The sequence below is a fragment of the Ranitomeya imitator genome, chromosome 1, assembly GCF_032444005.1.
Source record: "Ranitomeya imitator isolate aRanImi1 chromosome 1, aRanImi1.pri, whole genome shotgun sequence".
Classification (NCBI taxonomy): Eukaryota; Metazoa; Chordata; class Amphibia; order Anura; family Dendrobatidae; genus Ranitomeya; species Ranitomeya imitator.
In genome coordinates, this window is record NC_091282.1 from 1,067,214,806 (window position 1) to 1,067,502,792 (window position 287,987).

A 287,987-nucleotide genomic window follows, 5' to 3' on the forward strand; every position below is an offset into this window, starting at 1 on the left:
TACAAGAGAAAAAAGTAAATGAAAACCCTGAAATAACTAAGTAAAAAAAGCAAAAATGCATTTAAATAACCCAGAGTTTTTAGTAATACTGTTTTTTGATCAAAAAATAGCACAAAAGCCATCCCACCTCGTCACGGTAACTCTGATCGGGACAGTCCTAAACTATCTAATATTAAAACCTTACCATGTGTCAATGTGGACCTCAGTGTGAATAAGGGCAGATGAAAGGACTGCACCCAAACAGTGAAACACTAGACTAGGGAAGCCTTATATAGTTTTTAGCTCAGAAACAGGGAGGCCACACCCCGGATTGCACAGAATGCAACAATACACAGAAAAAAAAACACAAAATTGAGCTTAACTTAAGTTGGTATACATGCAGAGGTAAAACGCAGGTTAAAAATGGCCACAAAACATAAAACCTACAAGAGAAAAAAAACTTTTTTTTTCTGAGCTAAAAACTATATAAGGCTTCCCTAGTCTAGTGTTTCACTGTTTGGGCGCAGTCCTTTCATCTGCCCTTATTCACACTGAAGTCCACATTGACACATGGTAAGGTTTTAATATTAGATAGTTTAGGACTGTCCCGATCAGAGTTACCGTGACGAGGTGGGATGGCTTTTGTGCTATTTTTTGATCAAAAATCAGTATTACTAAAAACTCTGTGTTATTTAAATGCATTTTTGCTTTTTTTACTTAGTTATTTCAGGGTTTTTATTTACTTTTTTCTCTTGTAGGTTTTAAGCCAGTACATGTCTGGGCCCCTCGGAAATTTGCTAGAGAGCATTTGGATTATTCAGAAGAGTATTGGGAGAATGTCATATGGTCTGATGAAACAAAGTAGAACTGTTTGGTAGAAACAAAACTCATCATGTTTGGAGGAGACAGAATGCTGAGTTGCATCCAAAGAATACCATACCTACTGTGAAGCATAGGGGTGGCAACATCATGCTTTGGGGCTGTTTCTCTGCAAAGGGACCAGGACAACTGATCCGTGTACATGAAAGAATGAATGGGGCCATGTATTGTGAGATTCTGAGTGCAAACCTCCTTCCATCAGCAAGAGCATTGAAGATGAAATGTGGATGGGTCTTTCAGCATGATAATGATCCCAAGCATACCGCCAGGGCAACAAAGGAGTGGCTTCATAAGAAGCATATGAAGGTCCTGGAGTGGCCTAGCGGGTCTTCAGATCTCAACCCCATAGAAAACCTTTGGAGTTGAAAGTCCGTGTTGTCCAGCGAAAAGCCCAAAACATCACTGCTGTAGAGGAAATCTGCATGGAGGAATGGGCCAATATACCACCAACAGTGTGTGCCAACCTTGTGAAGACTTACAGAAAATGTTTGACCTCTGTCATTGCCAAAAAAGGATATATAACAAAATATTGAGATAAACTTTTGTTAATGACCAAATAATTATTTTCCACCATAATTTGCTAAATAAATCTTGCCAAATCAGACAAGGTTATTTTCTGGATTTGTTTTCTCATTTTGACTCTCATAATTGTGGTCTACTTATGATGTCAATTACAGGCCCCTCTCATCTTTTTAAGTGGGAGCACTTGCACAATTGGTGGCTGAATAAATACTTTTTTCGGCACTGTACATCCTACAAACACAGATAATGATACTGGTGCCTGATGCTCTTTTACTTCAGTGGGCTGCTGCACCTCCAAGAACTTGTTAGGCTCCTTTTACATAAGCAGATTTTCTGCATGTAACGAGCACTGACCAAAGATCATTATTGCGATGACTCATTGGCATACAGTTTCATTATTGTCAGCGCTGCAACCCTGTTTACAAGTGATGAAGTATAAAAGATGCAATCATACATGCCATAGAAGTATTTACTGCTCTGTCCTTTCATTGTCATGTTTACATAGGTCAACCATTAGGAAAGATTGTTTTCCTGTGTTCATAGGTCACATAAAAGAGCCTTAAAACTCTATGGTTTTGTCACCACCACTGTTCCCTTATAATATCCTCAAAATAAGCACTGGTCAGACCCCAGCAGCTACAGAATTATCACCGGTGCTGACTGGAGTCCCACCAGTGGACTTGATCCCAGGGACCCAGCTCCACACTGGATTCTACTGAATCCATGTAAATAATATCCTTATGAATAACAACCTTTCAACATTAAAAATCCCAGAATAACCTGAAGTTATGCAGCTGACATAATGCTAATCCTATATCCTTCTGCAGCACTCTGCACGTCTCTTTCAGGGAGCCTTGCGACTACAGAACCTTGTACCGTACCTATTATATCTTAAAACCCTTTACCCCATCTCACAAGTACACTCCCCTGATGCTGCCTCATTATTGAGGTGGAAATGCATCGGAAGGGATTGAAGGGTCCTATCAGTCATTAATTTCATTTGGGTACTGCTCCTGTTAGGGTGGGATTCACTACATAGGGTAAACAGGGAATATTAGTCCCCCAGCTTTCTCCCCAACCCCATCCCAAGGATGATGATGTTCTTCTACTGCAGAGGAGTGGGTGAGATCTACCCTTATTACCTTGCACTGGCACTCTTGGACACTTCATCATGTATGGTCCCATTTTCTGATACTTTTTATGCCTTTTTGTGTGAGCAGAGCTTATTTTACATTAGTATTATTAAAAGTTAGATTATACATATTGTACTCTCCTTGTTTTGGTCAGATTACTAGAGATGGCTTTGTCACGACTTCCATTGGTTGTCACATAGTTTCTTATTACTGCATGCTACGAAAGCAGCGTGATGTCTAGCAGCATGCAACAAGGAGCTGAAAGTTAATAGGTCACGAGGGCCATGTATGGAGGCCATGTAGAGCACTGCGCTGCCTGATTACAACGAAGTGTGCAATCTACAAGGAGTTTGTATGTTCTCCCCGTGTTTGCGTTAGTTTCCTCCGGGCGCTCAGGTTTCCTCCCACACTCCAAAGACATACTGATAGGGAATTTAGATTGTAAGACCCATCGGGGACAGCAATGATAATATGTGCAAACTGTAAAGCGCTGCGGAATATGTTGGCGCTATATAAATAAAAATATTATTATTATTATTATTAATAAATGTGCTCTGCTCTGGGATGGGAAGATAACTGGACAGTCTATTGGCAGCATTTGTGCGGATCTGGTTGGTTACTGTGGTGCTAGGCCAGTTCGAGCCTGGGTTTCACCCAAGAAATACAAAGGCAGAGTACTGTAAATTGTAATCACACACTTCCTCTAATGATTCCAAAAAATAGTTGCCTTTTACGCACATACAATGTCCCAGCTGTGTGTATCAGTGCCACCATTTCAGTTTTAAGGTTGAAAGAACATATAAGTGCAACAAGTTCAATCTATAACCTAACGTGTTGATCCAGAGGAATGTAAAAAACAAACATTAAGCAGATACTAATTTCCCATGTTAGAGAAAAAATTCAGAATCTTGTACGCCTGACCAATAATAATATAATTTTTCAAGAAAGGCATTCAGATCCTCCATGAACTTTTTTAGTAACTATCCTCTAGAAAATGCCCCCTTTTGTCAGTGTTTCAGGGTTAGGTGTTAAAAAATCATTAAAACGATCTCTGTCTCGTTCATATATTTGTACATTACAATTAGATTGCCCTAAAACGGAATAGCCCAAAGTTTGATAACCTGTCATGGTATTGCTATTCAAGCTTTCCCTTAATAACTCTTACCACCAGCTTTAGTTCAGCTATGTCCTTCATATATACTGGAGCCCAAAATTGTACACAGAATTGTGGCCGCACCAGTGATTTGTATAAAAGGAATAGGCTAAAATATTAGAACCCAACAAACAAACACATATACATATACAAAAGTGCTCAAAATAACCAGTGCTCAAAAAGCATAAAAGAATGGAACAGTCTCACCACTCAGGACGGACACATGGATATGGTAGATTTTTCAGCCAGTGAGGCTATGAAGAGTAACGGTCCAGGGGAAAGGCAGAGGGCTGGGGTACATAGATACTGTCTACCCTGTAATCCCTGTGTAACTCCTGTCCTGACAAGGACAGGCCCCAAGTGGACCCTGCTATGGACAACCACCAGATGAATGGATGTAGATAAACAAATTTCCTCTTCTCCCTACGCGTTTCATCACCAGTGTAGGAGACTCATCAGGGGAGTTTAAACAAATATATGTGCTACAAGGCACACAAGTCCAAGCAAAAAAGACAAGAAAGGAATAGAGAGTCTGTATTTCAATGTGGGTCCCGCAGTGGCTGAGTACCCATCAGCAAGGTATGGCTGTCTGTGTTTGCAGTCCAAAGTGGATTACAGGGTAGACATTATCTATGTACCCCAGCCCGCTGCCTTTCCCCTGGACTGTTACTCTTCATAGCCTCACTGGCTGAAAAATCTACCATATCCATGTGTCCGTCCTGAGTGGTGAGACCGTTCCATTCTTTTATACTTTTTGAGCACTGGTTATTTTGAGCACTTTTGTATATGTATATGTGTTTGTTTGTTGGGTTCTAATATTTTAGCCTATTCCTATTAAAGGTTAAGTTTTAATAATGGTAACCCTCCATAGCTGATGGTATTTGTTTTCCCCTGAGGGTGTTGTACAGTGTAGACTAGTCTACACTATTGCTTTTTGACTTGTATAGAAACAAAACTATGTTCTTGTCAAAACCATCTATACCTCTTTTAATGCATCCAATGTTTTTCTTTTCTTTGACAGAAGCTGCATGGCTCTGGTCACTAAAGTTGAGCTTGCAGTCTACCCATACATCCAAGACTTTTTCAGTGACAGTTTATCTACATTAAACTTCCATTCTCAGCCCAAACCTCCAGATTACATAAATCCCTCTATAATATTCAATTATCCTCCTTTAAGTCGATTAACTTGCAGAGTATTGTATCATCTGCAAGTATTGAAATTCTACTCTGTCAACTACAAGGCTATTAATATATTAAAAAGGAGAAGGTCCAATACTGATCCCTGTGGTACCCCACTGTTCACTGTGACCCAATTAGAGCATGTTCCATTAACAACAACTCTTTGTTTGCTATCACTAAGCCACATACTATCAAAATGACACATATTTTCCTCTAGTCTCATTTTTATTATTTTATGTACCAACCTTTTAAGTGGCACTTTTTCAAACATGTTTGAAAAATTCAAATAGAAACATCCACTGCTTTTCCCAGGTCTAGTTACCTCCTTATAGAAACTAACCGGATTAGACTGAAATGAACATTCTTTAATAAACCCATGTTGACTTTGGGTAATCAGACTATTCTTATTGAGATAATTCAGGATAGAATCCCTTGAAAACCCTCAAAGATATTGCGCACAGTAGAGGTTAAACTCACAGGCCTATAGTTTCCAGACTCAGTTTTTACCCCTTTATGAACATTGGCAGCACATTTCCTGTATTTGCTATGCATAAGTCATATGGTACATAACCTGTTATTATGGAATCCTTGGCTATTCGAAATAATGGTCTGTCTATTAAAATGCTTAATTCCTGTGATATAATGAGTGTAATTTAGTAAAATATTATTAATATACATTGAAATGTGTAATTAACAGTTCTATCTTTATTGAAGAGCTAAGAAAAGATCACACAAGCAATAGTTTTAGTTGCAAAACCTAAACATACTAATGAGAACTTTAAAAAGATACCATGGAAGAGTCAAGAGTGATGAGTCTGACTACTGGCTGAACCATTGATCAGCCAACAGCTATCTAATGTGCAGGGATCTCCTTAGGCAATAGAACTTGTACCTTGCCTGAGGTCTGCTTTTCAGGTTAACATATATCCAACAGATTGAATTTGATTAGACTGGTATTTTTCCAAGATGAGATCTAACCAATGAGCCAGGTAGACACGTATTATTCTTTGTATATTGATGTGGCAAATCGACAATTTTATTAATGTCTAGGGGTAGCTTAAGACTGAAGTAATACTGCAATAGAATGTAGAAAACCTTTTATTATTTTTTAATTTTATTTTGCTTTCTTCCTTCATCTTTAGAGAGATTTTCTTCTCTTATTAAATGCTGCTGTGCTGGAAAAAAAAACTAAAGAGAATTAAACATTCTGAATAGTGTTGGGGATCCCAGAAAACAGACTTCCATAAAATGATAAGATATTTTAGTGATATGCCATTACCAGGTGTTTACAGAGACAGACGATGGCCCTTGTGCAAGAATAGTATGTGGGCCCTTTGAAGTCCAATAGTTCACCATAATGAGTTTTATGTCTAGCTTTGGGGGGTAGAAATGGGCCCATGTGCAGCTACATAGATATCACCAGTGGCAAGAGTGTCCCTGGCCATTATGTTATGAAATGGTAACAACTCATTACAGGTCAGGCATTTTGGCAAACAAAACTCAAAGTCAAAGAGTAAATTTGTGGGGTTACCATTCAAAGTATATTGACTTCTAATGCCTAAGGCACATTAAAATCTAAGCAAGACTTTGAAAGTAGTGTATAAATCAAGATCAGCATAGACAGGCATACAATCCTGCACCTCTAGGTCATCCTCAGGGCTCTATTTAACATAAGAGCCTCAGGCTCAACTGTTTATGGCAAAGCTGGACTGCAGGGAAATGCGGATTTGCGTTATTTTTCTGTGCTGTTACTATTTTTCAGATATCTGTGTGTGGTATCTCCTGACCTCCAAGCAAAATTACGTTCTGAGGTTCTTGATCAGAGCATCAAGACTATGTCCTATAAGATTCAAGGGCAGCACAAGACTTCAATGTTGGCATCATAATTAAATTGTGTGTAACCTTAAAGCCATTGTGTTCTTTACTGAAAGCATCGGAAGCCTCCGAGATTTTAATGTCAATGCCCAAAAGGCCATTTGCCTTTAAATCACTGACCACTTAAACGTTCTGTGGGGGACAAAACAGAGTAAATAGACACCAAGCACCTGCATTTAAGTCAACAAAACAGCGTACACATGCACTTGTGATTATATTTGTAAATGTGGAAGCAGAACACCCCAAAAACATCTCTCACGTCAACTTTTTTTTTGTCAAGCGTTATTTTCTGAGCTGTACAGCAAAACAGAATGTTTTTTTAAGTTGGTTATAAAATGACATTCTAGAAGGAAGACAGCATAATTGGGTCACTGAATCTGCCATTCAGCTCTAGATAGTCTGGACCAGGGCCGAACTGGCCATGTGGCAAATGCCAGAAGGGCCTGTCTGGTCATGGGCCGCCTTGTCTGCTACGTTGTTAACAGAATCGCTGTTCTCAAGACACCCATACTGTTAAGAGTTGTGATGGAGCACAAAGTTGCTGACTTCGTCACGTACCCCAGCAGGCCACGGGTATCATTAGAAATATTGGTCTTGTAGTAAATCTTGCTTTCCTCCATCCAGGGTAATATTAGTAATATATCCCATCTAGTTCTTGGGGACAAGGACAACATGAGCCTGTGTGATTTCAAACGCCAGAACTGAATTTCAGCCCCAGTCCGTACCTGGTCTGGACCCAAACACACAATGCAGCGGGATTAGGTTTAGCAGTCCACAGATAGGTTTCAATGGATGCCACTTTGTAGCTGGTTCAGTAAAAGATAAATCACTGGAGCAGTAAGTTTTCTCACAAAGAATTTGGGGGTTTTAAGTGTGTTTTTCAGAATTCATTCAAAGGACAATAGAAGGGACATCCTGTCATTTCCATTGCTTTGCTGCATATGGGACCAATATGGGCAAAGCAAAGTTTGAACAGTTGAAATTCTAATAGCATCTTGCCTTACATTTCCTAGGTCACCCTTGATGGGTGGTATTTAAAGGCTTTGTTTCCTAAACCCTATACATTGGCAGTGGCTACTGTTTACTTTTATTCTGGGACCAGTATTTATGGAGAGAAACCAAGGGAGAGAGCTCTAAGAGCCGAAGTCTTATTGAGAGAGAAAGGCAAAGTGGGAGGCACTTTAACCTTGTCTTCTGTGATCATTAACCTTGCAGGGATATGCAGCAATCACCTCACTCTGAGTTCAGTTAGTTGAAAGCAGCTTCAAGGAATTGATCTATCAACCCGACATCTCACAGGGATTTCCCTTCCCAAAAGCAAAAATGAAATTTCAGAACTTATTTTACATTCTATTTATCATCTTGATAAGTCTGCTTCTTACTCTTGGACAGAGACCTGGTAAGAAAACTTACTTTTTTTTACGTTTGACATTTTTTAATGCTAATATTGTCTTCGAAAGTTAGCTTTTTTTTGTTTCACACTTTTTAACATATTTCTCCCAGTATTTATGCATCATCCGTTTATTCAAGTATTGTTTCACCAAAAAAAAATGAAAAGAAAAACTGAAAATACATATTTTACATTGAATATTGATGCCTTATAGATTTTGTGTCTGCACATACTCCCAAACGTTTTAGCCCTGTAGAGTTTGGGAATAAAGTAGAGATTATTCATTGTTATATACACAAAGATTTTAATTGTATATAGAATGGAACAGAAACCTAGCCTCATAGTAATGTATAGACTATAGTGTTAACTTCCTATACATCACGTTAATTACTTTTTACTATTCTTTTTTAAAGTAGTAAAAGCTTTGTACTTTTTTTGCTGTGATTTGTATGTTTATTTTCTGATGTTTTGAGATTGTAATGTGATATGGCAAAAGAAAGCCAAAAATTCTAAATTAAAGCAGGTATACATTGCTAAAGAATGACACTTATAGACATTTGGAGTCTCTAAAAAGCAATCCTGGATGAGTGACTATGCACCTGATATAATAGATAATGCATGGGGAATGTGAAGTACTTCCAGCGCTGTATAATTTTGGTCAAATACTAGAGTTAAACATTTACTACTCTATACTAACTATGGAGAACAGTGACATATGTTATACATAGCAATGGGCATGATTAGAAGTAGAATATTGATTACTGTATAGAGAAAACCTGATGGGACAGTATTACATGATGTTAGTAGCATTCTGCGAAGATACCCCTATGTGGATCTCTTTTGCTTCACAAATATTTTTGGGACGTCCCTTTTCAACCCCTCAAAAATCCCATTTCAATTCATCTAAGATGTAGGTGTAGAAGACCCCTCTGCTGGTTTTATGAATAGGTACGTTGGCTAGACTACATATGGCCCAGCACTTAGCAATTATCCAGAATAATGCTCCATATCGAACATCTTTAGCCTTCTTGTACATCCTCACGCTACATGACTAGGTCAAACGCACAACGAGCAAAAATGCACAAAAACCATTACGGCTATAAATCTTCTAATGAAGATTTAATAAATATTCCATAACACAGTTCCACGTGCTTATATACTGTATAGTACATAACTAGTGTTGTTCTACGTAATAGTGCATGGTACAGCTGTAGTGAAGCTGAGTTTTCTAATGTAGTAGACTATGATTATATTATGTCTTTATGTTTTTTCATAGAATTGGGGATTATATTCACCAATTAAATGGCAAATTGAGAGATGCTACCCGTGTACATACAGCCCGTGAGATGTAATTAAAGCACAAATATATAAAACAATTAAGGCAAGCTTTGAATTTACACTTCACTATATTGTTGGAGAAAATGCCTAGAAGCCATGTCTTAGTACAAGGAACTGCACTCTGCATAACAAAATGGAGAGCATGGAGGAAGGAGTTTATTGAAGAAGATTACAACAATGTTCTCTAGGATGGGTGGAATATGGCCTGCTGCCTCACAAAGGTTGAGTAGAATACAAATGCATATCAAATGGTGACGGGTGCCAGGCACAATAGCAGGAGATCAACATAGATTTAAATCAGCAGCTCAAAGAAGTCTGCAATCCACCTGGTCAATAAAAGTTCTATTGCATCTTTGTACAATTATAGAGGAGGCACCAAGTGAGGATCTAAAACACGTTTCTATCCATTTGGTAAAAAAAATAGTTAAGGTAATGCAGAAAATAAGATTTAGGTTATTTTATCCATTATATGTTCACACTTCATTGTCTACTCAGTTTTTAAAAATCAAATAGAATGTTCATATAACTGATTTAAACTGCGGGCAGATGAACTCCATTGATTATTTGGGGTCAATCCGGGTTCCTTTATGTGTCTATTTTTGTAACAGAAAAAAAGTTCTGCGTGCTATGTTTTTGCTTCTGTTCTAAAAATGGACACATAGTAGAAACCAGAAGGGTCCAAATAATGATCAATAGGTCTCCTCCATTTCTGCTCACATCAGTTATGCAACGGCTCCATGTTTCTATTGCTCAAACCAGACAAACAGAATGCCTGAATGGAAGTGTGAATGTTGCCGAAGTGTAAAAATCTCAGGTAAGAACCATGGCCACACTACAGAAATGTATTTTCGTAAAATAAGCCAGGCATTGTTCAATTATTTTTTACCATACCAAAACAACCATTCGTGGGCAGACATAATCTATTGCTCTTTGGAAAAGCTGATATATGGTATTTGGCATATGGTATACCGATGGTAAATAGAGATAATAAAATAATGTTGCATTTCTACTTGGTTCTGCTGGAATTGGCTGTATGATCAGTAAAAATTGTCTGATTTTAGAATGAGAAACTTATGTTTAATTATTTATTCCCACAGGAGATAATACACTCTAAGGCCCCTTTCACACATCAGTTTTTTGCCATTAGTCAAAATCCTTTGGATCGACGGATCCACTGCAGATTGTGAAAAACTGATGCGACGGATAAGTTTTTTCACCGGATCCAACTAGCTGATTCTGGTAATTGGATCCAAAAAAAAAAAATCGGAGCATGCTCAGTTTAAAAAACGTAATCAGTCTCCAGATTCCGTCATTTGACAGATCCGGCGGCATAGGCTTCCATTCTAGTAAACTACGGATGGCGACGGATCCGTCGATGTCTGTTTTTTCAATGGACACAAAAAACTTTACTATGTCTGTTGTCTCCGGCCGCCGGACAGACAATTTTCAACGAATTCGGCAAACAACGGATGAAATCATTGTAGATTGTAAGCTCTCACGAGCAGGGTCGTCTTAAGGTACCTTCACACATAACGATATTGTTAACGATATCGTTGAATTTTGTGACGTAGCAACGATATCGTTAATGAAATCGTTATGTGTGACAGCGACCAACGATCAGGCCCCTGCTGGGAGATCGTTGGTCGCTGAAGAAAGTCCAGAACTTTATTTCGTCGCTGGACTCCTGCTGACATCGCTGGATCGGCGTGTGTGACGCCGATCCAGCGATGTGTTCACTGGTAACCAGGGTAAACATCGGGTAACTAAGCGCAGGGCCGCGCTTAGTAACCCGATGTTTACCCTGGTTACCATGCTAAAAGTAAAAAAAAACAAACACTACATACTTACCTACAGCCGTCTGTCCTCCAGCGCTGTGCTCTGCTCTCCTCCTGTACTGGCTGTGAGCCGGAAAGCAGAGCGGTGACGTCACCGCTCTGCTTTCCGGCTCACAGCCAGTACAGGAGGAGAGCAGAGAAGCAGAGCGCAGCGCTGGAGGACAGACAGCGTTAGGTAAGTATCTAGTGTTTGTTTTTTTTTACTTTTAGCATGGTAACCAGGGTAAACATCGGGTTACTAAGCGCGGCCCTGCGCTTAGTTACCCGATGTTTACCCTGGTTACCGGCATCGTTGGTCGCTGGAGAGCGGTCTGTGTGACAGCTCTCCAGCGACCAAACAGCGACGCTGCAGCGATCCGGATCGTTGTCGGTATCGCTGCAGCGTCGCTTAATGTGAAGGGGCCTTTATTTTGCTTTATTACTGTATTGTTAACATTGTTACCTATGACTGTTGTGTTTGAAACTGTTAAACTGTAAAGCGCTGCGGAATATGTTGGCGCTATATAAATAAAGATTATTATTATTATTATTATGAAACATGAGGCCATCCGTCGCTAATACAAGTCTTTGAGAAAAAAACGGATCCGACGGCATCAGTCACTGGATCCGTTTTTTCAAAATTCGATGGATTGCGACTAATGGCATAAAACCGATGTGTGAAAGGGGCCTAATATGTCTTCATGTTTTGACGAAAATTGCCCAACAGCGGTAATTATTATAAATAATAAATATGTTCAATCTCTCCTGCTCCAGTGCCACTCATCTGGTTAACCCCACTAGTGCTTCAGTCACATCCATCAGATAGCTGCAGCCAATCACTGGCCTCAGCGGTTAAATGCTGTACATGCAAGTGTGATCGCTAAAGCCAATGATTGGCTGTGACGTAGCATATTTCCTGCAGGACAAGCAAGGATCACCAGAACGGTGGTGTTTCAGCAGAGGTGGATTGACAAATCATATAGGTGCTTCTCACAAAATTAGAATATCGTCAAAAAGTTAATTTATTTCAGTCCTTCCATACAAAAAGTGAAACTCGTATATTATATAGAGTCATTACAAACAGAGTGATCCATTTCAAGTTTTTTATTTATGTTAATGTTGATGATTATGGCTTACAGCCAATGAAAACCCAAAAGTCATTATCTCTGTAAATTAGAATAATTAGCAAAAAACACCTGAAAAGGCTTTCTAAGCATCTAAAAAGGTCCTTTAGTCTGTTTCAGTAGGCTCCACAATCATGGGGAAGACTGCTGACTTGACAGATGTGCAGAAGGCAGTCAGTGACACACTCCACAAGGAGGGTAAGCCACAAAAGGTAATTGCTAAAGAAGCTGGCTGTTCACAGAGTGCTGTATCCAAGCATATTAATGGAAAGTTGAGTGGAAGGAAAAAGTGTGGTAAAAAAGGTGCACAAGCAACCGGGATAACTGCAGCCTTGAAAAGGATTGTTAAAAAAGTCATTCAAAAATTTTGGGGAGATTCACAAGGGTATTTCAAGAGGAAGATGAGACCCCAGACCCAACAATGCAGATGAGCTGAAGGCTGCTATCAAAGCAACCTAGGCTTCCATAACACCTCAGCAGTGCCACAGGCTGATTGCCTCCATGCCGCACCACCCTGATGCAGTAATTGATGCAAAAGGAGCCCCAACCAAGTATCAAGTGCATTTACTGAACATAAATTTCAGTAGGCCAACATTTTGGATTTTCAAATCATTTTTCAAGTTGGCGTTATAAAGTATTCTAATTTACTGAGATAATGACTTTTGGGTTTTCATTGGCTGTAAGCCATATTCATCAACATTAGCAGAAATAAATACTTGAAATAGATCTCTGTATTTGTAATGACTATATAATATATGAATTTCACTTTTTGTATTGAAGAACTGAAATAAATTAACTTTTTGATGATATTCTAATTTTGTGAGAAGCACCTGTAGTTGTTATTATATTTTGAAACTATTCCTGCTTTTGGAAATCTTTTTGAAAATCCCAAACAATATATTTAAAGGAACACACTTGGCAAAAGTGATAATCCGTGTTATGACTAATGCAGAGTCCGCAAGGAATTAAAAGAGAGAATACAATCCCTTTGTCAAGCACCACTCCTCAGCCCTGCCATAATCAAAATATCAGTCAATAGGCACATCCTTATTGATGTCCACAGACTAAATATTCATAATGACTTATTACTGTCCAGATCTGAGAGCTTTCTATAAATGTACCCAGTACAAGTACTCATCCGTGATTAAACCTACATGAACATAGGCTAGAAAAAGCATCAACGTACATTAGTACAACTTAGAAAAAGGAAGCTGGGCACAAATACAGCAACCCTCAACTCAGAGTTTTTGGACCCTAAATGTAATGAACAATGTTCTTATTCACTCACAGCAAATCGAGTTCTTCAAAATAAAGTACCATAATTTCCGGCGTATAAGACGACTTTTTAACCCCTGAAAATCTTCTTAAAAGATTTGAGACGCCCCCTCTCTTCATCATCGGGACCACTCCCCCCCCCAAAAGGCACATTAGTCACCAGCCCTATAAGATGACATACGGCGTATAAGAAGACCCCCGACTTTTAAGAAGATTTTATATTTTAACTGGAAAAGTTGGGGGGTCATCTTATATGCCCAGTCGTCTTATACGCCGGAAAATATGGTAATTAAAACAAAGTATAAAGTTAAAGGGCTATTCTCATCTCCAAGATCCTATCCCTATATGTAGTAGGTGTAATAAAAATAATAATGATTCACTATATCTCTTTCCTTAGGTATCCATAGTTACGACCACTTATATAGTGACAGTTAGTTTCTAGTGGTCGTAACCATGGATACTTAAGGTCCTGCAATGCCTGCACATGAGGAAAGAGACATAGTGAATCAGAAAAACGATACTACATTTCTAATTGGGGTTATTTGGTAATATTATTATTATGTCATCTTCTACATATTGAGATAGGATCTTGGAGATGGTAATACCACTTTAAAAGCAACATGGATGGGTATTTACCTCTACAATGTATTAGGAGCTATTTATCAGCCTCATAATAACATTTAGAACAGTAACTTTATTACTAGTAAGTGTAGTCTGTGGTGAAACAATGTTTAATTCCGTTATGTGTGTACCCAGACTAGTCTGGGAGCGCCATCACTCATCCCTGCAGTTTGCTGGTATCACACTCACAGTGGCACAATTGAGAAACTAGTGTATGCAAAAAGAAAGACAAAAGGGACTTCTTCTCCTCCTTGGTCTTCCTGCACACACTAGTTTGTCAATCACACTGTTGTGAGCATGACAACAGCAAACTGCAGGACTGAGTGGCAGCACTCTCGGAATAGTCAGGATTCACACATGCCACTACTAAACTTTTTTTTTTTTTTCACACACACACAAAAAGGATTATTAAAAATGTTACTGTAATTTTATTATAAAGCACTCCTAATAGATAATTATAGGATTATATCCCTATGACAGATCCCCCCTTAGAGCGCCACAACTGCTCCTGGTCATATACAAAACTTCACGGTTTTTCGGTGCACCTTCGGCTCTGTGACTGGCCAGAAGTCAGAAGCTGGGTCACAAGCTCTCAATGTAAGTCTATGAGAGCCAGAATGAAGCTCTTATAGATTTGTATTGAAAAGTGACCTCCGCGCAGCTTCATGAAACACCGTAGCTGCCTACAGGTCACATTTCGCCTGAAACCGATGGGAGCAACTCTGGAAAAAGATGAAGGCGGCAGCACGTGAGTATAAGACAGGGGGCAGGGGATTTAAATTTAAAGCACCACTCCAGCAATGCAATAAAAACACTAGAGCGGTGTTTTAAATTAATTTTACGATCATTAAAATGTACAGTATATACATGATATCACATCGCCACTGAAAGGCAATTTTCCTATGATTTACATTTTGCATATCAGTTGGAAGGGGCCAACAGGAAGTACTGGGTTCATTCTTTAGGGTTGAGAGTTTACCACATGAGCCCAATCACACTTCATTGAGCTAAAGAAGATCAGGAACTTCTAAGGGTACCGTCACACAGTGCAATTTTCATCGCTACGACGGTACGATCCGTGACGCTCCAGCGTCGTAACAATATCGCTCCAGCGTCGTAGACTGCTGTCACACTTTGCAATCTACGACGCTGGAGTGATAATTTCATGACGTATGTGCGATGTAGAAGCCGTTGGTTACTATGCGCACATCGTATACGATATATGTTACACCATGCAATCATGCCGCCACAGCGGGACACTAGACGACGAAAGAAAGTTTCAAACGATCTGCTACGACGTACGATTCTCAGCGGGGTCCCTGATCGCAGGAGCGTGTCAGACACTGCGATCTCGTAACTATATCGCTCGAACGTCACGAATCGTGCCGTCGTAGCGATCAAAATTGCACTGTGTGACGGTACCCTAAGTTGACATGTAAAATGATACTGAAACAAAAAATGCTAGTCATGAAAAAACTACAACAGACACCAGACATGTCTAAGATTTGTCTGTCAATGTCAGTAGAACAGGCAGACCATTTAGTGAGTGTCAAAGGGTCACCGGATGGCAACTATTGGGTTGTTGGATTTCTCCTTGTTCTTAGGGGAAATAAACTACCTCCAGATATATCCAATTAGAACACATGCACACTTGGCAGAACTGAGTGTGCACTTGCATGAAGGGTAAGGAGTAGAGATGAATGGATAGATCCATGGAGAATTTAAGGGAACCTGAACCCCCCCCCACCCCCACCCCCCAGGCGTTTGTAACATTCTGACAAGACGGGTCTTTTCGTTCTTGGGGCTGTAACTGCAGAAATATTTGATTTTGCAATTTGTCCACAATACCTTGAAATAGTCCTGGGGGCAGGTCTTTCCCCCCTAATGCAGACGCAGCACCACCATCACTCATGCCCTCTTGGTGCCTGGCGCCTCCTCAACGTTGTTTTCAACTGTCCTGGCGCCTGCGCTGTTATCTTATGCCTTGGGCATGCGCAGTTAGCGCTGCCCGTCTTCTGACATAATTTGATGTCTTGCTGACTGTGCCTGTGTGGCCGCACTGCCCGAGATCCCGCCCCACAGTGTGAATAAATCAGAAGACACTGCGGGGCGGGATCTTGGGCAGCGAGGCCTCACAAGCGCAGTCAGCAAGACATCAAATGATGACCTGCCCCCAGGACTATTTCAAGGTATTTTGGATAAATTGCAAAATCGATTATTTCTGCAGTTACAGCACCAAGAACTAAAAGAGCCACCTTGTCAGAATGCAGCATTAGTGCTGCACAAGGTGGCTCTTTTAGTTACAAACGACTGGTGGGGTGACAGGTTCCCTTTAAGTTTGATTAAAATTTCCTGAAATTCACTCTTTCAAGCAGACTTGAATACTTGCAGTCTTCAATTCGCAAAAGAAAACTTGCCCAGCTCCATTTCCTACACTGATGAAGCATCAGTGAGCTGGCTAACTTCTATTTGTGTGGCTGCACTAGCTTTGCCATTATGCCCTTCAGCTATGCCATTTAGTGGATTTTCACACCCTTACATTAGTGGTCAGTCACAAATCACGGTCAGGCACTGGACTGGCAGATTGTACAGCAGAGTTGGTTTGCAACTCCAGATTCCACTAGGTAAGTGGAATAGACAAGACATATTGATGATTCTCTCTCCCCTTTACAATGTTGAAATTCAGGCAAATTTATAAACTAGAAATCAAATTCTTTTGAAAAATTTGGCGATTCCAACAAATTCAAATTTCAAACGATTTGCTCATTTCTAGTCAGAAAGTATTGACATTGACTGAATAAGTGTACAGACATCAGATGCCTAATGTATACAGCCAGCTTTAGGGGCCAGCAGAGGCATAGCTAAGGGTTCAGCTCAGGGGGAACGAACCATCTGAGTGGGCCCCTAAACCTTGATTACAACTATGCTGGCACACTATAATCATGGGTATAGGGGAAACCTCAGCAGATGATCCTGCTGTAATTGAAAATATATAATGGCCCCCGCATTAGCCCCCACGTTGTATCTCCCTTGGATTCTGGTTTCTGTCCCTTTCTGTGGGCTTGCAAATTGCAGATAATAAAAACAACCAGTAAATGCGTAGAGTCCACCATATGGGAATAGGTCCCTGAATGAATCCAGGTAACCCTAAAAAGAATACTCTTTTCTGGACAAGACCCTAAAGAGGCGAATAGAAAGAAAGAGGAAAGCAGAAGAAAGGGGGGAGGTAAAATATCACACAATGAAAGAAGAAAGTGCGCCCCCTGTATGTCATCTCTTCTTTTTTTCCATTCTCCCCATTTGTGGGCCATGTTATTCAGACTGAGTATACATATGCATCTATATGTGATTGTGATTATCTATACTCACCTACTGGCTTATTCTATTTGGCTCTTCATCATATATATTTATCCTCAACTTTATGGGGATTTTTATTGTTTATATAAATGGCATTTTCATGTTTGTTACCTTGTATTTACTGATATGAGACACATTGGACTGATCCCGGCTACAGGACCCCGGCTACAGGACCACATTACAAAAGATCGAGAGAGAGAGAGAGACATTAGACTGATAGGACTCTGACCCCAGCTACAGGACCACATTACAAGAGATAGAGAGAGAGATGCTGAGAGAGAGACAGAGAGAGACTGAGAGACAGACAGAGACAGAGAGAGACTGAGAGACAGACAGAGACAGAGAGAGACTAACAGAGACAGAGAGAGAGCAAGAAAGAGACTTACACAGAGACTGAGATCGAGACAGAGAGAGGAAGACAGAGAGAGCGAGACTGAGACAAACTGAGAGAGGGAGTGAGACAGAGACTGAGAGAGACTGCCAGAGAGTGACAGAGACTGAGAGAGACAAAGAGAGACTGACACAGAGACAGAGACTCAGAGAGAGACTGAGAGAGAGAAAGACACAAAGAGCGAGACTGAGAGCGAGACCTTGACTGAGGGAGACAGATAGAGACTGAGAGAGACAGACAAAGAGACAGAGACTGAAGAGACTGACAGAGACAGAGATTGAGAGAGACAGAGAGACTGACAGAGACTGAGAGCGAGACAGAGAGAGAGACTAAGACAGAGATAAACTGAGAGCGAGACAAAGATTGAGCCAGAGAGACTGCCAGAGAGTGACAGGGAGACAAACAGAGAGAGAGCGAGACAAAGACTGAGACAGACACTGCGAGAGACAGAGACTGACAGGGAGACACAGAGAGAGACAGAGACTCAGAGAGAGACAGAGAGTGAGCGAGACAGAGAGTGAGCGAGACAGAGAGTGAGTGAGACAGAGAGTGAGCAAGACATAGAGTGAGCGAGACAGAGCAAGCGAGACACACAGAGAGAGCGAGACAGAGACTGACAGAGACAGAGACTGAGAGAGAGAGAGAGACTAACCCTGAGAGACAGAGAGAGCGAGACAGAGTGACAAACTGACAGAGAGCGAGACAGAGACTGAGACAGAGCGAGAGAGACAGAGAGCAAGAGAGACAGACAGAGACAGAGCAAAACAGATGCAAGAAACTTCAGGGACTTGTCAGGAGGGGAACAATGTCTTGCCTCCTCCTCACTGCACAGTGCAGTCACCTCCAGCCTGAGCTCCTACGTCGTCCTATCTCCTGTCCTGCTCCTGTATGCACTTGCAGGACTCAGGGAGGGAAGAAGCAGCGTCCTGAAGTCTCTTCAGCAGACACCACACAGCCGGCAATGTTTATGTGTGTCTGCAGCATGCTCTGCTGGAGGCAGCAGGTACAGTGCCGGCACCCAGCGTCCCCGGACACATGCTCCTCTACAGAACAGACCGCAGCAGTGCAGGGAGATTCTGTCCCTGCTCTACCACAGAGCTCAACTATATTGGCGTGCACAGCAGGCTAATATAGTTAAGGGTAGCGTAGCTCCAGGTGAGCCCCCTCTGAGCTCCGGGCCCGGGGCGACCGCACCCTCTGCCCCCCTGGTAGCTACGCTACTGGGGGCCAGCAAACTACTTTTATTAAATTCCCCTTACTTTATCCCAGAACCTATGATCAAATTTGAGATCAGAGAAATTGTTCTACTGCCAAAGCAGTACTGTAAAAAAATCGTATTTTTACCACAATTGTATAAAAAATTATGATAAAATGCCTTTTCCACAAAACCTTATTACAATATTTATACAGATTCTATTTGATCCTTTCCTTTTAAGGCCCCGTCACACTTAGCGACGCTACAGCGATCCCGACAACGATACGACCTGTCAGGGATCGTTGCTGAGTCGCTATGTGGTCGCTGGTGAGATGTCAAACTGTGAGATCTCCCCAATGACACAGCAGCGATGCGGCGACCTGTAGCGACCTGTACAACGATGTCACATGGCAGCTATTTCATGACGATTAACAGACCTCAATGAGGGACGTCCTGTCATGAGGTCGTTGGTAAGGTGTCAAACACAGCGATGTGTGCTACCCAGCGGGACCTCAACGATCAAAAAAAGGTCCAGGCCTTTCCGACACGACCAGCGATCTCACAGCAGGGGCCTGGTCGCTGCTACGTGTCACACATAGCGAGATCGCTACTGAGGTCGCTGTTGCGTCACAAAACTTGTGACTCAGCAGCGATCTCGCCAGCGCTCTCGCTTTGTGTGACGGGGGCTCTACACTTTGTAAGCTTTCTATTACCATATGTACCACTTCTAAATAGTAGAATTATTTTAAAGGAAAACCCTGGGCGTAGACGAATATGGATGCTTGCTTGCATGTAGGGACCTCCGGTGGCAGGCAGCAGTGCACCTGTTCACACTAATCATAAAAAAGTCCAACCTTTGCCATTGGAAGTGTTCCAGCAGTAGAATAAATTAGTTTGCCATGCATGAGTAATGCTGTAAAGGTATAGGTAAACATTTCATTTCAGTTCCGATTACCACACACAGATGTGACCATTTTGCCACCATGCCACCCTGGCTTCTATATATAATGGGGAGAAATTCTGGTAATTGTTTAAGGAAAGATCTTTTGTTCAAATGCAATCTCCCCACAAAGCTTTTAAAAGAGAATGCAAATGAATAACCAATCTGAAAGAGTTCCCTCTTGCCAGTAAAAGGCTATGTTCACATGTCCAGTAATCATCAGTTCGAACGGATCCACAGCAATCTGTTAACATAGAAGTTGTGCAGACAAGTTTTCATCCAGCTAAAAACATTATTTTTATTGTATCGTTAACGGATTGCTGCTGGATCCGTTTGAACTGGCCATGTGAACATAACCTTAGAGAGGCAGTTGTCTTTGTCTTAAATGGTCCATACTCATTAGACTAAAGTTGCATTTACACTGCACAAATATCAGCAACAAGTGTTCCTATGAATGCACAGGCTACTGATCACCCGACAAACTCGCAAAACACTTGATCGTCAGGTGAAATGATCTGTTGGCTGACTTAAGGCCCTTCACATTAAGCGACGCTGCAGTGATACCGACAACGATCCGGATCGCTGCAGCATCGCTGTTTGGTCGCTGGAGAGCTGTCACACAGACCGCTCTCCAGCGACCAACTATGCCGGTAACCAGGGTAAACATCGGGTAACTAAGCGCAGGGCCGCGCTTAGTAACCCGATGTTTACCCTGGTTACCATCCTAAAAGTAAAAAAAACAAACAGTACATACTTACCTACCGCTGTCTGTCCCCGGTGCTCTGCTTCTCTGCACTCCTCCTGTACTGTCTGTGTGAGCACAGCGGCCAGAAAACAGAGCGGTGACGTCACCGCTCTGCTTTCCGGCTGACCGACGCTCACAGCCAGTGCAGGAGGAGTGCAGAGCACAGCGCCGGGGGACAGACAGCGGTAGGTAAGTATGTAGTGTTTGTTTTTTTACTTTTAGGATGGTAACCAGGGTAAACATCGGGTTACTAAGCGCGGCCCTGCGCTTAGTTACCCAATGTTTACCCTGGTTACCAGTGAAGACATCGCTGGATCGGTGTCACACACGCCGATCCAGTGATGTCAGAGGGAGATCCAGCGACGAAATAAAGTTCTGGACTTTCTTCAGCGACCAACGATCTCCCAGCAGGGGCCTGATCGTTGGTAGCTGTCACACATAACGATTTCATTAACGATATCGTTGCTACGTCACAAAATGCAACGATATCGTTAACAATATCGTTATGTGTGAAGGTACCTTTAGAAAATCCTCATTCTCAGCAGAACATCATCCTGTGTAAACAATCTATGTGCACAGAACAATCTGTTTGAATCCTGCATTGAGCAGGGGGTTGGACACGGTGACCCTGGAGGTCCCTTCCAACTCTAACATTCTATGATTCTATGACTGTGTGCATCAGAAGTACAGTCACCATTTATAAACAAGCTATTAAACTAACCAACGATTCGCAAACATAGCCAATTGGCGGTCATTTACCAGCCGCAAGTTGTGCTGTGTAAATCCACCATAAAGATGATGAAAGTGGACCATTATTACCATAAGAAAAATACAATGGGTGGAATTTACGAAGAAAAATCGTTTTAGTCAAAAGATTGAAATAAAGTTGGTTGTCTTTGAATTTTCTCCCTAAACTGGGCTTCAAAATTAAAAGATCTTGTGACAATTAATTCACTTTCTAAGAAAAAAAAATTCCAAAAAATTATTCTTTGGCTATTGATAGTATGGCCGTACAACTGCACAATATGGATAAAAATTTGTATAATTGTGAAACTAAACAAAAAATTGTTGGCCATTTGTTAGTATAATGGTTGTGCAATGTACACCCTACTCTCATCGGATGCATATGGTCCCTTTTCTATTTCTATTTTTCTATATACAGGGTGGGCCATTTATATGGATACACCTAAATAAAAATGGGAATAGTTGGTGATATCAACTTCCTGTTTGTGGCACATTGGTATATGGGAGGGGGAAATCTTTTCAAGATGGGTGGTGACCATCTTCACAGCATAGAAGATGTGAAGCATGTGACGATACGAGATGTGCAGCATCTGAAACAACGGATACTGGAAGCCTGTGCTAGCATTTCTTCTGTGGTGCTGCTGTCAGTGTGTCAAGAGTGGGAGAAGAGCGCTGCATTGTCAATTCAACACCATGGGCAGCACTTTGAACACATTTTATAAGTGGTCATAAACTTGTAAATAACTCATGAAAGAATAAAGTTACGTTAAAACCAAGTGTACCACTGTTTTTCTTGTGAAATTCTCAATAAGTTTGATGTGTCACATGACCCTCTTCCCATTGATAAAAATAAAGTTGGATCCAAAATGGCCAACTTCAAAATGGCCGCCATGGTCACCACCCATCGTGAAAAATTTTCCCCTCCCATATACTAATGTGTCACAAACAGGAAGTTGATATCACCAACCATTTCCATTTTATTTAGGTGTATCCATATACATGGTCCACCCTGTACATTTAGACACATCTGTCTAGTGAATTATTTTAAAAACAAATGTGAGAAATTTATGGAACAAATGTAAATGTAGGATGGTTTGGAACATACAAGAACATTTCATCATTGCATTTATTTCTATTTCTGTATTCCAGGCAGGTGAAAGTATTAATACAAGTCATTATATGGTGAAGCAGATGAGTGCACAATACACACTTATCATTGACTGCAAAAATGTAAAATTAATGAAATGTGTGAAAGCGTGTGATTGCTCCATTTGCTTCGTAGACTAGATTGATCAATTATATAACTGTAAATGACATGACAACAGAGTGCCGGACAGGAGTAAGGGCAATCACAGAGCATTTCAAGATAATATGACATTTTTATTAATCTAGACTGAAAACAAATGAAGATTTTACTATATTTCCAACTGTGTATTTATTGCAGCAAACCTTGGACCACGGAGAAGACCCCACAGACACAACTGTTTCATGAAAAGATGTATGCCTCTCCATTCCAGAGTGCCCTTCCCTTGATGTAGGTATGCAATACCCAATTTATGTCATTAACACTTATTAGCCTTAATGGATTATTTTTTTTAGTTGCTGAAATGATTGCACCATTTATGTACACTTTATATCTGTTTCCTGTAAAATCTATCTACTTTGAGCAATGGTTGGTGTGGAGTGGAATGATTTTTCTGGTCAATGTATTGCTCTTCATATAACCTCCATGCTGTACGGACCTGTAATATGATGCTTATAGAAGTCTATAGGGCAGAAAGGAAATGGTGTCATGTTCCATCAACTACATATTCATCTGAGTTTGTATTTTCATTTTCTGGACCACCACATGTCAGGTGACAATGCCGTCTGACAGACCTCATTGGGGTCTTTTGGGATGTAACTCCTTCACGCCGCAGCCTTTTTTCATTTTTGTCTTTCTGTTTTTCCCTCGCTTCTTCCCAGAGCCATAACTTTTTTATTTGGCCATGTGAGGGCTGTTTTTTTGCGGGACAAGTTGTACTACCATTGATTTTACAATGTCGTGTACTCGAAAACAGGAAAAAAATTCCAAGAGCGGTGAAATAGCAAATAAAGTGCAATTCCACAACTGGTTTTTGGATTTTTTTTACCATGACCCGCCATTATGATTCTCCAGGTCATTACAAGTTCGTAGTTACCAAACATGTATAGGTTTTTTTTATTTAAATGGTGAAAAAAATCCAAAGTTTGTTATAAAAAAAAATTGCATAATTTTCCAAGGCCTGTAGCGTCTACATTTTTCATGATCTGAGGCTGGGTGAGGGCTTATTTTTTACATGCCGAGATGATGTTTTTAGTTATACCAAATTGGTCTGGATACTATCTATAGATCGCCCGCTATTGAATTTTAATATAATGTGACGGTGACCAAAAAAAATAATTCTGGCCTTTTGACTTACATTTCGCTACGCCGTTTACCGATTGGATTAATTCTTTTTATAGCTTGGTAGATCTGGCGATTGTGAATGCGGCGATACCATATAGGTGTATTTTTTTATTGTTTTATTTTGATGGGGCGAAAGGGGGGTGATTCGAACTTTTCGAATTTTTTTATTTTTAAAAACATTTTTTTTTTACTTTTTGCATGCTTCAATAGTCTCCATGGGAGACTAGAAGCTGCAGTTGTCCAATCAGCTCTGCTTCAAACAGGCGATGATCAGATCACCTGTGTGTAGCAGAAATCCTCACCTGCTATGAGCGCTGACCGCTGGGCGAAGCTCATAACAATCCAGCACCAGCAACCACAGGGGTCTCCTGCAGACCCCGGGTTTTCATGCCAACCCATTGGTGACCCACGGTTATGTGACATAGGCACTGATGGGCTGGATTAGTGATGCACTTCCGGCACAATCACATTAAATGCTGCTGTCAGAGATTGACAGCGGCATTTAACAGGTTAACAGCTGCGGGTGGATCGTGATTCCACCAGCGGCTGTTAGAGGCACATGTCAGCTGACATGTGCCAGGAAAGATTTGTGGCTTAGTGCCGGAGCCCACATCAAAGGGAGAGACATGACATGCGCCGTACATGTAAGAGGTATGTCCAGAATGGGTTAAGCATGGTGTGTGTATTAAAAAAAATATAGTGCAGCATTTTTTTAATTGATTTTAGTCAGTGAATTTTGGAAAAATAAAGCACCAGCTGGTTGGTACGATTAGAAGGACATGTAGTTCTGTAGAACAGTTCTGCTGTGTACACCAGGCATTGTACAGGAATACAAGTCACCTTAAACATGTTTTTCTTTTTTTTATAAACTTGAGTGCATGTTATAGCCCAATAAAAAATAAAACAGCATAAATACAATATATTGAATACTTGCACATAGACATGAAAGCACAAAAATAGCACAACACTAATTACACCAAATACAAGGGGTAATGTTTCCCCTCGTCGAGAGTGGCAAAACGGCCATGGCATGACAATGTAAGGAGGCTTATACCCTGTGCAATGCTCCTCTGGGAAATTAAATTTGCAAATTTCCTCTTCAGAGAGGAAGAGGAGTAGTACTCTATAGTGCCACCTGTTGGAAGTAGCGATCTTACAAGTCATTATCAACCCTTTAACAAGCCTTGCAATATGACTTAGGATCTGCCATTTCTTTTAAGTCATATTGCAAGGCTCGTTAGAGGGTCGATAGTGACTTGTAGGATCGCTGCTTCCAACAGGTGGCGCTATAGAATTCCAGTCCTCTTCCTATCTGAAGAGGCAATTTGCATACCAAATACAAGAGCATGGTCACTAATAACCTAAAATGGGTCATACATCAGTATGTTTTATAGACAAATACAACTTCCATTAAAATCTTCTGATTAAACAGCTGTTGGTCATGGATTCTAAGTCTGATGCACATGGACATATATCAGGCCCAAGGTATTTGTCAGTTTGGATAAGAGAGGTTATGACCTTGTTCTAATCAGGTTATTTGATTAATTGAAGTTTCATTTAAACAGAAGAGCATGTATTCTCTAAGGTAATCAGTAATTACCTGCAAGCTACTTTCACATTCAGTAAACCTCTATGTCATGTCTGAGGTCAGAACTAGGAGGGGAGGATAGCATATCAATTCTACTAAGTGTTCTAGTGATTTAATCATTATCTATATTGATGTCACATTATAGTTATGAAGCTGCACAGCACAAATGTCATTAATAGTAATTGAAAATAATAATATAGCAAAAACTATAGACTAAACTATCATTACTTAAAACTGTAATATATTACATTTCACTGAGCACAGGGGCTGCAAGGTCCTATGCAAGGTCCCTGAATGTTGGAGTGTTCAGGGACCCATGTTTGCCCCCTTAGGATGGCACCACAAATATCTTCAAGTTTCTGTTTTCAACTTTCAGTTGTATATATTGAGTGGAGGTTTTGGGAGAAATAGTCATTAACTTCTATGTATAGATAACTTTAAAACATGTATATTATATTGAACACAAAAATACTGATAAGAAAAGATTTGAAATAGTATACCCATGCAAATCAAGGAGGTTTTTTGTTTTAAAGGACAACTCATCTATTTTGTTGAGCTTTACCATACTGTATCTAGTATCTGTGTATAATGGTAGTAACTAGTAACTGTATCTGTGTATAATACATACACAAAGCAAATCAATTTTCTTTTACCCACATTTCCAATGGAATCCACAGATGTAGCAAAATTAAGTAGGCTCAAGTTGTAGTACCATGGTGCTATATCCCCCCATGTAAAAGAAAAATAGCCTGTACTTACCTCCATTACTGGCGCCACTCCAGCAACACCAGTGCCTGGTCTAACGTGACATTATGTCACTGAGACCTGCAATTAAACAATGACAGATATAATGGACAGCTTCACTCACTTCTTTTGGAAAAAGCTAACATTTGGAAGAAGTGAGAACTGCCGCTGTTCTCTTACTTTCTCTGGATGTCCGTGAGTGTAAAGCCGCCCATTAGTGGCCACTGATTGGTTGCATAGTGCCACCTATTAGAAAACAGTAATCCTAAAAGGCAATATCGACCCTTCAACGGACCTTGCAATATTTATTAGGTTAAAAGCCAAACCAGAATCTCAATATGCAGACATGATGTTTCAGAATGTTGCCCCTCATCAGTACAAAGTATGAAATTTGATTTGGCTAAGTGAGAAGCTCTCGACTGGTGTCTAAGAGGTAATGCTTCTCCTTGTGGAGAGTGACATGTCAACACCCGAAAACAATGTGTCGGCAAATTGGGATTCTGGTTTGGCTTTTATCCTAAGTCATATTGCAAGGCTCGCTGAATAATCAAAAGGTGGCGTTAGAGTTCAAGTCCTCTTATTCTCTAACATGGCTTTTAAGCCTGCTCAGTGACATGCCAGGCTTGATATGTCACACTCCACAAGGACAAATGTTACCTCCTAGACCCTATTTTACATGAGGAAATACATACAGTAATTGAGAAGTGTTGTCCAAGTAATGGACATCCCCAGTTGAGTCTCCTTAGTTGGCTAAATCAAAAATGCCTGTTAAATTATTATTTCTTTTTAGAGCACCATTGATTCCATGGTTCTGCACATGTAAAAAGTCTACACATGGAAAATACAAATATAGATTACAATACAAAAATTAAGAATGACACACTGGTAAAGAAGGGAGAGGGTCCTGCCCTTGCCATCCTACAATCTAGAAGATAATGAGGAAGAAGACAGTAGGTTGGGGGGGGGGGGATGTTGCAGCATTTTCCATGGTGGTGATGGGACATGGCTGGCTGTAAGCTTTCTTGAAGAGATGGGTTTTCAAGTTCCATCTGAAAGTTCCGTGTGTGATGGATAATCAGATGTGTTACAGCACGGAATTCCAGTTGATGGTGGATAATGAGAAGTCTTGCAGGTGACTGGGTTAGGAACGTACAAGTGTGGAGGAGAGTTGAAGGTCTTGGCAGGATCGGAGATTAATTTCAGTTCTGATTACCGTAAGTAAGGGAGATAATATTAATGCATTTGTTTTAACAATTAATAGCTAATTATTTAGGCTGATGGCAATAACACAACAGGATGACAAGCCTCGGGCAAAGTCCAGTAGTTCCCAGATCTTCACTGCACCAGTGCATTATATATCTCAAAAGATAATATATGAGAATGCTCCTTGGCTGACTGCGTTTTCTCCTGACTCCCCCATACAGATGAACGCTTCACTGAGCTTTCATCTGTTTTCAATAGTGAGAAAGCTGTTATTAGACACTTCTAGTGGCAGCTTATGTCCCTTGAAAATAAAAGGGGACTTTAAATGGTCATGTGATTTATTTATTTAACTCACTTTTATAGCGCAATTAATTCCGCAGCACTTTACAGACATGATGTTTGCAGAAATAGGTGATTTTGGTAGACTTTAATGTGTATGAGGGTCTTTAGATTTTGTTTTACAACTCAATTTTTAATATGTTCAACAAAAATGGAATAAATTTGGGAGTACATGGGAAAATTAAAAAAAATTGCAAGAAACGGTTTTAAAAATTCCCGTAGAATTATTACTCGAAATTGAAGTTTCATGATAAAAATGAGGGTAGGGCCACACATATACCACAGCAGGATATCAATAGTTCCACCACCAATTTATGCACATAATACAATGATTATCAGCCTTTTTAAGCATCTATTATAATGCACCGTCACAATTACATGAACCTAAGGCTATCACTCTGACATTTGTATGCTCCCTGCTTCAATGTGGTTTGGATTTCCAGTTGAAATTGAGTTGGTGGTTTCATTTAAATCCTTAATAGGAACATGTCCACATGACAAAAGAACCACAAGATTAAGTAAAATTGGACTCCTGGGAAGTCTGAGCTCAGGAAAGGACTCCAAATAATGAATGTGGGCAGGCCAGAAGCACATAAATACTAGCACCTTGTCACAGAGGATGTTAAGGAGTGGTATTGTCCAGGACATCTAATCCTGCAATCATTTTGCACAGGCTTACAAACTGAGCATCATTTGCACATTTACCAGTTAGATGGACACACACAAAACAAATTAATGAAGCATCCACATGACGGAGGAAAACGGGTTATGAGGGGTCGCCTACAAAAATACTGTGTTCACCTCACCCCTGCATTCCAAACATACTACACAAGTCACCCATCTATAGATGTGGCAGGGTTGAGTGTCACTAAGTTACAATTTAGAAGGTTTACTCTTTGTAACAATATGAAAAGTGAGTGGGAAAAAAATTGTGGATTTATATAGATCACAAACACAAATCCGTGCCTTGGTGTATGTACAACAGGAATATATATGTAATAAAATACACACGCACATTTAAAATTATACTTGGTCCAGGTTCACCCTTCGTCTTGAAGTCTACAACACTATACTCGTCATCAAGAATACTCACACTAGAAAGGTGGGAACTTTACATCACAGTACAATGGACAAACCACCATAAACATTACATTTAAGTTGACTGATCCCAGACTGGCTGACCATATGGATTCGTCAATGATTGAAACCCCTCAATCTTTTTGTTCTTATGTCTGGCAGTGGATTCTCCAACTTTCATGCTGAAAACACATGATCAACCTGCCAAGCCAATTGTTCATGTGTGAGGGGGAAGTTGAGATGAATGTATGGGCATCCTAAAGGTCCCTACACACATAAGACTAATGTCAACCAAACCAACAGGTTCAGATGAAACAAATTGGCCGACTTATCGTTGGGGAAGATGGCGATTGGGCATATTCGATTTTGGGCAGCCAATTGCATTGTTCTCCTAGAGATAAGGTGCCGGTAAAGATGTCTGCCATCTGCTCTGTCATAGAGAACACAGGAGCGCTCAGCTAGATGAGAAAGATGGCCGAGACAGTTATTGGCAGAACGATAGGGCGAGGCATCGTTCAGCCAACAACCAACTAATGTGTATGACGACCTTAAATGAATGAAGACTTTTCATTTTTGATGAGAGATCCTCATCAGACTTTGCAGAATTTCATTACAAAATTGCCCTCAGACATAATTTTGTTACTGTTAGTTCAGATTTGGAAACCAGCAGATTTGTTTAAGAAATTTCTATGGCTGAGAAATCCTTTGCCTACAACTGAATGAGGTGGTTCCATAATCTTGGATGTCTTCAAGCTTATTCAGATCCATGAGACAGTCACAGAGGTTTCTGCAACAAACCTGCCATGTGTGAATATAACCTTATTAGGAAATATTTCGTGTGGAAAGTCATAGCGATAAAAATACTGATTGTCAGTCACCCACTTATCCCATAAATAGGAATGTTCTGTTATAGAAACAAGACCTGTAAGCTAATTATCTTTCTATGGAGCCAACATATTCCGCTGCACTTCACAAACCAGGGGGGGCATGTATGAACTATATAAGACATTACACAGCAATACATTATTCAACAAATCAAACAAGAAGTGAGGGCCCTGCTCGCAAGCTTAATATCTAAACTAACAGTTCTTCACACTAGTGAACTAGACTGGAGATTAATATCAGAGGAGCACATAATATTTGTATACCAGCTCCTCCACAACTTAGTAAACAGGAGACCGAGAGTTTCATTTATCCACAGAACAATTTTTCCTCTTTACACCAGATGTAAAAGCTTATCCTGTGTGCCATCATTATTCAAGGTGAAATATATTATTTAGCCAAGAATAAATGGAAAAATAATTGTTGTGAAATAAATCAGATCTTTATCTCTAAATTATCCCAAGACAAATGAGCATGGTTAGCTCTGTCAGCCTGTGCTCAGCTGGAAAAAAAAAGATCAATTTTGGGACATTTGTTCCATGCTTCAGCTTATGAATACATCAATCACAAAGCAGGACAGAAAAAGGAGGGAGTTCTGCAAACAACCAATTTCAGAGTATTAGGGCTTATATGTAAGGCCTTGATCCTATATATATATGGCCATCTACTGCTTATTTTTCCTCTGGCAAAGTAGTGAAATACAAAGGGACATCAATGCTTGAACTGATGCCAACTTATTTTTATGGGATCGTTGCCGACATCTGTTGCATCAGTTGCTGAGCTAACTGGTTAAAAACTGGATCAAAAACTTCTGCTCGGCCGAGCATTTTTGTGCATTCAATGGGGAGAGTGTTGCAAGCTGCTGTTAGGACTGGCGGAACGCACCAAGAAAGGTGGTATAGATGCGTTCGCAGTCCGGGGTCCACCGTGCAGGTGAAAACCTGCTGCTAGTAAATACAGACTATATGGCGGTACACTAAAGTATATACACGTGGGTTCAACCTCACCCAGCGTGAAGGGAGCAATCCTGTTGCGTCACAGGATCGCGGTACCGCACCTAAAGCGCGAGCGAGTAGTCAGCGTACTTAACCCCAACTGGGATTGAAGTCCGATTAGACCCTCGCTGGCACTACACCACAACTGGGTGTGTAAGGAAACGAAGAATAAATATATAAATGCACAGGAGTGCGAGCAATGCCGCACTGACGGACGCCACCAACCACACTGGCTTGGGTATGGAAAGCGCAAGGCAAGCGCACGGCGCCGTACAGGCGGACACAGCAAGAGGACGCTGTAATGTGTGTATTGTGCAGATGATTAGTCGGGCGCTAGATAGCTACCAACATCCGCGAGCAGACAACAACTCTAGGGAGGGATATTTAGGAGCTTTCATCCATCGACATACATTCATCTACACAAACACATATAACATTATGAGACAATACTAGCGCATGGCCGTGCGGTCATGCGCAGTTTATATAGTTGCAGCACAGGAAGTGGCTACAGCACTTTTGCCCTTCCAAGACCTGCCAAGAGGACCAATGGAATGTGCTGCAGAGCCTGAGCACATGACCCTCGATCTCCAACTGGAGATCTTATCCTGGGCATGCTCAGTACGTGCAGACAAGGACTTAGTCCCAGAGAAGTCCGCTCGCTGCTGACCAGCACTGACTTTAATGGCAGAGACTGGAGAAGCAGCAGCAACTCTTCGCACAGAGTCAGACTGAGCGAGACGCTGGGATCGACGTCCCTGCTGAGCAGACTCCACTGCGGCTGGAGGAGAATGGGAGACCGCAGCGGAGACGGATCGAGATTCCCCCTGTGCAGCAGAGGAAACTCGACTCCTAACATTACCCCCCCTCCTAGGGCCCCCCTCCTTGGGCCTCGCTACGTTCGAAGGCAGCAATGAGCTGCGGAGCCCGAATGTGCTCAACAGGCTCCCAGGACCTGTCCTCGGGGCCATAACCCTTCCAGTCCACCAAATAAAATTTTTTACCACGCACCACCTTGCACCCCAAAATAGCGTTCACCTCATAATCGTCCGTAGACGAACCCGATGTCCCAGCAGATGACTCGGAAAACCGGGACATATACACGGGTTTCAAGAGGGACACATGAAAGGTGTCGGTGATACCCAGGCGTAGCGGAAGGGCCAAACGATAGACCACAGGATTAACCTGCTCGAGGACCTTGAATGGGCCCAAGTAGCGAGGAGTAAATTTAGTGGACTCAACTCGCAGCCTGATGTTACGGGCGGAGAGCCACACCAAGTCGCCAGGAGCAAAGGTCGGAGCGGGGCGCCGATGAGCATCAGCGGAGGACCTCATTCTCTCCTTAGAGGCCCGAATGGCATCCTGAGAGCGGTCCCAAATATCCCGTGCCTCCACAGCCCAGTCTGCCACCCTGGAGTCGGCGGAAGACACGGGCATAGGCACAGGTACCCTTGGATGCTGACCATAGTTGAGGAAGAATGGGGTTTGTCCAGTGGAGTCGGCTACGGCGTTGTTCAGTGCAAACTCTGCTGATGATAGCAAGGATGCCCAGTCATCCTGCCTGGCTGAAACAAAATGTCGCAGGTATGTGACCAAGGTCTGGTTGGCCCTCTCTACCAACCCATTCGTCTCGGGATGATAAGCGGAAGAGAGATTCAACTCAATACTGAGAAGACGACAGAGCTCTCTCCAGAACCGAGACGCAAACTGGGGACCCCGGTCACTGACAATTTTGTCTGGCATACCATGCAGGCGGAAGATATGTCTAATGAACAATGCTGCCAAGGCCCGTGCAGAAGATAACCGCGGCAGCGGCACCAAATGCACCATTTTTGAGAAATGATCGGTGATGACCCAAATGATGGTACAGCCGCGAGACTTGGGCAAACCCACAATAAAGTCCATCCCGACCATCTCCCAGGGCCTATCTGCCACCGGCAAGGGATAGAGCAAACCAGCTGGCCTTTGACGCGGAGATTTATTTTTGGCGCAGGAGACACACGCCAGAACATAATCCCTGACATCCCGGACCATATGCGGCCACCAGTACGTCCTCGCCAGTAGCTCAGATGTCCTCTTTGTCCCAAAGTGTCCACCCACCCTGGACGAATGAGCCCAAGAGAGAACCTCCGGTCGCAAATTAATGGGCATAAAAGTCTTGCCTGGAGGCACAGACTCTAGCGAAACCGGTGCCACGGTTCTCAGGCTCTTGGAAGGGACAATAAGCCGAGGCTCCTCTTCCTCCTCCTCAGTTGACATAAGGGAGCGAGAGAGAGCGTCAGCACGGATATTCTTCTCCCCAGCGAGATAATGAAGGGAAAAGTGGAACCGGGAGAAGAACAGGGACCATCTGGCCTGGCGAGAATTTAGCCGCTGAGCTGTCTGCAAATAGACCAAATTTTTGTGGTCCGTGTAAACTTGGAAGGGAAACCGCGCACCTTCCAGAAGGTGTCTCCACTCCGAAAAGGCCAACTTCATTGCTAGCAACTCCCTGTCCCCGATGGAGTAGTTCCTCTCTGCTGGCGTGAAGGTCTTGGAGAAGAAGAAGCATGGATGCTTCCGACCTTGAGCATCCTTTTGGTAGAGGACTGCTCCAGCACCAACGGACGAGGCATCCACCTCCAGTAGGAATGGCTTATCCACATCGGGACGATGTAAGATGGGAGTGCTAGCAAAGTGGGACTTAATAGAAGTGAAGGCCTTGGAGACCTCTTCCGAACACAATTTGGGATTCGCTCCCTTCTTGGTGAGGGCTACCAAGGGAGCTACCAGAGTTGAGAAGTGGGGAATGAACTGGCGGTAATAGTTTATGAACCCCATAAAGCGCTGCACCGCTTTAAGAGAATGGGGCTCTTGCCAGTCCATCACAGCCTGTAGTTTGGCAGGATCCATAGCCAATCCCTGGGCGGAGATGATATAGCCCAGGAAAGGTAAGGACTCCTGCTCAAACACACACTTCTCCAACTTTGCGTAAAGAGAGTTTGTCCGTAGGAGGTCGAAGACTCTGCCAACATCTCTCCGGTGGGAGTCAATATCTGGAGAAAAGATGAGAATATCATCCAGATAGACTACAACCGAGGTGGAAAGCATATCCCGGAAGATGTCGTTGACAAAGTCTTGGAAAACGGCAGGTGCATTACAGAGCCCGAAGTGCATCACCAGATACTCATAGTGCCCATCTCTGGTGTTAAATGCCGTTTTCCACTCGTCCCCCTCACGGATGCGAATCAGGTTATAAGCACCCCGCAGATCTAGTTTAGTAAACACTCTAGCTCCCCGAAGCCTATCGAAAAGCTCAGATATCAACGGCAAAGGGTACTTGTTCTTAACTGTGATAGCATTAAGACCCCTGTAGTCTATGCATGGACGTAGTTCTCCATTCTTCTTCTGCACGAAAAAGAACCCTGCCCCAGCAGGTGACACTGACTTCCTGATGAACCCTCTTGCCAGATTCTCTTGTATGTACTGAGACATTGCCTCCGTTTCCGGGAGAGATAATGGATAGACTCGACCCCGGGGAGGCTCAGCACCAGGCAAGAGATCAATAGGACAGTCATAGGGGCGATGGGGCGGAAGGGTCTCCGCTGCCTTTTTGGAGAATACGTCTGCATAAGACCAATATTGCTTGGGGAGAGAGGAGAGATCTGCGGGTACCTCTGTAGTAGTAACCTGAACGCACTCTCGATGACACCTGTTCCCACAAGATTCACCCCATCCCAGAATTCTGCCTGAGGACCACTCGATGTGAGGAGAGTGGTACCGTAACCAAGGTATCCCCAAGGGAACCTCATCAATTCCCTCAGGAATGACAAGTAGAGATATAATCTCCTGATGAGATGGTGACATGGACAGAGTAAAAGGGATAGTTTGATGTGTAATCTGTGTGGGCAGTGTCGACCCATTCACCACTCGTACCGTTACTGGTTGAGATAGCATGACCAGAGGAATTGCGTGACGTTGGGCGAAGGCTGAAGACATAAAATTGCCCTCCGCCCCAGAATCCACGCAGAGTTCCACCGAGTGAGAGGATGAGCCCAATGTTATTGTCCCCTTAAAGGACAATTTGGAGGCAAACGTCACCGTGTCTAGTGCACCTCCACCAACTACCACTAGACGCTGACGTTTCCTCGACCGCTGGAGACATCTGGAGGCAAGATGTCCAGACTGTTGGCAAAGATGACAAATCTGGAGTGCACGAGCGGTCCGGGACTTAGATCCTGCTCGAGACTCTACCACAGGCTCATGGGGCTCAGGAGCCTGGTCTGGAGATTCCAAAGGTTTGGCGAAGGTGGGAGCCAGCCGAAACCTCTGCCTACACTGGGCTCGCTCTAACCTCCGCTCGTGAAAACGGAGATCAATACGAGTGGATAGAGAAATTAATTCCTCCAGTGTGGCGGGAATCTCCCTAGTGGCCAGGGCGTCCTTAACGTGGTCAGCCAGCCCCCTCCAAAATATTGGAATGAGGGCTTTATCCGACCACTCCAGCTCAGATGCTAAGGTGCGGAAGTGGACGGCAAAATGACTGACCAAGGACGAGCCCTGAGTCAATGCCAACAATTGGAGCGCCGTATCATGGGTGACACGAGGTCCCCAAAAGACCTGCTTCAGAGTGCTCAGAAACAACGGAGCACTCTGCACCACATGATCGCCACGCTCCCACAGCGGCGTAGCCCACTGCAACGCTCTGTCCGACAGAAGAGACACTATAAATCCCACCTTAGCCCGCTCTGTAGGGAAACAAGAGGCCAGAAGCTCGAGATGGATAGAGCACTGACTCACGAAACCCCTACAAGACTTACTGTCACCAGAGAATTTCTCTGGAAGCGGGAGGCGAGTTAGAGTCGGGACAGGAGCGGCAGTGGACAAGGTGGCTGCAGCAACACTAGCAGCCTGAACAGCGACAGCAGTGACATCCACAGCTGAAGTTGAACGCTCAAGAGCCGCCAACCTTCCCTCCAGCTGCTGGATGTACCGCTGTGAACGCTGATCGTCCATCATTTACTAGCCAGACCCTGGCGCTAGTATTCTGTTAGGACTGGCGGAACGCACCAAGAAAGGTGGTATAGATGCGTTCGCAGTCCGGGGTCCACCGTGCAGGTGAAAACCTGCTGCTAGTAAATACAGACTATATGGCGGTACACTAAAGTATATACACGTGGGTTCAACCTCACCCAGCGTGAAGGGAGCAATCCTGTTGCGTCACAGGATCGCGGTACCGCACCTAAAGCGCGAGCGAGTAGTCAGCGTACTTAACCCCAACTGGGATTGAAGTCCGATTAGACCCTCGTTGGCACTACACCACAACTGGGTGTGTAAGGAAACTAAGAATAAATATATAAATGCACAGGAGTGCGAGCAATGCCGCACTGACGGACGCCACCAACCACACTGGCTTGGGTATGGAAAGCGCAAGGCAAGCGCACGGCGCCGTACAGGCGGACACAGCAAGAGGACGCTGTAATGTGTGTATCGTGCAGATGATTAGTCGGGCGCTAGATAGCTACCAACATCCGCGAGCAGACAACAACTCTAGGGAGGGATATTTAGGAGCTTTCATCCAACGACATACATTCATCTACACACACACATATAACATTATGAGACAATACTAGCGCATGGCCGCGCGGTCATGCGCAGTTTATATAGTTGCAGCACAGGAAGTGGCTACAGCACTTTTGCCCTTCCAAGACCTGCCAAGAGGACCAATGGAATGTGCTGCAGAGCCTGAGCACATGACCCTCGATCTCCAACGGGAGATCTTACCCTGGGCATGCTCAGTACGTGCAGACAAGGACTTAGTCCCAGAGAAGTCCGCTCGCTGCTGACCAGCACTGACTTTAATGGCAGAGACTGGAGAAGCAGCAGCAACTCTTCGCACAGAGTCAGACTGAGCGAGACGCTGGGATCGACGTCCCTGCTGAGCAGACTCCACTGCGGCTGTAGGAGAATGGGAGACCGCAGCAGAGATGGATCGAGATTCCCCCTGTGCAGCAGAGGAAACTTGACTCCTAACAGCTGCTGTCAGACAACTGTGGTGGTGGCTTATCTCAGGAAGAAACTAAAAAAAAAATTGGGAGTTGAATTTTAGCTTTTCTCCCCCAACATCATCTAACATACTAACATAGTTTTGAAGGTTGACTTAAAGTTCATCTAGTTCAACCCATATCCTAACCTAACCTGCCCTAACATGTTCATCCAGAGGAAGACAAAAATAAAACCCATGTGGCAAAGAGTAAGCTCCACCTTGGGGAAACAAATTCCTTCCTGACTCCACATATGGCAATCAGACTAGTTCCCTGGATCATTGCCCTATCAAGGAATCTAGTATAAATAACCTGTAACATTATACTTTTCAAGAAAGGCATCCAGTCCCTTCTTAAATTTTACTAATGATTCACTCATTACAACATCATACGGCAGAGAATTCCATAGTCTCACTGCTCTTACAGTAAAGAATCTGAATATGTTATTATGATTAAACCTTCTTTCCTCCAGATGTAGAGGATGCCCCCTTGTCCCTGTCTCAGGTCTACGAGTAAAAAGATCATCAGAAAGGTCATTGTACTGTCCCCTCATATATTTAGACATTAACTCCTTCCCGACCTGTGACACAGCGTATGCGTCATGAAAGTCGGTGCCAATCCGACCTGTGACGCATATGCTGTGTCACAGAATGATCGCGTCCCTGCAGATCGGGTGAAAGGGTTAACTCCCATTTCACCCGATCTGCAGGGACATGGGGAGTGGTAGTTTAGCCCGGGGGGTGGCTTCACCCCCCCGTAGCTACGATCGCTCTGATTGGCAGTTTCACTTTCAACAGCCAATCAGAGCGATTTGTAATATTTCACCTATTATAACTGGTGAAATATTATAATCCAGCCATGGCCGATGCTGCAATATCATCAACCATGGCTGGAAACACTGATGTGCCCCCACCCCACCCCACCGATCGCCCCCCCAAGCCACCGATCTGTCCTTTACACAGCTCCGCCCCCCTCTGTCCTCCTGTCCGCTCCCCCCGTGCTCTTGTCCGCTCACCCTCGTGCTCCAATCACCCCCTCGTGCTCCAACCCCCCCCCTGCACTCCGATCCACCCCCCCTGCAGTCCGATCTCCCCCCCTGCAGTCCGATCTACCCCCGGTGCTCCAATCCACCCCCCCGTGCTCCGATCCACCCCCCCGTGCTCCGATTTACCCCCCATGCTCCGATCCACCCCCCCGTGCTCCCCCCCACCCCATCATACTTACCAAGCCTCCCGTGGTCCGTCCGTCTTCTTTCCTGGGCGCCGCCATCTTCCAAAATGGCGGGCGCATGCGCAGTGCGCCCGCCGAATCTGCCGGCCGGCAGATTCGTTTCAAGTGCATTTTGATCACTGCGATAAAACCTATCGCGGTGATCAAAATAAAAAAAATACTGAATGATTCCCCCCCCCTTTGTCACCCCCATAGGTAGGGACAATAATAAAATAAAGAATTTTTTTTTTCTTCCAAGGTTGGGGTAAGAACTAGGGTTAGGGTTAGGACTAGGGCTAGGGCTAGGGTTAGGGCTACGGTTAGGGCTAGGGTTAGGGCTAGGGTTAGGGTTAGGACTAGGGTTAGGACTAGGGTTAGGGGTAGGGCTAGGGTTAGGGCTAGGGTTAGGGTTAGGGTATCGGTATGTGCACACGTATTCTGGTCCTCTGCGGATTTTTCCGCTGCGGATTTGATAAATCCGCAGTGCTAAACCACTGCGGATTTATGGCAGATTTACCGCGGTTTTTCTGCGCATTTCACTGCAGTTTTACAACTGTGATTTTCTATAGGAGCAGTTGTAAAACCGCTGTGGAATCCGCAGAAAGAAGCGACATGCTGCGGAATGTAAACCGCTGCGTTTCTGTGCAGTTTTTCTGCAGCATGTGTACAGCGATTTTTGTTTTCCATAGGTTTACATTGAACTGTAAACTCATGGGAAACTGCTGCGGATCCGCAGCGTTTTCCACAGCGTGTGCACATACCTTTAGAATTAGGCCATGTGCACACAGTGCGGATTCGCTGCAGTGTTCCATCAAGTTTACAGTACCATGTAAACCTATGAAAAACCAAATCCGCTGTGCCCATGGTGCGGAAAATACCGTGCGGAAACGCTGTGTTGTATTTTCCGCAGCATGTCAATTCTTTGTGCGGATTCCACAGCGTTTTACACCTGTTCCTCAATAGGAATCCGCAGGTGAAATCCGCACAAAAAACACTGGAAATCCACGGTAAATCCGCAGGTAAAACGCAGTGCCTTTTACCCGCGGATTTTTCAAAAATGATGCTGAAAAATCTCACACGAATCCGCAATGTGGGCACATAGCTTTAGGGTTAGGGTTGGAATTAGGGTTGTGGTTAGGGTTATGGCTACAGTTGGGATTAGGGTTAGGGGTGTGTTGGGGTTAGTGTTGGAGGTAGAATTGAGGGGTTTCCACTGTTTAGGCACATCAGGGGGTCTCCAAACGCAACATGGCGCGACCATTGATTCCAGGCAATCTTGTATTCAAAAAGTCAAATGGTGCTCCCTCAATTCCGAGCCCCGACTTGTGCTAAAACAGTGGTTTATCCCCACATATGGGGTACTGTCATGATCCCAATGGCAGGGGATCACAAAAGGACAAGCACAAAAAACAAAACAAGCTCTAGGGTGATGGAAACTGAGCTGACCGCGATCCTGAACCTCAACACACAACTAGCTGTAGCCGGGGAACGTGCCTACGATGATTCTAGACGTCTCGCGCCAGCCGAAGAACTAACTTTCCCTATTAGAAGAAACACAGACCTCTCTTGCCTCCAGAGAAACACCCCACAGAAATAGCAGCCCCCCACATGTAATGACGGTGAAATGAGAGGAAAGCACATACGTAGTTATGAAAACAGATTCAGCAAAATGAGGCCCACTAAAGCTAGATAGCAGAGGATACAAAAGTGAACTGCGCGGTCAGTGAAAAACCCTTCAAAAAACCATCCTGAAATTACTTGAACTCATGTTCCAACTCATGGAACATGAGGAGTAATATCAGCCCACTAGAGCAACCAGCAAAAAGGAATCACATATCTGCAAGCTGGACTAAGACAAAAATTAAGTAAAACGTGGAACAGGAAAATCAAAAACTTAGCTTGTCCTGAAGAATACAGAAGCGGGAAGCAGAGGTAACAAGACACACTGATTACATTGATAGCCGGCGAGGAAATGACAAGAAAGCCAGGTTAAATAGGAAACTCCCATATCCTGATAGAACAGGTGGACACCAGAGACCGCAGAGAACACAAGTCACCCAGTACCATCTGTAACCACCAGAGGGAGCCCAAAAACAGAATCCACAACAGTACCCCCCCCTTGAGGAGGGGTCACCGAACCCTCACGAGAACCACCAGGGCGACCAGGATGAGCCCTATGAAATGCACGGACCAAATCAGCAGCATGAACATCAGAGGCAACCACCCAAGAATTATCCTCCTGACCATAACCCCTCCACTTGACCAAATATTGGAGTTTCCGTCTGGAAACACGAGAATCCAAGATCTTCTCCACAACATACTCCAATTCTCCCTCCACCAGCACCGGAGCAGGAGGCTCAAGCGAAGGAACAACAGGTACCTCATACTTCCGCAACAACGACCGATGGAACACATTATGAATAGCAAACGATGCCGGGAGATCCAAACGAAACGACACAGGGTTAAGAATTTCCAAGATCCTATAGGGACCGATGAACCGAGGCTTGAACTTAGGAGAAGAGACCTTCATAGGAACAAAACGAGAAGACAACCACACCAAGTCCCCAACACGAAGTCGAGGACCCACGCGGCGACGGCGATTAGCAAACTGCTGAGCCCTCTCCTGGGACAACTTCAAATTGTCCACCACATGACTCCAAATCTGATGCAACCTATCCACCACCATGTCCACTCCAGGACAATCAGAAGGCTCCACCTGACCAGAGGAAAAACGAGGATGAAACCCCGAATTACAAAAGAAAGGAGAAACCAAGGTAGCAGAACTAGCCCGATTATTAAGGGCAAATTCGGCAAGCGGCAAAAAGGTAACCCAGTCATCTTGATCAGCAGAAACAAAACACCTTAAATAAGTTTCCAAGGTCTGATTAGTTCGTTCCGTCTGGCCATTCGTCTGAGGATGGAATGCAGACGAAAAGGACAAATCAATGCCCATCTTAGCACAGAACGTCCGCCAAAATCTAGACACAAACTGGGATCCCCTGTCAGAAACGATGTTCTCCGGAATCCCATGCAAACGAACCACGTTCTGAAAAAACAGAGGGACCAACTCAGAGGAGGAAGGCAACTTAGGCAAGGGTACCAGATGAACCATCTTAGAAAAGCGGTCACACACAACCCAGATGACGGACATTTTTTGAGAGACAGGGAGATCCGAAATAAAGTCCATGGAAATGTGCGTCCAAGGCCTCTTCGGAATAGGCAAAGGTGACAACAATCCACTGGCCCAAGAACAGCAAGGCTTAGCCCGAGCGCAAACTTCACAAGACTGCACAAAAGAACGCACATCCCTCGACAAGGAAGGCCACCAAAAAGACCTGGCCACCAAGTCTCTAGTACCAAATATTCCAGGATGACCTGCCAACGCAGAAAAATGGACCTCGGAGATGACTCTACTGGTCCAATTATCCGGAACAAACAGTCTGGGGAGACAGCCGACAAAATCACCCCATCCCTAAGGATACCAGTGGGCTCAGAATTTCCAGGGGAGTCAGGCACAAAACTCCTAGAAAGAGCATCCGCCTTCACATTCTTTGAACCTGGCAGGTACGAAACCACAAAATCGAAACGGGAGAAAAACAGTGACCAACGAGCCTGTCTAGGATTCAGACGCTTGGCAGACTCAAGGTAAATCAGATTTTTGTGATCAGTCAAGACCACCACACGATGTCTAGCACCCTCAAGCCAATGACGCCACTCCTCAAATGCCCACTTCATGGCCAAAAGCTCCCGATTACCAACATCATAATTCCGCTCAGTGGGCGAAAACTTTCTAGAAAAGAACGCACATGGCTTCATCACTGAGCAATCGGAGCTTCTCTGTGACAAAACCGCCCCCGCTCCAATCTCGGAAGCATCAACCTCAACCTGAAAAGGAAGCGAAACATCTGGCTGACGCAACACAGGAGCAGAAGAAAACCGGCGCTTAAGTTCCCGAAAGGCCTCCACAGCCGCAGGAGACCAATCAGCAACATCAGCACCCTTCTTAGTCAAATCCATCAAAGGCTTAACAACACTAGAAAAATTAGTTATGAAACGACGATAAAAATTAGCAAAGCCCAAGAACTTCTGTAGACTCTTAAGAGATGTAGGCTGCGTCTAGTCACAAATAGCCTGAACCTTGACGGGATCCATCTCAATAGTAGAAGGGGAAAAAATATACCCCAAAAAAGAAATCTTCTGGACTCCAAAGAGACACTTTGAACCTTTTACAAACAAAGAATTGGCCCGCAGGACCTGAAACACCTTCCTGACCTGCTGAACATGGGACTCCCAGTCATCCGAAAAAACCAAAACATCATCCAAATACACAATCATAAATTTATCCAGATATTCACGGAAAATATCGTGCATAAAGGACTGGAAGACAGAAGGAGCATTAGAAAGTCCAAAAGGCATCACCAAATACTCAAAATGGCCCTCAGGCGTATTAAATGCGGTTTTCCACTCATCACCCTGCTTTATCCGCACAAGATTATACGCACCCCGAAGATCAATCTTAGTGAACCATTTAGCCCCCTTAATGCGAGCGAACAAATCAGTCAACAATGGCAAAGGATACTGATATTTAACTGTAATCTTATTCAAAAGACGGTAATCTATACAAGGCCTCAAGGAACCATCTTTTTTGGCCACAAAAAAAAACCTGCTCCCAAAGGGGACGAAGATGGACGGATATGTCCCTTTTCCAAGGACTCCTTAACATAATCCCGCATAGCAGTATGCTCTGGCACTGACAGATTGAACAAACGACCTTTAGGAAATTTACTGCCAGGAATCAAATCTATAGCACAATCGCAATCCCTGTGAGGAGGAAGCGAATTGAGCTTAGGCTCCTCAAAAACATCCCGATAATCAGACAAAAATACCGGAACCTCAGAAGGAGTAGATGAAGCGATAGAAATCGGAGGTGCATCATCATGAACCCCCTGACATCCCCAGCTTAACACAGACATCGTTTTCCAGTCCAAGACTGGGTTATGAGTTTGTAACCATGGCAGACCAAGCACTAAGACATCATGTAAATTATACAGTACCAGGAAGCGAATCACCTCCTGATGAACGGGAGTCATACGCATGGTCACTTGTGTCCAGTACTGAGGTTTATTCATAGCCAAAGGTGTAGAGTCAATTCCTTTCAAAGGAATAGGGACTTCCAGAGGCTCCAGACTAAACCCACAGCGGTTGGCAAATGACCAATCCATAAGATTCAGGGCAGCGCCTGAATCCACATAGGCATCGACGGAAATGGCTGATAATGAACAAATCAGAGTCACAGACAGAATGAACTTAGACTGTAAAGTACTAATGGCAACAGACTTATCAACCTTTTTTGTGCGTTTAGAGCATGCTGATATAACATGAGCTGAATCACCACAATAAAAACACAACCCATTTTTCCGCCTATAGTTTTGCCGTTCACTTCTGGACTGAATTCTATCACATTGCATTGTCTCAGGTGCCTGTTCAGAAGACACCGCCAAATGGTGCACAGGTTTGCGCTCCCGTAAACGCCGATCAATCTGAATAGCCATAGTCATAGACTCATTCAGACCTGTAGGCGCAGGGAACCCCACCATGACATCTTTAATGGCCTCAGAAAGGCCATCTCTGAATCTTGCAGCCAGGGCGCACTCATTCCACTGAGTAAGCACCGACCATTTCCGAAATTTCTGACAATATATTTCTGCTTCATCTTGCCCCTGAGAGAGAGCCAATAAAGCTTTTTCAGCCTGAATCTCTAGGTTAGGTTCCTCATAGAGCAAACCCAATGCCAGAAAAAACGCATCCACATTGAGCAATGCAGGATCCCCTGGTGCCAATGCAAATGCCCAATTCTGAGGGTCACCCCGCAGGAAAGATATAACAATCTTGACTTGCTGAGCAGGGTCTCCAGAAGAGCGAGATTTCAAAGAAAGAAACAACTTGCAATTGTTCCTAAAATTCAGAAAACTAGATCTATCTCCAGAAAAAAACTCTGGGATAGGAATTCTAGGTTCAGACATAGGAGCATGTACAACAAAATCTTGTATATTTTGAACCTTAGCAGCAAGATTATTCAGGCTGGAAGCCAAACTCTGGACGTCCATGATAAACAGCTGAGGTCAGAGCCATTCAAGGATTAAGAGGAGGTAAGACGCAGCCAGGCTGCAATTAAGGCTATGCAGCAAACTCTGAGGGGAAAAAAAAAAAAAAAAAACTTCCTCAGACTACTTTTCCTCCTACTTCAGCCAATACGATTACCACTTTTTGGCCGGCTATACTGTCATGATCCCAATGGCAGGGGATCACAAAAGGACAAGCACAAAAAACAAAACAAGCTCTAGGGTGATGGAAACTGAGCTGACCGCGATCCTGAACCTCAACACACAACTAGCTGTAGCCGGGGAACGTGCCTACGATGATTCTAGACGTCTCGCGCCAGCCGAAGAACTAACTTTCCCTATTAGAAGAAACACAGACCTCTCTTGCCTCCAGAGAAACACCCCACAGAAATAGCAGCCCCCCACATGTAATGACGGTGAAATGAGAGGAAAGCACATACGTAGTTATGAAAACAGATTCAGCAAAATGAGGCCCGCTAAAGCTAGATAGCAGAGGATACAAAAGTGAACTGCGCGGTCAGGAGGAGTAATATCAGCCCACTAGAGCAACCAGCAAAAAGGAATCACATATCTGCAAGCTGGACTAAGACAAAAATTAAGCAAAACGTGGAACAGGAAAATCAAAAACTTAGCTTGTCCTGAAGAATACAGAAGCGGGAAGCAGAGGTAACAAGACACACTGATTACATTGATAGCCGGCGAGGAAATGACAAGAAAGCCAGGTTAAATAGGAAACTCCCATTTCCTGATAGAACAGGTGGACACCAGAGACCGCAGAGAACACAAGTCACCCAGTACCATCTGTAACCACCAGAGGGAGCCCAAAAACAGAATCCACAACAGGGTACTAGTATACTCAGGACAAACTGCGCAACAATTACTGGGGTCCAATTTCTCCTGTTACCCTTGTGAATATAAAAAAATGCTTGCTAAAACATCATTTTTGAGGAAAGAAAAATTATTTTTTTATTTTCACGGCTCTGCGTTGTAAATGTCTGTGAAGCACTTGGGGGTTCAAAGTGCTCACCACATATCTAGATAAGTTCCTTGGGGGGTCTAGTTTCTAAAATGGGGTCACTTGTGGGGGGTTTCTACTGTTTAGGCACACCAGGGGCTCTGCAAACGCAACATGACACCCGCAGACCATTCCATCAAAGTCTGCATTTCAAAAGTCACTACTTCCCTTCTGAGCCCCGCCTTGTGCCCAAACAGTGGTTTACCCCCACACATGGGGTATCAGTGTACTCAGGAGAAACTGGACAACAACTTTTGGGGTCCAATTTCTCCTGTTACCCTTGGGAAAATAAAAAATTGCAGGCAAGATCATTTTTGAGAAAATAATTTTTTTTTTATTTTCATGGCTCTGCGTTATAAACTTCTGTGAAGCACTTGGGGGTTCAAAGTCCTCACCATACATCTAGATTAGTGCCTTTGGGGGTCTAGTTTCCAAAATGGGGTCATTTGTGGGGGATCTCCAATGTTTAGGCACACAAGGGCTCTCCAAACGTGACATGGTGTCCGCTAATGATTGGAGCTAATTTTCCATTTAAAAAGCCAAATGGCATGCCTTCCCTTCCGAGCCCTGCCGTGCGCCCAAACAGTGGTTTACCCCCACATATAGAGTATCAGCGTACTCAGGACAAACTGGACAACAACATTTGGGGTCCAATTTCTCCTATTACCCTTGGCAAAATAGGAAATTCCAGGCTAAAAAAATCATTTTTGAGGAAAGAAAAGTTATTTTTTATTTTCATGGCTCTGCGTTATAAACTTCTGTGAAGCACCTGGGGGTTTAAAGTGCTCAATATGCATCTAGATGAGTTCCTTGGGGAGTCTAGTTTCCAAAATGGGGTCACTTGTGGGGGAGCTCCAATGTTTAGGCACACAGGGGCTCTCCAAACGCGACATGGTGTCCGCTCACAATTGGAGCTAATTTTCCATTCAAGAAGTCAAATGGCGCGCCTCCCCTTCCGAGCCCTGCCGTGTGCCCAAACAGTGGTTTACCCCCACATATGAGGTATCTGCGTACTTGGGAGAAATTGCCCAACAAATTTTAGGATCCATTTTATCCTATTGCCCATGTGAAAATGAAAAAATTGAGGCGAAAGGAATTTTTTGTGAAAAAAAAGTACTTTTTCATTTTTACAGATCAATTTGTGAAGCACCTGAGGGTTTAAAGTGCTCACTAGGCATCTAGATAAGTTCCTTGGGGGTCTAGTTTCCAAAATGGGGTCACTTGTGGGGGAGCTCTAATGTTTAGGCACACAGGGGCTCTCCAAATGCGACATGGTGTCCGCTAAAGAGTGGAGCCAATTTTTCATTCAAAAAGTCAAATGGCGCTCCTTCCCTTCCAAGCCCTGCCGTGCGCCCAAACAGTGGTTTACCCCTACATATGAGGTATCAGCGTACTCAGGAGAAATTGAACAACAACGTTCGTGGTTCATTTTCTCCTTTTACCATTGTGAAATAAAAAAAATTGTTGCTAAAATATAATTTTTGTGACTAAAAAGTTAAATGTTCATTTTTTCCTTCCATGTTGCTTCTGCTGCTGTGAAACACCTGAACGGTTAATAAACTTCTTGAATGTGGTTTTGTGTACCTTGAGGGGTGCAGTTTTTAGAATGGTGTCACTTTTGGGTATTTTCAGCCATTTAGATCCCGTAGACTGACTTCAAATATGAGGTGGTCCCTAAAAAAATGGTTTTGTAAATTTCGTTGGAAAAATGAGAAATCGCTGGTCAAATTTTAACCCTTATAACTTCCTAGCAAAAAAAATTTTGTTTCCAAAATTGTGCTGATGTAAAGTATACATGTGGGAAATGTTATTTATTAACTATTTTGTGTCACATAACTCTCTGGTTTAACAGAATAAAAATTCAAATTGTGAAAATTGCAAAATTTTCAAAATTTTCGCCAAATTTCCGTTTTATCACAAATAAACGCATAATTTATTGACCTAAATTTACCACTAACATGAAGCCCAATATGTCACGAAAAAACAATCTCAGAACCGCTAGGATCCGTTCAAGCCTTCCTGAGTTATTACCTCATAAAGGGACACTGGTCAGAATTGCAAAAAACGGCCAGGTCATTAAGGTCAAAATAGGCTGGGTCATGAATAGGTTAAAATAAGATCACCCCTTAGCCTTCGTTTTTCCAAACTAAATAGCCCCAAGTGTAATAACCAGAGGCGCAGCTAGGGTTCTGGTCCGGGGGGGGCGAAGCTTCTGAGTGGGCCCCTAACCAGGTAACCTTGATTACAACTCGATGACACCCCCTAATAGTGGAGGAGAACCTCAGCAGATGACCGCGCTGTTACTCAAGATAATCTATATATATAATTGTCTAAGGGTTTTTCCGTCTGTCTGTCTGTCCTGGAAATCCCGGCTCTCTGATTGGTCGAGGCCGCCAGGCCTCGACCGATCAGAAACCGGCACAGCATCGACGTAGAAATCCCGCGTCTCTGATTGGTTGAGGCCGCCAGGCCTCGACCAATCAGCAACGGGCACAGTGACGATGATGTCATAAAGGACGTAGAAATCCCGCGTCTGATTGGTCGAGGCCGCCAGGCCTCGACCAATCAGCAACGGGCACAGCGACGATGATGTCATAAAGGACGTAGACATCTCACGTTTCTGATTCAGCGATGGGCACAGTATCGACGTAGATGTCATAATGGTTGCCATGGCGACGATGATGTCATAAAGGTTGCCTCGACCAATCAGCGACGGGCACAGTGTGCCGCGAATTCTGGAATCATCATTGTCCATATACTACGGGGACATGCATATTCTAGAATACCCGATGCGTTAGAATCGGGCCGCCATCTAGTCTCTATATAACGACCAACATGGATATTACCGCCATATGGTCAGTGGTAGATACCAGTCCTAGAGAACAAATAAGAGATCACTGCATAGTTATAGATAATGATGTACCATTGACATTCTTTATGATGGAATCGTCACTTTTCCCATCTTTTCCATCTGGCCCAGACCAACATGACAACTTCTTCCAGCTGCAACTCGTCTGCAGAGAAAACAACAAAGACACGTTTCACTTCTCACATTCCAGCCATCACCATCTATTCCCAACCTGCACAAACTCCTCATCCTGCTGATACCCCAATACTGAGCCCCTGCTGCCGTATGTGTCCCTATTACTACACCTGATACCCCAATACTGAGCCTCTGCTGCGTATGTGACCCTATTACTGCACCTGATATCCCAATACTGAGCCGCTGCTGCCGTATGTGTCCCTATTACTGCCCGATACCCCAATACTGAGCCGCTGCTGCCGTATGTGTCCTATTACTGCACCTGATACCCCAATACTGAGCCGCTGCTGCCGTATGTGTCCCTATTACTGCATCTGATACCCCAATACTGAGCTGCTGCTGCCGTATGTGTCCCTATTACTGCACCTGATGCCCCAATACTGAGCTGCTGCTGCCGTATGTGTCCCTATCACTGCACCTGATACCCCAATACTGAGCCGCTGCTGCCGTATGTGTCCCTATCACTGCACCTGATACCCCAATACTGAGCTGCTGCTGCCGTATGTGTCCCTATTACTGCACCTGATACCCCAATACTGAGCCGCTGCTACTGTATGTGACCCCATTACTGCACCTAATACCCCAATACTGAGCCGCTGCTGCTGTATGTGACCTTTTTACTCCACCTGATACCCCGATACTGAGCCGCTGCTGCTGTATGTGTCCCTATTACTGCACCTGATACACCAATACTGAGCTGCTGCTGCCGTATATGTCCCTATTACTGCCCGATACCCCAATACTGAGCCGCTGCTGCCGTATGTGTCCCTATTACTGCACCTGATACCCCAATACTGAGCCGCTGCTGCCGTATGTGTCCCTATTACTGCACCTGATACCCCAATACTGAGCTGCTGCTGTATGTGTCCCTATTACTGCACCTGATACCCCAATACTGAGCCGCTGCTGCTGTATGTGACCCTATTACTCCACCTGATACCCCGATACTGAGCCTCTGCTGCCATATGTGACCCTATTACTACACCTACTCTGTGGTTCTCTGTACCCTCTAAATTCTAAAGCACCCCTCTATAATATAGTAATGCCGGGTGCAAGTGCCCTAGAAAACAGAGCCCACATTTTGCCCCCTAGAAAGTAATAATGCCCTCTGTGTGCCCCTTTGATAGTCACAGTAACCTGAGTTCCCCTATTACAATAAGTGCTCACTTTACATTTAATAATGTCCCGAGTCTCCCCCCGTACAGCTCCCCTATACACAGTATAATGCCCCCTTACTGTATAATAGCACCCACACAGTATACAGACCCCTTGGTAGCCTTCAAACTGTTTGATGGTTCCAACACTGTATGATGGCCCCATAGATAACCGCCATATAGTATAATGTGCCAGATAGTCCTCAATATAGCACAAGGCAGCACCGCTATAGGCAGACCCTGTAGTTTAAAGCACCCCTCATAGGCAGACCCTGTAGTATAATGCAGCACCCCCCATAGGCAGATCCTGTAGAATAAGGTAGCACTTCCCCCTATAGGCAGATCCTGTATATAAGGCAGCACTCCCCCATAGGCAGATCCTGTATATAAGGCAGCACTCCCACATAGGCAGATCCTGTAGAATAAGGCAGCACTCCCCCCCTATAGGCAGATCCTGTATATAAGGCAGCACTCCCCCCATAGGCAGATCCTGTATATAAGGCAGCACTCCCCCCATAGGCAGATCCTGTAGAATAAAGCAGCACTACCCCCCTATAGGCAGATCCTGTATATAAGGCAGCACTCCCCCCATAGGCAGATCCTGTATATAAGGCAGCACTCCCCCCATAGGCATATCCTGTAGAATAAGGCAGCATTCCCCCCTATAGGTAGATCCTGTATATAAGGCTCCACTCCCCCCTATAGGCAGATCCTGTATATAAGGCAGCACTCCCTCCCCTATAGGCAGAACCTGTATATAACGCAGCACTCCCCCCATAGGCAAATCCTGTATATAAGGCAGCATTCCCTCCCCTATAGGCAGATCCTGTAGAATAAGGCAGCACTCCCTTCCCTATAGGCAGATCCTGTATATAAGGCAGCACACCCCCCATAGGCAGATCCTGTAGAATAAGGCAGCACTCTCACCCTATAGGCAGATACTGTATATAAGGCAGCACTCCCTCCCCTATAGGCAGATCCTGTAGAATAAGGCAGCACTCCCTCCTATAGGCAGATCCTGTATATAAGGCAGCACTCCCTCCCCTATAGGCAGATCCTGTATATAAGGCAGCACTCCCTCCCCTATAGGCAGATCCTGTATATAAGGCAGCACTCCCTTCCCTATAGGCAGATCCTGTATATAAGGCAGCACTCCCCCCATAGGCAGATCCTATAGAATAAGGCAGCACTCCCCCCATAGGCAGATCCTGTATATAAGGCAGCACTCTCTCCCTATAGGCAGATCCCATAGAATAAGGCAGCACTGCCTCCCCTATAGGCAGATCCTGTATATAAGGCAGCACTCCTTTCCCTATAGGCAGATCCTGTATATAAGGCAGCACTCCCCCCATAGGCAGATCCTGTAGAATAAGGCAGCACTCCCACCCTATAGGCAGATACTGTATATAAGACAGCACTCCCTCCCCTATAGGCAGATCCTGTAGAATAAGGCAGCACTCCCTCCTATAGGCAGATCCTGTATATAAGGCAGCACTCCCTCCCCTATTGGCAGATCCTGTAGAATAAGGCAGCACTCCCTCGCCTATAGGCAGATCCTGTATATAAGGCAGCACTCCCTTCCCTATAGGCAGATCCTGTATATAAGGCAGCACTCCCCCATAGGCAGATCCTGTAGAATAAGGCAGCACTCCCACCGTATAGGCAGATCCTGTATATAAGGCAGCACTCCCTCCCCCATAGGCAGATCCTGTAGAATAAGGCAGCACTCCCACTCTATAGGCAGATACTGTAAAAAAGGCAGCACTCCCTCCCCTATAGGGAGATCCTGTATATAAGGCAGCACTCCCTCCCCTATAGGCAGATCCTGTATATAAGGCAGCACTCCCTCCCCTATAGGCAGATCCTGTTTATAAGGCAGCACTCCCTCCCCTATAGGCAGATCCTGTATATAATGCAGCACTCCCCCCATAGGCAGATCCTGTAGAATAAGGCAGCACTCCCCCCCTATAGGCAGATACTGTATATAAAGCAGCACTCCCTACTATAGGCAGATTCTGTATAAAAGGCAGCACTACCTCCCCTATAGGCAGATCCTGTAGAATAAGGCAGCACTCCCTCCCCTATAGGCAGATCCTGTATATAAGGCAGCACTCCCCCCATAGGCAGATTCTGTAGAATAAGGCAGCACTCCCACCCTATAGGCAGATACTGTTTATAAGGCAGCACTCCCTCCCCTATAGGCAGATCCTGTATATAATGCAGCACTCCCCCCATAGGCAGATTCTGTAGAATAAGGCAGCACTCCCACCCTATAGGCAGATACTGTATATAAGGCAGCACTCCCTCCCCTATAGGCAGATCCTGTATATAAGGCAGCACTCCCTCCCCTATAGGCAGATCCTGTTTATAAGGCAGCACTCCCTCCCCTATAGGCAGATCCTGTATATAAGGCAACACTCCCTCCCCTTTAGGCAGATCCTGTATATAAGGCAGCACTCCCCCCCATAGGCAGATCCTGTATATAAGGCAGCACTCCCTCCCCTATAGGCAGATCCTGTATATAAGGCAGGACTCCCTCCCCTATAGGCAGATCCTGTAGACTAAGGCAGCACTCCCCCCTATAGGCAGATCCTGTATATAAGGCAGTACTCCCCCCTATAGGCAGATACTTTATATAAGGCAGCACTCCCTCCCCTATAGGCAGATCCTGTATATAAGGCAGCACTCCCTACCCTATAAGCAGATCCTGTATATAAGGCAGCACTCCCTCCCCTATAGGCAGATCATGTATATAAGGCAGCACTCCCTCCCCTATAGACTGATCCTGTATATAAGGCAGCACTCCCCCCATAGGCAGATCCTGTAGAATAAGGCAGCACTCCCTCCCCTATAGGCAGTTACTGTAGAATAAGGCAGCCCCCATAAAAACACAGTAAATAAATACTCACCTCTCTAACTCCTTGTTCCAGCGGTGCTTCCTGCTCCTGCTCCCTCTCATCTGACAGCGGGCGCTGGGTGGTGATGTCATCATGCCCGCTGTCAGACGGTGTGGGGGATGATGGGGGAAGGAGCGCAGTGCTCTTTCCCTCATCACTGCGGTGAGCTGTATCTGCTAGATGCGGATACAGCTCACCATGCGATGACAGGCGGGGGGCCCACTGCTGGCACCGCAAAGCCCCCCCCCCCCCCCCGCCTGCTCAGGGGCCCCATAGCAGCAGAGCAGGGAAGCGCGCCGATGCAGTTACAGTAGCATAGCTCCCGGTGAGCCCCCTCAGAGCGCGGGGCCCAGGGCGATGGCTGTTGTGAATTCTGTGGCCAAGCTCCCTCCTGTGGTCGTGAGTGGTACTGCGGCTGGTTCTGTCTATGAGCTTCCTTTGGTGGATGAGAGTGGTACTGCAGCTTCTGAGTTTCCTTCCTCAGGTGATGAGGTTAAGTCGTTAGGTGCTGCTCTATTTAACTCCACCTGGTGCTTTGATCCTGGCCTCCAGTCAATGTTCTAGTATTGGTCTTGCTTCCTCCTGTGATCGTTCCTGTGGCCTGTCTATCCTGCATAGCTAAGTTCTGCTTATGTTATTTTTGTTTGCTATATTTTCTGTCCAGCTTGCTATATTGGTTTTTCTTGCTTGCTGGAAGCTCTGAGACGCAGAGGGAGCACCTCCGTACCGTTAGTCGGTGCGGAGGGTCTTTTTGCCCCTCTGCGTGGTTGTTTGTAGGTTTTTGTGTTGACCGCAAAGCTATCTTTCCTATCCTCGGTCTATTCAGTAAGTCGGGCCTCACTTTGCTAAATCTATTTCATCTCTGTGTTTGTATTTCATCTTTACTCACAGTCATTATATGTGGGGGGCTGCCTTTTCCTTTGGGGAATTTCTCTGAGGCAAGGTAGGCTTATTTTTCTATCTTCAGGGCTAGTTAGTTTCTCAGGCTGTGCCGAGTTGCATAGGGAGCGTTAGGCGCAATCCACGGCTACCTCTAGTGTGGTGTGATAGGATTAGGGATTGCGGTCAGCAGAGTTTCCACGTCTCAGAGCTCGTCATATGTTTTTGGTAAATGTCAGGTCACTTTGTGTGCTCTGAACTTCAAGGTCCATTGTGGTTCTGAATTACCTGTTCATAACAGTACTGGAGGCCCAAAGTACTAATGCTTCTCAATAGAGGGAAAAGAGAAGTTCTGAGACCATTTTTTTTTCTTTGCACTGTGTTCTGTCTTTCTTTTCCCCTTTACATCAGGGTAGTTCAGAACACAGGTGTGGACATGGACATTCAGGGTCTGTCCTCTTTGATGGATAATCTCACTATAAGAGTACAGAACATTCAAGATTTAGTGGTTCAGAATCCAATGTTAGAACCTAAAATTCCTATTCCTGAGTTATTTTCTGGAGATAGAGCTAAGTTTTTGAATTTTAAAAATAATTGTAAACTATTTCTGGCTTTGAAACCCCGCTCCTCTGGTGACCCAGTTCAACAAGTTAAAATCATTATTTCTTTATTACGTGGCGACCCTCAAGACTGGGCATTTTCCCTTGCGCCAGGAGATCCTACATTATGTGATATTGATGCGTTTTTTCTGGCGCTCGGATTGCTGTACGATGAACCTAATTCAGTGGATCAGGCAGAGAAAAATTTGCTGGCTCTGTGTCAGGGTCAGGATGAGATAGAGATTTATTGTCAGAAGTTTAGAAAGTGGTCCATGCTCACTCAATGGAATGAATGTGCGCTGGCAGCTATTTTCAGAAAGGGTCTCTCTGAAGCCCTTAAGGATGTCATGGTGGGATTTCCTATGCCTGCTGGTCTGAATGAGTCTATGTCTTTGGCCATTCAGATCGGTCGACGCTTGCGCGAACGTAAATCTGTGCACCATTTGGCGGTATTATCTGAGCATAAACCTGAGCCTATGCAGTGCGATAGGACTTTAACCAGAGCTGAAAGGCAAGAACACAGACGTCAGAATGGGCTGTGTTTCTACTGTGGTGATTCCACTCATGCTATTTCCGATTGTCCTAAGTGCACTAAGCGGTTCGCTAGGTCTGCCACCATTGGTACGGTACAGTCGAAATTTCTTTTGTCCGTTACTTTGATCTGCTCTTTGTCTTCCTATTCTGTCATGGCATTTGTGGATTCAGGCGCTGCCCTGAATTTGTTGGACTTGGACTTTGCTAGGCGCTGTGGGTTTGTCTTGGAGCCCTTGCAGTGTCCTATTCCATTGAGAGGAATTGATGCTACGCCTTTGGCCAAGAATAAGCCTCAGTATTGGACCCAGCTGACCATGTGCATGGCTCCTGCGCACCAGGAGGATATTCTCTTTCTGGTGTTGCATAATCTGCATGATGTGGTCGTGTTGGGGTTGCCATGGCTACAAGTCCATAACCCAGTATTAGATTGGAAATCAATGTCTGTGTCCAGCTGGGGTTGTCAGGGGGTACATGGTGATGTTCCATTTCTGTCTATCTCATCATCCACCCCTTCTGAGGTCCCAGAGTTCTTGTCTGATTACCGGGATGTATTCGATGAGCCCAAGTCCAATGCCCTACCTCCGCATAGGGATTGTGATTGTGCTATCGATTTGATTCCTGGTAGTAAGTTTCCTAAGGGTCGACTGTTTAATTTATCTGTACCTGAGCACGCCGCTATGCGGAGTTACGTGAAGGAGTCTTTGGAGAAGGATCATATTCGCCCGTCATCATCGCCATTGGGAGCGGGGTTCTTTTTTGTGGCCAAGAAGGATGGTTCGCTGAGACCTTGTATTGATTACCGCCTTCTAAATAAAATTACGGTCAAATTTCAGTACCCCTTGCCGCTGCTGTCTGATTTGTTTGCTCGGATTAAGGGGGCTAGTTGGTTCACCAAGATAGATCTTCGTGGTGCGTATAATCTTGTGCGTATTAAACGGGGCGATGAATGGAAAACAGCATTTAATACGCCCGAAGGCCATTTTGAGTACCTGGTTATGCCATTCGGACTTTCTAATGCTCCATCAGTGTTTCAGTCCTTTATGCATGACATCTTCCGAGAGTACCTGGATAAATTCCTGATTGTATACTTGGATGATATTTTGGTCTTCTCGGATGATTGGGAGTCTCATGTGAAGCAGGTCAGAAAGGTGTTCCAGGTCCTGCGTGCTAATTCTTTGTTTGTGAAGGGGTCAAAGTGTCTCTTTGGTGTTCAGAAGATTTCATTTTTGGGGTTCATTTTTTCTCCTTCTACTATCGAGATGGACCCTGTTAAAGTTCAGGCTATTTATGATTGGACTCAGCCAACATCTCTGAAGAGTCTGCAGAAGTTCCTGGGCTTTGCTAATTTTTATCGTCGCTTCATCGCTAATTTTTCTATCATTGCTAAACCGTTGACTGATTTAACCAAGAAGGGTGCTGATGTGGTCAATTGGTCTTCTGCTGCTGTGGAAGCTTTTCAGGAGTTGAAGCGTCGTTTTTCTTCTGCCCCTGTGTTGTGCCAACCAGATGTTTCGCTTCCGTTCCAGGTCGAGGTTGATGCTTTCGAAATTGGAGCAGGGGCTGTTTTGTCGCAGAGAAGTTCTGATTGCTCGGTGATGAAACCATGCGCCTTCTTTTCCAGGAAATTTTCGCCTGCTGAGCGAAATTATGATGTTGGCAATCGAGAGTTGCTAGCCATGAAGTGGGCATTCGAGGAGTGGCGTCATTGGCTTGAAGGAGCTAAGCATCGCGTGGTGGTCTTGACTGATCACAAAAACTTGACTTATCTCGAGTCTGCCAAACGGTTGAATCCTAGACAGGCTCGTTGGTCGCTGTTTTTCTCCCGTTTTGACTTTGTGGTTTCGTACCTCCCGGGCTCTAAAAATTTGAAGGCGGATGCCCTGTCTAGGAGTTTTGTGCCCGATTCTCCAGGTTTGTCTGAGCCGGCGGGTATTCTCAAAGAGGGGGTAATTTTGTCTGCCATCTCCCCTGATTTGCGGCGGGTGCTGCAAAAATTTCAGGCTAATAGACCTGACCGTTGCCCAGCGGAGAAACTGTTTGTTCCTGATAGGTGGACGAATAAAGTTATCTCTGAGGTTCATTGTTCGGTGTTGGCTGGTCATCCTGGAATCTTTGGTACCAGAGATTTGGTGGCTAGATCCTTTTGGTGGCCGTCTCTGTCGTGGGATGTGCGTTCTTTTGTGCAGTCCTGTGGGATTTGTGCTCGGGCTAAGCCCTGCTGTTCTCGTGCCAGTGGGTTGCTTTTGCCCTTGCCGGTCCCGAAGAGGCCTTGGACACATATCTCTATGGATTTTATTTCGGATCTCCCCGTCTCTCAAAGAATGTCGGTCATTTGGGTAGTTTGTGATCGCTTTTCTAAGATGGTCCATTTGGTGCCCTTGTCTAAATTGCCTTCCTCCTCTGATTTGGTGCCGTTGTTTTTCCAGCATGTGTTTCGTTTACATGGCATTCCAGAGAACATCGTTTCTGACAGAGGTTCCCAGTTTGTTTCGGGGTTTTGGCGAGCCTTTTGTGCTAGGATGGGCATTGATTTGTCTTTTTTCTCGGCTTTCCATCCTCAGACAAATGGCCAGAGTGAACGAACCAATCAGACCTTGGAAACATATCTGAGATGTTTTGTTTCTGCTGATCAGGATGATTGGGTGTCCTTTTTGCCTTTGGCTGAGTTCGCCCTTAATAATCGGGCCAGCTCGGCTACTTTGGTTTCGCCGTTTTTCTGCAATTCTGAGTTCCACCCTCGTTTCTCTTCAGGGGAGGTTGAGTCTTCGGACTGTCCTGGTGTGGATACTGTGGTGGATAGGTTGCAGCAGATTTGGACTCATGTAGTGGACAATCTGACTTTGTCCCAGGAGAAGGCTCAACGTTTCGCTAACCGCAGGCGCTGTGTGGGTCCCCGACTTCGTGTTGGGGATTTGGTTGTCATCTCGTTATATTCCTATGAAGGTTTCCTCTCCTAAATTTAAGCCTCGTTTCATTGGTCCATATAGGATTTCTGAGGTTCTTAATCCTGTGTCTTTTCGTTTGACTCTTCCAGCTTCTTTTTCCATCCATAACGTGTTCCATAGGTCATTGTTGCGGAGATACGTGGCACCTGTGGTTCCATCTATTGATCCTCCTGCTCCGGTTTTGGTTGAAGGGGAATTGGAGTATATTGTGGAGAAGATTTTGGATTCTCGTGTTTCGAGACGGAAACTCCAGTATTGGTTAAGTGGAAGGGTTATGGTCAGGAAGATAATTCCTGGGTCTTTGCCTCTGATGTCCATGCTGCCGATCTGGTTCGTGCCTTTCATGTGGCTCATCCTGGTCGGCCTGGGGGCTCTGGTGAGGGTTCGGTGACCCCTCCTCAAGGGGGGGGTACTGTTGTGAATTCTGTGGCCAAGCTCCCTCCTGTGGTCGTGAGTGGTACTGCGGCTGGTTCTGTCTATGAGCTTCCTTTGGTGGATGAGAGTGGTACTGCGGCTTCTGAGTTTCCTTCCTCAGGTGATGAGGTTAAGTCGTTAGGTGCTGCTCTATTTAACTCCACCTGGTGCTTTGATCCTGGCCTCCAGTCAATGTTCTAGTATTGGTCTTGCTTCCTCCTGGATCGTTCCTGTGGCCTGTCTATCCTGCATAGCTAAGTTCTGCTTATGTTATTTTTGTTTGCTATATTTTCTGTCCAGCTTGCTATATTGGTTTTTCTTGCTTGCTGGAAGCTCTGAGACGCAGAGGGAGCACCTCCGTACCGTTAGTCGGTGCGGAGGGTCTTTTTGCCCCTCTGCGTGGTTGTTTGTAGGTTTTTGTGTTGACCGCAAAGCTATCTTTCCTATCCTCGGTCTATTCAGTAAGTCGGGCCTCACTTTGCTAAATCTATTTCATCTCTGTGTTTGTATTTCATCTTTACTCACAGTCATTATATGTGGGGGGCTGCCTTTTCCTTTGGGGAATTTCTCTGAGGCAAGGTAGGCTTATTTTTCTATCTTCAGGGCTAGTTAGTTTCTCAGGCTGTGCCGAGTTGCATAGGGAGCGTTAGGCGCAATCCACGGCTACCTCTAGTGTGGTGTGATAGGATTAGGGATTGCGGTCAGCAGAGTTTCCACGTCTCAGAGCTCGTCATATGTTTTTGGTAAATGTCAGGTCATTTTGTGTGCTCTGAACTTCAAGGTCCATTGTGGTTCTGAATTACCTGTTCATAACAGATGGCCCCTCTTCCCCCTGGTAGCTACGCTACTGGTAATAACCTATCTTGGTATTGCATACCCCCAGTACTTTTATAACCTTGGTCGCTCTTCTCTGCATCGGCGCTAGTTCAGTTATGTCTTTCTTATACACCGGAGACCAGAACTGTACACAGTATTCTGAGTGTGGTCGAACTAGTGACTTGTATAGAGGTAAAATTATGCTCTCCTCATGAGCATCTATGCCTCTTTTAATGCATCACATTATTTTATTTGCCTTAACAGCAGCTGCCTGACACTGGCCACTAAATGTGAGTTTGTCGTCCACCCATACATCGAGGTCTTTTTCAGTGACAATTTTGCCCAGTGTTTTACAATTAAGCACATAATTATACATCTTATTTCTTCTGCCCAAGTGCCTTACATTTATTCCCATTAACCCCTTAATCCCATTGGACATACTATCCCATCAAGGTGAACAGGGACTTAATTCCCAATGACGGGATAGTACGTCCAGTGCGATCAGCCACGCTCATGGGGGGAGCGCGGCCGATCGCGACCGGGTGTGAACTGACTATCGCAGCTGACATCCGGCACTATGTGCCAGGAGCGGTCACGGACCGCCCCCGGCACATTAACCCCCGGCACACTGCGATCAAACATGATCGCAGTGTTCCGGCGGTATAGGGAAGCATCGCGCAGGGAGCATTGTGCTTCCCTGAGACCCTCGGAGCATCGCTCCGAGGGTCTCTTACCTCCTCCTCCCTGCAGGCCCGGATCCAGAATGGCCGCGGGGCTGCATCTGGGTTCTGGAGGGAGGTGGCTTACCAGCGCCTGCTCAGAGCAGGCGCTGGGAAGCCTCCCTGCTGTGCCTGTGTGATCACTGATCTGACACAGTGCACAGCAAAGTGTCAGATCAGTGATCTGTCAATATAATGTGATGCCCCCCCCCTGGGGCAAAGTAAAAAAGTTAAGAAAATTTTTTACATGTGTAAAAAACAAATAATTCCTAAATAAATTAAAAAAAAAAAAAAATATATATATATATATATATATATATATATATATATATAGTTACAATAAATACATTGCATTATCTAAATAATAAAAAAACAATAAAAGTACACATATTTAGTATCGCCGCGTCCGTAATGACCCGACCTATAAAACTGTCCCACTAGTTAAGCTATTCAGTGAACACTGTAAAAAAAAAAAAAATGAGGCAAAAAACAACCCTTTATTATCATACCGCCAAACAAAAAGTGGAATAGCACGCGATCAAAAAGACAGATATAAATATCCATGATACCACTTAAAATGTCATCTTGTCCTGCAAAAAACGAGCCACCATACAGCATCATCAGTGAAAAAATAAAAAAGTTATAGTCCTCAGAATAAAGCGATGCAAAAATAATTATTTTTTCTATAAAATAGAAATATATCGTATAAAAGCGCCAAAACATAAAAAAATAATCTAAATGAGATATTGCTGTAGTCGTACTGACCCGAAGAATAAAACTGCTTTATCCATTTTACCAAACGAGGAACGGTATAAACACCCCCCCAAAAAAGAAATTCATGAATAGCTGGTTTTTGGTCATACTGCCTCACAAAAATCGGAATTAAAAGCGATCAAAAAATGTCACGTGCCCGAAAATGTTACCTCTAAAAACGTCAACTCATCCCGCAAAAGATAAAACCTCACATGACTCTGTGGACCAAAATATGGAAAAATTATAGCTCTCAAAATGTGGTAATGCAAAAAATATTTTTTGCAATAAAATGCGTCTTTTTGTGTGTGACAGCTGCCAATCATAAAAATCCGCTAAAAAACCCACTATAAAAGTAAATCAAACCCCCCTTCATCACCCCCTTACTTAGGGAAAAATAAAAAAAATTTAAAAATGTATTTATTTCCATTTTCCCATTAGGGTTATGGTTAGGATTACATTTACAGTTGGAATTAGGGATAGGGGTGTGTCAGGGTTAGGGGTGTGGTAAGGGTTATGGTTGGGATTAAGGTTAGGGGTGTGTTGGAGTTAGGGGTGTGGTTAGGGTTGGGGTTAGGGGTGTAGTTGGGATTAGGGGTGTGTTTGGGTTAGGGTTTCAGTTAGAATTGGGGGTTTCCATTGTTTAGGCACATCAGGGGCTCTCCAAACGCGACATGGCATCCGATCTCAAATCCAGCCAATTCTGCGTTGAAAAAGTAAAACACTGCTCCTTCCCTTCTGAGTTCTGCTGTGCGCCCACACAGGGGTTTATCCCAACATATGGGGTATCAGCGTACTCAGGAAAAATTGGACAACAACTTTTGGGGTCCAATTTCTCTTGTTACCCTTGGGAAAATAAAAATTTGGGAGGCTAAAAAAAACATTTTTGTAGGAAAAAATTATTTTTTATTTTCACGGCTCTGCGTTATAAACTGTAGTGAAATACTTGGGGGTTCAAAGTTCTCACAACACATCTAGATAAGTTCCTTGGGGGGTCTAGGTTCCAATATGGGGTCACTTGTGGACGGTTTCTACTGCTTAGGTACATCAGGGGCTCTGCAAATGCAACGTGACGCCTGCAGACCAATCCATCTAAGTCTACATTCCAAATGCGCCCAAACAGTGGTTACCCCCCACGTATGGGGTATCAGCATACTCAGGACAAATTGCACAACAACTTTTGGTGTCCATTTTCTCCTGTTACCCTTTGTAAAATAAAACAAATTGGAGCTGAAGTACATTTATTGTGAAAAAAAATTAAATGTTCATTTTTTTTAAACATTCCAAAAATTCCTGTGAAGCACCAGAAGGGTTAATAAACTTCTTCCCTTCCGAGCTCTGCCATGCGCCCAAACAGTGGTTCTCCCCACATATGGGGTATCAGCGTTCTCAGGACAAATTGGACAACAAATTTGGGGGTCCAATCTCTCTTGTTACCTTTGGAAAAATAAAAATTGGGGGGGCTAAAAAAAACATATTTGTAGGAAAAAATTATTTTTTATTTTCACGGGTCTGCGTTATAAACTGTAGTGAAATACTTGGGGGGTTCAAAGTTCTCACAACACATCTAGATAAGTTCATTGGGGGGTCTATTTTCCAATATGGGGTCACTTGTGGGGGTTTCGACTGTTTAGGTACATTAGGGGCTCTGCAAACGCAATATGACGCCTGCAGACTATTCCATCTAAGTCTGCATTCCAAATGGCGCTCCTTCCCTTCCGAGCTCTGCCATGCGCCCAAACGGTGGTTACCCCCCACATATGGGGTATCAGCATACTCAGGACAAATTGCACAACAACGTTTCTGGTTCAATTTCTCCTGTTACCCTTGGGAAAATACAAAACTGGGGGCTAAAAAATAGTTTTTGTGGAAAAAAAAGAATTTTTATTTTCACGGCTCTGCGTCATAAACTGTTGTGAAACACTTGGGGGTTCAAAGCTCTCATAACACATCTAGATAATATCCTTAGGGGGTCTACTTTGCAAAATGGTGTCACTTGTGGGGGTTTCAATGTTTAGGCACATCAGGGGCTCCCCAACGCAACATGGCGCCCCATTTCAATTCCAGCCAATTTTGCATTGAAAAGTCAAACGGCGCTCCTTCCCTTCCGTGCTCTGCCATTCACCCAAACAGTGGTTTAACCCCACATATGGGGTATCAGCGTACTCAGGAGAAATTGCACAACAACATTTGGGGTACAATTTCTTCTGGTAACCTTGGGAAAATAAAAAATTGGGGGCGAAAAGATAATTTTTGTGAAAAAATATTATTTTTTATTTTTACGGCTCTACATTATACTTCACAGTGCTCGCCACACATCTAGATAAGTTCCTTAAGGGTCTACTTTCCAAAATCGTGTCACTTGTGGGGGCTTTCAATGTTTAGGCACATTAGTGGCTCTCCAAAAGCAACATGGCGTCCCATCTCAATTCCAGCCAATTTTGCATTGAAAAGTCAAATGGCGCTCCTTCCCTTCCGAGCTCTGCCATGCGCCCAAACAGTGGTTTACCCCCACATATTGGGTATCGGGGTACTCAGGACAAATTGTACAACAACTTTTGGTGTCCATTTTCTCCTGTTACCCTTTGTAAAATAAAACAAATTGGAGCTGAATTACATTTATTGTGAAAAAAATTTTAATGTTCTTTTTTTTAAACATTCCAAAAATTCCTGTGAAGCACCAGAAGGGTTAATAAACTTCTTGAATGTGGTTTTGAGCACCTTGAGGGGTGCAGTTTTTAGAATGGTGTCACACTTGGTTATTTTCTATCATATAGACCCCTCAAAATGACTTCAAATGTGATGTGGTCCCTAAAAAAAAATGATGTTGTAAAAATGAGAAATTGCTGGTCAAATTTTAACCATTATAACTTCCTAACAAATAACAAAAAAAAGTTGTTTCCAAAATTGTGCTGATGTAAAGTAGAAATGTGGGAAATGTTACTTATTAAGTATTTTGTGTGACATATCTCTGTGATTTAAGGGCATAAAAATTCAAAGTTGGAAAATTGCAAAATTTTCAAAATTTTCGCCAAAGTTCCTTTTTTTCGCAAATAAACGCAGGTAATATCAAAGAAATGTTACCACTATCATAAAGTACAATATGTCTCAAGAAAACTTTGTCAGAATCACCGGGATCCGTTGAAGCGTTCTAGAGTTATAACCTCATAAAGGGACAGTGGTCAGAATTGTTAAAATTGGCCCGGTCATTAATGTGCAAACCACCCTCGGGGCTTAAGGGGTTAAAGCTCATATGCCATTTATCAGCCCAAGCTTCTAGTTTACATAAATCATCCTGTAATATAAAATTGTCCCCTTCTGTATTGATTACCCTGCAGAGTTTAGTGTCATCTGCAAATATTGAAATTCTACTCTGTATGCCCCCTACAAGGTCATTAATAAATATGTTAAAAAGATGCGGGCCCAAAACTGTGGTATCCCATTGTTAACTGTGATCCAGTCTGAGTATGCTCCATTAATAACCATTAGTGATGAGCGAATGTACTCGTTACTCGAGATTTCCCGAGCACGCTCGGGTGACCTCTAGGTACTTTTAGTGCTCGGAGATTTAGTTTTCAGCGCCGCAGCTGAATGATTTACATCTGTTAGCCAGCATAAGTACATGTGGGGGTTGCCTGGTTGCTAGGGAATCCCCACATGTAATCAAGCTGGCTAAGAGATGTAAATCATTCAGCTGAGGTGAGGAAAACTAAATCTCCAAGCACTAAAAAATACTCGGAGGTCACCCGAGCGCGTTCGGGAAATCTCGAGTAACGAGTATATTCGCTCATCACTAATAACCACCCTTTGTTTCCTATCCCTGAGCCAGCTCTCAACCCACTTACACATATTTTCCCCTATCCCCAATTGTTCTCATTTTATGTATCAACCTTTTGTGTGGCACCGTGTAAAAAGCTTTTGAAAAGTCCATATACACTACGTCCACTGAGAGTCCTTGGTCCAGTCCGGAATTTACCTCTTCCTAGAAGCTTATCAGATTAGTTTGACAGGAACGGTCCCTAGTAAACCCATTTTGATATTGGGTCATGAGGTTATTCCTCTTCAGATACTCCAGCAGAGCATCTCTTAGAATGCCCTCCAGGATTTTACCAACAGTAGAGCTTAAGCTTACTGGCCTATAATTTCCAAGTTTATTTTTTGTCTCCTTTTTGAATATTGGCACCACATTTGCTATACGCCAGTCCTGTGACACAGACCCAGTTATTATGGAGTCTTTAAAGATTAAAAATAATGGTCTACCAATGACTGTACTTAATTCCTGCAGTACTCGGGGATGTATCCCATCCGAGCCGGGGGATTTGTCAACTTTAGCTGGGTTAAGCAGGTGACATGTAATGGGGAATTTTTGTTATCACTGATCATGTGGTCTGTCATGGGATTTTCTTGTGTAAATACTGTTGAAAAAAAGTCATTTAGCATATTGGCTTTTTCCTCATCCACCATTTCACCCAGACTATTTTTAAGGGGGCCAACCCTATCATTTTTTAGTTTCTTACTATTTACGTAGTTAAAGAATATTTTGGGATTATTTTTACTCTCTCTGGCAATGAGTCTCTCTGTCTCAATCTTTGCTGCTTTGATTTGCTTTTTACAGAATTTATTTAAATTTCTGTATTCATGTAATGCCTCCTCACTACCTACTTGCTTTAATTCTCTAAATGCTTTCTTTTTGTCACACGGACGAGAATCGCAGAAATGTTCCCTGAACAGTGATCTGTATGTCATCTATGCAGTGCGAGGATGCGATTTTCTCGCATGTAAGCATCCGTGTGACATCCGTATGGCGAGATTTTCTCGCCGGCTTGGAAAATGGACATATAATGGATCCATGGGCTCAAATATTCGTGAAAACATATATACAGTCATATATATATATATATATATATATATATATAGTCAGTGGCACACATATATATATATATATTTTTATATTTCATATAGAGCTAGATAGCAGAATAGCCGGTAATTCATTTGTCGGCTTTTGCTAAATCTTTACAGAACCCGACAGGATTTGAGACATGGCTTACATGCAGTAAACCATTACATGTCCGTTAGATTTATATATGTCCCTCACTAAAAATGTTAGTAGTGTGTGTGTATGTAAAGTTTTGGAGCTGTAGGTGTTAAATTAAAGGATTAATTCACGGAAAAAACTGGTGTGGGCTCCCGCGCAATTTTCTCCGCCAGAGAGGGAAAGCCAGTGACTGAGGGCAGATATTAATAGCCTAGAGAGGGACCATGGTTATTGGCCCCCCTGGCTAAAAACATCTGTCCCCCAACCACCCCAGAAAAGGCGCATCTGTAAGCCTTTCTCTTCCCATTGTCCTGTAGAGGTGGCATGTGGGGTAATAAGGGGTTAATGTCACCTTGCTATTGTAAGGTGACATTAAGCATGGTTAATAATGTAGAGGTGTCAATAAGACACCTATCCATTATTAATCCAAGAGTATGAAAGAGTTAAAAATACATACACACATTAAGAATAAAGTCTTTTAATGAAATAATGAAACACAGGTTTACCATCTGTATTACTTTCTCAATCCAATCGAAGCCCTCGTTCTTCTGTAAAAAAAAAAATGCAAAATAAAAAAGCAACAATATCCCATACCTGTCCACTGTACAGTCAAGTCTCATGCTGCAATCCATCTCAAGGGGTTAAATAGTTGACAACCTGGACCGGTGTTAATGCTACCGGCCGGGCTGTAAACCACGGAGGAATGAATGTAAAGCTGCCTGCGCAGCCTCTCCGCCTGATCAGACATGTACTCTGTAGCGTGGCAAAGTTTCTGAACATTTTACCATGCTGTCAGTTCACCGCGGGTCAGGCAGGGAGTCTGCGCATGCTCAGTGACATCAGCGGTAGTTGGCCCCGCCTGACACAATGAACTTGACAGAGTGGGAATATGTTCAGAAACTTTCCCACACTAATGAGTTCATGTCCGGTCAGGTTCATTCCATTGTGGTTTACAGCCCGGCCGGTAGCATTAGCACTGTTGTGGGTTGTAAACTATTTAATCCTTTGAGATGGATTGCAGTGCGGGACTTTACTGTACAGTGGACAGGTATGGAATACTGTTGCTTTTTTATTTTGGATTGTTTTTTACAGAAGAACAAGGGCTTCGCTTTGATTGAGAGTGTAATAAAGATGTTAAACATGTGTGTTTAATTATTTCATTAAAAGACTTTATTCTTAATGTGCGTGTGTATTCTTAACCCTTTCATACTATTGGATTAATAATGGATAGGTGTCTTATTGACACCTCTCCATTATAAACCAGGCTTAATGCCACCTTACAATAGCAAGGCGACATTAACCCCTTATTACCCTATATGCCACCGCTACAGGTCAATGGTAAAAGAGAGGCCAAGTTCCAGAATAGGCGCAAGTTACAGATGTTCCTTCTTCTGCGGTAGCTGGGGGCAGATTTTTTTAAGCCAGGGGAGGGCCAATAACCATGGTCCCTCTCTAGGCTACTAACATCTGCACTCAGTCACTGGCTTTCTCTCTCTGGTGTAGAAAATTGCGTGGGAGACCATGCCATTTTTTTCTGTGAATTTATCCACTAATTTAACACCTACAGCTCCAAAATTTTACACACACACACACACACACACACACACTACTAACATTATTAGTGAGGGATATATAAAAATGTAAAGGATATGCAATGGTTTACTGTATGTAAACCATGTCTCATATCCTGCCAGGTTCTGCAATGATTTTACAGAACCCGACAATTGAATTATTGGCTATTCTGCTACCTAACTATCTATGAAATATAAATATAGAGATATATGTGTGCCAATGACATATATATATATATATATATACATATATATATATACCGTATATATCTACCTATACTATGTGTAGACATTTATTTTATCTATTCTATTTTAAGCCGTCAATGTGATGTTACATTACACAGCACTGAATTGCCGGCTTTTCTAAAGGACACCGGTGCGTATTTCTCGCAAGTCACACTGATGGTCCATGTTTTGTGTGAGTTTTTCTTACACCCATAGACTTTCATCAGCGAGTCTCGGCCGTAATACAGTGCAAATCGCAGCATGCTGCGATTTCTCTCACATGTATAATACGGCCGAGAAAACAACGGATGATAGGAGCTGCCCCATAGACTAACATTGGTCTGAGTGCGATGCAATTTTTTTTATCGCATAGCACTTGTCTGTATTACGCTCTAGTGTGACTCCGGCCTAAGATCATCTCTCAACCGTTGGACATTTGCCTTCTTGAAGTTTAGTGTCCTTGTAACCCTTCTATTACACATCTTATTAAAGGATACATGAAAACGTATTATTTTGTGATCACTATTACCCAAGTGACCCCCAACCCTTATATTTGATATGCGGTCTGGCCTGTTGGTTAATATTAGGTCTAACAGTGCCCCTTGTTGGGTCCTGAACCAGTTGTGAGAGGTAATGGTCTCTCATAGTTGTCAAAAACTGATTACCTTTGCTGGAACTGCTGGTTTCGGTTCCCCATTGTAGATCAGGCAGCTATTGTGGGCACATGCCAAGATGTGGACATTAAATGGAGGGTATCCGAAATTGGCGTACTATTACGCCCGATGTCAGAAAGGAGTTAAAGATGATTTTACATATAAATACCCCCCTCTTTATACGGTCATTTCTGAACAGACTATAGCCCTGTAAATTGACAACCAAGTCATGGCTCTCATCCAGCCATGTTTCAGATATCCCCACCATGTCATAATTATGTTCCAACAAATTAATTCCAAGCCCTCCATTTTGTTGGTGAGGCTCCTGGCATTACCATACATGCACTTTATGTATCTCTCTGTACCTCTATTCTTTCTTATATTATTAACTATTCTAAGTAGTGATGAGCGAATATACTCGTTACTCGAGATTTCTCGAGCATGATCGGGGGTCCTCCGAGTATTTTTTTGTCCTCAGAGATTTAGTTTTTCAAGCATACCCTAGCAACCAGGCAACCCCCACATGTACTTATGCTGGCTAACAGATGTAAATCATTCAACTGTGGCAAGAAAAACTAAATCTCCGAGCACTAAAAAAATACTCAGAGGACCCCCAAGCATGCTCGAGAAATCTCGAGTAACGAGTATATTCGCTCATCGCTAACTCTAACCCCACCCACCATGCCACCACCAATTTCTTTATTTGTGCCCTGGTCACTATCTGCCCCCTTACTGGAGCAGACACTCTTCCAGCTTACAAAGGACATGTTTTGCTGCAGCAGTGCTACCCCTGCACTGACACCCCCCTCATCTGCCAACTTAGAAAACTTATTGGGGTATGCCAGATCAGGACTAGCCTCCCTGGCACTCTTCTGTCTACCCCGCCTTCTGTCATCCAGCTAGATGCCTCACTTTTCCTGCAGCTCCATACTACCATTCTCCCCCACATCTATCCCATTGAGCGTCTGTTCAGTGAGAAGAAGACTCCTTTCCATATTGTCTCTGGATCTCAGTGTTGCCAGCTGCACATTTAGATCCAGTACCTGGGCTTCCAAATGCACAACGTGTTCACATCTCACACAGAAGTATGCACCCTCGACCGGCTGATCAAGGATTGCATACATGTGGCAAGATGTACACTGGATGACATTATCAATAATGGAGCTCATTTCCTGGAGCTCATCTGCCAGGATTAGTCATGCCCAAATCGGTAGATTTGGCCACATTTTCCCTAATGTGTATATTTAGTCATAAAAGCAATCATGTAGTTAACAAAACATTGCTCTCTTTCCTGCCAGCAGTAGATCAGAAGCAGAATTAGCACCATGACATTATCTTGTGAGTAGAGCACTCTGGGCACCAGTTCAAGTGATACATTACTGCAATGGATTGAAAAGATAGCACTCTGTTTGTTGAATATCAAGACCACTAATTGACTGATACTGCGCCTATTAAAACATTACTATCTCAAGGGCTTCCGCAATCCTATTGAAGCTCTTGAAAGAGATGATGAATGAGTGACCTGATAATTTCACTGATTTCAACCAAAAAATATTTGCCATCAGCCCCCATTGAAGTGAAGAGGGGCAACAGAGTATCAGTTGCATATAAGGGTATTTAACTTGCACTGTAAACGTACCGCCCCATTAGGCTAAATAAAATAGCCCGCAGAAAGAAATCATTGTTTGACCAAAACCTATTGTCTGCATTATCAGCTACGCCGTGAACAGAATTATAGGAATGTGACAAAGAAAGGATGAAAGAGAGGAACAGTTAGGAGCCAATGTAATAATAATAAAAAAAAATTATAAAGCCAAACACTAAACACATGTACTTTATAATTCTGTAAAATAATTTGTAATATAATTACAAACGACCCAACACAAAAAAAACAAAAACAAAGTCACCAACGATAAATTGAGTATATAAAAGCCCCAAAACAATATATTGCCTTGACATTAGGATTTTTTTTTACATTTTTGTACAGTTTTACTTGCATTTTAACTTTTATTTGTAAAAGAAAACCCACACTGACTTAATGTTTGCTGAAAAATATTAAATGCAAAATACACATTGCACTTTGTACTGCAGTGTTTTTCCTAATTTGTATTTTTTTTTCTACATGCAGAAGATTGTAAATTTGAGTAAAAATGTTGCATGTGTTATTGCGGATTTTTTTGTTGTATTTTCGAAATTACAGATCTAAATCTGCATCTTTACTGAAAAGAATACTCATTGTCGATAATCTTTCAGTGTAAACACACTGAAACGATCACACAACGAACGAGCAAAGCACTCTTTTATCGAGTGAAATAATTTTTTTGTTTTTAGTGCAAAAGATCCTTTTTCTTTTGGGTGCATCGTCCTTTGTAAACTATAGCAGTTATGGTCACACCACCGTATTTTTTCTCATCCAAGAAAAACTGTACAATTATGCTTACTAACACTCAGATCAATGTGTGATCATAGTGCGGTCCGATTTTCTAAGATGTGAAGATAGATAAAAACAATTCACCATCCTTTTCCATTCTGTCTGTCCATGAAAATTGGACACCCAGATGTCATTCGAATGTGGTCTGATTTTTTTCTGATGGACCCACTGACTTACATGGCCGAGCATGATCCAATTTATCCCCTTAATGACAGCCAATATGTCTTTTATCTGACCTGAGATATTTGAGAATAGCCTCCCCATACAGGTGGCAATCCAGCAGCTGTCAGCTGTACACTATAGCTGACATCTTGCTGCATCAGCCACGATCAGTGCTTGCACCGTCCAAATCTGTTTAACCCCTTAGATGCTGTTGTCAATAGTGCTGTTTTTAAAATGGTATAACTTTTGGGGGGTTTCCAATATATGGGACCCCTAAAGGCACTTCAAACATGTATAAGTCCATAAAAAAAATAAATTTTGTAAATTTCCTTGAAAAAATGAAAAATTGCTGCTACATTTGTAAACGTCCTAAAATGCTTACAAAATAAAATAATATTTTACAAATGGTGCTGATATAAAGAAGACATGAGGGAAATGTTATTTATTAATATTTTGCTGTGGAATGACTATCTGGATTAAAGGGATAATCATTCAAAGTGGCACTGGTCAGATTTCAAAAATTTGGCTTCGTCACTAAGGGGTTAAGGATGCAAATCGTGCAAGCCCTGATTTCTTTTCTTCGAGGAGACTATCCGAGAACAAAAAACTAAATCGGACCTGTGCACAGCCCCTTAGACTAACATTGATCAGAGTGCAAGCTAATGATTTATTGGACCGAAAATACGGTCGTCTGCACTATTACACATATCTGAGTGTGCATGGTTTACTGCAGTCTAAATGGCCTATTAAATGTCTGCTGATAAGTAAATGTTTACGGATCTGCGTCCGATTAGTGCCACCAATTGGTAGGTATAAATGGACCCTTGGAGGAACCCTTTATTAATGTTACAAACCATTTGGATTGGAGAGAATGTAAAAAAATGTATAAAGAAAGCTTGCCATAAATTCAACGGAAATATATCATATTCATTTTTTTCCCAAAGTAAATGCTACAATAAAGTGTGTTGTAAAAAAAAAAGAAGAAAAAAAAAAGATAGAAAAGATGGAAACAGACATTTAAAAAAAATAGCACCACCCAAAAAATTGGATAACGTGAGTCATTTGTAATTTTACCGTATGTCTTATTAGAGAAGTCTGCTTCTTTCACCTCCTGGATTGATCATTTATTTGCATTTCACAGGTAAAATCTATTCAGTGAAGACAAACTCACATTACTGAGATAGGAGATGGCAGTGCTTGTAAAATTTTATGGTGGTGGAGGAGATAAACATTCTGTTACAGTTCTTCACAGAACTTTATGATCACCAACTCACATCTCCTATCTCAGTAATGGGAAAGTCTATCTTCACTGTAGACTGTAGACACATTTTACCCATAAATTGAGAATTTTGAGACCGATTGATTAGTATGAGGAAAAATACCGTTTATACTCGAGTATAAGCCGAGATTTTCAGCCCACTTTTTTGGGCTGAAAGTGACACTCTTGGCTTATACTCGAGTCATTGTCAGCGGGGGGGTCGGCGGGGGATGGGGAGCGGCGCAGTGACATACTCTCCTGCTCCTGGCGCTGTCCCTGCATGTCCCATGGTCTCCGGGCAGCTCTTCCTGTATTCAGCGGTCACGTGGTACCGCTCATTAAAGTAATGAATATGGACGCATATTCATTACTGTAATGAGCGGTACGTGACCACTGAACACAGGAAGATGCCGCTGGCTCCCGGAGACCATCTGACAGTGAGACGCTACCAGGGACCGCGCCGGGAGCAGGTGAGTTTATTGGGGAGGAGAGCATTGCGCGATAGTCACCTTCCTCGTTCCACTGCTGCGCGCTGCTCTGTCTTCCATCCTCTTCACTTGCTGTTCAGGTCAGAGGGTGCGATGACGCGATTAGTATGCGCGCCACTCTCTGCCTGAACAGTCAATGCATAGGATGGAAGACAGAGCGGCGCGTGGAACGAGGAAGGTGACTATCGCAAGTGCCGGGGGCCTGAGCGAAGAGAGGGGAGCATGTGATTTTTATTTTATTTTAATCGCAGCAACAGCATATGGGGCAAATGTGTGGAGCATCTTATAGGGCCACAATGTATGGAGCATCGTATGGGGCCACAATGTATGGAGCATCTTATGGGGCCACAATGTATGGAGCATCTTATGGGGCCACAATGTATGGAGCATCGAAAGGGGCCACAATGTATGGAGCATCGTATGGGGCCATAATGTATGGAGCATCATATGGGGAATAATGTATGGAGCATCTTATGGAGAATAATGTGTGGATCATCTTATGGGGCATAATGTGTGGAGCATCTTATGGGGCCTTCAACCTTTATGCAGCATTGTATGGGGCAAATGTTTCTATGGAGCACTTATGGGGCCATTATTAACCTTTGCAGCATTATATGGGGCATATTTTAATATGGAGCATTATATGGGGTGTATTTTGTATGGCGCATCTTATGGGGCCCATCATGAACTGTATGGAGCATTATATGGGGCTCCTGATTCAATATGGATATTCAAAAACACTTAACCTACTGATGTCTCAATTCATTTTACTTTTATTGGTATCTATTTTTATTTTTGACATTTACCGGTAGCTGCTGCATTTTCTACCCTAGGCTTATTCTCGAGTCGATAAGTTTTCCCAGTTTTTTTGTGGCAAAATTAGGGGGGTCGGCTTATACTCAGGTCGGCTTATACTCGAGTATATACGGTAAGCAGATTTCTCTTACAACATACAAAGTTTCATATTTTCACGAGTATTATTTATAAAAAACAAACATTTAAATGGTGATTATTCTAAATTTTTCAATTTATAGAGTCACACTATCTAAAAATATTAAAATCTGCATTTTTATCTTGCTAATACAAGCCTATGGGCTGAATAGACATCAAATTGGAAATCTCCTGTAAGACCAATTAACAATTAAACAAATAATCTTATTGAGGCCACGTTCAGTATATGGTCAGTATTTTACATCAGTATTTGTAAGCTAAAACCAGGAGTGGGTGATAAATGCAGAAGTGGTGACGTGTTTCTATTATACTTTTCCTCTGATTGTTTCACTTTGGGTTTTGGCTTACAAATACTGAGGTAAAATACTGACCAAGCACTGAACATCTGAACGTGTCATAACTTAGAGAATATACTCACAATGCAAACTATTTAATATCCTAAATGTCTTTTCAGGTTGGAAAGCATTTCGAGAAGATGTGATTGTAAGACAGGACAATATTTTATTTATTAAAAGGTATTCTGTACATAAAGAAGCATCTCCATGGATTTCGGTCATCCATGGCAGAAGTTGGACAGAGCCAATGTTGAAAAGTGCTGAAAGCATCGGACTAAAACAGAACGACTTCTCCTACGGCCCTACAGCATAAAGAAACATCACAAGTACAAGCAGATGTAGCCATTACTGCGGCACAATCCCGGCATGCAATACATCTATGAGAAACGTGGATTGTGGTTTCTTCTGGAAGTTGAACAGTGCAGAAATATTCTACAATAAAGGAATCACTAAAATACCATCACTATATGCCTGATGCCTTAATGAGCCAATGATGTACATACCATGTATTGAACCATTGTGGACATACAGATTTAACAAAGACTGCAAGACCCAATTGAGAGTCAAGCCGGTGGTCTGGAATTTTAAGAGTGAATAATTCATATAAAAGTGCAATACTTAGTCCTTGTAGATAGGCAGTGGGAATATTGCTTTGTTGTACACATGAAAAGGCTACATTTGCTCATAGAGGACTCAAAAGGACAATGTCTACATCTCCTATAAACCAGAATGAAACTGCCGCTGTAAGTGTACTTGTAAAAATTCAGTCTAGAGCCAAACATATTGTAATTATTGTGTAGATAACATATTCCTTTTGAATAGTTTTCTCCTTTTATATAAAGCTGTAAATGTTCTTAATGTCAAGCATGCCACCAACATGTTTTCTCCCAGAGAGTAGTATTAAAATACTAAGCATATTCTTCCGTACTATCATAAAGGTGCCAAAGAAATGAAACAATATGATAAATTAAACCATATGATGGACCAAGAAATGTACCAGTTATGTTTCCCAAGAAATACTGCTTTGATGCCAATTCTGGCTCTAAAGGAGCCAAAAAAGTAGGTGGAAAGCTGCACTACATTGTGCTTGTCCACTACAATCCCTTATGAATGTCCCAAAGGGGCTGCAAAAGAAGCACCCTTACCGTCCCAACTGGTGCCACTCCACTGGTCAGAGCCCAGTGTCAGTTGGTGATCTAGTGTCAAATAAAGACATGCCAGTGCTGCAGTCTATCAGCAGCTGTTTATTGGCCACAGGCTTTAGGGGGTTTTCCCACAAACAAAGTGCATCTGAAGGGCTGGATGTGGCACGTGGGCCACAGTCTACCCAAATCTTTTCTTTTAGAAGCTCAATTTAACTGGATTAATTCTATAGATCAGAGATACTTTTGTTAAACCTCTTAAGGTACCGTCACACTATACGATTTACCTACGATCACGACCAGCGATATGACCTGGCCGTGATCGTAGGTAAATCGTAGTGTGGTCGCTGGGGAGCTGTCACACAGACAGCTCTCCAGCGACCAACGATGCCGAGGTCCCTGGGTAACCAGGGTAAACATCGGGTAACTAAGCGCAGGACCGCGCTTAGTTACCCGATGTTTACCCTGGTTACAAGCGTTAAACTAAAAAAAAACAAACAGCACATACTTACATTCTGGTGTCCGTCAGGTCCCTTGCAGTCTGCTTCCCGCACTGTGACTGCCGGCCGTAAAGTGAAAGTGAAAGCACAGCCGCTGTGCTCTGCTTTCACTTTACGGCCGGCAGTCACAGTGCGGGAAGCAGAGACGGCAAGGGACCTGACGGACACCAGAATGTAAGTATGTGCTGTTTGTTTTTTTTTAGTTTAACGCTTGTAACCAGGGTAAACATCGGGTAACTAAGCGCGGTCCTGTGCTTAGTTTCCTGATGTTTACCCTGGTTACAAGCAAACGCATCGCTGGATCGCATCGATAGATCGCTAGATCGGTGTCACACACACCGGTCTAGCGATGACAGCGGGAGATCCAGCGATGAAAGAAAGTTCCATACGATCTGCTACGACGTACGATTCTCAGCAGTATCCCTGATCGCTGCTGCGTGTCAGACACAGCGATATCGTAATGATATCGCTGGAACGTCACGAATCGTACCGTCGTAGCGATCGAAATGTTATAGTGTGACGGTACCCTTAGGCACTACTCTGAGAATTGTTGATGGAAATGACAATATTCTAAGCAAACGGCTTTACATTCATTTCAGTGACAGCTGGCAAAGAACGTGAAGTTATTCAATGACGAAATTAATAATTCACTGGCAAATGTATATAAAATGTTCTATAGAGCGGTTCCACCCTAGATTGTAATCAGACTTCAAACCGAGTACCATTGAAATCTAGAATTTACCGTCTAAAGAGATTGGAAGCTTCTCATTTGGTACAGATGGACCAAAGGGCCACAGGTTATCTACGGCCAACATAAGTGATCAGCTGACATGTGGCATGACATGATCACTTTGATCTCCTACCTTGATTCCCATTAATGCACCAATTTTTGAACATGAGGAAATACTCCAAAATATTGTGTACATTTTTAAAGAGGTTTTTTTTCTGAAAATGCAAACGGCGACATAAGACTTCACTTTTTCATATTTGTTCATATTTCTATAATAAAGTACGTATTTGCTTTGAAAGTAAATGTACACTTCCAAAAGCATTATTCCATTATTCTGATGCCTTAATAAATGTATGTTTTTATAGATTCTTAACTTTTTTTTTTTTTAAAGCTTCTATCCAAAATGTCATTTTAGCATTACAATACTACGCAATTAATGGAATTAGTGTATATATGATTAAAATAAATTCTGTGACTATTACGTTGCCAATTTTTCCTATCCTACTCGGGTGATTTGGCAAGAAGGACAAATCTAAACAGATAGAAATTCAATGTTTTGATGAACAAGACTTGCAAGCTACCTGTTGCTTTTATTGCAATATTTATTTTACTCACTTATATAGCCTATTAATTGCACAGCACTTTACAGACATCATCAGCACTGTCCCCAATGGAGCTAACAATCAGTATGTTTTTACCAATGGTTTTTATAGATTTTTGTCTTTAATAATGTTAGTTTAGTTTAGTGTAAACAAAAAACATAAAAGAAAGGTTAAAAAAATGAATAAAAGGAAGCAAAACTGATCTAAAATAAAAAAATATGTACGGTATTTACATAAACTTGACAAAGAAAAAAAAGTATAATTTTTTTGAACAACGAAAAACTAACTACTGATGGTGATTGCAAAGTTGTCAGACATGAGTCCATCTGAGTGGAGGGATGACCATGACGTTCAACTCCTCCGTCCTCCACCATGGTTGGCTGTTCCATTCAGGGAGTGTGGATATTCATAAGGGAAGGGTAGAAACAGGAAGGATAAGTATGAGCAGATGGTGTATAGTGTGGGCAAAGATTGGATGGAATAAAAAGATGTGAAGGAGAGTAGAGAAGTGAAGAGAAAGTATGCAATGGTGTGGAGTGAGAGGAGATAAATGGCTGGTAGGTTGGATGGTACTGGGGGGGGAAGAAAGCGGGACTTGGGTGGAAGGGCGCGTGAACAGTGAGTTGGCTTGCATGCAAGATGGGTCTGGGAAGAGTGAAGAAAGGTCCCAGAGGGAGTGGATGTTACTCCGAGCAGGACAAGAAGTCCCTAATTCATTATCATTACTATATTATTTATACATTTACTCAAGCCCATTCTTCATTGTGAGAAGATTGAGAACCACCACCAACCATAAGGCAGAGGGAGGGAATAAATAGAGATGCTGTTAAGGGTTGACGGAAAATCAAATTGCCAGTAATTTATTTTTTCTCTCACCCATGACAACACCTGAGAGATGATAAGCAAGGAATCCTTTGACAGGGAGCACCCCTGTGAGATCTTACACCTGAGGAAAGATTCCAAGAATATCCTAGTTCACTGGCTAGTGCTTAAGGAAGATAGATTGAATAATCTCAAACTTTCAAAATCAAGATCATGTCTCTAATGATTTGGAGCTCCAACAAAAAAGCGCCTACAAGGGTAAAAAAAGGAATTCTTTTATTGGTTACAACTTTTTTTTTCAGAGAGGGTATAAAATTATAGACTATTTATATGTATGGTTTGTTATCTTTTAAGTAGACATTCTGTACTTGTTAAATTATCTAACAATTGAAGTACTGCATCTTTCGGAATATAAGATATATATGTATATACATATATATATATATATATAATTTTAGCGGTGGAAATGGAACAGCTTCGGTGGAGCAGGGTCCAAGGAGGAAGGGTCACTGCTCTAGGAAGCTGGCAGCAGCAGGAGTTCGATGCTGCAAGCCAAAGGCTGGGAGGACAGGGTGTTCGGTGGTAAGAGGCTGCGGTGAGCCCCGGGCTTTCAAAAAAAGCCCCTCCTCGCAGCACAGGGAATGCAGCATCTCACCACTTCTACCACCACTGCCAGCTTCCTGTAGCAGTGACCCTGACTTCAGGGTCCCTGCTCCACCGCAGCTGCCTGCACCTGGAATGTGACTGTAAAAGTGGACCATAAGATGTACCACCATTTTATTTATTTTTTTAAGTTTTTCTATTTGCCTCCCCAAAATTTGGGAGATGTCTTATGGTCTAGCGCATCTTATAGTCCGCAAAATACGGTATCTAAGAACTGGAACTAAGACTTTGCATGTTACTGGAAGCATAAGTCAAGAGATTCAAAGAAACTGGTAACCCCAACAATGGTAACCCCAACAAGGACTCGAGTAGGATTCCTAGTGGCTGAAGCAGCCAGCAACCTTACCTGCTTAAAATATTATTTAATATCAAACCCAATATTGTTGATTTTCCATTGAAGTAAGGCCCCCAAGATCAATATTTGAGTCATAAGAAACCATTCCAGTGTCAATGATCACCTAATGGTTCAAAATATCTACCCAACTCTATTATATCAAGTGTAGATTGAGCATCCCAGAATGTCAAAGGGGTTCCAAAAACCAGAAAAAATATTCAGTACTTATTTCAATCCAACTTCTCCATCCTCTTTTTTGGTGTGACCCTCGGGGTGTAATGTTAAGTCCTCCCAAAAAATGTATTTAAGATGAAATGAACAACTCGAGTTCGAGATTTCCATCTTCGAGAATATCCGGTTAGCGGATCCTAGCCAAGTACTAATGACGGAGAGAACTAGAACAGGCAAAAAAGAGATCTGAGCTATTCAGTACAATGAAAAGACATGATCAAACACTCATTTAGAGATGATAGAATTTATTCTCTTCCCTAAAATGGCATAATTTCCGCAACTTTAATGGATGCTTATACAATCCAACCATGAAGATTGCTAGTTGAAAATGGTTGAATGCAAAACACAAACAGAAACCAAGTTATAACCATCACCCCTATGAATAACAGCTTTTATTTTTCAGATGAGGATGTGACTCAGTCAGAAAGACATATAGACCTTATATGGTATTGATCAAAGCTCAGATGGTCTTAAACCAAGGTATTAAAACCCTGTCCTCTTAACCATGTACCTTATTGATGTTTCATCCTCTGCTTGTGTAATAATTAGAATGGTCTTACCTCAGTGCGAAGGCATTCATCTTGATTAGCAAGAAGATGTTCCTCCTGCACCCCAGGAGTCTGACAAGGGGACATTTTAACTCATCCCTCAATTCCTCCCTTTAAGGCTATGTGCACACGTTCAGGATTTTTCACGTATTTTTGTTTCTGTTTTTTGGCTGTTTACCGCCGAAAAATTGCTAAAAAAACGCATACATAAGCATCCCATCATTTTTAATGCATTCCGCAATTTTTGTGCACATGCTGCGTTTGTTTCCGCTAAAAAAACGCATTGCGGTAAAAAATGCAGCATGTTCATTAATTTTGCGGATTTTTCGCTTTTTTGACTCTATATTATTGCATTGGGAATTTCCAGAAAAAATGCGAAAATCCGCAAAAAATGCATGTGGATTTCTGGTTTTGTTCAGGAAATTTCTGCAGACATTCCTGAATGTGTGCACATAGCCTTAAAGGTTTACTGTCATTTTGTCACTCCAAGAGAGCATTGACTGCATATTTAACCAACTCACCACTTAGTTCAATCTACCAGTTTTATGACTTCAGTCCTGAAATATTTATTGGGTATAATGGCTCCACCAACTTAATTTCTCAATATGGCCATTTTACGAATTCAATCAGGATACAAAGAAGCTCCATAATGGAAAGCTCAGAGGTCATCAGCTGATCCATGTCATCACAACCCATCAGCAGCCTGCAATCACGTCACGGGTACTGAGGGGAGATCGTTAACGGCATGTCCTGGCTGTAATACAAAGCAGTCAACTGCTGGGTATGGGGTGAGTTCGCTGTGGAAGCCCACTGTATACACCAGTTTCTGACAAGCGCCGTACATGTACAGTAGATGTCATGAAGAAAATAAGCTCCATACAAAGAAAATGAACACCATGCACTGCTGAGATCCGAACTCAGGGTTTCTCGCTCACAAGACAGGCACCCCAACCTACCAACTAAGCCACAGAGCAACATAAATGAGGCACGTCAGGCCACATGAGAAACACCAAGCTGCAGGCCAAGCAGGAAAGACCAGGTCACAGGATATGCAAAAATCACATGACTACAGGACATGCAGGAATCAAATCACAAGGTTGCAGGACATGCCAATATCACAATGCTACCGGCCCACCGGAACACAAGGCTCAAGGCCAGACATCACAACAGAGGCAGTAGGTGCTGAAGAATTAAATTTCAATTCTCCCAAATGGTTGTCAACCCTTCATAGCGAAACTGGGCCCCTGCTCTCACGGCCATTCTACAAAAATTTGTTCTCTATTTGGTCTCCTAATACTGACTTTGCGAGAAAAACGGACGAGTGCAATTTGAGAAAAAATCGGATTGCATTCGGACCAATGTTATTCAATCGGTGACATCTCATCTGCGATTTTTTTCTCAGCTGAAATCGAACTGAGAAAAAAATGCAGCATGTTGCGATTTGCTGCGCATCTAGGAAGAGACTGGCCCATGCAAGTCAATGGATGCAAGAAAAAAACGCACAGCACTCGCACCATGCGAGTGCTTTCGACTTTTTACGCACAAGTGTCTTTTGAAAAGCCGTCAATTTCATATGCAGCTACTGTAAAAATCACACTGACAGGTTAGAATAAAATAGAATAGAATATAGACATAATACATACATCTATATATATAATTGTCTAAGGGTTTTTCCGTCTGTCTGTCTGTCCCGGAAATCCCGTGTCTCTGATTGGTCGAGGCCGCCAGGCCTCGACCAATCAGCGACGGGCACAGCATGGCGACGATGATGTCATAAAGGTTGCCTCGACCAATCAGCGATGGGCACAGTCTGCTGCGAATTCGCCTCGACCAGTCAGCGACGGGCACTGTATCGACGTACATGTCATAATGGTTGCCATGGCGACGATGATGTCATAAAGGTCGCCTCGACCAATCAGCGACGGGCACAGTCTGCCGCGAATTCTGGAATCATCATTGTCCATATACTACGGGGACATGCGTATTCTAGAATACCCGATGCGTTAGAATCGGGCCACAATCTAGTCTATATATATATTTATATATACAGTACAGACCAAAGGTTTGGACACACTTTGTCATTTAAACATTGTTCTGTATTTTCATGACTGAAATTGTACATTCACACTGAAGGCATCAAAACTATTAATTAACACATGTGGAATTATATACTTAACAAAAAAGTGTGGAACAACTGAAATTATGTCTTATATTCTAGGTTCTTCAAAGTAGCCACCTTTTGCTTTGATGACTGAGTGCTGTGCGGTTTTGAATAACATTGGTCAAGAGTGTGCAAAGCAGTCATCAAAGCAAAAGGTGGCTACAGAGAGATCTTTAAATGAGGTGTGTCCAAACCTTTTGTCTGTACTGTATATATATATATATATATATATATATACACACACACACACATTGTATATACACATATACATTATATACAGTGCCTTGCGAAAGTATTCGGCCCCCTGGAACTTTTCAACCTTTTCCCACATTTCATGCTTCAAACATAGAGATACCAAATGTACATTTTTGGTGAAGAATCAACAACAAGTGGAACACAATTGTGAAGTTGAACAAAATTTATTGGTTCAAATATTTGTGGAAAATCAAAAACTGAAAAGTGGGGTGTACAATATTATTCGGCGCCTTTAACTTAATACTTTGTTGCGCCACCTTTTGCTGCGATTACAGCTGCAAGTCGCTTGGGGTATGTCTCTATCAGTTTTGTACATCGAGAGACTGAAATCCTTGCCCATTCTTCCTTGGCAAACAGATCGAGCTCAGTGAGCTATGATGGAGATCGTTTATGAACAGCAGTTTTCAGCTCTTTCCACAGATTCTCGATTGGATTGAGGTCTGGACTTTGACTTGGCCATTCTAACACCTGGATACGTTTATTTGTGAACCATTCCTTTGTGGATTTTGCTTTATGTTTGGGATTATTGTCTTCTTGCAAGATAAATCTCCGTCCCAGTCTCAGGTCTTTTGCAGACTCCAACAGGTTTTCTTCAAGAATGGTCCTGTATTTGGCTCCATCCATCTTCTCATCAATTTTAACCATGTTCCCTGTCCCTGCTGAAGAAAAGCAGGCCCAAACCATGATGCTGCCACCACCATGTTTGACAGTGGGGATGGTGTGTTCAGGGTGATGAGCTGTGTTGCCTTTACGCCAAACATATCGTTTGGCATTGTTGTCAAAAAGTTCGATTTTGGTTTCATCTGACCAGAGCACCTTCTTCCACATGTTTGGTGTGTCTCCCAGGTGGCTTGTTGCAAACTTTAAACAACACTTTTTATGGATATGTTTGAGAAATGGCTTTCTTCTTGCCACTCTTCCATAAAAGATTTGTGCAGTGTACGACTGATTGTTGTCCTATGGACAGACTCTGATCAGTCTTCTCCTTGTTTGAGATGAAAGTTTAGAGGGACGGCCGGGTCTTGGTAGATTTGCAGTAGTATGATGCTCCTTCCATTTCAATATGATCGCTTGCACGGTGCTCCTTGGCATGTTTAATGTTTTGGAAATCATTTTGTATCCAAATCCAGCTTTAAACTTCTGCACAACAGTATCATGGACCTGCCTGTTGTGTTCCTTGGTCTTCATGATGCTCTCAGTGCTTCAAACTGAACCCTGAGACGATCACAGAGCAGGTGCATTTATACGGAGACTTGATTACACACTGGTGGATTATATTTATCATTAGGAATTTACGACAACATTGGATCATTCAGAGATCCACAATGAACTTCAGGAGTGAGTTTGCTGCACTGAAAGTAAAGGGGCCGAATAATATTGCATGCCCCACTTTTCAGTTTTTGAATTTCCACAAAAATGTAAAATAACCAATATATTTCGTTCAACTTCACAATTGTGCTCTACTTGTTGTTGATTCTTCACCAAAAATTTACATTTGGTATCTTTTTGTTTGAAGCATGATATGTGGGAAAAGGTTGAAAAGTTCCAGAGGCCGAATGCTTTCGCAAGGCATTATATATATATCTTACATAATATATATATATATTATTAATGTATATTAAAAAGATAATTACATTAAAAACAATATTGACATTAACCCTTGCAGACGCTGAGCAAGATCTTGAACGCTGTTCATGTTGCAGAAATCCGGGAGTTTTTTTGTTGTTTTTATTTTATACTTCTTTCTGGCTGGACAAACTGTTACAGATCTGCAACACAGGACTAAGGTAGATGGGGGAAAACTGACCCTGCACTATGACTAGGCTGAAACCCTATGATGGAGTGGGTGACCCATTCCTTGCGAATAGACCCACCGACGATCCTAGGTTAATCTCAAGCGAAGACCTATAGATAAGGGGAAGGGGTTCCCTAAAAGAACTAAGGACTGGGTACAAACACGGCTCACCTCCTAGTAGAAGACACAGAGAAGGCTGCAGAAACCAATAGAAAACAGAAACTAAGGCTAGCAGAACCAGAGGTACCAGCACTGCACAAATAACACACAGAACACAAAGCAAAGTACCAAGCTAGAGCTCAAGCAGATTAACACTGTTGTCCAGCAAGGACTGGGAGGCAGGTGCTGGTTAATAAAGAGTGAAACAAACACCTGACCCAACACAAACCCAGCACCAGAGGAAAAAAAACAGCAGCCAGAACTCCACAAGAAAATGGTGGATAGTAACAAACTAAAAAGATTCTATTACATGGGATATTAAAATCTCAAATATGTAATTGCCTAGATAAAGAGAACAAGGAAGTAATATACCATAACTATTCAAAATTGTATTAATGTATATTAAAAAGATAATTACATTAAAAACAATAGGGACAAAAGTACAAAAAAAAGCGCCACAAGGAGACAGTGTCGAGTAAGTATATACAGTATGCTGTTCGCACAAGATGACCCACAATATATTAGTACACCTCAAAAAGTCAAAAGAAGTGAGGGTGAACAATTATAACTTAAATGTCACGTCAATCAAAGGAAGCAGATTTCATTGCCTTCAAGGAATTACTTGTTATAACTGCACTCCTAGTGTATGTATGGGTAACTGAAGTGAAAGGGGGAACATCTCCCCTGGATAAAGCAACACGCGAAACGCGCGTCAGGGTTGAAGCACCGCTTAAAGGTACAGTGTCCTAGATATTTGCCACATCAACATTTACCTCAGGCTTGTTATCTTTTGTGCTACTAACGCCTTATATATCCCAATTATTTGCATCATGAATCATTGATGATACTAATTTTGGCCAAGAGGGTTTCTGAAAAATCTACTCCTCCCCCTTTCACTTTAGTTACCCATACATACACTAGGGGTGCAATTATAACAAGTAAATCCTTGAATGCATGAGCTCTGCTTCTTTCGATTGATGTGATATTTAAGTTATAATTGTTGTTCACCCTCACTTCTTTTGACTTTTTGAGGTGTAGTAATATATTGTGGGTCATATTGTGCGAACAGCATATATACTTATTCGATACTGTCTCCTTGTGGCGCTTTTTTTTATACTTTTGTCCCTATTGTTTTTAATGTAATTGCCTTTTTAATATACATTAATAAAATTTTGAATTTTTATGGTATATTACTTCCTTGTTCTCTTTATCTGAAGTGTTTATTCATTGGAAGTGCCAAACTACCTAGGCAATTACATATTTGAGATTTTAATATCCCATGTGATAGAATCTGTTTAGTTTGTTACTATCCGCCATTTTCTTGTGGAATTCTGGCTGCTGGTTTTATTTCTCTGGTGCTGGGTTTTTCTTGGGTCAGGTGTTTGTTTCACTCTTTATTAACCAGCAACTGCCTCCCAGTCCTTCCTGGACAACAGTGTTAATCTGCTTCAGCTCTAGCTTGTTGCTTTGTTTTGTGTTCTGTGTGTGTTATTTGTGCAGTACAGGTACCTCTGGTTCTGCTAGTCTTAGGCTGTGTGCACACGTTGCGTTTTTTTCACGGTTTTTCCTGATAAAAACGCTATAAAACCGCAAAAAAGCATCCCATCATTTAGAATGAATTCCGCATGTTTTGTGCACATGATGCGTTTTTTTCCGCAAAAAAAATGCATTGCGGTAAAAACCGCAGCATGTTCATTAATTTTGCGGTTTTTTTGCGGATTTCCCACTACAAAATGCATTGGGAAGTGTCCGGAAAAAAACACGGCAAAAACGCATCAAAACCGTGGCAAAAACGTATCAAAACCTGCGGCAAAATCACGGCAAAAACGCAGGCGGTTTTCTTGCGGATTTCTTGCAGAAAATGTCCGGTTTTTCTCAGGAATTTTCTGCGAGAAATCCTGAACGTGTGCACATAGCCTTAGTTTGTTTTCTATTGGTTTTTGCAGCCTTCTCTGTGTCTTCTACTAGGAGGTGACCCGTTTTTGTACCCAGTCCTTAGTTCTTTTAGGGAACCCCTTCCCCTTATCTATAGGTCTTCGCTTGAGATTAACCTAGGATCGTCAGTGGGTCTATTCGCAAGGATAAAGTTTCAACCTAGTCATAGTGCAGGGTCAGTTTTCCCCCTTCTACCTTAGTCATGTGTTGCAGATCCGTAACACCATGGAGGTCTTGAGTTGGAATGATGCTCAAAATCAAAGTGGAAAATAAAATTGCAGGCTGATCAAACTTCAGTAGAAATGCCTCAAGACAAGGAAATTATGCTCAGTAGTGTGTGTGGTCTTCATGGGCCTGTATGACCTCCCTACAATGCCTGGGCATGCTCCTAATGAGGGGGCAGATCGTCTGCCGAGGGATCTCCTCACAGACCTGGATTAAAGCATCAGTCAACTCCTGGACAGTGTGCGGTGAAATGCAGAGTTGGTGGATGGAATGAGACATGATGTGCTCGATTGGATTCAGTGCTGGGGAACGGGCAGGCAAGTCCATAGCATCACATCAATGCCTTCATCATGCAGGAACTGCTGACACACTTCAGCCACAAGAGGCATAGCATTGTCATGCATCAGAAGGAACCCAGGGCCCACTGCACATGCATATGTTCTCATAATGGGTCTGAGGATCTCATCCTGGTACCTACTATCTATCTGAAGAGGAATAACCTCATGACCCAGTATCAGCACGGGTTTACTAGGGACCGTTCATGTCAGACTAATCTGATCAGCTTCTATGAAGAGGTAAGTTCCGGACTGGACCAAGGGAACCCAGTGGACGTAGTGTATATGGACTTTTCAAAAGCTTTTGATACGGTGCCACACAAAAGGTTGATGCATAAAATGAGAATAATGGGGATAGGGGAAAATATGTGTAAGTGGGTTAAGAGCTGGCTCAGGGATAGGAAACAAAGAGTGGTTATTAATGGAGCACACTCGGACTGGGTCACGGATAGCAGTGGGGTACCACAGGGGTCAGTATTGGGCCCTCTTCTTTTTAACATATTTATTAATGACCTTGTAGGGGGCATTCAGAGCAGAATTTCAATATTTGCAGATGACATAGTAACATAGTAACATAGTAACATAGTTAGTAAGGCCGAAAAAAGACATTTGTCCATCCAGTTCAGCCTATATTCCATCATAATAAATCCCCAGATCTACGTCCTTCTACAGAACCTAATAATTGTATGATACAATATTGTTCTGCTCCAGGAAGACATCCAGGCCTCTCTTGAACCCCTCGACTGAGTTCGCCATCACCACCTCCTCAGGCAAGCAATTCCAGATTCTCACTGCCCTAACAGTAAAGAATCCTCTTCTATGTTGGTGGAAAAACCTTCTCTCCTCCAGACGCAAAGAATGCCCCCTTGTGCCCGTCACCTTCCTTGGTATAAACAGATCCTCAGCGAGATATTTGTATTGTCCCCTTATATACTTATACATGGTTATTAGATCGCCCCTCAGTCGTCTTTTTTCTAGACTAAATAATCCTAATTTCGCTAATCTATCTGGGTATTGTAGTTCTCCCATCCCCTTTATTAATTTTGTTGCCCTCCTTTGTACTCTCTCTAGTTCCATTATATCCTTCCTGAGCACCGGTGCCCAAAACTGGACACAGTACTCCATGTGCGGTCTAACTAGGGATTTGTACAGAGGCAGTATAATGCTCTCATCATGTGTATCCAGACCTCTTTTAATGCACCCCATGATCCTGTTTGCCTTGGCAGCTGCTGCCTGGCACTGGCTGCTCCAGGTAAGTTTATCATTAACTAGGATCCCCAAGTCCTTCTCCCTGTCAGATTTACCCAGTGGTTTCCCGTTCAGTGTGTAATGGTGATATTGATTCCTTCTTCCCATGTGTATAACCTTACATTTATCATTGTTAAACCTCATCTGCCACCTTTCAGCCCAAGTTTCCAACTTATCCAGATCCATCTGTAGCAGAATACTATCTTCTCTTGTATTAACTGCTTTACATAGTTTTGTATCATCTGCAAATATCGATATTTTACTGTGTAAACCTTCTACCAGATCATTAATGAATATGTTGAAGAGAACAGGTCCCAATACCGACCCCTGCGGTACCCCACTGGTCACAGCGACCCAGTTAGAGACTATACCATTTATAACCACCCTCTGCTTTCTATCACTAAGCCAGTTACTAACCCATTTACACACATTTTCCCCCAGACCAAGCATTCTCATTTTGTGTACCAACCTCTTGTGCGGCACGGTATCAAACGCTTTGGAAAAATCGAGATATACCACATCCAATGACTCACCGTGGTCCAGTCTATAGCTTACCTCTTCATAAAAACTGATTAGATTGGTTTGACAGGAGCGATTTCTCATAAACCCATGCTGATATGGAGTTAAACAGTTATTCTCATTGAGATAATCCAGAATAACATCCCTCAGAAACCCTTCAAATATTTTACCAACAACAGAGGTCAGACTTACTGGCCTATAATTTCCAGGTTCACTTTTAGAGCCCTTTTTGAATATTGGCACCACATTTGCTATGCGCCAGTCCTGCGGAACAGACCCTGTCGCTATAGAGTCCCTAAAAATAAGAAATAATGGTTTATCTATTACATTACTTAGTTCTCTTAGTACTCGTGGGTGTATGCCATCTGGACCCGGAGATTTATCTATTTTAATCTTATTTAGCCGGTTTTGCACCTCTTCTTGGGTTAGATTGGTGACCCTTAATATAGGGTTTTCATTGTTTCTTGGGATTTCACCTAGCATTTCATTTTCCACCGTGAATACCGTGGAGAAGAAGGTGTTTAATATGTTAGCTTTTTCCTCGTCATCTACAACCACTAAACTCTGCAGGGTAATCAATACAGAGGAGGACAATTTTATATTACAGGATGATTTATGTAAACTAGAAGCTTTGGCTGATAAATGGCAAATGAGCTTTAATGGGGATAAATGTAAGGTCATGCACTTGGGTAGAAGTAATAAGATGTATAACTATGCGCTTAATTCTAAATCTCTGGGCAAAACCGTCAATGAAAAAGACCTGGGAGTATGGGTGGATGACAAACTCATGTTCAGTGGCCAGTGTCAGGCTGCTGCTACAGAGGCAAATAAAATAATGGGATGCATTAAAAAAGGCATAGATGCACACGAGGAGAACATAATTTTACCTCTATACAAGTCACTAGTTCGACCACACTTAGAATACTGTGCACAGTTCTGGTCTCCGGTGTATAAGAAAGACATAGCTGAACTAGAGCGGGTGCAGAGAAGAGCGACCAAGGTTATTAGAGGACTGGGGGGTCTGCAATACCAGGATAGGTTATTACATTTGGGGCTATTTAGTTTGGAAAAACGAAGACTAAGGGGTGATCTTATTTTAATGTATAAATATATGAGGTGACAGTACAAAGACCTTTCTGATGATCTTTTTAATCATAGACCTAAGACAGGGACAAGGGGGCATCCTCTACGTCTGGAGGAAAGAAGGTTTAGGCATAATAACAGATGCGGGTTCTTTACTGTAAGAGCAGTGAGACTATAGAACTCTCTGCCATATGATGTTGTAATGAGTGATTCATTACTTAAATTTAAGAGGGGATTGGATACCTTTCTTGAAAAGAATAATGTTGCAGGGTATATATATATATACTAGATTCCTTGAGAGGGTGTTGATCCAGGGAACTAGTCTGATAGCCGTATGTGGAGTCGGGAAGGAATTTTTTTCCCCAAAGTGGAGCTTACTATTTGCCACATGGGTTTTTTTTGCCTTCCTCTGGATCAACATGTTAGGGCATGTTAGGTTAGGCTATGGGTTGAACTAGATGGACTTAAAGTCTTCCTTCAACCTTAATAACTATGTTACTATGTTACTGGCAGTCAGGGTACCTCAGGCTAGCACATGGAGGGCTCTGCGGCTGTCTAAAAAAAAGGCCTCCCACACCATTCCTGACTCACTGCCAAACCGGTCACGCTGGAGGATGTTGCAGGCAGCAGAGCGCTCTCCACGGAATCTCCAGACTGTCACATGTGCTCATTGTGAACCTGCTCTCATCTGTGAAGACCAGAGCACCAGTGTCGAATCTGCCAATCTTGGTGTTCTCTGGCAAATGGCAATCAACCTGCATGGTGTTGGGTTGTAAGTAGTGATGAGCAAGTATACTTGTTGCTCGGGTGGTCTCCGAGTATTTGTAAGTGATCGGAGATTTTGTTTTCGTCACTGCAGCTGAATGATTTACAGCTGCTAGACAGTTTGAATACATGTGGGGATTCCCTAGCAACCAGGCAACTCCCCACATGTACTCAGGCTGGCTAGCAGCTGTAAATCATGCAGCTGCATCAACAAAAACTAATTCTCCGAGCACTTACAAAAACTCGGAGACCACCCAAGCGTTCTCACAAGTATACTCGCTCATCACTAGCTGTAAGCACAACACCCACTTGTGGATGTCAGGCCCTCATAACACCGTGATGGAGCCTGTTTCTGACAGTTTGAGCAGACACATGGGTGCTAGTGGCCTGCTGGAGATCATTTTGCAGGGCTCTAGCACTGCTCCTCTTGTTCCTCCTTGCACAAAGGAGGAGGTAGCAGTCATGCTGCTGGGTTGCTGCCCTCCTACACCCCCCTTCATGTCTCCTGGTATCTGCTCCATGCTCTGGACACTTTGGTGACAGACAAGCTACTCTTCTTGCCACAGCTTGCATTGATGTGCCATCCTGGATGAGCTGCACTACGATAGCAAATTCTGGGGGTTGTAGACAACGCCTCCCATTGCTGTACAGGACCTCTAGGGGTGAGAGCAATGACAAAATGCAAAAGTGACAAAACAGCAAAAAAAGGATGAGAACAGAGAAATGGTCTGTGGTCACCCCTGCAAAACCACTCCTTTATAGGGGTTGTCTTTCTAATTGGGCATCATTTCTAACTGTTGCCTGTTACACTTGCACAACAGCAAAGGAAATTGATTCACAATCAGTGTTGCTTCTTAACCCAATGGGTTGATTTCACAGAAGTATGATTGACTTGTAGTTACATTGTGATGTTTAAGTGTTCCCTTTATTTTTTTGAGCTATATATATATATATATATATATATAGTACTGGATTCAAGCACGTTAAAAACGATACCCAGGCACTTTAAGTCCCATCACGGGTGTGATAGTAAAGTCCTGCGTGTCAAAGGGATAGACATGATTGAGCTGGGCATTAGGGGGGGGAACATCTCCCAACGTCTGGCACAGCTTGAAACACGATGGATGTGGACCTTGAACACGGTCCACCCCCACGGATTAAATGAAACTATTAGTTTTGCACCCTTTCTGTGATCTTTGGCCTAGGTGGGATTGTGGGTGGTTTATCCCATCCAGTTGTTGCTATACTTGGTTTTAACTTTTTATTATTTTATTTATAGATACGTTAGCATTTGGTTATGTCGTATAGCTCTGTTATGGGGTTCAGTTTCCTTGGTTTTCGTTGGACACCTGAGGACTACGTATGAAGACGGCGATCCGACGAAAATTGCTGCTTTACATAATATTGCGATAGTATTTTTTGTATTTTTTGGATTATGTCTGTAATATGTTTTGTTTGATTGTTTTTGTGGCACCCATTTCTTGCGGGGTATTGTTCTGTGGATGTTTTTATGGGGTCTTGGTACTACTTAGGTCCACTTGGTTTACATCATGTATATAAGTATGATAGCTGGGACCCTATTACTATTTTTCATTTTCTATTACATTGGACATTATGGCATTTTTCTATGATGTCCTTGGCACACTCTCCCTCTTCCTTTTTCGTCTTCCCCCTCCCCCTTTTCCCTCCCCCCCCCTTTGTTTTCCTCTGTGTTGTTTCATACTTACCTATTCAGTTGCGTTGTGCTCTGTATCGGCTCTTTGGGTGCCGCTACTATTTGCATTTCAGTCCCTGTTTGTGTTCCACTGAGTGCCTTGGCGTTGCCTGTACGCATGCGCGCTTTGCCCTGGCTGCCCTGGGCGGCTTGCAGCGTCATTATGCAGCGACGGTTGCCATAGTTCTGGCGGTGCTCCTGCATGACGCCGCCGCCGCCCAGCGTCGCCGGTGTCATGGCAACGCAAGCGTCACTTCCGGGTATTGTCCCGGCAATCAACTACTCTTGCATTTAAACCCCGGTCTCGGAGTTAGCCGACACGCCCCCTGACGAAGGAGCTCCCGCTCCGAAACGCGCGTCGGGCGCACGTGCCGGACCAGACCTGGCTACCTCCTAGTGCCCCCCTGTGACAGGTAAACCTTTAGCCGCATTTGTGGCGGCCAGTCCTGGTACTTACCGGGCAGCCTTTCCGAGGGTCGTACGGTCTCAGGTGACCATGGGGGAGGGACATAGATATATGTGACAGGCTTCATGCACATTGAGAGCGGTGCTGCTGGCTACATACGGCTATATAATTATCGATGTTGCTGTAATACCTGATATTAGCATCCCATTCTGGCATACATTTTTGTTAATATGGACATTGGCATCCGGTAATGTATGTAGTGACTTTATGCACCAGCGCATTTAAGCATAGTTCACATTTTTACTTACGTCCTTTGTGGTAGCCTGAGTTTTCTGGTCCGCACGTCATTTAGGCATAGTGGCGACTGGTTGGGGCAATCGCCACCATTGTTTCACCTTGTACCGTTGTTGTCCTAAGTCTACTAAGGCTTTTTATGATTGTAACATTGTTTGTAAATAAAGATTTCTATGTGTTATTATCCAATATCGGTCGTTTTTCTTGTGGTTTCCACACTCCCTTCCTATTTAGTGGTATACGACTGGGTTATGAATTTATCCACCATACAGCAATATATATATTAATATTCATATAGATTTTTGTGATGTTGCCATCTAATACCTTTATTTTCCCATATATATATATATATATATATATATATATATACATACACAATCACATATACTGTATATACATACACACACACCATGTTCCAAATTATTATGCAAATGTTTAGGGGTAGCCGAATAGTAGGTGTATGAACTAAAGCAAGCCTTTGAAGGATCAAACACCTTGAGGTTTGAGGGATTCCAGAGGCACCAGCAGCTTCAAATATCTGTTTGCTGGTTTGTAATGGCTTTTTAGCAGCTGCTCTCTTAATCCGATGAACTTGCCTGGCAGAAACCTTCCTCATTGTACTTTTATTAGCACAAACACTTCTGTGCTCTGACTCAGCCTCAAATATCTTAACAGTATGATGATCACGCTTAAGTTTTCAGGAAATATCTAATGTTTTCATCCCTTGACCAAGGCATTGCACTATTTGATGCTTTTCGGCAGCAGAGAGATCCTTTTTCTTTCCCATGCTACTTGAAAACTGTGGCCAGCTTAATAACGTGGAACATCATTTTTAAGTAGTTTTCCCTTAATTAGAATCACCTGGAAAACTAATCACGTGTGTTTAAGATTGATTTCAGTGATCCAATGAGCCCTGAGACACAATACCGTCCATGAGTTTATTTGAAAAACAAAACAATCAAATCTTTGACATTTAAATGTAATTTGCATAATAATTTGGAACTATATATCTATATATATAATTGTCTAAGGGTTTTTCCGTCTGTCTGTCTTTCTGTCTGTCTGTCTTTCTGTCTGTCCTGGAAATCCCGTGTCTCTGATTGGTCGAGGCCGCCAGGCCTCGACCAATCAGAGACCGGCACAGCATCGACGTAGAAATCCCGCGTCTGTGATTGGTCGAAGCCGCCAGGCCTCGACCAATCAGCGACGAGCACAGCGATGATGATGTCATAAAGGACGTAGACATCCCGCGTCTCTGATTGGTCGAGGCCGCCAGGCCTCGACCAATCAGAGATGGGCACAGCGACGATGATGTCATAATGGTTGCCATGGCGACGATGATGTCATAAAGGTTGCCTCGACCAATCAGCGACGGGCACAGTCTGCCGCAAATTCTAGAATCATCATTGTCCATATACTACGGGGACATGCATATTCTAGAATACCCGATGCGTTAGAATCGGGCCTCAACCAATCAGCAACGGGCACAGCGACGATGATGTCATAAAGGACGTAGAAATCCGACTTTTCTGATTCAGCGACGGGCACAGTATCGACGTAGATGTCATAATGGTTGCCATGGCGGCGACGATGTCAAAGGTTGCCTCGACCAATCAGCGACGGGCACATTTTGCAGCGAATTCTGGAATCATCATTGTCCATATACTATGGGGACATGCATATTCTAGAATACCCGATGCGTTAGAATCGGGCCACAATCTAGTATATATATATATATATATATATATACACACACACAGTTATATGAAAAAGTTTGGGCACCCCTATTAATCTTAAGCTTAATTTTTTATAAAAAATGTTTTTCTTTTGCAACAGCTATTTCAGTTTCACATATCTAATAACTGTTGGACACAGTAATGTTTCTGCCTTGAAATGAGGTTTATTGTACTAACAGAAAATGTGCAATCTGCATTCAAACAAAATTTGACAGGTGCATAAGTATGGGCACCCCACCAGAAAAGTGACATTAATATTTAGTAGATCCTCCTTTTGCAAAAATAACAGCCTCTAGTCGCTTCCTGTAGCTTTTAATGGGTTCCTGGATCCTGGATGAAGGTGTTTTTGACCATTCCTCCTTACAAAACAATTCCAGTTCAGTTAAGTTTGATGGTCGCCGAGCATGGACATCCCTCTTCAAATGATCCCACAGATGTTCAATGATATTCAGGTCTGGGGACTGGGATGGCCATTCCAGAACAGTGTAATTGTTCCTCTGCATGAATGCCTGAGTAGATTTGGAGCGGTGTTTTGGATCATTGTCTTGCTGAAAGATCCATCTCCTGTGTAACTTTAACTTTGCCACTGATTCATGAACATTATTGTCAAGGATCTGCTGATACTGAGAGGAATCCATGCATCCCTAAACTTTAACAAGATTCCCGAAGCCGGCATTGGCCACACAGCCCCAAAGCATGATGGAACCTCCACCAAATTTTACTGTGGGAATCAAGTGTTTTTCTTGGAATGCTGTGTTTTTTGGCCGCCATGCATAATGCCTTTTTGTATGACCAAACAACTCAATCTTGGTTTCATCAGTCCACAGGACCTTCTTCCAAAAAGAAATTGGCTTCTCCAAATGTGCTTTTGCATACCTCAGCCGACTCGGTTTGTGGCATGCTTGCAGAAATGGCATCTTTTGCATCACTCTCCCATACAGCTTCTCATTGGGCAAAGTGCGTTGTATAGTTGACCGATGCACAGTGACACCATCTGCAGCAAGTTGATGCTGCAGCTCTCTGGAGGTGGTCTGAGGATTGTCCTTGACTGATCTCACCATTCTTCTTCTCTGCCTTTCTGTTTTTCTTGGCCTGCCACTTCTGGCCTTAACAAGAACTGTACCTGTGTTCTTCCATTTCCTTACTATGTTCCTCACAGTGGAAAATGACAGGTTAAATCTCTGAGACAGCTTTTTGTATCCTTCCCCTGAACAACTATGTTGAATAATCTTTGTTTTCAGATCATTAGACAGTTGTTTTAAGGAGCCCATGATGCCACTCTTCACTCTGAAGAGTGGCATCATGGGCTCCTTAAAACAACTGTCTAATGATCTGATGAGATGAGATGAGATTCAAACAGGAGAACAACTTGCAAGTGGCCACTTTAAGTAACTTTTCTCATGATTGCATACACCTGGCTATGAAGTTCAAAGCTCAATGAGGTTAGAAAACCAAAAAAAGTGCTTTAGTAAGTCAGTAAAAAGTAGGTAGGGGTATATAAAACAAGAAAATGATAACGGTGCCCATACTTATGCACCTGTCAAATTTTGTATGAATGCGGATTGCACATTTTCTGTTAGTACAATAAACCTTATTTCAAGGCAGAAACATTACTGTGTCCAACAGTTATTAGATATATGAAGCTGAAATCGCTGTTGCAAAATTTTTTTTTTATATAAAACATTAAGCTTAAGATTAATAGGGGTGCCCAAACTTTTTCATATAACTGTAATATTAATATATATAATATATATACATACATACAGTTGTGGCCAAAAGTATTGACACCCCTGCAATTCTGTCAGATAATACTCAGTTTCTTCGTGAAAATGATTGCAAACACAAATTCTTTATTATTATCTTCATTTAATTTGTCTTAAATGAAAAAACACAAAAAGAATTGTCCTAAAGCCAAATTGAATATAATTTCAAAAATAAAAAATGGGGTGAACAAAAGTATTAGCACTTTTAGAAAAATCATGTGATGCTTCTCTAATTTGTGTAATTAACAGCACCTGTAACTTACCTGTGGCACTTAACAGGTGTTGGCAATAACTAAATCACACTTGCAGCAGTTGACATGGATTAAAGTTGACTCAACCTCTGTCCTGTGTCCTTGGGTGTACCACATTGAGCATGGAGAAAAGAAAGAAGACCAAAGAACTGTCTGAGGACTTGAGAAACCAAATTGTGAGGAAGCATGAGCAATCTCAAGGCTACAAGTCCATCTCCAAAGACCTGAATGTTCCTGTGTCTACCGTGCGCAGTGTCAATCAAGAAGTTTAAAGCCCATGGCACTGTGGCTAACCTCCCTAGATGTGGCCGGAAAAGAAAATTTGACAAGAGATATCAACGCAAGATTGTGCGGATGTTTGATAAAGAACCTCGACTAACATCCAAACAAGTTCAAGCTGCCCTGCAGTCCGAGGGTACAACAGTGTCAACCCGTACTATCCGTCGGCGTCTGAATGAAAAGAGACTGTATGGTAGGAGGTCCAGGAAGACCACACTTCTTATGAGACATAAAAAAGCCAGGCGGGAGTTTGCCAAAACTTACCTGAAAAAGCCTAAAACGTTTTGGAAGAATGTTCTCTGGTCAGATGAGACAAAAGTAGAGCTTTTTGGGAAAAGGCATCAACATAGAGTTTACAGGAGAAAAAAAGAGGCATTCAAAGAAAAGAACACGGTCCCCACAGTCAAACACGGCAGAGGTTCCCTGATATTTTGGGGTTGCTTTGCTGCCTCTGGCACTGGACTGCTTGACCGTCTGCATGGCCTTATGAAGTCTGAAGACTACCAACAAATTTTACAGCATAATGTAGGGCCCAGTGTCAGAAAGCTGGGTCTCCCTCAGAGGTCATGGGTCTTCCAGCAGGACAATGACCCAAAACACACTTTGAAAAGCACTAGAAAATGGTTTGAGAGAAAGCACTGGAGACTTCTAAGGTGGCCAGCAATGAGTCCAGACCTGAATCCCATAGAATACCTGTGGAGAGATCTAAAAATGGCAGTTTGGAGAAGGCACCCTTCAAATATCAGGGACCTGGAGCAGTTTGCCAAAGAAGAATGGTCTAAAATTCCAGCAGAGCATTGTAAGAAACTCATTGATGGTTACCGGAAGCGGTTGGTCGCAGTTATTTTGACTAAAGGTTGTGCAACCAAGTATTAGGCTGAGGGTGCCAATACTTTTGTCTGGCCCATTTTTGGAGTTTTGTGTGAAATGATCAATGTTTTGCTTTTTGCTTCATTCTCTTTTGTGCTTTTTCATTTAAGACAAATTAAATGAAGATAATACCAAAGAATTTGTGTTTGCAATCATTTTCAGGAAGAAACTGAGTATTATCTGACAGAATTGCAGGGGTGTCAATACTTTTGGCCACAAATATAAATATATATATTTATCCCAACAGGATATATATTGAGAAAGGTTCCTGTTGGGACCGAAACGTCGCTTTCTGAACTGATTAAATAAACTCTCTTTCACTACAGTGTGCTGCCTCCATCTTTTCTTTATATATATATCTATATATATAATTGTCTAAGGGTTTTTCCGTCTGTCTGTCTGTCTGTCTGTCTGTCTGTCTGTCTGTTTGTCCTGGAAATCCCGGCTCTCTGATTGGTCGAGGCCGCCAGGCCTCGAGCAATCAGAGACGGGCACAGCATCGACGTAGAAATCCCGCGTCTCTGATTGGTCGAGGCCGCCAGGCAACGGGCACAGCGACGATGATGTCATAATGGTTGCCATGGCGACGATGATGTCATAAAGGTTGCCTCGACCAATCAGCGACGGGCACAGTCTGCCGCGAATTCTGGAATCATCATTGTCCATATATTACAGGGACATGCATATTCTAGAATACCCGATGCGTTAGAATCGGGCCACAATCTAGTATATATATATATATATATATATATATATATATACAGTTAGGGCCAGAAATATTTGGACAGTGACACAAGTTTTGTTATTTTAGCTGTTTACAAAAACATGTTCAGAAATACAATTATATATATAATATGGGCTGAAAGTGCACACTCCCAGCTGCAATATGATAGTTTCCACATCCAAATCGGAGAAAGGGTTTAGGAATCATAGCTCTGTAATGCATAGCGTCCTCTTTTTCAAGGGACCAAAAGTAATTGGACAATGGACTCTAAGGGCTGCAATTAACTCTGAAGGCGTCTCCCTCGTTAACCTGTAATCAATGAAGTAGTTAAAAGGTCAGGGGTGGATTCCAGGTGTGTGGTTTTGCATTTGGAAGCTGTTGCTGTGAGCAGACAACATGCGGTCAAAGGAACTCTCAATTGAGGTGAAGCAGAACATCCTGAGGCTGAAAAAAAAGAAAAAATCCATCAGAGAGATAGCAGACATGCTTGGAGTAGCAAAATCAACAGTTGGGTACATTCTGAGAAAAAAGGAATTGACTGGTGAGCTTGGGAACTCAAAAAGGCCTGGGCATCCACGGATGACAACAGTGGTGGATGATCGCCGCATACTTAATTTGGTGAAGAAGAACCCGTTCACAACATCAACTGAAGTCCAGAACACTCTCAGTGAAGTAGGTGTATCTGTCTCTAAGTCAACAGTAAAGAGAAGACTCCATGACAGTAAATACAAAGGGTTCACATTTAGATGCAAACCATTCATCAATACCAAAAATAGACAGGCCAGAGTTAAATTTGCAGAAAAACACCTCAAGAAGCCAGCTCAGTTCTGGAAAAGTATTCTATGGACAGATGAGACAAAGATCAACCTGTACCAGAATGATGGGAAGAAAAAAGTTTGGAGAAGAAAGGGAACGGCACATGATCCAAGGCACACCACATCCTCTGTAAAACATGGTGGAGGCAACGTGATGGCATGGGCATGCATGGCTTTCAATGGCACTGGGTCACTTGTGTTTATTGATGACATAAGAGCAGACAAGAGTAGCCGGATGAATTCTGAAGTGTACCGGGATATACTTTCAGCCCAGATTCAGCCAAATGCTGCAAAGTTGATTGGACGGCGCTTCATAGTACAGATGGACAAGCATACAGCCAAAGCTACCCAGGAGTTCATGAATGCCAAAAAGTGGAACATTCTGCAATGGCCAAGTCAATCTCCAGATCTAAACCCAATTGAGCATACATGTCACTTGCTCAAATCCAGACTTAAGACGGAAAGACCCACAAACAAGCAAGACCTGAAGGCTGCGGCTGTAAAGGACTGGCAAAGCATTAAGAAGGAGGAAACCCAGCGTTTGGTGATGTCCATGGGTTCCAGACTTAAGGCAGTGATTGCCTCCAAAGGATTTGCAACAAAATATTGAAAATAAAAATATTTTGTTTGGGTTATGTTTATTTGTCCAATTACTTTTGACCTCCTAAAATGTGGAGTGTTATGAAAGGCAATTCAGTACCACAATGGACATAGCGGTCAGAGCACATACAGTGATCTGACAATATCCCAAAATCATAGAACGAGCTCTGAGACGTGGGAACTCTGCAGACCGCAATCCCTAATCCTCTCCAAACAACACTAGAGGCAGCCGTGGATTGCGCCTAACTCTGCCTATGCAACTCGGCACAGCCTGAGAAACTAACTAGCCTGAAGATAGAAAATAAGCCTACCTTACCTCAGAGAAATACCCCAAAGGAAAAGGCAACCCCCCACATATAATGACTGTGAGTTAAGATGAAAAGACAAACGTAGAGATGAAATAGATTCAGCAAAGTGAGGCCCGACTTTCTTAACAGAGCGAGGATAGAAAAGGTAACTTTGCGGTCTACACAAAACCCAAAAGAAAACCACACAAAGGGGGCAAAAAGACCCTCCGTACCGAACTAACGGCACGGAGGTACACCCTTTGCGTCCCAGAGCTTCCAGCAACAAATTAGACAAGCTGGACAGAAAAAATAGCAAACAAATAGCAAAGAAGAACTTAGCTATGCAGAGCAGCAGGCCACAGGAATGATCCAGGGAAAAGCAAGTCCAACACTGGAACATTGACAGGAAGCCAGGATCAAAGCATTAGGTGGAGTTAAGTAGAGAAGCACCTAACGACCTCACCAGATCACCTGAGGGATGTCATAAAGGACGTAGAAATCCCGCGTCTGATTGGTCGAGGCCGCCAGGCCTCGACCAATCAGCAACGGGCACAGCGACGATGATGTCATAAAGGACGTAGACATCTCACGTTTCTGATTCAGCGACGGGCATAGTATCGATGTAGATGTCATAATGGTTGCCATGGCGATGATGATGTCATAAAGGTTGCCTCGACCAATCAGCGACGGGCACAGTGTGCCGCGAATTCTGGAATCATCATTGTCCATATACTACGGGGACATGCATATTCTAGAATACCCAATGCGTTAGAATCGGGCCACAATCTAGTCTATATATATAATTGTCTAAGGGTTTTTCCGTCTGTCTGTCTGTCTTTCTGTCTGTCTGTCTTTCTGTCTGTCCTGGAAATCCCGGCTCTCTGATTGGTCGAGGCCGCCAGGCCTCGACCAATCAGAGACCGGCACAGCATCGACGTTGAAATCCCGCGTTTCTGATTGGTCGAGGCCGCCAGGCCTCGACCAATCAGCAACGGGCACAGCGACGATGATGTCATAAAGGACGTAGACATCTCACGTTTCTGATTCAGCGACGGGCACAGTATCGACGTAGATGTCATAATGGTTGCCATGGCGACGATGATGTCATAAAGGTTGCCTCGACCAATCAGCGACAGGCACAGTGTGCCGCAAATTCTGGAATCATCATTGTCCATATACTACGGGGACATGCATATTCTAGAATACCCGATGCGTTAGGCCTCGACCAATCAGCGACGGGCACAGCATGGCGACGATGATGTCATAAAGGTTGCCTCAACCAATCAGCGACGGGCACAGTTTGCCACGAATTCGCCTCGACCAATCAGCGACGGGCACAGTATCGACTTAGATGTCATAATGGTTGCCATGGCGATGATGATGTCATAAAGGTTGCCTCGACCAATCAGCGACGGGCAGTCTGCCACGAATTCTGGAATCATCATTGTCCATATACTACGGGGACATGCATATTCTAGAATACCCGATGCGTTAGAATCGGGCCTCGACCAATCAGCAACGGGCACAGCGACGATGATGTCATAAAGGACGTAGAAATCCGACTTTTCTGATTCAGCGACGGGCACAGTATCGACGTAGATGTCATAATGGTTGCCATGGCGGCGACGATGTCAAAGGTTGCCTCGACCAATCAGCGACGGGCACAGTCTGCCGCGAATTCTGGAATCATCATTGTACATATACTATGGGGACATGCATATTCTAGAATACCCGATGCGTTAGAATCGGGCCACAATCTAGTATATACAGGTCCTTCTCAAAAAATTAGCATATAGTGTTAAATTTCATTATTTACCATAATGTAATGATTACAATTAAACTTTCATATATTATAGATTCATTATCCACCAACTGAAATTTGTCAGGTCTTTTATTGTTTAAATACTGATGATTTTGGCATACAACTCCTGATAACCCAAAAAACCTGTCTCAATAAATTAGCATATCAAGAAAAGGTTCTCTAAACGACCTATTACCCTAATCTTCTGAATCAACTAATTAACTCTAAACACATGCAAAAGATACCTGAGGCTTTTATAAACTCCCTGCCTGGTTCATTACTCAAAACCCCCATCATGGGTAAGACTAGCGACCTGACAGATGTCAAGAAGGCCATCATTGACACCCTCAAGCAAGAGGGTAAGACCCAGAAAGAAATTTCTCAACAAATAGGCTGTTCCCAGAGTGCTGTATCAAGGCACCTCAATGGTAAGTCTGTTGGAAGGAAACAATGTGGCAGAAAACGCTGTACAACGAGAAGAGGAGACCGGACCCTGAGGAAGATTGTGGAGAAGGACCGATTCCAGACCTTGGGGAACCTGAGGAAGCAGTGGACTGAGTCTGGTGTGGAAACATCCAGAGCCACAGTGCACAGGCGTGTGCAGGAAATGGGCTACAGGTGCCGCATTCCCCAGGTAAAGCCACTTTTGAGCTACAGAGAAGCAGCACTGGACTGTTGCTAAGTGGTCCCAAGTACTTTTTTCTGATGAAAGCAAATTTTGCATGTCATTCGGAAATCAAGGTGCCAGAGTCTGGAGGAAGACTGGGGAGAAGGAAATGCCAAAATGCCTGAAGTCCAGTGTCAAGTACCCACAGTCAGTGATGGTGTGGGGTGCCATGTCAGCTGCTGGTGTTGGTCCACTGTGTTTCATCAAGGGCAGGGTCAATGCAGCTAGCTATCAGGAGATTTTGGAGCACTTCATGCTTCCATCGACTGAAATGCTTTATGGAGATGAAGATTTCATTTTTCAGCACGACCTGGCACCTGCTCACAGTGCCAAAACCACTGGTAAATGGTTTACTGACCATGGTATTACTGTGCTCAATTGGCCTGCCAACTCTCCTGACCTGAACCCCATAGAGAATCTGTGGGATATTGTGAAGAGTAAGTTGAGAGACGCAAGACCCAACACTCTGGATGAGCTTAAGGCCGCTATTGAAGCATCCTGGGCCTCCATAACATCTCAGCAGTGTCACAGGCTGATTGCCTCCATGCCACGCCGCATTGAAGCAGTCATTTCTGCCAAAGAATTCCCGACCAAGTATTGAGTGCATAACTGAACATTATTATTTGTTGGTTTTTTTTGTTTGTTATTAAAAAACACTTTTATTTGATTGGATGGGTGAAATATGCTAATTTATTGAGACAGGTTTTTTGGGTTATCAGGAGTTGTATGCCAAAATCATCAGTATTAAAACAATAAAAGACCTGACAAATTTCAGTTGGTGGATAATGAATCTATAATATATGAAAGTTTAATTGTAATCATTACATTATGGTAAATAATGAAATTTAACACTATATGCTAATTTTTTGAGAAGGACCTGTATATATATATATATATATATATATATATATATATATATATACATACACACACACGGGTTGGATAAAATAATGGAGACACCTGGAAACATCAACAACAGTTAGTTTAATATGGTGTCGGTCCACCTTTTGCAGCGATTACAGCCTCAATTCTCCGAGGTATGGATTCATACAAGGTGTGAATTGTTTCCAAAGGAATTTTAGCCCATTCTGCTGTTAAAACACCCTCCAGTTCTTTGAACGACGATGGCGGCAGAAATCGACATCTAACTTGAATCTCTAAAATCGACCATAAATGCTCAATAATGTTGAGGTCTGGGGATTGTGGGGACTAGATGAGATGCTCAACTTCATTAGAATGTTCCTAGTGCCATGCTGTAATGATTCTAGCTGTATGAATTGGTGCATTATCATCCTGAAAGATGGCGTTCCCCTCCAGGAACAGTGCTTGAACCATTGGACGCACTTGGTCGCTCAAAATACCTAAATAATTTCGGCTGTTAATTCTTCCATGAAGGCATATCATTGGCCCCGCGGATCTCCACAAAATAGCACCCCAGATCATCACAGAACCTCCACCATGTTTTACGGTTGGGAGAAGGCAGTCTGCATGGAATGCTTCTTTCGGCTGTCTCCAAACGTACACTCGGCCGGAGGTTGGAAAGAGGATAAATGATGATTTGTCCGAGAATATCATGTTTCCACTGCTCGAGGGACCAATTCTGGAGGCTTCTACTGTACACCACTCTAAACGCTTGGAAACATTTGTCATTAAGAGCAGCGGTTTTCTAATTGCAGCTCTTCCGTGGAATCCAGATTTGGCAGCTTCTGACGAACAGTTTTCATGGAAACTGGTTTCTGTAGGTGTTCATTGAGCTCAGCAGTGATTTGCAGAGCTGTGGTCTTGTGATCCTCTCTCACAATTCGCTTTAGAGTCCGACGGTCTCTCTCAGACAACTTTGACTTTCGTCTGGACCTGTGCTTTGCTGCGGACATTTTTCCTTCTCTTTCAAACGCGGTCATTACTTTGGAGACAGTACCTCTTGACACGCCAAGCATTCGGGCACTTTCTGTTACACTAGCGCCTGCCATACGAGAACCAACAATTTGGCCTCTTTGAAAATCCGAGAGGTCTGCCATTGGTATCAGGTTCTCATCAATGTTCTTATAATTATGCAAAACAAACAGTTAATTTACATACACATATCACAAATAATCAACTACAAAACATTACCTTATGTCACGGTTTGCATGTTTAATCACATGTTCTAAGATTACGATGCCAAAACGTTAGGCACTTCCATTATTTCGTCCAACCCCCGTATATACATATACATACACACACACATACATACACACAGAACCTTTAAAAAGATACCCTGTCAACAGAAATGGCCAAGTAAAACTAAAGGTTTGAGCAGAATTGCGCGGTCATACTGATTTTATGCATACCTTTAGAATAAAAATCTGCAGCCTGGTTTTCGTTAAAGCAACATGATAAATTTTGGTTTCTTCATGCTTCAGGGTGGGAATTGTGGGTGCGGCTGTGGGTGTGGTCTTCAGCTCCGAGGGCTCAGCCACAGCCCCTCAGATGCCTTTGTTGTATTCATTATCATGGACATTCCTGCTGACAGGTTTCCTTTGAATGCCAGAAGATCAGAATCCCCCTCAAGTAGCCACATTTTGGAACTTGCACCACTCTAGGAAGTTATCTAAAAGTGTAGTGACAATTTTAACTCAATGGCTATTTTCCAGAAATTAGGAATGAATGTTGCCATGTGAAAACTGTACATCTGCCATTTTAGGGCCTGTACATTGTACTGTCCAGACATTGTAGTGCCAACCTCGTGCTTTTTGACACATGGACACTATAATTAAGCCAGATCTCAGCACTATAGAAATGCCAAACATGTAGATGCCAACTGCGGTTTAGGTACTCAGTGGGGCTAAGCAGGAAAAGGGGGTAATAGGATTTAGAATCACAGAAATCATTGGATTTTTTTTTTTTTATGGAGGATGTGGGTCTGCTTTTCCAGAGCCTTTGTGCAACCGGTAATGGAGGAACCTCCCTATATTTCCATTGACAGATGACGGACCTGATTGGGGACTTTTTTTTATGTGGATTGAGCTTAAGTTTTATTGGGAACATTTTACATAACATTTACATGGAAACCCCGGTGTAAGAGTTTAGAGGAGAGCGCAGAATAAATGTGAGCCGAGCCTTACTGCGATCATTGGGGGACTGGGGAAAAAATAAAACAGGTTCAGAATTGGACTTTTTTTTATGTTTGGCTGCAATCACGCTAAGACTTTTTTTTTTTTTTTTTTAATATAAATAAAAATTACATTTTTGCATCCCCATATTTTGAAAGCTGTAATTTTTCTATATTTCTGCTAACAGTCACACGAGGGATTGTTTTTTTGCTGGACGAGTTGACTACCATTTTCGGACACATAACTTTCCGAAGGCAGAATGAACCAAAACCAGCAATTCATGAATAGCTTATGGGGCTTTTTTATGCAACTCTCCATGTGGTTACATTTATAAGGCTGCTTTATTCTGCAGGTCAGTAAGATTACAGTGATACCACAATTACAGATTTTTTTATGTTTTGCTACATTTATACAATAAACATTTTTTTTTTTTTTTTTTTTTTACAATCAAAATTGTTTTTGCACAGGTATATTCTCAGAGCTGTAATTTTAATTTCTCCGCTGAGAGAGCTGTATGGTGGCTTGTTTTTTTCAGTACAAGATGACGTTTTCAGCGATACCATTTGTCTTTCCATTTTATTGCACTTTTTTGTTCGGCGGCATGATGAAAATGCATAGTTTACCACATTTTTATGGTGATCATTGAAGGTGTTAACTAGTGTGACAGTTTTATAGTCTAGGACGTCCCGGACACGGTGATGCCAAATGTGTACTTTATTTGTATATTTTTTTTTCATTGTGATCTATTTATTTTGTTTGAATATTTTCACAATTTTTTCTTCTTTTTTAAACTTATTCCCTCTATGGGACTAACTTTCATGGCTTTGATTGCTAGTAGGGATAAGCAGACCCGACTTTAAAGATCAGCATTCGTGAAAGACAGTTACTGTCTGGTGTTAAATGCCGAACACAGATTTTCCCTGGAAGTCCTTTGCAATATTCGAAGATACGGGTGAAGACCGAGAGGAAGGAGGAGAAGCATAGGGAGAAAGAATCTCAGTTCAGAAGTCCGGGTTCCCATTGTTTTCAATGGGGTTTGGGTTCTGGTTTAAGTTAGAGTACAGTTTTGGCACCCAAACTGAACTTTTCAATAACTTTCAAGTCGGATACCAGAACACGAACTTCATCCCTAGTATAATGCAATGCACCAGCACTGCAGTGCATGATACTGGTTAGTGCTGCCCTGACAGATCACCTCTTAAGAGCGTTTCATTAGCCAGGTGACCTGATGTTGGCATAATGACCTCTGGTTGCCATGGCAATGACATGAGACATCTGAAGGGGTTAAAATATTTTACAGCCAGGAGCTCTGCTAATGCAGCGGTGCTCGTGGCTGTAAAACCCCGGGGAATGAAGGTAAAGTAGGTCAATGACCTATATTTACCTTCATTCGCGGTGAGGCGCCCTCTGCTGGTTGTCCCTCGAGCGTGGGAACTTTCCTAGAAAGCTCCCAGGCTCGAGTTCATATGAGGACAACCAGCAGAGAGCGTCTCACCGCGAATGAAGGTAAATATAGGTCATTGACATACTTTACCTTCATTCCCCAGGGTTTTACAGCCACGAGCACCGCTGCATTAGCAGAGCTCCTGGCTGTAAAATATTTTAACCCCTTCAGGTGGATTTACATCGTGGGACGTTACAGATCTTCGGAAGGTATGTATATTGTTGGTTTATTATTTTTTCTTTGTTACAGAGTGAGGTCTTCAGATGGATTGAGCGTAGAATAAAATATTACAACAACCTTTGTGTTTATTTCATTAAAATACTTTTTAATAATGGTTTTTTTTTTAACCCTTTACTACTATTGGATTAATAATGGATAGGTGTCATAATTGACGCCTCTCCATTATTAATTTGGCTTAATGTCACCTTACAATAGCAAGGTGGCATTAACCCTTCATTACCCCATATCCCACAGCTACACGGGAATGGGAAGAGAGTGGCCAAGTGCCAGAATAGGCGCATCTTCCAGATGTGCCTTTTCTGGGGTGGCTGGGGACAGATGTTTTTAGCCAGGGGGGGGCCCAATAACCATGGACCCTCTCCAGGCTATTAATATCTGCCCTCAGTCACTGGCTTTACTACTCTGGCGGAGAAAATTGCGTGGGAGCCCACGCCAATTTTTTCCACCATTTAACCCTTTAATTTAATAGCTAGAACGGCCAAATTTTGCATATACACACTACTAACATTAGTAGTGTGGAATATGCAAAAAAAAGGGGATATGAGATGGTTTACTGTATGTAACCATGTCTCATATCATGTCGGGTTTAGCAAGGCAAGATTGCACCTTGTGCAGGCATGTACCACGGAGGACAGAGAATGAACTTCAATCCAATATTGTAGCCAGTATGCAGCCAGCGGGTAAGGAAAGGGTTTATCAAAAACCCCAAAAACCCCGCCTCCATGGCTGAAGATTGTTCCCTCCAAATTCAGGTGACAGTGTCCCTTTAATGACAGAGCAACAGCCTTCACCGAACTCATACCTCAATAAATTTACAGGAAACGTCAATATTACACTTCAAAAATCTTTATTAAACACATTAATGTATTGTAAGGAAAACATGAATATACAGTGCAAAAATATATTTTATAAATCAGTTCTATAGTAGCAATACAAAATTATGTTGTACAGAACAAGCACTGCGCTACCACTAAAATACAAAGAAACAAAATCGTAAATAGGATGTCCAATAAAGGCCAGGCTTTGTAGGTCAATTATGACATCTAACATCGGGTTGTTGATCGCATTGAAATGGATTTCAGCTCGGATAATAAAATAAGACCAATATCTTCATAGCTCTTTGATCACTCAAATATGCACCCACTTAAGGCACAAGTTGATCAGTCATTCTCACTCGTGGTCAATTTCTTCAGAAAGACTCAACTTTAATCCCGAGATGCTTAATAAGATTGACCAACATCAATTTAAAGGGGTAGTCAAAGATAAGAAAAACATGGCCGCTTTCTTCTCCTAAACACTATGCTGTATTCTACAAGAGGCAAACTATGGACCGGTATGCACAGTGACTGGAAGAAAGCAGTGATATTTTTCTAATGGAAGACGTCGCATTTAATGCAATTTATCTTACTATGCAGCTTTAATACGTGGACAGAATCCATATTAGCAGGTTTTTTTGTAATACTTAACTGGACATCCTATATGAAGACAAGAATTTCAAACATGGTAAAAAAGTAACACACAAGGATCAACAGAAATGTCTATCTCATCACAGTCTTCAGTAGTCTTAGAATTAAGAAAATGGAAATTTGACAGATAGAGACATATTAGAGTCCAAATATCTCTAGGTTCAACATAATCATGGGAACAAGATAGGCATTTAAAAAACAAATATATTTAATATCACGGACAGATAGAAAAAAAAAAAAAAAGCAGCACGTTTTAATTTCCATCCAATTATATATGTGCAGCTTCTGCTCCTTGCACTGGCTCAGTCAGCCGGGAGATGCAATCACACCAATACACAATGAGGTATATACTGCCAAGTAGCAGATGAGCCGGCTCAGTATACAGCAGGAAATGCATATTTACACAGTCTCTGTATGATCTGCCGGCAGCAGGTTATTGAGCATGAGGAGCAACGTAGGAGTTATCTATAGGATTGGATGTGGGTGCAGGGTAAGGAGATAATATTTAAAACTACTACTCTTCCTTCGCATAGGACCACCTACTTGACTCCTATGCAGTGATTAAAGGGAATGTGTCAGTAGGATCATTCCTCTCCCATTTATATGAGCATATAGGTCATAGGAAGCTGAACAACATGATACCTTGATATCTGCGATCCGGTTTCTTATTCTAGAGAAATCCACATTTTTCCCCAATATTCAAATTAGCTGATCAGCAATATGGACTGGACTCTGATCTGTATGAGAATCTATATAAAAAATACGTAAAACCTGCGCAGTCTGCTCTATATACACAAAAATCAAGTAATCACAATACGAAATTACCTGTCAGGTGAAGAGCGTTAATCGCATAGCAGTATATGTAAATGTTCAAACTCAGATAAGTGCAATTAGGAACTATAATGGAGAAAAAGAAATAGGAAAACGATATTAATAAATGGTTCCTATTACAAAAAAAGTGAGGATACTATTATAATATGTGCTAATATGATCGGGAGTGCACTATCAATCCTCCCAAAATACCAGCAAGAAAGGATAAAAATATGTTATAATAAAAAAATAATATAATAATACGCTCCTGTGATTTAAACGCTATTAGTAAGGCACCCGTAACTGCCTGAAAATAAAGTCAATGTAGTAACAAGCGGGTACTTGTATATAAATCAATACAGACGTGGTGGCTACACGTTCAGCCTCAGTACAGACCTGTAGTGTAGATAGGTGCCTTTAAGAATCTCCGTGATTGCTGCAAATGGACGTTGCTGAATGCTCGGCTTATAGATCCGGGAGTTTGCTTCTTCTAAGCGGCTTATGCAGGCGCTGTCCCGGCCGGTGACAAGCGCCTGTGCGGCCGCGGCTTGAAAGTCCTGATATGTTGCTTCGCAGGACCTGCAGTGACGTTCAGGTCACGTGTTCTTCAGTCACGTGGTGCCCCTGGAGACACTACGGATCGCAGTGGGAGCCAAAAACCAACGTGTTTCGGAATGACGCGGATTCCTTCATCAGGGTTGGCTCCCCCTGCATTGGAATGGCTATATATACCTGCGGTATGTCTCTCATAGGCTTAATTGAATGCAAATAGTTCCACCTCGTTATTCAGGCCTTTAGGTCTCAGGGTATCCATCTCGAAGATGTATTTAGTTTCTTCACGAGACATCTGACTAATAAAATCACCGTTACGCCAGTCTCGATATACCACCTTCATACCCACCACCTTTGTTCCTTGCGGGTGTCCTTCATGGTGGATTAAAAAATGTTTTGACAGTGGATGATCAGCGTATTTATTACGTATATTTCGAAGATGCTCATTTATTCTCTGGCTTAGGGCCCGTTTAGTGCGTCCCACATATTGTTTCCCACACGGACATTCAATAACGTATATCACCCCCCGCGTTGTACACGTTATAAAGTCCGTAATGGGGAATTCCGTGCCATTCCGTGATATCACCTGTTTCTGTTTGCTTAATTTTAGTGATTTACACATTTTGCATTTTTGGCACGGAAAGAAACCCTGGACAGTTTGTTTAAAGGGGCCCTTTGTTCTGATTGGGGGATTTGGATTCCGCACAGTAGGGGCAATTAGTAGGCCTAGATTACGTGCTTTCCTAAAAACAAAACGTGGGCATTCAGATAGTTTGTCTCCTATTGTATTATCCTCTTTCAAAAGGTCCCAATGTTTGTTTACAATTTTTCTCAAAATTGATATGTTTGAGTTGTATTGAGTGATGATAGGTATCACTATCTTAGATTGCTGTTTAAAGGGATCCTTTTCCTCCTTATTACTATCAGCGAGGAGTTTTGTTCGAGAGATTTGTTTAACCGTATTTTTAGTTAGGGTTAAAGCTTTTTTATCATACCCTTTATTTACAAACTTGTTGATGAGCATATCTGCCTCCCTGTCAAAATCTTCTATGTTAGTACAGGTACGATTTGATCTAATGAACTGGCTACGAGGAACATTTAGCAACCATCGTGGTAAGTGACAGCTATTCATAGAAATAAAGCTGTTTGAATCAGTAGGTTTGATGTAAGTACGGGTTTGCAATTTTCCCTCACTGGCTGAGATGATAAGGTCCAGAAAATGTACATTGTCCTTACTAATATTTGATGAAAATTCAAGATAAAATTCATTTTTATTTATATCTATTAAAAATTGTGCTAGAGCTTGTACACCCCCATCCCAAATAAAAAAGACATCGTCTATAAAACGTAGCCAGAGGACCAGACCCGCACGCAGCACGCCCCCGTGGTAGATGTGGAGATCCTCCCACCTACCCACGTAAAGGTTTGCGTAGCTGGGTGCGAATCTGGTCCCCATAGCTGTCCCCCATTGCTGGGTATAGTAGTTCTTCCCATATCTAAAATAGTTATGGGTAAGAATAAAAACAGCGCATTCTTTAATAAAGTCCACCTTCTCACGTGATAGACTTTGTGACTTATTTAAAAAGTATCCCATTGCTTCTGTCCCTTTTTTGTGTTGTATCACGGTGTATAGTGATGCAATGTCCAACGTACCCAAGATGTAATTTTCCTGCCATTTAAATTTTTCTAGTATCTGTAGGATATGCTTGCTATCTCTCAGATAGGATGGTAAGCAAACAGAAACAGGTGATATCACGGAATGGCACGGAATTCCCCATTACGGACTTTATAACGTGTACAACGCGGGGGGTGATATACGTTATTGAATGTCCGTGTGGGAAACAATATGTGGGACGCACTAAACGGGCCCTAAGCCAGAGAATAAATGAGCATCTTCGAAATATACGTAATAAATACGCTGATCATCCACTGTCAAAACATTTTTTAATCCACCATGAAGGACACCCGCAAGGAACAAAGGTGGTGGGTATGAAGGTGGTATATCGAGACTGGCGTAACGGTGATTTTATTAGTCAGATGTCTCGTGAAGAAACTAAATACATCTTCGAGATGGATACCCTGAGACCTAAAGGCCTGAATAACGAGGTGGAACTATTTGCATTCAATTAAGCCTATGAGAGACATACCGCAGGTATATATAGCCATTCCAATGCAGGGGGAGCCAACCCTGATGAAGGAATCCGCGTCATTCCGAAACACGTTGGTTTTTGGCTCCCACTGCGATCCGTAGTGTCTCCAGGGGCACCACGTGACTGAAGAACACGTGACCTGAACGTCACTGCAGGTCCTGCGAAGCAACATATCAGGACTTTCAAGCCGCGGCCGCACAGGCGCTTGTCACCGGCCGGGACAGCGCCTGCATAAGCCGCTTAGAAGAAGCAAACTCCCGGATCTATAAGCCGAGCATTCAGCAACGTCCATTTGCAGCAATCACGGAGATTCTTAAAGGCACCTATCTACACTACAGGTCTGTACTGAGGCTGAACGTGCAGCCACCACGTCTGTATTGATTTATATACAAGTACCCGCTTGTTACTACATTTACTTTATTTTCAGGCAGTTACGGGTGCCTTACTAATAGCGTTTAAATCACAGGAGCGTATTATTATATTATTTTTTTATTAGAACATATTTTTATCCTTTCTTGCTGGTATTTTGGGAGGATTGATAGTGCACTCCCGATCATATTAGCACATATTATAATAGTATCCTCACTTTTTTTGTAATAGGAACCATTTATTAATATCGTTTTCCTATTTCTTTTTCTCCATTATAGTTCCTAATTGCACTTATCTGAGTTTGAACATTTACATATACTGCTATGCGATTAACGCTCTTCACCTGACAGGTAATTTCGTATTGTGATTACTTGATTTTTGTGTATATAGAGCAGACTGCGCAGGTTTTACGTATTTTTTATATATATTTATTCATTTCTTTCTGTGTGTGGTACAGAATATTACCTGCTGCGTCTCACTTTCATCTGCACCAGCGCCGCTATTTTTATTTACTTATTCTGTATGAGAATCTGCCTTCAGTTTTTAAATGAAGGAGCGTTACCAGTGTAATGGTCGCTTTCTGCTCCCCTGATCTCACTGCAGAGCGGTGTGTGATTATACCGGACACATCTGCAGGTTCCTCCCAGCTTCCATCTCACAGGCAGGCAGCTGCAGTAAATGTGTTTGTAAGGAGACCTGGTTCAGTTCTGTGTTAGTTACTTGTCTTACACTGGTAACACTCTTATTAAAAATCTCTGATCTGCATGAGAATCTGCCTACAGTGTGTCCGGCCAACCGTCCTGACCAGCTCATTTACATATAAGAGAAACATGGCTTTCTCTGGAATAAGACATTGGATCACAGATATCAGGGTACCATTTTATTAGTCATCTATGACGTATATGCTCATACAAATGCCGGAGGGTTGGTCCTACTGACAGATTCCCTTTAAAAAGTCTTTCCTGCTTAAATTTTACTGAGGTAATGGGACTCAATATAAAATGAGCATGGAATTAAATGAAGCTTTTCACACAATTATACATCAACCCGCTTAGTTTCTGGGTAGCACTGCATACACCAGTATGAGATCAGATATGGTTTTGAAACAAGATTACTTTTATTCATTCAAATCCCTGCTTATTTTATAAGTCCAGTGGGCAGTCCAACGGTCATACAGTGAAAACGGATATTAAAGGACCACCTTCTGGACTTCTAAACATAAGAGCAGAAATGCAATGGCAACAAATAATTATATTGATTTCTTTGTCAATATTTTAATCTGCTCAGCTCCTCCCATTAGTGGGCAGCAAGGAAATGAACAGTGCTACATGTCAGTGTGCGAGGTTCTCTTGTTTTTGCATTGCAAATCCGTTTTTTTTTTTTTTTCATGAAATGTGGAACATTCACCTATTTAAAAGTAAAGACATGTGTATTACTTAGAAAATACTTTTTCAAGAAGGATTTCTAAAGTTTGTAAATTAAATGTGAATATTTTGTATTGTACTGACAGAACCAAACTTACACAAAGAATAGTGATGAGCGAGCATGCTCTTATAAAGGCGATAGAGCATGCTCGAGCGCCAATAGAGCATATTCGGCATGCTCTAATACTAGAGAGTCGCCGCGGCTGCATGTCTCATGGCTGCTCGACAGCCGCAACACATGCAGGGATTACCTAAGAAATAGGCAATGCCTGCCTGTGACGCGGTTATCGAACAGCTGCCAGACATGCAGCCGCGGGAACTCGGACATCGTATTAGAGCATGCCGAAGATGCTCTAATAACATTCGAGTATGCTCGGATAACACCTCATCCGCTCATCACTAAACAAAGAATCAAATAAAAGCATTAGATAAAAAAAAATATGAGAAGGTTATATAGTATAGTACAGTCAAATCTACAGAGTGTAGGCCAAACTTTGCTTGTCTTTAGCCAATTTGGAGGCTTAATTACAGGTTGAGAGTCCACAATGAATTCCTATTGGGCATAATCAGTTTGTGACTACACAATATTGCTTTACTAAACAGATAATTTTATTAAAATGTTGAATGTGGATCTGGAAGCAGACCAGCCAGCAAGTTCTACGGTGCCATGGAACATGGAGCTCGGTGATCTGTTCCTTTTATCTACATGTGGTTTTTTCAAACATAGAAATTGAAGGCAATAGTAGTTGCATTAACAATCTGTAAAATAAAGTGTAACTAAACTTCAAAATAAAAAAGTTACATGGGCTTCACACAGTTGAATAACAATTTATATGTACCAGTGAAAAAAACAAAACAAGACTTGATTATATTTCAAAAATCAAACAATACAATTCTTAAACTGAACAAAAAAAACAAAAACACACAACTACACAATTTATGAAAAAAAGGTCACCACATTTTTTCAGCCAGGAGGCTCATTTCAGGATATCAACTTCTTGTCAGAAGACTAAGGGTACCGTCACACAGTGAAATTTTGATCGCTACGACGGCACGATTCGTGACGTTCGAGCGATATATCCGTGACGTTCGAGCGATATCGCAATGTCTGACACGCTCCTGCGATCAGGAACCCCGCTGAGAATCGTACGTCGTAGCAGATCGTTTGAAACTTTCTTTCGTCGTCTAGTGTCCCGCTGTGGCGGCATGATCGCATGGTGTAACATATATCGTATACGATGTGTGCATAGTAACCAACGGCTTCTACATCGCACATACGTCATGAAATTATCGCTCCAGCGTCGTACATTGCAAAGTGTGACAGCAGTCTACGACGCTGGAGCGATATTGTTACGACGCTGGAGCGTCACGGATCGTACCGTTGTAGCGATGAAAATTTCACTGTGTGACGGTACCCTTAAACATTAACTGAAATTACACATTATCTTACTAAGTAAGCGGTCATGCTGTATATGCAGTAGGTCTGTGGACAGCATGGTATAGAGTAGGAGATTCTGAGCAGAACGGGACTGTTGGAAAATATTCAGTATACTTTATTCATTGAAATCCCTGGCACTTCAATTCATACGAGTCCAGTGGATGGTCCTACTAGTGATTGTATGCACAGTTGTACAAGGAAGACTGTCAGTGAGCTGACAATCACTAGTAGGACCATCCACTAGACTCAAGCATGCAAACATCATGGATCTAAACTAATACAATGCAAGTTGTAAACTACAGTTGTGGCAAAAAGTATTGACACCCCTGCAATTCTGTCACATAATACTCAGTTTCTTCCTGAAAATGATTGCAAACACAAATTCTTTGTTATTATAATCTTCATTTAATTTGTCTTAAATTTAAAAACACAAAAAGAATTGTCCTAAAGCCAAATTGGATATAATTCCACACCAAACATAAAAAAGGGGGTGGACAAAAGTATTGGAACTGTTCGAAAAATCATGTGATGCTTCTCTAATTTGTGTAATTAACAGCACCTGTAACTTACCTGTGGCACCTAACAGGTGTTGGCAATAACTAAATCACACTTGCAGCCAGTTGATGGATTAAAGTTGACTCAACCACTGTCCTGTGTCCTTGTGTGTACCACATTGAGCATGGAGAAAAGAAAGAAGACCAAAGAACTGTCTGAGGACTTGAGAAACCAAATTGTGAGGAAGCATGAGCAATCTCAAGGCTACAAGTCCATCTCCAAAGACCTGAATCTTCCTGTGTCTACCGTGCACAGTGTCATCAAGAAGTTTAAAGCCCATGGCACTGTGGCTAACCTCCCTAGATGTGGACGGAAGAGAAAATTTGACAAGAGATATCAACGCAAGATTGTGCGGATGTTGGATAAAGAACCTCGACTAACATCCAAACAAGTTCAAGCTGCCCTGCAGTCCGAGGGTACAACAGTGTCAACCCGTACTATCCGTCGGCGTCTGAATGAAAAGGGACTGTATGGTAGGAGGCCCAGGAAGACCCCACTTCTTACCACAAGACATAAAAAAGCCAGGCTGGAGTTTGCCAAAACTTACCTGAAAAAGCCTAAAACATTTTGGAAGAATGTTCTCTGGTCAGATGATACAAAAGTAGAGCTTTTTGGGCAAAGGCATCAACAGAGTTTACAGAAGAGAAAAAAAAAAGAGGCATTCAAAGAAAAGAACACGGTCCCTACAGTCAAACATGGCGGAGGTTCCCTGATGTTTTGGGGTTGCTTTGCTGCCTCTGGCACTGGACTGCTTGACCGTGTGCATGGCATTATGAAGTCTGAAGACTACCAACAAATTTTGCAGCAAAATGTAGAGCCCAGTGTCAGAAAGCTGGGTCTCCCTCAGAGGTCATGGGTCTTCCAGCAGGACAATGACCCAAAACACTTCAAAAAGCACTAGAAAATGGTTTGAGAGAAAGCACTGGAGACTTCTAAGGTGGCCAGCAATGAGTCCAGACCTGAATCCCATAGAAGACCTGTGGCAGTTTGGAGAAGGCACCCTTCCAATATCAGGGACCTGGAACAGTTTGCCAAAGAAGAATGGTGTAAAATTCCAGCAGAGCATTGTAAGAAACTCATTGATGGTTACCGGAAGCAGTTGGTCGCTGTTATTTTGGCTAAAGGTTGTGCAACCAAGTATTAGGCTGAGGGTGCCAATACTTTTGTCTGGCCCATTTTTGGAGTTGTGTGTGAAATGATCAATGTTTTGCTTCATTCTCTTTTGTGCTTTTTCATTTAAGACAAATTAAATGAAGATAATACCAAAGAATTTGTGATTGCAATCATTTTCAGGAAGAAACTGAGTATTATCTGACAGAATTGCAGGGGTGTCAATACTTTTGGCCACAACTGTATGTGCATACGGAGTATTTGAGGATGTTTTGGGCAAGGAACTGAGCGGCAACTTTACAAATCCTCCTGAAAAACATGGAGGTTCTGCTCCACAAAGACTCAGTGTGCACAGAGCCTTAATGAAACTTTGCCCACAATTCAGCAATCTGATCAGCACCTCCTCCCTTCTAACATCCCATCTGCAGAGCAGATACCATTTTTGACATGACAGGTTCCCTTCAAAAAGTATCTACAACCCACAACAAAAACAAAAAACATTTCTGTGTCATATCCTGTAGGGCTGTGGTTACGGGTGGGGTGTGTGGAAGGGGTAAAACCGGGGTCTAGTCTAACAGCCATTAAAACAAAACTCCTCCAAAAAAGGTAATGGAACAAAAATGAACGTGCTGTAGAAAATAAAATAAATGCAAAGTGGACATAAATAATTTTGCATACAACCATTAGCAGTAGATTAACAGTCTTTTTTTTATTTTATGGGAAACCACTGTGACGTATTAGTTGACCATTGGTATGCTGCTTTAAAGTAAGAAATAGCTATTCAATCAATATAAACCACATTTTGGGAATGATTTTATATGGATGAATAGAAAACTGTGCCGGGGGTTTGAATATCCTTTGAAGCAGTGCAAAAAATTGTATTTTCGGACAAAAAATCCAAAAATCTTCGTAAGAAATATCACTGCTTGGCTTTTACAACTCCTTGTCATCCGTGGTTACAAATTGGAATCAAAGCTTTTGTTGTCTCAACCTGCTGTCATATCTCTCACATGCATGTCTGTATGCATGCAGGTATGTATGACTATGGGATCAGTAGCCAGGTTTGTCTATAGCCATGGAGAACACATGGCCAATTAAGCAAGAGAAAAATTGGTTACATTGGTGAACATTCTTACATGGGGCAGAAGCCTCAAAACGCACAAAGCATAAGATTGAAGTCTAGGCCAGAAGATAAGAAGATTAATTTTAATAAGTCTTGAAAGTCAACTTTACGATGGTAAACCATAAACAAAATTGTAATTAAGAACCATTAGCCCTTATGATCATTGCAGTCCTCGTCCTTCCGTTATTTTGCACTGCCGCTATGTTTGCTGGGGTAGCAAAGACAGAATCTTTTGGCTGAGAGCTGCGTTGTGTTGCTTTAGATATTCAATTGTGTCTCCCTGCTTTTCAATCACATCTTCTAGGCTGGAGCGTTCCCTATAGAATATAAAAAGCGATATACTGTAGATAAAGGACATAAAATCACAAGAAATACACTATAGTACATAATGTACCTTTAGAAGGACGTACCAAATTTAATATCTTGCACTTACTAAATTTAAACCAGAATACCGTAGAATAAAATAAAAGATGGCGCCCGGACAGTATTGCATTTCAACTTTACCAAGGGTCCTTGAAACTCTTGAGGAAGCCAAAAGAGCAAAACTATTCAGAGGACGGAGCACAGATTATATTCTGCAAATCTGGCAAGTTGGAATTCTGCACAATAACAAATTTGGAAATTTCCCTTTAGATCCTGTTCACAGATTGTTTTCTTTCCATGTTTTGTCATCTCCAGAGTAGACAACCCGTTAATAAAGCATCCCAGGAGATCTGTGCTTCTATGTGTGAAAAAATGTAAAGCGCTGCGGAATATGTTAGCGCTATATAAAAATAAAGATTACTATGTATATAAAAAAAAAAATAAAGATTATTATTCACTTCCATAATGCTTGTAACTATGCCGGTGTGGGAAATTAAGGTCTTTTGTCCACTTAGAGTGCTGGGCAGCCATCATGATCTAATACTATGGGCATGACCAGTAGGCAGTAAAGCTGGCATGGTGCACTACATATTTGTAAGACTAGCACCTTATACTAGCCTTATCAGTGTGCATGTGTAATCCTGAGCAAATCCTCTTCTCCCCCATGGATGGTTGGTGTTCATCAGTACTCTGCATTTGTGATGCCTCCGCCTTTTATCATGGGGTCCAGCTCCATCCGGCAGTGTATTCGTGTTGTGACCCTGTTGAAATCTGTAGCCCAACTTCGAGAAAGTGCAGTTCTAACAACGCCACATGCAGCTCTTGAGCAGCCATCTAGGCTGAGTTCCAGCGCTGACTGGTCCACTCTTCATTGGATGACACCTGGATCAGCGTGTGGCATGTGGAGGACAACCATAGAGGAGTAGACATGCATGAAGTTATGTGCTTCAACCATAGCTCTTGGAAATAGTGGGGTTCAGACCTCCGTTTCTTCCCATTTGTAAAGGTGCCAATTTCCACAAGGACATTTCTGTTAAGGTATTTAGAAGCCCTGTAACATGGCATTCGTTTAAGAATGAAAAATGTGCTGACATGCTTCCTTTAACTGCTCCTGACTTGTACCAACTGCTTGGGATTCAGCATGCCATTTGACCTCTTTGTATTGCACACAATGCAGAAAAAAAAATCCTGAAGCAGTTGGAAGGCTTTGTGACAGACCTATATGTTGTGACTAGACTTTTATGGCCAATCTGAGATTTCATCAATTCCCTTTGGTGACCTCTGTGTTTTGATGGCCATTACTGTGAACAAGGAATGCAGCACGGCACTCAGTATCGTTTCCTTGCAAGAGTTTGAGAACAGTGGGAAAGTTACTGGCATAATTTTGCAATTTATATAAAGAGATGACAAGTGTAGTGTCCATTGTAGCGGTCATCTCTACTATACAACAGCAGGAAAAACACACATACATATACCGCAAACAGCACAACTGTTAGCCAGAGGTCCTGAGCTGCAGCACCAAACAACCCATGGATAACAGTAGTGCCGTTTCTGGAAATAAGAAGCCATGTTTTTCCGAGGTCAATTCACACATCTGCATTTCATACATTGTGCACAAGCAAAACGATATTCAAACTGGTCACAGGGCTCTTAAGAGCTTTAGGCCATGTTCACACAGTGCGTTTTTTACCGCGGAACCGCGGCGGTTTTGCCGCTGCGGTTCCGCAGCTGTTTTCCATGCAGGGTACAGTACACTGTACCCTATGGAAAACAGGACACACTGTGCACATGGTCCGGAAATTGTAAAAAAAAAGACGCGCTGAATAGCTCCCGGAAAAAAGAAGGAGCATGTCAATTCTTTTTCCGGAGCCGCAGCGGTTCTGCACCCATAGACCTCCATTGTGAGGTCCAAACCGCAGTAAAACCCGCAGATCAAAAATATATCTGCGGGTTTTACTGCGGTTTGATGTGCAGAACCGCTGCAGCAGGAAGTGCGGGGAGCGGGCGGAAGTGCGTGGGCGGAGTGTGGCTGCCCCCCCCCGTGTTCCGATCCCGCCCCCCCGTGCTCCGATGCCCCCCCCCAGTGCTCCGATGCCCCCCCCCCAGCCCTAATCTCCCCCCCTTATACTCACCCGGCGTCCCGGTGTCCGTCCGGCCGTCTTCTCCCTGGGCGCCGCCATCTTGCAAAATGGCGGGCGCATGCGCAGTGCGCCCGCCGAATCTGCCGGCCGGCAGATTCGTTCCAAAGTGCATTTTGATCACTGAGATACAACCTATCTCAGTGATCAAAATAAAAAAATAGTAAATGACACCCCCCCCTTTGTCACCCCCATAGGTAGGGACAATAAAAAAAATAAAGAATTTTTTTTTTTTTTTTTTCACTAAGGTTAGAATAGGGGTAGGGGTAGGGTTAGGGGTAGGGTTAGGGGTAGGGTTAGGGTTAGGGGTAGGGTTAGGGGTAGGGTTAGGGTTAGGGGTAGGGTTAGGGGTAGGGTTAGGGTATTTTCAGCCATTTTAACCCTAAAAAAATTCCAAGAAAACACACAGACTCTGGCTAGAAAACTGCATCAAAAAAACGCATCAAAAAACGCATCAAAAAACGCATCAAAAACGGACCAAAAAAGGACCAAAAAAAGGACCTGCGTTTTCTGCCAAGAGCTGCAGTTTTTTAAAAAACAGTCAGGAAAAAAAAAGGATGGAAATCCTGAACGTGTGAACATACCCTTATAGAGAAGAATATTCGTTCAGGACAGGAGACCTATGGCGGGGTCAGAAACCACAATATGTACAAGGACCGTAAAATGTGGATGAGTGAAGGAAAAGAAAAACCCAAAAACCAGAAAATATTGAGCAAAGTATGGTCACTGTAGCGATCTTATTCCTGTGACAGTCACAGTACTATGTCCACATCCCACATTTTAAAAACATACCAATAAGGATTGAGCGTGAATGGAGACAGTTTAAAGGAAACCTGTCCGCAGAATACAGCATGCTGTAGGGGCTAAAACAAGGATTTCAGCAATGTCTCTTCTCAAGCTCCTTTTATTTGCTTGCAATGATGGTTTTAGCAGCAGAAGCTGATCATTGCTGGGACACAGCAGCACAGCTTATGCTAGTCCAACACGCCCCTTCTGTGATGGGCAGCCAACTGTCTATGGACATTGTATATACAGAAACTGGTGTGGGGCGGGCGGGGTCAGCTGTGGTGTGGGCGGGGTTAGCTTCTTCAGCTCTGCTTCACTGCAAAATCTAAACACTGTCAGAACTGCTGCACCTGGTAATACAAGTGATGCATCAGCTCAATGTAGGCAAAGAAGCTAAATCACTCAGATGAGGTGGCAAAATCCTGCTGACAATTTCCCTTTAAGAACTGCACTGTAGCATAGGTCTGTGCTATATAACCAAGGCAAAACAAGGAAATAAAACAAGTTACCTAAATCCAATTCCTGGCAAGATGTGACGTTTATATGAATGGATATGCTCCTCTTCAATAATGTCTGGTCTAGGCATGCTTCTATTGAATCTGTGTATTTTCACTGAAAAACAAGGTAAATCCATTATATTCAGTAATGTGGCCTCACCATTGAGACCAGATCTTAGAAATATTGTAAAGATCAGACTTCAACTTTTCATTCATATATAGTGTAATGTAGCCCTTGCTGGATTTATCTATAAGCACGTAACTAAAGATGTGTATACGTCCAAGTGGTCCCTCTTCCCAGAGTGAGTGTATATAGAATATATGATACAATTATACATAATTAGTGCACATATCACACTATGCATATTACACACAATTTAAACACAGTTCACACCGCATTAATGATTAATACCCTTATCGAGCATAACACACAAGGTATTTTTGACTTTCTTAAACTATTTGTGAGGTACAACTAAAATTTTCACTTTTAATCAGCGTTATACAATAGAAACGGACTGTGATATGGGATTCTAAATATACGTTATGCAACATTTTGAGAAATATTAACCCCCAAAATTTTCAGAAACATGTTTTTCAAATCAGAAGTTAAAGCATTTTTAAATGTATGGGGAGGAAAAAACAAAGCAAAAAAATAAAACAAAAAACACACCACCCTCACCCCCACAAACGACATGAACCACATTCAACACACCAGCTTATCCAGCTCATCCAAAAAAAAAAAAAAAAATGGACAACTGTCTCAGAGTAAGCACTAGCCCAGTATTTGATCCCACATGAGGTCCCATTAAACCTCCTTTGTCTTCCTCTGTAATAGTAGCACATTCTGCTGCCATTGTTCATCTGGACCACCTGCTTGTTTAGGAGCAGAATATATGAGTGACCGGTGAGCCCTACAATGACTCTCCCAAAGAAGCACATGAATATCAAACAGCAGGTTGTAAAACAATCAGACAGGCCACCATCAGATCAGATGCTGGTGGTCTCTTTCCACCTCCTCCATTGTACATTACATTTTAGAACATGGGCGTTTAATACTTTGAATGTAGTCAAGAAAGAAAATGGAAATGAAAAAGCCAAAATAATATGGCTCACTAACAGTGGAAAAGCTGTGGGAAGCAGAGGTCAGGAAAGCCTCATTACATGCAGATTCTCCATGGAGTCACAGCAGAAACTTTGCAGAGTGATGTTTGACAGCTGAAGCTTTATGCACCGATACATTGTAGCAGATTATCAGGACATGAGAGAACATATCCAATGCAGGCAATCCTACATCAGCAACATTTCGTTTCAATTTCCTTAAGAAGAAGTTCACATGACAGCATGTTTGGTCCAAGTCTGGTCCATGACAAAAACGGACAGCACTCAGACTAATGTTATTCAATAGAGCAGTGCAGATGAGTCATCTTCGATGATTTTTATTTATTTTATATGCTTGGTAACCTAGAAGGTTTAAGTTACTTTTTGAAAAGACCTTTTACATACAGTACAGACTAAAAGTTTGGACACACCTTCTCATTTAAAGATTTTTCTGCATTTTCATGACTATGAAAAATGTAAATTCACACTGAAGGCATCAAAACTATGAATTAACACATGTGGAATTATATACTTAAAAACTGAAAATATGTCTTATATTCTAGGTTCTTCGGAGTAGACACCTTTTGCTTTGATGACTGCTTTGAACACTCTTGGCATTCTCTTGATGAGCTTCAAGAGGTAGTCACCGGAATTGGTCTTTCAACAATCTTGAAGGAGTTCACAGAGATGCTTAGCACTTGTAGACCCTTTTGCCTTCACTCTGCGGTAGAGGTTAACCCAAACCATCAGGTCATCTGGTGTAGCACCCCATCACTCTCTCTACTTCTTGGTCAAATAGCCCTTACACAGCCTGGAGATGTGTTTGGGGTTATTGTCCTGTTGAAAAATAAATGATGATCCAACTAAATGCAAACCGGATGGAATAGCATGCCACTGCAAGATGCTGTGGTAGCCATGCTGGTTCAATATGCATTCAATTTTGATTAAATCCCCAACAGTGTCACCAGCAAAGCACCCCCACACCATCACACCTCCTCCTCCATGCTTCACGGTGGGAGCCAGGCATGTAGAGTCCATCCGTTCACCTTTTCTGCATCGTACAAAGACACGGTGGTTGGAACCAAAGATCTCAAATTTGGACTCGTCAGACCAAAGCACAGATTTCCACTGGTCTATTGTCCATTCCTTGTGTTCTTTAGCCCAAACAAGACTCTTCTGCTTGTTGCCTATCCTTAGCATTGGTTTCCTAGCAGCTATTTTCCCATCAAGGCCTGCTGCACAAAGTCTCCTCTTAACAGTTGTTGTAGAGATGTGTCTGTTGCTAGAACTCTGTGTGGCATTGACTGGTCTCTAATCTGAGCTGCTGTTAACCTGCGATTTCTGAGGCTGGTGATTCGGATAAACTTATCCTCAGAAGCAGAGGGGACTCTTGGTCTTCCTTTCCTGGGGCGGTCCTCATGTGAGCCAGGTTCTTTGTAGCGCTTGATGGTTTTTGCAAATGCACTTGGGGACACTTTCAAACTTTTCCCAATTTTTCAGACTGACTGACCTTCATTTCTTAAACTAATGATGGCCACTCATTTTTCCTTGCTTAGCTGCTTTTTTCTTGCCATAATACAAATTCTAACAGTCTATTCAGAAAAACTATCAGCTGTGTATCCACCAGACTTCTGCACAACACAACTGATGGTCCCAACCCCATTTATAAAGGCAAGAAATCCCACTTATTAAACCTGACAGGGCACACCTGTGAAGTGAAAACCATTTCCAGTGACTACCTCTTGAAGCTCATCAAGAGAATGCCAAGAGTGTGCAAAGCAGTCATCAAAGCAAAAGGTGGCTACTTTGAAGAACCTAGAAAATAAGACATACTTTCAGTTGTTTCACACTTTTTTTGTTAAGTATATAATTGCACATGTGTTAATTCATAGTTTTGATGCCTTCCGTGTGAATTTACAATTTTCATAGTCATGAAAATACGGAAAAAATCTTTAAATGAGAAGGTGTGTCCAAACCTTTGGTCTGTACTGTATATAGTTTGAGAGGAGTCATTGACTGAAGGACTTATTTTTGCGTAAGAATCAGGTGACATTCAGAGCATTCTGGAAGAATACCATTTTATGTCTGAGGATTAGGATATTTTACAAACTATGTTACTTTAACGGCAAGCCAAGCTCCAAGACCATGAGGAGCAGAAACCGTTCTATAAAGTCTGAACAGTGATTAAGCTTTAGTTACACTAAAACTGGTGACCCGGTTTACGACAGCCATTTTATAGGGCTGTACTTTTCACTCTACAATCACATCTGTACAAACAGTTCATTCATAGGATCTCAAGGCTGTCCAGCATATGGTGGACACAAATGCATCAAAGCCATTGGGAAGAGATTGGCCTCCATGGACTTGTTGATGCTTGGTACCATGTCCCAGTTGACTGAAGGAAGTTAGGCACAAATTAAAACATTGACTTCTAGACGTGCTTGAAAGCAAATTTTTAAGGTGGTACTGAATCAAAGTTTTCGGAATGATATCATAGCCCTTGGCTGAATATTTTAGAAAATTCACTCCAAGTACAGACAAGACTATATAAAGAAGTAATTTATGTCGCCAACGAGATGAAGATGACTAAAAAGGTAGCATCCTGGCTGCTCAATAGTGGGCATATTGTAAGGAGCTGCACTATTATAAAAGGACACAGGTTTAGCCACAGGAGAATTACCAATCAGGACATTGATATTAGGAAAATCAAAGATAAAATAAATGGTGCCCTTACACTCGTCGCTCAGGAAAGCTCATTTCCACGATAAGTTGGCCAGTCTAAGCTGGCTGTCAATCATCTGACGAACCAGTAATAATTAAGCTTGGCTGAAAATAATAGTTCTTGTCAAAATAGCATCATGTGTAAAGAGGACATGTGCTGCGGAGAACAATATTCTATGCACACAATCAAAATGAATGATCTGTGTGTGCATGAAAGTGTGGTCGGCCCGCCTAAACAAGTTATTTAATGACAAACAATGGGCTGCTATGTGGCTGATCAGCGGTTATTTAATGACTGTGGGTCGGACAGTTTAAACGCACCCTAAGGCAACTGTTCCAAGAAATAAGATGGCTAAGACTATACAATCTAAAGGCAACCCCAAAGGATATGAAATAGAGTTTGATTACAAGTACTATCCTATGTTGGTGTTCTCCATTCTGCAGCTCAAGCTACACAAGTAGGCTTAATAAGAACATAAAGTAGGGAATCTTATCTTAAAGCAGGTGTGAAACTCCCATTTTAAAAAGCTTATTTCATTCAAGAACAGTAAGGATTGGATATCAAACTTCAAACGCCTTAAATGACAAAAGCCAACTACTTAGTGAAATGTTTGTCCAATTAAATGGTAAAGGACACTGATCAGAAAAAGGATGATCAATTCTCCTTTTAAATCACTAAGGATGTTAAGAGTGGAAAAAAAAGGTATTGAGTCTTTGAAGTTAGGGATTGTATAGAAAAGAAAACTGCTTTGCTTTGGATGGGTTTTCACTTGCAAAACAAAATACAACCTTCAAAGTCCAAAAACTGAAAAAAACCATGCAAAGAGGATAACATCAAAGTAACCTGCAAAGGCTCAAGGAGAATCTAACACAAACACAAACAAAATTAGATAGAACAATAGGGGTCAAAAACACAAGAGAGATAAGATATTCTCCACTTACAATGTTACAGGAAAGATCTTAGGACATCTAGTAAATATAGGAACAGCACATCAAGCTACAGGCTGCATTGGACTATAAATGGAAATTATTACCTTTCCACTGGATAAGATACATTTTCTGCATGCTTGGGGTCCCACATTTGGGTCCCTCTTTAATTCAGAGAACAGGGTTCTTGCATGCCCTGTTAGAAAGGACATAAAACAGGCCCAGCAGATATATAAACAAGGCCACAAAATGTTTTCGTTCAAGAAAGTTGAAAGTTTATTAAAATTTAAATAGAGTAAAATATTTAAACACATAACAATATAAAAAAATGCCTCCAATCCAAAGTACCGGTACTGCAGGTATATAGCCAATGATGGCATTTAAATAATAATAATAATCTTTATTTCTATAGCGCCAACATATTCCGCAGCGCTTTACAGTTTAACAGTTTCAAACACAAAAGTCATAAGTAACAACGTTAACAATACAATAATTAAAGCAAAATAAGACGCCCCTGCTCGTGAGAGCTTACAATCTACAATGAGGTGGGGGAGATGCAAAGTACAGGTGTGTATTTACAATGATGTATTTACAATCATGGTCCAGCCATCTTCAGGGGTTGGGGAATAGATGGGGGATAGTGAATGGGCTACACACACACACAAACATAACATAACTTTGATTAGTGAACGTGATAGGCGTGATATGCAAATTATGGATGGTCCTAATATCTTGGGGTAGAGCATTCCAGAGGATTGGCGCAGCACGGGAGAAGTCTTGGAGTCGGGAGTGGGAGGTACGGATTAGTGCAGAGGTTAGCCGAAAGTCATTTGCAGAGCGCAGTGGTCTGTTAGGCTGATAGACAGAAATGAGGGAGGAGATGTAAGGGGGTGCCGCACTGTGGAGAGCTTTGTGGGTGAGAACAAGTACTTTGAATTGTATCCTGTAATGAATGGGTAGCCAGTGTAACGACTGGCGAAGAGCGGACGCGTCCGAGTAACGATTAGCCAGATGGACGACCCTGGCTGCTGCATTAAGGATGGACTGGAGAGGGGAAAGTCGAGTGAGGGGGAGGCCAATTAATAGAGCGTTACAGTAGTCCAGGCGGGAGTGGATCAGCATTTAAACAACATATATAGAGACCATTTCTATTACAATCATATGGCTAGTATGTTGTGGCTAGAAAGTATATTTATGGACTGATGGCTGCTGGGGAAAACTCAATATTACGATGTCAATAAAGCTATATGTAAAGAGCTAAAACAAGACCTGTCATTAATGCCCCGTATATACCTAGGCATACAGATTCGATGCTTCCTGTTAGCAGAAATGTAGCTAGATAATAGATAACATAAATCCAATATGTGGCCGGAGCGCCATATATGCACAGACACCCGGACTGTATGCCACCTGCTAGCAGAGTTATAGCATAAGAAAAAAAACCCACAGAGTAGCCTAATCAAACTCCATAATTACCTCTGCACACTCACAGGACCGGTAAGATACCCCCCAGGGGCTCCGGCCACATATTGGATTTATGTTATCTATTATCTAGCTACATTTCTGCTAACAGGAAGCATCGAATCTGTATGCCTAGGTATATACGGGGCATTAATGACAGGTCTTGTTTTAGCTCTTTACATATAGCTTTATTGACATCGTAATATTGAGTTTTCCCCAGCAGCCATCAGTCCATAAATATAATTTCTAGCCACAACATACTAGCCATATGATTGTAATAGAAATGGTCTCTATATATGTTGTTTAAATGCCATCATTGGCTATATACCTGCAACCCTTGCAGTACCGGTACTTTGGATTGGAGGCATTTTGTTATATTGTTATGTGTTTAAATATTTTACTCTATTTAAATGTTAATAAACTTTCAACTTTTTTGAACGAAAACATTCTGTGGCCTTGTTTATATATCTGCTGGGCCTGTTTTATGTACTGATATGGTGAATGTGTTCTAGATTATTCTTTTTCCTTTTGGACTAATATGTATAAACCTGTTAGAAAGGAGCAATATTCTCAGCCATCTCCAGCAGTCCCACAGAGAATACTGAGCAATGGGATGCCTGTAGGATAGTCACTCCATTTAGTCTGATAGGTGATAATTAAACAAAGGGATGGAACGTAAGTACAAGTTATCAAAGTAAAGTCCCTTTCACATGGTAGTATTCTGATTGGTATTTAGCATTTGCACTTGCAAGCCAAAACGAGCAGTGAAACAGAACACCAAAATGTAGAGATCATCAACTCTTCTGTATTACGAACCCCCTCTTGTTTTAGCTTGGAATAGTACACAAAATATTACCATGTCAAAGCAGCCTGAGGCTGGGTTTTGTATATCCGTGAATACGGACTGTGCTGGGATCCATGATCCGGCCTGAACGCAGTCTCCCGACCAGATTTAGGATCCATGACTCCGCCCGACCATAGCCAAGATCCATGACTCCACCTGACCGCAGAGTCCCCAACCAGAGCTAGGATCTACAACCAGGCCCGACAGTGTTCCGATCTGAGCCAACCGCTTTGTATATGCCCATGAAGCAGTTCGCTCTGGACAGGAGACCCAGTGGTCGGGCAGGTCTTACGGTCCAAACAAGAATCCTTGCAATTTTTCCGCATTTTCTATGGCAAAAACAAAACGTACCCCTGGTCAGGAAATTCCCTCTTCTTTGCAAAACTTCTACATTAAAAAGCCGGATTACTCACCGGTAATACTCTTTTAGTGAGTCCACGACAGCACCCTACAGGAGAGAGGGATCCGCCCCACAGGAACAGGAAACCTAAAGAAAGATAAAGGGGGCGGTCCGCCTTTCCTCCTCAGTTTTGATTTCAGAGTACCCGGAGGACCGCCAGTATTAGGCAAAATATCATTATTTAAGTTTAAACTTATTTGCACTATATTTAGTAAGAGGAACTTTTTACTTTATTAGTATATACTATATTAACCTAGGGAGGGATGTAATAGGGTGCTGTCGTGGACTCACTAAAAGAGTATTACCGGTGAGTAATCCGGCTTTTTACCCCTCGCCACTACAGCACCCTACAGGAGATCTTTCAGAGACCATCACCTAGGGGGGAGGACCACCGTGCTGAGGGCAGTCCTGCCAAAGTCTAGGTCAGAAGTAGACGATCGGTCAAGCCTATAGTGGTTATAGAAAGTAGAAAGATCTGACCAAGTTGCCGCCTTACATATGGTTTCTATTGGGACGTCTCCTCTTTCAGCCCAGGAGGATTCCATAGCTCTGGTAGAGTGCGCTGTTATGCCTTCCGGAGGGTTTTCTTTCCTCGCGGAGTAAGCCAGTGTGATAGACTCTCTGATCCACCGGGATAAGGTGCTTTTTGTGACTGCATGACCCTTCTTGTGACCCTGAAAGGATATAAACAGAGCCCTACACTGTCGCCAGCTCCTAGTCCTTTCAATGTATTTTAAAACTACTCTTAATGTCTAGAGTGTGATATTTACATTCCTCAGGAGTGGAAGGGTTACTGAAAAAGGTGGGCAGGACTATTTCTTGTGACCTATGGAATTTCTTCGCTACCTTGGGGAGGTAGGAAGGGTCTGATTTAAGAATCAACTTCTCCTGAAAAGTTAGCAGGAAAGGTGGATCTATAGAAAGAGCTTGGATGTCACCGATTCTCCTAGCTGAAGTCAGTGCTACCAAGAGGACCGTTTTTAGTGATAGGTATTTAATGGATATTGAATCTATTGGTTCAAATGGAGAGTCTGTTAGGGCTTGTAAAACTAAATTTAGATCCCAGGGTGGAATTCTAGGTATATTAACAGGATTTATCCTTTCACAAGCCGTGATAAATCGGGATACCCATTTCCTGCAATATTATGGCCATAGAGGGCTCCTAGTGCTGATACGTGAACTTTAAACGTATTTACAGCTAAACCTAGTTCCCTCCCTTTTTGAAGGAATTCCAATATAGATTGTATTGGAATTTCTGATGTGTTGGGAAATTTATGGAACTGTAGGAATTTTTTCCAAATTTTTGTATAAATTTTTGTGGTAGAACGTTTTCTACTTTGGAGGAGTATGTCAATTAGTCCCTCGGAAAATCCCCTTAGTTTTAGCATCTGCCTCTCAAATTCCAGGCCGTCAGATGGAGATTGTCCACCTGGGGGTGGAGAAACGGACCCTGGAAGAGAAGGTTGGGTGTCAAGGGGAGGACCCAAGGGTCCGAAACCGACATGTCTTGTAGGCATGAGAACCATGGCCTTTTGGGCCAGAATGGTGCCATTAGTATAACTTTCGCTCCATCCTCCCTGATCTTCCGAAAAACCTGTGGTAACAATATTATCGGAGGGAAGGCGTATGCTAGACTGTATTGCCAAGGGGTTTGGAGAGCGTCTAGAATGTCCGGATGATCTGCTAACGATAGGGAGGCAAATTACCGGACTTGCCTGTTTTTTCTCGTGGCGAAGAGGTCTATTTGCGGACAACCCCATAGGGATACTATCCGTTGGAAGATATGATGGTTTAAGCACCACTCTCCCTGCCTTAGGGTATGTCGACTTAAGAAGTCTGCCTGCTGGTTATTTTTCCCCTTTATGTGAACTGCAGTGAGGGATAATAGATGTTTTTCTGCCAAATCCAGAATTTTCCCAGCGGAAGACATCAGAGTCTCTGATTGAGTACCTCCTTGTCTGTTTATATAAGCCACTGTGGTGATGTTGTCGGAGAGGATTCGGACGTCTTTTCCCCGAAGCTGTGGGAGAAAATGACATAAGGCGTATCTTACTGCATTTAGTTCTTTCAGATTAGATGAGTTGTGGCATTCTTCCGTGTCCCATAACCCTTGGCAAAAATCATTTCCCATATGAGCGCCCCATCCATGAGGACTGGCGTCAGTGGTTATAATATGAAATGGTGTTATTACCCATGGAACACCACTCATCAAATGGTTAGAATCCAGCCACCATGTTAAAGATAAAACTTCCTGGGACAATGTTATCTTTGCATTTAAGCTAAGTAGCAGTCTTTCCTCTTGGAGGATTTGGTGCTGCAGTGTCCGGGTATGGTATTGTGCCCATTGGACTGCAGGGATACAGGAAATAAGAGATTCCAGTAATGACATGGCTTTTCTTAGGGTCATGTGAGGATTATTTATTTCTGTTATGACTATGTCTGATGAGTGAGATTTTTACCTGAGGGAGCAGACATTTTTGAGTTATGGAGTCTAGATGGAACCCCAGAAACACTTGGAGTGACAGTGGAGCCAGTCTGGATTTGTAGATATTGATTATCCAACCTAGATCCTGTAGAGATGAAATTGCATGAGCTAAACAGTCAGCACACTGAGAAACTGAATTTCCGATGACTAAAAAGTCATCTAAGTAGGGCACAATTAATGTCTCTTTTTGGCGAAGATAAGCCATCACCTCTAGAATCACTTTGGTGAAAATCCTTGGCGCTGTAGAAAGGCCGAAGGGCATGGCTGCATACTGGAAATGACAAATCTTGCCTTTGATTGCCACTGCTACCCTGAAGAACTTCTGGTATCTGTCATGAATAGGGAGATGGTAATAAGCATCTTTTAGATCAATGCCCCCCATGATACAGTTTGGAAAGAGTAGCTTTATGGTGGATTTTATAGACTCCATTTTAAATGTATTATTTTTAATAAATGAATTAAGCTTTTTGGAGGTTAATGATTGTTCTGAATGAACCATCGGGTTTGGAAATTAAGAATAGAAGAGAATAGAATCCTCTAGCTTCCTGTCCTTTCGGAACGTGGACTAAAACCAGTTTTGATAATGGAGTTTGAATTTCACTCTCAAGGGCCTCTTGTTGTATAGGCGAGCTGAGTGATGTTATAATGTATGATTTGTGGGGAAAGCGAGAGAATTGTAATTTTATTCCATCTCTGATTATATTTAAAATCCACGAACTAGTTGTAATTTTTTCCCACTGGGTGGTGAAAAATTTTAATCTGCCCCCTACTGGAATGGTTATATCCTCAGTATTTGCTTTCCTTTGGGGGGTTGGGTCTTCTGAACATGGTACCTTTTTATCTTCTTTAGGGAACCATGTTGCCGACCTGTCCGTCTGCCTTCTCTTGCCAAATGGCCTTCTCTTAAAGGCTCTCCTATAAAAGGGAATAGAAGTATCAGGAAAAGCTTTTTCCTGTCTTTTGCCTTCTGGAGTATGTCGTCTAAGGTTTTGCCAAAGAGGAACTCACCCTCACATGGGATTGCGCATATCTTAGATTTTGATTGTGCGTCCCCTCTCCAGTTCTTCATCCATAACGCCCGTCTTGCATTGTTTACAAGACCTGCGGATCTAGCCGCTAGGCGGAGAGAATCTGTGGACGCGTCCGCCATAAAGGCTGCTGCACCTCGTATTAAGGGAATAGCAGCTCGTAAATTTTTCCCGTGAAATTTTATTCTCAATACTTTGGTCTAGCTGGTCAATCCAGATGAGCATTGACCTGGCGGTACAAGTGCTCGCTATTGCTGGCTTAAATATGCCTGTAGTTGCATCCCAGGATCTTTTAAGGGACGACTCGGCTTTGCGATCTAGAGGGTCTGAGAGCAATCCCGCGTCTTCAACAGGCAATGTGGACGGCTTAGAGGTAGAGGCAACAGCTGCGTCAACCTTAGGGATTTTGGTCCACGTAAGTAACTCATCGTCACTAAACAGGTATTTTCGTTTTGACGCAGAGGGCAAAAAACTTCTCTGATCTTGTTTCTCCCACTCTCTTTTTATTAATGCTTTCACTGCTGGAATGACTGGAAAGCATTTCCTTTTTCTCTCCGCCAAACCCGCAAACATTATATCCTGCGTGGTTTGTGCGCCCTTTGTCTCCTCACACCCCATAGTGTCTCTTATTGATTTCACTAGATTATCCACACTATCTAAGGGGAAACAGGAACGTCCCTCAATTTCTGAAGATGATGATGATGATGATGAAGAGGCTATAGAGATATCTGAGAGTACAGCTTGTTCACTATCAGAATCTGATGAAGGCGTTGGCCTTTTGGATTTACTTTTTTGTGGTTTATCCTGTGACATAGCCTTTAACTCCTCTCTTATAATGGCGCGTAAGTCCGTAATAGACACCGCTGCTCCTTGTGTGGTTTCTGCTATACAATCTTTGCAGAGTTTTTTGGGGTATGAGTCTGGTAGGGGCTGGCTGCATAAGGCGCATTCCTTATGTTTAGTTTTTTGTCGTTTTTTTGGTCTGATCAAAATAAGACATAGCGAGAGAAGGAGAAAGAGAGAAAGGAGGGGAGACGGCGTCAGCTTAATAGGCAGAGTTATAAACTCACCCAGTGAAGCTTTTTATTACCGGATCAGACGGCCGAGATCCTTTGGATTTATCCACAGTGTCGCTCTTTCGACCGGCATCGGATTATCCTCTGCTGGAGCGGTCCTTGGTGGGAACTGGGTCTCCTGCTGCAGGATCCATGGCACCTGGAGAGGACATCTTGCATCGCAGGTAACAGTGGTTAGCCGGTTTAAATAGAGCGCCATTTTTTTTTTGCGGTACTGCGCATGCGCGAACTTGCGCTTCACCCACCGCTGGTCTCGGCCTGCTTACCCCGGAAGTTTAACATCTACTTCCGGGGTGAACTCACTTATGGCGGTCAGCGCACGCGCGGTGTGGCCTTCCAGCCCCGGACCGCCATGCCGGAAGCTCCTCTCACTCACCCCTTCTGCCAGGAGAGGATTTCCAACGCTGAAGCCGCCGCATAATGCAGATGCCGGGCGGCTTTCTCCGGACCCGGCCATCTGTATGCCTCCCAGATGAGGAGGGAGCCGTCTAACGGAACTCCCCCGACGCTGCTTCCAGGCTGCAGCCCCTGCCGTTCCGAAGAGACTGCACAGGCGGCGTGCATGCCCAGGTACATCTGTAGCTTCCAGAGTCCTGTCGTTCCCGCAGGAACAGGAAACCAAAACTGAGGAGGAAAGGCAGACGGCCCCCCTTTATCTTTCTGTAGGTTTCCTGTTCCTGTGGGGCGGATCCCTCTCTCCTGTAGGGTGCTGTCGTGGCGAGGGGTAAAAGGGCAGTCTCACGAAGATTCCCGCTTTCATGTAGAAATTGGGCCAGAGATCAGCTGGTGGTTACTGATCCGGCTTCTAAAAATCTTAAGCTTTCAGTTATTTTATTTCTATGGGAAAAGTAGACATTTACCTGCCAAACAGAGATGTCTAAAAGTACCGTTACACTAAACGATTTACCAACGATCACGACCAGCGATACGACCTGGCCGTGATCGTTGGTAAGTCGTTGTGTGGTCGCTGGGGAGCTGTCACACAGACAGCTCTCTCCAGCGACCAACGATCAGGGGAACGACTTCAGCATCGTTGAAACTGTTTTCAACGATGCCGAAGTCCTCGGGTAACCAGGGTAAACATCGGGTTACTAAGTGCAGGGCCGCACTTAGTAATCCGATATTTACCCTGGTTACCATTGTAAAAGTTAAAAAAAATAAAAAAAAAAATAAAAAATATTACATACTTACATTCCGATGTCTGTCACGTCCCCCGCCGTCAGCTTCCCTGCACTGACTGTCAGCGCCGCCGGCCGTACAGCAGAGCACAGCGGTGACGTCACCGCTGTGCTCTGCTTTATGGCCGGCGCTAACAGTCAGTGCAGGGAAGCGGACGGCGGGGGACATGACAAATCAGAATGTAAGTATGTAGTGTTTTTTTTTTTTTTTTTACCTTTACGATGGTAACCAGGGTAAATATCGGGTTACTAAGCGCGGCCCTGCACTTAGTAACCCGATGTTTACCCTGGTTACAAGTGAACACATCGCTGGATCGGCGTCACACACGCCGATCCAGCGATGACAGCGGGTGATCAGCGACCAAAAAAAGGTCCTGATCATTCCCCACGACCAACGATCTCCCAGCAGGGGCCTGATCGTTGGTCGCTGTCACACATAAGGAGATCGTTAGCGAGATCGTTGCTACGTCACAAAAAAGCGTGACGTTGCAACGATATCGTTAACGATATCGTTATGTGTGAAGGTACCTTAAGGCTGCTTTCACACATCAGTCAGGGTTTTCCCATAAACAAAAGTTCATTTTAATCAATAGATCTTGGACTAAAATTTTCAACAATTGGATGTGTTTAAAATGTTCCTGTGCTGAGATAATCTTATAAATGTGCCCCTGCTGTGTACGGTGTAATGGCCGTGTCTGACCGTGCAGGGACATGGTCTGATCATACCACAGCTCCCGGGCAGGGGAGGAAGCAGAAGAGTATACAGACATTACAGCACGGGATCACAACTGATTCTATTTGTGAGGTAAAATGTTTCCCTGTTTTTTTGTGGTTGTTTTTCTTTAAAATAATGTTTTTACTCCAAAGAAAGAATAGCCTGTGATCCTGTGCTGTCCTGTCTGTATAGTCTTACTCCCCTCCCTGCCCAGGAGCTCTGGTATGATCAGACCAGCCATTACACAGTACACAGCAGGGACACATGTATAAGATTATCTCATTACAGGAACATTATAAACACATCCAATTGTTGAAAATTTTAGTCCAAGATCTATTGATTAAAATGAACTTGTTTTTTTTTTTTTTTTGGGTGGGGAGAGGGGGTTTAATTTCCATGTAAAAACACAAAAGAGGACACTAAACTAAATGAGGGCAAAAGAGGTGGCCAAAATTATATGTGGGTCACTATATAGAAAAGGCGACAATATACTGTATTTGGCCCATAATGGAGGGGCATTTAAACATATGCCGTTACAATGCGGAGCATTAACAAAGCTCCTTTGTGGCCTCAAATTAAAAGATTACCGTATATACTCAAGTATAAGCCGACCCGAGTATAAGCCGACCCCCCTAATTTTGCCACAAAAAACTGGGAAAACTTAATGACTCGAGTATAAGTCTAGTGTGGGAAATGCAGCAGTTACTGGTAAATGTCAAAAATAAAAATAGATACCAATAAAAGTAAAATTAATTGAGACATCAGTAGGTTAAGTGTTTTTGAATATCCATATTGAATCAGGAGCCCCATATAATGCTCAATAAAGTTTATGATGAGCCCCATAAGATGCTCCATATTAAAACATGCCCCAAATAATGCTGCACAAATGCGGATTATGTCCTATAAGATGCTCCATACAGACATTTGCCCCATATAATGCTGCACAAAAGTTGATTATGCCCCATAAGATGCTCCATGTAGACATTTGCCCCATATGCTGTGATAAAAAAAAAAAAAAAATTCATATATACTCACCTCTCGTCGCTCAGGCCCCTGGCACTTGCTATATTCACCTGCCGACCGCCGCTGTGTCTTCCCCGTCCTCTGCACTGACTGTTCAGGCAGAGGGCGGCGCGCCCTAATCGCATCATCGCGCCCTCCGACCTGTGCGTCAGTGCAGAGGACGGGGAAGACGCAGCGGCGGCGGAACGGGGAGCAGGTGAATATTGCGCACTGCGTTATACGCACTTGCTCCTGGTGCGGTCCCTGGTTCCCCGGCAGCTTCTTCCTGTAGTGAGAGGACACATGGTACCGCTCATTACAGTAATGAATATACGGCTCCACCCCTATGGGAGTGGGGGCCCATATTCATTACCATGTGACCGCTCACTACAGGAAGAAGCTGCCGGCTCCGGGGAATCAGGGACCGCGCCAGGAGCAGGTGAGTATTACTACACAGCTGTTGCTCCACTTCCCTGCCGACCCCTGGGTATGACTCGAGTATAAGCCGAGAGAGGCAATTTCAGCCTTAAAAAAATAAATAAATTAATTAAAAAAAAATAACATGGGCTGAAATTCTCGGCTCATACTCGAGTATATACGGTACTTTAATACATTTTTACTTAAACTATTTGGTTTGATACATTTTAACAATTGCCTATGTATAAACACAAATGGCGACGACATTACAGATTAAAAACTGATCTTTTTATTTCCTTGTGTGAACCCAGTCAAAAAAACAAACAAACAAAAAACTGCACTTAACAGGCATCTGCATATAGCTGTATATAACTTGGCTTATACAAGTGGATATACTCACTCAAGACATGTATGAAAGCATAAAAAGCTGATGGACTACTGAAGAAATACATTCCTGGAATTTAATCAAAAAGTCAAAGACTTCTTCTGCCACTGCATACACCTTAAATTTAGGAAAATCTATATTTAGCGAACTAGCCAATGTGAGTCTCTTTAGAAAGCCGCTAATTCCTACCTTGGCAGGTATAGGACTCTATGAACTTTAAAGGTTACACTTGTTTATTAAGTTTATTGTGTTTGTACTATTATGTATAAATCTATGTAATGGTTTATAAAATCAAATAAGCAATAAAAGTGATCTGATATGATTAAAAAAAGGAAAGCAGCCTAAAGTGCTAAAGTGTGCAAAGGAAACATGTCCCTGGATCTGTCACCACTTGGTGCAAGGCTTGCTTGGGGGCCATATGAATGAGCCTGAGGGACACACACTTAGCAGGTAATAGTAGAAATCTCCATCTCTACAGATAACAGCCATGAGAGGGCATAAACCTACATCAAAGAAACAATGATCAGGGAGGAAACACTTCTCATTCCTAGAATAGTAAAGGAGGCCAAGGCTCTGTTGAAGAAAAAAAAAAAAAAAAAATGAATAAAGAAAAGAGGGGGGAGAGGGGCACGGAGCAGATTTGGCCCATTTCACAACATTTTGTTAATGCCCCCTTCCTCCAGGTTTCAGTCTTGTACGGATCCAATGGACACATTCTTCCTGCATTCCTCTCATGCCCGTTCCTGGATATTTGAGTTACAAGCAAACATTGAAACTTGAAATGACCCACTTTCAATTGTTAACATTTCCTGTTTTCTTTAACACCCCCCACCCCAAACTAAAAGACAAAACCCAAAAACAGAAGAGGGCAGATGTCAGTGCTCACTTGTGAGCCGATCTACAGTAAAAGAATTCCACCGCTTGTCTGTGGCGGATGTGCTCACCTGCATACATCAGGAGGAATATCACAGATAGGATCAACTCCAGTATAAGGACGCTCAGGATCAGATAGAGGGGGAGATTTTTTAAACCAAAAGAGTCCTGGACAGAGATTATCAGGAGTACAGCCGCATTTCCTAACAGAAAGGAACAGAAAGAAGGTAAGAACAATGCTCCAGGGAAAAAGGGAGACAAAAACCATCATCAGCTCATTGACTTTCAAAAACAGACGTCATATTTCATTCATGGCTGCAAAGTCCATTTGGACCATGTTAAGAATCAAGCATTTATTTGATCTAATCCATGGCTAGATCTTAATAGTGTCGTGTAGAGTGAGCCCTCCTCTCTCCTCCTGTACCAGTCACTGACTCTGTTTGTTCAAGATTATTGTACTTCATTATGTATACACCTTTTCACATATAAAGTGCCATGGAATAATAATTAAAATTTTATCTTCCTTTAGGACAAATCACATATGCAATTTTTTTTTTAATCCAAAGTCAGAAATTGATTCAAAAGAGTTAGAAAATATAAAAGGAAAAAGACCCAAGGCCCATTTACACTGCACGATTATGGTGAACGAGCATTCCCAGGCATGACTGTTCCACGGGAACTGTGGAGTCTGAAGGTCGTTCGGATCACTTTTTCAGGTTTGTTTCACTGCTTTACCAACCTACATCTAGTTCATACAGTCTTGATATCAGATTCTTTCATGAAAACTTCTCTATGGGAAATATGGACGCATACCTCCCTACTTGAAGGACAGAATGAGGGCAAAGTATGTGGCACGTTACACTGCAAATGTTGACTACGCCCATGGCCACACCCCAATCCACGTTGATTTGACATCTCCTCCTGCCAGGGCAGAAAGAAATGACAGAGGGGTTGTAGCAGTGAGGGACACTCAGACCCCCTGAGATTGCAGGGCATAGACCCACATCAGTGCTCCCTGGCGGGTGGACAGGAGGCAGAGAATCTCATACCACCCGGCATGCCTTTTGACTACCCAGGGCTGGCACAACGTCATCTGTGCATCCTGCTCATCTCTATAGATTTATGTTCATTCACTCACAGTCTGAGTCACCAGAACGTTCTCCTCATTCTGCATCTTCACTATATAACATCTTGCTTTGTGTGTCTGTTAAGCCAAGTTCACACACACCATGAATGCAGGCGTCAGAACAAACCTATGCAATAGCAATCTTCTCTGGTTATTGCCTTACTGCTACATTTTTTTTCTTTTCCCTATTTGATGTGTTATTGGTGGGGGAGGGAAAAAAAAAGAAAGTATACAGACATTGCAGCATAGGGTCGCAAATGATTCTCTCTTTGAAATAAAACATTGTTTTAAAAACAGGCAGGGAAATGTCCAGGAGCTGTAGTATGATCAGACCATGTCCCTGTACAGTCAGGCACAGCCATTAGGCCTCCTTTACACGTCCCGGTGATTGCTGTGCTGGAAAAACAAAGTACTGGTGAGACCCGTGTCAACATGCCATCCGTGTGCTGTCCGTATCCGAATGTATGTGTGCTGTCAGTGTGACAAGAATGAAATGCAGAATTTTAATATTAAAGACTACTTTCACCCTTGCTCCATCAGGTTGTGTAAGAAACGTACGCCGGGGCTTTTGGACTACATTTCACATGAGTCTTACATTATGTAATATATTGGTTGGCCATTTTATAACACGCAAGTCTTTCAATAAAATTGAGTAATCGTGCAGTAAATAAATATTATGTTATACCAAAATTTGGGTTCCCTTACATAAATTTTGAATGATCTTTGGACTGTCTTTCAACAGTAATTATGTAATTAAAGGGAACCTGTCCCCCCCAAAATCGAAGGTGAGCTAAGCCCACCGGCATCAGGGGCTTATCTACAGTATTCTGTAATGCTATAGATAAGCCTCCAATGTATCCTGAAAGATGAAAAAAAAGAGGTTATATTATACTCACCCAGGGGCGGTCACGGTTCTGTTCTGGTCTGATGGGCGTTGCGGTCCGGTCCAGGGCCTCCCATCTTCTTACAATGACGTCCTCTTCTTGTCTTCAGGCTGCAAGAAGAGGACGTCATCGTAAGAAGATGGGAGGCCCCGGACCAGACCATGACGCCCATCGGACCAGAACAGAACCGGGACCGCCCCTGGGTGAGTATAATATAACCTCTTTTTTCAATCTTTCAGGATACATCGGGGGCTTATCTATAGCATTACAGAATGCTGTAGATAAGCCCCTGATGCCGGTGGCCTTAGCTCACCTTCGATTTTTGGGGTGACAGGTTCCCTATAATAAAGCCCTGGATTTCGTGGTTTACCATTGTATTACTCGGATTGCCACGTTTTATTTATTCTTTAAAAAAAAAAAAATTGACCGACTGTAAATCATTCCACAGTATTCTGTGTTGATGTTTATAGTTCAGCAGTATCTCTAGAGGTTCAGATTTGGGATCTTTATGTTGGTCATCAGACTTCTATGTGGAGCCTGTAAAACGCATGGGGGGTGGGAAGCCATTTTTAAAGCACAGAACCAAAATCTTCTGTAGTAAATGCAAATTCACGCCTGCACCAAAAATGCATAAATGGGTGAAAATGCATAAAAGAAACAAACGTGCAATAATCAGAGAAGATAAGATTATTAAAAATTGACTATCGGTTTAAGAGAAAAAAACATTAATCTCACCATTTACCGATCCTCATAGATTATGTGATTGCTGTGTTGTGCCAGTCATTATGATTACAGAAACACCAAATATATGTCTGTTATTTGCCAATTTGTGAGGTTTTTTTGTTTTGTTTAAAAAGTGCATTAAAAGTGACATTGTTTTTAATTTTTTAGTAATTTGATAGAAAGAAAATAAAACCTCTAGTAAGTACAACGCATCTGTAGCCAGTGGCTCAATCGCTTTAATTCCAGTGTGCAATAATAAGGCTGTGGGTTCGATTCCCAGGGAGACTTCTAAAAATAACATGTTTTTTTTTTGTTTGTTTGTTTTTAAGTTTATAGAGACCCAGTTAATATACAGGTGTATTTCTATGTACCTGTATAATCTGCTTCTGGATTCACTGCCTGCAGTACAGCTCAAGATTACCAAATTCTATCTACATCATGGCGTGCTGCGGCTCATAGCTAGAGCTGCTGTCTGCAAACGTGAAGTCACGAGCTGGATATTCAGGGAGATCCGAGAAGGCAATTTAATATATGACCAGCAGAGATGCGGCCCTGTCCCCCGAGGAGGAGCTATGATGAAGATGTTGGATAGCAGAGGAGTATTAGAAGTCAGAATAAAGCCCCGAAATGCTGTGACGGTGGGACTGAGCTCTCTAATCTGGACAGTCCTGCTGAATCCGGGACGTTGGTATCTATGTATACGAGTTGACAAACCTTAAACAATTACTGACCCAGTCCATCATCACCTGTGTGTACACTCTTCGGGTACTCTAATCAACCCCTACAATCTTGTTGGCGTCACATCTTTACATTTCCAGGTATTGGAACTAAAGCGGACATCCAAACTAACAACCACTTCAACAAGTTTGCTTGAAGCACCATGTCCATAATTATCAGCTGCCAACATAATCCAAAACGGTCCACCATATTCCAGTGATACTAGTTTGGCAGCTTTTTCACCCACATCTTCCAGACTGGTTTCCTCCATCAGCAAATACTGCCAGATTGGAGCTTACCGGAGCTTCACTAGAAGATCAAGATTACGTTGGGGTCACTGAAGTGGAAGTCCATAATGAAGTGAGAAATCACTCCCAGATATCCATTTTGTCCCCTTTTGAACCCAGTATAAAGCCCCCGTCACATATAGCGAGATCGCTAGCGAGATCGCTGCTGAGTCACAAGTTTTGTGACGCAACAGCGACCTCAGTAGCGATCTCGCTATGTGTGACACGTAGCAGCGACCAGGCCCCTGCTGTGAGATCGCGGGTCGTGTCGGAATGGCCTGGACCGTTTTTTGATCGTTGAGGTCCCGCTGGGTAGCACACATCGCTGTGTGTGACACCTTACCAACGACCTCGTTGACATGACGTCCCATTGAATCGTCATGAAATAGCATCGTTCTACAGGTCGCTACATCGCTGCTGCGTCGTTGGGGAGATCTCACTGTTTGACACCTCACCAGCGACCACATAGCGACGCAGCAACGATCCCTGACAGGTCGTATCGTTGTCGGGATCGCTTAAGCGTCGCTATGTGTGATGGGGCCTTAACACTACAATAAATACTAAATGAGGTAAAGTTGATAGTTTACATGCTGCTGCAGCCACAGAATGCACCTGGTAGCATAAATTGCTTCAATAAACACCGCTTCCCCAGCAACTAGAAGGTGCCACATTGGTGAAGCCAAACTCCGACATCATTGTTGCATGTACAGGTAGCATAGAACACGTAAGAAATATAATCTATGGTGCAATTCACATGTTCCGATTTTTTTTTTCACGGACCGTGTGTCCGTACAAAACCCACGGAGACATGTCAGTTTGCTCTGGCATCATGGATGAAAAGTACTAATGAAAAACACCAATGTCATCTGTGTGCGGTCAGTGATTAACATTACAAAGTATAGAAGAAGCTTTGTCAGTCAGTTATTTACCCAGCCATGAAAAACACTGATGGTAAAAAACAGACAAGGATGACACGGATTGTAAGAGCGGACACATGGACCAAGAGGAGACTGAACCGATACAAAACGCTGAGGACATCAGTGCAATTTTTCAAGTAGGTGTTTAATCATGCACATGTTAAGTAGGCCTTAGAAACACTGCGCTAGGCAACCAAACTTTTTTTTCTTATTTTTTAACATTAAAAGGGGTTTCAAGATTTGGGACAAAAGTTTGTGACTGCAGATGGCTAACAGCATGTGGTGTGCACGCTGTCACAATGCCGCAACATGGCTGGTGCTAACAGGAGGCCACACAACCACATGTATGCGATTTCCATACTGTCGGTCACGCTGCTCTACATAGATGTGAATAGAGAGTCAGGACGCTTCCAAATCAGAGCATGACCGTCCATCAGAATGCTAATCGCACACATGTGGTCGTGTGACGGCTCACTCACCGGCTATACTGGGAATTGGGACATGCACCAAACTCACAACTCAGCAGGCAGAGTGATTGCAGACTTGTCTCAAGCCTAGAAACCCTTTCATTGTTAAAAATTATACCACCTTCATCTAAAAGCAGACCTCCAACACCCACACCTCATTGCAACATTGCTGAACCATTAACCCCAACCCTAAACGTTTTGTGTCTTCACTAGTAAGTCACTACCGATTTGGTATGGAGTTATCCAAACTCCAAAAAGTCTTGCCTTATCCCAAGAAATTTACAAAAAAACTAAGACATATTTACGCGTTGCAGATAAAACGCAGTGAAAACTCTCCCAATTTGTGGACATGGTTTTCAGAGCGGTTTGTTAAAAAGGGGTAGTCTAGGTTTTACATGAAGGACTGAAGACTTGTGAATCCCAGCAACAGCGCTCAGCACACGCTGTCAGGATCCTCCAAGTGTGTGATATGTATACATTAGAAGTGAGCAGCCTCAATCAATTCACCAGTATGAAGCAAGGCAGCGCTCATCTAGGCGAGTATCGCATACTTGCGGTCACATGACCACCCACCCAGCACGAAAATTTTAACAGCACGCGATGTGAGGATTCACTAGTCTGTACATTTTTATGTCACACCTGGACAGCCCCTTTAGTTTCAGATTTGCCTTAGCGGCAATGTGTGTCATGGCTCCAGTCAGACTCGACCACTTCATAGGCGCATTTGAGGCTGTCCATTTCACATCAGGAGACGCATAGCCAGTCCGTGCTGTTGTGAGTTCCGTTCTGGAGCTCCCTCCTGTGGTTGCTAATGGTATTTTTGCGAGTTCTGCCCTTGGGCTCCCTCTGGTGGGTTCAAGTGGAACTGCTGCTCCGTTAGGTAGCTGTGGCAGCTGCCTTCACTAATCGCCTTGCCTGGGTTTGTTATTTAAACCTGCTCTGGGCTTTAGTCCATGCCTGCTGTCAATGTTCTTGGTTGGATTTGATTCTTCCCTTGGATTTCTCATATGGCCAGTCCTTGTCTGCATAAGATAAGTTTGCTAGTTTTGTTTGTCCATTTGCTTGGACTCTATTGCTTTGCATTTTGTCCAGCTTGTCACTGTCTTATTCAGGCTAGCTGGAAGCTCTGGGAAAGCAGATTTGCCCCTCCACACCGTGAGTCGGTGTGGAGTTCATTTTTGTAAACTCTGCGTGGATTTTGTAGTTTTTAATACTGACCGCACAGTGTCCTTTGCTCTCTGTCTATCTAGTTTAGTTTTGGCCTCCCTTTGCTGAAATCTTATTTCATTTCTGTGTTCGTCATTTCCCTCTCCTTTCACAGTCAATATTTGTGGGGGGCTGTCTTTCCTTTTGGGGGTTTCTCTGAGGCAAGATAGCTTTCTATTTCCTTCTTTAGGGGTAGTTATATCTGAGGCTGTGACGAGGTGTCTAGGGAGTGTCAGGAACATCCCACGGCTATTTCTGATATCCTAGGATTAGGGACTGCGGTCAGTAGAGATACCACCTTCTCAGAGCTCGTTCCATGTTGTGTTTTAGCCACCAGGTCATTTCAGTGTGGCCTCTTAACCACCAGGTCATAACACCGTGCATCACAGTTCGAGTTCTGTACAACAAGAAGAGCAAGCGTATGCACAGAAATTGGGATCACCACAACATATTATAGCAATATAATAAATCTTTTATTCAAAGAACAACGCAAACAAAACATTTAAAAACATCTAAAAACAGAAAGGACATAAAGGGTCCATAAATATAATATATAGCATAAATGCTGCAAATATGCCAATAACCCACACAGCTTAATCTAGAATCTTACCATAATTAGGCATAAGAACACACCTATTACTAGCAGTTCTTACCCACCCCATATATACACTCCAAAAAAAAAGGTCTAGGAGCCTGGTACCATATAAGAACTAATGCCCAAGTAAAGGTGGGTAGGGAAGAAACTAGATATACAGACACTAATCCCCCTACATCCACCTCCAAGGGATGCTTAAAGGGGTCTTACCTAGCCCTAGTGCGGTAACCTATGCCAATAACCATAGCCAGCAAGCGTGTCAAAATAATGAAGCTGTGTGGGTACTCAGACCCACGCGTATCGACACTCAAGGCGTCTTCCTCAAGGTCGCTCTGAAGTTACTTACCTTGTTCCCCAGTACTTATAGTAAACAAATCACACAGGAAGCGCCTCTCAGCTGTGAAGTGGCATGGCGGCGTCGGGGGTTCAAACCGGCGTCCTGGCCGATAGACTGCGCAGGCGCTGAATGGAAGAGGACCCAGAGGGCTGTGCGCAATAAACCTGACATGCGCAGTACCCCTCCGATTCAGATGAGGTTGCCATGGAGACCACCCGCGCTTGCCGGCCGTGATTTATCCAGGCAGTGACACCTTATACAGTTCGAGTTTTGACTGCAAACCACAGCTATGTGAATGCAGCCTGATGTTTCCTACACCTTCCTAAATCTCTGCTTTCCTCAGCCTTCCAACCAACTTTTATTTTTCTCAGATTTCAGGCTAGATACCATCCTTCATTAAAACTTCTCATTAGATTACAATACCACTACTGTGCACCCTCTGCTTAGTACAAAGAACATTGACATTGCCCTGAAAATGCACCTTCTCGGGTCATACATTACATGTCAGCAAACCGATCATATGTCCACCAAGGTGGTCCCGTAAGAGGGGTGGACTTCTCAGAGAAAGTTCTGCAATACAGTCATGGCCAAAAGTATTGACACCCCTGCAATTCTGTCAGATAATACTCATTTTCTTCCTGAAAATGACTGCAAACACAAATTATTTGGTATAATTATCGTCATTTAATTTGTCTTAAAGGGAGGGTGCCGTGATTTTAGTTTTTGTATTAATTATTGATTATATAATCAATTATTTTTAATACAAAAGTAAATGTAGTACTTTAATACTTTTTTATTTATTCATTTTTACTTTTGCCACTGGAGGCCGCCATTTTCATTAGTGTGGGTGTAAGTGTCTGGACACGACACTTGCACACCTCACTTACGGCAGCCATGGGCATAGGAGCCAACAGTCGGGCTCCGACCGCTTCTCCTGCCTCTCAGCTGTGACTTGGGCACGCCCACTGGGCTGCTACGTCACAGCTGTGAGAGGAGATCGCGGCCATTTTGTTTTTTTCCTCTGTCATCGCACACACAGCTCAGTGTGTGCGATCATAGCAGGAGCTGCCAGGGAGAAGCTGCTGCTGGGAAGAGAGGTTCGGGGTGAGTATCTGCAGCCAGGAGCTGTGATTGCAGCATGTACTTAGTATTACAGCACAGGCTGCAATCACTGCTCACTGCCGACCTGTTCAGAGCAGGGAGATCGTCACACTGCTCTGCCCTGAACATGATTCAGCACTTCCTGGAAGAGGACTGAAGGTAAGTACAGGGTTTTTATTTTCTTATGCATCTACCACTGCTACCAGCCCCTATATATTACTGCTACCAGCCCCTATATATCACTGCTACTAGCCCCTATATACCACTGCTACTAGCCCCTATATACCACTGCTACTAGCCCTTATATACCACTGCTACTAGCCCTTATATACCACTGCTACCAGCCCCTATATATCACTGCTACTAGCCCCTATATACCACTGCTACTAGCCCCTATATACCACTGCTACTAGCCCCTATATACCACTGCTACTAGCCCCTATATACCACTGCTACCAGCCCCTATATACCACTGCTACCAGCCCCTATATACCACTGCTACTAGCCCCTATATACCACTGCTACCAGCCCTTATATACCACTGCTACCAGCCACTATATACAACTGCTACCTGCTCCTATATACCACTGCTACTAGCCCCTATATACCACTGCTACTAGCCCCTATATACCACTGCTGCCTGCCTCTATATACCATCTACCACTGCTGCCTGCCTCTATATACCATCTACGACTGCTGCCTGCCTCTATATACCATCTACCACTGCTACCTCTGTCCTGTGTAGCTAATCTAGTCTTGTGTAGCTAATCCTGTCCTGTGTACAGTATCACACAAGATAGGATTAGATACACGGCGCAGCACAGTATCACACAGGACAGGATTAGATACACGGCTCAGCAGTCAGTATCTAATCCTCTCCTATGCACTCCTCTCCCCCCTGCGTGTCTTTCCCCATTGTGGTTTATTATTTTTGTTGTGGGAGATGAGGGAGTCGAGGATTATGCGTTCGGTATGGTATAAAAAAAGATTAATAAAAGGACTTTATTCTGGCCGAGTCTTTATTTACAATACATGTGAGATCTATGTGGCGGCATTATGGGTGATCTATATGGCGGTATTATGTGAGAAGCATATGGTGGTATGTGAGAACACTGGCGGTATTATGTGTGATCTATATGGTGGTATGTGAGAACACTGGCGGTATTATGTGTGATCTATATGGCGGTATGTGAGAACACTGGCGGTATTATGTGTGATCTATATGGTGGTATGTGAGAACACTGGCGGTATTATGCGAGAAGCATATGGTGGTATGTGAGAACACTGGCGGTATTATGCGAGAAGCATATGGTGGTATGTGAGAACACTGGCGGTATTATGTGTGATCTATATGGCGGTATGTGAGAACACTGACGGTATTATGTGTGATCTATATGGCGGTATGTGAGAACACTGGCGGTATTATGTGTGATCTATATGGTGGTATTATGTGAGAAGCATATGGTGGTATGTGAGAACACTGGCGGTATTATGTGTGATCTATATGGCGGTATGTGAGAACACTGGTGGTATTATGTGTGATCTATATGGTGGTATTATGTGAGAACTGTATGACAGTATTGTGTGATCTATTTGATAGTATTGTGTGTGATCTATATGGCGGTATTATGCGAGAACACTATGGCAGTATTATCTTCAGAAAGCGGACCCATTCTATGGTGGTTCTGGCTGAGCACCTGCATGCGGGTCTGGGGTAATAGAGGGGGCAGCATGACCTCCAGTTAGGTGCAGTCAGGGCTGGTGAGGCAGCTGAAGAGAGGGGTCTCATTTTTATCGTTACTATATGGCTACATTTCCTTCCCAGCGTCACCCCGGACTGCGCCTGTCGCCTCGCTTTCACACATCACCAGGACAGGATGGAGAAGACAGGATCTGAGGAGGGGAATGGGGTCTGCATGCAAAGTCTGGATCAGAACAGGCCATCAATCCGCAGAAATGTTTCCTGGATTTCTGTGGAGCAGACGGTCCATCCATGTGTATAAAAGACAGCGCTCTATGTACAATCCCTGGCTGCTCCGCGCACCAAACAGGGGGCCCCCATAGACCAGCACACTGCTCTCCTGAAATACTCTGTGCTGCTGTCACCCTGCTCCCTCCACCACATATCTCCCAGAATCCTTGCTGCCTGCCATCCTTGGTGACTGTCTGCTTGTCAGTATAAGGTTGCCTTCACACTATCATTATTTGGTCAGTATTTTACCTCAGTATTTGTAGCCAAAACCAGGAGTGGGTGATAAATGCAGAAGTGGTGCATATGTTTCTATTATACTTTTCCTCTATTTGTTCCACTCCTGGTTTTGGCTTACAAATACTGAGGTAAAATACTGACCAAATACTGATAGTGTGACGGCAGCCATACTCTGCAGTCACCAACAAAATGGCTGCTCACTGGGTTCCTGAATATCATCCTCTCTAATCCCTTAGCAAACACCCATAAGGGGAGGAGAGGAGACATCACACAGGTCAGCAGACTCCGCCCATAATTACTGCAGAGCAGTAATGTGAGCTAGTTGTACACTAGGTTTTTCTGAAATTTCAGCAGCTGCTCCCCCTAGTGTTGAAAAGTGGAAATTCCAAAACTTTTCAAATTATTTTTCATATTTTACTAAATTATAAACAAATGATAATATTTTTTAAGAAAATGTAATCATTAATTCTTTACATTTTTACAATTTCTGAAAAAAAATTTTTTTTGATGGCACCTTCCCTTTAACCCCTTTACCCCCAAGGGTGGTTTGCACGTTAATGACCAGGCCAATTTTTACAATTCTGACCACTGTCCCTTTATGAGGTTATAACTCCGAAACGCTTCAACGGATCCTGGTGATTCTGACATTGTTTTCTCGTGACATATTGTACTTCATGATAGTGGTAAAATTTCTTTGATAGTACCTGCGTTTATTTGTGAAAAAAACGGAAATTTGGCGAAAATTTTGAAAATTTCGCAATTTTCAAACTTTGAATTTTTATGCAATTAAATCACAGAGATATGTCACACAAAATACTTAATAAGTAACATTTCCCACATGTCTCCTTTACATCAGCATAATTTTGGAACCAATTTTTTTTTTTGTTAGGGAGTTATAAGGGTTAAAAGTTGACCAGCAATTTCTCATTTTTACAACACCATTTTTTTTTAGGGACCACGTCTCATTTGAAGTCATTTTGAGGGGTCTATATGATAGAAAATGCCCAAGTGTGACACCATTCTAAAAACTGCACCCCTCAAGGTGCTCAAAACCACATTCAAGAAGTTTATTAACCCTTCAGGTGTTTAATAGGAATTTTTGGAATGTTTAAATAAAAATGAACATTTAACTTTTTTACACAAAAAATTTACTTCAGCTCCAATTTGTTTTATTTTACCAAGGGTAACAGGAGAAATTGGACCCAAAAAGTTGTTGTCCAATTTGTCCTGAGTACGCTGATACCCCATATGTGGCAGTAAACCACTGTTTGGGCGCATGGGAGAGCTCGGAAGGGAAGGAGCGCTATTTGACTTTTCAATGCAAACTTGACAGGAATTGAGATGGGACGCCATGTTGCGTTTGGAGAGCCACTGATGTGCCTAAACATTGAAACCCCCCACAAGTGACACCATTTTGGAAAGTAGACCCCCTAAGGAACTTATCTGGATGTGTGGTGAGCACTTTGACCCACCAAGTGCTTCACAGAAGTTTATAATGCAGAACCGTAAAAATAAAAAATCATATTTTTTCACAAAAATTATATTTTTGCCCCCAATTTTTTATTTTTCCAAGGGTAAGAGAAGAAATTGGACCTCAAAAGTTGTTGTCCAATTTGTCCTGAGTACGCTGATACCCCATATGTGGCAGTAAACCACTGTTTGGGCGCATGGGAGAGCTCGGAAGGGAAGGAGCGCAGTTTGACTTTTCAATGCAAAATTGACAGAAATTGAGATGGGACGCCATGTTGCGTTTGGAGAGCCACTGATGTGCCTAAACATTGAAACCCCCCACAAGTGACACCATTTTGGAAAGTAGACCCCCTAAGGAACTTATCTAGAGGTGTGGTGAGCACTTTGACCCACCAAGTGCTTCACAGAAGTTTATAATGCAGAACCGTAAAAATAAAAAATCATATTTTTTCACAAAAATTATATTTTTGCCCCCAATTTTTTATTTTTCCAAGGGTAAGAGAAGAAATTGGACCTCAAAAGTTGTTGTCCAATTTGTCCCGAGTACGCTGATACCCCATATGTGGCAGTAAACCACTGTTTGGGCGCATGGGAGAGCTCGGAAGGGAAGGAGCGCCGTTTGACTTTTCAATGCAAAATTGACAGGAATTGAGATGGGACGCCATGTTGCGTTTGGAGAGCCACTGATGTGCCTAAACATTGAAACCCCCCACAAGTGACACCATTTTGGAAAGTAGACCCCCTAAGGAACTTATCTGGATGTGTGGTGAGCACTTTGACCCACCAAGGGCTTCACAGAAGTTTATAATGCAGAGCCATAAAAATAAAACAAAATTTTTTTCCCACAAAAATTATTTTTTAGCCCCCAGTTTTGTATTTTCCCTAGGGTAAGAGGAGAAATTGGACCACAAAAGTTGTTGTCCAATTTGTCCTGAGTACGCTGATACCCCATATGTGGGGGGGAACCACCGTTTGGGCGCATGGGAGGGTTCGGAAGGGAAGGAGCGCCATTTGGAATGCAGACTTAGATGGAATGGTCTGCAGGCGTCACATTGCGTTTGCAGAGCCCCTAATGTACCTAAACAGTAGAAACCCCCCACAAGTGACACCATTTTGGAAAGTAGACCCCCTAAGGAACTCATCTTGATGTGTTGTGAGAGCTTTGAACCCCCAAGTATTTCACTACAGTTTATAACGCAGAGCCATGCAAATAAAAAATATTTTTTTTTCCACAAAAATTATATTTTAGCCCCCAGTTTTGTATTTTTCCAAGGTTAGCAGGAGAAATTGGACCCTAAATGTTGTTGTCCAATTTGTCCTGAGTACGCTGATACCCGATATGTGGGGGGGAACCACCGTTTGGGCGCATGGGAGGGCTCGGAAGGGAAGGAGCATCATTTGGAATGCAGACTTAGATGGATTGGTCTGCAGGCGTCACATTGCGTTTGCAGAGCCCCTAATGTACCTAAACAGTAGAAACCCCCCACAAGTGACCCCATATTGGAAACTAGACCCCTCAATGAACTTATCTAGATGTGTTGTGAGAACTTTGAACCCCCAAGTGTTTCACTACAGTTTATAACGCAGAGCCGTGAAAATAAAAAATCTTTTTGTTTTCCCACAAAAATTATTTTTTAGCCCCCAGTTTTGTATTTTCCCAAGGGTAACAGGAGAAATTGGTCCACAAAAGTTGTTGTCCAATTTGTCCTGAGTACGCTGATACCCGATATGTGGGGGGGAACCACCGTTTGGGCGCATGGGAGGGCTCGGAAGGGAAGGAGCATCATTTGGAATGCAGACTTAGATGGATTGGTCTGCAGGCGTCACATTGCGTTTGCAGAGCCCCTAATGTACCTAAACAGTAGTAACCCCCCACAAGTGACCCCATATTGGAAACTAGACCCCTCAATGAACTTATCTAGATGTGTTGTGAGAACTTTGAACCCCCAAGTGTTTCACTACAGTTTATAACGCAGAGCCGTGAAAATAAAAAATCTTTTTGTTTTCCCACAAAAATTATTTTTTAGCCCCCAGTTTTGTATTTTCCCAAGGGTAACAGGAGAAATTGGTCCACAAAAGTTGTTGTCCAATTTGTCCTGAGTACGCTGATACCCCATATGTTGGGGTAAACCCCTGTTTGGGCACACAGGAGAGCTCGGAAGGGAAGGAGCACTGTTTTACTTTTTCAACGCAGAATTGGCTGGAATTGAGATCGGACGCCATGTCGTGTTTGGAGAGCCCCTGATGTGCCGAAACAGTGGAAACCCCCCAATTATAACTGAAACCCTAATCTAAACACACCCCTAACCCTAATTCCAACGGTAACCCTAACCACACCTCTAACCCTGACACACCCCTAACCCTAATCCCAACCCTATTCCCAACTGTAAATGTAATCTAAACCCTAACCCTAACTTTAGCCCCAACCCTAACTGTAGCCCCAACCCTAACCCTAATCCTAGCCCTAACCCTAGCCCTAACCCTAACCCTAGCCCTAACCCTAGCCCTAACCCTAGCCCTAACCCTAGCCCTAGCCCTAACCCTAGCCCTAACCCTAGCCCTAACCCTAGCCCTAACCCTAGCCCTAACCCTAACCCTAGCCCTAACCCTAGCCCTAACCCTAGCCCTAACCCTAGCCCTAGCCCTAACCCTAGCCCTAACCCTAGCCCTAATGGGAAAATGGAAATAAATACATTTTTTTTTATTTTTCCCTAACTAAGGGGGTGATGAAGGGGGGTTTGATTTACTTTTATAGCGAGTTTTTTAGCGGATTTTTATGATTGGCAGCCGTCACACACTGAAAGACCCTTTTTATTGCAAAAAATATTTTTTGCAATACCACATTTTGAGAGCTATAATTTTTCCATATTTTGGTCCACAGAGTCATGTGAGGTCTTGTTTTTTGCGGGACGAGTTGACGTTTTTATTGAAAACATTTTTGGGCACGTGACATTTTTTTATCGCTTTTTATTCCGATTTTTGTGAGGAAGAATGACCAAAAGCCAGCTATTCATGAATTTCTATTGGGGGAGGCGTTTATACCGTTCCGCGTTTGGTAAAATTGATAAATCAGTTTTATTCTTCGGGTCAGTACGATTACAGCGATACCTCATTTATATCATTTTTTTATGGTTTGGTGCTTTTATACGATAAAAACTATTTTACAGAAAAAATAATTATTTTTGCATCGCTTTATTCTCAGGACTATAACTTTTTTATTTTTTTGCTGATGATGCTGTATGGCGGCTCTTTTTTTGCGGGACAATATGACGCTTTCAGCGGTACCATGGTTATTTATATCTGTCCTTTTGATCGCGTGTTATTCCACTTTTTGTTCGGCGGTATGATAATAAAGCGTTGTTTTTTGCCTCGTTTTTTTTTTTTTTTTTCTTACGGTGTTTACTGAAGGGGTTAACTAGTGGGCCAGTTTTATAGGTCGGGCCGTTACGGACGCGGCGATACTAAATATGTGTACTTTTATTGGTTTTTTTTTTTTATTTAGATGAAGAAATGTATTTATGGGAATAATATTTTTTTTTTTTTTTCATTATTTTGGAATATTTTTTTTTATTTTTTTTACACATTTGGAAATTTTTTTTTTTACTTTTTTACTTTGTCCCAGGGGGGGACATCACAGATCAGTGATCTGACAGTTTGCACAGCACTCTGTCAGATCACTGATCTGATAGGAGTGCAGGCTGCTTCACAGTGCCTGCTCTGAGCAGGCTCTGTGAAGCCACCTCCCTCCCTGCAGGACCCGGATCCGCGGCCATCTTGGATCCGGGGCTCGAGCAGGGAGGGAGGTGAGGAGACCCTCGCAGCAACGCGATCACATCGCGTTGCTGCGGGGGGCTCAGGGAAGCCCGCAGGGAGCCCCCTCCCTGCGCGGTGCTTCCCTGTACCGCCGGCACATCGCGATCATCTTTGATCGCGGTGTGCCAGGGGTTAATGTGCCGGGGGCGGTCCGTGACCGCTCCTGGCACATAGTGCCGGATGTCAGCTGCGATAAGCAGCTGACACCCGGCCGCGATCGGCCGCGCTCCCCCCGTGAGCGCGGCCGATCGGCTATGACGTACTATCCCGTCCAGGGTCAGATAAGCCCAGGGCACCTCGACGGGATAGTACGTCTAAGGTCACAGAGGGGTTAAATGAAAAAACACGAGATTGAAGCAAAAAGTAAAACATTGATAATTTCACACAAAACTCCAAAAATGGGCCAGACAAAAGTATTGGCACCCTCAGCCTAATACTTGGTTGCACAACCTTTGGCCAAAATAACTGCGACCAACCGCTTCCGGTAACCATCAATGAGTTTCTTACAATGCTCTGCTGGAATTTTAGACCATTCTTCTTTGGCAAACTGCTCCAGGTCCCTGATATTTGAAGGGTGCCTTCTCCAAACTGCCATTTTTAGATCTCTCCACAGGTGATCTATGGGATTCAGGTCTGGACTCATTGCTGGCCACCATAGAAGTCTCCAGTGCTTTCTCTCAAACCATTTTCTAGTGCTTTTTGAAGTGTGTTTTGGGTCATTGTCCTGCTGGAAGACCCATGACCTCTGAGGGAGACCCAGCTTTCTCACACTGGGCCCTACATTATGCTGCAAAATTTGTTGGTAGTCTTCAGACTTCATAATGCCATGCGCACGGTCAAGCAGTCCAGTGCCAGAGGCAGCCAAAGCAACCCAAAAACATCAGGGAACCGCCGCCATGTTTGACTGTAGGGACCGTGTTCTTTTCTTTGAATGCCTCTTTTTTTTCCCTGTAACCTCTATGTTGACGCCTTTGCCCAAAAATCTCTACTTTTGTCTCATCTGACCAGAGAACATTCTTCCAAAACGTTTTAGGCTTTTTCAGGTAAGTTTTGGCAAACTCCAGCCTGGCTTTTTTATGTCTCGGGGTAAAAAGTGGGGTCTTCTACCATACAGTCCCTTTTCATTCAGACGCCGATGGATAGTACGGGTTGACACTGTTGTACCCTCGGACTGCAGGGCAGCTTGAACTTGTTTGGATGTTAGTCGAGGTTCTGTATCCAACGTCCGCACAATCTTGCGTTGAAATCTCTTGTCAATTTTTCTTTTTCATCCACATCTAGGGGAGGTTAGCCACAGTGCCATGGGCTTTAAACTTCTTGATGACACTGCGCAAGGTAGACACAGGAATATTCAGGTCTTTGGAGATGGACTTGTAGCCTTGAGATAGCTCATGCTTCCTCACAATTTGGTTCCACAAGTCCTCAGACAGTTCTTTGGTCTTCTTTCTTTTCTCCATGCTCAATGTGGTACACACAAGGACACAGGACAGTGGTTGAGTCAACTTTAATCCGTCAACTGGCTGCAAGTGTGATTTAGTTATTGCCAACACCTGTTAGGTGCCACAGGTAAGTTACAGGTGCTGTTGATTACACAAATTAGAGAAGCATCACATGATTTTTCGAACAGTGCCAATACTTTTGTCCACCCCCTTTATGTTTGGTGTGGAATTATATCCAACTAGATGGCAGCCCGATTCTAAAGAATCGGGAGTCTAGAATCCATATATACTTTATTTATTCAAATGTAAGAATAATACAATTAATAAATAATAGTAAGAAAGAACAAAAATAATAGGCAGTATATGGAGAAAACACCAAACAAAAGTTCAAAATTGGTGTGAAAATGTCACTGAACCACTTCACAACTAAATATATATAGTTTTGGTAAATGGTATTATCATTTTTTTGACGAAATTCGGCAGGAGCTTGAAGAGCAACGTCACTGGGCCCGCCTCCACGCAGTAGAAACTTGCTGTGAGGTAAAAATTCAAAAATCACACCAAAATGGCGGGCGGAGTGTGTCACAGTACGGCACGTTTCTGATTGGTCGCTCGCAGCAGGCGGCAACCAATCAGACACTGGACACTGTTGACGTCACTTATCTCCGGACATTAGCTCCGGACATTAGCTCCGGACAGGAAGTTGGCACAAATTGCAGGAAGTAGTATTCTAGGCAATTATATATTAGATTTGGCTTTAGGACAGTTCTTTTTGTGTTTTTTTCATTTAAGAAGCGGTTGGTCGCTGTTATTTTAGCTAAAGATTGTGCAACCAAGTATTAGGCTGAGGGTGCCAATACTTTTGTCTGGCCCATTTTTGGACTTGTGTGAAATGATCAATGTTTTGCTTTTTGCTTCATTCTCTTTTGTGCTTTTTCATTTAAGACAAATTAAATGAAGATAATACCAAAGAAATTGTGATTGCAATCATTTTCAGGAAGAAAATGAGTATTATCTGACAGAATTGCAGGGGTGTGAATACTTTTGGCCATGACTATATGGTAGATCCAATATTTGTCAAATTAAATATTTGGATAACAGGATGGTTCTCTCAAAGTCTGGTGGAGAGGTTTCACAGTATATACATTGTACATATTCCCAATGCTATATTTTATAGCAAGACTGCAGTAGCACACAGATGCCAGCATTGTACAAATAAAAAAAAAAAATCCTTGAAAAAAATTCTGTAAGGGTATGTGCACACGACAGGATTTCTTGCAGAAATTTTCCTGACAAAAACTGGACATTTCTGCCTGAAATCCGCATGCGTTTTTTTTGCGTTTTTTCATGCGGTTTTTCCCAAATGCATAGAATAGCGGGAGAAACGCAGAAAATCCGCAAAATTAATGAACATGCTGCATTTTTTTTTTTACCGGAATGGATTTTTTTTTTTTTTGCGCATCATGTGCACAAAACATGCAGAATGCATTCTAAAATGATAGGATGCATAATGTATGCGTTTTTAATCAGTTTTTTTCGCGATAAAAACTCAACGTGTGCACATAGCCTTAAAATTCCACACTAAACTTCAGGTGGGGGTGAAATTTGCAAAAACGTTAAAACCTTTTCATAGCCAACTATTTTAGCAAAGCAAACCAGCTTCTTTTAGGCAAGAATGGAATTATAATTACGCTGGTCACATTTTTTGGGATTTTTTACAGCACCACCAGAATCAGGTGCTATACTCCCATGTTAAGCGCCATGGAATAAATTGTGCTATAACAATAATTAATAATAATAAAAATATTCATATTATATTCTTGGGAATAATCTTTAAGATTAGAGAATTGTTTTTCCATTTTCAAATTTCCTTTGGAAGCAAAAACATCCAATTTGAGTCACTTGATTGAATGTTTTTAGGTTTATAAAGCACATTCTGCTGAACCCCATTTTTCTGTTGAGTAAGTATGAAAAGATTTTCTGAACCCTTCAGATACACTGCAGAAAGAACGGTTTTCTCTGTCCAATGAAATATCCAAGGCTATGGACTAAAGATTATGAGGTCTCCACCCCCCTTGATAACATTAATGACACTTATTGGATGGGACCCAGACATATCGATTTTGCAGGTAAGGGTGACATTTAGTGTTTCCCACATAGCCCTGAATTTTCTGTAATGTGAGGTCATTTAACATACTGATCATGGACAAGACCCTTGAAGGTAGTGTTTTCCCACATGGGCTCTCCAAGCACTTTAGCTAGCATCTGTAGTCGCAGTCAGTGATAAGCATTCACAGAAAAAAAAAAAAGGGGGAAGAGCATGGAACTCTGAAAAATCCACCAATAGAGAGATCTCAGTGGCTGCTGACTTTTTATTCTCTTGTCTAGACTGAAGGGCCCCCCATCCCAAGAAGATAGAATCCATGGCAGAAGAACTCTTCTGTAGGACACCACTCAACACGTCATTAAATAGCAAAACCATGAAGCACTGAGGTAATTAGTGATGAAGAGCTAATACCATTAGCTCTCCCTATACGCCCAACAGGCGCTAGCCAACCAGGATTGCTCCAAACAAGGATTGGTACGAAAAAACGGAGCATAAACATCCATAACACCATAGTTATTAAAAAGGTATAATGTTTATTCAGTAATTCTATCAAAAAGTAACAACAATAATAACACCAATATTAGCTTCAGAAAAACATATCTAATGCTGATAGTGCAGTAAGTGCTGTAAGCACTCTGCACATACAGGAAGGTAATAAAAAGGAGACATGGTGATAGCCAAAACACAAGGAGGGATAGACACTATTTCACATATATCTTTGTATCATCCCTTACACTAGCACTTTTAAATCATTTACCATTACATTCAGGGTCCCACCGGTCTCTCCTTAATATAACTAGCACAAGAGCATGGTGCCTATAGTGCACCAGATATAATGGTCCGGCTTACTCATAGTGATTTTGCTAGGAAAGGTGTCCCCTCCTGGTGTGGCTCCCCTGACAGGGGACGCCGATTCAGCGATGTCTTCACTGGTAACCAGGGCAAACATCGGGTTACTAAGCGCAGGGCCGCGCTTAGTAACCTGATGTTTACCCTGGTTACCAGCGTAAAAGTTAAAAAAAACAACCACTACATACTTACCTTCCGCTGTCTGTCCTCGGCGCTGTGCTTCTCTGCACTGGCTGTGAGCGCCGGCCAGCCGGAAAGCACAGCGGTGACGTCACCGCTCTGCTTTCCGGCCGCTGTGCTCACAGTCAGTGCAGGAAAGCACAGCGCCGGGGACAGACAGCGGAAGGTAAGTATGTAGTGTTTGTTTTTTTTTTACTTTTAGGATGGTAACCAGGGTAAACATCGGGTTACTAAGCGCGGCCCTGCGCTTAGTAACCCGATGTTTACCCTGGTTACCGGCATCGTTGGTCGCTGGAGAGCTGTCTGTGTGACAGCTCTCCAGCGACCAAACAGCGACGCTGCAGCGATCGACATCGTTGTCGGTATCGCCGCAGCGTCGCTGAGTGTGAAGGTACCTTTAGTCACAAGGCTGGAACTTATCTTGATCACATCCAGAAACCTCATGCCTTGGCACTGTCTTTTTATGTGAACGACACCACAGATTTCCTAAAGAGAAGAGAACGAATAACAGTAGATGGGAGGTTCATGTTTGGCGAGCATAGCTGTGGAGAGCCTCTATTGTTGTATTCCCCAAAAGAAGGGAATGGAGGCAGTCCAGTTCTATATTTCCTCTAATGGTTGTAAATTCAGAGGACATAGCACTTTTGTACTGGACGTTCTAAATTTTGTCATTACGAATAACTATTTTGTCTTTGATGGGGACTTCCCACCAGCTCAGAGACACAGCAATTCGTTGTCCCTGTGTGCCCACCTATGCCAACCTGCTCCTGGGCTAGTGGAAGGAGACCGGTGTCTTTTCGGATCAATCGAGTTGCTCTATGGAATGTATTGGCCTATGGGTCCTCTATATTAACAATGTCTTTGCATTATGGAAAGGGTCCCGCAAAGGCTTCATGAATTTGTGAACCATCTGAACATAAATCCGAATGGACCGAGATTCACGTGTGAAATTCAGGAACAGCAATTAGTCTTTTGTGACCTTCTGTTCCATGAAATGTGAAGATGGGTCGATAAAACCTAGTATTTCTTGTAAACAAACCTCCACAAACTTGCTTGTAAAAATCGGAAAGTCAACATTCGCCTCCCTTAAGAGAGGCATCCCTAAGGGACAACACCTGCGTCTAAGGGTACCGTCACACAGTGGCATTTTGATCGCTAAGACGGCACGATCCGTGACGCTCCAGCATCGTAACAATATCACTCCAGCGTCGTAGACTGCTGTCACACTTTGCAATGTACGACGCTGGAGCGATAATTTCATGACGTATGTGCGATGTAGAAGCCGTTGGTTACTATGCGCACATCGTATACAATATCATGCACACCTTTGTTACACCATGCGATCATGCCGCCACAGCGGGACACTAGACGACGAAAGAAAGTTTCAAACGATCAGCTACGACGTACGATTCTCAGCGGGGTCCCTGATCGCAGGAGCGTGTCAGATACTGCGAGATCGTATCTATATCGCTGGAACGTCACGAATCGTGCCGTCGTAGCGATCAAAATGCCACTGTGTGACGGTACCCTAAGGCGCAACTTTTCCAACAAGAGGGATTATGTCCCGTCGCTGGACCCAAGACAGATTTTAGAAGCAGATGGTATCCAGATCTCCTTTTGAGGGAAGCATTTTAACACTCACTGAAAATCATCTAGATTTGGAATTAAAATAGTTCTTTTCTTTATAAATGTAAATTTCTGTGACGACCTTTTTAAAAAAACACGGAGGGCGGAAGACAGATCGAAAAGATGACACTGGAATTTGTAATCTTAAACTCCATATTAATTTTTCATTGCAAGCCTCAAATACCTCTGGCATGACGAACGAATGGCCACGTGGTTGTAGGTATGGACATCTTTTCTATACCTTTCCAAATTCCTTCTTAGGCCGGGGTCACACTTGCAACTGCAATGCGAGAAACTCGCGCCGAGTCTCTCACCTCAATACCCGGCACTGGGGACCAGAGTGTGCAGCTGCATGTATTTCTATGCAGACGCACACTCCGGTCCCGATTGCCAGGTATTGAGGCGAGAGACTCACGTGAGTTTCTCACATTGCAGTTGCAAGTGTGACACTGGCCTTACTCAGAGTATTGTTCTCATTGACAATTTTAAAGTTTGTGTATGACTCCCACTGATTCAGAAGCTTCAGGTTCAAGGGAACTGCTCAGGTTTGACAGATATGAGATAAGGCCACCACCTTTCAGGCCTGAAATACAGCATTCTATAATACTGCATATATGTCCCCAAACCAACATGAAAGACGAAAAAAAAACACATTAAACTCAATTGCAGGGCGGTCCTGTCAGGTTCAAGGGGTGTGGCTGGTCCTGGTACGGTACCTTCATTGTTGTGATGCTGTCCTCCTCCTCGCTTTATGTGGATGACGCGTCCCTGCAGTCTCCCCGGCATCACACTCATGCATAGGTGTACTTCTCTACTTGACAAAGTCAGAGCAGAGAAGAAGGCTTGCAGAAGAGCACGATGCATTGGAGACTGTGTGGATAACGTAGAACAAAAACAAGAGAAAAGAAGCTGCTCAATAGAATGCACACCCAGGATTAATAAAAGAGGATATATAAACTATAACCACAAGAGTTTTTATTAACACACAACAACTTCAAACACATAAAACATAATTAAAAACAACAGTACAAAGTACATTTGGCACACATAAAAAAGTAACATGTTAGAAATACAAATACAAGAAACAAGTCTGCAAACCTGGATGTATATTACACAAATAATAACCCTCTGGCTCATGGAGCTAATACCAAGAAAACGGGCAAGCGTATATAACCCTATAGCAGCAAAAATATGCCTACCAAAACCAGGGGAAAGAATATATTTCAAAGGACCACCATAAACCAAACCACTCAGGTCTAGTGGTTCAGACAGTGATAAGCCATGGGGTCCCAACGTACCACATGCCCCTAATGAGGCGACCAAGATGTAACGTACCCAAAGTGGGAAAAGGAGGTACGCCGTCCCCAAGTGTGAGCCAAAAAGAACTGCCCAACGCGTATCGCCCTACTAGAGAGGGCTTCGTCAGGGGAAGGTGTTGTGTGTCAAATGCCACCTGTATAAATAGTACCCATATGGCTTACCTAATGGGGTGCAGGTGAACGAGAATGCCGGCGGGACCGGAAGTGCGGCGCTCAAGGAGAAAGGAACGCCCGTCACAAGACAGGACATGAAATGGACACGCCCCCCAACTGAGTAAGGGGCGCGCAAGCGCGATCAAGCAACTGGGAGGAGGGAAGCTCCTCCTGTAGCCGGAAATATAGCCGGCCAGTATAAGAGTCCACACATAGAATGCGCAGGCGCAAGTAAACAGCTGAGAGGAGCCCAGCTCCTCCTATCGCCGGTGATGTAACCGGCCAGCATGAATGAAGTGCGGCGCTCAGGGAGAGCAGGGCGTCCGTCACAAGACCGGACATAAAATGGACACGCCCCCATCTGAATAAGGGGTGCGCACGCGCGGTCGAGCAGCTGTAGCCGGAGATATAGCCGGCCGGTATAAATGTCCACACAGAGTGCGCAAACGCAAATAAACAGCTGAGAGGAGCCCAGCTCCTAATATCGCCGGAGATGTAACCGGCCAGTATGAATAACTACATAGCACCACGAAAAGCTAGGGGGACCAAGGCCAAGGAGCACCAGCCATCCAAAGGGCGCAAAATCGGGGAATAGAAGCTAACGGTGTGTGGTTACAGGTATACTGCAGAAATACCTTTGCTCGACCGAGTCCACAGGTGGAAGCCCATATATATACCCCTCGACCATATATGAATGCTATAGTCCTAGAGCTGCAGATATAAACCCTCCCATATACCACAATCATAGTGCTATATAGGTGGGAGGACCCGCAGTGTACAAAGCTCAAAGGACCATATGGTAATGGCCAATCGCAGGGCATATATAGGGTCCACCACACAATCATGTATAAGGACCCCTATAGTCATATATAGGCACACATGCAGAACACAAGCATACCACACCACAAACGGCTGGTGCTCCTTGGCCTTGGTCCCCCTAGCTTTTCGTGGTGCTATGTAGTTATTCATACTGGCCGGTTACATCTCCGGCGATAGGAGAAGCTGGGCTCCTCTCAGCTGTTTATTTGCGCTTGCGCACTCTATGTGTGGACATTTATACCGGCCGGCTATATCTCCGGCTACAGCTGCTCGACCGCGCGTGCGCACCCCTTATTCAGATGGGGGCGTGTCCATTTTATGTCCGGTCTTGTGACGGACGCCCTGCTCTCCCTGAGCGCCGCACTTCATTCATGCTGGCCGGTTACATCACCGGCGATAGGAGGAGCTGGGCTCCTCTCAGCTGTTTACTTGCGCCTGCGCATTCTATGTGTGGATTCTTATACTGGCTGGCTATATTTCCGGCTACAGGAGGAGCTTCCCTCCTCCCAGTTGCTTGATCGCGCTTGCGCGCCCCTTACTCAGTTGGGGGCGTGTCCATTTCATGTCCTGTCTTGTGACGGGCATTCCTTTCTCCTTGAGCGCCGCACTTCCGGTCCCGCCGGCATTCTCGTTCACCTGCACCCCATTAGGTAAGCCATATGGGTACTATTTATACAGGTGGCATTTGACACACAACACCTTCCCCTGACGAAGCCCTCTCTAGTAGGGCGATACGCGTTGGGCAGTCATTTTGGCTCACACTTGTCTGCACCTGGGGACGGCGTACCTCCTTTTCCCACTTTGGGTACGTTACATCTTGGTCGCCTCATTAGGGGCATGTGGTACGTTGGGACCCCATGGCTTATCACTGTCTGAACCACTAGACCTGAGTGGTTTGGTTTATGGTGGTCCTTTGAAATATATTCTTTCCCCTGGTTTTGGTAGGCATATTTTTGCTGCTATAGGGTTATATACGCTTGCCCGTTTTCTTGGTATTAGCTCCATGAGCCAGAGGGTTATTATTTGTGTAATATACATCCAGGTTTGCAGACTTGTTTCTTGTATTTGTATTTCTAACATGTTACTTTTTTATGTGTGCCAAATGTACTTTGTACTGTTGTTTTTAATTATGTTTTATGTGTTTGAAGTTGTTGTGTGTTAATAAAAACTCTTGTGGTTATAGTTTATATATCCTCTTTTATTAATCCTGGGTGTGCATTCTATTGAGCAGCTTCTTTTCTCTTGTTTTTGTTCTCCATATCTTGGCTGCTTGTTTGCACCCCGATTGGTACTTCATTCTGGTTGGTACGAGTAGTGCGCTCTATTTTTCCTATTTTCCCTGTGTGGATAACGTAGGGACGAGTCATCCACACCAAGCAAGGAGGAAGACAAGGAGGAAGACAGGATCACAAGTAGGGAGGCGCCATACCAAGACCAGCGACACCCCCACAGGTAAAATAAGAGGTCTTTCTCGTTTTGCAGGTATGGTTGGGTGGCGTTGTCATATCGGTCTAACCTGGTGACAGGTTCGATTAACTGATGTCCAATAGTTGCCATTGGGTTTCCTCACCAGGAACAGACTTGCATAATGGCCTTGGTACCACTCTGATGGAACTGGGATAATTGCTTCTAATTTTAGAAAATTTTCATGTCCTTGAACAGTCTCATGAACGTTTGGAGACTTTATGGTTATCAAGTGGAACTTCTTTAAAAGGGAGCTTAACAAAAAAAATAAAGTATTTGGTAGCTCTCAAGTATGGTATGAAGCACCCAGTGATTAACCTCTTGCCATACTATGAAGAAAAATAAATACAGGAGTCCTGGATGCAACACGGAACCTCAACACCCTTTTTGGCAGCTCCATCTTCCAGTCTTTAGTTTCTCTCTAGGCTCCTGTCTTTACTGATGACTGGCTCTTCGAAAAGACAGCAGCCTTTCGAGTCTCTCTCCCCTCCACCCCCCAAAAAAGAAGAAGTGCAAATTCGGTGTCGACCCAACCTATAAACACACACTCACACAAGCTGAACCCATCTGGAGAGGGGAAAGCTACTCCATGCACCTCTCATTCAATAGACCTCTGCAGGCCGCTACAGCCAAACATCTCCTGGGGTCAACAGTACCTTTACATCTGATGACAACAGAAAAGCCAAAAGTCTATAAATTCTGAAAGTGTATATATATATTATAAAAGGACTGACTCTCAAAGTGCTTGCCATAAGGATTTAAGATTTTGTTCTATGGAGGGAAAAGGCACCAATGTATGTCCATTCTGTATACAATGCTATATAAAACTTGCAAATTACCTTTTGGAGAAGTGAGACTTGTTCTATAACTAGATAACTCATAACGCCAGCGCTCCACAGCTTATCCCTCAGTGTAACTAGGCTGACATCTGGTGGCTGGAGAGGAGATCGCAGCTTCACATGCCTAGATTGCCTTCATATGTATGCCGATAAACTGGATTCATGTCATTATGTACTATAATATGCATATAGGAGCCCCGCCTTCACCCTCCAGCCTGGGCCAATTTTTTTTTTTTTTTTTTTTTTTTTTTTATTTCTGACCAGTGTCACTATGAGGTAAATCTGGAACGTCTCAACGGATCCCAGTGACCTGGAGACTTTTGTGACACGCAATTCACAGTTTTGGTAAATTTAGGCCAATATGACTTGCATCCATGTACAAAAATTTAATAATTAATAATTTCATCACCTGGACAGGCAAGCATTCAATCACCTGTGGAATACTAAGGAAATCCTGAAAACATGACCTGTTGGTGGCTCTTGAGGACCGGAGTTGGGGAACACTGCCGTACATTACGCATCCCATCATTTAGAATGAATTCCCCAATTTTTGTGCACGATGCATTTTTTTTCCACGAAAAAAAATGCATTGCAGTAAAAAACACAGCATGTTCACTAATTTTGTGAATTTTTTGCGGATTTCCCACTATATAATGCATTGGAAAATATCCGGAAAAATCCGCAAAAAAAAAAAAGCACCAAAAACGCGAAAAAACGCATGCAGATTTCTTGCACAAAATTTCAGGTTTTAATCAGAAAATTTCTGCAAGAAATCCTGAACGTGTGCACATAACCTAAAAGTTGCCTAATCAATCATACTGCAAAATTAACCCCTTCATGACCCAGCCTATTTTGACCTTAATGACCTGGCCGTTTTTTGCAATTCTGACCAGTGTCCCTTTATGAGGTAATAACTCAGGAACGCTTCAACAGATCCTAGCGGTTCGGAGATTGTTTTTTCGTGACATATTGGGCTTCATGTTAGTGGTAAATTTAGGTCAATAAATTCTGCGTTTATTTGTGATAAAAACGGAAATTTGGTAAAAATTTAGAAAATGTCGCAATTTTCACATTTTTATTCTGTTAAACCAGAGAGTTAAGTGACACAAAATAGTTAATAAATAACATTTTCCACATGTCTACTTTACATCAGCACAATTTTGGAAACTTTTTTTTTTGCTAGGAAGTTATAAGGGTTAAAATTTGACCAGCGATTTCTCATTTTTACAGCGAAATTTACAAAAATTATCTTTTAGCAACAATTTTTTTATTTTCCCAATGGTAATAGGAGAAACTGAACCACGAAAGTTGTTGTCCAATTTGTCCTGAGTACGCTGATACCTCATATGTGGGGGTAAACCACTGTTTGGGTACACGGCAGGGCTTGGAACGGAAGGAGCGCCATTTGACTTTTTGAATGAAAAATGGTCTCCACTCCTTAGCGGACACCATGTCACGTTTGGAGAGCCCCTGTGTGCCTAAACATTGGAGCTCCCCCACAAGTGACCCCATTTTGGAAACTAGACCCCCCAAGGAACTTATCTAGATATGTGGTGAGCACTTTAAACCCCCAAGTGCTTCGCAGACGTTTACAACGCAGAGCCGTGAAAATAATAAATCATTTTTCTTTCCTCAAAAATGATGTTTTAGGAAGCAATTTTTTATTTTCACAAGGGTAACAGGAGAAATTGGACCCCAGTAATTGTTGCTCAGTTTGTCCTGAGTATGCTGGTACCCCATATGTGGGGGTAAACCACTGTTTGTGCACACGTCGGGGCTCGGAAGTGAGGGAGCACCATTTGACTTTTTGAATACAAGATTGGCTGGAATCAATGGTGGCGCCATGTTGCATTTGGAGACCCCTGATGTGCCTAAACAGTGGAAACCCCTCAATTCTAACTCCAACACTAACCCCAACACACCCCTAACCCTAATCCCAACTGTAGCCATAACCCTAATCACAACCCTAACCACAACCCTAATTCCAACCCTAAGGCTATGTGCCCACGTTGCGGATTCGTGTGAGATTTTTCCACACCATTTTTGAAAAATCTGCAGGTAAAAGGCACTGCATTTTACCTGTGGATTTACCGTGGATTTCCAGTGTATTTTGTGCGGATTTCACCTGCGGATTCCTATTGAGGAACAGGTGTAAAAAGCTGCGGAATCCGCACAAAGAATTGACATGCTGCGGAAAATACAACGCAGCGTTTCCGCGCGGTATTTTCCGCACCATGGGCACAGCGGATTTGGTTTTCCATAGGTTTACATGGTACTGTAAACCTGATGGAACACTGCAGCCAATCCGCTGCGGATCCGCAGCCAAATCCGCACCGGTATGTGCACACTGCGGAAAACGCTGCGGATCCGCAACAGTTTCCCATGAGTTTACAGTTCAATGTAAACCTATAGGAAACAAAAATCGCTGTACACATGCTGCGGAAAAACTGCACGGAAACGCAGGGGTTTACATTCCGCAGCAGGTCACTTCTTTCTGCGGATTCCGCAGCGGTTTTACAACTGCTCCAATAGTAAACTGCAGTTGTAAAACCGCAGCGAAATGCACAGAAAAACCGCGGGAGGGGGGGGGGGGGGTATGGGGGGAGTCATTTAGTATTTTTTTTTTTTATTTTGATCACTGTGATAGGTCACAGTGATCAAAATGCACTCGAAACGAATCTGCCGGCCGGAAGATGGCGGCGCCCAGGAAAGAAGACGGACGGACCACGAGAGGCTCGGTAAGTATGATGGGGTGGGGGAAGGGAGCACGGGGGGGGGGGGGGGGGGGTGGATCGGAGCATGGGGGTGGTGGATCGGAGCACGGGGGGTGGATCGGAGTGCAGGGGGGGTGGTTGGAGCACGGGGGTCGGATTGTAGCACGGGGGTGAGCGGACAAGATCACGGGGGGAGCGGACAGGAGGGCGGAGCTGTGTACCGGACTGATCGGAGGGGGGGGGGGGGGTTGGGTAGACCAGACCAGTGTTTGCAGCCATGGCCGATGATATTGCAGCATCGGCCATGGCTGGATTGTAATATTTCACCAGTTTTAATAGGTGAAATATTACAAATCGCTCTGATTGGCAGTTTCACTTTCAACAGCCAATCAGAGCGATCGTAGCCACGGGGGGGGGGGGTACTACCACTCCCCCTGTCCCTGCAGATCGGGTGAAATGGAGTTAACCCTTTCATCCGATCTGCAGGGGCGCGATCATTGTGACACAGCATATGCGTCACAGGTCGGATTGGCACCGACTTTCATGACGCATACGCTGTGTCACAGGTCGGGAAGGGGTTAATATAACCCATTCTTCTCCTGCTGTTGATTTTTTTTCATTTTTGCCTCCCAAAGATCACTGTAAGGCTCAGTGCACATTTATCCTGCGGTCTACGCTGAGCGCTTACACTGGGGGTTTACGTGTCTGAAATGTGCCATTGAGACAGAACTTCTGGCAGGCAGAAGATTTCCTATAATGAGGCAGATGGAGGCACTGAACACTGTCTGACCTGTGATCCGGCGGTGTCCATCTTTTCAGGTGTGCATGAAAGCAAGGTCGACCAGTTTTGTGCACTTCTGAAAAGAAGCACAACATTGAACAGAGGCCAGATGGAGTCCAGAGTAACTCTGCTGCCTCATTAGTGAATTGATCCCTCGGGGGTTTCATCTGAATCACATTACTCAAATTTAGATGGAAACCCCGAGGTAAGCTCCCAGTAGAGCGCCACATAAATGTGATACCAAATGTTATGTAAAATTTTTCCCAAAAAAAGCAAGTCCCCACTTAGGACTGTCATATTAACAGAAATATAAGGGGCTTCCACGTTACTGGTAGTACAAAGGCCCTGGAAAAGCTCTATAGATTGTCACCCCGCAGCCACCCCCCCACCAACCCAAAGAGTTTCAGCAAATTCTGAGTGGTTTAGACACACTGAGCCCAAGTGTGTCTAAATAAACCACATTTAGCATCCTCATGTTCAGCATCTCTGTAGCGATGAGAGCTCTTGTAGTTTACAGGGTGTATGTCTCCAGAAGTATGGGCACTACAACATACTAGCGACTACAACGTGCTGGGTACTGCAATGGCAGGTTTGCCATTTTCATTTCAGCAACATCCACTGCTGGATGTTTCTGGAAAACACCGATGGCATCAAAATAGTCACAACTGTAGATAAATTCCTAAAAGGGGTATAATTTCCAAAATGGGGTCACTTGAGGAAGGAGGGGGGGGGGGGGGCGGTTCTGCTCTTCTAGCAATTCAGGGCTCTGTATATGGAGTTCGCGAACTTTGCCCCTCCTGAGTCTCACTGTATGGCCGGGATCACACATGCGAGAAACACGTCCGTGTCTCGCATGTAAAATCCAAGCTCTGGCACCAGCACTCCAGAGCGGAGCGTGCGGCTCCATGTGTTGCTATACGGCCGCATGCTCCGCTCTGGAGTGCCGGCGCCAGAGGAGGGATTTCACATGCGAGACACGGACGTGATTCTCGCATGTGTGATCCCGGCCTTTGGGTAAGCAGTACTGAACAGCCACATATAGGGTATTCCTACATTCAATAGAAGGTGTGGGACAAATTTTGGTGCCATTTTTACTCATTTCCCTGTGTGAAAATGTAACATTTTTCGCGAATACAAAATTTTGGTGGTAAAGATGTAAATTATTTTTTCTTCACTGCCCAATGGTATAAAATTCTGTGACATACCCATGGGGTCAATATGATCACTGCACCTCTAGATGAATTCATTGAGTGGTGTAGTTTGTAAAAAGGGGTCATCTATGGGGGGGGGGGGGGGGTTCTGCTGTTCAGGCACCTCAGAAATGTGACACACTGATGTGCCACAGAAACGTAGGGGCACACGAACACAGATAATTCCGGTACAGATTTTTTCCAGTACCGGAATTATCTGGATGTGTGAAACCGGCCTTAGATGAATTCCTCAAAAGGTGCAGTATCCAAAATGGGGTCACTTGTAGGGATTTCTGCTGTTTTGGTGTGTCAGGGGCTCTTCAAGTGTGACAATCTATTCCAGCCAAAATTGAGCTCCAGAACTCTGTTCTTACGCTTTCCCTTTCAAGCCCTGGAGTATGCCCAAATAGTGGTTTTCCCACGGTGCCATGTCAGATTGGCAAAGCCCCCGAGGTGCCAGAACTGCATTTTACAAACTACACCTCAATTCATTCATCTAGGGGTGCAGTGATCATATAGACACCACAGGTGTCACTGTCATTTGGGCAGAGAAGAAAACGGTAATTAGTCTTACCGATAACTATTTCCAGGAATCCATCCTGACAGCACCATGGAGGACGTCCTTATCCATAGTGGGACAGAAAACCACGAGAGTTTAAAAGGAGCCTCCCCCTTCCACCCTTCAGTGATTTTCCAAAGTAACACATCTGGATGGATGCAAACAGAAAATTTATTTAGAACATAACAAGTTTAATACAAGTGTTACTTCACATAAATATACCACATATTTACATTAGGGAGGGAACTATCCGTGTTGTCAGGATGGATTCCTGGAAATATAATTATCGGTAAGACTAATTACCGTTTTCCAGGTCACCACCTGACAGCACCATGGAGAAGTACCAAAGGAGACTTCCTGGTTCTAGGGTGGGACTACCGCTTGAAGCACCTTCCTGCCAAATGTTAACTGAGAAGAGACTACATCTAATTTGTAGGGTTTTGAAAAGGTGCTAATATTAGACCAAGATGCCGCTCTGCAAGTCTGATCTACCGAGGCCCCCCCTTTTTCTGCCCAAGACGCGGCCATAGCCCTAGATGAGTGAGCTTTAAGGCTATCTGGGGGATCCTTTCCCTGTGTCTGATAGGCTAGGCTAATAGTGGATCGAATCCATCTGGCAATGGTGGATTTTGATGCTTTCTTCCCTCTATTAGGACCACCGTAAAGGATGAAGAGATTACCATCTTGTCTCCAGGCCCTAGTCATGTCCAAGTATTTAAGTACCGTTTCCCTGACGTCTAAGTTATGGAAAAAAGACTTTTTGGTTTCTAGGGAACTGGCAAAAAGATGGAAGTACAACTTCTTGGTTTATATTTGAAATTGAAGCCACCTTGGGAAGAAAACCTGGGTCAAGCCTTAAAACCAGCCTATCGTCAAATATTTGCAGGTAAGGGTTCTGGATGGACAGGGCCTGAAGTTCCCCCAATCTTTTGGCCGATGTAATGGCTACTAAAAAAAAACTGTTTTAAGGGAAAGATTAGCAATGTTTATATCTTTCTTTATATCAAAGGGCTCCTTACATAATTCATTAAGGACTAAGTTAAGGTCCCAAGGTGGGACAGTCTTCCTAATTAGGGGTGTCAGCCTCATAACTGCTCTAGAAAACCGAGCGATCCAAGGATGGGTAGCAAGGGAAGAATCATAAAACACACTGGGGGCTGCTATCTGGACCCTCAAAGTACTTGGTTTAAGCCCTCTCTTGAATCCCTGCTGTAAGAAATCAAGAATTCTAGGTATGTTAGGGTGATCAACATCGATTGTTGTGTCACCACAAAAACTGCAGAATTTTTTCCCGATTTTGAGATATATCGTCGAAGTGACCGGCTTCCTACTTGCTTGTAGGATGGAAATTACCCCTTCTGATAGGCCTCTTGCCCTTAGGATCTGCCGTTCAGGATCCACGCTGCTAACTGCAGATTCTCTGGGTTCTGATGAAGGATCGGACCTTGAGAAAGTAAGTCCCTCATTTCTGGAAGATGGTAAGGATTGTCCACTGCCAGCTTCCTTAGGAGAGGGAACCAGCTCCTTCCGGGCCAGAAAGGGACCACCAAAATCACTCGAGCTCTGTCCTCGCATATTTTCTGAGGACCCTTGGTACTAATGCCAGAGGGGGGAAAGCATAAAGCAGACCCCTGCTCCATGACAGAGGGCATCTACCCCTGCCGGATTCTCTTGAGGGTTTAGTGAGTAAAATGTTCTTATTTTTGCGTTCCTTCTGGTTGCAACTAGGTCCACAGTCGGGGTTCCCCAGCGTCGACACAGGGCATCGAAAATCTTGCTGTTCAGTTCCCACTCTGTGGGTGATAGCGGATTTTCTGAGCAGAAGAAAACTATCTGGTTCCTTGAGCCTTCTAAGTGAACCGCCGAAATCGAAAGTACCGATCTTTCTGCCCATGCGAAAATCTGATCTGCCAGATGTTGTAGCTTCGGACGCCTTGGACCTCCCTGAAGGAAAGCTACCATCGTCGTGTTGTCCGATAGGATCTTTAGGTGCTTGTTCTTTAATAGGATCCGGGCTTCCAAACCGCATGCAGCTCTCTGTGGTTTGAGGAATTGCTTCTGTCTTCTAAATTCCATTGTCCCTGGTAGCATCTTCCGAGTACCTGGCCACCCCAACCTTGTTGACTTGCGTCCGTCGTTACAGTTACTGCTGGAGTCTGGATCCATGGGACACCCACCTGGAGGTTTTCTGACACCGTCCACCATCGTAGGAATTGCCTGACCCGATAGGATAGGCAAAACTCCTTGTCCAACAAAGACTGTCTTCTGTCCCATGTTGTTAGAACCGCTCTTTGTAACTGACGGGAATGGAATTGGCCCCAGCTGACGCATGGGATACAGGCTGTCATTAGGCCTAGGATCTTCATTGCATCTCTTGTTACCCGACTTCTTGCAAACTGACGAACCTTCTTTATCAGGTCGGACCGCCTTTTGTCTGGAAGAAACGATTTCCTGATTTTCGAATCCAGTATTACACCTAGAAACGGTCTCTGATCTTGGAGTTAGGTGTGATTTTTTCCAGTTCAACACCCATCCTAATTTCTGCAGTGTGGAGATCACCAACTGAGAATCGACCTCGAGTTGCCCCACAGAGTATGCCACTAACAGGAAATCGTCCAGATATCTTGCTTCCTTAGATAAGACACGATCTCTATGATGAGTTTTGTAAAAACTCTTGGAGCCGACGCCAATCCGAATGGAAGGCAACGAAATTGATAATGGAAGATTGACCCTTCCTTTTCTATTGCAAATCTCAGGTATCTTTGATGATGTGGAAATATTGGCACATTACCACATCCTTTCCTAATAGGGGAATTGTGGAGCAAATGGACTCCATCTTGAACCTCTTGTACTGCAGCCATCTGTTTAGAGGCTTGAGATTTATAATGGTTCGGGATTCTCCTTAAGGTTTCTTTATAGAAAAGAGACCCAAGTAGTGACCTGTTCCTATTTGGTGAGGAGGTACGGGAGATATTGCCTCCATCCGAAGGAGATCCTGTATGCCTTACCACATTGGTGAGACTGAAGAGAGACGGGCGTTGGAAACGAAATATTTTTCAGGGGGAAGGGAGTTGAATTCTATCCTGTACCCCTGAGATATAACCTGAAGGACCCACGGACTTGTGGTAATTTTTCCCCACTCCCTCAGATAGCTCAGCAACCGTCCCCCTATCCTGGTGGCGTCATTTTCTCCAGAACTCTGACCTAGGGTTTGAGGGACCTGGATCTCTATTTCAGTTCCTATTTTCTCCCCCTTTCTGGTAGCTCCATCTCCCTTGTTTACCCTTACCCTTATAGTCTGATCTCTGACTGTAATAGGGCCTACGAACGGGCTGGAATTTTTTTCTTTTTTTCCTCTGGAAACCCCTTCTTTTCATCAGAAGCTTTCTCCAGAATATCATCTAATATGGGCCCAAAGACTCTGCCCCCTGAAAAGGGAATGGAACATAATTTGTTCTTCGAATGAACATCTCCCAACCAGCTCTTTAACCATATAGCCCTTCGGGCTGCATTTGATAATGATTGGCCTCTAGCTGTGAACCTGACAGATTCTGCAGTAGCATCTGCAAGAAACCCCGTTGCTAGTTTTAGTAAAGGGGTAGCATTTATAATAGACTCCCTAGAGGCTTTGGCTGACAATTTAAATCGTCAACCCATAGATGCATTGCTCTCGCCACAGATGTTGCCGCTATATTTGTGCGGATCACTGCGGCAGAGCTCTCCCAAGCTCTCTTTAGGAGACCATCTGCCTTCCTGTCCATAGGCTCCTTCAAGTTCGAGGAGTCTTCAAATGGTATGGCAGTTCTCTTAGACACTTTCGCTAGTGGGATTTCGATTTTCGGTATATCTTCCCAATCTTTGACCTCCTCATGGTCAAAAGGAAGACGTAGTCTAAAGTCTCTTGGAATGGATATCCTCTTCTCTGCCTCTTCCCACCCTTCTAAAATCATTGAGCTGCGGGAAGAGGTGATGAAGAGGTTAACGGCTGCTAACTGTGAGCAATGCCAGAGACTGGCAGCTCGGACTCAACGAATGTGGGCATTAACCGGGAACACCTTTGAAGTTTGCGAACGCAGCCCCCCGAACATCTCATCCTGGACAGACTGAGTGGTTGAAGGCTCCTCAACCTGCATAGTCTGTCTCACCGCGCCCAGAAGCTCATCGATATCATTGGAAGAGAACAAGTACTTTTTCCCTTTATGAGGAGGGTCTCTGCACAGTTCCTCTTCCTCCATATCAGATTCAAAGGAACTGTCTTCAGATGACAGATCCGACTCCCTCTGCCTTTTCCTGGACCTGGGAGGATCCTGAAGTCAGACTGGATCGATTGGGGAACAGATAAGTTAGATATTGAAGCCTGCACTTCTTCTCTAACCATGGCTCTCATGCTTGTTATTAGGGAGGCATGTTCCTCTTCTACAATACGAGCAGTGCAAGACTCGCAGATGGGCTTCTGCCACGAGACGTTAAGCTTTGTGGCACAGATAGGGCACCTCTTAGTCCTGCCAGTCTTCTTATCCCCAGATGAGGGACGCCCCTAGAATAAATAAAAAGACCGCTGATGGTACCTTTAATAGGGGCTGAAGGGAGCGCACCACTAAGTGGGGGCTCACATGTGCCTGGGTATCCTGCTTCCCCGGGACCTCCGTGCTAACTGCAGCTATAGGGTTTGGATCCTCCATAGTAACTCTGCTGCTGCTGCCTAATGCGCACTACCTAGCCCCACATACCTTTTATCTGTGCTTTTTGTCCCGGAACTCCAAACACAGGAGCGAATAGGATGACCGCCCCCTGCTACCCGCCGCAACCCGGAAGTGACGCGCGGCAGCGGTGAACCGGAAGTTACTTGCCGTCCATGCTTGCCGCCGAGCTACCAGATCCCCGGCGTTCCCGGTCAGCGTCCCGAGATGCCTGCGTACCTCCTGGCACCGGAATCGCCTGCGAAGAGTGCGCCCTTGCAAGGGCGATATGCAGGTACATCCTGGGTTATCATCCGAGGTCGAGAGCCCCCCCAGGGGGAAGGTCATACAGTGGGAAGGAAGAGGCCGAGCCACCCCGATCCACACTCTCTGCACGGGACAGGCGAATCTCTCGTCGTTCCCTTCCACAGTGGGACAGGAAAAACACTGAAGGGTGGAAGGGGGAGGGTCCTTTTAAACTCTTGTGGTTTCCTGTCCCACTATGGATAAGAAGGACGTCCTCCATGGTGCTGTCAGGTGGTGACCTGGAAAAAATAATTACATTTTTAACCACAATTTTGCTTTAGCGCCAGATTTTACATTGGAAAATGGGTATAAATGGCACCAAAATCTGTTCCAAAATTTCGGCTGAATGTAGAAATACCCCATATGTGGATATACAGTACTGCTTAGTCACGTGGAGAGACTCAGGAGGGACAGAGCACTGTATGACAAGTTGCAGACTGTATATACAGAGCCCTTAATTCCCAGAAGAAGAAGGTACCCCATTAAGTGATCACATTTTGGAGATTACACCTGTAGATAAATTCCTAGAAGGGTGCAGTGACCATTTACTTCATGGATGTTTGTAATCTGCCGTTATAGTGCCCTGTAAGTTCTGCCCAGCTCATGCTTCTGGAGACACGCACCCATAAATTAGGAGGACTCTCTTCGCTACATAAAAGCCAAAACATGTGGGCACTAAACGTTGTTTACACGCACTCTGCTGCTCAGAAGGGAGGGGGGCGAGGAGCCATTTCGCTTTACCAGAGCCTTTGTACTACCAGTAACATGGAAGCCCCCTATTTTTCTGTTAACAGATGACGGACCTGAGGGGGGGACTTTGTGGATCGAGTTGAAGCTGTTTGTTGGGAACATTTAACATAACATTTTGGATCACATTTATCTGGTGCTCTACACTGAGCGCTTTTATTGGGGTTTCCATCTAAATCTCCAAATGACAACATTTAGATTAAATCCCCAAGGAATCCATTCAGTATAATGAGGCAGCAGAGTTACTATGGACTCAGTCTGGCCTCTGTCAATACGATTACAGTGATCGCACGTATTTATGTTATGCCGCTTTTACACAATTTAATTTTATAGAAAAAAATTGTTTTACATTGCTTTGCTCTGAGCACTATAACTTGTTTCTCCTCTGAGCTGAATGATGGCTTGTTTTTTGCAGGACAAGATTAAATTTTCACATATACCATTTTTATTTAGACTTTTTGGCTGCGTTATGCCACATTTTTTGGCAGTATGATGAAAGCATATTTTTTGTTTTGAAACGTTAATAAATAAAAATTCTCTCTTTTTTACGGAGTTCACTAAAGGAATTAAATATTGTGACATTTATAGGTTGAGTCATTTCAGATTCAGAGATACCACATATTTATGTAAAAATAAATAAATAAAAATGTATTTTAGGTATAGTTTAATGATCTTTTCAATGTTTTTTTACCTTAGTCCCTTTATGGGACTTTTAACTTATTACTCTGAACGTTGGTATAATGCATTATCCCCGTCAGTGCTGCACTGACAGAATGCTCTAACAGGCTTGCCATACCTGGCTGACGCAGAGGTTGCTGTAGCAACGATTGGGCCCTCGCCACCGATCCAGACATCTAACTGCAGTGATCACAGCATTTATGGGGTTAAACGGCCAAGTGTCTGACAGCTATCAAGGCTGCCGCGACCAATCAGCGACAGCCACATTCCGATTAGTCCCTCCCTACTCCCCTGCAGTCGGCGCCTGCTCAATACTCCCCACAGTCACCGCTCACACAGGGTTAATGCCAGCAGTAACGGACCGCGTTATGCCGCGGGTAACTCACTCAGTTACCGCCGCTATTAACCCTGTGTGACCAAGTTTTTACTATTGATGCTGCCTATGCAGCGTCAAAAGTAAAAACATCCAGTGTTAAAAATAATTTAAAAAAATAAAAAGTTATATACTCGCCTTTCCGGCTCCTGGCTACGCACCGGTGTGTTTAAGTGCAATAGTCAAGTATCAAGTGCAGTTATCGTGTGCATGGAGGGTGTGGAGACAGATGAATAGTAGGGTACAGATTCAGAGTAATATTTGGAAGGAGGGAACAGGGCAAAGTTAGTTTACTGAGTAGTTGATGTGGTAGGCTTGTTTGTAGAGATGGGTTTTTAAAGCGCGCTAGAATAGGTCGGGGCTAGGTATCAGTCTGATCGTCTGGGGAAGTGCATTCCTGAGAGCTGGCGCAGCATGAGAAAAGTCTTGGAGACGGAAGTGCGAGGTTCGGATTACGAGGGATGTTAGTCTTAGGTCATTTGTAGAACGGAGGGCACGTCTAGGGCGATAGACAGAGATGAGAGAGGAGATATAAGGTGGTGCAGAACTGTGGAGAGCTTTGTGGGTGAGATGAGTTTATACCGGACCCTGTAGCGAATGGGTAGCCAGTGTAATGACTGGCAGAAGATGGAGGCATCGGTGAAGCGGCTGGACAGAAATAGGACTCTGGCTGCAGCATTCAAGATGGATTGGAGAGGAGAAAGTTTGGTAAGAGGGAGACCGATCAGAAGAGTTGCAGTAGTACAGACGGGAATGAATAAGAGCGACAGTAAGAGTCTTAGCAGTTTCAACGGTGAGAATATCGTAGTTACTCACCGATAACGGTATTTCTCTGAAAAAGATGAATAAAACTTGGCACTCAATGTGTAAAGAATAAGCTTCTTAATTTATTGATGCATCCAGACAAACAAAACTGCTAAACGTTATCGGTCCACACCGGACCTTCGTCAGAGCGTTTCTTTGACATTGACTGGATGTGGAAGCTAAACTGAATGGATGAGCGTCAGAACAAAGTGAACGTACTGCAGCAGATGCTGGAGGATCGGAACACACATTAGATATGGAGCGCCATGGAAAGGATCAGAGCCTAATGGGGATAGCGGCACTGGAAGACCGGATCCTGGAGGAGCGAATGTGCCAAACTGCTCTCTGCAGTGAAGGAGTGGTCAGAGAGGTAGGAGGAGAACCAGGAGAGGGCTGTGTCCTTAAAGCCTATAGAGCTGGTGATCCACAGTGTCAATGCGGCAGAGATCCAGGAGAATCAGCAGAGATCAATGACCTTTGGATTTAGCTGTTATTAGATCATTAGAGATATTAGTGAGGGCAGTTTCAGTGGAGTGTAAAGAGCGGAAACCAGATTGTAAGGGGTCAAGAAGAGAGTTATCCGAGAGATAGCGGATTAGAAGGGAGTGGACCAAGCGTTCCAGGAATTTAGAGATGAAGGAAAGGTTAGAGACAGGTCTGTAGTTAGCAGTGCAGTTCTGGCCCAGGGATGGCTTTTAAAGGGAAGGTGCCGCAATTTTGTTTTTGTATTAAAAATGATTGTTTATATAAACAATTATTTTTAATACAAAATCATTTTTTTTAACTTTAATATATTTTTTATTATTAATTATTTTTGCAGCCACTGGGCGCCGCCATTTTGCTTTGCAGCAGTGTAAGAGTCCCAGCAGGACACTTACACTCTGCTGCCCTGGACATAGGAGGCTGCGGTCGGCGTCCGACCCATTAGCTACAATTATAAACTGCTCTCTGCTCTGATGTGGCCATGCCCCCTGGGCTGTCTCCACATCACAGCAGAGGCAGGAGATCGGCGCCATCTTGCTTCAGCCCACAGTGGAGTGTACATGTGAGCTCCACTGTGACTGAGAGCTGCTCCCCTCACACTGTCAGCGGCCGTTCCCTGTCCTCTGCTGCCTGGTGTGTGGCTGTAATCCCTAGAGAGGGTGAAGGAATGCTGCCGTCTGATGTCCTCTTATCTGGAGCTGCAGAGAGGTAACAGAGGGGGATGGGGGAGGCTCTGTGCTGCTCCGACCTCACTGCAGCTCCTCACAGGACATCAGACCGTGCATCTATCAATATACTGTGCTGAGCCAAGTATCTAATCCTCTCCTGTGTGATAGTGTCTGCTGGCCCCTGTATCTAATCCTCTCATGTGATACTATGCTGAGCCGTGCATCTAATCCTCTCCTGTGTGATACTATGCTGAGCCATGCATCTAATCCTCTCCTGTATGATACTATGCTGAGCCATGCATCTAATCCTCTCCTGTGTGATACTGTCTGCTGAGCCGTGTATCTAATCCTATACTGTGATACTATGCTGAGCCATGCATCTAATCCTCTCCTGTGTGATACTATGCTGAGCCATGCATCTAATCCTCTCCTGTGTGATACTGTGCTGAGCCATGCATCTAATCCTCTCCTGTATGATACTATGCTGAGCCATGCATCTAATCCTCTCCTGTGTGATATTATGCTGAGCCGTGTATCTAATCCTATACTGTGTGATACTGTCTACTGAGCCATGCATCTAATCCTATACTGTGTGATACTGTCTGCTGAGCCGTGTATCTAATCCTCTCCTGTGTGATATTATGCTGAGCCGTGTATCTAATCCTATACTGTGTGATACTGTCTGCTGAGCCATGTATCTAATCCTATACTGTGTGATAGTATGCTGAGCCATGCATCTAATCCTCTCCTGTGTGATATTATGCTGAGCCGTGTATCTAATCCTGTCCTGTGTGATACTGTCTGCTGAGCCGTGTATCTAATCCTCTCCTGTGTGATACTGTCTGCTGAGCCGTGTATCTAATCCTATCCTGTGATACTGACTGCTGAGCCGTGTATCTAATCCTATACTGTGTGATATTATGCTGAGCAGTGTATCTAATCCTCTCTTGTGTGATACTGTCTGGTGAACCGTGTATCTAATCCTCTCCTATGCACTCCTCTCCCCCCTGCATATCTTTCCCCATTGCACACACAACTCAATGCGTGCGATAACAGGAGCTGCGGGCGTCATGCTGTATTATGGCATTATGTGAGATCTATATGACGGTATTATGTGATCTGTATGGTGGTATTATGCTTGATCAGTATTGTGAGAATTATATGGTGGTATTGTGTGTGTGATCTATATGGCAGTATTATGTGAGAACACTGGCAGCATTATGTGTGATCTATATGGCGGTATTATGTGAGAACAATGGCAGCATTATGGGTGATCTATATGGCGGTATGTGAGAACACTGGTGGTATTGTGTGATCTATATGGCGGTATTATGTGAGAACACTGGCAGTATTATGTGTGATCTATATGGCGGTATGTGAACACTGGTGGTATTATGTGTGATCTATATGGCGGTATGTGAGAACACTGGTGGTATTATGTGTGATCTATATGGCGGTATTATGTGAGAACACTATGGCAGTATTATCTTCAGAAAGCGGACCCATTCTATGGTGGTTCTGGCTGAGCACCTGCACGCGGGTCTGGGGTAATAGAGGGTAAAGCATGACCTCCAGTTAGGTGCAGTCAGGGCTGGTGAGGCAGCTGAAGAGAGGGGTCTCATTTTTATCATTACTATATGGCTACATTTCCTTCCCAGCGTCACCCCGGACTGCACCTGTCACCTCGCTTTCACACATCGCCAGGACAGGATGGAGAAGACAGGATCTGAGGAGGGGAATGGGGTCTGCATGCAAAGTCTGGATCAGACCAGGCCATCAATCCGCAGAAATGTTTCCTGGATTTCTGTGGAGCAGACGGTCCATCCATGTGTATAAAAGACAGCGCTCTATGTACAATCCCTGGCTGCTCCGCGCACTAAACAGGGGGCCCCCCCATAGACCTGCACACTGCTCTCCTGAAATACTCTGTGCTGCTGTCACCCCGCTTCCTCCACCACATATCTCCCAGAATCCTTGCTGCCTGCCATCCTCTGTGACTGTCTACTTGTCAGCATAAGGTTGCTTTCACACTAGCGTCGGGTCGACGTACCGACGCATGCTGTGAAAGAAATGTTCGACGCTTCCGTTGCCCCATTGTAAGGTATGGGGAGGATGGGGCGGAGTTTCGTCCGTGCATGTGCGGTTGAAAATGGCGGACTCGACGCACAAACAAACGTTACATGTAATGTCGGTAATGTTAGTATATGGGGAAAAAACGCATCCTGCAGACAACTTTGCAGGATGTGTTTTTTCTCCTGAACGACGCATTACAACGTACAGCCAACAACGCTAGTGTGAAAGTAGCCTAAGGCTGCCGTCCACTAGCAGTATTTGGTCAGTATTTTACCTCAGTATTTGTAGCTAAAACCAGGAGTGGGTGATAAATACAGAAGTGGTGCACATGTTTCTATTATACTTTTCCTCTATTTGTTCCACTCCTGGTTTTGGCTACAAATACTGAGGTAAAATACTGACCAAATACTGATAGTGTGACAGCAGCCTTACTCTGCAGTCACTAACAAAATGGCTGCTCACTGGGTTCCTGAATATCATCCTCTCTAATCCCTTAGCAAACACCCAGAAGGGGAGGAGAGGAGACATCACACGTCAGCAGACTCCGCCCATATTTACTGCAGTGCTGTAATGTGAGCTATTTGTACACTAGGTTTTTCTGAAATTTCAGCAGCTGCTCCCCCTAGTGTTTAAAAGTGGAAATTCCAAAACTTTTCAAATTATTTTTCATATTTTACTAAATTATAAACAAATGATATTTTTTAAGAACATGTAATCATTAATTCTTTACATTTTTACAATTTCTGCAAAAAATTTTTTTTTGATGGCACCTTCCCTTTAAGTAAAGGGGTTATGATGGCATGTTTAAATGAGGATGGAAAGACACCTGAAGAAAGAGAGAGGTTAAATATTTTAGTCAGGTGAGTGGTGACCACTGGTGAGAGACTGCAGGATATGTGAAGGAATGGGTCACTGTTGCAGGTTGTAGGCCGAGCAGTGTCGAGAAGCTTGGAAACTTCTTCTGAAACAGGCTCAAAGATGTCTAATGAGCTTGAGGTGTGGCAGGGAAGGGGATCCAGGCACTGAGGAGATTGCGCTGAGATATTCTGATGGATGTGGTTGATTTTTTCTAAGAAATAAGTGGCCAGATCCTCACCGCTGAGGTTGGTGATGGGGGCCTGTACTTTAGGTTTCAGGAGGGAGTTTAAGGTTTCAAAAATAGAATTATTCTTACCGTTAATTCGGTTTCTAGGAGCCTTCCACGACAGCCACCAGGAGGTTGTCTCCATTCCCTAATGGGGGACAGGAAGCACAAGAGGTTAAAAACCCCTCCCACCTCCCATTAACCAGTGACTTACAACAGAACCCATAGCACCGGTTACCTTTAGGTTCTCAGAAAAATATCCAAGAACATCGGGAGGGAATTAATGCTGTCGTGGAAGGCTCCTAGAAACCGAATTAACGGTAAGAATAATTCTATTTTCTCTAGTAGCCTTCCACGACAGCCACCAGGAGGCACGCCAACCAATTCTGTATTTAGGGAGGGACCACAGCTTGAAGAACCTTTCGGCCAAAAGCAAGATCCCGATTGGACCAGAAGTCCAATTTATAATGCTTAGTAAAAGTGTGTAGGGAAGACCATGTTGCTGCCCTGCAAATCTGCTCCGATGAAGCGCCAGCCCTTTCAGCCCAAGAGACAGAAGTAGATCTGGTGGAATGGGCTTTTAGGCCCGCAGGAACAGCAATATTCTGAGTTGAGTATGCTTCAGAAATGGCCTTTTTTATCCAGTTGGCAATGGTACTCTTCGCTACCTTCTTGCCTTTGTTTCTGCCAGAAAGATGAACGAAGAGATTTTTGTCAATTCTAAATGATTTAGTATGTTCTAAGTAATATAACACTATACGTCGTACATCCAAAGTATGGAATCTGTGTTCTTCCGGATTTGAAGGATTGTGACAGAACGATGGGAGGACTATATCCTGTGATCGATGAAATTCTGACACTACTTTCGGTAGGAAACAAGGATCTGGACGGAACACAATGGAATCATCTCTTATGGTAAGATAAGGTTCTCTTATTGAAAGGGCTTGTATTTCCCCTACTCTTCTTGCGGTAGAAATTGCAACCAAGAAGGCCGTCTTGTAGGACAGAAGTTGCGAGGAACAAGATGATAATGGCTCAAATGGAGGAGCCGTAAGACCTTTTAGGACTATGTTTAAGTCCCACGATGGCACAAAAATTTGTCTTCTTGGACAATGTCTTGATGCTGCGACCATAAACCTCTTTATCCAACGATGACCCGCAAGGTCCCGATCAAAGACGGAACTGAAGGCTGACACTTGAACTTTCAAGGTACTTGGCTTCAGCCCCAACTCTAATCCTTTTTGTAAAAAATCTAATATTTGTGAAATATTAGGATGAAAAGGGTCAGGTTTATGAGGATGACACCACGAGGAGAATCTATTCCAGATTTTGCCATATATGGCATTGGTAATAGGTTTTCTAGATTTCTGTAGAGTAGATATTACCGACTCTGAAAGGCCCCTAGCTCTTAGTACCTGGGCTTCAATAGCCAGGCTGCCAGTTTGAACTTCTGTGGTTCTGGATGATAAAAGGGGCCCTGGCAGAGGAGATCTTCTGATACTTGAAGAAAGACTGGACCGTCCACCTTCAGTTCTTCGATGAGGTGGTACCAGCTCCTCTTCGGCCATGCTGGAGCTACTAAGATAGTCTGGACCTGATCGTCCCGGATCTTCCGGAGGGTCTTCGCAAGTAACGGTATTGGAGGGAACCCGTATGCTAGATGGAACCTCCAAGTATGAGCAAAGGCGTCTACTCCTTGAGACCTGTCCTTGGGGTTTAGGGAGAAGTAGTTCTCGACTTGTGCATTCTGGCTGGACGCTAGAAGGTCTATAATCGGGAAGACCCCACCTGTCTGTCAACATTTTGAAAACGTCCGCCTTCAGGCTCCACTCTCCTGGATGTAAGACGTGACGACTTAGGCGATCTGCCTGAACGTTCACCGACCCCTTGAGGTGTATCGCTGAAAGTGAGAGGAGATGTTTCTCTGCCCAGCAAAATATTCTGTTTGAAATTGCTTTCAGTTGGTTGAACTTTGGACTCCCCTGGTGTTTTAGATGCGCAACAGTCGTCATATTGTCCGAGTACACTCTGACATGTTGACCTATAACGAGACTGCTGGCTGCCAGAAGGGCCCTCTCCACTGCCAACAGTTCTCTGGAGTTGGAGGAACCGGAGATTTCCTTCTGATTCCAGAGACCCTGGAATGGAATTTGCGAGACCACTGCTCCCCAACCTTTTTGACTGGCGTCCGTTGTTACTGTAATTAGCGGATCTTGCACCCAGTCGACCCCCTTCAGTAGGTTTGATTGGATCGTCCACCAGGTTAACGAGGCTTTTACCTTCCCTGGAGTGTAAACTCTTCTGTTTAGGGAATTTGGATTCCCGTTCCAGTTCCCTAAGATGTGCGCCTGCAAAACTCTGGAGTGGCTCTGAGCCCACTGGACTGATTGTATACAGGCCGTCATCGAACCCAGAAGAGACATCGCAACCCGTAAGGTCGGAGAACGTTGTTTCCTGAAGTGTGAGACCTTGGAAATTAGATTCATCCGATGTTCCTCTGGTAGGAAGGATTTTTGACCTTCTGAATCCAAGAGGACTCCGAGGAGTTTCCTCACCTTTGATGGTGATAGCTGAGACTTTTTTAGATTTGGAATCCAACCCAAAAGCTGTAAGATGTTCAGAGTTTTGGAAATTCTCCGATTGAGAACTTCGGCGGAAGGACCAATTATTAACAAGTCGTCCAAGTATGGTACTATAGCGATGTCTTGGCTCCTGATATGGGCAACTGCTTCCGCCATGACTCTGGAAAACACCCTTGGGGCTGAGGAGATCCCGAAGGGGAGAACATTGTACTGGAAATGTAAGATTTTTTGGTTGAATTGGACCGCAAATCTCAGGTATTTCCTGTGCCGAGGATGTATTGGAATATGGAAATAGGCATCCTTGAGGTCTATTGTTGCCATATATGAATGAGGAGCTATTAGAGGGATGGCTGTTTTTACTGATTCCATCTTGAACTTGCGGTAGGTTATGTATTTGTTGAGAGCTTTCATATTTATTATAATACGAGATTGCCCGGAAGGCTTTTTTATCATGAAGATACGGGAATAGTGTCCTTCCCCTTGCTCGTTCACCGGGACTATGGATATAGCTCTTGAGTCTAGCAAGTCCTGTATTCCAGCCATCATCAACTTTTGAGTCTCCCGAGATGACGGGGAGGTGACTCTTAAGATCCTGGGAGGAGGCGCATCGAACTCTATCAGTAGACCCTGTTGGATAACACTCACCACCCAGGGGCTGTTGGAGATATTCTGCCAACTGTGAACGAAGTTCGAAAGCCTCCCCCCCACCGGATCGGAGTCATTGCTTTTCTTGTTGTGTTTGTTGGGGAATAAGGATGTTTTTAGGCTTCCCCTTAGCATAACTCCACCTCCCGGTTTTTCCTTTCCCTTTACCCTGGGAGGGCTGGGGCTGGGAGGGTCGAAAAAAACACTTCCTGGGAGGTCTCTGCTCAGGAAGGGTTTTCTTTCTGTCTGTGGCTTTCTCTAAGATGTCATCTAAGGAGGGCCCAAACACGTAGTCACCCTTAAAGGGAATAGAACACAGTTTTATTTTTGACGTAACGTCTCCGCTCCACATCTTTAACCAGAGAGCTCTTCTGGCTGAATTTGTCTGGACCAAGGATCTGGCGGCCACCCGGATAGATTCCAGTGAGGCATCTGCAAGGAAACCTGTTGCCCTGTGTAAGATAGGCAAAGAGTCCAGTACCTCCTCTCTTGGGGTACCCTGAGAGATGTGGCTTTCTAACTCTTGTATCCAACGAAAGAGAGAGCGGGCCACGCAGGTGGATGCTATATTGTATCTGAGGGCTGAGGTAGACGTTTCCCAGGATTTTTTGAGAAGGCTCTCAATCTTCCTATCCAAGGGGTCTTTTAATTGGGAGGAATCCTCGAACGGCAGAGCCGTCTTTTTAGCCACTCTAGCCACCTGGACATCAATTTTTGGAATGTCCCATTTTATTAGGTCCTCCTCAAGAGGGAACCGATGCTTAAAGTCTGGAGGCGTTGTTAGCCGTTTCTCAGGCAATTCCCATTCATTATTAATCATATCAATTATGCTTTTATGGACGGGGAACCCGGGTTGTTTTTCAGTATGTATGCCAAACAGTTCGTCTTGTATAGACTGAGGAACTGATTCCTCTTTTAGCCCCATAGTGTTCCTCACTGCAGATACCAATTCCTCAATATATTCAGAGGAAAAAAGGTATTTCCTAATTTCCGCAGATTTACGTGGTACCGCATCTTCCCATTTGACAGAGGAAGACGTATAAGACCCCTCAGACTCTGACTCAGAGTACTCCTGGATTTTCCTCTTTTTAGGGAGTGATGGACCAGGTGAGGATGGTGGTGGCGGTGGAGGTGGGGCGAGTGTGGCCAAAGAGGTTTGAACCTCCTGCCTAACCAAGGAGCGAATTTCATCAATCAAAGAAGGGTGTTCCGCTCTGACGATTTTATCCGTGCAAGGTTGGCATAACTTTTTCTCCCAATCTGGTGGCATTTTTACATTACAGGTGGCACATTTGCGCTTGGTAATGTTTTTAGGGCCAGGCTTGACTCCCTGCAATGAGAGAGGAAGCGGTGTAAGAAAAGGTATATTGAAAAATGTGCCTTTAAATGGGACCCCCTCTGCCGTACTTACTAGGGCTTGGGGAGCGCTGGGCTCTGCAGCTGCAGGGCAAGACGCATCCATGCTTACAGCAGCTTACCTGAGACGTCTTCGCAGCTTATGTAGAAAATAAGCCTGCATCAGCGCGTGGCAATTAGCCGCCCCTCCCCCTCCGGAGTCCCAGGCAGGCGTGCGAGGATGCAGCGTGCCTCGCACGCCGTTTGGTAATCCATTTCTCTGGCCTGTATCGCTCCTGCACAGGAGCGCCGACCCGGAAGTGGAGCGTCACCTGACTTCCGGGTCGCCGAACAGCGCGCGCTAGGAGGGGGAAACGCCGGAGAGCTCAGGGAGGCCTCCGGCGGGCACCCCGACCAGCTTTATCCCCGCAAGAGGACGCAGGAGGCCGGGGGAATGCGGTCCCAGAATCCCGAGGAGACGGGAGGCACAGCGCAGGAGGAAGCCACGGGGGGCCCGACCTTAAGTGCCCGGCAAGAAATTTAACACAGGTACTCTGCTTAGAGCCGCCGCAGCAGCGCACCAGGAACCTCTCCATGCCCCATGGGGGACAGGAAAGACACTGGTTAATGGGAGGTGGGAGGGGTTTTTAACCTCTTGTGCTTCCTGTCCCCCATTAGGGAATGGAGACAACCTCCTGGTGGCTGTCGTGGAAGGCTAATAGAGAAAAAATCGTTTTGGGTTGTTGGCTAGTGAGGTGATGAGGGTGGTAAAGTAGGATTGTTTGGCCAGATAAAGGGCAGAGTTATAGGTTTTGAGCATGACCTTTTAGTGGATGAAGTCTTCTCCTAAGATTTTCTCCACTGCCGCTCTGCACACCTTGAGCAACGCTGAAGAAAGCGTGTTTGCATAGTGTGCCAGGGCTGCCATTGTCTGTGTCAAGTATTTCTGCGTGTAGAAGGTGCTGCTTCATCTAGGGCATTCTTCAGTGTATTATTGAAGTGTGACAATGCTAAGTCTGGACAGGAGAGGGAGGAGATGGGGGCTAGAGATGTGTGGAGATTGTCCACAAGCTGCTGGGTATTAATGGTACGTGTATTCCGACAAGTGTGGTAAGTGGGGGTGTCCCGGGTGAGGAGACAATTCTTGACAGAGAAGGAAAGAAGGTTGTGGTCTGAAAGCGGGAGAGTGGAGTTAGTAAAGTCGTGCAGCGAGCCGGGACGGGAGAAAACCAGGTCAAGAGTATTCCCGTCCTCATGCGTAGGAGAATTAGTAAACTGTGAGAGGCCGAATGAAGAAGATAGAGAAAGAAGAGAGGTAGATTGGGAGAGGGGATCATTGATGGGGATGTTAAAGTCTCTCATGATGAGGGCGGGGATGTCACAGGATAGAAAGTGAGTAAGCCAGGTGGCAAAGTGGTCTAGTGGTCTAGAAAATGGTGGGAGGAGCCTGGAGAACGATAAACAACCACCACTTGCAAGGAAAAGGGCTGAGGCTATGTGCACACTTTGCGGATTCCACTGCGGATTTTTCCGCAGCGGAATTCCAAAATCCACAGTGAAAACCCGTTGCAGTTTTTACTGCGGATTTATCGCGGTTTTTACTGCGGATTTTCATCTGCATTTTCCTATTGGAGCATGTGAAAATCCGCAGAAAAGTAGTGACATGCTGCGGAATGTAATCCGCAGCGTTTCCGCGCGTTTCTTTCTGCAGCATGTGCACAGCATTTTTTTTTTTCCATAGGTTTACATTGTACTGTAAACTCATGGGAAACTGCTGCGGATCCGCAGCGGTCAAATCAATGCAAAGTGTGAACATAGCCTTATAGAGTCTGACGGCGTGGACTTCAAAGGAAGGAAATGTGAGTGAATGAAACAGGGGGGGGAGGGGAAATGACCTGGAAAGCACATTGTGATGAAAGGAGCAAACCAACACCTCCACCCTGTCTGTTCTCAGGTCTGATGGTATGTGAAAATTTCAGCCCCCCAAACGAGAGAGTGCGGCAGCGGCGGTGGTGTCTGAATGCTGGATCCAGGTTTCTGTAATAGCCAGAAGATTAAGGGAATTAGAGAGGAAAAGATCGTGAATGTAAAGGTACCGTCACACTTAGCGACGCTGCAGCGATACCGACAACGATCCGGATCGCTGCAGCGTCGCTGTTTGGTCGCTGGAGAGTTGTCACACAGACCGCTCTCCAGCGACCAACGATGCCGGTAACCAGGGTAAACATCGGGTAACTAAGCGCAGGGCCGCGCTTAGTAACCCGATGTTTACCCTGGTTACCATCCTAAAAGTAAAAAAAACAAACACTACATACTTACCTACAGCCGTCTGTCCTCCAGCGCTGTGCTCTGCACTCCTCCTGTACTGTGTGTGAGCACAGCGGCCGGAAAGCAGAGCGGTGACGTCACCGCTCTGCTTTCCGGCTGACCGACGCTCACAGCCAGTACAGGAGGAGTGCAGAGCACAGCGCTGGAGGACAGACGGCTGTAGGTAAGTATGTAGTGTTTGGTTTTTTTTACTTTTAGGATGGTAACCAGGGTAAACATCGGGTTACTAAGCGCGGCCCTGCGCTTAGTTACCCGATGTTTACCCTGGTTACCAGTGAACACATCGCTGAATCGGTGTCACACACGCCGATTCAGCGATGTCTGCGGGGAGTCCACCGACCAAATAAAGTTCTGGACTTTCTTCCCCGACCAGCGACAGCACAGCAGGGGCCTGATCGCTGCTGCCTGTCACACTGGACGATATCGCTAGCGAGGACGCTGCAACGTCACGGATCGCTAGCGATATCGTCTAGTGTGACGGTACCTTAAGTTAGTTTGTTACACACAGACCGTGCATTCCAGAGAGCACAGTGGAAAGCGATAGGAGAAGGCATGCACTGAATGTTAATAAGATTAGCAGGGTTTCTATATGCACCTGGAGTAGAGGAATGTATGCTGGTGGAGGAAGGTCCAGGGTTTGAGGAGATGTCACCTGCAACTAGTAGAAGAAGAAAAAACAAAGAGCAGGTGGTGGGATGATTTGTATGAACGTTTTGAGTGCTGCATGGCGGTAGTGGCTGGTTTGCAGTGGGTAAGAAATGTCAGTAGAGCCTCAGAGTTATACATGGGAGAAGGGAGGGGTGGATATAGCAAGAGTTCCCAGAATGTGTTGAAGGGCGGGCGAGTTGTGAGAAAACAGAAGAAAAAAACAAATAAGAAGCAGATTGATATGATCAATGCATAATGTAGTATGACTGACCAAGAAGCATGATTGTTTGAATAACTTATTCTTACCTGTCTCCTGTCCAACTGCCATTGTCTAACTGCCAAGCACTTTAAACTGTTGTACATAAAATCTGTTGCACATGCGAACACGCACGCGTGCTATCCCAGCTAGACTAAAAAATATATATATATCTCTTACCTGTAGAGAGAGTGACCAGGGGAACAGTCTTGAGGTGCCTGACGGACCAGTACAATTTTAGATATCCTCGGCCCTTGGCTCGGCAGTGCTGGTGCTGAACAAATCGCTCATTGATCACATGAAGCAACCACAGGAGGACTTTAGCAATGACCACAGTAGTGCTTAGATTAAAGGGCGCTGTGTACAGCTTGCATGTTTCCTCTTCACCATTAAATACGCAAAAAAACACAGCTACACAAGTCAGCGCTACAAACGCCACCTGTGAACGAAACAGCAAATAATTACTGGGTAAAAATCCTTTGTAACGCCAATTTGCCAAAATGGAAAATGTGAACATTTCTGAATAGCTATATGAAATAATCATGTGCAGATCCACTCCAGAAAACTTGGCTTGAGAAGAACAAAAAAAAAACACATGCACCAAGGAATGTTGGTAAGTGTAGTTCAATAGTGATTTCAGCAGGGGAGAAAGTAACAATGTTCCCTAATAAATAGCTGGTACCTCAGAATATATCTGCTTACAGCATGGAAGTAAATTTTCAATTAAAGGGAACCTGTCACCCCGTTTTTTGAGATTGAGCTATAAATACTGTTAAATAGGGCCTGCGCTGTGTGTTCCTATAGTGTATGTAGTGTACCCCGATTCCCCATGTATGCTGAGAAATAACTTACCAAAGTCGCCGTTTTCGCCTGTCAATCAGGCTGGTCAGGTCGGGAGGGCGTGGTGACATCGCTGGTTCTTCCTCAGCTTTACGTTGGTGGCGTAGTGGCGTAGTGGTGAAGACACAGCGCGCGATCTGCGCTGTCATCCCTTTCGTCGGTGGGGGCGGCCATCTTCCTGGGGCCGCGCGTGCGCAGATCGAGTGCTCTGCTGCACGGGGCTTCAGGAAAATGGCCGCGGGATGCCGCGCGTGCGCATTAGAGATCGCGGCGGCCATTTTCCCAAAGCCGAGTTTGCATCTCGGCTTTGGGAAAATGGCCGCCGCGATCTCTAATGCGCACGCGCGGCATCCCGCGGCCATTTTCCTGAAGCCCCGTGCAGCAGAGCACTCGATCTGCGCACGCGCGGCCCCAGGAAGATGGCCGCCCCCACCGACGAAAGGGATGACAGCGCAGATCGCGCGCTGTGTCTTCACCACTACGCCACCAACGTAAAGCTGAGGAAGAACCAGCGATGTCACCACGCCCTCCCGACCTGACCAGCCTGATTGACAGGCGAAAACGGCGACTTTGGTAAGTTATTTCTCAGCATACATGGGGAATCGGGGTACACTACATACACTATAGGAACACACAGCGCAGGCCCTATTTAACAGTATTTATAGCTCAATCTCAAAAAACGGGGTGACAGGTTCCCTTTAAAGGGGTTGTCTGGGCTTCTACATAGGAGAATATAATGTGCTGTGTGTACCTATGCATCTATCTAATCTGGAGTCGCCAGGGTCTATTGGGCATCAGAAAGAGGCTCCATAGAGATTGTCGATTCGCTGGTATGTCAGATTAGGTGGACTACGTCTGAACAACGTGGGATTTTTTTTTCCTTTTAGTGATGAACAAGGGAGTGTATATTTTTGCGGGGTTTTTATTTTTTTGTCTACTGGGCTAGCAATGGGGAACATCTGATAGACACTTCTCCATTACAAACCCCTGGCTTTGATGTCTGCTGAAAAACAACCCCAAAACTCTTAGGCTATGTGCACACGTTAGAATCCAAAAAGCACAAAATCCTAGATTGCCATGACACGCAACAAGGAGAAAACACAATGTCTAGAGAATTTGTATTTCTAAAATTAATTTTTATTAATAATTCACGTAATAAATTTAGATATATAATACTAAAGTGAAAAAACCTTCCAATGTACAGGAGCGGATGAATACACATAACATCACATGACCCTAAATGTGCAATCATCTCCCCAAAAATAACCCACATATAAACGGCTGCATATAGAAAAAAATCCATGTCAAGCTACCCAAAAAGGAAGCAGTTCTAAATGGAAATCCAGAGAATTGCAGGTACTATTGTGAGGAGGCAAAATAAATTATTACCACCAACTGGTACACATACTAACTATCACCACTCACAAAAAATGTACCCACAATAAAACACTGGACACGCATAACAGCCGACAAACATGGGCAAACAGATAGTAACTTACACAAGGAATGGTGTCCATCTGTTTGCCCATTTTTGTCGGCTGTTATGAGTGTCCAGTGTTTTATTGTGGGTACATTTTTTGTGAGTGGTGATAGTTAGTATGTGTACCAGTTGGTGGTAATAATTTATTTTGCCTCCTCACAATAGTACCTGCAATTCTCTGGATTTCCATATAGAACTGCTTCCTTTTTGGGTAGCTTGACATGGATTTTTTCTATATGCAGCCGTTTATATGTGGGTTATTTTTGGGGAGATGATTGCACATTTAGGGTCATGTGATGTTATGTGTATTCATCTGCTCCTGTACATTGGAAGGTTTTTTCACTTTAGTATTATATATCTAAATTTATTACGTGAATTATTAATAAAAATTAATTTTAGAAATACAAATTCTCTAGACATTGTGTTTTCTCATTGTTGCGTGTCATGGCAATCTAGGATTTTGTGCTTTTTGCATTCTAGTTGATATTGTTACACAATGACATTGTAAGTATCAAGATATTGATTATTATGTGCACACGTTGCGGATTCTGATGCATTTCAGCAGCGCTTTTTGGAATTGCGTCAAATCTGCAATGTTAGTCAATGGGAAATTGACAATTGGTGTGCACATGCTGCGGGAAAAAAAAACAAAAAAAAAAAAACACGGATTTGCAGTGAATTATTTTCCGCAGCATGTCAATTCGTTTGGCGGATCTGTAGAGTTTCTGCAGATTGGGAGGAAGAGTGTTTGGGCAGAGACTGTGTGGGTAGAAGATATGCGTGTCTTTGGGGGGGGTCGGGTCAGTGTCTGCAGGCATCGTCCGATGGGAGTCCCATGCGGCTATGCCCGCTACAATGACAGCAGGAGTCCCATCATCCAGCGAGTATATATATATTTTTCTTTTGATCGCCCGTTATTGCATTTTAATGCAATGTCGCGGCAACCAAAAAAACATAATTCTGGCGAATTTTTTTTTCTCACTACGCCGTTTTGCGATCAGGTAGATAGATCGGGCGATTCTGAACACGGCGATACCAAATGTGTAGGTTTGATTTTTTTTTTTAGTGATTTATTTGGGAAGGGGCGAAAGGGGGGGGTGGGAAGGGGGGTGATTTAAACTTATATTTTTTTCACATTTTTTTTTTAACTTTTTTTTCTTCTTCCATTTTTGCCATGCTTCAATAGCCTCCATGGGAGGCTAGAAGCTGGCACAACTTGATCGCCTCTGCTACATAGCAGCGATCATCAGATCGCTGCTATGTAGCCGAATTGCAGGTGTGCTATGAGCGCAGACCACAGGGTGGCACTCACAGCAGGCCAGGATCAGTAATCAAAGAGGTCTCAAGGACCTCTATGGTTACCATTTTGATGCATTGCTGACCTCCGATCATGTGACGGGGGTCAGCAATGCGCTTATTTCAGGCAGGATGCGCCGGTTAAATGCAGCTGTCAGCGTTTGACAGCGGCATTTAACTAGTTAATAGCGGCAGGTGAATTGCGATTTCACCCGCCGCTATTGCGGACACACGTCAGCTGTTCAAAACAGCTGACATGTCCCGGCTTTGATGCGGGCTCACCACCGGAGCCCTGCATCAAAGAGGGGGATCTGACCTCGGACGTACTATCCCATCCAAGGTCAGGAAGGGGTTAATCTTTATTTTCAGTTTGAGTTAAACAACAACCACAAGACGGATTTCATCAACCAAGGTAACATTTTAATCAGTATTAGGGTATGTGTCCACTTTCAGGATGGCCGGCGGTATCGCCGGAGCGGCTTAGCCGCTCTGCGGTAAGCTCTGCCCCCTTTCTGGGACGCGATGATGCCGGATGTGTTCACAGCACACATCCGGCATCATCGCTCCCCACCATAGCGCCCTGTGCTATATCTTGCGGCGACACAGCGTCGCCGCAAGATATACGGACATGCTGCGATCTGAAAAGACGTGCCGCATGTCCGGAGTCGCAGGGCCGCCGCGTGCGTGTTACCATGCATAGTGGAGACGGGATTTCAGTAAATCCCCTCCACTATGCTGTAACATCTGGACGCTGCGTGTCTGACGCTGCGGCTCTATGCAGCGTCAGACACGCAGCGTTTCCTGCACGTGGACACATACCCTTTGGCTGCTGTCACACTATCGGTATTTGGTCAGCATTTTACATCAGTATTTGTAAGCCAAAACCAGGAGTGGGTGATAAATGCAGAAGTGCTGCATATGTTTCTATTATACTTTTCCTCTAATTGTTCCACTCCTGGTTTTGGCTTACAAATACTGATGTAAAATACTGACCAAATACTGCTAGTGTGACGGCAGCCTAACGGCGCCAACCTGACACTGTCTGTAGGTTAGTCAGCACAATCCTGCTGACAGGTTCCATTTAATGGCAAAAGGATGTCATTTGTATTACATTTGTGCACAACAGGCAGAAAATCTGCATTTCTCTATTGTTATGAAACTGGTTACCTGTATTAGAAGAAGTAGAACGACTACACAGACTGTAGGGACAGGGCGGAACTTTGGCCGGGTATCAACGTAAAGTTTGTGTGACGGAAGGAGTGGTGCATTCAGCAAATATTCGATATCTGTACTCTGGGTCAGCTCTCCAGAACTCTGCATCAGAACACAAAAAAATTATATTACCAAATACATCCATCTGCCAGCAACTGAAAAACAGCCAAAGCCATCATGAGTCACATGTCTACATATATTATTGACATCTCACAGTAGCACATTTTTGGTACATTGTGCAGAATAATGGGTGACCTGACCATTCAGAATTTATTCCATCAATCACATTTGCAGACAAGTTAAAACTGAATTAAGGGTTTGTCCAGTTAAAACAAAGTCCCACCTACCCAAATGATCGGATATAAGGTGCTGGTGGTGATGCCCAACTGCACTTTTATCACCACTATAAATTGGCACGTCAGGTTGGATGCCCGATCTTCGCTCCATGCATTCTCTATGGGGCAGTTTACTGGAGGCCGAGTGCAGCGCGCAGCTACATATGACATGCAGATGAAGTCAAACAACACTCCATTATAACGGGGATAAACGTTCTCCTTTGCACTAATCGGAGTGGGTCCGGATGGGACAGGCGATAGCTAGTTTTCATCTGAGACGCCCTTTAAAAGGGAACCTGTCACCCCACCCACCCCCCCCAATCGTTTGTAACTAAAAGAGCCACCTTGTGCAGCACTAATGCTGCATTCTGACAAGGAGGCTCTTTTAGTTCTTTGTGCTGTAACTGCAGAAATAAAATCGATTTTGCAATTTGTCCAAATACCTTGGAATAGTCCTGGGGGCAGGTCTTTACCCCCCTAATTTAGACGCAGCACCGCCGTCACTCATGCCATCTTGGCGCCGCTTCCTCAGAGCTGTTTTCAACTGTCTCGGCGCCAGCGCTGTTAGCGCTGCCCGTCTTCTGACATCATTTGATGTCTTGCTGATTGCACCTGCGCTGCCCGAGATCCTGCCCCACAGTGTCTTGATTTATTCACACTGTGGGGTGGGATCTCGGGCAGCGCGGCTGCACAGGGGCAGTCAGCAAGACATCAAATGATGTCAGAAGACGGGCAGCGCTAACTGCGCATGCCCAATGCATAAGATAACAGCGCAGGCGCGAGGACAGTTAAAAACAACGCTGAGGAGGCGGCGCTAGGAGGGCATGAGTGACGGCGGTGCTGCATCTGCATTGGGGAAGGAAAGACCTGCCCCCAGGACTATTTCAAGGTATTTTTGACAAATTGCACAATCGATTATTTCTGCACTTACAGCACCAAGAACTAAAAGAGCCACCTTGTCAGAATGCACCATTAGAGCTGCACAAGATGGCTCTTTTAGTTACAAACGCCTGGGGGGAGGGGTGGGGGCTTGGGGGTGAGAGGGTGGAACAGGTTCCCTTTAAGAGTCTTGTCAGATTACACCTGCATTTCGGAACCACAATTGACCAGAATGCAGCAGCAAGACCAGCCATACGTAGGGCAAACTGGTTTCCATCTGCGGTGATAGCCATGGAATACAATTCTGGAATGATTTACTTGCTGCCATGACAAGCTTCATTCATACATGAAAAGTATGTATGAGGCTCCATTGTAGCAAACCAAGCAGGGTGGATAAAAATCAATGTTTTTTTTTTTTTTTTAATAAAAAAAAAAAAGGATTTTTTTAATTTAAATCGGATTTTTTTAATTTAAATCGGATTTTTTTTTATAAACTGCTTTTTGAGGAAAATATTTTACCATCCAAAGGTTCTTCCATCATGAGATAAAGCGGAGTTGTTTAACTCAGTAGAATAAAGGCTGTATATGTGTAACATTCACAATGCCATGCTCTTCCAGAGGTTTCTGTAGGATTAGTGGGCAGTTTCTCTCCTATATTATCACAGACGCTCACTTTACTTACGCAGTTCTCAAAACTGAGTTTGACTCCGCAGAGGTCCCAGCCTCTTCTTCACGGCAAAAATGTTACAACATGAACAGAGTTGAGAAAAAGACCTTAATCCTATTGTTCTACAAACCTATGAATACAGAATCAACCCCTTCAGTGCCAAGTCCAAGAAGTTAGACAATATGTTTCTGATTGTTTGGAGTGGAATAGATCTGCACAACACAAGAAGAATGTGAATCTAAGTGTGAGGAGGAGGAAGGGCAAGCAGACAAGAAAATGAAAGTGAAACTTTGAGCACAATACTGCAGCATAGCCACAGACAGACAAGTCTGGATCTGTTTGTGTGTACGATCTGAGGTTTATTACATTCTTTCCTTATAATGGCAGCAGGCCATAAAAGAGACCCAGTTTGGGAATATTTTAATGAAGCTCCTTCGCCTATCGGTAAGGCAGGCATGCGTGCAAAATGCAAACGATGCAACAAAGAGATGCAAGGCCTGGTGGCGCGAATGAGGCAACATCATGAGAAGTGCGGTGATGAAGATGACCAAAGAAACACTTCTGAACAGGCAGGATCTTCAGGTTGGTAAACATTTTTATTGAATTCTATTTCTAAAGACTGAACTGTCATGTGTGAGAAAAATTATATTTCTCATTATTACTGCATGTTACTGTCGTTTGGTACAGTTATGAAGAAAAACAAATCTTCCTTTTGGGGCAGGGGCAGTGATGTGTTGTGTACAATAAGCAGAAATTGTATAAACAATAAAATAACAGCATTGACTTTTTTGTTTAGGGGAATTCATGGATTCTGGAAACTATCCACCTCCAAGATCACCATCATCCTGTTCTACAGTTTCAGAGTTATCCATCCAGGATCATTAGCAGCATCATCATCATCAGACACCCACAGCCACATATCACCATCACCCAAAAGGAAGAAAAAACCTTTACCTCCTGGAACCACCATACATAGGTTTGTGATAAGAACTAGCAGATTAGAAAAAGAGTTGATTGATGAAAAAATTGCCCAGTCTCTTCTTTCCGTCTGACTGAGAACCCACATTTCATTAATATGGTTCAGTCACTGAGACCAGGTTACAGTCCACCCAGCAGAGCTGATGTTGCAGGGAAACTGCTGGATCAAGTGTATGACAGAGAAATGGAGCAATGTGCAACAGCTCTGGAGGGTAAAATTGTTAACCCAAGTATTGATGGGTGGAGTAATGTCCACAATGATCCTATTGTATGTGCTTGTATAAAAACAGAAGAAGGTAAAGTCTTCCTTGCACAAACAACTAATACGTCAGGAAATGCACACAGCAGAATACTTACAAGAAGTGGCAGTAAAAGCTATAACGACATGTGAACAAAAATTAAAATGTCTAGTACGCAGTTTGGTCACTGACAATGCTGCAAACATATCCAAGATGAGAAGAGATTTAGAAGAGCAGGGAGGGAATACAAAGCTGCTAATAACATATGGTTGCAGTGCTCATTTGCTGCACCTCTTAGCCAAAGACTTAAGGCTGTGTTCACACGTTAAAAAACACACCTGAGCGACCGTAAAATATGGTCAACCCAATGAAGCTCACCAATCAAAAAATACTTCTTAAAATGTTACATTTATTAAGGAATATTTAAAAAGATCCAAAAGGCCACATATAAGGACACAAACAATAACCCCATATCAGAGGGGAACATCCACCTACAACCCAATATACATGTAAATATACACAAGAATAGTCTATACATCTACTGGAAAGACAGCGATCACATATGGTAAACACAGGCCGAAGCACCTATACATATAAGCATACCATGCCCATCGGTACTTAATCCATAATGAGTGCAGAAAACCGCATCTCCATAGTACTGGACCGACGGGGATTATTATTATTATTTATTGTTATAGCGCCATTTATTCCATGGCGCTTTACATGGGAGGAGGGGTATACATAATAAAAACAAGTACAATAATCTTAAACAATACAAGTCATAACTGGTACAGGAGGAATGAGGACCCTGCCCGCGAAGGCTCACAATCTACAAGGGATGGGTGAGAATACAGTAGGTGAGGGTAGAGGTTGTCATGCAGCGGTTTGGTCGATCGGTGGTTACTGCAGGTTGTAGGCTTGTCTGAAGAGGTGGGTCTTCAGGTTCTTTTTGAAGGTTTCGATGGTAGGCGAGAGTCTGATGTGTTGTGGTAGAGGGTTCCAGAGTAGGGGTGATACGCGAGAGAAATCTTGTATACGATTGTGGGAAGAGGAGATAAGAGGGGAGTAGAGTAGGAGATCTTGTGAGGATCGGAGGTTGCGGGTAGGTAAGTACCGGGAGACGAGGTCACAGATGTATGGAGGAGACAGGTTGTGGATGGCTTTGTACGTCATGGTTAGGGTTTTGTAGTGGAGTCTCTGGGCAATGGGGAGCCAGTGAAGGGATTGACAGAGGGGAGAGGCTGGGGAATAGCGGGGGGACAGGTGGATTAGTCGGGCAGCAGAGTTTAGAATATATTGGAGGGGTGCGAGAGTGTTAGAGGGGAGGCCACAGAGCAGGAGGTTGCAGTAGTCAAGGCGAGAGATGATGAGGGCATGGACTAGGGTTTTTGCAGATTCATGGTTGAGGAATGAACGGATTCGGGAAATATTTTTGAGTTGAAGTCGGCAGGAAGTGGAAAGGGCTTGGATATGTGGTTTGAAGGAGAGATCAGCGTCAAGGATTACCCCGAGGTAATATATATAAAGCCGTGCGCATCTTACCAGGAAAGTGCCCGTGTAGTGGATGTCCTCCTCTGGCGCCCCAACGCGCGTTTCGCCCTCTGCTTCTTCCGGGGGCCTGACTATGGAGGTGAGGAGGGTTTATTTAACTCGGGTAATAGCCAATGGGAAGTGCCGAAAGTGTGGAGGGCAAGAAAAGCGGAAGTCCAAAGAGGTATATCGGCGCATGCGTCAGCCACTCACCACCGTAAATGAAAAGCACTTCCTGTCCTGCGCCAAGCGGACCGCATGTGGAACGCATGCAGGCCCATAGTAGGCGCAGTCGGAAGTGTACAGGGTACGGGCCGACAGCGCATGCGCCAGAGGAGGACATCCACTACACGGGCACTTTCCTGGTAAGATGCGCACGGCTTTATATATCATCTTGGGCTTTTAATACACTGTAGTTTAGGCACATGTTATGATCCCCGTCGGTCCAGTACTATGGAGATGCGGTTTTCTGCACTCATTATGGATTAAGTACCGATGGGCATGGTATGCTTATATGTATAGGTGCTTCGGCCTGTGTTTACCATATGTGATCGCTGTCTTTCCAGTAGATGTATAGACTATTCTTGTGTATATTTACATGTATATTGGCTTGTAGGTGGATGTTCCCCTCTGATATGGGGTTATTGTTTGTGTCCTTCTATGTGGCCTTTTGGATCTTTTTAAATATTCCTTAATAAATGTTACATTTTAATAAGTATTTTTTGATTGGTGAGCTTCATTGGGTTGACCATATTTTACGGTCGCTCAGGTGTGTTTTGTATTGAGAAGTACCAATATCTCTATGTAGTAGGACATTTGTGGTGATTTATATGTGTTCACACGTTGCGGTTTTTTCGTGGTTTTTCCCGATAAAAACGCTATAAAACCGCAAAAAAACCGCATACAATAAGCATCCCATCATTTAGAATGAATTCCGCATGTTTTGTGCACATGATGTGTTTTTTTCCGTGACAAAAACGCATTGCGGCAAAAAACGCAGCATGTTCATTAATTTTCCGTGGTTTTTTTTTTTTGCGGATTTCCCACTCCAAAATGCATTGGGAAGTGTCCGGAAAAAACCGCGGCAAAAACGCGTCAAAACCGCAGCAAAAACGCATGCGGTTTTCTTGCGGATTTCTTGCAGAAAATGTCCGGAATTCTCAGGAATTTTCTGCAAGAAATCCTGAACGTGTGCACATAGCCTTAGTGTTCCAGAAATAAAGGCTAATGTTGTTGAAATTGCTAAATACTTCTGTAATAATCATTTTGCTGCAGCAGCTCTGAAAAGGATGGGTGGAACCAAGCTAACGCTCCCACAAGATGTTAGATGGAACTCTGTGGTGGACTGTTTAGAGCAGTATATCAAAAACTGGCCTATTCTGATGACACTTTGTGAAGAAAATCGAGATAAAATAGATGGCACTGTTACGGCCAAAATCCTCAACATTGGGCTTAAGAGAAATGTTGAACATATGCTGAGCTTCCTGAAACCCATCTCTCAAGCTTTAAACAAAATACAGAAAAATAGCTGTTTTATTGCGGATGCTGTTGAAATTTGGAAGGAACTGAGTGAACACTTAAAAACAGAACTACACATGGACAGAATTAAATTACAAGCAGTAAACAAACGAATGGGACAAGCACTGACTCCAGCTCATTTTTTGGCAAATATTGTCAATATCCAATATCAGGGTCAAAACCTAAGTGCTGAGGAAGAGGAGTTACCCATGTCATAGCTATCCAGCAATCATCCATCTTTAATGCCAACTATAATAAACTTCAGAGCTAAGGGGGAACCATTCAAGAAATATATGTTTGCTGAAGATATTTTAAGGAAGGTCACACCAGTAAACTGGTGGAAGTCACTTAAGCACTTGGATTTAGAGACTGTTCAAGTAATGATTTCACTTTTAACAGCAGTAGCTTCTTCTGCAGGCGTTGAAAGAATATTCTCTTCCTTTGGACTCATTCATTCTAAATTGAGAAATCGGTTGGGACCCAATAAAGCAGGAAAGCTGGTTTTTCTTTTCCAGATTATGAATAGGAACAAAGAAGAAGATGATGATGAAGATGACGACAAGTGAGCTACAGAGGACAGCAGGGACAGTAGTATTTAAGTTTTTCATGTGTCGGCTGGGCTGACAGTCTAAGTTTCTTATAATATATATTTTTTGTTTAGCCAAATTAGTTAACAAACATGGATGTTTGTTTAGGCAAATAACTTATGCTGTAATGTTGTTATTGTTTCAGTTGAATAAATCTATTTAAATTGTTATTAAGGTCAGGATTATTTTTCTCCTTCCTAAGTACAACAGAACAGTGGTGTCCAAATATGAATGATTAACCCATTAAACTGGGGAGAAAAAAGTAATATAAAAAGTGATTCTAAAAATCTTCATCTACTTGCATGTTAAAGTAGCAAGAACTAGTTTAGGTAGAAACTTTGATTTAAATCATTGATTTAAATCAAGCCTTACTGACTAGTGATTTAAATCAGTTAGATTTAAATCAAATCCACCCTGAAACAAAGTCTTCAGCTCCTCCAAAATAATAAGGTGGAGAATCACTAGTCAAATATAGATTCATATTGCCCTGAGAAAATCAATGTTTCTCTGTAAAGTGCAGCTGCTCTGTCAAACAAAACCAATAGAGAAGCATGGTCCTGGAAAAAAAAAACCTTCATCCAAAACAAGTTAAAACAGTTTTATGTACATAGTTTAACCCCTTACTGACTCAGCTTGTATTGGGGTTCATCACAAAGCCCCATTTTCCCAAATCTGATATGTCATTTCGACATAGTCCAGTGATTGACACATTCCACTTAAAGGGAATCTGTCACCTCAAATTGGCAGGCTATGTAAATGCCCTGTTTCCGGTCTGATGGGCTATGTTTCGTCTTCTTTCCTCCACCCCATCCTTCCCCGCTGTCCGCAAATTTTTTCTGGAATTTGTGTAGGTGTCCTCCATAGTTCACGCGTGCGCAATGCAATCTTGCCATGCACAGTATGCTTTGCCCAACTGCGGGCAAAGCCGAAAAGCATTACTGCGCATGCGCCGCGCAGTATGTCCAGGAAGCATTTCGCTGTGTTCCGGGACATAGTGCAAACTTTCCATCTCTCCTTCCTGTGGTGGGAGGTCTAATAAAATGTTGCAGTACTAGAAGGCCCTAGTTAAATAATTTAAAAGATTCTCATCTGACAGCACTGGCGGCATAGATCACAGTTCCTTGGAGAGCCAAGGAGTGGAAACTTGGGAGACACATCAGATGCAGAGAAACACGATCAAAGGTCTAGGACCATTTTCTCAAACCGTCTCATTGCCCAGGCTATGATGCGCAGGGTACTCTGACAAGGAGGGAAATGTTTTGGAAGATGCTGAAGGAGTACCTTGCCGACAGTACCAGCATCCTCTGTGCCTTACAACTATTGGGTATCCAAGCTAGACACATGGCATAAACTGTCTCTATGCCTTGGAAGTCCTGGCCTACCCTGCTTCTAGCGTTGTTTGTCAGAGTGGGTTGTTAATGTTGCCGGGGATATTATAGCAGATATTTTCAATTGACAGGTTGACTGTTTATCAAAATGTACAAGGGTTGGATTGGCCCGACGTCTTAACACCACTGGATGACAGCAGCGAAAGATAAAAATGCAAATCCAGCATTTTGCCTTTTTTCTTCTTCTCCACCTTATTTACAGTCTAGCAGTTTGTCATGATCTGTGTACTCCACCCTCAGCACGGCAGCCAGCCCTCGGTCCCGCAGTTGTGGTCACGCAATAGAAGGTTTCCTCCTATACATGTCAAAGCGAAGAGCTTGAACTCCACCAATCTGTTGGCCACAAAAATGCTGCCTTTCCGCCTGGTGGATACAGACTGTTGATGGCGGTTGCAGTTCCTCAGTCGACATTACTTCCCAAAGCTGTGCCTGCGCTACACCAGCATGTCGCAGACAACATCCCCCTTTCACTGAAAAAAATCTATGTCCGCCAGGATACTTATCACCACTGACATCTGGACGAGCAAACATTTCAGGAGCGCTACACCTCACTGACTGAGCACTGGGGGCAGGTGGTCAAGGGGCTGCTCCACAAGTCTTGGAATCCAAGACTTTCATCACAAACCTCCGTTTCCAGCACTTCCTCCTCCTGTGCCCTCAATCTCTTCCTTAATGAGACATGCGTTCCAACAGTTCAGAGAGAATCCTCGCCACCTCCGTACTGCGTAACCAGGGCTCACCGCAATCATGCACTGTTTAAGATTAATATGCCTTGGAGACTGCAGTCACAGCTCAAGAATTGTTGTCAGCTATCCAGGCCAAGTTTGAGCAATGGTTGTCTCCACCGAACCTGGAGCCAGGGAAGGCAGTGGGTGATAACAGTACGAACCTGGTGGTGGCCCTGTGCCAGGGCAGCCTCACACACCTTACATGGCTCATGTCCTCAACCTGGTGGTACAGCAATGTCTCCGCCAGTATCCCAGCCTGGATGTGCTGCTGCAGAAAGCAATGTCGTGTGCTCACTTCCCACGATCGCACCCCACAGGTCATCGATTTGAATCACTACAGAGGTCTTTTGGCCCTCCGGTTAACATGCAATGTGCTGACATGGTGGAATTCCATTTTGCACATGTTGCAGTATGTCCTTTCGCATAGACTAGCCCAGCGCAGTACGGATGTGGTGCAATTCACGCTTGTGTTGTAGGCACAGATGAAGGACCTCTGCAGTTTTGAAATGGCTACCAAGATGGTAAGCCCTGACGATGCCGTCATCAGCATCACTATTCCGTTTATCTACATGCTGGAGCACACTTTGAATAGTCTGCGTCAGGAGTGGTTTGGCCCCAGAAGAAGAGGTGAAAGCAGAGGAGGATTCGGAAAGGATAATATCTCAAATTTCCAGACTGTCATCGCGCAGGCAGGTGCCATGGGAGGGTGGATTACAGTGATTGTCTGGTACCATGAGCCATGCTCAAACTGTTAGGCTATGTGCACAAGTTGTGGATTTGCCTGCAGAATCCACATCACTTGGCAGAAAACGCAGGTGTGTTTTTGAAAGCTAAATAAAGATCCAATTATTGAACAAAAAATAAATAAAATTGTGATGTCATTTCTTGTCCTCTTTTACGTTTGTCGTGGGGTCCCCCTATATTTTATAGCCAGAAAGGCTACGCAGACAGCTGCGGGCTGATATTCATAGCCTAGAAAGGGGCCATGGATATTGCCGCCCCCCTTTCCAGCTACAAATACGAGCTCCCAGCCACCCCAGAAATGGTGCATCTCTAAGATACGCCGATTCTGGCACTTAGCCCCTCTCTTCCCACTCCCGTGTAGAGGTGGGATGTGGGGTAATAAAGGGTTAATGTCACCTTCCTATTGTAAGGTGACATCAAGCCCGGTTAATAATGGTTGGGCGTCAATAAGACACCTGAATGGGACTGGAAAAAAATATATCTATATTGGAGGTGTTGCATGAGGTTTCAGGACTCACAGCCAAGGCCTCTTTCACACTTCCGTCTTTTTCCGTCACAATGCATCGTTTTGTGAAAAAAGCGGATCCAGCAAATGGTTCAGCTGGACTCTTTTTCATAGACTTGTATTAGCGACAGATGGCCTTCCGTTTCATCTAGATCCGTTGTAAAATTACTGTCCGTTGGAGACAACGCAAAGAGGAACGTTTTTTCCTGTTTGTCGGGGTGGGGGGGGGGGGGGGAACGCTCAGCGACAGATCCTGCGCTGTCCGTCTTTGGCTATAATGGAAGCCTATTAACGCAGGCTCCATTGCTGACTGTCAAAAGCAGGAATCCAGCGACAGATGCAGTCTTTTGAAACTGAGCATGCGCGGAAGAATTTCCCAGTCAGGGAAATTCTCTCTCTTTTTACTATTGATGCTGCCTATTCAGCATCAATAGTAAAAAGAATATCACAATATTTTTTTTCTTTAACATTTTATCTTACCTTCCGGCGTCACCCGTAGCCTTCCCGATGCCGTCAGCAGCTCTCGTTCCCAGTAATGCCTTGCGAAATGACCCAATGACGTAGCAGTCTCGCAAGATCGCTACGTCATCACAGGTCATTGCTCGCAAAGCATTACTGGGAACGGGAGCTGCCAGCAGCATTGGGAAGGCTACGGGGGATGCCGGAAGGTAAGAATATCACAATTTATTTTTTTATTATTTTTAACCTGGGTTGTGTATACGTTTTCGAAGCGGAAAAACGCGGCGAAGACGCATACACAATGTGTGCACATAGCCTCGACAGATCAGTCAAAAACAAAAAACAGACCCAGTGCACTTGTTTTTTTTTTTTTACAATCCACACAGGATCCGTCTTTTTAACATTTTGACGGTGTAGGCCTAAGAATGCCTACACCGCTCCCTTAACCACCAGGTCTTCATTGAAACTTCAATTACATGTTGTGAATGCTGTCCCAAACCCTGATACTGTAAATGATAATTTCTACTGTGGGTCAATTGATGCCATTTTTCATGGTGTCTGCCCCTAATTTTAGCTGTTTGTGAAGCTTTGTCACTCCTAAGGTGTTGTGTATACGTCTGATTTCCCCCCCCCCCCCCCCCATTTAATTTAATGGAGTTCGAGTACGTTCATCAAATCGAACATTGAAAGGCTTGCTCATCGACACTTGTGACTTTTTGAGCAACTTGTATTACATTTTTGTGTGTCTCAGTATTATGGAAATATGCTTTTTTCCTGTGATTTTATGGAGTTCACACTACATCTTAAACAGTGTGACCATTGTATAGCTCTGGTAGCGTCAGACACACTGATGCAAATAATATGATTATGGGGTTAGAGAAAGAAAACAGTTTCTGTGGTAACCATCTAGATGTTATGAACAGTGGCATTTATGTGATTGAAAAAGCACAATCAGTTGTAGCACAGATTGTGGCTGATGCATAAGGGTAGTATACAGCTAATGTCTACTCAGCCAGCACTCACTAGGGGGTGCTCTAGATTTATCCATTGACACCATAAAACTGCAGTGCTGAGGTATAGGCAGTCAGGCACCCATAAAAAGAACTACTTCTGTATCAAATCTGTCGTTCACTGAACTGAAAACAGACCATTGATCCTTTACAGGACAGCAAGATAACTCCAATTGTAGGTTTTTAATCACAGTGCCCCAATAATAGGAGCTTCTGACTGATCACTCAAACCGCTTTGAATTGCGCTGCTTGAACATGCAGTGTGAAGTCATGCTGGAGCACAGGATTTCTAGGTGTACAAGCACAATACATGGTTGTTTTGCACACACATGCAAGAAATCAGCGATGAGAGCTGCTGAGCAGCACTAATCAGAGCAGTTCTCAGCACAATTGGTGAGGGTCTCAGGACCTGGAGAGCCAACTCACCTCCTGGATTTATGGGAATTGATCTGAAGAAATAAATAATAGATAGATCGATGTCTCATCTTAAACTGCACCGGTCTCGGAATTAAAGTTTTAGAAAGCACCAACAGGTGCCAATCAAAAAGATAGTGGAATATACAGCATTCAGAAATGACAAGGATAACATTTTTGTATAAAAGAAAAAAAGTCTAGAATGTAATTGACCAAGCTCACAACGCACCATTGATATTTGTTGCAGAGGTTTCAGAGACCATCCCATACAGCCAAATGTGTTTGTAAAAGGCCATGAAAAGAGGCAGAAGACAAAAAAAAAAAAAAAAAAACACCACACATTTACTTTATTTGGAATTAACAAAACGTTATACTCACCTAACGCCAATTACATGGAAGCCCTAGTCTTCTGTAATAAAAAAAACAAAAAAAAAAAACATATCCCTCACCACCGGTCACAGAGGCTGCGTTCCCAGCCGGGCCATTGAACAGCAGTAACCCCTATGAGATCCCTGCTAGCACAGTGAGAAAGTCCAACGGTGCAGTGCTGAGTTCCGAGTTCACGGTGAGAGATTTCTCCCATGAACTCATCACATGTACCGTGAGGCTTTTTCTCATTGTGCAAGCGGTGATCTCACCGAGGTCACTGCAGTTCATTGGTTCAGCTGGGAACGCAGTCTCAGTGACCGGCGGTAACCTCAATGAGGTCAATGATGCTGGGCTCACAGCAGCTCATTCTCCCAGTGGTTCTCAGCCTGGATAGTCACATCTTGGCACTGTCCAGGTTGAAAACGGTTTATACCCAGTCATGGATTACTATGTGGCACAGAACGACAGATATGGTTGCTTTTAATTTATTACAGAGACGAGGACTTCAATGCAATTGGCGTTCTACTCACCTGTTTGTTATTTTTAAATAAAGTAAAAGTGTGCTTATTTTATTTCAAATAAAGGACTTTATACTTGCTGTGTTTATTTACAATATAAAACTATAGGATTAGTAATCAATGTTATAATGTTATCAATGTTATAGATGCCTCTCCATTACTAATCAGTGGGCTTAATGTCACAGGACAATACAAAGGTGATATCAACCCCGCCCCACATATATGAACTCCATTTCTCAAAGATTCAGGACAAGTGGGAAGAGCAAGGCAGAAATTCGAGATAGAGATCTCTATACATACACACACACTAATGTGTTCATACCATTGCGTTTATGTATTTCTTTATATCTTATGATCCAGATCTACTCACCAATTGCCTCATCTGTGTTTTTTCCCTCTTAATATGTATGTTTTTGTATTTGATTGTATCTTGAATGCCTAAAGCTTTGCAATTTTATTTGGCCTTAGCATTTCGCATAGACTTGCATTGAGAAAGTGTGATGTAACTTCATATTTCCAGCCAGTCAAAAGCTGCGGTCATAAACATCACAAAGCACTCTAACCAGTGTTATTCTATGGGGCAGTTCAGAGCTGCGATTTTCTCATGCAGATTCGGCACAAGAAAACAATGGCAGCATGCTGCGTTGGCAGCAAGACTCTGCTCACTCGCACCCATACAAGCCTATGGGTGCAAGTGAAACATCGCAATGCCAATGCAGGCAGCAGAGCAGGTGGAGAAATTACTTTCTCCATTTCCTCCACAGCTGTGTTCCGATCCTGTCATGCGAGAGGATTGGAGCAAAGTAGCACGACACTTGGCTCACACTCACAGCAGAGCAGGAGCCAAGGATCATTAGCATATTGGATCCAATGCGCTCACATTGGATGATATACACTGGTGTGACTCCAGCCTTAAAATTTCAAATATGCCATTTAATGAAGCGGAGACAACGTGGCAATCACATGCACATGTTGGAACACTGAATATGGATTTACTGAGTAGTGCAGATCAGGAATCTTCTTTGTAGGATTTTCCAGCAAGAGATTCAGATGGAAAAAGGAAAAAAGGTTCAGCAATCAAAATAAACTATCATCAGCACAGAACTCTTGAACAGAGTCCCTCCCATGTACTTAGGCCCGATACAAAGTGATACCCAGTTGGCTTTAACCCCTTAGTGACCGAGCCAAATTTTTGAAATCTGACCAGTGTCACTTTATGTGGTAATAACTCTGCAACGCTTCAACAAATCCCAGTGATTTTGAGATTGTTTTTTCGTGACACATTATACTTTATGATAATGGTAAATTTTGTTCAACATTTTTTGTGTTTATTTATAAAAAATATCAAAAATTTGAGAAAAATGTTAAAAAATTAGCAATTTTCTAAATTTGAATGATTATCCCTTTAATCCAGATAGTCATACAACAGCAAACCATTAATAAATAACATTTCCCACATATCTGCTTTACATCAGCACCATTTGTAAAATGTTATTTTATTTTGTTAGCATTTTAGGAGGTTTAAAAATGTAGCAGCAATTTTTCACTTTTTCAAAGAAATTTACAAAATTTATTTTTTTAGGGACTTATCCATGTTTGAAGTGACTTTAGGGGTCCAATATATTGGGAAACCCACAAACGTGATACCATTTTAAAAACAGCACCCCTAAACATATTGAAAACTGCTGTCAGGTAGTTTATTAACCCTTCAGGTGCTTTACAGGAATTAATGCAAAGTGGTATGACAGAAATCAAAATGTGTATTTTTACCACCTAAATGTCGCTAACTTCTAAACAGATTACTACAGCCGTCAAACTCTAAAGCCGCTATTTGGTCATGAATTTCCATGGCAAACATCAGGACAACAAAATCATGATCTGAGGGCACCAATTGTGACAAAGAAGAAGCCCCCACACACTGTTAACCATTTATAATGATGTAGTCACTATTGACAGCAGCATCTAAGGGGTTAAACAGATTTAGAAGGTGCAAATACTGATCGTGGCTGGTATAGCAAGTTGTCAGCTATAGTGTACAATCGACAGATGCTGGATTGTCATCTGTATGGGGAGGCTATTCTCTTATATCTCAGGTCAGTTAAAAGACGTATTGGCGGTCATTAAGGGGTTAAAAAAAAAAACCACAGATGAGCATCAGGAAGCTCTGCATAAAGACATCCAACTTTATTCAAACCATATTAATATCTTCACGGAGCAGTGTGTATGATCAGCCAACATATACAGTCCTTACGGCAATACACATAAAAAGCAGAAGACTGCCATGTGCAATCTCAGCAGTTAAAGGAGCCATCAGAGTCTTGCTGTGAGAACCACAGGCAGCACGAACTAGAGACCGGCCACATGACTGCTCTGAAACACCACCAGGGCCCAGAGCCAACGCTCCCAGAGAAGCTGTCCGGTGATCGTGCCTTGGCCAGACAGGCCCCCTAGCCTGCCTCCTCCGCTTCCCCAAAAACACACAGTGAGACCTGATGGTTGACAAAGTCCCTGGCTGTCTCCTCAAAGGGATGAAAACTCTGGAATGCCGCTGCGACTTGCAAGTAAAGAACACCAGACCGCACCAACCAACACATATGCTGCTGTACTTGTTAGCTAGAAGACTTTAAAAAAGGTGTCGTATCAAATTATACACTCTCTATACTGCAACATTATGGTCTGCTGTAGAGATTACCCCAGCTCAGGATTTGTGCATCCACCATGGATCTAATGACCGGTTAATAAATAATAATCTTTATATAGCGCTAACATATTCCACTGCGCTTTACAGTTTGCAAACATTATAGCTGTCCCCGATGGGGCTCACAATCTAAATTCCCCATCGGTATGTCTTTGGAATGTGGGAGGAAACCGGAGTACCCGGAGGAAACCCATGCAAACACGGAGAGAACATACAAACTGTTTGCAGATGTTGTCCAGGGTGGGATTAGAACCCAGGACCCCAGCGCTGCAAGGCTGCAGTGCTATCCACTGGTTCCATGTTACAGCTGATTGCACCAGGTTTATGCCCTTAACTCATGGCATTCTGTGTGTTGCAGCAAAGTCTGATGCAGTTCAAAACCATGGCTAGACCACAGACATGCCCCCCTTGTGGATTTCAGCAGATTTTGAATACAATTGGATGTTTTATGAGGAGCTTCCTGGATGCTTGACTTTGCTTATCATGACAGGTTTGCTCAAAAACAGTGTTACATAGAAGCAATAGTGTAATTTTTCTAACAAGCAGTCTGTGCCATATTCACATAAGTATATGACATTTGAGTCGTCAGCTAGTGATGAATAAATGCTAAACATTTAAAAACACCGATATAGCACACAAGTGTCAGAAAAGAAGCCATCACCGACGCATGCGACATTCCTTGTACGTCACAAGCCATTTATATTGATACATTATACGAGTTACATCTGCAGTGAAAGCAAATAAAATGATGAGTGGAGCTATCCCCATTTGCGAGGCATTTGGAAAAGATCGCCCTATCTGATAACATTTGTACCGATTGGGATGCAGAGATTAAACAGAGCCGGGTTATTACAGATGTACTCGAATGTTCCTTCTGCAATGTGAGACCTTTACAGACGGTCATACTAAATCCAGAGCAGACCGCCTAAACTAGTTCTCAGAAAAATTCAGTTTGTCAGGCAACAGTCAGGTTTCCAATGTTCTCTAAGATGGAGTTAGATATTAACCAGCATCGTGCCAGTGTAGGGGATTAACATCAAGATCACCGGATTTAATGGTAAAACACTAGATGGGAAACAGCGATTTCCTAAAAAGTTCAGGCTAAACCACACTTCAAGGAACGTTTAGAAATAAAAAAGTAAAAGAAGGTAGCGTGTTAAAGGAGTTGTCCGGCTTTAAACTAGAAGTCTGCAGACTTGTGCACCCTGACATTGCGCAGCGCGATTGCGAGTAGTCCTCCAGTATCAGCAGTCATGTTACCGCAAGTACACGCTATGCACACTCACTGCCACATTCCAGCTTCACTCTATACACTGGTATTACGTGAGGCCGTGCACGGCTAGCTGCAGTGTGCTCAGGAGCGTGCAGATCACATGAACAAATAAGGCTGCACGCTGTAACGATACAGCACGCAAACATGACACACATGAAACTGGACTTTCATTCCTGCTCTAAAATATTATAATTATTAAAACGAAGATACTGAGGCACACAAGTTGATCAATTCATGTCGGCCCATCCGACAAGGCGATTTTCTTTGCTGAGAAATTAGCTAGGGATTAGCAGTGGCATGTAAGTTTGGGTTCTGGTATCCGACCCAGCTTTAGTCCAAAGATTGTTTCAGGTGCCATATCCTAATGAGATTCTTCTCCTGGGCCGAATATGGTATTGATAGATATGTGAGAATGCATATCGCACATGACAGGTGTTCCCAGCTCAGTCACCAGAGAATCCTCGCAGCGCGCGATGTGGGGACTCCCAAGTCTGCAGTCACAGAGAGCCCCTCAAGCCACAATGTATTTACTGATTCTTATGTATACTTCCTAACAAGCCCTTTTTTGTTCCCAATGATTTGAGTATGCCTAAAGTCACCTTTATAACTCTAAGTTTGTGATATGATAATTAGTGGTTGTCTAGTCATGGGGAGCACAGTTTCCCCAGACTATCGTACCACTAGTCAGGTCATTAATAGTGATGAGCGAATATACTCGTTACTTGAGATTTCTCGAGCACGCTCGGGTGTCCTCCGAGTATTTTTTAGTCCTCGTAGATTTTTATTGCCGCAGCTGAATGATTTACATCTGTTACCCAGCATAAGTACATGTGAGGATTCCCTAGCAACCAGGAACCCCACATGTACTTAGGCTAGCTATGAGATGTAAATCATTCAGCTGCAGCAAAGAAAACTAAATCTCCGAGGACTAAAAAAAAAAAAAAAAAAAAAAAAAAAAAAAAAGATACTCGGAGGACACCCGAGCGTGCTTGGGAGATCTCGAGTAACGAGTCATTAATAACTAGTCATTAAGCGTCTGTATGCGTGAGAAACATGAAATGCACAAGAGGAGTCACCTCCAGCTATTTGCACATCTCTGACTCCCTGGCAATGTGTAGTATGCTGGGTGTACGCGGCGAGGCTTTATCGGCACACGGCAGAGATTTGCAAAAAGCCATTGATGACATTGCACTAACAAATCATTTCACTCACACAGGCAAGATAATAAGTGGTACCACAAGTCCAGGGAAAACAAACATCACCCACAACTACTCACTGTCCAATAAGTCTATCACAAGACCAGTTAGAAGATTGATTTTAGGTATATTCAAAAATTGTTTTTTATTTTTTTTTTTTTTTTTTTACATAGCACCATTGATTCCATGGTGCTGTACATGAGAATCAATAAGCCATGAAAAAGTGTCTGTAACAAAAGATGTAACGCAGGTGTGCACATCCTTTTGTTGTCCGATGGGTGTTGCATGTCAGGGTCCGGCGCCTCCCATCTTCTTGTGATGCCGCCCTCCTGCTTCATCGCTCCCCGGCATCACGCTGCTGCGCAGGCGTACTGATCTGCCCTGTTGAGGGCACAGTAATGTACTGCAGTGCGCAGGCGCCGGGACTCTGACCTTTCCTAGCGCCTGCGCACTGCAGTACTTTGGTCTCCGCAGAATAGAATGCTGTAGATAAGGCCTGAAAGATGGTGGCCGTATCTTATATAAGCCAAAACTGCTGACAGGTTCCCTTTCAGCACTGGAGGGAGCAACTGTTCACTGTTTAAATGAAAACCTTGTGTAGTGCTAGCTCAGGTTACAACTGCAGTAAATGTGGGCAGGATCTGCTGTCATGAGTTTGAGGTCACTCCTCCAACCTGCCCCCTTCTGGAGCTTTACACAAAGAGGGGAAGGCTAAAGTTTATCACAGCCGAGACTGTTGGTTGGTTACTGCAAGGTGCTACTGACATAGCACATTGTCATGGAGAATGGTTGTAAAGGCCGATTCTAGCATTCCTGTTGAGAAAGTCAAAAAGTAAACCATCTCCGCAGGGCAATAAAAACGTTCTCAACCATTGTTTTTTGTGTGGTTCATTGTATGAAAAAAATGTCCTGAAAACCTGATACACCAGGTCAGTCTGATACCAAATTTGATACCAGATTTCTTTTATCTTATTATTATTTATTTATATAGCACCATTAATTCCATGGTGCTGTACATGAGAAGGGGTTACATACAGGGTTATAGATATCGTTCCCAGTAAACAAGTTTACAGTGACAGACTGGTACAGAGGGGAGAGGACCCTGTCCTTGCGGACTTACATTAGGTTATTATTTATATAGCACCATTAATTCCATGGTGTTGTACATGAGAAGGGGTTACATACAGAGTTACAGATATAATTGTCATTGTAAATTCATTTACTGTAAGACTGGTATAAAGGGAAGAGGACCCAGTCCTTGCGCACTAACATTCTACGGGATAATGGGGAAGTGACAGAAGGTCAGGGGTGCAGCAGCTCGGGTGGTGGTGAGGCATCAGAATGGTCAGTGCAGTCTATATACTTTCCTGAAGAGATGGGTTTTCAGATTCCATCTGAAGGATCCGAGGGTGGTGGATAATCGGTCGTGTTGAGGCGTGGAATTCACATACATGTACCAAGAGCATGTTCATTAATTTTGCAGATTTTTTGCAGATTTCCCGCTATTTAGTGCCTAGGGAAGCTCCGGAAAACAACGTGAAAAATCCGCAAAAAAAACACGCAAAAAACGAATGCAGATTTCCTGCAGAAAAAGTCCGGTTTTGTTCAGGAAATTTCTGCAAGGAATCCTGTGTGCACATAGCCTTGTTTTCTTTCTTTCTTTATTTTTTTTAAGTGGTGAACAGTGACCAGGGTCACGGTTTGGGAGGGTGCAGTCACAAACTACAGCCCTTCTTTAAAGGGAACCTGTCACACCAAAAATCGCGGGTGAGGTAAGCCCACCGGCATCAGGGGCTTATCTACAGCATTCTGCAATGCTGTAGATAAGCCCCCGATGTATCCTAAAAGATGAGATAAAGACGTTAGATTATACTCACCCAGGGGCGTTCCGACTGTTGGTCCGGGGCCTCCCATCTTCATCAGATGACATCCTCTTCTTGTCTTTACACTGCGGCTCCTGTGAAGGCGTAGTTTATCTGTCCTGTTGAGGGCAGAGCAAAGTACTGCAGTGTGCAGGCACTGGGAAAGGTCAGAGAGGCCCGGCGCCTGCGCACTGCAGTACTTTGCTCTGCCCTCAACATGGCAGACAAAGTACACCTGCGCTGGAGCCACAGCATGAAGCCAAGAAGAGGACGTCATCGTAAGAAGATGGGAGGTGCCGGACCAACAGCAGGACCGCCCCTGGGTGAGTATAATCTAACGTCTTTTTCTCATCTTTTAGGATACATCGGAGGCTTATCTACAGCATTCACCCGCGATTTTGGGGGTGACAGGTTCCCTTTAAACGCCTCCTACTATGCTATAAGTTTTTTCAGCCACTGTTAGTTATATCTGTTCCTGGGAAAGTTTGCCATCCATCATTTCCAGGAACAGATACAACTAACAGACGTTAAATATCACAACACAAGAAGAGGTGGTGGAAAGGGTAGTCGAGAGCTCACGTCATCACTGCAGCCAATCTGAGCTCAGTGATTGGCTGCAGTAGTGACGCGAGTTGTCCCAAAAAGCGACACCGCACAAATCTAACAGTTGTCACATATCCAGTGGGCAAGTAATGTTTAAGCCTGGAATATCCCTTCCGTTTCTGATCAAATCTGTCCATTTACAAACAGAAACTTTGGTTTCAGTTCTTGGTCCATCTTTATCAGATCCATTTATACTAGGAGTCTATAAAGATTTCTGGCCAAAAGCAGTTCCAAGACGCATTCGTTGAGGACTTACTCAACAGGCAACAATGTGTTACGATTCTGACCCGCTTCCCCACACACTTGAATAAAGTTAATATAAAATTATCTCTATCAGCCGGAAGGGAGGTAAAAACAAGACATTTTATGACACTTCCTTTCTCATTAGATAGAGCAGCTCCTGTACTGACAAGTGTTTTATTTTGCAAATTGTATGACCACAAAATGTATCTAAAAATATAAATAACTAGTGGAGATGTGGAAAGTCCTACGGGTATAATAATAATAATAATAATAATAATCTTTATTTTTATATAGCACTAACATATTCCGCAGCGCTTTACAGTTTTGCACACATTATCATCGCTGTCCCCGATGGGGCTCACATTCTAGATTCCCTATCAGTATGTCTTTGGAATGTGGGAGGAAACCGGAGTACCCGGAGGAAACCCATGCAGACATGGAGGATCTGTTTATACCAAGGAAGGTGACGGGCACAAGGGGGCATTCTTTGCGTCTGGAGGAGAGAAGGTTTTTACACCAACATAGAAGAGGATTCTTTACTGTTAGGGCAGTGAGAATCTGGAATTGCTTGCCTGAGGAGGTGGTGACAACTCAGTCGAGGGGTTCAAGAGAGGCCTGGATGTCTTCCTGGAGCAGAACAATATTGTATCATACAATTATTAGGTTCTGTAGAAGGACGTAGATCTGGGGATTTATTATGATGGAATATAGGCTGAACTGGATGGACAAATGTCTTTTTTCGGCCTTACTAACTATGTTACTATGGAGAGAACATACAAACTCTTTGCAGTTGTTGTCCTTGGTGGGGTTTGAACCCCGGACTCCAGCACTGCAAGGCTGCTGTGCTAACCACTGCGCCACCGTGCTGCCCAAGGGTATGTGCACACGTCAGGCTTTTCTAGCAGAAATTTCCTGACAAAAACCTGACATTTCTGCCAGAAATCCGCATGCAATTTTTTCGCGTTTTTTACCCAATGCATAGCGGGAAAAACGCGAAAATTCCGCAATGCGTTTTTTTTTTTGCTAAAAAAAACGCATCATGTGCACAAAAATTGCAGAATGCATTCTAAATGATAGGATGCATATGTCTGCAGTTTGTAAAGCGTTTTAATCACGAAAAAACCTGAACGTGTGCACATACCCTAAGGCAGAGGTCCCCAACTCCAGTCCTCAAGGCCCACCAACATGTCATGTTTTCAGGATTTCCTTAGTCTTGCCCAGGTAATAATTGCATCACCTGTGCAATGCAAAGGAAATCCTGAAAACATGACCTGTTGGTGGGCCTTGAGGACTGGAGTTGGGGACCTCTGCCCTAAGGGAGCAGGTTAACCCACAGATTGTGAGGCAGGAGTCTGATGAGTCCATCATCTCACAGTGTGAGGAGGAAAGCTCTGCAACAACAGCTCACATGTTATCTGCACTGATAAGCCCAGCTCAGCAAGTCATTGGGAGAGTAGATTAACCCCTTGTGAGCAGGACATTCATTTTTACTGAAAACTGCTACTGCGAAAGGAGGTGCCATGTTGGAGGAGGAAATTTTCTCTCTAGCTAGATGGTGCCGTCGGCGCATGTGCAATAGAAGCCATCGGATCACAGCTATGTACACTGATAGCTGCACCTGCGCAAGCGCCATAAAAAAATTTAAAAAAAAAACACGTTAAACTCCTCATGAAAAGCTCAACCACACATAGTAACTACACAGTAAGCATTTTAAAACCAGTATGTACAGGTATTCATTATGTAAACTAGGGGGCGGGTCAGTGAGGGATCAGTGACCTGTCAGCAGGCTGCATTATGAATACCTAATCAGATCACCACATGAAGACCCCGCACATACCGCCCCGGGGGAACGGGCATATCATTAAGGCTATGTGCACACGATGCGGATTTTGCTGCAGATCCGCAGCAGTTTCCCATGAGTTTACAGTACAATGTAAACCTATGGGAAACTGAAAAGGCTGTGCCCATGCTGTGGAAAAAAACATGCAGAAACGCAGCAGTTTACATTCCGCAGCATGTCACTTCTTTCTGCGGAATCCACAGAGGTTTTATACCTGCTCCATAGTAGAAAAAAACCGCAGGTGTAAAACCGCAGTGGAATCCGCACAAAAATGCTGTGTTTTTGCCCTGCGGATTTATCAAATCAGCTGCGGAAAAACCCGCAGTGGACCATTCTACGTGTGCACATACCCTAATACAAAACTGAAAATAAAGACAAAAGAACAAACACAAGACAGATTTCATCACCCAAGGTATCATTTTAATCAGTATAACTGAGCCAACCTGACACTGTGGGTCTGTGCACAATCCTGCTGACAGGTTCCCTGCAGGAATTCTACTCAAGAACTAAACCGCGAAAGCACAAAAACTAAAAAAAAAAAAAAAAAAAAATAATAAGGGGGAGGGGGCGAGACTCTAGAATTTTCTACGTTCTAAAACTGACTAGTGATCATGCCTTGCCAGCCATAGTTAGTATGAAAATCCTGTAATTGTATACATTACATTGGTTGTTAATTAGTAACTTTTATGCTAAACAGGCAGAGACTAGAGATTACTTATCACTCCTGCGTGCATTCATTCATGCCTCACCATGTTAAAGGCATGTTTAGAAATTTTATGGCTGGTAAGCCAATAGCTTGGTCATCTAAATAGTTGCAGAAAAAGCTACACCTGAGATACAGCCCTTCTAGAATATTCGGCTTAGAGTCCTAAAAAAAAAAAATTATGTGAACTTGAGGGGACTAGTGAATTAGCAGAAAAATCGCCAAACTACAGTACTTACGGTAGATGCAGCAGTTGCTATTGATATCAAAGGGATAAAATGTCAGGGATCAGAGTAGTGTCTAAATCCCGTTTAGTGCTGTAGCCTAACCACTAATTTACTGTGCTATACATGTAAGGAGGTTTACAGACAGTACCATATACATAGGGAGTAAACTCGTAAAAGGTTTAGAAAACACCTCTCTCCCTTTAGCAAGAAAAAAAATAACTAAATCGAGTGGCTTGCAAATATTGCAAAGTCTGTAAAATGGTCCCCTCACTCAGTCTGTGCAGTCACAATTCCACTGCTTCATCACCAATATGTTGAGGACACTAATCTACCTCTCTGTTGTCAAGAACCCTATAGATTTGTCAGCCATATCTGCCTTCTCATCAGGGCTGTGAAGTCGGTAAGCCAAACCACTGACGCAGACTCCACAGCACTGGTCACTACTGAGCATGTACATAAAGTGCAGCACAGATTCATCTCACCTGTGACTCCACAGCACTGGTCACTACTGAGAATGTACATAAAGTGCAGCACAGATTCATCTCACCTATGACTCCACAGTACTGTCTCACTACTGAGTGTAAATAAAGTGCAGCACAGATTCAACTAAAAGCCAATTCTTAGATCATGAAAAGAACAGACATTGATAGAACATTTCATAACTTCCCCAAAAATTCTTATGAAAACATTTACAGCACATCCTGCACTGATCTGCTGTACAGTTATTTTAGGAGTCTGCCCAACTCAACCAAAATGGACAGTCTCCACAGCCCTGCATTCTCATCACGCTTACCAAAACTCAGTGTGGACAAAACTATATTCCTGATGTTTCCTCCATATCACTCAATCATCCCCTACCAGGAAAATCCAACACAATAAATTACATCACTTTCCCCTGTATCACAAGTCCGGTACCTGGCTGTAACCCTCAACTCTGCTCTGTCCTTCAAACCACACATTCAAGATTTTACCACATCCTGCTGCCTCCAATATTTCCAAAATCCATCCTTTCACCAAGTCGACTAAAAATGTTAGTAAATTCCCTCAGCATCTCTTGCCACAACTTTAGCAACATCCCTCTCTGAAGCCTCCTGACTAACACTCACCTCTCCAGCCCAAATTAATTCACTTCTCCCCTCTGCCAGTCCCTACTATGGCTTCCAATAACCCAGAGAATCCAGCTTAAATGACTTACAAAGCCATCCATACTCTAGTTTTCCTCATACTTATCTTTAACTACCGTAATCTCCAGTCCTCACAAGACTGCCTTCCTTTCCTCCCTAAATCACCTTTAAGACTTTCACCAAGAATTCCTCAGCATGTTCGAAAGTCTTCTGCCACTGGCGGACACAGACAGAAGAGAGCCCCTGTGCAAGAACAAATGCTGGGCCCTTTGCAGTCCAACAGCTCATCAATTGCACTTGCTTTGGAGGTGGAAATGGGCCCCCTTACCTCTTGGGCCCTTGTCCACTGCCATCTTCCACATTTGGAAGCATCAGATGCAACCTGCAAACTCACCTCTTCAGCGATGCCTGCAATAACCCACTGCCACCTCACTACCAACGAAGCTTCTCTAAGTCTCCAACTTACTGCTTCCTTCCCAATACCCTGTAGATTGCAAGCTCATGAGGGTAGGGTCCACAGCCTACCCCTCCCCCCCGGTCAGTGTAATTATATGCATGTGACAATCTTCACATGTACTGCCCCATTAAATTATCATATTATCAGTATGACAAGAGTACCTGGGAACCTCCTCTTACCCAGTGGCCTCTACTGCACTTTAGATTAGCCAGCCTGACATACGAGGCTGAAGTTAGAAAATTGCCAAATAAACTATTTTTTATAGGTTTAACAAAAAATAAGCATCACCATAATACCATACAATGCAGCGAGGTGCCCTGATGTGAATACACTTACCAGCTATAAAAATTATAAAACTGAAGACACAAAAGAGCCTGTTTTTTCCCCCATCTTTTGACTAGCACTTGCTTATTACTGTGATTTTTTTTTACAACAGAGTATTTTTGACCTCGCTGTGCTCTTTTGTGTCTTCACGTTTCTTGGTGGTGTGAACAGGTTCCTACAGACTTGTTCAATGTGCAAGTAGCCCATGTGTTTCTGGTTCAAAAATTATAAAACTGGCACAAAAATGGGCATCAAAGTGGGCACTGAAGGGCATTAATGAAGGGGTTAAGTGACTTTGGGCCACTGATGTCACACTGCAGACATCTAGAACAGGGCGCCACACATCAAACCCAGGTATCTCCAGCCTGGCCCAAATGGGTTCTGAGCATCAGAACTGGCATCAAAGTGGGTAGTCGATTTTGTCCATTTGAATACACTCCCTGACAGAAGTTATGTCGCTTATCCATGTTATGTAAATAAAAGCTTGTAACCCGACGTTAAATTCATACAATGGTTGTATAAATTATTGTTTTGAAAGCTGAAACCCTCCGAAATGTGGTTTAGGTTAAGAAAATACATTGGCATCAATGCAGAAATATTGATCAGTTAATGGACACACAATCGTCAGATTTTGGCAAGACAAAAGTTTTGCCGCCCACAGAAAGTAATGTGATATTCAAACAAATAATTAAAGAAAAAAAAAAAAAAAACAAACAAAAGAGCCAGTAGCGCTACAGATTCACAGAGTCCTGCAGCAGAAAAAAAAAATACAGAGCCACTCTCCTGTATCTATAGCTATACTGCACACAAACATTATCTGCACTGGATCCTCTTACTCCATACCTCACCTAATCGATGTCTGTAAACTATATAGTTTACAGACATCGATTAGGTGAGGTATGGAGTAAGAGAATCCAGCGCAGATAATATGTTTGTGTGCGAAATAATTAAAGAAGTTGTCCACTACTATAACTTTTTATTCCATAAATCTGGCTATTATGTGCCACTGAAAACATCCATTGTGCTTATTTTAGCAATATTACCTTCTTTCATGCTGTAGCAGCACATCCTCAGAGCCTTATCCAGCTCTCATAGGGTTAATCGACAACTTCCTTTCTCCTGACTTATTGTGCTCTAATACTACAAGTTCCATGATGCATTGCACAGGTCTCTAATCCCGAACCTACTACACCCACTCCCCTCCCTCCTCTAGCTCCAAAAAAAAATTTGTGATGTCATTTCTGTCCAATCTCCTCACGGCGACCCCCCAAAAAACAATTTTGGCTTTTGATTTTTTATTTAAATTTATTTATTTTTTTAAATCGCTACACTGTTTGGAGATCAGGTTAATTTTTTTTATTTATTTTTTTTTATTGAAAACAGCTGACATGTTGCGGCTTTGAAGTGGGCTCACCGCTGGAGCCAACCTCATAGCGGGGGACTCTGCCAGCTGACGTACTATTCCGCTATTCCGTCAGCTGGCAGAAAGGGCCTAATGAACAATATGTTTCAGTTAAAAAAAAAAAAAAAAAGTCATAGGCTCCCGCGCAGTTTTCTGCGCCAGAGGGGGAAAGCCGACGGAAAATATATGTAGCCTGGGAAGGGGGTAATACCCACTGCCCCTCCAAGGCTATGAATATCAGCCCGCAGCTGTCTGCATAGCCTTTACTGGCTAGTAAAATATGGGGACCCCCCCCCCCCCCCCAAAAAAAAAAACAAACGTGGGGTCCCCCTATATTTTATAGCCAGAAAGGCTACGCAGACAGCTGCGGGCAGATATTCATAGCTTATAGAGGAGCCATGGATATTGCCAACCTGGCTACAAATACCAGCCTGCAGCCGCCCCAGAAATGGTGCATCTGTGAGATGCGCCAATTCCGGCATTAAGCCCCTCTCTTCCCACTCCCCTGTAGCAGTGGGATATGGGTTAATAAGGGGTTAATGTCACCTTGCTAATGTAAGGTGACATTAAGACCAGTTAATAATGGAGAGGCTTCAATAAGTCGCCAATCCATTATTAATCCTAGAGTAGTGAAAGAGTAAAAAAAAAAAAAAAAAGCCAGAAAAATGTTAATATTCTTATTTTTACCATACTCGATCACCTGCAAAAAACTAAAAATAGTAAGTCAACCGTATACTCCCTTTCCGCTGTAGTCCAATTAATAACGAGTGTCCTATGACGATCTCCCCTATAGAACAGTGACATCGGGTGATGTCACTGTTCTATAGACCTTCAGTGACACTGACAGGAGACAATGGCTTCTGCAGTGTATCACTGAAGAGGTTACCCGAGTTCAGACACTCACTTTATGGCATAGCTGTGTGGAAATTTTCCCACACAGCATTGCCACAGTGAGAGTAGGGACTTTCTCACAGGGGTGGAGGAATACTTTGCGGAAGGATACCTTCCGTCATTGTATTCCTGGAGCCCCTGGAGAGCAGTCACATCAGCTGATGTGGCTGCTCTCCACAGGAGATCGTCGTGGGACACTCGAATGTACGGTATGTATGTTGTATGTCCTTATGCATGTCTATATGTATGTTGTATGGATGTACTATGTATGTGTTTTTTTTTTTTACATTCAACACATTAGCCGGAAGATGGGACTAATACTGTCCCATCACTGGCTAATGTGTCACTCGTCACTGTAGCAGGCATAGACGGATGGGACTTGTAGTCCCATCGGATGATGTTTGCACACACACACACACTACCCCCCACCACCCGAAGCAGAGCCCAGCACCGCCCGCAGATCCCAGCACCACCAGCAGACCCCCCGCAGACCCCAGCACACCCACCCCGCAGATCCCAGCACCTCCAGCAGACCCACCGCGCACACCCCCCACAGATTCCAGCAGACCGCCCCGCCCGCAGATCCCAGCACATCCCAGCACAGCCCACAGCCCAGTACTCTTGATGAGTGACCGCTGTCTGTGGAGGCTGGGTCACTCCTGCAGATGACGTCACATCAATTTCCAGAGTCTGGAAATTGACGTGACGTCGGCGGAAATTAGCGGCGGCTGCTGCCTGGGGGGGGTCACGTGATCCGGACTCAGCCACAAGCATAGCGCCGCTCACAGGCTAAAACGGCAACAGAAGGTATTTACAAAATTCGTTAGGCCCAGGGAGGGATACATTGGGGGGGGGGGGGGGGGTTTATCTGAAAGTAGTAGACAACCCCTTTAACTTAAAATACAAAATATATTTTGCATAACATTGTTGAATAAAGCTGTGGTGCTATTAGAGTCATATTTAATATTTTGTGTGACTTCCATGAGCTTGAAGGACTGCATCCATGCGGTTCAACAATGATTCATACAATTTATTAATGAAGTCGTAAGGAATAGCAAAGAATGCAGTCTTACATGCCTCCCAGAGTTCATCTACATTCTTTGGTTTTGTCCTCCAAGCTTCCTCTTTCATCCTACCCCAAACATGCTCAATGATGTTCATGTCTGGTGACTGGGCTGGCCAGTCCTAGAGCACCTTGATCTTTTTTGCCTGGAGAAACTTTGTTGTAGAGATGGATGTATGAGATGGAGCACCATCCTGCTGCAGAATTTGACCCCTTTTATGATTTGGAATATAACAGGTAGCTAATACTTCTTGATATTTTAGGCTATTGATATTGCCTACCACCTTGCAAATATTTCACAGACCCCCATACTGAATTGAACCCCCCAGACCATGATCTTTCCACCACCAAATGTAACTGTTTTCTGGGTGTATTTTGGAGCGATACGGGCTCCAGTAGGTCTCCTGCAGTATTTGCGGCGGCTGTGGTGAAATTCTACTGAAGATTCATCAGAGAAATCCACCTTCTGCCACTTTTCCAGCGTCCATCTGTTTAGCAGGCTGTGGGACTTTGCAAATGCTACACGGTTTTTTATTTGCCTTTTGTTTAGTGTTGACTTCTGGGCACCGATTTGACCATGGAGGCCATTTCGAGACAGAATTCTACAAACTGTTCTAGTTGACACAGGGACTTGAGGTGACCAGGCCTGTTGGAGCTCTGCTGCAGTGGAAGAGTGGCTTGCTTTGGATTTTCTAACCAACAAGCGTTCCTCCTGAGTAGTTGTCTTGCGGGGTCTGCCGGACCTGGGCTTGTCAAACACATCTCCAGTCTCTTCAAATCTTTTTTTAAATTCTTTGTACTTGACGCTGAGACACATTAAAGGTGCCAGCCACCTCTGCAGTGAATCTGGTCTTCAGCCTCTTGATAATCCAGGCTTTGGTCGCAGGGTGAATTTTTGGCATTTTGTCAGAGCTCAAGTTGCAATTCAAGTGAAGGTCTGGGGTGATATTATGAATAATATTATTAATTTTATTTATATAGCGCCAACATATTCCACAGCACTTTACAATTAAGCGGGGACATGTACAGACAAATTCAATACAAGTTAAGACAGTTTAAACAGTGACATTAGGGGTGAGGTCCCTGCTAGCAAGATTACAATCTACAAGGAAATAATGGGGAGACACAATAGGTGAAAAGTCCTTTTTAGTTCAGGTCCGTCAATTACGGTATATTAAATAGGGATTATCATATAAAGCTGCATGATCCGGTCATCAGCCCGTGTGTTTAAGTGCAATAGTCAAGTATCAAGTGCAGTTATCGTGTGCATGGAGGGTGTGGAGACAGATGAAAAGTAGGGTAAGTCTTAGGCCGGCTTCACACTTGCGAGTTTTACGGACGTAAGAGCGCAGAAACTACGTCCGTAAAACTCGCAAAAAATACGGCACAATTATTCTATATGCCCCTGCTCCTATCTGCCGTATTTTACTGATCAGTATTATACGGCTTTCTACGGCCGTACAAAATCGCAGCATGCTGCGTTTGTCACCGTACTGCGCAAGAAATACGCCAATGAAAGTCTATGGAAGCGTGAAAAATACGGATTACACACGGACAAGCAGTGTGACTTGCGAGAAATACGCAGCGCTGTTAGAGAGAAAAGCCGGTAATTCAGTGCGGTGTACAGTAAAATCACACTGAGCTTACAGTAGAATAGGTAGAATAAATGTGTGTATATATATATATATATATATATATATATATATATATATATATATATATATATATATATATATATACACACAGTGGGGCAAAATAGTATTTAGTCAGTCAGCAATAGTGCAAGTTCCACCACTTAAAAAGATGAGCGGCGTCTGTAATTTACATCACAGGTAGACCTCAACTATGGGAGACAAACTGAGTAAAAAAAATCCAGAAAATCACATTGTCTGTTTTTTTAACATTTTATTTGCATATTATGGTGGAAAATAAGTATTTGGTCAGAAACAAAATTTCATCTCAATACTTTGTAATATATCCTTTGTTGGCAATGACAGAGGTCAAACGTTTTCTGTAAGTCTTCACAAGGTTGCCACACACTGTTGTTGGTATTTTGGCCCATTCCTCCATGCAGATCTCCTCTAGAGCAGTGATGTTTTTGGCTTTTCGCTTGGCAACACGGACTTTCAACTCCCTCCAAAGGTTTTCTATAGGGTTAAGATCTGGAGACTGGCCAATCCACTCCAGGACCTTGAAATGCTTCTTACGAAGCCACTCCTTCGTTGCCCTGGCGGTGTGCTTTGGATCATTGTCATGTTGAAAGACCCAGCCACGTTTCATCTTCAATGGCCTTGCTGATGGAAGGAGGTTTGCACTCAAAATCTCACGATACATGGCCCCATTCATTCTTTCATGTACCCGGATCAGTCGTCCTGGCCCCTTTGCAGAGAAACAGCCCCAAAGCATGATGTTTCCACCACCATGCTTTACAGTAGGTATGGTGTTTGATGGATGCAACTCAGTATTCTTTTTCCTCCAAACACGACAAGTTGTGTTTCTACCAAACAGTTCCAGTTTGGTTTCATCAGACCATAGGACATTCTCCCAAAACTCCTCTGGATCATCCAAATGCTCTCTAGCAAACTTCAGACGGGCCCGGACATGTACTGGATTAAGCAGTGGGACACGTCTGGCACTGCAGGATCTGAGTCCATGGTGGTGTAGTGTGTTACTTATGGTAGGCCTTGTTACATTGGTCCCAGCTCTCTGCAGTTCATTCACTAGGCCCCCCCGCGTGGTTCAGGGATTTTTGCTCACCGTTCTTGTGATCATTCTGACCCCACGGGGTGGGATTTTGCGTGGAGCCCTAGATCGAGGGAGATTATCAGTGGTCTTGTATGTCTTCCATTTTCTAATTATTGCTCCCACTGTTGATTTCTTCACTCCAAGCTGGTTGGCTATTGCAGATTCAGTCTTCCCAGCCTGGTGCAGGGCTACAATTTTGTTTCTGGTGTCCTTTGACAGCTCTTTGGTCTTCACCATAGTGGAGTTTGGAGTCAGACTGTTTGAGGGTGTGCACAGGTGTCTTTTTATACTGATAACAAGTTTAAACAGATGCCATTACTACAGGTAATGAGTGGAGGAAAGAGGAGACTCTTAAAGAAGAAGTTACAGGTCTGTGAGAGCCAGAAATCTTGATTGTTTATTTCTGACCAAATACTTATTTTCCACCATAATATGCAAATAAATTGTTAAAAAAACAGACAATGTGATTTTCTGGATTTTTTTTTCTCAGTTTGTCTCCCATAGTTGAGGTCTACCTATGATGTAAATTACAGACGCCTCTCATCTTTTTAAGTGGTGGAACTTGCACTATTGCTGACTGACTAAATACTTTTTTGCCCCACTGTATATACACCTATTCTATTTTTTTTTTTTTTTCAATTACCGGCTTTTTCTTTCTCCTTCCTAAAACCCGACATGATTTGAGACATGGTTTACATACAGTAAACCATGTCTTCTCTCCATTTTTTTTGCAGATTCCACACTACTAATGTCAGTAGTGTGTATCTGCAAAATTTGGCCGTTCTAGCTCTTAAAATAAAGGGTTAAATGGCGGAAAAAATTGGCGTGGGCTACCGCGCAATTTTCTCCGCCAGAGTAGTAAAGCCAGTGACTGAGGGCAGATATTAATAGCCTGGAGAGGGTCCATGGTTATTGGCCCCCCCCCCCTGGCTACAAATATCTGCCCCCAGCCACCCCAGAAAAGGCACATCTGGAAGATGGCCTATTCTGGAACTTGGCCACTCTCTTCCCATTCCCGTGTAGCGGTGGGATATGGGGTAATGAAGGGTTAATGCCACCTTGCTATTGTAAGGTGACATTAAGCCTAATTAATAATGGAGAGGCGTCAATTATGACACCTATCCATTATTAATCCAATTGTAGTAAAGGGTTAAATAAAACACAAACACATTATTTAAAATTATTTTAATGAAATAAAAACAATGGTTGTTGGAGTACTTTATTCTACGCCCAATCCAGTCACTGAAGACCCTCGTTCTGTGAGTAAAAAAACATAATAAACCAACAATATACTTACCCTCCGCAGATCTGTAACGTCCAACGATGTAAATCCTTCTGAAGGGGTTAAAACATTTTGCAGCAAGGAGCTTTGCTAATGCAATGCTACTCCTCGCTGCAAAACCCCGGGGAATGAGTCTAAATATAGATCAATGAGCTATATTTACCTGCATTTGCGGTGAGGCGCCCTCTGCTGGATGTTCATAGATCGTGGAAACTTACCTAGAAGGCTCCCAGGCTTTCTAGGAAAGTTCCCACGATCTATGAACAGCCAGCAGAGGGCGCCTCACCGCAAATGAAGCTAAATATAGCTCATTGATCTATATTTAGACTCATTCCCCGGGGTTTTGCAGCGAGGAGTAGCATTGCATTAGCAAAGCTCCTTGCTGCAAAATGTTTTAACCCCTTCAGAAGGATTTACATCGTTGGACGTTACAGATCTGCGGAGGGTAAGTATATTGTTGGTTTATTATGTTTTTTCTTTCACAGAACGAGGGTCTTCAGTGACTGGATTGGGCGTAGAATAAAGTACTCCAACAACCATTGTTTTTATTTCATTAAAATAATTTTAAATAATGTGTTTGTGTTTTATTTAACCCTTTACTACAATTGGATTAATAATGGATAGGTGTCATAATTGACGCCTCTCCATTATTAATTAGGCTTAATGTCACCTTACAATAGCAAGGTGGCATTAACCCTTCATTACCCCATATCCCACCGCTACACGGGAATGGGAAGAGAGTGGCCAAGTTCCAGAATAGGCCATCTTCCAGATGTGCCTTTTCTGGGGTGGCTGGGGGCAGATATTTGTAGCCAGGGGGGGGGGCCAATAACCATGGACCCTCTCCAGGCTATTAATATCTGCCCTCAGTCACTGGCTTTACTACTCTGGCGGAGAAAATTGCGCGGTAGCCCACGCCAATTTTTTCCGCCATTTAACCCTTTATTTTAAGAGCTAGAACGGCCAAATTTTGCAGATACACTCTACTGACATTAGTAGTGTGGAATCTGCAAAAAAAAATGGAGAGAAGACATGGTTTACTGTATGTAAACCATGTCTCAAATCATGTCGGGTTTTAGGAAGGAGAAAGAAAAAGCCGGTAATTGAATTACCGGCTTTCAAGCTGTATAGCGCTGGAAAAAATATTAATATATACATATATGTGTCTAATGACTAATATATATTTTTTCTTTTCCTTTTTGGGACACATGGATCATTTCTATAGCGGTATGTTGGTTTTGCAAGCCTGCGAGAAAACCACGCAGTACGGATGCCATACGGATTACATACGGAGGATGCCATGCGCAAAAAACGCTGACACACCCTGCCTACGGAGGAGCTACGGACCACCATTTTCGGGACATTTCAGCGTATTACGGCCGTAATATACGGACCGTATTTTCATACGCTGAGTGTGAAGCCGGCCTTAGGGTACGTGTCCACGTTCAGGATAGCTGGCGGTTTGGACGGAGCGGCAAAATCGCTCCGCCCAAAGCTCCACCCGCTTCTGGGGACGCGATGATGCCAGATGTGTTCATTGCACACATCCGGTATCATCGGGCCCTGTGTTATACCTTGCGGGGGCGCAGCGTCGCCGCAAGGTAAACGGACATGCTGCGATCTAAAAAGACGCGCCGCATGTCCGGAGTCGCATGGCCGCCGGATGCGGCCACGCATAGTAGAGATGGGATTTCATTAAATTCCCTCCACTATGCTGTAACATCTGGACGCTGCGTGTTTGACGCTGCGTCTTTATGTAGCGTCAAACACGCAGCGTTTCCTGAACGTGGAAACATACCCTAAGAGAAGGAGGTGCGAGGTTCGGATTACGGGGGGATGTTAGTCTTAGGTCATTTGTAAAAGGGAGGGCACGTGTAGGGCGATAGACAGATGAGAGAGGAGATATAAGGCGGTGCAGAACTGTGGAGGGCTTTGTGGGTGAGAGAGACGAGTTTATACTGGACCCTGTAGCGAATGGGTAGTCAGTGTAATGAATGGCACAAGATGGAGGCATTGGTGAAGCGGCTGGACAGAAATATGACCCTGACTACCGCATTCAAGATGGATTGGAGAGGAGAAAGTTTGGTAAGAGCGAGACCAATCAGAAGAGAGTTGCAGTAGTCCAGTGCTGGGTTTCTTTTTATACACACACACACACACACACACACACATTAACCGATCATTTATTAAGCACAGATGAGGAATTTAACCCCTTAGCGACCGCCGATACGCCTTTTAACGGCGGCCGCTAAGGGTACTTAAACCACAGCGCCGTTAATTAACGGCGCTGTGGAAAAAGTCCATAGCGCCCCCCAGAGGCCGATTTTCTCCGGGGTCTCGGCTGCCGAGGGTAGCCGAGACCCCAGAGAACATGATTCGGGGGGTTTTTAACCCACCCCGCATTTGCGATCGCCGGTAATTAACCGTTTACCGGCGATCGCAAAAAAAAAAAAAAAAAAAAGCGATCTCTTTTTAATTTCTCTGTCCTCCGATGTGATCGCACATCGGAGGACAGAGAAAAGGAGTCCCAGGTGGCCCCCCAATACTCACCTAGCTCCCCCGATGCTCCTCGTGTCTCCCGGTGGGCGCCGCCATCTTCAAAATGGCGGGCGCATGCGCAGTGCGCCCGCCGGCCGGCACCGGGAGAATCTTTGGGGTCTCGGCTGCCGGGGGTAGCCGAGACCCCAAAGAGCACGATCGGGGTCGGTATTACCGACCCCTGTTTTGCGATCGCCGGTAATTAACTGTTTACCGGCGACCGCAAAAAAAAAAAAAAAAAAGTAAAGTGTAATTCTCTGTCCTCTGATGTGATCGCACATCAGAGGACAGAGAAATAGGGGGATTCGGGGACCCTAGCATACTCACCTAGGTCCCTGGATCCTCTTGCTGCTCCTCCTGGCCGCCGGCAGCAGAACATGGCGGACGCATGCCCAGTGCGCCCGCCATCTGTCTCCATCTGCCGGCCGGCAGGAGAACAGCAGTTGGGGCTAAAATTAGGGGTAGGGTTAGGGGTAGGGTTAGGTTAGGGTTAGGGGTAGGGTTAGGTTAGGGGTAGGGTTAGGTTAGGGGTAGGGTTAGGTTAGGGGTAGGGTTAGGTTAGGGGTAGGGTTAGGTTAGGGGTAGGGTTAGGGTAGGGCTAGGGTTGGGGCTAAATTTAGGGTTAGGGTTGGGGCTAAATTTAGGGTTAGGGTTGGGGCTAAACTTAGGGTTAGGCTTCTTTCACACTTACGTCGGTACGGGGCCGTCGCAATGCGTCGGCCTGACATACCGACGCACTTTGTGAAAATTGTGCACAACGTGGGCAGCAGCTGTAGTTTTTCAACACATCCGGTGCCCAATCTATGTCCTGGGGAGGAGGGGGCGGAGTTACGGCCACGCATGCGCGGTCAGAAATGGCGGATGCGACGTACAAAAAAACGTTTCATTGAACGTTTTTTGTGCCGACGCTCCGCCAAAACACAACTGATCCAGTGCACGACGGACGCGACGTGTGGCCATCCATCACGATCCGTCGGCAATACAAGTCTATGGGCAAAAAACGCATCCTGCGGGCACATTTGCAGGATCCGTTTCTTGTCCAAAACGACGGATTGCGACGGAATGCCAAACGACGCAAGTGTGAAAGTAGCCCTAGGGCTAGGGTTAGGGTTGGGGCTAAAGTTAGGGCTAGGGTTGGGGCTAAAGTTAGGGTTAGAGCTGGGATTAGGGTTAGGGTTTGGATTAGGGTTCGTATTAGGGTTAGGGTTGGCATTAGGGTTACGCTTGGGATGAGGGTTAGGTTTGGGATTAGGGTTAAGGTTAGGGTTGTGATTAGGGGTGTATTGGGATTAGGGTTAGGTTTGAGGTTAGGGTTGAGATTAGGATTAGGGGTGTGTTGGATTTAGGGTTTTGATTAGGGTTATGGTTAGGGTTGACTTGGGGTAAGGGTTGTGATTATGGTTAGGGTTAGTGATTAGGATTATGGATGAGGTTGGGATTAGGGTTAGGGGTGTGTTGGGGTTAGGGTTGGAGCTAGAATTGGGGGGTTTCCACTGTTTAGGTACATCAGGGGGTCTCCAAACACGACAGCCAATTTTGCGCTCAAAAAGTCAAATGGTGCTCCCTCCCTTCTGAGCTCTGCCGTGCGCCCAAACAGTGGGTTACCCCCACATATGGGGCATCAGAGTACTCGGGATAAATTGGACAACAACTTCTGGGGTCCAATTTCTCTTGTTACCCTTGTGAAAATAAAAACTTGGGGGCTACAATATCTTTTTTGTGGAAAAAAAAATATTTTTTATTTTCACGACTCTGCATCCTAAACTTCTGTGAAGCACTTGGGCATTCAAAGTTCTCACCACACATCTAGATAAGTTCCTTGGGGGGTCTAGTTTCCAAAATGGGGTCACTTGTGGAGGGTTTCTACTGGTTAGGTACATCAGGGGCTCTGCAAATGCAACATAATACCCGCAGACCATTCTATCAAAGTCTGCATTCCAAAACGGCGCTCCTTCCTTCCGAGCTCTGCTGTGCGCCAAACAGTGGTTTACCCCCACATATGGGGTACCAGCATACTCAGGACAAATTGGACAACAACTTTTGGGGTCCAGTTTCTCTTGTTACCCTTGTGAAAATAAAAATTTGGTGGCTAAAAAATCTTTTTTGTGGAAAAAAAAAATATTTTTTATTTTCACGGCTCTGCATTATAAACTTCTGTGAAGCACTTGGGCATTCAAGGTTCTCACCACACATCTAGATAAGTTCCATGGGGGGTCTAGTTTCCAAAATGGGGTCACTTGTGGGGGATTTCTACTGTTTAGGCACATCAGGGGCTCTCCAAACGCGACATGGCGTCCGATCTCAATTCCAGCCAATTCTACATTGAAAAAGTAAAACGGCACTCTTTCTCTTCCAAGCTCTGCGGTGCGCCCAAACAGTGGTTTACCCCCACATATTGGGTATCGACGTACTCAGGAGAAATTGCACAACAACTTTTGTGGTCTAATTTCTCCTGTTACCCTTGTGAAAATAAAAATTTGTGGGCAAAAAGATCATTTTTGTAGAAAAAATGCAATTTTTTTTTTCACGGCTCTACGTTATAAACTTCTGTGAAGCACATGGGGGTTCAAAGTGCTCGCCACACATCTAGATAAGTTCCTTAAGGGGTCTAGTTTCCAAAATGGTGTCACTTGTGGGGGGTTTCCACTGTTTAGGCACATCAGGGGCTCTCCAAACGCGACATGGCGTCCGATCTCAATTCCAGCCAATTCTGCATTGAAAAAGTCAAACGGCGCTCCTTCACTTCTAAGTTCTGCGGTGCGCCCTAACAGTGGTTTACCCCCACATATGGGGTATTGGCGTATTCAGGAGAAATTGCATAACAAAATTTATGGTTACATTTCTGTTTTTACACTTGTGAAAATAAAAAAAATGGTTCTGAATTAAGATGTTTGCAAAAAAAAGTTAAATGTTCATTTTTTCCTTCCACATTGTTTCAGTTCCCGTGAAGCACGTAAAGGGTTAATAAACTTCTTGAATGTGGTTTTGAGAACCTTGATGGGTGTAGTTTTTAGAATGGTGTCACACTTCATTATTTTCTATCATATAGACCCCTCAAAATAACTTCAAATGAGATGTGGTCCCTAAAAAAAAATGGTGTTGTAAAAATGAGAAATTGCTGGTCAACTTTTAACCCTTATAACTCCCTAACAAAAAAAAATTTTGTTTCCAAAATTGTGCTGATGTAAAGTAGACATGTGGGAAATGTTATTTATTAACTATTTTTTATGACATATCTCTCTGATTTAAGGGCATAAAAATACAAAGTTTGAAAACTGCAAAATTTTAAAAATTTTCGCCATATTTCCGTTTTTTTCATAAATAATCACAAGTAATATCGAAGAAATGTTACCACTAACATGAAGTACAATATGTCACGAAAAAACAATCTCAGAATCAGCGGGATCCGTTGAAGCGTTCCAGAGTTATAACCTCATAAAGTGACAGTGGTCAGAATTGCAAAAATTGGCCTGGTCATTAAGTACCAAATTGGCTCTGTCACTAAGGGGTTAAACTAGGATTGGGTGCATTATATGACCAGGCGACAAAACTTTTGTCTTGCCAAAATCTGACGATTGTGTGTCCATTAACTGATCAATATTTCTGCATTGATGCCAATTTATTTTCTTAACCTAAACCAGATTTTGGAGGGTTTCAGGTTTCAAAAGAATAATTTATACAACCAATGGATGAATTTAACGTCAGGGTATAAGCTTTTATTTACATAACATTAATAAGCGACATAACTTCTGTCAGGGACTGTAAGTAACTGATATTTTTAACCCCTTTACCCCCAAGGGTGGTTTGCACGTTAATGACCAGGCCAATTTTTACAATTCTGACCACTGTCCCTTTATGAGGTTATAACTCCGAAACGCTTCAACGGATCCTGGTGATTCTGACATTGTTTTCTCGTGACATATTGTACTTCATGATAGTGGTAAAATTTCTTTGATAGTACCTGTGTTTATTTGTGAAAAAAACGGAAATTTGGCGAAAATTTTGAAAATTTCGCAATTTTCAAACTTTGAATTTTTATGCAATTAAATCACAGAGATATGTCACACAAAATACTTAATAAGTAACATTTCCCACATGTCTCCTTTACATCAGCATAATTTTGGAACCAATTTTTTTTTTTGTTAGGGAGTTATAAGGGTTAAAAGTTGACCAGCAATTTCTCATTTTTACAACACCATTTTTTTTTTAGGGACCACGTCTCATTTGAAGTCATTTTGAGGGGTCTATATGATAGAAAATGCCCAAGTGTGACACCATTCTAAAAACTGCACCCCTCAAGGTGCTCAAAACCACATTCAAGAAGTTTATTAACCCTTCAGGTGTTTAATAGGAATTTTTGGAATGTTTAAATAAAAATGAACATTTAACTTTTTTACACAAAAAATTTACTTCAGCTCCAATTTGTTTTATTTTACCAAGGGTAACAGGAGAAATTGGACCCAAAAAGTTGTTGTCCAATTTGTCCTGAGTACGCTGATACCCCATATGTGGCAGTAAACCACTGTTTGGGCGCATGGGAGAGCTCGGAAGGGAAGGAGCGCTATTTGACTTTTCAATGCAAAATTGACAGGAATTGAGATGGGACGCCATGTTGCGTTTGGAGAGCCACTGATGTGCCTAAACATTGAAACCCCCCACAAGTGACACCATTTTGGAAAGTAGACCCCCTAAGGAACTTATCTGGATGTGTGGTGAGCACTTTGACCCACCAAGTGCTTCACAGAAGTTTATAATGCAGAACCGTAAAAATAAAAAATCATATTTTTTCACAAAAATTATATTTTTGCCCCCAATTTTTTATTTTTCCAAGGGTAAGAGAAGAAATTGGACCTCAAAAGTTGTTGTCCAATTTGTCCTGAGTACGCTGATACCCCATATGTGGGGGGGAACCACCGTTTGGGCGCATGGGAGGGTTCGGAAGGGAAGGAGCGCCATTTGGAATGCAGACTTAGATGGAATGGTCTGCAGGCGTCACATTGCGTTTGCAGAACCCCTAATGTACCTAAACAGTAGAAACCCCCCACAAGTGACCCCATATTGGAAACTAGACCCCTCAATGAACTTATCTAGATGTGTTGTGAGAACTTTGAACCCCCAAGTGTTTCACTACAGTTTATAACGCAGAGCCGTGAAAATAAAAAATCTTTTTGTTTTCCCACAAAAATTATTTTTTAGCCCCCAGTTTTGTATTTTCCCAAGGGTAACAGGAGAAATTGGTCCACAAAAGTTGTTGTCCAATTTGTCCTGAGTACGCTGATACCCCATATGTTGGGGTAAACCCCTGTTTGGGCACACAGGAGAGCTCGGAAGGGAAGGAGCACTGTTTTACTTTTTCAACGCAGAATTGGCTGGAATTGAGATCGGACGCCATGTCGTGTTTGGAGAGCCCCTGATGTGCCGAAACAGTGGAAACCCCCCAATTATAACTGAAACCCTAATCTAAACACACTCCTAACCCTAATTCCAACGGTAACCCTAACCACACCTCTAACCCTGACACACCCCTAACCCTAATCCCAACCCTATTCCCAACTGTAAATGTAATCTAAACCCTAACCCTAACTTTAGCCCCAACCCTAACTGTAGCCCCAACCCTAACCCTAGCCCTAACCCTAGCCCTAACCCTAACCCTAGCCCTAACCCTAACCCTAGCCCTAACCCTAACCCTAATGGGAAAATGGAAATAAATACATTTTTTTTTATTTTTCCCTAACTAAGGGGGTGATGAAGGGGGGTTTGATTTACTTTTATAGCGGGTTTTTTAGAGGATTTTTATGATTGGCAGCCGTCACACACTGAAAGACCCTTTTTATTGCAAAAAATATTTTTTGCAATACCACATTTTGAGAGCTATAATTTTTCCATATTTTGGTCCACAGAGTCATGTGAGGTCTTGTTTTTTGCGGGACGAGTTGACGTTTTTATTGAAAACATTTTCGGGCACGTGACATTTTTTGATCGCTTTTTATTCCGATTTTTGTGAGGAAGAATGACCAAAAGCCAGCTATTCATGAATTTCTATTGGGGGAGGCGTTTATACCGTTCCGCGTTTGGTAAAATTGATAAATCAGTTTTATTCTTCGGGTCAGTACGATTACAGCGATACCTCATTTATATCATTTTTTTATGGTTTGGTGCTTTTATACGATAAAAACTATTTTACAGAAAAAATAATTATTTTTGCATCGCTTTATTCTCAGGACTATAACTTTTTTATTTTTTTGCTGATGATGCTGTATGGCGGCTCTTTTTTTGCGGGACAATATGACGCTTTCAGCGGTACCATGGTTATTTATATCTGTCCTTTTGATCGCGTGTTATTCCACTTTTTGTTCGGCGGTATGATAATAAAGCGTTGTTTTTTGCCTCGTTTTTTTTTTTTTTCTTACCGTGTTTACTGAAGGGGTTAACTAGTGGGACAGTTTTATAGGTCGGGTCGTTACGGACGCGGCGATACTAAATATGTGTACTTTTATTGTTTTTTTTTTTTTTATTTAGATGAAGAAATGTATTTATGGGAATAATATTTTTTTTTTTTTTTCATTATTTTGGAATATTTTTTTTTATTTTTTTTACACATTTGGAAAAATTTTTTTTTTACTTTTTTACTTTGTCCCAGGGGGGGACATCACAGATCAGTGATCTGACAGTTTGCACAGCACTCTGTCAGATCACTGATCTGACATGCAGCGCTGCAGCCTTCACAGTGCCTGCTCTAAGCAGGCTCTGTGAAGCCACCTCCCTCCCTGCAGGACCCGGATCCGCGGCCATCTTGGATCCGGGGCTCGAGCAGGGAGGGAGGTGAGGAGACCCTCGCAGCAACGCGATCACATCGCGTTGCTGCGGGGGGCTCAGGGAAGCCCGCAGGGAGCCCCCTCCCTGCGCGGTGCTTCCCTGCACATCGCGATCATCTTTGATCGCGGTGTGCCAGGGGTTAATGTGCCGGGGGCGGTCCGTGACCGCTCCTGGCACATAGTGCCGGATGTCAGCTGCGATAAGCAGCTGACACCCGGCCGCGATCGGCGGCGCTCCCCCCGTGAGCGCTGCCGATCGCTATGACGTACTATCCCGTCCAGGGTCAGATAAGCCCAGGGCACCTCGACGGGATAGTACGTCTAAGGTCACAGAGGGGTTAAAAGGCTAAATGACTTTGGGCTACTGATACACTAAAAATACATAGATGTGTATGCTTAGTGTGAGATCAGTGGCCCAAAGTCATTTAACCCCTTAAAAAAATAGTTCTTACCGATAACGGTATTTCTCTGAGCCCATGACGGCACCACGGAGAGAGGGGATCCGCCCACCAAGGACAGGAAACCTACGGATAAAAAGGCGGTACCACTCTCCTGCATCAGTTGTTTTACATAGAGAACGATGGGAGACTACTAAACATTTGTTAAATTTTAACTGTTTATCGTAACTAGATACCGCGTGACTTTTAACACTATGAGTAGACTATGGCACTATTTTGATGTGAGCACCCACAAGTGAAGGGAGGGAATGTACGGGTGCCGTCATGGGCTCAGAGAAATACCGTTATCGGTAAGAACTATATTTTTCTCTGATCGCCCATGACGGCACCACGGAGAGAATTGCATAGATAGTACATTCAGGGAGGGACCACCGCCTCCAGAACCCTTTTACCGAAAGTAAGGTCTGAAGAGGAGATTAGGTCCAATCTATAGTGCCTATAGAATGTGGATGGTGAGGACCAGGTAGCAGCTTTACATATCTGGTCTATGGAAGCTCCGGCCTTCTCCGCCCAGGAAGTCGCTACTGCCCTTGTTGAGTGAGCCTTAACCTCCCCGGGCACGGACATTCCACTTGCTGAGTATGAGAGACTGATGGCGTCTGTGATCCATCTTGCTATGGTGGCTTTAGATGCTTTTTTCCCCTTCCGGGGACCCTGGAAACACACAAACAGAGAGGAATCCTCCCTACTCTCTCTAGTGACTTCTAGGTAGTGTAAGAGACATCTTCTTACATCTAGTGTATGTAATGTTTGTTCCTCCTTATTTTTAGGATTAGGACAGAAGGAGGGAAGAGATATCTCTTGAGACCTGTGAAATTTTGAAGCCACTTTCGGGAGATATGCTGGGTCTGTTTTTAAAATGACCCTATCCTCTAGGAATTGTGTGTAGGGAGGGTTAGCTGAGAGAGCCTGTAAATCGCTAACCCTACGGGCAGAAGTAAGGGCGACTAATAGAGCTGTTTTGAGGGATAGATTTTTTATTGTAGATTCGTGTAATGGCTCGAATGGAGAATTAGTCAGGGCTTTAAGGACCAAGTTTAAGTCCCATTGAGGAACAACTTTTACCGGAAGAGGCCTTGATCTTCCTGCCGCCCTGATGAATCTAGCGACCCACCTATTTGAGGCTAAATCAAAATTGAATAGGGCTCCCAAAGCTGCCACGTGAACTTTTAGGGTGTTAGTGGCTAAACCCATCTCCAACCCGTTTTGTAGGAACTCTAATATGGAATTAAGGGGAATTTCTTTCCCTATTTTTGCACCTGATGATGACAGAAACTTTTTCCATATCTTGCCATATTGTCTTGTTGTAACAGGCTTCCTACTTTGTAACAGAGTTGAGATCAAGCCCGGAGAGAACCCCCTGCTTTCTAGTAATTTCCTTTCAAGAGCCAAGCTGTCAAGTGCAAGTTCTTGACCTGCGGATGACAGACTGGGCCCTGTGACAACAGATCTTGGAGGTCTGGTAATACCCAAGGGTCTGATATTGATAACTTCCTCATCCATGAGAACCAAGGCCTCTTCGGCCAGAACGGGGCAATTAAGATGACCAGCGCCCAGTCCTTCCGAATCTTCCTCAGCACTGCTGGAATCAGAATAAGAGGAGGGAAGGCATAGACCAGATGGTGACCCCAAGATATCAGGAAGGCGTCCACAGCTACTGGGTTCCCCAGGGGAGAAAGGGAGCAAAAGGAGGTTACTTTTTTGTTTAGATGACTCGCAAAGAGATCTATTTTGGGAACGCCCCATCTTTCTGTGATCTGGGTGAATATCGCCTGATTTAGTTCCCATTCCCCCTGTTTTAGACTGGACCGGCTGAGGAAGTCTGCTTTGTAGTTGTCTACTCCCCTTATGTGTAAGCTTGTTAGGGATAAGAGGTTGCTCTCGGCCATTTGCAGGATTGAATTGGTCACCTCCATTAGATTTTTGGAACGGGTGCCCCCCTGGTGATTTAGGTAAGATACTACCACCCGATTGTCCGACATTACTCTTACATGGTGAGAGTGAAGGACCCCCAAGAATTCCTGAAGTGCAAATTTTACTGCAAGGAGCTCCTTCATGTTGGAGGATTTGTTGACTGTGGATGGAGACCAAGTGCCCTGGGTTACTAGGTCGCCCAGATGAGCCCCCCACCCTGAAGGGCTTGCATCCGTAGTCAGGACTTTCGAGATTTGAATTACCCATGGGACTCCCTGGGAAAGATTTTCCTGCGATCTCCACCATGTCAGAGAGTGATTGGTGCGAGGAGATGGAGTTAACTGCCCTCCTAAATTCCCTCCTAGATGGATTTGCTCCGACAATATCTGCCATTGAAGTTCTCTTGAATGTAATTGGGCCCACTGGACTGCAGGGATGCAAGAGGTCATAGAGCCTAAGAGGGACATGGCCTGACGGAGTGTTATGGAGGGGAGAGATTGGGTTCTCGATACTAAACTTTTTAGTTTTTGTATCTTGTTCTCCGGGAGTCGACATTCCATCTTTTTGGAGTCTAGAGTGAGACCCAGGTACTCCTGGACCTGAGAAGGCATTAGTCTGGACTTTCCCATGTTTATTAGCCAGCCCAATTCCTTCAAAGAATGCATCACTATTGCCAGTTGATCCTTGCAATGTTGCGGGGAGGAGCCTATCACCAAGAAATCGTCCAGATATGGAACGATTAAGGTATTTTCTTCCCTGAGGTGAGCCATTACCTCCGCTATCAGCTTTGTGAAAACCCTCGGGGCTATGGCAAGACCAAATGGTAGAGCTGAAAACTGGAAGTGTTTTAGGACTCCCCTGATGTGAACTGCCATCCTGAGGAATCTCTGGTGATCCTTGTGTATTGGGACGTGATAAAGGACGCATACTAAGTCCAGGACCACCATGAAGCATTGGGGAAACAACATCTTGATAGATGACTTTATCGTTTCCATCTTGAATGCTTGAACCTCCAAGAAATCGTTTAATTTCTTTAGATTTATAATAGTCCTGAAGGAACCGTCTGGTTTCTTCCTCAGGAATAGAGGGGAATAGTACCCTTGCCCTCTTTCTTGTGGGGGAACCTCCAGGAGTACACCCTTTTTTACTAACTCGATGACCTCGTTTTCTAGTGCCAGCTGTTCTTCTGCCGAAGATCTTATGGATGTCATCATAAAAGAGGGACGGGGGCATCTTTTGAATGTCAGCCTCAGGCCTGATTCTATAATGTTCAGAATCCATTGACTGGAGGTAATCTTTTTCCAGGCTGGAAGAAAGAGAGATAACCTCCCTCCCACCTGGGGCGAACCTTCATTGAGAAGGTTTCTTGTTATCACTGGGGTTTTTGTTAAAGATGAACCCCTTGTTTTTGTTCCTCTTATCCTCCCACTTTCCCTGGCCTCTCCCAGAGTTCTTGCGGAAAAACCTCTTGTTCCGAAAGGGCTTCCGGTAAGAGGGGAGACCAAGGGAGGGAAAGGACTTTTTCTTGTCCCCAGCTTTTTCCAAGATGTCATCTAATGTGGAACCGAACAAAAACTCCCCTTCGCAGGGGATAGTACATAGTTTTGTTTTTGTTTGCAGATCGCCAGGCCAATTTTTAAGCCAGAGGGCACGCCTGGCCGCATTAGCGAACACTGCTGACCTGGCAGCTAACCTGATAGAGTCTGCCGAGGCGTCAGCCAGAAAAGCCGCCGCTCCCCTTATTACAGGTAATGTTTTCAGCATCGAGTCTCGGGAGGTTTTCCCTTTTAATTGACCCTCTAGTTGATTTAACCATATCATTAGGGAGCGGGATGTGCAAGCTGCTGCCACTGCTGGTTTCAGGCCTCCTCCCGCTGACTCCCAAGAGCCTTTGAGGAAGGCGTCCGCCTTCTTGTCCATAGGGTCTTTTAGGACCCCCATGTCCTCAAACGGGAGAGCGAATTTCTTTGATGCTTTGGCTATTGCTACATCTAATTTGGGGGCTTTTTCCCAAAAGGAACAGGATTCATCCTCGAAGGGGTATTCCCTTTTCGGGGTTAGGAGAGTCTTTTTCATGGGTTTTTTCCATTCCTTTTTAATTAACGCTGCAATTGCTTCGTTAAGCGGAAAAGCTCTTCTCTTTTTTTGTTCTAAGCCCCCAAACATGATGTCTTGTGCTGACTTTTTGGGGTGGGAGTCTACTAGTCCCATAGTACTCCTCACTGCCTTTATGAGGCCATCGGTGTCCTCTAGCGGGAAACAATTGTGACCTCCTGAGGAAGAAGTGGATGATGAGGATGAGGAGGAGGAGGAGGAGGATGCTGAACTGGCACTATCGCTGTCAGATTTAGAGACTGGGGACAGGGACCTGTACCTGGTCCTTCTCCGTTTTTTTCCCCTTTTAAGGGATCTAAAGGTGTCTTCCACCTGTTCTTTAATCAGGTTTTTAAGATCTGTTGCAAACCCGGGCAGGCTTTCAGATACTGTTTGCTGTATGCAGGAATTGCATAGCTGCTTCTCCCATGCGGGTGGAAGATCCTCTTTACAGATGGCACAGGCTTTGTGCTTTGTTTTACCTACGCTTTTCCTCCCCTAAAAGAGACAAATAATAATCTTACTGTCTCTAACTTTCACGAAGATCAACTTACCACCTCCAGGACCCATAAATACCGGTTGGGGATTCTCTGCCTCTGGCTTTTTCCCCGACGCCGTGCTGGACTCCTTGCTGTGTTGAGACCTTTGGCGTTCTTTGCCGGTGTCCTGGTAACTTTTCTGCTGTCGCCTTTTTTGCTGCTGCTGAGGCGATGCTGTAGGTGGAGGTGATCCAGGCAGGGGAGATGCCGGGTCGCTCATACTGCTGCTGGTCTGCTGCCAATAACGCTGGCTGCGCTTGATGCTGCGACGATTAGTAGCTCCTAAGGCTCTTGCTGATATACTGCAGAGCGCGTGCTAGGGGAGGGCCACGCCGCACCTCCCGCAACCACAGAGGGACCCCCCTGGATGTTGCCGCTGTTGCATCTTACCTGGGGAGGTGACCGCGAACTCCTTGTCACCTCCCCCGCACACCCTGTCGGCCCACTGGCTCCCAGCGGTGGCGCTTCGGGTCACCACCCTAGCCGAGGCAGAGGGACCCCAGCTGCCTGAATCGGACTGGTTGGCCCCGGAATTCCAACGACGACTGGTAAGTCCGTAGGTCTCCCATCAAGGACAGGAAACCAACTGATGCAGGAGAGTGGTACCGCCTTTTTATCCGTAGGTTTCCTGTCCTTGGTGGGCGGATCCCCTCTCTCCGTGGTGCCGTCATGGGCGATCAGAGAAACATCAGTTACTTATTCAAATCTGTGAAAATCTGCTGTTTGCCCACTTTGATGCCCAGAACCCATTTGGGCCAGGCTGGAGAGACCTGGGTTTGATATGTGGTGCCCTGTTCTCTATGTCTGCAGTGTGATATCAGTGGCCCAAAGGCATTTAACCCTTTCATTAACGCCCTTCGGTGCCCATTCTGATGCCCATTTTTGTGCCAGTTTTATAATTTGTGTACCTGTTTTTAAGTGTATTCACAACAGGGCACCTCGCTGCATTGTATGGTATTGTTGTGATGCTTGTTTTTGTTGTTAAACCTATAAAAAAAAAAAAATTAAAAAAAAAAAAAAAAAAAAAAACACAGAAAAGAAAAAATTTGCAGAATAAGAAAACAACTTCAGCATCGTGCCTGACATTGTGTCACAGTGCAACAATGACATCTGGCCCAGCCTTACACACGAAATGCAGCTGGCAAGTATTGGCAGCTCTCCCGATCCCGTATAACGGGTCTAGACCACCGTCATGGCCGATGAAATGGGATATACAAAGACATTTGTGTCATCTCCACTACTGACGTGTGACAAGAAGTGTAAGTCGAGCCCCCATAATGTTTTTGCATCCCAGAAAGTGAATATACGGATGTAGTGCGCTGCGATATTTAGTTATCACGAGCACTGCTGGAAACACCTGAAAAGCAGCAATTCTGAGGGGGTTCTTGCTCCTAGCGGACAAACGAGGCAGGAAGTGGCCCCTATAAAAGGACCCACCACAAAAACTGCGCCTCCACCCAACGAGGGAGGAAAGGACCCACCACAAAACACTGCGCCTCCACCCAACGAGGGTGGAAAGGACCCACCACAAAACACTGCGCCTCCACCCAACGAGGGTGGAAAGGACCCACCACAAAACACTGCGCCTCCACCCAACGAGGGTGGAAAGGACCCACCACAAAACACTGCGCCTCCACCCAACGAGGGTGGAAAGGACCCACCACAAAACACTGCGCCTCCACCCAACGAGGGAGGAAAGGACCCACCACAAAACACTGCACCTCCACCCAACGAGGGAAGAAAGGACCCACCACAAACACTGCGCCTCCATCCAACAGGGGAGGAAAAAAATCCACCACAAAACACTGCGCCTCCACCCAACGAGGGAGGAAAGGACCCACCACAAAACACTGCGCTCTACACACCAGAGCTGTAACCGACCAGTGTGTGACACTGCTGTGCCAGTAGCTGTAGAGGGGGTGAAGGTATACAACACGTTCTGAGGGAGATTATTATATTATACATTATTATACATACACCCAACACGTGACCAGCGACCACAAACCTCCTGCATTCTGGAACAGGACGATAAAACGAAGGAAAATCCTTGCGGTCACATGACGGTATGGTCACATGACACAGCGCCCGATCCGGCATTATTAAAGCCCCGTACACTGCTCTCCCCGGGACCGCGGTATACCGGGCTACACCCGTTACCTCATCCCCTCGGCAGTGCACGTACCTCCAGCAGCCCGCGGTTCCGCTCCATCCTCCTGCTGCAGTCACGTTGGCTTTCATTGGGGGCTGAGCAGCAGCAGCTATAATCCGTGTGCACCGCCCTCCTCTTCCTCCTCCTCCTCACACTTCCTGTCCCCGGCAAACTCTTTCCTCATTCGCTCCTCTCCAGCTGGGGGAGAGACCCGCGAAATACGGAGGTGGTGACACAACACAACCCTCACGTGTGCGCCCCCCGCCGTCAGGGGCACAGCGGCTTCTGTTACATTAGTGCACATAATATCAGAGATATACAGCAAGGAAAATGGCGCCATTGCCCATAGCAACCGACTGACTGTTGTAGGGTCCCACGTTCCGGGCCTGGGCGGTACAATCTGGGGATTGTGGGCCCTGTAAGGTCTCTCACATAGATGTATGCATTTATGAGGAAAAATCTAGTGCCCTGTAGAACAGGAAATGTTCTATAGGGCACTGTGCATACGGGTTTGTTTAGGTGACAAAACCACCTCAGGAGACTCCTTTGGGCACTTTTTCCTCAGGTGTATTTTGCAGCCTTTTGATTGGACGGAGCCTGGTGTGGAGCGTGGCCCCTCAGGAGCCATTTCACAGACGTCAGTTTGCACTTTTCTTTTTTTCCCACCGCTCCAAAGCCTGAACATGTGAACAGCAAAATCAATTTACAAGATAAATGAAGAAACAGTATTTCAAGGTTTTTTAAGCTGTCCTGATCCAAATTCCCTCTGAGTGCACAGAGTTTTAGGTTTTAGGCAAACCAGCCGTGAATACGAAACACTGGAAAAGATAGAATTTAGGCCAGTTTCATATTTGCGGTTGTGTCTGCAGCGTTTCTTCCGCATATATCCGCATGCGTTGTGTATTCCTATATTTAACATAATGGACGCATGTGTCTGCGATCGTTTGCTTTTGGCCGCGTTTGACGACGCATGCGTCGTTTCGTCGTCTGCGGTTTTGCGCAGAAATGCAACATGTAGTAATAATTAGAGGCGTCAATTTGCCACCTATAAACGTATGCGGTCAATTGCGTGAGGAATGCGCCAAAAAAACGCATTGCTGTCTATGTAAACGTATGCGTGCACAAGCACATGCGTTTGCTTGCGTTCGTAAAAGCATGCGTTGCACCAGAGAAAAACATGTCTAGATACTGATAAGCCACCCCCCACATACCAGGTGATAAAGAGAGGTAGTGGACATTTGCAGGTCACTACTCAGCAGACAGCCAAGCAGAACAGACGGACCACAGCAGACAGCCAAGCAGAGCATACAGACCACAACACCTTTGAGAAAACAAGCCTCTGAACAATGTGAGTATATGCTAGCCAATGCCTTTATTTTCTGTCTCTACATGTCCTAATTTCTGCCATTTCTTTCTGCATGCATGCATCAAAATGTCTTCTTCTTCTGATGAGGAGCAACGTCCTGGGCCCTCTGAAGTAGAACATGTCAGTGAAGTGAGTACTCACCTCCTCAGATTGGTAAGTATTCACTGTCACATCTACACATGTGACAATTTTTTGTTTTTCATTTTTTTTAGAGCACTTCTTCTACTGCGGCAGAGACTGCGCAGGAGCAGCGGAGTCACGGTCGGGTGGCAAGGCGGCAGCGGGTACGTATACAAGGCTGACTGCTGTATCCTCACTGTTGTATTCTTTAATCTTCCTTTCTGTACTTTACTCTTTCTTTTTAACTCTCTTCTGGACTCCTTTTTTATCTTGACTTTCCTTATTCATGCCATTTCTCAGCTTCTGTTTTCTTTCTTTTCCTTATGTTAGTGTATCCAACATTAATGTCTTTATTTAATTTTTAGGTTTCAGAACAGGATGAAGACCTCATAGAAAATGACCTCCTTATCTCCCTGGTCCAGGAGCGAGTCCCGTTGTGGGACACCCGGGATCCACTGCACTCAAACAACGTAACGATCCTACGGACCTTTTCCGCAAGACCACGGCTACCAACTCTCTGCTTGAATTTAATAGCTTTCACCCTCTCCATACGAAGGTGGGTGTACCTATCAGTCAATTCCTGCGGGTGAGGCGTAATTGCACCCATGATGCCGACTTTATAACACAGGCTCACGATCTCACAAGACGCTTCAAGCAGAGGGGATATCCAAAGCGAGTGATTTCATCGGCCTTCCAGAGAGCACGACGGGAGGATCAAACATCATTACTGACCTCCAGACCGCGAAACCCTGATCATACCACCAGATTCATCACGGACTATAATAATAGTTGGCATCAGGTAAAGAACATCATTAATCGACATTGGTCTATTCTTAGGACTGATGCCCAGACCGCAGAGGTCACTAGTGATAGGCTGCTACTTGTGACAAGACGGGCCCCAAATTTGCGGGATTTACTTAAGTCCAGCCACTTTTCTAGGCCCACAGTCAGCTTAAATAGGGGAGTGGTACTGAAGGGGTCCTTTCCTTGTGGTGGGTGCAATGTTTGTGCTTTTATGACGCCCACTAAAAATACCTTCTTTAATCCGGTAGATTCCACGATCCACTCCCTTAAGCACTATATCAACTGCAAGACAAAGGATGTCGTTTATGTAATTATTTGCCCATGTGGTAAACCTTATGTGGGCCAGACCTCTCAGGAATTGAGAAAAAGGATACAGAAACACATGTCCACCATCCACTTGGCGGCCGCAGACCAACGTAAGGGTAAGCCCCTCACCCCGGTAGCTGCACATTTTTTGGCAGTCCACAGGTGTTCTACTTCTAAAACCAGTCTTGTGGGCCTACAGAAGGTCCTATATGGGGGAGGGGTGGGAATCCACATAAGCTATTGTTTCGGATTGAATCTAGGTGTATTTTCAACCTCAGGTCTATGGCGCCACAGGGCCTCAATGAAGAGCTCTTATTTACAGGGTTCTTGGGTTGAGGTGGGGGTCCAGTTTTTTGGTTCTCATTGGAGTACTCTATATCTATGCCATGGCACTCATTTATTTATCCTTATAGGGCCAACTCCTGTTATGTTACGCACCTTGGTGCCATTTATCTCGTTGATTATTGGACTACATCATCTTGAGGTTTCCATTGGCCGTCGTCTACATTTGAGCCTATCTAGCTCCATTATACCTTGTTTGGATCTTGGTGGGACATGGACCTTGCACAAGACTGATCATCAACATGTAGGCAGGCTCAGTTCTGTCCTCCATCCTTCAAGTGGAAACTCCTAGTTTTGGCTGATTTGTGTACCTTTCTTGAACTTGGATGGATATTATGACTTCCTCAGTACCTACATCGGCTTACAGGACGTCTATATTTGGACCATTACTATTCAATTACTTTTTCCCTGGACTTCTGTGGAAGATGGACTTTGACAAGGATGAATTGCTTACATTCCTTTGTACTGGCATTCTGGGCTACTCCAGATTTCCAGTAATTATAATTTTTTGCTGTACTGTATACGTTTTCAATTTATTGGTTTTCTGTGTCCACATTCTTACAGGTTTTCTCTGGTGAACATTATAGACTTTTTAGTCACTATACACATATTCTCTATCTAATAATAAAAACTATTGTACTTGGACCTAGTGGCTAATTATCTATTTGCCCTGGGATATGGCTATTGGTTGGTTTATTATTTACCTGCACCGGGCCCTTGCTATCAGGTCCTGAGTTATAGTTTGGGACCTTATGCCTTGGTGCAGGTACCGTACATCTGTCACCTTCTTTACATATTGTGGATGCACCACAATATAATCATACCAATAGCTTTCCCGTACATGGATCCCTTTTTGGATTATTATTTTCTGATTATATATAGTTTTTCTTTTTTCACCCGGGGCCTTTTTTCAACCGGCGCTATTATTGGTGTATGTGTAATATTATACCATCTTTTGCCATGTCCTTCGTGGCTGTACATCCTGTTATTTTTCAGGAGGCAAATGACATGGTACTTCTATTTACACCTGACGCCTGATAAAAAGCCTTTTATTACTCTTGCTGGTGTTCCTTGCCTTAATGCATAATTGTTCCTTTGATCTAGCCATGTATTTGTTTATTCATTTGTTTTGTTCTTCCTTCTATGCAAGTCACACTTGACTGTCACTGCTTCTCCCCGTGTGCGCGGCGGGTATTGTGCCTGTCTCTACGCTTGATTATGGTGTTCTCAGCGACGCGTGCGCGGTACGCTCCCCTCTGTGTATTCGTTGCGCATGTGCAATGGCACCATGACAACGATATACACTTCCGGCTATAGCCACTTCCTGTTCTCCACCATGCGGCGGTTGCGACTGGCGTTCCTACCCGGCTCTGCACACCGGTGCGTATTTACTCCACAATTATCTAACTGTATATATACCTCTCAAAACGGCTGACAACCCACTTCCCCTGACGAAGCTGCGTCCTGCAGCGATACGCGTGGGGCTCCCGCCTCACCCCTTACCTGGTCTTGCGTCCTACTGACTATGGGTCACTGACTTGAGCTGCCCGCACTGACGCTACCTTTTCTATTTTTCTGGTAGTAGCAGATGTCTCCCTGACTGACTTCACTGGGGTATATTCATTGCTAGCTGCGTATTATCATGGGTACCCCATGATTTATATTGGTATGGTATTAACAATATGTGCACATGTCCTATATCTGTTATGGTATTATCTATATGTGCACATCTTTGTAAATAATCTTCCGGATTTCATTATATTTGAAGAATATTGTGTACCATTACCCTTTCCAGCTGTGTCATCAGGTCAGTTAGACCTTTGAGTTACATATTCTGTCAGCTTTGTGTTGTATTATACACCATGTATTAGGGACACTATATGTTGCCATTTCTAGCCATTCATGCTATTGTTTTTGGTATTTTGTTTTACTATGCCATATTCTGTACCATTGTATAGGGGTGGGGCCTATTGGTCCTATATTTAGGCCGATTTTAAATGGTTTTATTCTGTGTTCGTTGTTTTTTGAGGTGCTATTAAAGTTTATATATTGATTCACGTACCTTTTGGGTGTGCATACCATCTTCTGGTCTTGTCTTTTTCTCTTTGTGCTTTGTCTAGATTACTTTACAGACCAGGTTTTGCACCCTATTTTGATTTGTGCAGGGGTGCACCCCTTACATATATATTTACGGAACACCCTACTCCTGATCTCCAGCTTAGTGTCATGCAGGCCTGCAATGCTGCTTACGTGCAGGCTATGCAGCAGAGTCGGTATTTTCAGCAGACAGTGGCGGCATATCCACCTGTGCCTTCACTGTCATGATTAACCTCAATGCCGACCTATGCTGCATACCACTGTACGGCCACCTCTATTCCTAGCACTGCCGGACACCAGTACAGCACCACCACCATGCCGAGTGCTGTTGGACAGCCCACCGGCACCACCATGACAACCGCTGCTCCTGCTTGGACCTCCTCCACTGACACAACGATGCAGCAGGACCCTGGCATGGCCTTCCGTACCGCCACGATGCAGCAGGACCCTGGCATGGCCTTCCGTACCGCCACCACCACGATGCAGCAGGACCCTGGCATGGCCTTCCGTACCGCCACCACCACGATGCAGCAGGACCCAGGCATGGCCTTCCGCTCTACACTATGGACTCTGGCATGGCTGCACGCTCTACGAGCAATATGGACTCTGGCATGGCCTTCCGCTCTACGAGCACTATGGACTCTGGCATGGCTGCACGCTCTACGAGCACTATGGACTCTGGCATGGCTGCACGCTCTACGAGCACTATGGACTCTGGCATGGCTGCACGCTCTACGAGCACTATGGACTCTGGCATGGCTGCACGCTCTACGAGCACTATGGACTCTGGCATGGCTGCACGCTCTACGAACACTATGGACTCTGGCATGGCTGCACGCTCTACGAGCACTATGGACTCTGGCACGGTGCAGCCGGACCCTAACAGGTCACCCACCACGACCATGCCACGACAAATGAGTCCTTCGAGGCTTCCCAGTACCCGGCAAATCCAGAAAGGAAAAAAAAAACAGTGGACTCTTAGTATTCCTCCCCCCTTCACCTCCCAGTGTGTCTGTAATGTCAGGTTTGTCTCACCCATCCAGTGCGTCTCAAGCCTCTCATGTGTCAAGCCCTATCCCCGAACTATCAGATCCCTCAAGTTTCATTGCCCCTTCTCCTGCCACCCCTGCGTCATCCACTGTTAGCCAGGCCTCACTGCTTCACACCCCCCATTTACATCACTCTACCCCAAGCAGGCGCAGCTCAATTAAAAGTTTGTGTAAAAAAAAAAAAAATAATGTTATGTTTTGCCCCCAATTATGTGTGGTTTATTGTGTCTTTCGCCGCCGTCAACACACACCGTGCGCCGAACACTTAATTTTTTGGCCACATCATAGCTCCAGCAGTTAGCAAATAAATGACTGCAGCTTTGTGTCTTTAGTATAGAGATATGAGGTGGGCCAAAAATATTATTCATGTATTATCTCCATAATCTCTTCCTTTAGTCTGTGACCAGTGTTGCAGACTGAAGAGAAAATGGCGGAAATACAATGCAGAACTATACTCAACAGGTCAGGTGTCCAAAAACTCATTAGTTAGGACACCTGACCTGGTGAGTAGAGAACTGCCTTGTATAACCTCCATTTTCTCGTCTGTGTACGTAATATTCCACACAAAGTGAAGGGACGATGGTGGTCATAAACATGGCATATCTATGCTCACCTGTACATATGTCAGAAATAGTGAATTCATGAGGCTGTTATATGTGCATCATGAATTCATTATTTCTGACACCTGACTTGATGAGTATATTGTTTTGTATGACAGTCATTGTCTCTTCAGTCTGTGTCCAATGGATACTGCATAGCAGAACAGAATCAGGACGCAATGACGTCAACAACCTTACCACTAAAGCAACATGGCTGCCGTCACAATAACAGTATGTGGTCAGTGTTTTATGTCAGTATTTGTAAGCCAAAACAAGGAGTGAAACAATTAGAGTTAAATTATAATATTAACATAACTAGCACTCCTGGTTTTGGATTACAAATACTGATATTAAATACAGACCAAATACTGCTAGTTTGAGGACAGCTTAGGTTTGTAGAGGAAATACATAGGAAACACGGTCAAGACAACAAAAAATAAAGTTTATTAATGAGAATTATTATTAACATTTAAGAAAATTACTGGTACAGATAAAATTACAACAGGACATTTACACAACATTGTCCTGCCATGACACACGTACAATATCAGAATAAAAAAAGGCGGCAAATTGGTCCCGCATGTGACCGACTTCAGCAGTTGACCGCAGCGGGTGATGATGGTAATCGGGCAGTGGGTGTGCAACTGGTTCATCCAGTTCAATGTTGGGTCGCTCCTTAGCCATTATGTAATTGTGCAGAACCACACAGGCTTTGACCACCTCGTCGACTGTCTCCATTTTTAGATTAATGGCTGATGCAAGAATGCGCCATTTTGAGACTAGAATGCCAAAGGTACACTCTACTGTTCTTTGGGCCCTGGTCAGTCTGTAGTTAAAGATCCTTTTAGTGCGTTCACTGCATGCGTCTAAAACGCCGCGTTTGTACGTGTTTCTGTGCGTTTTTTCCTGCACTTGCGGATGCGGATTAAACGTGGATTCTACCGCAAATGTGAAACTAGCAGACACTTTCGGGGTACTGCCCCTCGTCAGTGCAAAGTGGAGATCTGGTTTGGCTGATTGAGAGGCGTCTGACCGGGATCCAAGAAGTATCGTTTGAGAGACGCCTCTCAATCAGCCAAACCAGATCTCCACTTTGCACTGACGAGGGGCAGTACCCCGAAACACAGTGTCTGCAAATTGAGATTCTGGTTTGGCTATTATCCTAAGTCATGTGACAAGGCTCGTTAAAGGGTCGACATTGATTGTTAGGATTGCTACTTACAATAGGTGGCACTAGAGTTCTAGTCCTCTTCCTCTCTGAAAAGACAATTTGCAACTTTTTTTCAAAATTTTTTTTACTTCAGATCCAATTTGTTTTATTTTCCCAAGGGTAATCGGACAAATTGGACCCCAAACGTTGTTGTTTAATTTGTCCTGAGTACGCTGATACCCCATATATGGGGGTAAACCACTGTTTGTGTGAATGGCAGAGCTCAGAAGGGAAGGAGCGCCGTTTGACTTTTCAATGCAAAATTGGCTGGAATTGAGATCGGAACCCGTGTCGCGTTTGTAGAGCCCCTGATGTGCCTAAACAGTGGAAACCCCCCACAAGTGACCCCATATTGGAAACTAGACCCCCAAGGAGCTTATCTAGATGTGTTGTGAGAACTTTGAACCCCCAAGTGTTTCGCTAAAGTTTATAACGCAGAGCCTTGAAAATAAAAAATATTTTTTTTTCCACGAAAATGATATTTTAGCCCCCAAATTTTTATTTTTCCAAGGGTAACAGGACAAATTGGACCCCAAAAGTTGTTATCCAATTTGTCCTGAGTACGCTGATACCCCATATGTGGGGGGAACCACTGTTTGGGCGTACGGCAGAGCTCGGAAGGGAAGGAGCGCCGTTTGGAATGCAGACTTAGATGGATTGGTCTGCAGGTGTCACGTTGCATTTGCAGAGCCGCTGATGTACCTAAACAGTAGAAACGTCCCACAAGTGACCACATATTGGAAACTAGACTCCCCAAGGAACTTATCCAGATGTGTTGTGAGAACTTTGAACCCCCAAGTGTTTCACTACAGTTTATAACGCAGAGCCGTGAAAATAAAAAATCTTTTTTTTTCCACAAAAATTATACTTTAGCCCCCGGTTTTGTATTTTCCCAAGGGTAACAGGAGAAATTGGACCCCAAAATTTGTTGTCCAATTTGTCCTGAGTACGCTGATTCTCCATATGTGGGGGTAAACCCCTGTTTGGACGCACGGGAGAGCTCGGGAGGGAAGGAGCACTGTTTTAATTTTTCAATGCAGAATTGGCTGGAATTGAGATCGGACGCCATGTCGCGTTTGGAGAGCCCCTGATGTGCCTAAACAGTGGAAACCCCCAATCTTAACTGAAACCGTAACCAAAACACACCCCTAACCCTAATCCCAACAATAACCCTAACCACACACCTAACCCTAATCCCAACCCTCATCCCAACTGTAAATGTAATCCAAACCCTAACTTTAGCCCCAACCCAAACTTTAGCCCCAACCCTAACTTTAGCCCCAACACTATCTTTAGCCCCAACCCTAACCCCAACCCTAACCCCAACCCTAACCCTAATGGGAAAATGGAAATAAATACATTCTTTCAAATTTTATTATTTTTCCCTAACTAAGGGGGTGATGAAGGAGGGTTTGATTTACTTTTATAGCGTTTTATTGGCGGATTTTTATGATTGGCAGCTGTCACACACTAAAAGCTGCTTTTTATTGCAAAAAATAGTTTTTGCATCACCACATTCTGAGAGCTATAATTTATCCACATTTTGGCCCACAGAGTCATGTGAGGTCTTGTTTTTTTCGGGATGAGTTGACGTTTTCAGCGGTACCATGCTTATTTATATCTGTCTTTTTGATCGCGTGTTATTCCACTTTTTTTGCGGTGTTCACTGAAGGGGTTAACTAGTGGGATAGTTTTATAGAGCGGGTCATTACGGATGCGGCGATTCTAAATATGTGTACTTTTATTGTTTTTCTTATTTACATAAATGGATTTATTGGGAAATTATTTTTTTTTCTTTATTTGGGGATTATTTTTTTTTTGTACATTCAATTTTTTTTTTTTTTTACCTTCTAACATTGTCTTAGGGTGGGACATCACTATATTAGATCAGATCGCAGATCTGACACTGTGCATAGCACTGTGTCAGATCAGCAATCTGACAGACAGTGCAAGAGGCTTTGCGGCGCCTGCTCTGAGCAGGCGCCGGCTAGCCACCTCACTTCATGACCCGGAAGGAGTCCCGTGGCCATCTTGGATTGGGGACTCCTTCCGGATCACCGGAACAACGCGTTGTTGCTTCGGTGGGAGAGCGCAGGGAGCCCCCGTCCCTGCACGATGCCCCTCTATGTCGCTGTCACTATTGATAGTGGCATCAGAGTGGTTAAATGCCCACTAGCGCTAGCGCCGATCGTGGGCATTGCTGCGGGGTGTCAGCTGTCTTATACAGCTGACACCCACACGCGATCGCCGCGGCGCTCACATCGTGCCGCCGTACTAGTACTGCGGTTTGCGGGAACTCAGTTCCTGCAGAGCAGTACTAGTATGGCGCATGTCAGGAAAGGGTTAAAAAAGTCTCCAGGCCCTGGTGGTTTTATTAATGAATACTTTAAACTATTTTCTAATATATTACCCACTCACCTAGTTAAAATATACAATATAGCCCCCTTGACAGGAGAAATCCCACCAGAGATGTTACAGGCCTCCATTAAAGGGAACCTGACACCCAGGGCCGGCTCCAGGTTTTTGAGGGCCCCGGGCGAAAGAGTCTCAGTGGGCCCCCCCTTTAACACATACCCCGATTCATGATCGCATATAAACACAGCCATGTAGTATATAACACTGCCCACGTAGTATATAGCAGCCCATGTAGTATATAGCAGCCCACGTAGCATATAGCAGCCCATGTAGTATATAGCAGCCCACGTAGTATATAGCAGCGCAGCCCACGTAGTATATAGCAGCGCCACTCACTCAGGCACTGGTAGGACTAGGAGCTCCTCCTGAATCTGCCTCATAACTTCAGCAGCAAGGCAGCCAGCCAGGGACGATCAGAGCAGAGAACGTGCTCTCTCCGCCCACAAACAATGTCACACTGGCTGCCTTCTCTTAACCCCTATGTGTGCCTGCCTGGCTGCACTGACTGAGTGAGAAGATGCTTGTGTCAGAGCTGGCACATAGGGGTTAAGAGAACGCAGCCAGCAGTGACTTTGTGGGCGGAGAGAGCATGTTATCTCCTGCTCTGCTCTCCCAGCTGTATCTATGACAGCATGAGTGGGCCCCCCTCTCTCCCCAGGGCCCCGGCATTTGCCCAGGTGCGCCGGGTGCTGACGCCGGCCCTGCTGACACCCCCCAGGCGTTTTCAACTAAAAGAGACACCTTGTGCAGCACTAATGCTGCATTCTGTCAAGGTGGCTCTTTTAGTTGTGGTCCCTGCCAACGCTTAAATAATCATTTTTAGAATTTGCCCCTCATACCTGCAGTTTGTCAGGGGGGCAGGTCTTTTTCCCCCCTGACACAAACGCCTCCCAGCCATCACTCAGGGCCTTCGGGCGCCACCTCCATTTCCTTCCTGAACGTCCCTGGCGCCTGCGCTGTAAGTTCCCATCATGTGATGGGAGTCGAAGGGCAGTGCAAACTGCGCATGCCAGAAAAATTTTTTCAAGCGCAGGCATCGGGGACGTTCAGGAAGGAAACGGAGGTGGCGCACGTCGATCAGAGGGGAGAGGAAGCTCCCTCCCTCTCTCTGCCTTCTAAATGCTGCAATCTATATATCGAGCACAGCATTTAGGGGGTGCATCTGCTGTGAGGGCTGCCACTAGAAATTTCGGGGCCCCATACTGGCAAAATTTTCAGGGCCCCCTTGAGACTCCGCCCAGGCTCCAGCCCCGCCTCCACCCCTCAAGCTGTCCACAGTCCCACCGCTCTCTCTTGGAAAAACTCCACTTCTCACCTATCACACATTAACAGTTCCCATCACCAGATCACACATATAGCCAGCAGCTTTTGTTTTGGCCAAAAGATTTTTTAAGCAACCACCATAACACGGTAGACACTTTTGGCTGGGCCCTACTCTGCTGTAACCTACTAAATATTTGTTAAAATATGCAATACAATTTATGTATATTTTTAATTATTTTTCAATTTTTAAAATGACCAATAATATCACATACAAGGAACAGATACAATACCATGACCAGACCACATATTACCACCAGTGACCAAATAATATCACATACAAGGAACAAATACCACCGCACCATGACCAGACCACATATTACCACCACAAAGTGACCGAATAATATCACATACAAGGAACAAATACCACCGCACCATGACCAGACCACATATTACCACCACCTAGTGACTGAATACAATACTGATCAGTAATACAAAAAAAACACAATACTAATATCACCATCAGTGCCATTATACACAGGAGATGTGTACTTAATATGCAGTGTCTATGTACAGGTTATACAGTGATCACCAGTGACATTATACACAGGACCTCTGTATATAGTATACCGTGCATAGTGTCAGTGTATAGGTAACACTGACTCACCAGTGACGTCTCTAGGTGAAGTCCTTCATCTTTCATCCAGCACAGACCGCCATCACTTCATCCAGCCAGGACTTGTCCCTGCAGGAAATTACACAGTTATCTCGAGCTCCACTTGCAGAACACATTACTTAATTTTTTCCAACTTCTACATTACACCACATGAAGGAAAAGAGGTGACATAGTGTCACTCTACACAGTAACAGGACCGCCCCCCCATTTAAAACAGTGTCCTCAAAAAATAAAATAAATACATCACTGCAGTAATAATATCCCTTAATTAGCCCCTTAGGTAATAATAGCTGTGCCATATATAATGCTCTGCACCGTTGATTATTGCCCCATAGATGCTCCATGTAAAGCTGTGCCATATATAATGCTCTGCACCGTTCATTATGGCCCCATAGATGTTCCATAGAAAGCTGTGCCATACAGAATGCTCTGCACCATTCATTATTGCCCCATAGATGCTCCATATAAAGCTGTGCCACATATAATGCTCTGCACCGTTCATTATGGCCCCATAGATGCTCCATATAAAACTGGGCCATATAGAATGCTCTGCACCGTTTATATGAAGCATCTATGGGGCCATAATGAAGCTGTGCCATGTAGAATGCTCTGCACCGTTGATTATGGCCCCATAGATGCTCCACATAAAGCTGTGCCATATAGAATGCTCTGCACCGTTCATTATGGCCCCATAGATGCTCCATAGAAAGCTGTGCCATATATAATGCTCTGCACCATTGATTATTGCCCCATAGATGCTCCATATAAAGCTGTCCAATATATAATGCTGCTGCTGCAATAAAATAAAAAAATCACATACTCACCTCTCTTCGCTCAGGACGCCGGTGCTTTCAATATTTACCTGCTCCTCGTGCGGCTCCGCCTCCAGCACTGACGCTCAGCAGGGGGCACGCACTGACTACGTCACCGCGCCCTCCGACCTGAGCGTCACTGCCAGAGGATGCTGGAGACGGAGCCACGCCGGAACGAGGAGCGGTAAATATCGCGCAGTGCTGCGCTCCCCCTCCCCGTATACTTACCTGCTCCTGGCGCGGTCCCTGCTTCTCCCGGCGCTGCATCTTCTTCTTGTATTGAGCGGTCACAGTTACCGCTCATTGCAGTCATGAATATGCGGCTCCACCTCTATGGGAGGTGGAGCCGCATATTCATGACTGTAATGAGCGGTACCATGTGACCGCTCAGTACAGGAAGAATCTGCAGCACTGGGAGAAGCCGGGACTGCAGGAACCGCGCCGGGAGTAGGTAAGTATAACTAGACAGCCCCCGCCCCCCCTCCCCTGCCGACCCCAGGGTATATGACTCGAGTATAAGCCGAGAGGGGGACTTTCAGCCCCAAAAAATGGGCTGAAAATCTCAGCTTATACTCAAGTATATACGGTATTTATGTTTGAATATAGCAGCCAAATAGTATATAGCACAGGCCACGTAGTATATACGAGTCATGTAGTATATAGCAGACAAATACTACGTGGCCTGTGCTATATACTATGTGGCTGCTATATATATACATATTGTAGAATACCCGATGTGTTAATACAGGCCACACAATATATAACAGTGGCCACGCAGTATATAACACAGCCACGTACTATATAACACAGCCCACGCAGTTTATAGCACAGGCGACGTAGTATATAACACAGGCCACGAAGTAAATAACACTGGCCATGTAATATATAGCACAGCCCACGCAGTATATAGCAGCCACGTAGTATATAACACTGCCCACACAGTATATAGCAGCCACGTAGTATATAACACTGCCCACGCAGTATATAACAGTGGCCACGTAATATATAGTACAGCCCACGCACTATATAGCAGCCACGTAGTATATAACACTGCCCACGCAATATATAACAGTGGCCACGTAATATATAGCACAGCCCACGCAGTATATAACACTGCCTATGTAGTATATAGCAGCCACGCGGTATCTAACACAGCCCAGTGTACAGTGTGGGCACCATATCCCTGTTAAAAAAATAATAAAAAAAAAAAAATAGTTATATACTCACCCCTGGGATCCAGCGAAGCTCCGGCGATACGCGCGCGGCTGCCGCCATCTTCCGTTCCCAGGATGCATTGCGACATTGCCCAGATGACTTAGCGGTCTCGCGAGACCGCTTAGTCTTCTGGGTAATTTCGCAATGCATCGCCGGGAACGGAAGATGGCGGCAGGCACGTGCGGCTCGGCGGACTACGGAGGGTGAGAATAGCAGTTTTTTGTTTTTTTTATTATTTTTAACATTACATTTTTTTACTATTGATGGCGCATAGGCAGCATCAATAGTAAAAAAGTTGGTCACACAGGGTTAATAGCAGTGGTTACGGAGTGCGTTACCCGCGGCATAACGCGGTCCGTTACCGCCAGCATTAACCCTGTGTGAGCGGTAACTGGAGGGGAGTATGCGGGCGCTGGGCACTGACTGCAGGGGAGTAGGGAGGGACTAATCGGACTGTGCCCGTCGCTGATTGGTCGTGGCTGTTTTGCCGCAACCAATCAGCGACTTGGATTTCTATGACAGACAGAGGCCGCGACCAATGAATATCCGCGACAGAAAGAAGGACAGACAGAAAGACGGAAGTGACCCTTAGACAATTATATAGTAGATATCATTATCATGTACAGTGTTTGCGCTTTTTTTTCTCATCATTTTTGTGGTTGAGTTGCATTTCAAATTTTTAATGTTTTTTAATTCAAATTATGTACTTTAATAAAATTATTTTCTATGAGAATCCACTCTGGAGGATTTTGTTTGTCCTTACATTTTCTTTGACTTTTTAGCCAATCTGGCCACAGATAGGTAGACTCCCACTCCTCTGACCCCTTGGGATTTGTACATGGAGCGGAAATAGAAAGAACTTTCAGTTCTTATCTGGATTACACCACCCCTTTTCAAGAATGAGCTTTAGATCTTTCTTTCTTTCTTTCTTTCTATCTTTCTTTCTTTCTTCCTTTCTTTCTTTCTTTCTTTCTTTAGAAATAGAACAGGATTCTTTTATTCACAGCATTTTTATGAGACTGGCTAATCATCTCTAAAGCAAATGCCTGCTTGTTTTTCATTTATGCATTAACTTTCTGGCTTAAGGTACCTTCACACTGAGCAACTTTAGAACGATAGCGATCCGTGACGTTGCAGCGTCCTGGATAGCGATATCGTTGTGTTTGACACGCAGCAGCGATCAGGATCCTGTTGTGACATCGTTGGTCGGAGTTAAAAGTCTGGAACTTTATTTCGTCGCTGGATCACCCGCTGACATCGCTGAATCGGCGTGTGTGACGCCAATCCAGTGATGTGTTCACTTGTAACCAGGGTAAGCATCGGATTACTAAGTGCAGGGCAGCGCTTAGTAACCCGATATTTACCCTGGTTACCATTGTAAATGTAAAAAAAAAAAAAAACACTACATACTTACATTCCGGAGCGGACGTCACCGCTCTGCTTTACGGCCGGCCGGCGCTTACACAGTGCAGGGAAGCTGACGCCGGGGGACGCGACAGACACCGGAATGTAAGTATGTAGTGGTTTTTTTTTTTACATTTACAATGGTAACCAGGGTAAACATCGGGTTACTAAGCGCGGCCCTGCGCTTAGTAACCCGATGTTTACCCTGGTTACCCGGGGACTTCGGCATCATTGGTCGCTGGAGAGCTGTCTGTGTGACAGCTCTCCAGCGACCACACAATGACTAAACAGCGACGCTGCAGCGATCGGCATCGTTGTCTATATCGCTGCAGCGTCGCTTAATGTGACGGTACCTTTAGACCTGTGGAAAAACATTTGTTTGCTCTAAGCATTACATTAACAAACTCTGGTGCTGTTCACACTACGTCGCTGCATAGTCACCACTTCTGCCTGTGGGTATCCATTTGTTTGCTGGTTTTCTCTGTTTCTGATAGTGACCATCTGTCTTCTGATAGCTTGTAACTCTGCCATTAATTATATTTTTGCTGCATGTCCTGGATTCACTATACTCCTTCAGTTATTGTGTATATCCACATATCCTGACTCTGTGTCTTCTGTTATATCTTGCTATGCTTTTCTAGACATTGGTGAGCAATGGACTATCTGGCATGTTTTACTTTCTGTGCTAACTCTTTCAGTCCCTGTTGCTCACACTGACCTTCAGCTCAACAAGTAAGGCCATAACACATTTATTTTATATATTTCACATATCAAAAGTCATGGCTTTATCCTTTGGGAGAAAAAAAAATATTTAATAAATCAGGCTCAGGTTCAGAGACAACTTCATCTTGAGACAGCATCAGAGCTTGAGGAATATGACACAAAGCTATACTTTTTTTTCTCTTTTTATTTTTAGCTTGTTCAAACATATTGGTCAATTCCCCTGTAAACCACTTGAACAAACCTGCTTCCCCTGCAAGATTATCTGTATTAGATGTACGTTGCAATTGCCAGTGGACTTTTCCTCCAGAAGTAGTTGGTGACACCTCGTACGTAAGGCTTGTCTAGATTACTTTTCTCTTCCCTTGTACAGGCTGTCTAGATATTTTGGTAAGGAATGAAGGACTGCTTTTTAATAACACATACACAAAGCACGAGGACATTTCACAGGGGGAGAACATACACAGGAGGAGAACAAACACAGGAGGAGAACATACACAGAAGGAAAGCATACGCAGGAGGAGAACATACACAGGAGGGGAACATACACAGGAGTGCATACGCAGGAGGAGAACATACACCGGAGGAGAACATACACAGGATAAGAACATACGCCGTAGGACAGCATATACAGGAGAGCATTTGTGGAGCCCCAGGGTTCTGGTTGTCACAGTAGCATTACTTCCCTCACGGGGGAGGTAATGTGATGCTTGAAGGCAAGAAGGGATAACTGTAACCAGGTACCACAAGTGCGGTGCCCCAGGGTCCTGGTCGTCGCAGTGGTATTGCTTTCCTCTCGGGGAGAGTGATGCTACGTTTGGAGGCAAAAAAGGATAACTGCATCCAGGTATCACAAACATGCAACACATTTCACACTCCAGGCCACCAGGGGGAGCTTTTGCTCCTATTTATTAGGTCACTCCCCATATAAATATAACTGGTAGTCTGTAGGGAAAGTTAGTTAGTTCCTGACAGAGCTCCAGACAGGAGTTCTGTTAGTGCCAGACCAGAGTCTGAGGAGGATGGAAGGTTAAAAGGAGCTGTGCATGCCCTCAGAGCTGCAGGTCCCAGAAAGAGATATTGAAAGGCAGAACTGTATTGCAGCGAACGTGAAGGAAGTCGAATCAAAGGAGAGGATAACAGAAGGGGACCATCCCCGCTCAAGCTGTCTCCTTCTGAGGTGCAAATCCCGGTAGCCAGAACACCTACGGAGTAAGTACCTCTACGTCTTATTTCAGAGACCGGCAGGACAGCTAATTGCAAGTTACCTGTCCGCACCTACACCCAGGAGGCACAGTGACACCTATAGAGCCGGGTTATCTAAGAGACCCTATAAAAAGGCTCAAGTCACCAGTCATACGAGTTTTGTCATATCCTATATGGGGGACAGAGAGAGCGAAACAGCACATTTGTTAAACCCTTATGTGAAGCCATAGGCAGTAAGGGACTACACCACCGCAGCGCAAGGGAAGGCTACTGATTTCCACCTGGACAAAGGAACTGTGGACTTGCCTCCAAACCGGCCAGACTCTGCGTGCCCTGTGATCTGGTGCCCTGGACTGTGGACGTTGAAGTCTTCAGTAAAGGTAAAGAGACTGTAACCTTGTGTTCTCGTTATTCTCTGTGCCTCTCACCATACCACCATCTATGCACCGGGATGCCTTGGGGATATACTTCACCTGTGGAAAGGTATACCATCTAGCTGCCATAACATCACCCCAGCGGACCCCTTAAAGCAGCGTCGCTCACCCTGACCGAATACCACAGGTGGCCTCACGAACATTTCCCTTAAAGACCTTTCCCTTTTATACGGACATCCCAGGGCCACGGACTGGGTCAGCCACCGTGACATCCCCCTGTGAACCGTAGGACCCGGTACCGAGTACCCCACGGCCCCTGGGGGCGATCCAACTTTGGCATTACGAACAGGATCTACTAAACCCCATAAATCGGGTCATGTGCGTCTAGAGACTGTGCCAGAATTGTGCCTGAAAAGTGATTTATTGAAAGACTGTGTATTGCAAAAAGACCGCCAGAGATTGCCGCCGAAACCGCCGCCATAACAGCGCCACGAGGAACGCTGGAGAAGGGCGTACCACCATGGGAGGAGACTACCAAAGCGGCGCCAAAAGTGATGAACGCCCCCTCCGACTGCTGCTACATGATGAGGACGTGCCCATCAGCCAGGGAGGTCCGCCTCCTGATTTCCAACGGCGGGAAAAAGAAGGAGCCCCGCCCCCAGAAAAAAGAGGAGCAGTGTGCGCGTGTGGCCGCTGACCTGGAAAAGCAAATGGCGACCAATGAGTACGTGAAAGATGGCGAAGTGATCCGGGACTATCCCAGGCGACTGGAGGCGAACCCAGACTCGTCGCTGCAGGAGGATTCGGACTTCCTGGAACCGCAGCAGGAGGAGCTGAGCAGCCAGCTCCTGGACATGTAGCTGACCGCAGTGAAGAAATGGAAGTCGGCTCTGTGCAAGAAGAGCACACTGGAAGATCCGCAGTCCGTGCAGCAGCTCATTCCAGCATCCTCGTCAGTGGAGCGGACCGGCATCGATGGAACCACATCAGATGCAGGTATAGAAAACGACCCTGCCCCGGTGACCGATCCCGCTCCAGTGACAGTCCCACTCCCAGACTATGACCAGTCCCCAGACTTCGCTCCTGTTCCAGTGACTCCCAACACCACCGAGACACTAATCCTGCTCCCAGCACCCGTGGGCATACCGCTGGACATGAGCCCTGAGGGGGTGATTTTCCGATGGGACGCTCCGAGAGCCGGGTCAAGTGGGTCCACTCGGGAGGCCCAATCGGGAGGGTCCTATATCGGAGTCCTCACCTGGGAGGAATATAGGCAATGCTTGATATTACAAAGGAAAGACAGAAAGGAGCATGAAGCCCAACGTAAAACACAGGACAATCTTCCAGTGAGATGGGGTGTGGTAGTGACCTTTCACCTCCAAAAAGGGAAGGGTTTCATTCAGGAATCTGGACTACCGGTAAAGGTTTATGTCACACGGGGTGAAGTGGAATCTCACCTTAGGCTAATTTCACACTAGCGTTGGATTCGGACCGTCGCATTGCGTCGGGCCGAGATTCCGACGCTAGCGTTTGATGCGCCGCACAACAGGTGCAGCGGATGCATTTCTCCGGCGCATCCGCTGCCCCATTGTGAGGTGTGGGGAGGTGGGGGCGGAGTTCCGGCCGCGCATGCGCGGTCGGAAAAAGCGGTCCGTTGGCAGCAAAAAACGTTACATTTAACGTTTTTTGCTCCCGGCGGTCCGCCACAACACGGCGCAACCGTCGCACGACGGTTGCGACGTGTGACAATACGTCGCAATGCGTCGGTAATGTTACTCTATGGGGCAAAAACGCATCCTGCAAACAACTTTGCAGGATTATTATTATTATTATTATTATTATTTATTGTTATAGCGCCATTTATTCCATGGCGCTTTACATGTGAGGAGGGGTATACATAATGAAAACAAGTACAATAATCTTAAACAATACAAGTCATAACTGGTACAGGAGGAATGAGGACCCTGCCCGCGAGGGCTCACAATCTACAAGATGCGTTTTTTCCCCTAAACGATGCATTGCGACGTATTAAAAAAAAACGCCAGTGTGAAAGTAGCCTTAGAGAGGGGCATCCAGACCGGAACCTGCACCCAGGGGATCCTGCAACTTACACTCGTCACTGGGATGGACAGGGCTGGTGTGCTCGAAACGTTAAAAGATGCACATCATTAACAGCACCACCTAGTGTCAAAGAAACTGTCCCTGCTACTACCACAGTCACTACATCAGCTATACCGCCAACAACCCCTCAGACCAGCATTACAACTACAGTGTGTATAATCACCACCACAGAGACCACAGCCACTATATCTGCTGTAGCCAACGTGCACACTAAATCCACGCAAACTGTCTTTGCGGCCAATGACTTGACTACACATGAGCAACTGACCCATGATGTTGATATAGCAGATGAAAGTTTTCCTGGGTCAGGAATAGTTCCCCCAACGACTGATACCCTGGATGCTGCTCCAATAAAATGAAAGCAAATAAAGATGAAAAATGATTGCACATAGTAACTTACATTATCCCTGCAAAATTTCTGGAAATGACTTGTCCTTAAAGTTAAAAAAAAATAAAAATTTAATTTAAAAAGAACATTCAGATCATGGACAGTGAATAGTCCACCAACTTACTTTGTAATTAGTTGGCACTCTCATGGTGCCCCCTGGTCCTGCCCACCTGCTGGCATGGAAAGGACCTTATTTGTTCACAGGGACCTGAAGAAAAACCCGTTGGTGTGGCAGAATTCTGGGTCAGAATACATGCCTTGTAGCCCGCCCAAGCCCAACGTTGGTGGTTCGTAACGGGTCCCTCACATCGCATCATTCCAATTGACTTGAATATTAATGTGAATGATATTATTGCACAATTAATTGCACTACCTCAAAATGACAGGCTTGATTGTTGTTCGCACCCTTAGAGGGAATGTTTATTTGTTGCACTGTTTTATAAAGGTGATAATGTTTGCAAGTATTGAGAAGTCAGATAGCATTGTAGTTTATATAGCCAAGAGTATGTGATGAGATAAAATAAAATGGAGACTTTGAGAACGGATGTACTTTTGATAAGCTGGAGTGAACAAAGTAAACCCGTGAAGGTTAGTCGAGAACTTTACACTTAATAGAGAATAAAGAAAATAAAAGTTTTTGCACTTAAAGGTAGAATACCCTCAGAGGGTACTTGCACTTAATAGTTAGTTAGTTGTCTTCTATGGTTAATAGTAGTAAGTATGCATATGATGTAAATATGTTTTGTTACGTAACATTCAAGTGTCCTCACCTCCTATAAAGGGAAGCTCTAGTTTATATAGTATTACCATATAATATATACTCAAGTATAAGCCGACCCGAGTATAAGCCGACCCCCCTAATTTTGCCACAAAAAACTGGGAAAACTTAATGACTCCAGTATAAGCCTAGGGTGGGAAATGCAGCAGCTACCGATAAATGTCAAAAGTAAAAATAGATACCAATAAAAGTAAAATTAATTGAGACATCAGTAGGTTAAGTGTTTTTGAATATTGATATTGAATCAAGAGCCCCTAATAATGCTCCATAACGTTTATGATGGGCCCCATAAGATGCTCCATATTAAAATATGCCCCATATAATCCTGCATAAAGGTTAATAATGGCCCCATAAGATGCTCCATAGACACATTTGCCCTATATAATGCTGCACAAACGTTGATTATGGCCCCATAAGATGCTCCATACAGATATTTGCACCATACAGTGCTGCACAAAAGTTAATTATGGCCTGATAAGATACTCCATATAGACACTTGCCCCATATAGTGCTGCAAAACTTTAATTATGGCCCTATAAGATACTCCATATAGACACTTGCCCCATACAGTGCTGCACAAATGTTAATTATGGCCCCATAAGATGCTCCATATAGACACTTGCCCCATACAGTGCTGCACAAGCGTTAATTATGGCCCCATTAGATGCTCCATATAGACACTTGCCCCATATAATGCTGCACAAACATTAATTATGGCCCCATAAGATACTCCATATAGACACTTGCCCCATATAATGCTGCACAAACGTTAATTATGGCCCCATAAGATGCTTCATACAGACACTTGCACCATTTGCTGTTGCTGCGAAAAAAAAAAATCACATACTCACCTCTCATCGCTCAGGCCCCCGGCACTTGCAATATTCACCTTTCCTCGATCCGGTGCCGCTCCGTCTTCACCGTCTTCTGCACTGATGTTCAGGCAGAGGGCGCGCACTAACCACGTCACCGCGCCCTCTGACCTAAGCGTCACTTCAGAAGACGCTGATGACGGAGCGGTGCCAGAACAAGGAGAGGTGACTCGCGCAGCGCTCCCCCACCCCATTATAATCACCTGCTCCTGGCACGGTCCCTGGTTCTCCAGTGCCTGTTGTGAATTCTGTGGCAGAGCTCCCTCCTGTGGTCACAAGTGGTACTTCGGCTGGTTCTCTCTGTAAGCTTCTGTTGGTGGAGGAAAGTGGTACTGCGGCTTCTGAGTTTCCTTCCTCAGGTGATGTGGTGAAGTCGTTAGGTGCTGCTCTATTTAACTCCACCTAGTGCTTTGATCCTGGCCTCCAGTCAATGTTCTAGTATTGGACCTGTTTCCTCCTGGATCGTTCCTGTGGCCTGCTGCTCTGCATAGCTAAGTTCCTCTTTGCTATTAGTTTGCTGTTTTTTTCTGTCCAGCTTGTCAATTTGTTTTTTACTGCTTGCTGGAAGCTCTGGGATGCAGAGGGTGTACCTCCGTGCCGTTAGTTCGGTACGGAGGGTCTTTTTGCCCCCTTGGTTTTTGTAGGGTTTTGTGTTGACCGCAAAGTTACCTTTCCTATCCTCGCTCTGTTCAGAAAGTTGGGCCTCACTTTGCTAAATCTATTTCATCTCTACGTTTGTCTTTTCATCTTAACTCACAGTCATTATATGTGGGGGCTGCCTTTTCCTTTGGGGTATTTCTCTGAGGCAAGGTAGGCTTATTTTCTATCTTCAGGCTAGCTAGTTTCTCAGGCCGTGCCGAGTTGCATAGGGAGCGTTAGGCGCAATCCACGGCTGCCTTTAGTGTGGTTGGAGAGGATTAGGGATTGCGGTCAACAGAGTTCCCACGTCTCTGAGCTCGTTCTTGTTTTTTGGGTTATTGCCAGGTCACTGTATGTGCGCTGACCTCTATGTCCATTGTGGTACTGAATTACCTTTCATAACAGTACTGGAGGCCCAAAGTACTAATTATTCCCAATAGAGGGAAAAAAGAAGTTCTGAGACCATTTTTTTTTCTTTGCACTGTATTTTGCCTTTTTTTTCCCCTAGACATTTTATGTGATTCAGGACACAGGTGTAGCAATGGACATTAAAGGTCTGTCTTCGTGTGTGGATCAGCTCACGGCAACAGTACAAAGTATTCAAGACTTTGTGGTTCAGAATTCTATGTTAGAACCGAGAATTCCTATTCCTGATTTGTTTTTTTGGAGATAGAACTAAATTTCTGAGTTTCAAAAATAATTGTAAACTATTTCTGGCTTTGAAACCTCGCTCCTCTGGTGACCCAGTTCAACAAGTTAGGATCGTTATTTCTTTTTTGCGTGGCGACCCTCAGGACTGGGCATTTTCTCTTGCGTCAGGAGATCCTGCATTAAGTAATATCGATGCATTTTTCCTGGCGCTCGGATTGCTGTACGATGAGCCTAATTCTGTGGATCAGGCAGAGAAGAATTTGCTGGCTCTGTGTCAGGGTCAGGATGAAATAGAGGTATATTGTCAGAAATTTAGAAAGTGGTCCGTACTCACTCAGTGGAATGAAGGTGCGCTCGCAGCTATTTTCATAAAAGGTCTCTCTGAAGCCCTTAAGGATGTCATGGTGGGATTTCCTATGCCTGCTGGTCTGAATGAGTCTATGTCTTTGGCCATTCAGATCGGTCGACGCTTGCGCGAGCGTAAATCTGTGCACCATTTGGCGGTATTACCTGAGCTTAAACCTGAGCCTATGCAGTGCGATAGGACTTTGACCAGAGTTGAACGGCAAGAACACAGACGTCTGAATGGGCTGTGTTTCTACTGTGGTGATTCCACTCATGCTATCTCTGATTGTCCTAAGCGCACTAAGCAGTTCGCTAGGTCTGCCACCATTGGTACGGTACAGTCAAAATTTCTTCTGTCTGTTACCTTGATCTGCTCTTTGTCATCGTATTCTGTCATGGCATTTGTGGACTCAGGCGCTGCTCTGAATTTGATGGACTTGGAGTATGCTAGGCGTTGTGGGTTTTTCTTGGAGCCCCTGCAGTGTCCTATTCCATTGAGAGGAATTGATGCTACGCCTTTGGCCAAGAATAAGCCTCAGTACTGGACCCAGCTGACCATGTGCATGGCTCCTGCTCCTGCACATCAGGAGGTTATTCGCTTTCTGGTGTTGCATAATCTGCATGATGTGGTCGTGTTGGGGTTGCCATGGCTACAAGTCCATAATCCAGTATTAGATTGGAAATCCATGTCTGTGTCCAGCTGGGGTTGTCAGGGGGTACATGGTGATGTCCCATTTCTGACTATTTCGTCATCCACCCCTTCTGAGATTCCTGAGTTCTTGTCTGATTACCGGGATTTATTTGATGAGCCCAAGTCCGATACCCTACCTCCGCATAGGGATTGTGATCGATTTGATTCCTGGTAGTAAATTCCCAAAAGGTCGACTGTTTAATTTATCTGTGCCTGAGCACGCCGCTATGCGGAGTTATGTGAAGGAGTCTTTGGAGAAGGGGCATATTCGCCCGTCATCGTCGCCATTAGGAGCAGGGTTCTTTTTTGTAGCCAAGAAGGATGGTTCACTGAGACCTTGTATAGATTACCGCCTTCTAAATAAGATCACGGTTAAATTTCAGTACCCCTTGCCATTGTTATCTGATTTGTTTGCTCGGATTAAGGGGGCTAGTTGGTTCACCAAGATAGATCTTCGTGGTGCGTATAATCTTGTGCGTATTAAGCGAGGCGATGAGTGGAAAACTGCATTTAATACGCCCGAGGGCCATTTTGAGTATCTAGTAATGCCATTCGGACTTGCCAATGTTCCATCAGTGTTTCAGTCCTTTATGCATGACATCTTCCGAGAGTACCTGGATAAATTCCTGATTGTGTACTTAGATGACATTTTGATCTTTTCGGATAATTGGGAGTCTCATGTGAAGCAGGTCAGAACGGTGTTTCAGGTCCTGTGTGCTAATTCTTTGTTTGTGAAGGGATCAAAGTGTCTCTTTGGTGTTCAGAAGGTTTCATTTTTGGGGTTCATCTTTTCCCCTTCTACTATCGAGATGGATCCTGTTAAGGTCCAAGCCATCCATAATTGGACTCAGCCAACATCTCTGAAAAGTCTGCAAAAGTTCCTGGGCTTTGCTAATTTTTATCGTCGCTTCATCTGCAATTTTTCTAGTATTGCTAAACCATTGACCGATTTGACCAAGAAAGGTGCTGATTTGGTCAATTGGTCTTCTGCTGCGGTGGAAGCTTTTCAAGAGTTGAAGCGTCGTTTTTCTTCTGCCCCTGTGTTGTGTCAACCAGATGTTTCGCTTCCGTTCCAGGTCGAGGTTGATGCTTCTGAGATTGGAGCAGGGGCTGTTTTGTCGCAGAGAAGTTCTGATTGCTCGGTGATGAAACCATGCGCCTTCTTTTCCAGGAAGTTTTCGCCTGCTGAGCGAAATTATGATGTGGGCAATCGAGAGTTGCTGGCCATGAAGTGGGCATTCGAGGAGTGGCGTCATTGGCTTGAAGGAGCTAAGCATCGCGTGGTGGTCTTGACTGATCATAAGAACTTGATTTATCTCGAGTCCGCCAAGCGGTTGAATCCTAGACAAGCTCGTTGTTCGTTGTTTTTTGCCCGTTTTGACTTTGTGATTTCATACCTTCCGGGCTCTAAAAATGTGAAGGCGGATGCTCTGTCTAGGAGTTTTGTGCCCGACTCTCCGGGTGTATCTGAGCCGGCGGGTATCCTCAAAGAGGGAGTAATTGTGTCTGCCATCTCCCCTGATTTGCGGCGGGTGCTGCAAAAATTTCAGGCTAATAAACCTGATCGCTGCCCAGCGGAGAAACTGTTTGTCCCTGATAGGTGGACGAATAAAGTTATCTCTGAGGTTCATTGTTCGGTGTTGGCTGGTCATCCTGGAATCTTTGGTACCAGAGAGTTAGTGGCTAGATCCTTTTGGTGGTCATCTCTGTCGCGGGATGTGCGCACTTTTGTGCAGTCCTGTGGGATTTGTGCTCGGGCTAAGCCTTGCTGTTCTCGTGCCAGTGGGTTGCTTTTGCCCTTGCCGGTCCCTAAGAGGCCTTGGACACATATCTCTATGGATTTTATTTCAGATCTTCCCGTCTCTCAAAAGATGTTAGTCATTTGGGTGGTCTGTGATCGCTTCTCTAAGATGGTCCATTTGGTACCCTTGTCTAAATTGCCTTCCTCCTCTGATTTGGTGCCATTGTTTTTCCAGCATGTGGTTCGTTTACATGGCATTCCAGAGAATATCGTTTCTGACAGAGGTTCCCAGTTTGTTTCGAGGTTTTGGTGAGCCTTTTGTGGTAGGATGGGCATTGGCTTTCCATCCTCAGACTAATGGCCAGACCGAACGAACCAATCAGACCTTGGAAAAAAAATCTGAGATGCTTTGTTTCTGCTGATCAGGATGACTGGGTGTCCTTTTTGCCTTTGGCTGAGTTCGCCCTTAATAATCGGGCCAGCTCGGCTACCTTGGTTTCACCGTTTTTCTGCAACTCTGGGTTCCATCCTCGTTTCTCTTCGGGGCAGGTTGAGTCTTCGGACTGTCCTGGTGTGGATACTGTGGTGGACAGGTTGCAGCAGATTTGGACTCATGTAGTGGACGGTTTGACTTTGTCCCAGGAGAAGGCTCAACGTTTCGCTAATCGCAGACGCTGTGTGGGTCCCCGACTTCGGGTTGGGGACTTGGTTTGGTTATCTTCTCGTCATATTCCTATGAAGGTTTCCTCTCCTAAGTTTAAACCTCGTTTTATTGGTCCGTATAGGATTTCTGAGGTTCTTAATCCTGTGTCTTTTCGTCTGACCCTTCCAGATTCTTTTTCCATACATAACGTATTCCATAGGTAATTGTTGCGGAGATACGTGGCACCTATGGTTCCATCTGTTGATCCTCCTGCCCTGGTTTTGGTGGAGTGGGAGTTGGAGTATATTGTGGAGAAGACTTTGGATTCTCGTGTTTCAAAGCGGAAAATCCAGTATCTGGTTAAGTGGAAGGGTTATGCTCAGGAAGTTAACTCCTGGGTCTTTGCCTCTGATGTCCATGCTCCCGATCTTGTTCGTGCCTTTCATATGGCTCATCCTGGTCGTCCTGGGAGCTCTGGTGAGGGTTCGGTGACCCCTCCTCAAGGGGGGGGTACTGTTGTGAATTCTGTGGCAGAGCTCCCTCCTGTGGTCACAAGTGGTACTTCGGCTGGTTCTCTCTGTGAGCTTCCGTTGGTGGAGGAAAGTGGTACTGCGGCTTCTGAGTTTCCTTCCTCAGGTGATGTGGTGAAGTCGTTAGGTGCTGCTCTATTTAACTCCACCTAGTGCTTTGATCCTGGCCTCCAGTCAATGTTCTAGTATTGGACCTGTTTCCTCCTGGATCGTTCCTGTGGCCTGCTGCTCTGCATAGCTAAGTTCCTCTTTGCTATTAGTTTGCTGTTTTTTTCTGTCCAGCTTGTCAATTTGTTTTTTACTGCTTGCTGGAAGCTCTGGGACGCAGAGGGTGTACCTCCGTGCCGTTAGTTCGGTACGGAGGGTCTTTTTGCCCCCTTTGCGTGGTTTTTGTAGGGTTTTGTGTTGACCGCAAAGTTACCTTTCCTATCCTCGCTCTGTTCAGAAAGTTGGGCCTCACTTTGCTAAATCTATTTCATCTCTACATTTGTCTTTTCATCTTAACTCACAGTCATTATATGTGGGGGCTGCCTTTTCCTTTGGGGTATTTCTCTGAGGCAAGGTAGGCTTATTTTCTATCTTCAGGCTAGCTAGTTTCTCAGGCCGTGCCGAGTTGCATAGGGAGCGTTAGGCGCAATCCACGGCTGCCTTTAGTGTGGTTGGAGAGGATTAGGGATTGCGGTCAACAGAGTTCCCACGTCTCAGAGCTCGTTCTTGTTTTTTGGGTTATTGCCAGGTCACTGTATGTGCGCTGACCTCTATGTCCATTGTGGTACTGAATTACCTTTCATAACAAGTGCCGCAGCTTCTTCCTGTATTGATCGATCACCGTTACTGCTCATTACAAGAATGATATGTGGCTCCACCCCTATGGGAGGTGAAGCCGCATATTCATTACTGTAATAAGCGGTACCATGTGATCGCTCAGTACAGAAAGAAGCTGTGGCGCCGGGGAACGAGGGACCTGCATGGACCGCGCCAGGAGCAGGTGAGTATAATTAGACATCCCCCGATCCCCCTCCCCTGCCGACCCCTGGGTATGACTCGCGTATAAGGGACTTTCAGCCCCAAAAAATGGGCTGAAAATCTCAGCTTATACTCGAGTATATACGTAAATTTGTTTCCTAGCATTTCAAAATTTGTAAGTCTGTTCGCTAACTTGTAACTGTTGTTTTCTTTTCCCAGTCTGGGAGTACTGAATTTAATGGGGGGAGTGCGGCGCCCCAGGGTCCTGGTCGTTGCAGTTGTATTGCTTTCCTCTCGGGGAGAGTGATGCTACGTTTGGAGGCAAAGAAGGATAACTGCACCGAGCGTGAAGGAAGTCAGAGCAAAGGAGAGGATACCAGAAGGGGACCATCCCCGCTCAAGCTGTCTCCTTCTGAGGCACAAATCCCAGTAGCCAGAACACTGAGGAAGTAAGGACCTCTACGCCTTATTTCAGAGACCGGCAGGACAGCTAATTGCAAGTTACCTGTCCGCACCTATACACAGGAGGCACAGTGACACCAACAGAGCCGGGTTATCTAAGAGACCCTATAAACAGGCTCAAGTCACCAGTCATACGGGTTTTGTCCTATCCTATATGGGGGACAGAGAGAGCGAAACACCACATTTGTGAGACCCTTATGTGAAGCCATAGGCAGTTAGGGGCTACACCACCGCAGCGCAAGGGAAGGCTACTGATTTCCATTTGGACAAGGGAACTGTGGACTTGCCTCCAAACCGGCCGGACTCTGCCTGCCCTGTGATCTGGTGCCCTGGACTGTGGACGCTGAAGTCTTCAGTAAAGGTAAAGAGACTGCAACCTTGTGTCCTCGTTATTCTCTGCGCCTCTCAACATACCACCATCTATGCACCGGGAAGCCTTGGGGACATACTTCACCTGTGGAAAGGTATACCATCTAGCTGCCATAACATCACCCCAGCTGACCCCTTAAAGCAGCGTCTGTCACCCTGACCGAATACTACAGGTGGCGTCACGAACTGTTATGATCTGGTAATTCAGTACCACAATGGACATAGAAGTCAGAGCACATACAGTGACCTGACAATAACCCAAAAACATAGAACGAGCTCTGAGACGTGGGAACTCTGCTGACCGCAATCCCTAATCCTCTCCAACCACACTAGAGGCAGCCGTGGATTGCGCCTAACGCTCCCTATGCAACTCGGCACAGCCTGAGAAACTAGCTAGCCTGAAGATAGAAAATAAGCCTACCTTGCCTCAGAGAAATACCCCAAAGGAAAAGGCAGCCCCCACATATAATGACTGTGAGTTAAGATGAAAAGACAAACGTAGAGATGAAATAGATTTAGCAAAGTGAGGCCCGACTTTCTGAACAGAGCGAGGATAGGAAAGGTAACTTTGCGGTCAACACAAAACCCTACAAACAACCACGCAAAGGGGGCAAAAAGACCCTCCGTACCGAACTAACGGCACGGAGGTACACCCTCTGCGTCCCAGAGCTTCCAGCAAGCAAGAAAAAACAAATAAGCAAGCTGGACAGAAAAAAACAGCAAACAAATAGCAAAAGCGGAACTTAGCTATGCAGAGCAGCAGGCCACAGGAACGATCCAGGAGGAAACAGGTCCAATACTAGAACATTGACTGGAGGCCAGGATCAAAGCACTAGATGGAGTTAAATAGAGCAGCACCTAACGACTTCACCACATCACATGAGGAAGGAAACTCAGAAGCCGCAGTACCACTCTCCTCCACCAACGGAAGCTCACAGAGAGAATCAGCCGAAGTACCACTTGTGACCACAGGAGGAAGCTCTGCCACAGAATTCACAACAGTACCCCCCCTTGAGGAGGGGTCACCGAACCCTCACCAGAGCCCCCAGGACGACCAGGATGAGCCATATGAAAGGCACGAACAAGATCGGGAGCATGGACATCAGAGGCAAAGACCCAGGAATTATCTTCCTGAGCATAACCCTTCCACTTAACCAGATACTGGATTTTCCGCTTTGAAACACGAGAATCCAAAATCTTCTCCACAATATACTCCAACTCCCCCTCCACCAAAACCGGGGCAGGAGGATCAACAGATGGAACCATAGGTGCCACGTATCTCCGCAACAATGACCTATGGAATACGTTATGAATGGAAAAAGAATCTGGAAGGGTCAGACGAAAAGACACAGGATTAAGAACCTCAGAAATCCTATACGGACCAATGAAACGAGGTTTAAACTTAGGAGAGGAAACCTTCATAGGAATATGACGAGAAGATAACCAAACCAAATCCCCAACACGAAGTCGGGGACCCACACAGCGTCTGCGATTAGCGAAACGTTGAGCCTTCTCCTGGGACAAGGTCAAATTGTCCACTACATGAGTCCAAATCTGCTGCAACCTGTCCACTACAGTATCCACACCAGGACAGTCCGAAGTCTCAACCTGCCCTGAAGAGAAACGAGGATGGAACCCAGAGTTGCAGAAAAACGGCGAAACCAAGGTAGCCGAGCTGGCCCGATTATTAAGGGCGAACTCAGCCAAAGACAAAAAGGACACCCAGTCATCCTGATCAGCAGAAACAAAGCATCTCAGATATGTTTCCAAGGTCTAATTGGTTCGTTCGGTCTGGCCATCAGTCTGAGGATGGAAAGCCGAGGAAAAAGACAAGTCAATGCCCATCCTAGCACAAAAGGCTCGCCAAAACCTCGAAACAAACTGGGAACCTCTGTCAGAAACGATATTCTCCGGGAATGCCATGTAAACGAACCACATGCTGGAAGAACAATGGCACCAAATCAGAGGAGGAAGGTAATTTAGACAAGGGTACCAAATGGACCATCTTAGAGAAGCGATCACAAACCACCCAAATGACTGACATTTTTTGAGAGACGGGAAGATCTGAAATAAAATCCATAGAGATATGTGTCCAAGGCCTCTTCGGGACCGGCAAGGGCAAAAGCAACCCACTGGCACGAGAACAGCAGGGCTTAGCCTGAGCACAAATCCCACAGGACTGCACAAAAGAACGCACATCCCGCGACAGAGATGGCCACCAAAAGGATCTAGCCACCAAATCTCTGGTACCAAAGATTCCAGGATGACAAGCCAACACTGAACAATGAAACTCAGAGATAACTCTACTAGTCCATCTATCAGGGACAAACAGTTTCTCCGTTGGGCAACGGTCAGGTCTATCAGCCTGAAATTTTTGCAGCACCCGCCGCAAATCAGGGGAGATGGCAGACAAAATTACCCCCTCTTTGAGAATACCCGCCGGCTCAGGAACACCCGGAGAGTCAGGCACAAAATTAATTACCCCCTCTTTGAGAATACCCGCCGGCTCAGGAACACCCGGAGAGTCAGGCACAAAACTCCTTAACAGGGCATCAGCCTTCACATTCTTAGAGCCCGGAAGGTACGAAACCACAAAATCAAAACGGTAGAAAAATAACGACCATCGAGCCTGTCTCGGATTCAACCGTTTGGCATACTCAAGATAAGTCAAATTCTTGTGATCTGTCAAGACCACCACGCGATGCTTGCCTCTTTCAAGCCAATGACGCCACTCTTCGAATGCCCACTTCATGGCCAACAACTCTCGATTACCAACATCATAATTATGCTCAGCAGGCGAAAACTTTCTAGAAAAGAAAGCACATGGCTTCATCACCGAGCCATCAGAACTTCTTTGCGACAAAACAGCCCCTGCTCCAATCTCAGAAGCATCAACCTCAACCTGAAACGGGAGCGAAACATCTGGCTGGCACAACACAGGGGCAGAAGAAAAACGACGCTTCAACTCCTGAAAAGCCTCTACAGCTGCAGAAGACCAATTGACCACATCAGCATCCTTCTTGGTCAAATCAGTCAGCGGTTTAGCAACACTAGAAAAATTAGCGATGAAGCGCCGATAATAATTAGCAAAACCCAGGAACTTTTGCAGGCTCTTCACAGATGTCGGCTGAGTCCAATCGTAAATGGCCTGGACTTTAACAGGGTCCATCTCGATAGTAGAAGGGGAAAAAATGAACCCTAAAAATGAAACCTTCTGAACTCCAAAGAGACACTTTGACCCCTTCACAAACAAGGAATTCTCACGAAGGACCTGGAACACCATTCTGACCTGCTTCACATGAGACTCCCAATCATCCGAAAAGACCAAAATATCATCCAAATACACAATCAGGAATTTATCCAGGTACTCTCGGAAGATGTCATGCATAAAGGACTGAAATACCGATGGAGCATTGGAAAGCCCGAATGGCATAACCAGGTACTCAAAATGGCCCTCGGGTGTATTAAATGCTGTTTTCCATTCATTGCCTTGTTTAATACGCACAAGATTATACGCCCCTCGAAGATCTATCTTGGTGAACCAACTAGCCCCTTTAATACGAGCAAACAAATCAGACAGCAACGGCAAAGGATACTGAAATTTGACTGTAATTTTATTAAGAAGGCGGTAATCAATACAAGGTCTCAAAGAACCATCCTTCTTGGCCACAAAAAAGAACCCTGCTCCTAACGGTGATGACGACGGGCGAATATGGCCTTTCTCCAAGGATTCCTTTATATAACTCCGCATAGCGGCGTGTTCTGGCACAGATAAATTGAACAATCGGCCCTTAGGAAACTTACTACCAGGAATCAAATTAATTGCACAATCGCAATCCGTATGAGGAGGTAGGGCACTGGCTTTGGGCTCATCAAATACATCCCGATAATCCGACAAAAACTCTGGAACTTCAGAAGGAGTGGAAGATGAAATAGACAAAAATGGAACATCACCATGTACCCCCTGGCAACCCCAGTTGGACACAGACATAGATTTCCAGTCCAATACTGGATTATGAACCTGTAGCCATGGCAACCCCAAAACGACCACATCATGCAGATTATGCAACACCAGAAAGCGGATATCCTCCTGATGTGCAGGAGCCATGCACATGGTCAATTGGGTCCAGTACTGAGGCTTATTCTTGGCCATAGGCGTAGCATCAATTCCTCTCAATGGAATAGGATACTGCAAGGGCTCCAAGAAAAAACCACAGCGGCTAGCATACTCCAAGTCCATCAAATTCAGGGCAGCGCCTGAATCCACAAATGCCATAACAGAATAGGATGACAAAGAGCAAATCAGAGTAACGGACAATAGAAATTTAGACTGTACCATACCAATGGTGGCAGACCTAGCGAACCGCTTAGTGCGCTTAGGACAATCGGAGATAACATGAGTGGAATCACCACAGTAAAAACATAGCCCATTCCGACGTCTGTGTTCTTGCCGTTCAGCTCTGGTCAAAGTCCTATCACATTGCATAGGCTCAGGCCCATGCTCAGATAGTACCGCCAAATGGTGCACAGCTTTTCGCTCACGCAAACGTCGATCGATCTGAATGGCCAAAGACATAGACTCATTCAGACCAGCAGGCATGGGAAATCCCACCATGACATCCTTAAGGGCTTCAGAGAGACCCTTTCTGAAGATTGCTGCCAGGGCACATTCATTCCACTGAGTGAGCACAGACCACTTTCTAAACTTCTGACAATATATCTCCGCTTCATCCTGACCCTGACACAGAGCCAGCAAGATTTTCTCTGCCTGATCCACTGAATTAGGTTCGTCATAAAGCAATCCAAGCGCCAGGAAAAACGCATCAACATCACGCAATGCCGGATCTCCTGGCGCAAGGGAAAATGCCCAGTCTTTAGGGTCACCACGTAACAAAGAAATAATGATCTTTACTTGTTGAACAGGGTCACCTGAGGAGCAAGGTTTCAAGGCAAGAAACAATTTACAATTATTTTTGAAATTCAAGAACTTAGATCTATCACCAAAAAACAAATCAGGAATTGGAATCCTAGGCTCTGACATCGGATTCTGAACCACAAAATCTTGAATGTTTTGTACCCTTGTAGTGAGATTATCCATCCAAGAGGACAGACCTTGAATGTCCATGTTTACACCTGTGTCCTGAACCACCCAGAGGTAAAGGGGAAAAGAGAAACAAAACACACTGCAAAGAAAAAAAAATGGTCTCAGAACTTCTCTTATCCCTCTATTGAGATGCATTAGTACTTTGGGCCACCTGTACTGTTATGACCTGGTGGTCAGGACAATAATGGACCTGGTGGTTAAGAGCACACGGAATGACCTGATAGTTACTGATAATAAAGGACGAGCTCTGGGACGTGGGAACTCTGCTGACCGCAATCCCTAATCCTATAACGCACACTAGAAATAGCCGTGGATTGCTCCTAACGCTCCCTATGCAACTCGGCACAGCCTAAGGAACTAGCTAGCCCTGAAGATAGAAAAATAAAGCCTACCTTGCCTCAGAGAAATTCCCCAAAGGAAAAGGCAGCCCCCCACATATAATGACTGTGAGTAAAGATGAAAATACAAACACAGAGATTAAATAGATTTAGCAAAGTGAGGCCCGGCTTACTGAACAGACTGAGGATAGGAAAGGTTGCTTTGTGGTCAGCACAAAAACCTACAAAAAGACCACGCAGAGGGCGCAAAAAGACCCTCCGCACCGACTCACGGTGCGGAGGCGCTCCTTCTGCGTCCCACAGCTTCCAGCAAGCAAGACAACAATAAAAATAGCAAGCTGGACAGAAAAATCGCAAACCAAAGAAAATACAAGCAGGAACTTAGCTTCTGCTGGGAAGACAGGTCACAAGAACGATCCAGGAGTGAACTAGACCTATTCTGGAACATTGACAGGTGGCATGGAGCAAAGATCTAAGTGGAGTTAAATAGAGCAGCCAGCTAACGAATTAACCTCGTCACCTGTGGAAGGAAACTCAGAAACACCCACCAGAGGAAGTCCATGGACAGAACCAGCCGAAGTACCATTCATGACCACAGGAGGGAGCCCGACAACAGAATTCACAACAGGCACCCCTCAGAGGTTGAGGCATGCTAAAGTCCCTATAAACCGCCTCAAGCCACCAGTAATACGGTTTATGTCCTATCCGAGGGACAGAGAGAGAGATAACATCTGTGAGGACCTTATGTGAAGCCATAGGCAGTAAGGGACTACACCTACGCGGCGCTAGAGGAAGGCTTTGATTTCCACCTGGATAAGGGGACTCCTAATTTTCCTTCAAGCCGGCCATTCCCTGCCTGCCCTGTGATCTGGTGTCCTGGACTGTGGCTGCCTGAAGTCGACAGTAAATAAGGTAAAGAGACTGCAAACCTTTGTCCTCATTCTTTACTGTGCCATTCACCATCTACCATCTACACATTGGGAGCCCTGGGGATAAATTCCTCTGTGGGAAGTTATACCATTTAGCTGCCATAACATCACCCCAGAGGACCCCTAAAAGCAGCATCGGTCCCCACTGATCTAATACCACAGGTGGCGTCACGAACATAAACTTTATTCCCTTTAAAGACCTTTCCCTTTTACATGGGTGCCCACTGTTGAGGGCAGAGCAAAGTACTGCAGTGCGCAGGCGCTGGGAAAGGTCAGAGAGGCCCGGCACCTGCGCACTGCAGTACTTTGCTCTGCCCTCATCAGGGCAGACAAAGTACGCCTGCGCCAGAGCCGCAGCATGAAGACAAGAAGAGGACGTCATCGTAAGAAGATGGGAGGCCCCGGACCGGACCGCGAAGCCCATCAGACCGGACCGCCTGCCCAGGTGAGTATAATCTAACCTCTTTTTCTCATCTTTCAGGTTACATGGGGGGCTTAACTACAGCATTACAGAATGCTGTAGATAAGCCCTGATGATGGTAGGCGTAGTTCATCTTTGATTTTGGGGGTGACAGGTTCCCTTTAATATTGAGCAGAATTAATGTTGGCCCTCCACAATGGTCACGGTCTCTCATGTGGCCCCTCGGGAAAATTAATTGCCCACCCCTGGCTTAAGATATAACAGGAGAACAGTGAGGCACGAGGCCTAAGCCTCCTCACCTTCAGTGGTACCTTTGGGAACAGGGATAGTTAGGACCCCTGCCTGAAGGACCGTGAAGAGCCCATTTCCCTATCTCACGTACAGTTACAGCGTGACAGTTATAGAGCGGGGATACGGTGTACACTGATATATAGCTTTGTGAGAAAAGATTCAGTATAACCTATGTTTTAATAATTTAATCCTCTGCTTTTCTTGGATTTTTGATCTAGTGGGCGGTTCTATCAGTGACTGACAGTTTTGTGCATACAGAGAGTGTCTGTCAATCAGTCATAAGGCCATGACCCTCCATACATGGTGGGTTTGGTAAAATACGTTGTAATTACAATAAAAAAGACAAGAAAGAAGTTAACAAAAGTATTTGCTAAGACACATTAATATGTGGGCGTATATCAAGGTTCAGTGTTTTTTTAGCTGACTGAAATAATAATTGCGTACGTGGGCACACAGTCTAGAGAAACTTAAAGCATTTACTTGGAGAACTGATACGACACAAGACTTTATAAGTAATGATTCATCAGTGAAGGGAGTCTTCTTAGATATGATTACTAAAAAGGTATAGGATAGAGCAGATTACGGTACATAAAACACATTTTAATCATTTATTCTATGAAACCAACCCCTATCAGTATGGCCTGTTAAAGGGAATCAGTCATTAGGTTTTTGCTATATAATCTAACAACAGCATGAGTTCGGGACAGAGATACACTGATACCAGTGATTTATCACTTACTTTACTGGGTGCACCAGTTATGAAGGAATCAAAGTTTTCTCTGCTGCCGATCTAGTAGAGCTTAGTTATTCAGCTGTGTATAACCTGTCCCACACCACAGCTTCTTGTGTACATTGTAAAGTGACAGGAAGCTTCTAATCTGTGCTGGGGGAGTGGCTGGACTAGAAGGCGGCTTGTACTGTAATAATAATCTCCTACTACTGATAAAGCGCTGATTGTTGTGAAACAGCAAAACATAGCCCGGTAAGTGACAGATCACTGTAATCAGCGTCTCTACTCCTACATTATAGTGCTCTCAGATTACATAGCAAAAACCTGGTGCTAGTTTTGTCTTAAAGGCGAATACACACCATAGAATGGGTTTCCCTTCAGGGCCACCTATGGAATTTGTCAACATAAGGCTACAATGTTTTAGGGGAAAATTTTGACTGCAGCTTTCCTTTGAAATTTTGGATGATAGCTTTGGTTTGTGTATTGGCATCCCCAAGGCTTATTGCTGCAACAACTCCAGTCTGCAAGTGGTTGTCTCTGAAGACACCATCCTTTCAATACTGCAGATTGTCAAGTAGTTTTAAGCTGGGTGGCCGAAGATCGATACTAATTTGTTGGTTTCTGTATCTTGTTGGTCACAATGTAGTCCCATTCACCTGCATTATACTGTGATGTAGCAGGGGCAAATAGCAGTCTTTGGCCTCACGACCTGTATCGTGGCCAAAGTGTAGACTCAGCCTAAATTGTACTTCGGATAACTGCATAAGGTTAAGACCAGATGTGCTGCTGGGGTTTTAAATTGCCTGTTAAACAATTATTTGATTTTGCAAGAACAGCTATTTCACTGATAAAGCAGTGTGGCCATTTCTTGCTTCATCCTCAAACTGATCTTACAAAAAATTGACATTTCTTTCTCAATCAACCAATCAGATTCCAGAGTTTATATTTCCAGCTCAGGAACAAAATGGGATACATTTATATATTTACACAGGTGGACAGTGTATCATCCTCTGAGGAAGCACATTTGTGTGAAACACGCATCAGGTCTGGTAGGACTCTGTTCTTGGTAGCTATTTGTCTTTACTAACTACATTACTGTGTTTCCCTGCATCACTCTATATTCATGCCTGCTGCTATGCAGGGCTTCAGCAGACTTATAGTGCAGTTTGCTTTTTGTGCTTATGGTCTTGGGCTTGCAGGCAGTTTTGCAGTGCTACCTCTATAACTGCTTCTGTTACTATTGAGATAGTGTCCTTTTCTTTACAATGCTCAAAAAAATGAAGGGAACACTAAAATCCCACATCCTACAGTAGATATCACTGAATGAAATATTCCAGTTGCAAATCTTTATTCATTACATAGTGGAATGTGTTGAGAACCATAAAACATAAAAATAATCAATGTACATCAAAATTAATATCCCATGGAGATATGAATTTGGAATGATGCTCAAAATCAAAGTGGAAAATCAAATTACAGGCTGATCCAAATTCAGTGAAAATGCCTCAAGACAAGAAAATGATGCTCAGTAGTGTGTGTGGCCTCCACGTGCCTGTACGACCTCCCCACAATGCCTGGGCATGGCCCTGATGAAGTGGTGGATCTTCTCCTGAAGGATCTCCTCCCAGACCTGAATTAAAGCATCAGTAAACTTCTGGACAGTCTGTGGTGGAATGAAATGTTGGTGGATGGAATGAGACATGATGTCCCAGATGTGCTCGATTGAATTCAGGTCTGAGGAATGCCTTCATCATACAGGAACTGTTGACACACGTCAGCCACAGGAAGCCTAGCATTGTTATACATCAGAAGGAACCCAGAGTCCTCTGCGCCTGTATATGGTCTCACATTGGGTCTGAGGATCTCATCCCTTTACTTAATGGATGTCAGGGTACACCTCTGGTTAGCACATGGAGGGCTGTGTGGCCCTCCAAAGAAATGCCCCCCTACACTATTACTGACCCACTGCCAAACCTGGAGGATGTTCCAGGCAGCAGAACTTTCTCCACGGCATCTCCAGATTCTGTCACATATGATTAGTGTGAACCTGTTCTCATCCGTGAAGTGCTCAGGGCACCAATTTTGACTCTGCCAATCTTGGTGTTTTCTGGAAAATGCCAATTTCCCTGCTCGGTGTTGGACTGTAAGACCAACACCAACTTGTCGAAGTCTGGCCCTCATTCAACCCTTGTGGAGTCAATATCTTATAGTTTGAGCAGACACATGGATGTTAGTGGCCTGCTGGAAGTCATTTTGCAGGACTCTGCCAGTGCTCCTCCTGTTCCTTCTTGCACAAAGGAGGAGGTAGCTGTCCTGCTGCTGGGTTGTTGCCCTCTTAGTTCCCCCGACACGTCGCTAGGTGTACTAGTTTGTCTCTGGGTATCTTCTTCAAGCTCTGGACACTGTGCTGACAGACACAGCTACCCTTCTTGCCATCTCTCACATTGATGTGCCATCCTGGATGAGCCGCACTACCAGATCAACTTCTGTGGTTTGTAGACACCAGCTCATGCTACTGTGCAGTACCTCTAGGGGTGAGAGCAATGACAAAATGCAAAAATGACCAAAACAACAGCCAAAAGAGATGAGAACAGAGAAATGGTCTGTGGTCACCATTTGCAGAACTACTCCTTTATAAGGGTTGTCTTGCCAATTGCCTACCACTTTACCTGTTGTCTTCTTCATTTGCACAACAGCAGGAGACATTGATTCACAATCAGCGTTGCTTCATAACTGGACAGGTTTATTTCACAGAAGTGTGATTGACTTGCAGTTACATTGTGTTGCTTAAGTGTTCCCTTTATTTTTTGAGCAGTGTATATACAGGCTTGCCCTCCCTTTGCTATTTGGGTACGTCCACTTTTGTTGTGTGTATTTATGCATCTTTTTTTAGTTAAATATATGTCTTAGGCTGCCGTCACACTAGCAGTATTTGGTCAGTATTTTGCATCAGTATTTCTCAGCCAAAACCAGGAGTGGGTGATAAATGCAGACGTGGTGCATATGTTTCTATTATACTTTTCCTCTAATTGTTCCACTCCTGGTTTTGGCTTACAAATACTGATGTAAAATACTGACCAAATACTGATAGTGTGACGGCAGCCTTACTTGTCTGATTTAAAGGGAACCTGTCACCTGAATTTGGCGGGACAGATTTTGGGTCATATGGGCGGAGTTTTCAGGTGTTTTCAGGCGTGTACTACGGAGGACAGAGAATGAACTTCAATCCAATATTGCGGCCAGCATGCAGCCAGCGGGTAAGGAAAGGGTGAATCAAACACCTGAAAACTCCGCCCATATGACCCAAAAAAGGTCCCGCCAAATTCAGGTGACAGGTTCCTTTTAAGTGTTGTTTTGCTGTGGTTTGACATGTAGCACCAAATGTTATTTTGCGATGCTGTGGTAAGTTTAACGCTATTTCATGCTAAGGGTTGGTTTACGCTGGCCGAACCGCAGCCATAAAAACGCTGATCAGCTACATAGAAGGTGAATGGCGATTGTTTAATAGCCTGTTCACACAGGCTGAATGCGCTTCCATTACACACAAAATGATCATAGATCGTTCTGTGCACATGGACTCTTAGGGTATGTGTCCACGTTCAGGATTGCATCAGGATTTGGTCAGGATTTTACGCAGGCTCTACGCAGCGTCAAACACGCAGAGTTTCCTGAACGTGGACACATACCCTTATCATTCTCAGCAGCACAGGTCATGTTTACACAGGATAATATTATGTAAGCTTAAAGAATATCTGGCCACAGTCACTCCGTGCACAGTCACACTTGTATTGATCGATTCACACCCACTAGACAGGCTGTGGTTGGGAGTAGGCACAACGCATACTTACCAAAAACTGTCGAATCCTCGCAACGCACAATATGTGCACTGGGGGGGATTCAGAAGTTTGTAGTTATGTAGAGTGACTGCAGACTTATCAATTAAGACTGGACAACCCCTCTAAAAGCAATTTAATTAGACAAATGAGTATTTGGCTTGTTTGCCAGGTGATTGGCAGTCAGTTGGCACTACCGGTCCTAGGAAAGCTCATTTCTGATAATCATGCCTTGTGAATGCACCTCAATGCGGCAATTCAGGGGCCAGTCTCATCTGCAAAATACAGACATGACAGTCCTGCCCCATGTGCTCATCGGCATCGGCTCACAAGCTTCCTGATATTTTGATACTCGTGACACTAGCAAAGTCATAACCACAGAACTGCCGAATGCAATTCATGACCACATGGAGGGTCGTTCTCTGTGGAAAATCACCCATGCACTAGCGCATTGACATTATCAGTCACCATATGTGTGCATATTAAATCCACACTGACCTAAATGCTGGTTTTCAGAAGCATTGTGGTCGGAGTTTGAAGACTTTTACGTCTTTTTCTTTATTTTTTAACATTGATTTCTTGATAAGACTTGAAAAATTCATAAAAAGTCCTGGAGTGCTGGGGTATTAGGAGACTGTACTGATTGATGTCTAGGTGTCAGTAGTGGTAGTCTCCATCCTCACAGAAGATGCCATGTGTAGGTGTCAGTATTTTATTATTGGTGGTCTCCATCCTCACCGAAGATGCCATGTCTAGGTGTCAGTGCTTTATTATTGGTGGTCTCCATCCTCACCGAAGATGCCATGTGTAGGTGTCAGTACTTTATTATTGGTGGTCTCCATCCTCACCGAAGATGCCATGTGTAGGTGTCAGTACTTTATTATTGGTGGTCTCGATCCTCACTGAAGATGCCATGTGTAGGTGTCAGTACTTTATTATTGGTGGTCTCCATCCTCACCGAAGATGCCATGTCTAGGTGTCAGTACTTTATTATTGGTGGTCTCCATCCTCACCGAAGATGCCATGTCTAGGTGTCAGTGCTTTATTAGTGGGGATCTCCATCCTCACAGAAGATGCCATGTCTAGGTGTCTGTGCTTTATTATTGGTGGTCTCCATCCTCACCGAAGATGCCATGTCTAGGTGTCAGTGCTTTATTAGTGGGGATCTCCATCTTCACAGAAGACGCTACGTCTAGGTGTCAGTGCTTTATTATTGGTGGTCTCCATCCTCACCGAAGATGCCATGTCTAGGTGTCAGTGCTTTATTATTGGTGGTCTCCATCCTCACCGAAGATGCCATGTCTAGGTGTCAGTGCTTTATTATTGGTGGTCTCCATCCTCACCGAAGATGCCATGTGTAGGTGTCAGTGCCTTATTAGTGGGGATCTCCATCCTCACAGAAGATGCCACGTCTAGGTGTCAGTGCTTTATTATTGGTGGTCTCCATCCTCACCAAAGATGCCATGTCTAGGTGTCAGTGCTTTATTATTGGTGGTCTCCATCCTCACCGAAGATGCCATGTGTAGTTGTCAGAACTTTATTATTGGTGGTCTCCATCCTCACCGAAGATGCCATGTGTAGATGTCAGTACTTTATTATTGGTGGTCTCCATCCTCACCGAAGATGCCATGTGTAGGTGTCAGTACTTTATTATTGGTGGTCTCCATCCTCACCGAAGATGCCATGTCTAGGTGTCAGTGCTTTATTATTGGTGGTCTCCACCCTCACCGAAGATGCCATGTGTAGGTGTCAGAACTTTATTATTGGTGGTCTCCATACTCACCGAAGATGCCATGTGTAGATGTCAGTACTTTATTATTGGTGGTCTCCATCCTCACCGAAGATGCCATGTGTAGGTGTCAGTACTTTATTATTGGTGGTCTCCATCCTCACCGAAGATGCCATGTCTAGGTGTCAGTGCTTTATTAGTGGGGATCTCCATCTTCACAGAAGACGCTACGTCTAGGTGTCAGTGCCATATTATTGGTGGTCTCCATCCTCACCGAAGATGCCATGTCTAGGTGTCAGTGCTTTATTATTGGTGGTCTCCATCCTCACCGAAGATGCCATGTCTAGGTGTCAGTGCTTTATTATTGGTGGTCTCCATCCTCACCGAAGATGCCATGTGTAGGTGTCAGTGCCTTATTAGTGGGGATCTCCATCCTCACAGAAGATGCCATGTCTAGGTGTCAGTGCTTTATTGTTGGTGGTCTCCATCCTCACCGAAGATGCCATGTCTAGGTGTCAGTGCTTTATTATTGGTGGTCTCCATCCTCACCAAAGATGCCATGTCTAGGTGTCAGTGCTTTATTATTGGTGGTCTCCATCCTCACCGAAGATGCCATGTGTAGGTGTCAGTACTTTATTATTGGTGGTCGCCATCCTCACCAAAGATGCCATGTGTAGATATCAGTACTTTATTATTGGTGGTCTCCATCCTCACCGAAGATGCCATGTGTAGGTGTCAGTACTTTATTATTGGTGGTCTCCATCCTCACCGAAGATGCCATGTGTAGGTGTCAGTACTTTATTATTGGTGGTCTCCATACTCACCGAAGATGCCATGTGTAGATGTCAGTACTTTATTATTGGTGGTCTCCATCCTCACCGAAGATGCCATGTGTAGGTGTCAGAACTTTATTATTGGTGGTCTCCATCCTCACCGAAGATGCCATGTGTAGGTGTCAGTGCTTTGTTAGTGGGGATCTCCATCTTCACAGAAGACGCCATGTCTAGGTGTCAGTGCTTTATTGTTGGTGGTCTCCATCCTCTACCGAAGATGCCATGTCTAGGTGTCAGTACTTTATTATTGGTGGTCTCCATCCTCACCGAAGATGCCATGTCTAGGTGTCAGTACTTTATTATTGGTGGTCTCCATCCTCACCGAAGATGCCATGTGTAGGTGTCAGTACTTTATTATTGGTGGTCTCCATCCTCACAGAAGATGCCATGTCTAGGTGTCAGTGCTTTATAAGTGGTGGCCTCCATCCTTACAGATGCCATGTCTAGGTGTCAGTGCTTTATTATTGGTGGTCTCCATCCTCACCGAAGATGCCATGTCTAGGTGTCAGTACTTTATTATTGGTGGTCTCCATCCTCACAGAAGATGCCATGTCTAGGTGTCAGTGCTTTATAAGTGGTGGCCTCCATCCTTACAGATGCCATGTCTAGGTGTCAGTGCTTTATTATTGGTGGTCTCCATCCTCACCGAAGATGCCATGTCTAGGTTTCAGTACTTTATTATTGGTGGTCTCCATCCTCACCGAAGATGCCATGTCTAGGTATCAGTGCTTTATTATTGGTGGTCTACATCCTCACCGAAGATGCCATGTCTAGGTGTCAGTGCTTTATTATTGGTGGTCTTCATCCTCACCGAAGATGCCATGTCTAGGTGTCAGTGCTTTATTATTGGTGGTCTACATCCTCACCGAAGATGCCATGTCTAGGTGTCAGTACTTTATTATTGGTGGTCTCCATCCTCACAGAAGATGCCATGTCTAGGTGTCAGTGCTTTATTATTGGTGGTCTCCATCCTCACCGAAGATGCCATGTGTAGGTGTCAGTGCTTTATTATTGGTGGTCTCCATCCTCACCGAAGATGCCATGTCTAGGTGTCAGTACTTTATTATTGGTGGTCTCCATCCTCACAGAAGATGCCATGTCTAGGTGTCAGTGCTTTATTATTGGTGGTCTCCATCCTCACAGAAGATGCCACGTCTAGGTGTCAGTACTTTATTATTGGTGGTCTCCATCCTCACAGAAGATGCCATGTCTAGGTGTGCTTTATTATTGGTGGTCTCCATCCTCACCGAAGATGCCATGTGTAGGTGTCAGTGCTTTATTATTGGTGGTCTCCATCCTCACCGAAGATGCCATGTCTAGGTGTCAGTACT

The 287,987-nt window shown here is 44.0% G+C and overlaps 1 protein-coding gene and 1 long non-coding RNA gene across 2 annotated transcripts; one reads left to right on the forward strand and one right to left on the reverse strand.

Moving 5' to 3' along the window:
* The first annotated feature begins 7,999 nt into the window (after positions 1–7,999).
* On the forward strand, positions 8,000–74,673 carry LOC138658282 (uncharacterized). The gene is made up of 4 exons (XR_011317426.1): positions 8,000–8,119; positions 9,387–9,669; positions 23,099–23,188; positions 73,255–74,673. It is a non-coding gene; the product is annotated as an uncharacterized lncRNA (long non-coding RNA).
* Positions 74,674–116,760: 42,087 nt separating this feature from the next.
* Positions 116,761–243,422, reverse strand: TMEM192 (transmembrane protein 192). The gene is made up of 6 exons (XM_069744183.1): positions 243,311–243,422; positions 193,925–194,071; positions 189,322–189,580; positions 137,633–137,764; positions 120,964–121,066; positions 116,761–117,484 (listed from the first exon to the last, which is right to left on the reverse strand). The coding sequence occupies exons 1-6, from the start codon at positions 243,335–243,337 to the stop codon at positions 117,367–117,369; spliced, it is 786 nt and encodes a 261-aa protein (XP_069600284.1). The 5' UTR covers positions 243,338–243,422; the 3' UTR covers positions 116,761–117,366.
* Positions 243,423–287,987: the final 44,565 nt, after the last annotated feature.

Bases quoted from the DNA above. Each gene is read 5' to 3' on its own strand.
- TMEM192 (XM_069744183.1), bottom strand. From the start codon at position 243,337: ATGGAGCGGAACCGCGGGCTGCTGGAG. The intron at 194,072-243,310 runs GTACGTGCACTG...GTTCTGATGCAG, and splicing joins GGAACCGCGGGCTGCTGGAG to AGTTCTGGAGAGCTGACCCA. The intron at 189,581-193,924 runs GTAACCAGTTTC...TTTCGTTCACAG, and splicing joins TTCTACTTCTTCTAATACAG to GTGGCGTTTGTAGCGCTGAC.